Source organism: Scatophagus argus, chromosome 16 (genome assembly GCF_020382885.2).
Source record: "Scatophagus argus isolate fScaArg1 chromosome 16, fScaArg1.pri, whole genome shotgun sequence".
Classification (NCBI taxonomy): Eukaryota; Metazoa; Chordata; class Actinopteri; family Scatophagidae; genus Scatophagus; species Scatophagus argus.
In genome coordinates this window covers 3971706-4204060 of record NC_058508.1, presented here as the reverse complement: position 1 = coordinate 4204060, position 232355 = coordinate 3971706, and the positions used below count along the sequence as shown (strand labels likewise).

At 40.7% G+C, this 232355-nt stretch overlaps 11 protein-coding genes, 1 long non-coding RNA gene, 5 other non-coding genes and 1 gene segment (V, D, J or C); 7 read left to right on the top strand and 11 right to left on the bottom strand.

Annotated features, from left to right (window-relative positions):
• The first annotated feature begins 9096 nt into the window (after window positions 1-9096).
• On the top strand, window positions 9097-30701 carry col1a1a (collagen, type I, alpha 1a). Its single transcript, XM_046415227.1, has 49 exons — window positions 9097-9346; window positions 11407-11598; window positions 11934-11956; window positions 12224-12259; window positions 13820-13912; window positions 15414-15482; window positions 15826-15870; window positions 16835-16888; window positions 16981-17034; window positions 17134-17187; window positions 17464-17517; window positions 17618-17671; window positions 18227-18271; window positions 18384-18437; window positions 18534-18578; window positions 18698-18751; window positions 19408-19506; window positions 19733-19777; window positions 19941-20039; window positions 20500-20553; window positions 20654-20761; window positions 21337-21390; window positions 21516-21614; window positions 21695-21748; window positions 21837-21935; window positions 22065-22118; window positions 22218-22271; window positions 22479-22586; window positions 22673-22717; window positions 23144-23242; window positions 23416-23523; window positions 23779-23940; window positions 24065-24118; window positions 24213-24320; window positions 24455-24508; window positions 24767-24820; window positions 24915-25076; window positions 25361-25468; window positions 25811-25918; window positions 26038-26091; window positions 26580-26687; window positions 26837-26890; window positions 26991-27098; window positions 27249-27302; window positions 27438-27545; window positions 27700-27979; window positions 28135-28325; window positions 28522-28764; window positions 29032-30701. The coding sequence occupies exons 1-49, from the start codon at window positions 9265-9267 to the stop codon at window positions 29176-29178; spliced, it is 4344 nt and encodes a 1447-aa protein (XP_046271183.1). The 5' UTR covers window positions 9097-9264; the 3' UTR covers window positions 29179-30701.
• Window positions 30702-39985: 9284 nt separating this feature from the next.
• On the top strand, window positions 39986-43828 carry LOC124073816. The segment is given in 5 exon segments: window positions 39986-40527; window positions 41867-42211; window positions 42324-42341; window positions 42440-42546; window positions 43574-43828. Coding segments are annotated over 5 exon segments (552 nt in total).
• Window positions 43829-45500: 1672 nt separating this feature from the next.
• LOC124073192 (complement C1q tumor necrosis factor-related protein 5-like) lies at window positions 45501-47266 on the bottom strand. Its single transcript, XM_046415233.1, has 5 exons — window positions 47180-47266; window positions 46999-47070; window positions 46878-46911; window positions 46402-46646; window positions 45501-46150 (listed from the first exon to the last, which is right to left on the bottom strand). The coding sequence occupies exons 1-5, from the start codon at window positions 47192-47194 to the stop codon at window positions 45836-45838; spliced, it is 681 nt and encodes a 226-aa protein (XP_046271189.1). The 5' UTR covers window positions 47195-47266; the 3' UTR covers window positions 45501-45835.
• Window positions 47267-49471: 2205 nt separating this feature from the next.
• trnaq-cug lies at window positions 49472-49543 on the bottom strand. Its single transcript has one exon. It is a non-coding gene; the product is annotated as a tRNA-Gln (tRNA).
• A 1072-nt stretch (window positions 49544-50615) lies between these two features.
• Window positions 50616-50687, bottom strand: trnaq-uug. Its single transcript has one exon. It is a non-coding gene; the product is annotated as a tRNA-Gln (tRNA).
• A 1514-nt stretch (window positions 50688-52201) lies between these two features.
• trnal-cag lies at window positions 52202-52284 on the bottom strand. Its single transcript has one exon. It is a non-coding gene; the product is annotated as a tRNA-Leu (tRNA).
• Window positions 52285-53080: 796 nt separating this feature from the next.
• On the bottom strand, window positions 53081-56670 carry LOC124073927. The gene is made up of 4 exons (XR_006845744.1): window positions 56292-56670; window positions 55931-56054; window positions 53369-55794; window positions 53081-53221 (listed from the first exon to the last, which is right to left on the bottom strand). It is a non-coding gene; the product is annotated as an uncharacterized LOC124073927 (long non-coding RNA).
• A 412-nt stretch (window positions 56671-57082) lies between these two features.
• Window positions 57083-59714, bottom strand: LOC124073528. The gene is made up of 4 exons (XM_046415808.1): window positions 59617-59714; window positions 58646-58771; window positions 57454-57776; window positions 57083-57317 (listed from the first exon to the last, which is right to left on the bottom strand). The coding sequence occupies exons 1-4, from the start codon at window positions 59623-59625 to the stop codon at window positions 57083-57085; spliced, it is 693 nt and encodes a 230-aa protein (XP_046271764.1). The 5' UTR covers window positions 59626-59714.
• Window positions 59715-62552: 2838 nt separating this feature from the next.
• trnaq-cug lies at window positions 62553-62624 on the bottom strand. The gene has a single exon. It is a non-coding gene; the product is annotated as a tRNA-Gln (tRNA).
• Window positions 62625-63100: 476 nt separating this feature from the next.
• trnaq-uug lies at window positions 63101-63172 on the bottom strand. The gene has a single exon. It is a non-coding gene; the product is annotated as a tRNA-Gln (tRNA).
• Window positions 63173-71679: 8507 nt separating this feature from the next.
• On the top strand, window positions 71680-76236 carry pex12 (peroxisomal biogenesis factor 12). The gene is made up of 4 exons (XM_046414214.1): window positions 71680-71911; window positions 72514-72641; window positions 73281-73816; window positions 74355-76236. Exons 2-4 carry the CDS (start codon window positions 72519-72521, stop codon window positions 74794-74796), a joined length of 1101 nt encoding a protein of 366 aa, XP_046270170.1. The 5' UTR covers window positions 71680-71911; window positions 72514-72518; the 3' UTR covers window positions 74797-76236.
• A 4562-nt stretch (window positions 76237-80798) lies between these two features.
• hdac5 (histone deacetylase 5) lies at window positions 80799-127951 on the bottom strand. Of its 5 annotated transcripts, none has more exons than XM_046414211.1 (29): window positions 127892-127951; window positions 115985-116153; window positions 101998-102084; window positions 100527-100783; window positions 100285-100429; window positions 100064-100169; window positions 98841-98974; window positions 96547-96678; window positions 96211-96320; window positions 93634-93750; window positions 93293-93404; window positions 93093-93206; window positions 92780-92973; window positions 92581-92699; window positions 92263-92458; window positions 89106-89214; window positions 88018-88151; window positions 87479-87599; window positions 86840-86889; window positions 86640-86747; window positions 86493-86548; window positions 86260-86347; window positions 85532-85651; window positions 84274-84371; window positions 83704-83822; window positions 83462-83595; window positions 82602-82683; window positions 82321-82498; window positions 80799-81670 (listed from the first exon to the last, which is right to left on the bottom strand). In XM_046414211.1, the coding sequence occupies exons 2-29, from the start codon at window positions 116004-116006 to the stop codon at window positions 81631-81633; spliced, it is 3282 nt and encodes a 1093-aa protein (XP_046270167.1). In that variant the 5' UTR covers window positions 116007-116153; window positions 127892-127951; the 3' UTR covers window positions 80799-81630. The 5 variants fall into 5 exon arrangements, with proteins under 5 accessions (XP_046270167.1, XP_046270166.1, XP_046270168.1 ...); XM_046414210.1 differs by having other exon boundaries at window positions 127733-127947; XM_046414212.1 differs by lacking the exon at window positions 127892-127951 and adding an exon at window positions 127456-127691.
• A 7822-nt stretch (window positions 127952-135773) lies between these two features.
• On the top strand, window positions 135774-144055 carry LOC124073780 (transmembrane ascorbate-dependent reductase CYB561). The gene is made up of 6 exons (XM_046416251.1): window positions 135774-135897; window positions 136951-137158; window positions 141535-141633; window positions 141768-141871; window positions 141958-142115; window positions 142724-144055. The coding sequence occupies exons 2-6, from the start codon at window positions 136954-136956 to the stop codon at window positions 142923-142925; spliced, it is 768 nt and encodes a 255-aa protein (XP_046272207.1). The 5' UTR covers window positions 135774-135897; window positions 136951-136953; the 3' UTR covers window positions 142926-144055.
• A 261-nt stretch (window positions 144056-144316) lies between these two features.
• On the bottom strand, window positions 144317-194309 carry tanc2a (tetratricopeptide repeat, ankyrin repeat and coiled-coil containing 2a). 3 transcript variants are annotated; one of them, XM_046416596.1, is made up of 29 exons: window positions 193962-194309; window positions 180091-180168; window positions 179740-179847; window positions 166214-166347; window positions 162921-163089; window positions 162500-162820; window positions 159930-160058; window positions 159563-159829; window positions 157348-157484; window positions 156782-157013; window positions 156517-156689; window positions 155945-156025; window positions 155656-155856; window positions 154981-155115; window positions 154369-154565; window positions 154165-154273; window positions 153505-153627; window positions 153279-153416; window positions 153019-153117; window positions 152163-152354; window positions 151957-152050; window positions 151645-151778; window positions 151399-151522; window positions 150742-150917; window positions 150356-150488; window positions 150003-150094; window positions 149756-149890; window positions 149472-149572; window positions 144317-148997 (listed from the first exon to the last, which is right to left on the bottom strand). In XM_046416596.1, the coding sequence occupies exons 2-29, from the start codon at window positions 180140-180142 to the stop codon at window positions 147125-147127; spliced, it is 5859 nt and encodes a 1952-aa protein (XP_046272552.1). In that variant the 5' UTR covers window positions 180143-180168; window positions 193962-194309; the 3' UTR covers window positions 144317-147124. The 3 variants fall into 3 exon arrangements, with proteins under 3 accessions (XP_046272552.1, XP_046272551.1, XP_046272553.1); XM_046416595.1 differs by lacking the exons at window positions 179740-179847; window positions 180091-180168; window positions 193962-194309 and adding exons at window positions 176077-176610; window positions 176864-178055; XM_046416597.1 differs by lacking the exons at window positions 162500-162820; window positions 162921-163089; window positions 166214-166347; ... (1 more) ...; window positions 180091-180168; window positions 193962-194309 and adding an exon at window positions 161289-161412.
• LOC124074001 (ornithine decarboxylase-like) lies at window positions 168286-172856 on the top strand. 2 transcript variants are annotated; one of them, XM_046416602.1, is made up of 9 exons: window positions 168286-168536; window positions 168723-168850; window positions 168952-169125; window positions 169232-169404; window positions 169499-169715; window positions 170464-170547; window positions 170793-170955; window positions 171154-171272; window positions 171798-172856. In XM_046416602.1, the coding sequence occupies exons 1-9, from the start codon at window positions 168515-168517 to the stop codon at window positions 172056-172058; spliced, it is 1341 nt and encodes a 446-aa protein (XP_046272558.1). In that variant the 5' UTR covers window positions 168286-168514; the 3' UTR covers window positions 172059-172856. The 2 variants fall into 2 exon arrangements, with proteins under 2 accessions (XP_046272558.1, XP_046272557.1); XM_046416601.1 differs by lacking the exon at window positions 168286-168536 and having other exon boundaries at window positions 168655-168850.
• Window positions 194310-204339: 10030 nt separating the features above from the next.
• On the top strand, window positions 204340-208135 carry LOC124073525 (ornithine decarboxylase-like). Its single transcript, XM_046415802.1, has 7 exons — window positions 204340-204381; window positions 204490-204662; window positions 204757-204973; window positions 206690-206773; window positions 207173-207335; window positions 207674-207789; window positions 207878-208135. Exons 1-7 carry the CDS (start codon window positions 204340-204342, stop codon window positions 208133-208135), a joined length of 1053 nt encoding a protein of 350 aa, XP_046271758.1.
• A 1514-nt stretch (window positions 208136-209649) lies between these two features.
• Window positions 209650-224237, bottom strand: LOC124074000 (synaptic vesicular amine transporter-like). Of its 2 annotated transcripts, XM_046416600.1 has the most exons (17): window positions 224057-224237; window positions 223610-223711; window positions 223066-223354; window positions 222918-222976; window positions 222110-222193; window positions 221705-221797; window positions 220144-220233; window positions 220008-220051; window positions 219806-219866; window positions 216078-216173; window positions 214516-214597; window positions 214246-214297; window positions 213513-213576; window positions 213279-213398; window positions 212605-212738; window positions 211897-211949; window positions 209650-211739 (listed from the first exon to the last, which is right to left on the bottom strand). In XM_046416600.1, exons 1-16 carry the CDS (start codon window positions 224058-224060, stop codon window positions 211935-211937), a joined length of 1389 nt encoding a protein of 462 aa, XP_046272556.1. In that variant the 5' UTR covers window positions 224061-224237; the 3' UTR covers window positions 209650-211739; window positions 211897-211934. The 2 variants fall into 2 exon arrangements, with proteins under 2 accessions (XP_046272556.1, XP_046272555.1); XM_046416599.1 differs by lacking the exons at window positions 209650-211739; window positions 211897-211949 and having other exon boundaries at window positions 212411-212738.
• A 1827-nt stretch (window positions 224238-226064) lies between these two features.
• Window positions 226065-230323, top strand: LOC124074002 (ornithine decarboxylase-like). The gene is made up of 9 exons (XM_046416603.1): window positions 226065-226165; window positions 226406-226530; window positions 226633-226806; window positions 226913-227085; window positions 227180-227396; window positions 228464-228547; window positions 228892-229048; window positions 229251-229369; window positions 229921-230323. The coding sequence occupies exons 1-9, from the start codon at window positions 226144-226146 to the stop codon at window positions 230152-230154; spliced, it is 1305 nt and encodes a 434-aa protein (XP_046272559.1). The 5' UTR covers window positions 226065-226143; the 3' UTR covers window positions 230155-230323.
• The last annotated feature ends 2032 nt before the right edge of the window (window positions 230324-232355 follow it).

Here is a 232355-nt window from a genome sequence, read left to right as displayed (position 1 = left end):
TTTCACCCCCATCAGATTGATGGAGGAGGGTCTAGGGCGTTCTGGTAATACATGGCTATCTCTTTCCTTGTGAAACATCTCCATCTCTGTGATTTATTGAGCAGAACTGAATATTTCTTCGTCTCTGCTCCCTTTTCCAATCCTGCATCCTGCTGTCATCCCTCTATCCCTCCCTCTCACATTCTTCCACCAGCCGCCTCTGTTTTTTAACGACACAGTCAGGAACCATAGTGAGGGAGTGCTGAGAGGAACAAAAATGAAGATTTAGGACGCCCACCTCCCCTCCTCATCCTACTCCACACCTGCCTTTGCTGAAAGGTGAGCAGAAGAAACCACGAACACCTGGACTGGCGCTCTGTATTCACGAATTGTGTTTGTTTTAACTTGCCCAATATTCACTCTTTTTTCACTCTGTTTTTGGTCTGTCCCAACACCTGAGAGCAAATGTGACATCTACTTGCTGTGTATATTGATTCCATTGAACTTGTCAGTATATGATTGAGAGGACTTAAATTTGATTTTGCTGTAAGATGAAATAACTAGATCCATTCTAGCCTTACAAATTTAAATCCTGTTGTATAATGGCCCAACAGAGGGACTTCACATGGCTACTTTGAACTTGATATCTGGTCCTGCAAGGTTTGTCTCCCACCAGCTTCCATGGCAAGGTGATGGTATCTGCAGAAGGATCAGCAACAGCACCATCAAACTTACAGAGCACCTTATGTCATAATCCTGCAGAGGATCTCAGAAGGTGGTGTGGCCTCTAAAGTCCTGATCAGTATTATTAGGACTAGTTGCAGTATTACTATTATTAGTCTGTGCTCTTCAACAAAAACCCTTCATTTCTAAGAACTTAGCATTTCTGGAATTCTCATGCATGGCCAAGTACCCTGGTGGATGTGTGAGTATTTTTAGAGTTACATAATAAGCTTTAATGATAGTTCCTTTGCATATTTAAGATTTGTTCCACTTCTCACCTCTACCTGAATGGATGGGGACCAGAACTCTGTCTACCATGAACTTTCCTCCTCATATGAATGGTTGGGTTCAGCAGTATTGTCAAAGCGTATGTGACATACACTCAATAGTGAACTCAATACCAGTCTGACTGGTAATCCAATCCTCAAATGTAGAATAAATGAATGAATAAACTCACGCTTTTGTCCTGTGTTGTTTGTAGCTGTTACTCTGAGGAAAGCCAAAAGTGTCTTTGCACCTACCTGTTTTTCATTTGGATGGACAGAAACATGAAAGAATAAAAAAAAATTCCCGCTCACTGTCACTTTATTACAATATATCAGTCCTCAGACCTGTATTAGATAAAATTCATGTAAATCACCATCACCTGAAGAACCTGGTTAGAGTCTGTGGAAGAGCATGCCTGTCATCAGCTTGTTACCTGCATACATTCAAAGATGACCTTGTTGGGAAAACAACAAAAATAACCCCAAATAACCCAAATGTCCTGCAGCACTAAAGAAATAAACCACATCTCTTGTTAGACTTCCCATTCGCTGTCTTTCCAGGCCTTTTTACGGAACCCTTCTAACTAGTATTCATCAGTGCTGTGCTCTGGGCCAGCCACAGCCACTTATCAGTCTGTCAACAGTTATGGTAATATTACTAACAGAAACAGAAGTACCTGTAATGACAGCAGCAGTTGCAGGACTAATATGAGGCCTAAAAAGAGAACACTTTTAACTTGTAGCTCCTCAGAAAGCTGGGAGCATGTCATTGAATGGAGGGGATGCTGCTTTAGTACAAGAAAATATTCAAAGCATCCTTGAGCTAATGACTGTAATCTACACATACTAACATAAGCAACAGGTATGGGATGTTCGAGGATGGGAGTCAAAGGTCAATATTCATTCTTTCATTCTGGCTGTGCAATAAGTAAGAGACAAGCCTTTATTTTGTTGTGTTAATCACAGTGTTGAATTCATGTCCAAGGCCATTATGTGGCCTTTCCTCTTTGCAGTGGCAGTCCATGTTGGTCTGTGGCAAAGATGCCATTGTGGCAGTGATGTGGCAATGATGTTCATATAACACAAAGAAAAACTACTAGCTAGCATAAAATGACAGTTGGATCTGGTTGGTTGAATCATTTTTTTTTTTATTCTAACCTTTTGTCAACTTCCTTGATTATGATGTTCAAAAGCTGCAGATAACACTTGACTGGTTTATTTCAAACAAGGTTGACAAGATCAATGTTATTTGTATGTGTGTGTGTGTGTATGTGTGAGTGACATCTGGGTGTCAAGTGTACTAACAGCTGAAAGAAAAACAAATTTCACAGCTTGTTAACAGTTGTCGTAGCCCTTTTCTCACCTTCTGTATAGACTGTGTGTCAGTACAAATGTGTACATCATCATGTCCATTAGATTCAGACTGACTGAGTGCTGAGCTCTTACAGGCCAGTCATTTAAAACGTCCTCTGGCTGATATGGACACACACACCTTTGTCTTATTTCACCTTTCAATTGCACCATTTAATAAAAAACAGAATGAATTATATCACTACTTACACCAGTGTGTAATCTAAACTAGCTTTCTATTAATGAATAACTAAAGGTGCAAATATACCTCTTGCCTCTAAACACAGCAACAGACGCTATTTTCAAGGAATATCCATCAGATCTCTGTGTAAGAACCCAACTGATTTTGGGGAGTATTGTTTTTAACAGTCTTTCATTGCCTCTTATCCTTTGTTATGACTTATATAAATTATTTTATTATGTTTTTTTCTGTGTAAAAAAAAAAACTTGGGTATGAAAGGATATGTACTCATAAATGTGCTGCTGACTCTTCAAGTTTCTCCTGAAAGATTTTCCATGAACAATAATTTGACTCTTCTTTTTTGCAGAGATACTCAGCCAATATTTTCCTCTCCTCCCATCTCTTTGTGCTAGTGTTTAACCTGCGGAAAGCCTCTCATCACTCTTCGAATTCATGGCTCTTCGATACAGATAAGCCTCAGTGATTTGGTGAGATATATTGAATACCGTTTTCAATTCTCAGATAAACAAGTTAAAATAATAATAATGATAGTAACAATAATCAATTATCTCTCAACAATGCTAAGCCATACAGCTCCTCTGGTGACTTTGCACATCAACTTTAACATTGTACTTGACATTATGCACTACAGGTAAAAGAAATCACTAAAAGATGATGTTTTCAACTTGAAATAAAACATATTATGGTTACAGTCAAACCATAGAAAAACAAATTTAATTTTCAATTTCGTGATTATTAATGAGCTTTCATTCAACAACAGACAATGAACCTAAACCACAGTGATATCTCATATCAGTAACTTAAGTTTCAGGACACTCAAAAAACATGAGACAACTTTTGACTAGAAAGAGACCATCCTGTTTTAGATAACAACTCTTCCTCCCATGTCAGCCTTTGTGTTGTACCGTTTGTGTTTATTCGTCCCCACCAGCCCCTGCGCGTGTGTGTTTGTGTTCAGCTCAGCTTCTGACTGACCTCAGAACTCAACAGAAAATTCGGTTCTTTCTGTTATTTCACTCTTGGTTCACATTCTGTCTAATCAGACCTACATTGCTTACAGCTATCACAGACTTTTAGCAATACTAGTGCATTGTTCTGAGAATAGCAATGCCAGCTTGTCAGTCAGTCAGTCAATCTTGTCCATACTGAAATGTCTCAGCAACTATGATGAATAATTTATGTGACGTAATATAATGTAATGATGTAATATGACATTGTGAATGTCACAATGAAGTTTGTATTTATTCACTGATGTTTAGTTGAAATGTCTTAACAACAATTGAAATGTCTTAACTGCAGTAGACATGGATTCATGTCTCCCTCAGGATGAATTGTAATAATTTTCGTCAGTTTGTGCAGTATTTGGTTTATGACCAAATGTCTACAGAACTAACAGCATTCTTATTACCTCAGCTGTGTTTGTGATCAGATTTGTATACTGCCAGCTTCATTAAATGTACTAGTTCAGTAGCTCAGAGATCAGTTACTACCAATACTTTTCTACATGTTTGGCTTGAGTTTATGTGGGAAGGAAAGACATTTTATAAGTGCTCTTGTTCCACCTCATCAAAAATTAAATTTGCAAACACTTATGCAAAGGTCTCTCTGGGTCAGTTAAGTCAAGTCTGTACTTGCTAAAGGCTACATCATTTGTTTCCAGGATAAGAAACCACCTGTAGGCTGCTTTCATTGGCCCATTATAATCTTAGTAAATCTTGAAGGTCAGAAATTTTACCTTAGTCTCCCAAGTTGATCTTGGATTCTAATAAGTTTCCTCTGGATAACTTTTTCTTTCTTTATGTGTCTGTCTATCTCTGGCTTGACTTTTAGGGACAATTAATATAATTTCAATCTCCTCTTCCCTTCTTCCTGTGTAGAAATCCCAAATATTTCCATGGTTTTTCTCCAACTCTGCTTTGCCAGGGAAAGATTGGAAATTACAGAGTTGAATTTTTTTGCTCCACTGATCACTCAGACTTTATTGCTATGGCTTTGCGCAGTGCTTTAATTAGATTGTACTTATATATGTAGACAGTGTCCCTGCTGATCTGCGTGTGTGTAGTTTTATCTCTGGGGTGAAACACACTCCTCTGCTTATAAGACCTGATGTGATCTTAAAGATGAACACCTTGGAATTGAATTGAACCAGCCAATCAATCTAAAACTTATTACTGACAGTTCGATGTAGGCAATGTCTGCAATGAGGGAATCAAAACATGATACATGATTTTATACTCTTATATACTTAGTTTAGGTCACATTATTGGCTGGAAAAAGGCTCAATAATCACCCCCGCAAAAAATATTTGATTCAGAAGGAAAACACAACCTTCTTTGGTTTGTTCTAGCAACCCCTGTCAAATACATGTAGTTGTGTTTCTCATTGTTAATACAAATAGATTGATTCTAGTCACTTTAATGCTTTAACATAAGCACCACACAACAGGTTTTTGTTTGTTTGTTAGCAGTTAAGCAGTTTGGAGTAAGCTTGTCCACGAGCACCATACATGAAAATACAGTGTGATTTATGTGTTTCTGTTCAAGTCAACACATTGCTGCTTGTATTGCCACAAGTTATAATGTTTGATGACATACTATTGATTACACTGTTTTTGCTGAATGACTGAGAACTGAAAGTGCCACATAGTGAAAAAAAATAGAACTCCCTATTGGCAATAAACTGCTGATCCAATACATATCATGACAGAGAAGTTATAATTCAGTATATTGCCATATATTGCAATGCTGCAAGCAAGGTAATACATTGTTTGATTGGCCTGTGTATACATGAGCTATATGTGCTTAATTCGTCTTGTCTTAGTTGATGCTACTTTAGATTGGAGGAGTCAAAATGTTTCTGTTTACAACACTGCTATCTAAACACAGAATAAGATGAACCACGGGCACAAATGCATGTAATGCATGCATGCCTGTTAACTATTACTTAAACTAACTATTATTTAAATAACAAAACAGTATTTTTGAGAACCAGGACAACATCTCAAAAGAAAATATCAGGAAACTCAAGTGTTTCAATAACTTCTTACACCCCTAGAAAGTAGTGTTAAATAATAGTTGAGCCTCTGTGGTCTAAAGCTAAAATCATGTGTGTGTAGGAGTGTGTATATGCGCTTTTGTGTGTGTTGGGCTGTGACGCTCTGAGGATCCGATCAGAGCTGGAAGTTGAACTAGGGAATGATGAGGTGGCGCTTTCCTCCCTTCCCTTTCTGCCTCTCTTTCTTCCTAAAAGACAGATTGCATTCCATCCTCTTCCCTGCAAAAAAAAGGAACAGGCAGACACATGGATAATGTGAAGGTATCTGCAGTGTGTGTGTGTGTGTGAGAGAGAGAGAGAGAGAGAGAAAAAGAGAGAGAGACAGAGAGAGGAGGAGTGAATTAGAGGCTTGCTTGGCCAGCTTCAGACTGTGCAACGTGTCTGCTGCTGGTGGATCAGATGGCAAAAAGCTGCTGCTCTGCATCTCCCTGCACCTCTTTTGCTCCATAATGTCTGCTTTCTGCTTAATTACAGCTCACCTGCAGCCTGGCCGGCGCTGCACACAGCCTTCTGCAGGGGGGGGGACAAGGGAATCACACATATAAACCTTTATTTGGACTGGGGGTAAAAAGGCAGCCGCTAAAAAAGGGCTTTTATTATTTAGAGCCAATAACAATCATAATGTCTGCAAACCCCACAATTGTGCAGGTATTTCAAAACAGAGGCAGTCTTTGCCGACAGCAGTCACTCGCTAAAAAAAAATGCAAACATCTGGTTTGCTAATAAGAAATTTTAGTTTTTTTGTTTTTTTACAGTCAGCCAATTCACTGAACCAGGTATGTATCCATCTCTCTCACTCTCTGTCTCTCTGTCTCTCTCTCTATCAATCTATTGATCTCTCTATGTGCATACGTGGAGACAAAAGAGGATGTTTCTGATGGCATTGGAGCCCAGTAATATTTGAAATTTTTCATACATCCCTTTACCACACACATACGTTTTCTATAGGTCAAATCAGCAGTTAAGAATCTCAACAATTCCAAAATAGTGTTTTTAAATAAAATAAAATACAATAGCAATATAAGGATATGGTCAACTTGAAGGTCAAATCTACTCCTGAGAATGAGGATAGTTCAGTTAGTTGATGTACATGTTGGTGTACTGAATTTTGAGAGATGGATGTAAAATGCATTGATAATGAATACACTTCAAACAGTGCCGTTTGTCTTTTTTTTTTTGTTAACAATTTTCATTGGAAATATTTAATCCCTGCTGAGTGTTAAGATCTTTATAGCCATTCGTTTATTTGATGCCAAGGTTTTCATCAGTGTCTTGAAATAAAATCAAATACAGTGTCTCAAGATTGCATATAAAATTAATAGGTATGATGAGCATTTCCACTTTGAGCATTTCCATTTTGAACATTTTGAAATTTACTCTAGTGCCACAATCAGGTCAAACTGTCATCTTTAAACTTGGTGACACAAGAAAAAACACATAGGAATTTTCCACCAAAATTTTCTGGGGATATTCCTGGTTCCCAGAGGACGAATCTTTGTGTCCCCTCATTAAAACAAACATGTTTTAATTTGGCCAAAACTTCATATTTGCACATAATTTATTTATCTATCAATGCTTTTTTTTTTTTTTTTTTTTTTTTGGCACGAGAAGGAACTATGTGAAGTCTGATAAATATCCTCAAGTGATGTCACTTAAGTCAACATCAGTTAGGTTTGAAAATGAAAAAATGGCATTTGCTACGGTTCTGCTTAGAGCTAGAAGACCAAGGTTATCTATATCATAACACTGTGAAATCTTCCAAATTGCATTGTGGATAATATAAACCCCAGGATTTGACAAGAAATAAGAATGCATGAAATAAAATTATGTGTGCAATAAACATTTTTAAAATATTTTTTAAAGTAGCCATTGTGAGTCAGACAGTGGTGTACTCTGTTAAAGGAGAATGGTGAAGAACTCCAACTCCTCTCAGTGGTGGTTCAAGAAGGCGTGATCCTACAATTCCCATAATGCAACTTAATAGTTGCATCACACATTTCCTGTTTGTAATCCAATTTGCATGAGTAGAAAGTAAGGCTAACGGTAAAATAAATAAATAAATACTTTTTTTTTTTTTACTATTGTAAAGCTAATATAGTACTGCTCTACAAACAAATTAAACACAGGACAGGTATACAGTAATATGACAGTCCTAAATCAAAATACAATATATCATCCGTATCATTATAAAAACAATGTATCAAATGATAATGTGAAAGGGTTGATGAACCCAGAGACGACTGTTACCTGAATCTACATCTCTCCTCAGCTTTACGGAGCTTTAAAGCAAGTTTCAGCTCATAGGTTAGGTGTCTGGGCCGAAACCTTACTGTTTTGGTTCACTCTCACTGCTCTAGCACCGTTGACAGCTGCAACATGCTGTTGTTTCCAGCTAAAAAGCTCTGAAAACCCAATGTACACCAGTCTACCTGCTCAGTACTGAACAAGGGACAGACTTGGTTAGCAACTAGCAGTTACAGGGCCAGGTATTGCCCTCAGGAGTTGGTGGTGAACAAAAAAATAGAGCTAAAGTGGAATGAATACTGGGCTTCCATTTACCACGTAACACAGCTTCAGATCAATACTCATGTTGCTCCATAAGTGTTGGTGCCTATATAAGCAGACGTTAGCTAATAAGGTTGCCATCTAAATTTAAAAGGTAAAGATATGTCAACTTTTTGTTCACAGACTGTTTCTGCCGCCCTCGAGTGGACAAAAAAACAACTAATATCTCTACTTTAGGTTTTACCACAAAGGAACATAAAATCAAATTCATTTTAAGCCCTATGAACAATGCAAACAAGGCAGATTTCCTTTCCTAATGTCCACACTGATCAGAACTGAAATAGCAATGGAAACAAATATACAAGCTAAGCTAAAACTACAAACAAAATCAAACACTTCTAAGTCTGGAGCAATGTTCAGCACAAGTTAACAGTCTGAGAGATAAAAACACAAAGCATTTGATAAACTAAAACAACCATGAAAACTATAACAACCAAAAAATGTTCAGGAACATAGCTGAACACACCAAAACTGGACCAAAGCTGTAATGTTCTAAGACATTAGTTTGCAAACTAAACTCAGTAGAACTAGAAAAGCTCTGGAAGCCTAAATCTGAAACCAGACTACCAGAAGCAGTCTACAATTCTGGTGAAATCAAAGTGTGTCAGGAAGTAGACCAGAACCAGAAATAAAATCTGGATTAAACTCATGGCTGCTAGAGGAGGAGATTCTCCTCCGACCCTCCGATGCTCTTCAGGATCAGGTTTCCTCCAGCTCAGCCCCCCTTTCAAACTACAACCCTTCTGCTGTGGAATTATGGAAGGAGGGACCTGCTGATTTTTCTTCTTTTCTCTCTTCTGTTTTTTTTTTTTTCCTTTCTTTGAAGGAGGGGTCCATTCTTGTCTTCCCTAAACGTGAGCAGCAGCAGCTGGATAATGAGGGTGCGTCCCCATTCGGTCCAGTCCCCAGCACCTCCCAGTTCTTCAGGCTCCCATATAAAAACCCTGGTGGAAAGTGAGTGTAGGCAGTAGGGAGTTTTCTGCTGGGGTCAGGAGGACTGTGAACAGACGAGCGGACCCTACCCCAAACACCCGTGTATGATTGGAGTGTAGCAGAAAAAGAAAACACCCCCGACTTTTTTCCTCTCTTGCCTCAAAGAGTCTACATGTCTAGTGGCATCTAGACATGTTCAGCTTTGTGGATTTGCGGCTGGCGCTGCTGCTCAGCGCAGCAGTGCTCCTGGTCAGAGCGCAGGGCGAGGACGACCGTAAGTTTCATCACTGTTTTACTGGAACTTCTCAAGCCTTTTTTTTGACTGGTTTTTGAAAGTGGATTTTCTCTCCGTGGGTGGACGGCTGCTGAGATCTTAGAGAGAGAAGAAAGGAAAAAGTTTGAAATAGCAATATGAACTTTGACTTTGCGTGCTGCTCTTTTGTCTCCCGATAGATAGACAGACAGATAGCCAGACAGACAGACAGATAGCTGAGCTTGTGCAGCTTGCAGTTTAAACAGGACAGAGTGTACGTAATGCGTTGGGCATCTCAAGAAGGCCTCCTCTTTCTCTCTCCCTCTCCTTGTACTTGTCTAAGTCTCTCTACCCTCCACCCCCACCCCCCCATGCATGCAGAGCGAGTTGCTGCAAGTTTTCCAGGCTTTCCTCCAGGCGAGGGTTTCTAATGGAGAATAGCATAAACACATTTGAACTTAAAAAAGCTGGAATATTTAAAAAAAAAAAGAAACGACATGAAAAGCCTGACACCCTCCGCCATGACATTTTGTCAGTTTGACACCGTTAAATCCACTATCTGCAGCCCAACCTCCCAAAGGCTGATCTCAGCCTAAAGAGGTGGCAAACTCTACAGTTGTGGATGTAAGACTGGAGGAAGAAATAAAATGGCCTTTGCGTGTCATGTGCAGTGAAGATTCCCCAGCTTCCAGCAGACACGAGGCAGGTAGGGAAAGTTTCCAGAGGCCTGATTGATGTGGCGGAGTAATTTGCCGCCTGAAGCGAAGTGTTGAGTTGGCCAGGTGAGGGAGAGGTACAGTCACACAGGGAGAAAACAGAGAGGGAGTGGGAGGTGAGCAGGCATAGTCTTGTGCACTAGAAACATTTGACCCTCACAATCCTAGTTGGCTTCCTCCTTATGCTTTGAAAGAGAGCTTAAAGTCAGATGTATTTAGAGCACGGGTGGTGCTGGTGTTCAGCCACAGATACTTTCTTCTTGTAAGAAGACAAAGAAAATCAGCTAAGTTCTGGAAACAAGGAGCAAGGAGCTGAAATTCACTTTTTCCAGATGTTCCTCTCATCTGGAAAGAAGTCAGCTGTCTGTCTGCCTTTGTGCATGTATATCTGAAGCAGATGTGGTTTGACCCTCTGAACGGTCCTACAGCGCCACCCGGAGGTTTCTCTCCGCACCTGCAGTCACATCTGGCCGCCACGTCTCCCAAGTCGCCTCCTTCTCCCCCTTCCCCCCCCCCTCCTTCTTCTTCTTCTTATTTCCACTGCTTTCCCCCTCTAATTACAAACACATGCGGACTGGGTTTCCAGCGGCTGCTGCCAAGCCGACAGTCTGCAGCGCTGCCGCTTTCCCCTCTGAGCTCAGCACTTTGGCACGCTGGGAGATTTACAAGCCCCAAACGGAGCCCCAGCTTTGGGTTTAGTTCAGCTGTAAAGTCCTCAGGAGCAGTGGCGAGGCAGGCCAAGTCGGAAAATGTGACTCTGAGATTAGAGCAGATTGACGACCAGTTCTTATGGCTGTTAAACGGAAGTGAAATGAGCATCCGGACGCACCACGTCGGTGCCCTCTCTGTCACCTCCGTCTGTGGTCTTTTCGCTCTGGTTCCCAGGTCACCTTTCCCAGATCTCACTTCTGTAGCTTCATGTTATATGTTACTGTTTACACAATTTCCTCTGTTTGTGGTCCTGATTTTTGTGTTTTTACTCTTTTGACGTATTTTCTCAACGTGAAGCTCATCTTTCCTTTCATGCTCAAATTACTACACAAAGCAAAAACAATAGATCTGTTATAACTGTTACAGGCCTAAAAGGTGCATTATTAACTAATCAAATAATATTGAAAATGTGCTTTTAGTTTGTATTGAGCATTTCAGGAGACACATTTGTTAAAATACCTCTAAATGGAAAGCTTTCTATATTTTAATAATGCTGAGGAATACAGGTTATGCACCTTATATCAAGTTGCATGTGAGATACTTAAGTTTTTTTGTTATTTATTTAGAATGGTTTTAAATCCTTTTCATGTTGCACTGCGCAGTGTGTGGTCTCAGGTATATCTCACCTGTCTCTCTTTGTGTCGCCCCCCTCAGGCACGGGCGGAAGCTGCACCCTGGACGGCCAGGTGTTTGCGGACCGGGATGTGTGGAAGCCGGAGCCATGCCAGATCTGTGTGTGCGACAGCGGCACGGTGATGTGCGATGAAGTCATCTGCGAGGACACAACAGACTGCCCCAACCCCGTCATCCCACACGATGAGTGCTGCCCCATCTGCCCCGACGATGGTACATTCTTTCTTTACTTCTTTCTCCAGTATTCTTAGTGCAAGTGTCACCTGCATTCAAATTCTTATTTTCTTCCTCCCTTTTTCTTCTCTCTTTCTTATTTACAATAAGCGATACATTCAAACTCATCTCTTCCACATTTGGTTACTCCAGCACGACTAAACACACTCATTCTCCTCAAGAATAGGACACACACTTCCCTTCTGCTGTATCCTAAATCCTGTGAGGATTTAATGCTCATTTATGAGGAAAGATTTTTGTGAAATCTTTTTCTCTGAGTGTGTGAGTGTTTTCTTTTCTAATCATAAGTGTGTGTCTGCCTTCTCTCTCTGCAGCCTTCCAGGAGCCTCAGGTTGAGGTAAATATTCATAATTTCATTCAGATTATCACTGTTAGCTAATGCTCTTCTATATTTGTCCTGAGCATAATCACTCAGGTGATATAAGTTAATGAACCAAAGAGTTTGATGTAAATATTGATTCTAATATTGATTACTGATCATTGACAGTTAGATGGGTGATTGGATTGGAAGATAAATTATTGATCATGTGATTCATGATCTAAAACAAATTTGACATGATTTAGTTTTATCATATCCTGAGATATTTTTTTTCTTCACTCACAGGGACCCAAGGGAGAGCGTGGACCCAAGGGAGACAGGGTAGGTTCACACTCTATTTCCTGCATTTACCTTTTTTATTTTTTGTTTCCGGTCAGCCAGTGGCCACGTGGTGTGTTCACAGTCTGGCAGATTATTTGTGTTTATGATGCAGCCGAAGCAGCTATACTGACAAGAGTGTGATGTGTTTTGTTTTATTTATTTATTTTTTTAGGATTATTATTATTATTATTATTATTATTATTATTATTTCAGGCCAGTCCAGCACTCAAAATCTAGCTTGTATCAAATTAGTATTCTAAGTCTCACAGTAAGGTGTGAAGAGTAAGAGCTCTCAAATTATTGATGGACTACTGTGTAAATAGCAACTGGTACCAGTGACATCAGGTACAACTACTTGCTGACAGTTTGCACTTGATGAGCTGCAGAGAAACTCCAACCATCAGATACAATGAGGGAAAAGTCCCAGAAAACAGAAATACCAAAGTAAATTGTACAAATAGTTCCTTAAAAATGCACTGGCATGTACTTCTTGTACTTTACTACTTCCACTTCTGTTACTAGCTCTTATTTCTAGAAATCATTATCAAGCAACAAAGTAAATTAAAGCCAGTTAAAGCTTTTCAGCATTTACTGGGAGCAGTGAAATGTTTTGTGACTGAAAACATGCAGACATGGGTCAGCTGAAACATGCAGACTTAGGCTGAAGCTCAGATCAGTTGCTTGGTTGGAGCGAAGCTAGACACTGTGAGGAAGAGAATTTTTTGTCTGTTTAACAAGTATTAAATTTTGTTTTTGACAAAGAAAAGTATGATTTTATGTCACCAAATCTGATTATAATTTGAAAGAGTTAAAGGTAGCTTTACGTGAGTTCCTTCAGCTCTGTTTGGGATTGCTTTTACAGTGGTGATGCTACTTATTATTATTTTTTCTTAACATATCTTAAATGCTGATTTGATTATTTTTTATTTTTGTCATGGTGGGATTGGATTCAGTTTAGCTGAGACATCTTTGGTTATCTGATAAGTTGGATTCAAAAAGACTTTGGATGCTTTATTTTAGCAGGTGAACTCATCTGAGTTGTGCACTGTATTTTAATCTATTGTAACTGATGATGAGGGCGAGTTTTCAGTAAGGATTATGTATCCATGATTCATGATATTATTCATAATTTAGAATTTATTCCCATCATTTATTTTGAGTTTGTGATGATCAAGCAATTCCCTGCACAACAGGTTGTTTTCCACAAAAGGGTCAATGCATGTTCTTACCCACTTCCTGTATCCCAATATCACATGACTACTTCAGGTTCACTCCTGCTTGGTCACATGGTCAATACTGGAAGGGAATTAACTGCGTCTCCTCCGGGTGTAATTCTGCTTTCATCATGATAGGGAGCCAATGAGCCTGTTAAGATGCACATAGGAGAAGAAATATTATACATAACAATCTGTGAAGTTGTTACAGGTGTCTAGGCAGTCATGTAACTGGGGTGGATGTTGGGTTTTCCTCTCTTTGTCCATGAGTGTGTTAGCATTAGAGCCCTCTATTCAAATGATTCTGATGCCTTCTTTCTCTTCTCTTCCTTGTCCCCCATCTCAGGGTCTTCCTGGTCCCGCTGGCAGAGATGGTACCCCCGGCCAGCCTGGACTGCCTGGACCTCCTGGCCCTCCTGGACCCCCTGGCCTTGGTGGAGTAAGTTGTTGATTTTTTTCTATATCCATATTTGACTTGTTTTGGTCTAAATTCACCTGTCCTAAGTCAACCAGGGCTGGTAACAAAAGTCACATGACTTCTGTCCATAGCTCATAAACTATGACATCCTATCAGTCTGTTTTTTTTCTTCTTGGCTTTTCCACTATACTCATAATTCCTTTTTTTCCTGTAGTTGGTCAGATTGCATTCTCACAGCAAATGAACTTTAACTGCTTCTGTTAGAAAACTGAGAGATATCAGAATGTGTGTTATTTGTTGTGAATACATAGAAATGGACCAGTATAAACCAATACAACTATGCTGGGTGTGAAGACAGGTCAGGAAGAGCTGGGGAACTGATCTGCACTTTCACAGCTAAAACACAACTTTTTTCAGCCTGATGGTTTTTTAACAGAATTCAATTTGGTCAAGTTATTGATTCTAATTTGTTTATTTGGGTAGATACTAAGGAAAGGGAAAGCAGACATCTCCTGGATGCTTGTCTGATCCATTAGTTTATTAAGAATATAAAGAATTCATCCTAAATTAATATACAGAACTACCATTCTCAGTGGCTAACACTGTAGTCAAGATACTATGCTCACAGGCACAGAGTCTCACAGGCTAATTTTGCACTGTTATATAGAATTTATAATTGATTTAAATGCAAATTTACTCAGCTAAGTGAACTTGACATTACCATGCATATGTCGAACTTATCTTTGATTAACATGCTACTTTACCACAGCTAAAAGTATCACAATCTAATTTAGCATGCTATAATTCAGTTTACCATTGACTTCTTTCCTTCTTTTTGAATTTTGTGTGCTAGTGTGTGCTCAAATGCTAGTTCTTGAGGCTAAGCTAATATCAGTCATTACCATGGTATGATTTGATTTGTTATTGAGGTCTATCTTAAATTAGCAAAAGCCACATTTGCATCGATTTGCATATTCTCAATCTGCAGCACTGTGTCACACTGTGTCTTCTGTGGTCAGATAACAGATGTAACTTCCAAAGAGCTCAATAAATCCAATCCAATCACCAACAGTATGGGTGAAGAGGTTATGGGTTGATTCTCACTGACAGGAATGAAAGGAAACAAACTCTTTATCTTAATGGAATGATGGGATGTCGTAGAGCAAAGCAGAAATTAAGAGCCAACTATACTATGAGACTGGGCGTGATATGTTTTTCTTGAAGTTGCTTCTGTATGAATCTTTACTTTCAGGAATGAGACAAAATTGAGGATGTTTTGGATTGGATACCACAAAATCTTTTAGCACGTTCTGTTAGACAGATGGTTTGATATCACCCTGCATATATGCTTCAAGAAGAAGAATAATGGATGTTGAGCCTGTTGGGAAAATGTTTGAATGGCTTGCGCATAGGAAAGCCTCTTCATCCATGAAATGGAAAGTGATACCTAACTGGCCTTTCTGTAGTATATGTCACATGAAATATGGATTGGCATATTTATATCTATGTTTTTTTTTCCCAGAACTTCTCCCCTCAGATGTCTGGTGGATATGATGACAAATCCCCTGCCATGCCTGTGCCTGGACCCATGGTAGGACACACACACACACACACACACACACACACACATACATAGTTGTGTTTCCATCACTTTTGGAAACATTACATAAACTTACCTTAATTTCCTGGAGGCCTAACCACCAGCTAACCATAACAATAAATGTTACTTGCCTAATCTTAACCCTTACCTTAACCTAACCTGACCTCAACCTAACCTTAAAGCATTTTGTCCTCATAATGTGACTGCATAAACAGACTTGTGTCCCCAAAGCTACAGGAATATGCATACACACACATACATACATACACATACATTTATTTCACTCTCAGCCATGGTGATGCAGTTTCTGACGTTGTCTCTGTTTGACTGACAGGGCCCAATGGGACCCCGTGGACCCCCTGGACCTCCTGGTTCTAGCGTAAGTACACTGCTTCCTCCTCCTCATCAGTTCAAAATGTTACAAAGCTGACGCTGAGAAGGTAGATGAGGATTGGGCAGTAGCAGCATGTAGACCTCATACATCATCATTTTAGCACATGTGCACATGTGCTGCTTTCTATCACTGCACTGGATTTCATTTCCTTATGAAAACTACAAAGTTTGTATATCAGAAGCAATTAGACATGAATGAGCTGAAAATATTTCAACTTGAGTAAGAAATGTATACATATCTTCTGGCTTCATGAAAAACATAGAAATGAGAAGGAAAGGAGAACGGTTAGAAGGAAATGAAAGAAAGAACTGTTTCTGGTGAGCCACTGACTGAAGTGGCTGAGCTGAACACAAAACACAACTAGCTTAACTAGCTGTCTAACCACAATTGAGTCCCATCTGCAAAGGTTAGATAGGTGTGCTTGTTTCAGCTTCAACCAGAATACCAGTGAAACAGTATTTTATAGCACCATGTTTGCATTATGCAAAATGCTTCTCATTAAAATATGAATTGTCAGCATCAGAAAGGATCATTCAAAGGTTTAAGCTTGTGTGTTAGCTCTGAGATTCACAGCAGTAGCCAATAAAATCCAAGAAATCTCTCAAGGCTGGATCAAATGTGCACCCAGTGATCAGTGCAGTGGCTAGACCATGTCTATCTATGTAGTTGATGCTAGTCAGAACTCACTCCAAATATACACAAATGAATAACATAACAAGTAACTGAAAGAGAATCATGCCATATAAAGATAGAGATAATGTTTGCTTACTCTCATCATAACTGAATGTAAGTGAGATGACAGCAGGCCTGAAACAAAGCTACTGCACTGCCTGACAGATTGTTATGTCCACCCTGAATGAACTTTACATAAAGAGAGTTGTTAACATATTTGTACAGTATTGGTGGTGTAGGTGTAGCAGTGATGGTGTTTGTGTGTCTCCCCCTACAGGGACCTCAGGGATTCACTGGCCCCCCTGGTGAGCCTGGAGAGGCTGGACCTTCTGTGAGTATTAGGAACACGGAAATAAATACACACCTACATTGCACCTTGGTGGTCTGTCACCATTCTCACCTGGTGTGTTTCTCTCTCTGCAGGGTGCCATGGGTCCCCGTGGTGCCGCTGGCCCCCCTGGAAAGAACGGAGAGGATGTGAGTCGACTGGATCTGCTTAAAATCACCAAATTATCTTGGTTTAAAGAATGACTTTATCCATCTGCTAACACCCCCCTCCCCCTTTGTTTCTATCAGGGTGAGTCTGGCAAACCTGGACGCCCTGGTGAGCGTGGACCCTCTGGCCCACAGGTAAGATAAGATAAGCTGAACTTTTTTGATCACACAGCGGGGAAATTCACTTGTCATGGCAGCTCACAAGAACAGAATAGTGCAAAAGCAAAAAGTGTGCAAAACAGTTTCAAAAATATAAATTAACAGTTTTAAAATAAACACTGTACAATATACCGCTATACAGGTTATATATCAGATAAGTTGCCATGGCAGTGGAATTCTTAGCGATGTAATGTAAGAAACAGTAACTGAGCTGTAGTAAGAAGGCGTGTCTCCTATCTCTCATCCCCTTAGGGAGCTCGTGGTTTCCCAGGAACCCCTGGTCTTCCCGGCATCAAGGGACATAGAGTGAGTCTGTCTCACATCGCTTCTTTTGGCAAATCAACAATATAGCATCTGCCGACTGTGGACTCAATGTGTTTGTCTCTCTCTCTCTCTCTCTCTGTAGGGATTCAGTGGTCTGGATGGTGCTAAGGGAGACAGTGGCCCTGCTGGTCCCAAGGTGACTGTCCCTCTTTGTTATCAGTGTGGAAAAATGTCCATTTGAAATTGGTGTTTAGTAATACTACAATGGAACAGGAGTAATAGAAGTACTAATAGTACTGCTAGCAGCAATAGTAACAGAAGCCATAGCTGTACGAATGGCACTAGCAACAACAGTGATATTAGTGGCAGTGGTAGAGATTGTAGAAGTACTCTTCCTACATTTTCTACAACGTAATTAATAGCATCTTTTCAATTTGTAATGCAGGCTTTCTGTTTCATGTTTGTTCTCTTTAAGCCCAAGCCAAGATGACCAGTACTCCATATGCATAATAAACTGACTTTTATATGTAAAATCAGTAAAGTAAGTCTTAGAATTAGTATTAGTGGTGGTTACTGTGTTACAGTTACTAGTATTATGTATGCAGTAGCAGTAGTAGCCATAGTAATGGGTATGTTGGCTGCATATTGGCCAGTAGGAGACATGTTGGGTAGTTAAATTAAAATTGATGAAGGATGCTACAGTTTCTGTCAATTCATTAGCTCACCTGCCTGTGTGTTAATGTATATTTAGGGAGAGGCTGGAGCCCCTGGTGAGAATGGAACCCCTGGTGCTATGGTGAGTAAAACAAGCCCCCCCGTCTCGGCCATGTAGTCGCAATATTGGATTTTCCCATCATTCCAACTGATTTAAAAAATACAACTGACTGACTCTATCTTTTATGTTTTAGGGACCTCGTGGTCTGCCTGGTGAGAGAGGCCGCACTGGTGCTCCTGGAGCTGCTGTGAGTTCTCCACATACGCACATACACACACACAACTGTAATCAATCAGTCGGTCAGTGAACAAATCAACCAATCATGTTTGTCTGTGCACTGCAGGGAGCTCGTGGTAATGATGGTGCTGCTGGTGCTGCTGGACCTCCTGTAAGTCATATTCTAAATTCCAGTTTCTGTAAAGGTTGTTTCTGTGTTCTTGAAGATGCACAGACCAGATGGATCTGCTACGTTTGTCTGAATCTCTTTGTCTTATTGTTCCCTCTCAGGGTCCCACTGGCCCCGCTGGACCCCCTGGATTCCCTGGTGGCCCTGGAGCCAAGGTACTACTGACAACCTCCATTTTTATTGTCCTTCATCTTCAGTATCTTCCTTAATCACTGATTTCACCAATAAAAATGATAGCATTATTTTGTATATCCTATTTCCTTACTTCTCTTCACTTCTCTTGAGAGGCAGTAGCAATCATTAGCAAGTTACTAACCTGATTATTTTGCAGTGCTTTAATACATTTGTCTTAGTAGGTAGTTGACCTTTAATTTGATCTTTGGTCCAAGCGGGGTAACATGAGAGTGGAGATCTTAGTAAGTCTGAGTAAGTTTAGGGTATGTACAAGTGTTAGTGACAGAACTACCTGCATTATGTACAGTAAAGTAGCATATTTAATTTTCACTGTGTTTTATATCAACTGCAGAAGCAGTACTGTATTTTACTGTGTAGTGTGGAATTGGGACACTACATTTTGGTTAGCTGTTGTATGCTTGATGTTGAGATTGGTTAAAGAAATGGCTTTCTTTCTACTTTTCTTTAATTTGTCTAATAAAGACACACTCCTCTCCTCTCCCTTTTTACTTCCCACATCTGCTGTTTTGTTGTCATTTCTGTGTTTTTTCATTCCAAGACCAGTATTCCATCATGTTTTGGTTTGGAAATGATTATTTGACTGAATCCTGTTCTTTGTTTCCCCTCCTCTACCCAGGGTGATGCTGGAGCTCAGGGTGCTCGTGGACCTGAGGGCCCCGCTGGAGCCCGTGGTGAGCCTGGTAACCCCGGACCCGCTGGTGCAGCTGGACCTGCTGTTAGTATAAATAATATTTTGTAAAAGACTGTTCAGATCCTAGATGAGATTACAACTACAGAGAAACTATCTTTGGCCTTGACATTTAAACAAAGGCAAAATAATTAGCAGAAATAACTTGATTAGCTGCTTCTTCATGATGAAGTAACAGAATCTACATCATTCAAAAGACCCTTATTGCATATGGATTGTTATTAAAAATCTCTTCTCTTCTTTGGTCTCTTAGGGAAACCCCGGAAATGATGGAGCCCCTGGAGCTAAGGGAGCCCCTGTGAGTCCCTCTTGACACATTTACTTCATAGGCATGTTAGGGTTGAGGGTTTGAATCCCTTTCTGGCACTGACAAAGCAGCTTGGGCTGGTAGTTACCATAGCCTTGTCACTGGCAGTACAACATGATGTGACTGTGTTGTTGCTCTGTGCTGCCTCCTGCAGGGTGCTGCTGGAGTTGCTGGAGCTCCTGGATTCCCCGGACCCCGTGGACCCTCTGGACCTCAGGGTGCTGCTGGTGCCCCCGGACCCAAGGGTAACACTGTGAGTGATGTTCTATTTAAAATAATTAAAGCCAAAAATATATATATATATTTATTTATATTTTTTTCCTCTTATTTCCTTTTTTCTTTATTTTTTTTTTTTAATTTGGTCTCCTGTAATGAACATGATAAAAAATAATACTTAGGTTCAAACATGGAAGATTGAAGCTAAAGTTCTGAAGTTGAAGTAAAACTACTGAATCAATCATTGTGTTACTGCAGTTTCCTCCCTGGGTTTTATGTTTTGTTATTTGTGTTGGGTTTTTTTTTTAATTTGGTTTCTTTGTTTTTTATTCATTTATTTTCTAAAATTTTCTAAATCTTTCTTAGTTGCTTGTTATGTTTTTATCTATTTGTTTGAAATGACTGATAGTAGTTATTGTCTTTTTTTGTTTGTTTGTTTTTGTTTTTGTTTTTTGTTGTTTTTCATTTATGTTTGCTAATTTGGTTGTCTCCTTCAGGGTGAGGCTGGTGCCCCAGGAGCCAAGGGAGAAACTGGTGCCAAGGGAGAGGCTGTAAGTTTACTTTCCCTGAGTCAATGTGGAGAGTAGCTGTGTATACAAATATATAAATACACATTTGTTCTCATATGTCATCTGTGAATGTTTTCTTCAGGGTGCTCCAGGAGTTCAAGGACCTCCAGGACCTTCCGGTGAAGAAGGCAAGAGAGGAGCAAGAGGAGAGCCTGGCGCTGCAGGAGGTCGTGGAGCTCCCGGAGAGCGAGTATGCATCTCACATCATTTTCACAATATTATATTGCATTCTTAAATAGTCTTTAAGATGAAGCGTAAGAAGGATGCATAGTTGACGTGTTGAAGTCTCAATATAGAATCGTATCTTATCATTGCTTTTTAATACCTACTTAATATTAGCGTGCAGGCAGCAGGGGACACTACAGCACCAATGATTGTAAATCTGCTATTACTGTTAAAAACTATTTTCAAATTTCTGCTTTGAATGGTAATAAGCACTATTACTGCTACACTATCTGACATATTGTGTAGTCTCCTGAGGCTGTGTTTGGCCCATGTTGTATCATGCCTCAGTGTGCTGTTGGCCATCTTATTTTGATTATTTTGTAACTACTCCAGGGAAACTTGAATTTGCATGTAGTATAGTAAACACCCTAACTTTTAACTAAGGTAGAGGAGAATTTGAGTTTCTCCCCAGAATTCCCCATGAGCATACATCACAGTTTTCACATAGACTGTCTTCATGCTAAAGGACTGAACTTGTTAGGATCATTGTAATAGATACAACCACAGAACTAAGCAAGATCTGCTTCATTCTCCTTACAGGGTGCCCCTGGTGGTCGTGGTTTCCCTGGCTCTGATGGCTCTGCTGGACCCAAGGTGAGTTGAACACACACACACACACACACACATTTGCTTAAAAGAACTTAGATACTTCAGATCTGCTTCAGTTTAACTAATCTTTGGCTTTCTACCTCTTTTCTCTCTTTCTCCGCTTGTCTTAGGGTGCCACTGGTGAGCGCGGTTCCCCCGGTGTTGTTGGACCTAAAGGTGCCACTGGCGAGCCTGGCCGCACCGGTGAGCCTGGTTTGCCCGGAGCTAAGGTGAGATACCCTATTAACTGTCTATCACATCACTTGTTCACTGCACAGGCCCTTATCTAACCTCTAAACTCTACATGTAGGGTATGACTGGCAGCCCTGGCAGCCCTGGACCTGATGGCAAGATGGGACCCACTGTAAGTTTATGTTTGGTATAATAAATATGATCATAATGTCATCAAAACACCCATGCTCAGTTAATGTCTGATTTATCCTTTTTAATAGGGAGCCCCTGGACAAGATGGCCGCCCCGGACCTCCTGGCCCTGTCGGAGCCAGAGGCCAGCCTGGAGTCATGGGATTCCCTGGACCCAAGGGAGCTGCTGTATGTGTCTTTACTGCTACAGAACCTTTCATCAATATGTTTTTCAACATTTTAGTCAATAGGCTACTGAGAAGTAGGCTACTAAAAATGGTCCCCACATCTCTGATGTTTTTCTACTCCTGTCTATAGGGTGAGGCTGGAAAGAATGGTGAGAGAGGAGTAATGGGACCCACTGGCCCTGCTGTAAGTTATCTACATAATGCTGCTCTTTGCTGCTTTCCTGCACGCCATAAAAATTAGACTTAAGACCAAGACCTAAAAGCCTGCCTTCTTTCTATTTAGGGTGCCCCTGGAAAGGACGGTGATGTTGGTGCTCCAGGTCCCTCTGGACCTGCTGTAAGTGAAACACACACAGCCACACACAAACGCATGCCCACATTAACACAAGGTTCACTGGCAGTACCCCCTATAACCTGATAATATCTTTCTACAAAGCACTTAAACCTTCATATGCAGCTACTTAAATTAAATCATGCCCACGTATCGCCTTACTTCTGATAACTTTCGGGTAGCTCTAATCATTCGTCTCGTGCTCATACTCAGGGTCCTGCTGGTGAGAGAGGAGAGCAGGGACCTGCTGGAGCTCCTGGATTCCAGGGTCTTCCAGGACCCCAGGGTGCTGTTGGTGAGACTGGCAAGCCCGGAGAGCAGGTACTGACTGAGATATGATTGACTCCGATACCTGATCAAATTGAAACTTTCTAGTAATTTAACAGATAATTTGTCTGTCTATCTAGGGTCTGCCCGGTGAGGCTGGAGCTACAGGACCTGCTGGATCTAGAGTAAGTCACGCCTCCTCATCACCATCATCATATTCTTAACTACCCAGCAGTCTGCACCCAGCATCATGCATTTATGGAGGATCAATACAGAGTTATTTGTAATAAGTAGCCCCACATCTTTGCCAAGCAAGCTACAGCTAAAAACACTAAACACAGTGAACTGCCTTGACTTTTGCCTTTTTTTTATTCCAAGCTGGAACAAAAAGTGTCAGCTCAGTCAACAACTAGCAAGCGTATTCTTTTAGCAACACTGATCAGCAACACTGATAAACATAAACCTTTACAAAAACTGAGAACAGATAAACTGACTCTCACACAGACAAATAATGTAGTGTTTTGGAAGATATCCTCTTTATATTTATATTGACTCTTGCTATCTTGTACTTTCACTTCAACTTGTCTAACACTGCCATTCCTTTCATTCAGGGTGACAGAGGTTTCCCCGGTGAGCGTGGTGCACCTGGCGCTGTTGGACCTGCTGGTGCCCGTGGTTCCCCCGGATCTCCTGGAAACGATGGTGCTAAGGTGAAGATGGAAGAGATGAAATAAAAATCTTGATAGCCATTTAGGTTGTCATTGATTTGCAGTGAGGGCACATGGCACACAGATCAGAGATCAGGCACTATTTTCTGTGATTTCTTCTTTCCCGTAACTATTTTTCTTGCTTTTGTTCTCTTCCTCTCCCAACTCTTCCTCAGGGAGATGCTGGAGCCCCTGGTGCCCCCGGAGCCCAGGGTCCTCCTGGACTTCAGGGAATGCCTGGTGAGCGTGGTGCCGCTGGTCTTCCAGGACTGAGGGGTGACAGAGTGAGTCACCACAACAGTTTCCTTGTACCTCTAATATTCCCAGTATAGAGAAACTACTGATGTACACTTGAGTGACCCAAATCATAGAACACAGAATTGTCGGGAGAACCACTGCGCCGATGCAACACAAATCTTCCACTATGATGAGACCAGTTTAAATCTATCATCACCATCCACAGTAGCTTCCCAGTACTACAGGATCTGATGTGATCACTCCATGTATACCTCATTCCCCCTCTCCATCTAATAACCCAGGGTGACCAAGGAGCCAAGGGTGTTGATGGAGCTCCTGGTAAGGATGGCCCCCGTGGTTTGACTGGACCAATTGGACTTCCTGGACCTGCTGGAGCCACTGGAGACAAGGGAGAGCCTGGTCCTTCTGGACCTGTTGGACCCGCTGGAGCCCGTGGAGCCCCTGTAAGTACCTGAGCAGTCTTTTTGTCTGTCAAAAGCGGATGATAAATTTTTCAATTCTTAAGCATTATTGCAAACTGAATCTTGAAATTGTTGGCTGACTCTCTTTATCCCTTTTGCTTCGCAGGGTGAGCGTGGAGAGTCTGGACCACCTGGACCTGCTGGATTCGCTGGACCCCCTGTAAGTCACTGGTTCATAAATATCCAGGCTTCTTTCATCAGCTTTTTATTTTGCTTCAACGCAGAATTTACTGACCATCCATTTTCCACCACAGGGTGCTGATGGACAGCCTGGCGCTAAGGGAGAGGCTGGAGAAAATGGTGCTAAGGGAGATGCTGGTCCTCCCGGCCCTGCTGGACCTACTGGTGCTCCTGGACCTCAGGTTTGTAAACTCATTCATTTATACTTCATTATATCATTTAAACGTAGAGATGATAGAGAGTCATCAGAAATCTCTGTGCTACAATTCCTACTACTAGCTCTCTCATGTTGGGTGACACTGTTGTGTTCTTTCAGGGTCCCGTTGGAAATACTGGCGCTAAGGGAGCCCGTGGACCTGCTGGACCTCCTGTAAGTCACCACCCTTCTACTTTATCCTTCTCTTTCTCAATTACATTTACATTTTTGTCAGCTGATTTTAGCTTCACCTCTGCCTCAGATCAGAATGACAGTGCTTGTAAGAGCGTGTTTTCATTGTGTGTTTTCATTCAGATGTTCATAGAGGCCCATTGTCTATTATTTAACGTTGTTTTTCTATTGTTTACACCGACTTGATACAGCCATTTTTCCAGCCACAGTCAGCTAATGGACCTCTGTCTCTCTCCCTAGGGTGCTACTGGCTTCCCTGGTGCTGCTGGCAGAGTTGGACCTCCTGGCCCCTCCGTGAGTGTTTCTCTAATGTTATTAGCAGTTCCTGTTCCTGCGACAAGGCTCAACACCCAGGATTGTTTTCAATTATATTCTGTTCCCCTCACAGGGCAACCCTGGACCTCCTGGACCTGCCGGACCCGCTGGCAAAGAGGGACCCAAAGGAAACCGTGGTGAGACTGGACCTGCTGGTCGCACTGGTGAGATGGGCGCTGCTGGAGCCCCTGGTGTTCCTGGAGAGAAGGGTAGCCCTGGTGCTGAAGGTCCTTCTGTAAGTTGTCTTTAACATGAAAGTCTTTGAACAAATTGGAATAATGGTGGAAAGAGCCCATTTCATCTAAATTTATAACAGAACCAAATTATTGGTTGCTAATAACTGACTCAGTTGATCCCAACAAAATGATCTTATTTAAATAGTAGCATGAGAAAGAAGCCTCCACAATTTCACTGACAACAGACAGACCTTTTTTAGGTGTTTGCTGCTGTCAGTTTCTGCTGCCCTGTTCCTTGATGTATAACCACTTTTGCGTTATCCTTCTCTGTCTCCCCCTGCAGGGTACCCCTGGTCTGCCTGGACCTCAGGGTATTGCTGGACAGCGTGGTATTGTTGGTCTGCCTGGACAGAGAGGAGAGAGAGGTTTCCCTGGCTTGCCCGGACCCTCTGTAAGATCATATTCTAACTCTCTAAACTTCACATCAGATCTGATGGAACCAAAATACACAAACTAACCAAACCAAAAATGTCTTTATCCAGCCAATTCAAACTTTAGAACCAAACATGACATGATATTTCTGACAAATCCAGAAATATTAAGTGAATAATCTTCTAAAGGATGTAACGATGAAAACTCTGGTTCAGTCCATGAAGGCTAAGTCCAGCAAACTGGAAGCAATGTTATTAAAATTTATTCTGAAATGACGAGCTTATATTCAATAATCTGCTCAATCAATTAAAAAAGTAAATATGGTTATTATGACTGCACTGACTGGCTGTGTCACCCACAGGGAGAGGCTGGAAAGCAGGGACCAGGTGGTCCCTCTGGTGAGCGTGGACCTCCCGGACCCATGGGACCCCCTGGACTGGCTGGAGCCCCTGGCGAGCCTGGACGCGAGGTATGAAGAAACAATTGTCCCTGTACATTAAGGCTATTTGTCTGTTTTTTATATAGATTTGTGAATATAATTCAACCCTTTAGGTGTTCCCTAATCAGTTAACCTGCCTTGTATTTTAGGGAACCCCTGGTAACGAGGGAGCTGCTGGTCGCGATGGAGCTGCTGGACCCAAGGCGAGTTCATTTGACATCATTACTAACTCACCACCACCAAACAGAGACCTCATTCTCAGTCAAGTTAAAGTCAAGTCAAAGTTAACAGCTTAACTAGATTTGTTTTTCCAAATGTAGTGTACACTGACGGGGCAAACATTGTCCACAATTCCAGCTTTTACAACAGCATTGCACGGGAGAAAGAGCAAGGGAGACCTGAAGCAAGCAAGAGCTTATTTAACAAACAACATGCCAACCACAACGGCTTCTGATAGATACAGTAACGCTTACCTCACCGTGTACTTTAGTTAGATAGCTGAAAAGCTGAAAATATTAGACAAAATCAGAACCGTGGCTGAAAAAATTCTGTTGACCTGAATAGAAACTTGTTGTTGTGGCAGCCATTTAAATTCCTTAAAAATAGGCATAAACAGGCCATAGTAATGAAAGGCCATAGAAATAAATCCAGAACCTAGTGAAATAAAACCCAATTTTGTGGGTCGGTTTAGGGAGACCGTGGAGAGAGCGGCCCTGCTGGAGCCTCTGGTGCCCCTGGACCCCCTGGTGCCCCCGGACCTGTTGGACCCGCTGGAAAGAGCGGTGACCGTGGAGAGACTGTGAGTGACAAAACAACTTTTTGTTTGGTTTTGTATTTTTATTCAAATAATCAATTTTGGTAAATGATAATGAAAGCTAGCCATTGATACAAGACCAGCAGTACATGAGAGACCTGTCTCTACATTAAACTGATTTTTGTTTGCTTCAGGGACCTGCTGGCCCTGCTGGCGCTGCTGGCCCTGCTGGACCTCGTGGCCCTGGTGTGAGTAACTATATCAGTGCCATTAACAGACCAGTACAATATATGTAACAGCATACAGAGGAAGACAAAGCAGCACTCTTCATCAACTTCCCCCTAACAGGGAGCTCCCGGACTTCGTGGAGACAAGGGAGAGACTGGAGAGGCTGGAGAGAGAGGCATGAAGGGACACAGAGGATTCACTGGCATGCAGGGACCTCCTGGATCTCCCGTATGTTACTTCACACTCACACCTACACTTTTTTTTTTCCTGCAATTTCCCAGCCTGGGATCAATAAAGTATATCTATCTATCTATCTATATACAAACAATAGCACATACACACTTTAATGCTAACGCTTGCTTGTTTGGTAACCTACAGGGACCTTCTGGAGAGCAAGGACCTGCTGGTACTGCTGGACCCGCTGGACCTAGAGTGCGTTAAGACAATCTTTATGTGCTTTGAACAGTTAAAGTGTTTTATCTTTTATTATTTGCATTTTATATATCTTGGAGTGTTTGGGGACAATTCATTAAGAGACTGTAAGGGTTCCTTTTGTGCTGTTTATAGGGCCCTGCCGGAAGTGCTGGTTCTCCTGGTAAGGATGGTATGACTGGCCTGCCAGGACCCACTGGACCTCCTGGACCTCGTGGACGTTCTGGAGAGATGGGACCTGCTGTAAGTTTGACTGTCAGACTATCCATGCATGGGTCTGTTCTCTGTCTTCTCATTTATTCATCATATAGAGGTGGTGTTGTAGGAAGACCACAAGTCCTCTAGCAGTAATGAAATAACTTCATATCTTTCTCCTCTTCCCCTACTTCTCTGTCAGGGTCCTCCTGGACCTCCTGGACCTCCCGGAGCACCAGGTGCCCCCGGTGGTGGATTCGACCTTGGCTTCATCTCTCAGCCTCAGGAGAAGGCCCCTGATCCCTTCCGCATGTTCCGTGCTGATGACGCTAATGTTCTCCGTGACCGTGACCTGGAGGTGGACACCACTCTGAAGAGCCTGAGCCAGCAGATCGAGCAGATCCGCAGCCCTGACGGTACCCGCAAGAACCCTGCCAGAACCTGCCGTGACCTCAAGATGTGCCACCCTGACTGGAAGAGCGGTGAGTAAAGGCGTTTAAAGAAAGTGGATAATAGTAGATGTGAGCATTTAGGCCAGCATTAAGGCAACTTTAGGATTGGAGATCTGCTTGGAAGAAAAACAGCATGATGGAGTTGTGACTTCCACTCTGACCTCTCTGAACTCCTCATTCTCCAGGAGAGTACTGGATTGATCCTGACCAGGGCTGCACTCAGGATGCCATCAAGGTCTACTGCAACATGGAGACTGGAGAGACCTGTGTAACACCAACTCAGAGTGAGGTTGCCAAGAAGAACTGGTACGTCAGCAAGAACATCAAGGAGAAGAAGCATGTCTGGTTCGGCGAAGCTATGAACGATGGCTTCCAGGTAAAAATATGAAACCCACCTATCTCCTCTTGGTTTCCTCTGCTTCTCTTTCACCTCCCCCTCCTCCTGTACTCCCCTCAATTCCATTTCGTGCTCACGTGCTTCTCAATTATTCCTCACTTCTCACTTGGTTCTTCATGTCTCTGTTCTCACAATGCAGTCAGTAATGTTTCCTCCCCTTGTCTTTCCTGCACAGTTTGAGTATGGCAGCGAGGGCTCTCTGCCAGAGGATGTCAACATCCAGCTGACCTTCCTGCGTCTCATGTCCACTGAGGCATCCCAGAACATCACCTACCACTGCAAGAACAGCGTCGCCTACATGGATGCCGCTGCCGGCAACCTCAAGAAGGCCCTGCTCCTCCAGGGCTCCAACGAGATTGAGATCAGAGCCGAGGGCAACAGCCGCTTCACCTACAGCGTCCTGGAAGATGGATGCACGGTGAGGAAACTTTAGTCAATACTCTCATCCCAGTTCTGTTACCAAATGAGGGAGCTTCAAATGCCAGACATGTAAAGATAGCAAAGGTAGTCATGGGCCACAGTTCAGCAGAAGCATCAAACATGCCTGTTCACTACTATAGCTAATCTTGCAGGTCACGTAAACATTTAGTCAAAATTGGGGAAATTTTGAAATTTCCATTGTTAACTATGCACTGGCCATTTTGAATGTTGACCCTAACTCTTTCTTTGTCTTTTCTCCCTCCAGTCACACACCGGTACATGGGGCAAAACAGTCATCGACTACAAGACATCGAAAACATCTCGCCTGCCCATCATTGATATCGCTCCTATGGATGTTGGTGCTCCAGACCAAGAGTTCGGCCTTGAAGTTGGACCCGTCTGTTTCTTGTAAAAAGAGAAATCTGGACTTGAAATTGTTGTTGTGTGTGTGTGTGTGTTTTATTTTTTCTAGCAGTCATCTCTCTAAAAAGAACCCCAACAAAACATTTCTCTAATGCCATTTTTCTGAAAAATTCAACCCCTTGCTCGTGATTCTACAAGTTTCCATTCGGCTGTTGTTCCGATGGTCCACTTTGCCTAAAATCTGCACTTCAACAAGATGGCGGCGATGTGGCGGAGTCTGCATTGTCGTGTTTGGGACCACTACTTTTTTTATTTCTGACTCTTGGGTTTTTTTTTTTGTTTGTTTTGTTTTTTACCATCACCAACACCAAGGATCCTGTAGAGAAGACATTTTGTTTCACTGGCAACAAGAATATAATATATGCTTCTGTAAAGTGTAAAAATTTACTTCCCCTTCTTCATCCAGCCAAACCAGGCTTCTCTGGAGTTCACAGAAACCAACAGAAACACACAGGTGACTTTTGTATCTTTATACACCACTGCGGTGAGAGGAATGAAAGGACACTTCCAACAGACAGAACCCAATTGCTTTGTACCACGTTTCAGGTGTTGAATAAACGGTGAAACTGACAGCCATGTTTGTCTCTGTTGTTCTGCCCCCCACCCAGCCCTCCATCTGCCCCAAACAACTCTGACAACTCCCACCTCCTCATCCGTTATTGTTGTAGCTGTCATGTTTTGTTTGTTGTTGTGGTCGCTTTCTTGTTTGTTCCTTTCAATTTCACCCTTTTATTTTGAAGAAAAGTCACATTAAAACCACCAGCAGAGAAACATGGGTTTAAACCTCTTTTTTCAAAGAAAATAATCCTATGGCTACCTCAAAAAAACAAGGAATTCCAGCTGTAAAAAACTGACTCAATGTTTTAGAAGTGAAGCTTGCAGTAGTTGTGGCGGTCAAGTTGAGGTGAACTGACACTTTAGCAGAAGCAGGAACAGTCAAAACTGAAGGTGCTATTATTTGTTTGAGGTCTCCTGGCCGTGCAGTATGGCTATACTGTTCTGTGTTGTTCAGGTCACTCTGACGTGGCAGGGCCCTCTTGGTGCTAAAATGAAACCACAGCTTTTTTTCTTGGTGTCCAGAATGAGACAGACTTCTTCTTGTTTCCAGACTTGGTAGTGCTGGTGGTCAAACTCTAGTTCTGTTTCTGAGCTCAAATGAAAAGTGGATCTCTTTCCTTCATCACACATTTTGATTTTGTGTTTTGAATCTCCCCACTACCTTTCTGTCATCCAAGTTCTTCTCCAGCCCTTCATCCACATATCTGTTCTAGTTTGTTTCAAGTTTTCTTGTGCAAAGGGTGAATTTTCTCAAAAAAACTGCAATCAGAGATTTTAAAAATGCACAGAAAGAGAGCCAGCAGCAAGGAGTTTGTGAGAGAAGGCAGACAGACACACCCATAGGGGAAAAACACCACAAGGATCTGTACCTATTTTGTATATGTATAAAAAATTGAGATGTTTTTAATTATTTTGAATGCTGAAATAAAGCATGTTAAGTGGTCTAACATTGAATCCTGCCTAATTCCCTGACTGACTTGCTGACTGCCCCCCCAAGAACTTGAATTAAAGCAGCTTTTTACCCATTTTGTACACTGACTGATTGAGGAAACAAGATTAAAGAAAAATCTCAAAATTTTTTTTTTCCTTGTCTCTTGTTTAGTCTGCATCTCTTGGCACAGCCAACTGTGACTGAGACAGAGTGTGAGTGTGTGGTAAAAGAGAAAAAGACGCAACTGAGTGTCCCAGACAGAACTGAAGGATGGTAACTTTGCATTAGGAGCTAAATGGTGGCCCTTGTTTTCTTAAAAGCTCAAAGCACTGTGATACTTTGCATCTAATCTGAGAGGGGTTTTTTGTTTTGTTTTTTTGTTTGGGGTATGGAAAACAGCTCATACATCATTGTTTCCTGCAGAGATCAGTCAAAAAGTCATATCATTTATCCTACAATCTTGCTCCAAGCTGTTGTCTGGAAGTGTAGACACATAAGCATCTCAATAAACACATCTCCCAACTAGACAGGAAGTACTACATACATGAGTCAAAAAAGAGCAATAATTGTGGCCTACCTCTCAGCTGGCGGAGACTTCTCATTGTCAGGCAACCTGAAGGAACTGGAGGTGTTTTACTATTAAATCCAGTTTGAAATTGAAGAGTTTGAGGATCCATAATCCACCAAGAAGGCACTTATGTTGCTTTGATAGTCCAACAGCGATGATGATACTTGTCCAAAATAATCCAGTGTTTCCACAGCAAGGCTGACCATCAACACTGCTCAGCCAGCAGAACTGAGGGACTGTCGGATGGATTTGCTCTGGGCTCAGCCTGTTGGCATCAGCTTGGCTTCACAAAGACACTGATTGTCCACCTTGAGGGAGTCAGCTACCCAGGAACAGAGGATAGGTTTGCACTCCCAGTGGGAATCTGGATTATTTCTGGAAGAATTTGGGTCTTTATTTGAGGCCTGGGCAGAGGAATGCTGACCTCTCCGGTTTCAGACACAGAAAAGGCTCTGTTTGCCGAGAGGAAACCCCTCTGCAGGCGAGAGGGACTCAGCAGTTGACTTTACACTCAGGGTAAACATCAGAGGTATTTTGATGAGGTGAGGCCAGGTAAAAGTAGATTTAAAAGACAGTGATATTCAAGATGATAAACTGAGGGCTTTTTTTAAGCACACTTCAAAGAGTTATTCAATGCAAATTACAAATGGTCATCATTGTTTTTAGAATGAATCTGTAGACTGAAAATTATCATCAACTAAAGTTATCATGTTGACATATTCACAGTGACAGCACTAACACGCTAATGTTTAGCAGGTGTATTCTACCCTGTTCACCTCTGTTTAGTATGTTAGCATGGTCACATTTGATTATTAGTACTGAAAACAAGGGACAGCTGAGGCTGATGTTGATAAACCAGTACCAGACAAATACTAGACAAATTCAGTTTTATTAAATATTTGACTTGCTGGCGGAGCTACATGGCCAAAGTCAAAGGTTCCATCCTCAAAAGGCTCAAAATGACTTTCTGTAATTTGGGTCACTCCTGTCACTCCTAGGATCAAGAGTAGAGTAGCCAATAAACTTAATGTGCATGTTTTTGGGATTGTGGGAGGAAGCCAGAGCACCTGGAGAAAACTCATGCAGGCACAGGGAGAACTATACCCCAACCAGGATTTGAACCTGGACCCTCTTGCAGTGAGGCAACAATTCTAACCACTGTACCACCACCAGCAAAGGACAGTGTGGTGTATTTCAGTGCTGCAGGGCATTGTGTCTTTAACAAAAACCCTCTATCACACAGTTTTAATATAATATTTATATTACTCAGTGGGATTCACTCTTCAGGCAATTTTACATTTCTGTTGTATGAATAATATTTTAAAGAATATTATCATAATATATATCATATATGTATATATATATCAAGTTAATTGAAACATGTAGTGACGTCAAGATGCTTGCAGGAAAAGTGACTTAAGACAATTTGACCCTTACAGAAATCTGTTATCTTTGGAAAGATAACTGAAATGGGAATTAAAGACTAAAAAAACCCCATTGTGGTAAGCATGCTCCGCCTTCTTGAAATAATGCACTTTTACATCCTATTTTTTCATCCATCTTCTCAAGTCTTCATGTAATTTTTTTATGAGCTGTAATTTGTTATGTAATTTGTTGACTTATCATAGATGATTGACAGTACTGTATAGCTATGTATAGACTGTTCCATCTCTGCTCATCAGGTGGCAGTATATGATGACATATATACTGATCTAATGAAGCAGTGGTAGCTGACGGAGGATGACACCATCTACCTTTGAACTTACTGGATGGATGTGATTAAACATTATAATTGCAGACACAATGAGGAAGAATTAAATACTTTGAAAACACAAATGATCGTCTTATTTCTGATTAAAACTTTCTGTTCACACAATGTTGATGTTATTGAATGCTCTGATGTTTGGTCATGTTTTCCACAGGTGTTAAAAGCAATCACAGAGGTACGTGTTAGCAGTTAGAAGGTTGAAGCACCTGTGAAGCTGGATGGAAGAGCAGATACAAAAAGACCAGCACATTAACAATAGAGAAACACAGCAGTTCAGTGTACTTCTCCATTGCTAATCTACACAGTGTAATGTATCAAAACCACAGTCCATCCCCCATCACATTTTTTATCATCTCTCTTTTGCTGTTCACACTTCCTTGCACCTGTATTTTAAACAAAATGTTTTCCTGTTATTCACAGTTGAAGGTTTCGACTACAGAGCTATGTAGTATTTAACTATCTCCCTTTATAACCACCAGCACATTCATTCAGCTTGCTATCATAACCGTAATTTATTTTGAAAGGATGACTATGATAACTCAGTATTTCATCATAATTATGTTCTCAATTCTTTTTGTTTCAGCGCATAATTAAAGTTCTTTTTTATGTGCAAATTTGTTATTATTACATGCACATTTCAATTAATTAAGCCAACACAGTGATGTGAGAACTCTCTGTACTTGAACAAAAACTGCTTGCCATTTGTTTGGTGACTTTTCTGAAGCTAAAACTCAACAAACTCTCTTCAGTCCAACAGTGAAGCATCATTCAACGTGATGTGTTTGTTAGAGAGGAGGGTTTGGTTCCATTTCAGCCAGGAGGATACACTTTGCCTCCATATGGATATGAACATTGTTTTAATGATTATTATATGTATAATATTATATGTTTTACTCCTACAAACTCTTTCCTGGAGACTGGCTGGTCTGCAGTCATGAAATAACGCAATACAAATTGTTTCTTCTGAAGGCAAAGCTTTATAAATGTCTAAGACAATTTACAACTCAATGTTGTTTAGCATCGAATAACTGCATCATATATTGTCTGGATGTAAACGCATAATTCAGTCATTTTTGAGTTGTTTGTAAATCCTACAATGATGTCATTACCAGCTAAATCAGATATGGGTCATGGTTCTCTATGACATTCTTAAAGTGATTTTCTAAAATTCTCTTCTCAGTTTTTTTATTGCTTTGTCCACATCTGTTATGAAAATATTACTCATACTTGATGAAATTTCAGACCATCTTGAAAGTAAAAAGGTACATCTCATGGAGTTTATGCTGATATATCGCAAATTTGACCGTAAGTCCACCAGGGCAGGAGCAGAGGTGTTCGAATGATCAGACAGCAAACAAACTCTCAGTGAAGCTTACTGAGAGTGAAAACAAAGTCCACAGGCTGAAAGCTGTCCTTCTCTCTTTGTCTGGTTTCATTTGATCATTTGGCATAAATGTCAGGCATGGTTGCAGCATGAGATCATAAATAGCCAGGTTTCTTATGTTTCACATCACAACTGTGATTAAAACTGATGATGATGATGATAAATGATGATCAATCATAACAGAACAGGGACTAGTGCTCATGCAATGGCATTAACCGACACTAAACAGGCCAACAGTTGAATAAAGTTAAAATCAACTTTATTGAAATTACAATAACTCTTCTAAAACATAACAAAAAGATGAGTCAGTGTGGATGTCTGGCCTATGGTTCCAAGTGTCCAGAAAGAGCTGTGTGAGTATCAGTAATGCCTGGACAGAATGAAGTCCATGGGATTCATGCTGGGTCCTGTGTAAGTGCACCCTCCAAAAAGAACGATCTCATGTCAGATATTATACTCTTTGTCATAAATAAAAGGAACATAAAGTCAAAAATGAATGGGCTAAAGATTAGATTCACCCAGTAGGTGCAGGTGGAGCACATGGTGTAGGCACGTGATGATGTATAGCACCTCCTCAATGCAAATACATGCCCCCATTCACTCAGAGCCAAAATCGTAGAGAAGTACGATTGAACAATGTCTTCATTCATGTACGCATTTGGTGTTTTCTTCATCTGGTTTCCAAGTAAGATTGTACATTTGAACATATTCTCCAATGTGTTAAATATGCAAACTTTCTCCTCGTCTCTTCTGTAGTAATGATCTCATCTAAATTCACAGGTCAGGTCAAGAGTTTCTCTTTGCATCAAAGTCCTTCTCAGATAGTGGAGGAGAACACTCAGGTCCACATCAGCTGCAGCCATGATGACAGCAGCAAGTCAGTAATGCTCTGGTACCAGCAAAGCAAGGACAGTCAGTCTATGATCCTCATTGGGTTTGGATATGGAAAAGGCACCCAAAGCTTTGAGGAACAGTTTGAGGAGCAGTTTGACATCAGGAGAGAAAGCACATTAAAAGGAACCCTGATCATTCGCAGAGCAGCCCTGTCACATTCAGCTGTGTACTTCTGCGCTGCGAGTGCACAGTGTTGTGGTTTAATGTCACTCCCTCACAAAAAACCCTCAGCACCTTCAGCAGTTACTAGTGAATATGTGCAGGGGGAAACAGTCACTCCCATTATATGTCCCTCCAACTGAACGAGATGTCACAGCTAAGATGTCTCCAACTTTTTCTTCTTCTTTTGCTTTCAGGTAATGTTTCTTTAAGAATACATATGATCTAAAGACAAGAAACAAAAATAGTGTTTTCATGAAGCTATATTATTACAATACCATGAATGTTTTTGCCAACTAATGCATGTATCAACCATATTTTGAATCTCTCTCTCTCAACAGGTCAAGCCAAGAGTGTGACATTTCAGCAGTCTCAGCCCAAAATAGTCAATGTTAACGACAGGGTTGAAATGAAATGTAGTCACAATGACAAAGATCTCTATGTGATGCTCTGGTACCAGCAAAAAGAGAATGGACCCTTGACTTTAATGGGATACAACTACGATATCAATCCACCCAACTATGAGGAGCAGTTTATAAATCAAACTAAGATTGTAAGGGAAAGCAGACTGAGAGGAGCGCTGATCATTGACAGTGTGAATGTATCAGACTCTGCGGTGTATTACTGTGCAGCCAGCACACAGTGATGTGGTTCATACCACTCAGTGACTAAAACCCTGTTCCACGATCCTTTTCTTTTCTAATTCAATTTGCAGTATCAGCAGTAATGACAGCGCAAACATGGTTATTACAGAGTCAAGATAACATAAATGTATATATGAATATGTATATAAAAAAGAAAGCATCTTCTCTCTCACTTAGCAAACTTTGCAGCATGTGTGGAGTTGCCTAAATCCACTATAATGCACTTTCTCTCTTCGCTTTTATTTGAATGTTGAATGGAGAAGAAATGTCCTTGACTTCATGGATGTAGAAGCAGAGATGGGAAAAAGAAGAGCCAGTCATATCGCTTTTACCATACTTGGTAAAAGTTTTCTAAAATAGCCCACTCCAGGCTTTGATATATTGTGACTGTATCATGCTCCACTCCGCGTCAGGCAGAACCATACCTTTGGCAATATAATCACGATATATCACAGCCTATGCTTAAGTGCCACGTGTGTCAGGTTGGGATACTATGGAACTGATATCATGCAGTCTGAACCTGGCATTAAACTTATATAATTTAACACCAAATATAAATATAACACCAAGTAAATTTGGTGGTTTTTGTTCCCTGGCTGATATCATAAAAATCTCCATTTTGAAGTCAAGTCAAGTCAAGTCAAGTCAACTTTGTTTGCACAGCCCATTTTTGCAAGCAGTTTGTCTCAAAGGGCTTAACATAACATCAGCAACATCCTCTGCCCTTCGACCCTCACATCGACTAAGGAAAAACTCCCAGAAAAACCTTTAACAGGAATAAATGGAAGAAACCTCAGGGTGAGCAACAGAGGAGGGATCCCTCACCCAGGACGGGCAGACGTGCAATGGATGTTGTACAGGCAGGAAAGCAGTTAACAACATGAGAAATGACATTACTAAAAAGATAAGTAAAACAAAATCTCAACTGTTTAGTTTCACTTTTGATACCACCTCAATATGATTTTAACATTTCACAAGTTTTGTGGAACTTTGAATTTTGAAGAACTGACTTCTTAGTAATGCAGATTGGATAACATAGCTAAACTAGGCAGGAGCTAAATATAGCTAAACTACTAGTTGATTGTTAAAGCTAACTAGCTTAGCAGACTTTGGTTTGCTTTTGATAGCACTGTCACCTCATAGCAAGAGGGTTCCAGGTTCGAATCCCGGTCTGGGCCCTTCTATGTGCAGTTTGTGCATGTTCTCCCTGTTCCTGCGTGGGTTTTCTCCGGGTACTCCGGCTTCCTCCCACAATACCAAAAACATGCACATTAGGTTAATTGGCTACTTTAAAAATTGCCCCTAGGTGTGAGTGTGAGAGTGTGTGGTTGTCTGTCTTTGTGTGTTGGCCCTGTGATTGACTGGCGACCAGTCCAGGGTGTACCCCGCCTCTCGCCCGTAGTCAGCTGGGATAGGCTCCAGCTCCCCCACGACCCTGATGGATAAGCGGTATAGAAAATGGATGGATGGATGGTTTGCTTTTGCTTTTTTGCTTTCTGACTCTACATTCATTAAGTACATTAAAACCTGAAAGTGGAAGCAACATGTCAAACAACTGATAATTAACAAAACTGTTTGTCTTTCAGCTCAATGATATTTGTGCAGAACCACAAAGCTGACCAGTTAGTTAAGTACACACTTGCTATGGCAGAATAGTGAGTGGTTCTATGTCGTATACAGCCCACAGCTCTCCTTTCACATCTATGTCTTTTTTCTTTGTCTTTAAATCATTTTGCTACATAACCTGATCAAAAAGGGTTTTTTTTTTTTCTTATTTGGAAAGAAAGATCAGGCCTAACAGTTGATCATATACTGACCTCTACAGGATAAATTTGTCACTACATATCAAGCATCATAACACTTGATACATACCTTTCATAAATAATGTTATAGTTTGTATGCATGGACACCCCTTCACTGCTTGAACTGTACTAACAACAGTAATAACAATACTTCATTATATCAGTCAATAAAACTTCAGCCAGTACATTATAGTTTTGATTGATTGCATTGAAAACATTTTACTGACATTATTAGATAATATAACATTATGTTACATCTGATGGAAGAGCCATGAAGCTCATACAGTGGCTAAAATACAAAGAAGCTCATTATCTGGGTAGCATGAACACGTTTGGTAAATACATGACAATTTGCTTGATCAGATTTTTAACAGTGTTAGCAGCTCCTTTGGTCTGCACTGAAATATTTAAACATCTAACTGATGGACTGTCACAAAGTTTTAGAAAGACAGTCATTCTCCAGAAGGTCATATTGTGTCGTTTTTCAGTGAAATGGCTTAATGTAAACAAGAAGGATTTGCGCAAAAGTTTGTACAAACATTAAAGGTTCCTGCGCTGTGTATCTTATCAGGTCAACAGTGCGACTAGTGAAAACCTTGGTTTATAACCAAAGACCTGCAAAACTAATTAACATTCCTGTACTCTTGTGCTTTGTATTTCCTGATAATTGGCAAATTTTAGCATGCTTAATATTGTCATCATGACCATATTGACATGCTGATGTTAATATTTAGCTCTGCTGTGCCTAAGTACAGTCTAACCAAGTGGCTTAGACTCTTAGTCTAAGGCAGGTTAAAAGGGGGGTTGACCTTGTGGTGGCACTAAATGAAAGGTAAAGTCACCAGTGATCATCTTCTGGGGAAAAAGATGAGCACACTAAGTCTCATGGTGATCTGGCTCTGTAGATGATCTCACTCTGATGTTGGATAGAAAAGAATAGCTGACATTGCCACTGTATTTAAGTTCTGTCTCATCTTTTAGGGAAAGTAGGAGGGTTAAGGAGGTGTGACCAGTAAAGATGTCACTTCCTCTGTGCAGATACTGTTCATAGAAACACAAAGCTTTCTTTTCCTTCTTGCTTCTTTTCTTAGCTGTGGAGCTCACCTCAGCCGTCAGTCAAACCGATCTGCACAGCTGCTCTCAGAGGCAAACACAGAAAGATGGAGGCTGAGATATGGAAAAGCCGAGTGGGGAAGGGAAAGAGTGGAAGAGCAAAGAGACTGCAGGTTTTTGTGTAGCGCTTTTTCACAGTGTGGATGGGGGGGCACGGTGATACAGTTCCCTAGAGCCGCTGTACAAAAACCTCTCTCACTGAACAAGTTCGGTGTGGAGCACTAGAAGTTGGTTGTGATACTTGGCACAGATAGAAATGAAACAAAGCAAAGTTTTCAGTGAGGACAAATAAAGTGAAATAATGATCTTGGATGTTATGAAGTCCTGAACCTACAGTAATACCACAGACTGCTAGTCTGATTCCAAGAGCCTGTTATGGGCAGTTTTGTTACTTTTTGGTAGAGGATGCACTCAGTATGACAGTGGAGCTGACGCTTACATTGGAAAAGGAGCTAAATTCACCATTCAGGGTAAGTAATAGCTCTCACAGTTCATCAAAGAAAATATTTTTGTTGTTTGTGAATGCAGAGAAACCATCAAACTGACTTGGCCAGAAGATTTTGGCCAGCACTCATCCTATTATAAAAACCAGTGTTTCAGTTTGATATTGCATTTTGGGATATTGGAAATCTCTTTTTTTCTCAGAATAAAAGAAGATTTCCGAAAGAGGCAAAGGGTTCTGAGATGATGTATTATAGAATCTTACTGCATTTCTACACAGTGACGATCTCAGCGAAACATATTTCGGAGCTGAAACAAAACTGATTGTTTTAGGTGGAAACAGCTCAGTGAAGACTGAATAACTGAAACCTCTGATGCTTGAGTGAAGTTTTTAGAAAGCTTTCATAGCTGCGCCTTTGTAGTTCTTATCTAGCTCAGTACTTCTTGATATTAAATGTGTGCACTGTGACACTTATGAAGCCTATTTTGGCCCAGGCACAAAACTGACTGTTCTTGGTAAGTAGGACATCAGATTTTTTTCTTATGAGTTCAGATATGAAGCAATATACTTTATACTGTATATGATTTAGAGATTGAGTCATATAGTGTATTAAAAGCAAAATGCAAAAAACATGGCTCTTCAGCACTGTTCAGAGGCAGTATGCTGGTAGTGGTTATGGGGCTTACGTGAGTGGAGGAACCAGATTAACTGTTCTGGGCAAGAAATCAATACTGAATGAAGTACAATATTGTAAATAATGGTTTTGTTCAGATTTGATGCCCTGTAAAAATACTCCTGAAAGACACTTTGCAAGTAATGATAAATGTTCTAACTGCTCAGTCATGATAAAATTGCCTCAGTGTCATAGTTTGATTGTGGCTGAGTGTGACTTAATTCACTGTCAGCTCCAGTACATCACGTTGAAGGTTTCTTCATGTCAAAGTGTGACAAATTTGGATAAATTGCAAAGAGGTGCATCAAGAAAGAAGCAGTGGGTTGTTTTTGTCAAGTCTGAAAACTATGTGTTACTTTACCAAGGCTTACTTTGGAGCTGGAACAAAACTGACTGTCATAGGTAAGATAAACAGCTTGTATGCATGGACATTTAAGCTTTAAGGTGATTTTGTTTGGAGGCAGCAAATGTAGTTTTATCTCTTAAAAGATGTAGCAGAAATTATGGCACATGATGGTTTTGTTTCAGTCCTAACTGGTCAGTCTGTTCTCCAGCAAACTGCTGTAGCAATAAAAGAATTGGCTGAATGCCCTGATTATTGTTCTCAATGTGAGTCCTTATCAGCTCTGTGACTGACCGACTGTGAGTTTACAGTCAGAGGCCTACTTTGGGACCGGAACCAAACTTACAGTCTTACGCAAGGTCAAATACAATTATGTAACTTTAAAATTTAATTGTAAAAAACGGGGTCGTTTAAAGTTTGTCTTAACAGTTGCTGGGATGTGAGATGTGTCCCCATGTAATTTTGTAGTTACATGGAATTCAAAAAGATTAAAATCAATGCTGTGAACCTGGAATTTAAAGGATATCCCTTAAAATATATTTTCTGTCATTTTTCGTAATGCAAAAAAAAGCAACTTAAACTATAAAAAAAATCTTGTAAATTAATGTCATAGACCTACTGATACAATAATACTAATACTAATCACAACATAAAAGTTGTAAAACAATGTAAAACTTGTGGAGTAAAATGAGATAAATCAGTCAAACAATAATAATTTAGTAATAATAGTAAGTGTTTTGTTTAGATGTTGTAAAAATTATGAGTGTTGTGTTGTGAACCAGAACAACCAGCAGGTTCTTGGTAAGAGAATAAACGACTGAAAGAAACGGAATGATAATGGCTCTAAATGTGAGCACTGCAATAAGAACCATAAGAACCATATTAGCATGTGGGAGTTGTATATTTGTTTAGAAAAAATCCTCCTTTGTCTTCAGAACTGCTTATGTCTAAACTAAACTACAACTAAACTTAATCTCTGTACAGTAAATATGTAGCTGGAGGCCACAGCCAGTTAGGTTAGCTTATCTTAGCATAAACTGGGAACATAATCCATTTACTTGCACTTTTAAAGTTCACTAATTTACATGTAATACCATTAACTATGTGTTCAACTTGTACAAAACTGAGGTACTGTCCCTGCTTGTTCCATCTGTAACTGGTTCCTGCCTACAAATAGTCCATCTGTCACATAACCCCAAATGGTTGTTGTCGTTGTTTTTTGACTAGCTATTTCCAGTGTTTATGCTAAGATAAATTAAGCTACTGCCTCTAGCGAAATACTTTTCATGCAGACATGAGAGTGGTATCAATCTTCTCATCTAAGTCTAGGCAAAAAAAAGTGAATAATCATTTCTTCAGAAATGTTGATGATTGAATGATGACTTGTTTTTCCCACAGAAACAAACCGTAATATCACCGCGCCAAAAGTGAAAGTGCTTCGACCGTCACAAAATGAATGTGGAAAGAGAAAAAACAAGAAGGAGAAGACCTTATTGTGTGTGGTCTCTGGTTTCTACCCTGACCATGTGAGTGTGTCCTGGAAAATTAATCGAAAACAAGTCACCACTGGCATAGCGACTGACAGCGTTGCCCTGCGAAACGGGGAGTTTTACAACATCACCAGCAGGCTGAGTGTCCCATTCAGACTGTGGTTTTCACCGGGCAAGAAGTTCTTCTGCACTGCCAGCATCATCAATGGTAACGAGACTGTACAAAGATCCAGTGGAGTCTACGCCGACTTAGGTATGGTTATCTGTAAATTACATTAACCAACATGTATTTAACAACGTGAAATTCTCAACTGTAATGAAAGAAACAAGAAACAAACAATATCTACTTTCTTTTTTTCTATCAGGACTGAAGAAGAAAAGAGGTAAATGTAATTTTGCATAAACCTGAACATCCCAAAGCATCAACACAACTGAATCAATGTCGCTAAAATGCTGCAATTGTTTTTTTTCCTTTTTGAAGTTAAATATTTGAGGATCACAGAAGCTGCCAAGCTGTCCTACACTGTGTTAATAGCCAAGAGCAGTATCTATGGAGCCTTTGTGCTGTTTCTGGTGTGGAGACTTCAGGTTTGTCCAACATGATCATTCTATGTGAATACTACTGTGGAAATCCCAGTGGAAGTATTGTACTTGGGTCACACTGTCCACAAGAGAACAGTTGAAAGAATAGAACAGTAGGCTAAAGATAAAAGGGAGATGTTTTGTGCCCTTCACACAGCAAGCTTGTCCCCTTGAAATGAGTGTTGTATTTTGCAACATCAAATATAATAATATAATAATGTAATAATATAATAAGTTTTTGGGCAAATGAAATGCAGCATTACAGTAATGAAACAGCCAGTTAATAAACTGAGAAAGTCACAAAATATTGAATACTGTTTAATACAGTAAAACTCTTAAGTGACTTTAAGCACAAGACACAAGATGTTAACTTTATTAACAACCACCCACAGACTCAGAACGTGAATCCTGGCCTTCAGTTTTGAAGTCCTGTGCTTTGTAGAAAGTACTAAAAGTACTTTCCTCACTTGAAAATGTTAGCCTTGACTGTAATTTATACAGCAATTAAGTTTCTCACAATACAACTGTGAGGACAAATTTGTGACATGTAAACATAATCTACAGGAGTCAGGTTTAATTAGCATCTGCTCACATGATGGATTTTGGATGTTTATAATTTCAGGCTGTTGAGTCAGAATTTTTTTGTTTTGTTTTTTTGTTACTGTTGTTGTTTCTACACAAGTTTTACATATTTTTACCAGGAAAAAATTCAATTCACTAAAGTGAAGGAAAAATCTCTTAAACTTGGTTCATCCCAGTGTTGTGCGGCTTGTGCACAGCTGGTAATAAATAAGTGCTCAGCACATAGCAGTAATTACAATATAGATTGTGGGGGACACAACTATTCAACAGTCACATGCTCCAAACGCTCTACTGAGATATGAGAGAAACATTTGAAATCGGCATCACATTTAGATAGCAAGGTGCATGGAAAGGGACTTCTCTAAGGTAGATGAGGTGTTGGAATTAATAATACAACAGATTTTTATTGAATAAATCATTGATAATGTGTCCTTCTTTGTCTGCTGCACAGCGATCACCTGGAAAACATAACAACTGAGAGCAGAGCTGCATGAACCAGATTATTCTACTGATTAAGTTGTTGTAAGTGTAAGTTGTAAGTTGTAAGTGCATTTGCTTTCACTGCTTAATACAGCTAAGCTAATTACTGATTTAATCTGATATCCAATTGATTGATACTAAAAAGCACTGTGTAAGAGTCTGTGTAAGTGCTTGTGAACTGCTTTATGGTGAACTTTATGCTCAATAAAGGTTTTTTCAGAAGAGATATACTTTCTTTTAAAGTCTGTATGAAGTAAACCCAGAGCTGCCTGCCAAAAATCAGAAAGTACATACAGTACCTTAAGTCAACACACCCTATACAAACCTTCCCACATGTCACATGGAATGACACAGTTGTTATTTGTTGCAGTTAGTTTCCATGCATTCACAAAGGTAGGAATTCACTTCCCACGTATCTCAGCCTACGTGAAAGACTCAGCAGAGGCATTTCTAGCTGCTCGCTATCTGTTAGTTTATTGAGAATTCAAGTTTTTATTTTATTTTATTCATTATTTTAATATTTTGTATTTCATATTTCCATTCAGAGTCCCAGCTGTTGAAATTGGGTCATTTGATAATAATAAGATTATCTGATTAGGAAAACGTACCTCTACTGATGACACTGAAAAGCATCAGTATCTCAAATCTACCATTTGAAGGTGCATATCAAGGTGCCCACGTTTCCTTTTTCCACGATGCACATAATGTATGGCTGATATGCATCCAGATTAACCTTGTTTGTAAATCAAGATATATTCTTTAAGGTTGAAGGCTTATAGTAAAAACGTAAATGTTCACATATGAGTTAATAATAGCCCATAGCAACAGGAAATCAGTATTCTCATCTCAGAGAAGAATCAGATGAAGGTTGAGGCTGCTGGTGAGGAACAAACCGGGGCATGAAGATCTGCAGAGGCATTGAGAGCGACTGCAGAGGAGAGGATGTGGTCACAGAGCAAACTCTCTGTGCCGAGAAACAACGACGTTGCAGTCTTCTACTTCACCGCAGCCCCTGCAAATGACACCTGCATCTGCTCGACAACGACCTGTACTGCACGAGTGTGCAACAAACAGCTGCTTCTGTGTCAACTGAAGCCACAGTATGAGCCAACAGCTGCCGAGTAGGATCTGCTGCAGCAGTTTATTCATAGAGCACTTATCAAAACCAATGCCACTAAGATAAACAAGAAAATATACAGAAATGTATAAATTAAACAGGAATAAGTCTCAAGGACGTAGAACTTAACACAACAGATGATTAAAACCACTGATTGAAACGACTGAAAACCACTGAAACCACTGAAAATTTAAAAAAAACAGTGTGTGCAAGTGCAAGGCTTAAGTGCAACATCAACACTAAAGTGTGATGTAGCCGATGATTAACAATAAAAATATTAAAATAATCAAATACTAATTAAATAAGAATAATAACTAAGAGCAAAAAATCTTAAGAGCATTTCACTTGAAAAAGTCATCAAAAGGGATTGAAAAGAAGATACTGTTTGAGCAAGTAAAAGTTAAAAGTACTTAAGTGGAAAATGTGTGTTTGTACTGCTCAGGAGCACAGAAATAATCCTAATTGTTTAATTTTGACCAAATAACATTATGTAGCAATATATTAATTTCAACATGCTTTCACATATACAATAAATGAGATGAAGGTCTAAAACAGCATTGATCCAGGCTGTTATGTGTTATGTGTTCCAGTACTGATGTTCCATTAAGCAAAGCACAAAGCCCTTCAGATTATGAATGGCATCCCATCTCCCAGCTGAAGCTATATGCACATTGTCGTGAAGTGTCTCCATCTGCTGGACAGTCAGTGCAGACACAGCAGTGACTTTGGTCAATGGTGATGGTCTAACGCACAACTACACAAGAAAAATGTCAACCAAATAAGGAGTTTAAAATGATGAATCAAATTTGATTTTATTTGACCCAAAATTTAAATAGCACATGTGCATCATCAACACAGCAACAGAAGAATTCAATTAAAATAAGAAATCAGAGTGAAATCAGGGTCCTTTTAAGCCCAAATATTAAAGCTGATGTAACCAGATGTATACTTCAGGATTTGGCGGGAATCAAAAAATAGGTAAAAAGAGATTATATATTAACTTCAATTAATCAGGTAGCAAGAAGCATGAATGCTGATGTAGCTCTGTGTCTACTTGATGTGTATGGACATTTTGTTTTGCTAATACATTCGCCATATTTCATTAACTTTCCATGATTAATCCCAGAGGAGACAGCAGAGCAGCAGAGTGATGGCCATGCTAGACAAAGTAGCAGATTGCCCTGGAGAGCTGGACGCTGTCTTCCTGTGTTGGTTCAAGCTGGGAAGTACACAGGAGCTGCTAAAGCCAGACTTCCCTCCCAGCATAGACACACCCTCACTTGTCAGCAGGAGACCAGAGAAGGTGATGGTTTTGGAGCCAATGCTTCCCCATGCACAACTTCCTATATTCTGGTTTATCCACACCTGGTCATCTTTCTTCAGTTTCTCCATCAAGTAGCAGGTGTTGAGGGTTGTGTCACCACCAGTCACCTGATGAACACACAGTTACACAGTTTTCCGTTGCTCAGCTTAGCTACTGCATGTCTTCTCAGAAGATCCTCTACTGGAGGTGAAACACTCAGTTGTTTGATTTATTTTGGTCTACTTTTGCATTACACATCTTAAACAACTGATTTAATGTAAATTGTACTTTGTTTTCAAGTCTTTTCTTGTTTAAACTCCAGTTAAGGTTTCTTTTAAGCTAATGTCTCTTTTTTCTAGTCTGCATTAGTGTTTTGTACCTGGGCATGACATGCCATCGTCTTCTCCCCATTGACCATGAAGTGCCATACGTTATTGTGGGATCCTCGACAAAGCTGAGCAGCAAACACAAACTGGTAGATGCCAGCCACCGGCGCAGTGAACACACCCGTAACATTATTGTAGGCTGAGCCCTGGTTTAAAAGGACCTGGTTGAAGATGATTGGATTGAACTCAAGATCTGTCAGGCGACCCTGGTGGGCAGTAAAAAAAAGAACAGCGCCCCCTGGGACACAAATTCATGTCTCAATCTAATGCTGAAAGACCACAAAATAAAATGATAACTGGATTGTATTTCTACTCTTGTGAACTTACACACACACAACATTAATATTAACATTACTTTTATAATTATATATAATTAATATTAACCACATTAACAATTACAGACAGTGAGATGAGAGTGGTTCTCTGTCTCTCCAACACGCATGCACATTAATAAACACAATCTACCTACCCTGTTGTTTGGCTGCTGTCTGATGGCTGCTGACCTGTGGAAAGAGTCACAATAAAGTTGGTTCTGTTTAGAAGGTATAAGAGTTGAGTTTGGGTTACAAGTCAAGGGCCAGTTCACTCACCTGTCCCACTGGTCCTGCTTCAACCAGACTGGTTACACATAACGCTAACACAGTAGCAAAAACAGAGCATATCTGGAAAGTACATAAAGCAAAATTTTAACAAAAGACAAAAAGAAGAATAAACATCCAAAAAGTATGGCCCAGATACATCAGGTAGACCAACAGGCAGACAGACAGGTACCTTGGTGGAGCTCATTTTCCTGTAGAGAGCTGTACCTCACTAACACTCTAATAGACTTCTGGTGTCTCTGTGCCCAGAAAGCAAAGTCCACCTGGTGCTGCTTTGTTACAAAATCTGTTTGATTAACTCATGCCCACCGTACACTCAAACAAGTAGTTGAAAATGATGCAAATTTGATTTTATTTAACCTATAATTTAAACGGGTTACCAAAGTACACACATCAACACAGTAACAGAAGTATTAAATTGAAATAAAACCAAGACATCTATGTGCTTTTAAACCCAAATATTAAAGCTGTATTACTCAACAACTTTTTTATATGATTATTGACTCAAATGTTGTTACAAACTGTAGAAAGGATTTTGAATTTACTGTTGTAACTTGTAGTTTTGGTTTACTTCTGAGCTGCTTAGTGTTGGATTTACAGCATCTTGTTTTTAGTTGCAGGCAGCCATTAAACTATTAATCCCACTGTACACCATCTGTCCAGCACCAGCACAAAACAGCAGATACAAAGCTAACCATTAGCTGGTAAGCACAGTGTATTTGCAGCATTTAGACCAAATATATAGCTCAGGAATTGGTGGAAATCAAAAAAGTAAAAAAAAGGTAAAAAGAGAGCAGATACTGATTTCAATTAATCAGGTAGCAAGAAACATGATTGCTGTTTCTTGTTACCTCTGCTTGATGTGTATGGACATTTGTTTTGCTAACATGTTCACCAAAAGCCACTCCTGGGTTTTTAGGTCCTCAGTCTATCGAGGCCACCAAGAGCAAATAGACTGCAACTAAAGATAACACATGCAAATAAACAAGACAAAGGCAAATTAATGAAACGTCTTTAGCGGTCAGTACATGCACACAGCAGTTAGGAAATGCACATAAAAACACATGTTTGAGGAGGGCACTGAACACAGTTCAGACACCCTTGCTACAGATTGTGACTCATGGAGTTATTGAAGTCAGGTCATGTATCATCATTTGTGTTGTGGACTGAAATTCTGCTGTTAGTTTCGGGTTGTTTCCCTTCTGTTTTTCTTTGTATTCGCCTATGTTCCCCTGCCTTGTGTTTAGGTTTGTTCCTGTTAGCTCTCTGTGTCTCTGTATGTGTATGTTTGTCAGGAACAGGATATGATCTTCTGATTGAATCCGTCACTAGCTCATCTGTACAGCTGAATCCCACTGTCTCAATCAACTCCACCCCAAGGCTGCATTATATGAAGACTGCCGAATTCCTCCACTCTCTGCCAAATTGTTCAGTACCCTACCTGGTATCTTCGCTCAAGCCTCTTTGCTCTGTGCTTTGGAATTCTTACTAACTTGCTATTTTCTTGCTGTGTGAAAAACATAGCACATAGTCTGTCATAGTGTGTTTTTGAGGGATCTGTCTTACCTCTCAGCACAAAAGCCAAATGAGACACTGGGTAGCAGGAACTCTTTTCTTAAACTCTCCTCCGAAGAAATCCCAGCAGAGAAAGGGTGTAAGCCATTATATTTTCTCAACCTTTAATGTGGCACAGAAAGGTCAAAGGGTTGTGATCTGTATAAACCTCTGGGAGTCAAACATACACTTCAGAAATCATGAGGAACAACTGAGTAAGGAGTAACACATGAGAAGGTGGTGGGTATTATACAGTATTTGCACATGATACTTCCACCAGTTTCTCAAAGTGCCTGAAGTTTTAATTATGCTGTCTTAGTGTGTTAGAACATGTTTGGTATCGCTGGAAAGTTCCGTTTGTGCTCCTTCATCTGACGCGTGTCTTATCTGCGCGATCAAGCCAGACTAATGGGTGCGCAGGTGGACGCAGAGCTATGCAGACTGTAACTCTGATCAAATCCGAGCTCACTTCATAGATCTTTTTCTCTCTAACACAGACAAGTTGCACTTTGCTGTGATATGCGTGCCTTCTTGTTGTAACGAGTAGTTCCACAACAATTCGACAGAGAAGAAGTGAATTTGGACGCGACATCTAACGGTTAAAATCAGTTGGTGTTTGGACCTCCTGCTGCGGTCCTGCTTGACATACCTGCTGTTGTCCCTTAGTCTTATTTCTACATTATTGTGTTTATTATATTGTTGTTTTTTATCACTCCTGTACTCTTTTATTGTTGCTGTTGCTATGCGTCTCTGTCTGTGTCCAGAGTGCTCACCATTAAAGCACAGGACCTCTATGCACACTGAGCAGTCTTTTGCAAATTCATTCTAAAAGAGCTCATCAATAAGGAACTCCTCCTTTATGAAAACTAGCTGATTGTGGAGATTGCATCTTTAATTGGTACTAAAGAGCAGGTTCCACCGAGATTTGAACTCGGATCGCTGGATTCAGAGTCCAGAGTGCTAACCATTACACCATGGAACCTCTGCACACATGCGGCACACATGCGGCACACATGCGGCACACATGCGGCACACATGCGGCACACATGCGGCACACATGCGGCACACATGCGGCACACATGCGGCACACATGCGGCACACATGCGGCACACATGCGGCACACATGCGGCACACATGCGGCACACATGCGGCACACATGCGGCACACATGCGGCACACATGCGGCACACATGCGGCACACATGCGGCACACATGCGGCACACATGCGGCACACATGCGGCACACATGCGGCACACATGCGGCACACATGCGGCACACATGCGGCACACATGCGGCACACATGCGGCACACATGCGGCACACATGCGGCACACATGCGGCACACATGCGGCACACATGCGGCACACATGCGGCACACTTCAAATACTTGAACTATCTCACTTGGACCAGCAACTCACTTCAAAATCAGAGAGAAGAATCCAGTGTTTTCCCTCAGAGAACCACGACCACGAAAACACAAAAGCATCTGAAAGGAGGAAACTCAGCCTTTGGTCATGTGCACGTGTTCCAGATACTTTGTCCCATCATTCATGAGCCACCAAAAATGGGGGTGGGTGTATAAAAACAGCTGTAATTCCTAAACACTTAATCCCACACTTTTGTCAAAGCCCTTTAATTAAAGTCTTCTTCATTTCCAATTCAGTGTGGTGCTGTGCAGAGGCCAGATGCAACCTTGTACTTGTCCCAGTACATTGGGACCTAACTGTGTATACACAGACAAGAATACACCTACAAAGATTTCTTTGTGGTCACAGTGCTGACAGACTTATTGTACAGAAATGGCAGTGGTCATTTGTGAATCACAAGAGAACTGACTAAAGAACAAGGACATTAAAATACTGGAAAAAGAAATGTATGAATAAATCATCCTAAAGGTAAAAGTAAGTAAAAATAGTGAAATAATCTTAAAATCAGGTGGTTTCACAACAGAGCTGAACTTAAGCAAATAATTTGAATTGTCAAGCAGTAAGCCAAAGCAGTGGAAGTCTGTGACCCACAGAAGCAGCTCTCTGACATCTAAAACTCTCTTGAGATCAGGTTCCACCGAGACTTGAACTCGGATTACTGGATTCAAAGTCCAGAGTGCTAACCATTACACCATGGAACCTCCACACAGGTGAACAAAGGTTATCACAGGTAAAAATTAATTCTTATATGAGTGCAATCCCTCAGGGGAAGCAGCTATAAATGAACTATAAAAACATAATTCAGTCAGGTAAGGCTTAAGCATATCAGGCTTATGGTTGTATCTTACTGTAATAACATCTGACATCGTTCAGTGGCTATTTCAAAGTGAAGCAACTTTACCCTAACATAATAATAATAAATGTCCTCATCTGTCCTGTTCCATTAATTAATTGGGGTTGAGGAAAGCAACATTTGACGTCTACTCGGCCAACAGAAAAAGGGCGGAGGACCACCACCTCTGACAGAGGCACAGGAGATGTCCCTGAGCCAAGACCAAGGAAGGAAAACGGTATCACTCAGCTAAGAAGTCATCAGGACGAGACAAACAACCCAGTCTCTCCTCCTCTCCCTGTGAACTAAAGCAGCCTCCTCATCCATAGGATCCTCGATAACAGGACATGCCATTTTAATAGTAATTACTCGGTCGGTCTCCACTGAAATGTGTGGAACCAGATGGTAAATGCAGAAATTTAAATTTGTAAAGCATAAAACCACAGAAAATACGATTTCCAGCTTCAGCAGTACCACTGTAGATTTCACTGTTCGCCAGCAGGGGGTGTAGTTTCCCCGTTTCTGTCTGAGTCATGTGCTTGTTGAAGGGTCAGGATACTCCGGAAAACGAACAGAAGCGCAACAGCACACGCTGCGTGGCAGGCAGTAGCTACTGCTGTGGACGATTTCAGGTGCTGGTGGAATGAAAACGTGACATGTGGGCCACCAGAGCTCGTTACCTGTGAATTCGAGAGCCACAGCCGTATTGGTGCTGTAGGTGTGCCGTAGTTACGCTGTATGTGCACTGCAGCTGTGCTGCATCTTTAGCTGTAGTTATACAGGAACAGTACTGGATTCCTTTTTTATTTGCTTTGAGTAATACCAGTTCATTTTTGTATTCAATAACCAGACAAAAACCTTTACTCTTTTTTTTTCTCTGTGAGAAGAGCACCTTAAATTTTTTGGGAAAGACAATTAAAGATACCCACAACAAAAACTGGATTTGAAGTTGTGTGCGTGATTTAGCCCGGCTGCATGTGTGTGACAGAATGAATGAATGAATGAATGAATGAATGCAGCGCTTCAGCTCTGTAAAGGGGAGGAGACAGACAGAAACTCAGCGTCCACTGAAGAAAAGCTGCTCCCAGACTGAGTTATCACGGCATCTTACTCGGAGAATAACTTACCTCTCTTTCTGAAATGGGTTTGAGCGACTCCTCTGCTCGGGACTTGAGGGACCTTCATTAATGAAAAGGTTAAGCCAGAGTTTCTCTCATTTCAGGCTCAGTTTACTCAGTTTCTGCTAAAGCTGCTTTCTAAAACAGGCCGCTTACATTGTTTTGTTTGAGACTGTGTAACACCAGCCAGTGTGATCTTACTGTCAGAGGTTGTGCCTCAGCAGCCTCCATAACAAGACACACTGAGGTTACAGTGAAAACAAGCTGTCAGAAGTGGGATTCGAACCCACGCCTCCAGAGGAGACTGCGACCTGAACGCAGCGCCTTAGACCGCTCGGCCATCCTGACTACTTCAGGTACTGAAAAATCACTTCACAATTTCGCAACTTATACAGTATTTGCACATGGCACTTTCTCAAAGTACCTGCGGTTTTAATTATGCTCTCTTAGTGTGCTAGAACATGTTTTTGAAGGATCTACTTTACCTCTCAGCACAAAAGCCAAATGAGACACTCGTGGCAGGAAGTCTTTTCTTCTTCTTAAATTCTCCTCCAAAGAAATCCCAACTCTGTATATATGCACTATTTTACTGTGTTTTTAACAGGATGTGATGTGGGCTGGCTGGTTTCATTCCCACTCAGTCCTGAACAATCCTATTGAAGACACATTATAAACCAAAACAACTTGAAGTGCTTTGAGATTTAACTGTGACTGACTTTAAGGGCTTTTGTTATTCTCTTAAAGTCAGTCCAAAGACCAGGACCCAAAATGCAGACACAGAGTGAGGGATAAAGTGAAGAAAAGAAAGTTTAATTAAAGTATTTTTAAAAGGAACAGAAGGAAACAACAGGCAGCTGGGAGTCCAGGTAAAAATGGTCCAAACAAATAATCCAGATGACGATGCAAAAGCAGGGAACACAGGGCTCACAGGGATGACAGCAACCACACACATCCTGACAACACACACACAGGGAGAGCACAGGTATATAGAGGGCAGGTAAGGAGACATAGGCAGAGCTAATTAGGGGAGGAGCAAACAATCAAAAAAGGAAGGAAAACAGAGGACAACTAATTATTTCCATTAGAAAAACTAATTAGATCGGCAGCATACACCTTAACAAAAATTTATAAAAATTGCTAATATGTGACTTATCTCACCACAATCATGATCTTCTGTGAAGTCTTTTGCTGACATGCCAAATCACTTCACCATGATTGGCAGCTGGCCAGGAGACTCTTTGATGATGTTATTAGGAACCTCAGTGATCCATCAGCTCATGTTTGTCTGAAACAATACAAAACAAAAGCAGTCAAAATACTGAGCGTTCATGTTTCACCAGCCACACATAGTTTGACATGTCTTTTTCCTGGAAAAATAAAGCAACATGGCTGATCTTCAGTGAATACTGCAATAATACATCAGTATACGTACTGAATCAGCTGTGTCTGCAGCTTGTTTGACTTTGGCTACCGAAGACTGAAGAAGGGAGACGTCATCTATGTGAAGTTTTCAGGAAGAGGGAAATGGTGACTGTTTGTGAAGGATGGAGCTGCAGGTGGTGTCTGCTGTAGACGAGAGGAGGTGGCGACTGCAGGGTGTTGAAAGTCTCTGAATTTTGAGCCCCAGAATCTTCAAGTGAAAGCAGCGACTGTGGCTTAGTGACAGGAGGTGGAGGTGGAGGCTCGTGCTGCATGTATCTGCATGAATCTGCTGTGTCTTTTTGCTGTCAGCTGATGCAGGTGGCAATGCAGCTTTCTGGAACAGTAGTTTGCGAGCAGGAGTTGTAAGTCTCTGGAGGTGGACGCACTGAGACACAGTTATCTGAAAGAATGGTGGAGGTAGCACTGGATGTCTCTGGCAAAGGTTGTAGGCAGAGTTTTAGGCCCATTGCTGTCTGTTAGAATCTTCAGGTGGAGAAGGAGGTGTAGGTTGCTGACAGAGCCTGTAGGATGATTATGATGGAGCTGCAAACTGCAGGCAGAAGATGAAAAACTCTGCAGGTGGATGTTTGGACTCCCATACTCTTCTAGAATATGTAGATGCAGGACAAGGCACAGGTGTCTGGAAGCAGGAGGACCCAACAAAACCCCCGTGAGCAAGCACTCGGCGACAGTGGCGAGGAAAAACTTCCTTTTAAAAGGCAGAAACCTCGGAGCAGACCCCGGCTCAGTGAGGGCGGCCATCTGCCTTGACCGGTTGGGTTGTGTGAGAGAGAGAGACAACTGTGCACAAGTATGGTGGAGGTGGAAGATGCAGGTTGCTGACAGAGTCTGTAGGTTGAGGTCAATGGCACAGCTTTCCACCACAATCTTTAGGTTGGTTGCACATGATGCTGGACATTGGAGCTTCAGCTGTCTGCAAGGATCCACAGGTGGAGGAAACTTCAGGTTGCATGTAACGGCTGTGGGTGGCGTGTCAAACTCAGGAAGTCTGCCAGAATCTGCATATTTAGGATGCTACGGATTACTAGCAGAGGCCAGAGGTGGAGTGTCAGGTTGCAGATCTCTGCAAAAGTCTGCAGGTGGAGGAAGCCATGCAGATGTTTGGCAAAGTCTGCAAAATGGAAGACACTGAAGGAGGAGGATTGAGCTGCACTTTTCTACCAGAATCTGTTGATGGAACAGGAGGAGGAGCAGCTCTTGCTAGTGTCTATAGGTGGAGGATCATGGTGCAGATGTCTGTCATAAACTGGAGGTGACATCAGTAGGGTAGTAGCACACGTTGGAGTGAGAGACTGGTACTGCGTCTGTCTGCGTGGTGATGACACCGATGTCATTTTTTGGCATAGGATGGAGGAGGACATTTTTTCTTCAGGTGTCTGCAACAATCTGCAGGTGGAGGAAACTACAGATTAGTAGCAGAGGCCAGAGGCGGAGTGTCAGGTTGCAGTCGTCTGCAAAGGTTTGCCAGAATATGCAGGCTGATGAAGCTGCAGTTAGCTGGCAGAGGCCAGAGGTCCAAACTATGGCACTTGGCTGGAATCTGCAATTGGAGGAAAGTACAGATTTCTAGCTGAGGCCAGAGGCGAAGGTTGCAATGGTCCGCAAGAGTCTGCAGGTGACGAAAACAGTGCAGTTTTTTGGCAAAGTCTGCAAGCAACGGAAGGCACTGTAGGTGGAGGTTTGGTCTGCACTTTTCTACCAGACTCTGTAGGTGGAGGAGGAGGAGTATGAGGAGGAGGTGCAGGTTCCTGGCAGAGTCTGTAGCAGGTGGAATGTGGTGCAGCCGTCTGTTATGAACTGGAGCTGGAAACGACATCACGAGCTTCATGGCACATACTGGAGCTAGAGACATGTGCTGCGTCTGACTGCGTAGATCTACAGGTGGCAATGCAGGCTGCTGGCATATAATGGAAGAGCATGTCCCAGGTGCAGCTGTCTGCAAGAATCTACAGGTGGAGGAAACTGCAGGTTTCTTGCATAAGCCATAGGAGGAGGCGGAGGCTTTTGTCTCCCAAAATATGCCGATGGGCAAAGCAGCAGGTTCCTGCCAGAATCTGCAGGTGAGGAAGCTACAGATTACTAACAGAAGACCGAGGTGGAGCCTTGGATTGAGCTGAGTCTGTCTCCGTCAATTTACGGGTGGAGGCACCACTGTAGGCTGTTCACACGTTCACGTGTGATGGCGGACACTGGAGCCGCAGCTGTCTTGAAGAATCTGCAGAGCCAGAGGATGCAGATGGAGGTCAAAGTGCAGGTTTTTGGCAGAGACTGCAGGCGGAAGACAAAAACACTTGAGGTGGAGGCCTTGTGCTGCATTTTTCTTCCAGTAGCTGTTGGTGATTGAGGAGGAGGTGCAGGTTTCTGGAAGAGGATGCCGGCAGGAGATGAGGGAGGACACAAGTCGCTGCAGTCTGTCTGAATGCACAGGTAGAGCAATGGATAATATAACTAGCAGTGAAGCTCCAAACTTACTTGATCAATTCTAACATACATTTACAAACACTGATTTTGTTCATGAACATCTCCTAAGAATTCTGAGTATGTGACTCACATCACCATGTTCATGATGTTCTGTGAAGTCTTTGGATGATGTGCCAAATCATTTCCAGCACCTGACCAGGCAGCAGTTTGATGTTGTCATTAGGAACAGCAGTGATCCACCAGCTGATGTTTGTCTGAAACGACACAAAACAAAACCTGTTAAAGTATTGAAAACATGTTATTAATGTCTCTCACGTGTAGCTTTCACTCTTCAGCAGCCACTCTTTTAGTTTGCTGCACCTTTTCTGTGCAATTTACTGACTGGATTTCAGTTTACATGAGAAACATTAAGTACAAACATTTTTAAAATTTGGGAAAATCAACATGGCTTATCTTCAGTGAACGCTGTAACAATATATCAGTACACATACTGATTCAGCTGTAGTGGCGGCTTGTTTCAGTTTGGCAGCTCAAGACCGAAGAAGGGAGACATCATCTTTGTAGAGATTTCAGGAAGAAGCAAACTGTGACTGTCGGAAGAGGATGGAGCTGCACCAGATCGGTGGATGGTGTAGCTGTATATGGAGGCGGAGGTGTTTGGCAGAGTCTGCAGGTAGATGATGGAAAACACTGCAGGTGGAGGTTTGAGTTTTTCTTCCAGAATCTGTAGGCAGAGGAGGAGGAGGTGCAGGTTTCTGGAAGAGGATCCGTGAAGGAGCGGACTTTGGCTTTGGAGGACTTGAACAATCCATCAGAATGTCCAGGTGGAGGTGGCAGCAGATATTTCTGGTTGTGGGTAAAAGTTGACAGATTTCTGCCCCGAATCTTCAGGTGGAAGTGGTGGGTGCAGGTTACTGGCACAGGCTGTAGGTGGAGGCAGTGGTGTAGATTTCTGAGAGAGGTCGCATGCAGGAGTTGGAATCAGGTCTAGTCGGAGCCGTCAGGTGTCTGCTGCCTGCAGGTGGAGACTCGGTCAGCAGACGGTTGATGTATTAAGTAGGCAGAGTTCATTTCTAAACACGGGTGGTGGAGACTGCAGGTGAAGGATGGAACATCTTACTCCAGTTGGATTTCAGAGGTTGTTTGAGTTTGGCAGATGATTTCATTTAGTTGCTGGTTGAGGTTGAGGCTGGCTTGAACAGTTTTCTGACAGTTGACAAACGTATTTGATCTTGTTTAACTAATATAAAATAAAGTTGGCAGTGGAACTGCTGCTTTCGGTTTAGTTGGAGGTTTTTGCTCTCTTGTTTGGTGGCTGTTCAGGGCTTGGTTCTCCAGAAGTATCAACATTATACAGGGGAGGATACACTCCAACCCCGTATGATACGTCCACGTGCACCAGTCCGTCTTCATTGGCTGATGACGTAAACGTGGGACGATCCAGTCTGTCCCACAGCTTCTGCTTGATACGTCGTCCCAGCTTTAAACTGTACGGACGAACCCTGCCACTCTTGTATCTATGAGCCGTGGAATGTGAAGCAATTAAATAATCACAAAACTTTTGATTGACAAACGCATATATTGAAAGACTGAGTGGTCAGTATTGGAATAATTTGACAAATGCCATATGATCTGACTGAGAGAGTGACATACCTCAGCATATCATCTACCACTCCATGGTATAGTTGCTGGTATTCTTCCACTGAGCAGTTGTGTATTTTCAGTGGAGCATCACGGTTTACACCAGCTGAGCTCAGCTGCTTATCAGCACTGGAGGGCTGGGGGCTGGGAGGCACATTTGATATCCCTGGCAGGTCAGCAGGTGGGATCGTGGACTGAAGGCTTGGGACCAAATTGACGGTCACACGATGTTCAGTAGAAGGTTTGGAAGGAAGAGGAGCAGAGCTTCGTTTCCTCTTGCGGGAGAGGTTGGCAGTGGATGCAGAGTGCTGAGGCCCGGAGGTTACATTCAGAACCTGAGGAAGATCATCAGCACACGAGAGGATGTCAGGCTCTGCTCCAAAGTTTAGAGAGGACTGCTTTGTCAAATTCTGTCTTTGTCAAAAGCTGTTTTTACACCTGACTGCTCAAACAATTTGGCTACAAGGGTAATAAAAATGCATGGAAGCTGAGAATGACGTAGCTTGCAGTTGTTTCAATAGCATCTCAACATCTCAAGATGAGAAGGTCATTGTTTTTAACAAAGGCCAGTTAATACGTGTTGTTATACTGAGGGACTTGACAGACTTTTTCTGTTTGTTGTAAGAATGTTTTCCTCAGTGATTTGATATGAGGATGTCTACATGATGGCTAATTATTGTCAAAGATAAGCTCACACACAGTGGTGATCTTCAGCAGATGTGTTACTGTCTATTGGGCTGCAAAGAATTGTCACTGACAAGAGAAACTACCCACACTGATGGATGTTTGAATGTTCTGACTGTACCATTAATACATAAGTTATTTACATACTCGATTCAGCCATTAATAAAGTATGGATTTAAGTAAGTAAGATTAAAGTACAGCCTGATACATTGATCAACAATCTGATCTGATCCATCTGCCATGTTAAACCAGCTGCTACAGTCAGACACCATCTGTGCATGCTGGCACCCTGATGAACATTACTGAGTATTAAGAGGAAATGACTGCTTGTTTTCTTGTTATATCCCATTGATTATCTCGTTATCTCGGGACAGCAGCAGCATTAAAAAAACGATTGCTCACTTGGCCGTTTTCGGTGTCCGTAAAATGAACTTCAACTGTTTCTTACAGAGAAGTTTTGATCAGTGAATGAGTAAAAAACTTGTTATGTTCCTTTAATATTTTCAGCCAGATGTCTGACCTGGTCAGTGCTGCAGCACAGACACTTGCTGTGGTCTCCACTCTTCCCTGCTCGGTTTGCCTGGCGTGCAGAGAGTCTCCTCTTCCTCCAGTAGGAATGATCTTCCAGATGGACAGGAACGTCACACTGAAACAACACACACACACACACCCCAGTTAACCTTCATGTTTAAAACTGTGTGTGTGCACCGAGTTTCTGTGCTGGAAAAGTACACGACCCAACATTTACTGTGTTATTATGTAGGGAATATGCAACATATAAACACCAAACTTAAAGGCTGAACGTTTGAATAAAAGATGTTGACACGAGGCCTCTCTTTAAAAACAGGCTCTCTGAGTCAGATAATTAAAGGCTCCACCTTAAGGCCCTTGTAAGGTGGCCCTGGGCTCAAGTTCCCAACGTTTTCCAATTAAAATGACTGCCAACCAACGCTGTACTTTTTACTTAACTACACTCGTGTCTTTTGGCTACTTGTTACCCTCCAGATTAAGAGTTTTGCATCCAAAACAGATGAAGAATTGATGAAATATGAGGCCTTGATGTAAATGAACCTACTTTATCTCACAATTTACAGCTCAAACAGTGAGTTGAAAAGAAGTTTCACCTCAACCAACCATTAAAACTCTGCTTACACATTAACACATGAGTAATAATAATGTAATGATACATCGCAGTGTAACAGTAACAGTTCCAGTATTATCTGAATACTTCCTCCATCACTGCCGCCTCCTACACTGTGTTTAATACGCATGCGTTGGCCTGAACGGGTCCCTCATCTCTCTCTGCTTTATTCATCTGGAGTTTTCCTACAGGATATTGTGTGTACCATGTGATCCCCGGGCTGAGGTGAGGTGGGGGTGTTCATGACACAGCTTGTTGGCAATACATCAGTGAACTTTGAGGCTTTTTACAGCCATGAATTTCAAATACAGACAAAATTCAATAAGACTTTCAAAGTGTTCAAATCTCACATTTTCCATGATGGAAGTTCGTTGTGTCACTTTCGCCTTATTCAGGGAGTCTGTGGACCTTGACAGGATGGAAAAATCCTCAGTCGAAGCGCTAATTTTCCAAAAACAGCCGATTGAAAACTTGTGCAAAGCTTTCTTGACCGTCAGATGTTTGTTTGTTTTTGAATGATGCTGGAACACGAATGATGCACCTGGAGACCAAACCTGGCAACCATGGAATCGTGCCCTTCCATCCTGTACACGTGTGTGTTTGACAGGCGCGTCTCACCTGTGGGATTTCAAATCCCATCCATATTTCACTGTAGAGGAATGTACAGCTCTGACTGCGGCCTCATCGTGTTGGCTCTCACTCTTTATTTGAACTGATTCGATCTGTGCAGGCTTCTGCAACACTTTGACACGCACACTGCGTTTCAAGCTCATTTCTTCATGTGTTCACAGAGGATTTGGGATTTTCACTCAGTCTGTGTCTCAGCTTTGTCAGCTCTCACGCGTTTATGTACATTATGTTCCATAAACACCACAGAGTGTAAAAGATGTGTGTGCGGCTTTAATTGGCCTAATGAGGCGAGCACACACACACACACACACACACACGTCCGCAACAATGAAACACAGTTTATTTAGAAGTTTTACTCTCTTACGTCCCTCCAGATTGTCGCATTTATTAAAAAGTCCATAAACGTCAGTGCGAATAACACAGAGTCTGTAACAGGTTAGATTAACGACTTTTACCCAAAAAGTCCTTCACATGTCATTAAATGTAATCCGTGTTTCTGCAGGACCCTGAGTGCTGACGTCCTGTGAGATACGCATTTTACGTACGTGGCTCAGCCGCAGTCATTTCATTAATCATTTAAGATTTTCTACGTGTTGACACGATCAGTCAGGATTTAAGTGTAATTGACTTCCAGGACTTTTGTTGTTCCACACAGAATCCAGTTGTGCCCAGTAAAAACATCTGGATGAGTCCAGCACCATCACAGCTGCCCGGACGGATTTCGGGTTGTTTTATATTTTTTTATTGTTACGCAGATTACTACTGAATAATATTCAGACAAGTAGTGAAGACAAATTCAGGCTGAAAGTCACAGATCAAACCTCAGGAGATTTTCCACTGAGCTAAATGGCACAATGAAATCAGGAACACATCTGTAGTTTTGCTAATAAAACAAATTTGAATTCATGACTTCCTTTTTAAAATCCTTAATAAAATAAAAGATAAATATGAAGAAAGTATCATTTCTGTTTATTCAGTCTGTTGGATGCAGTGAAATGAAGTCCAGTGTCCACTGTGACGTCTTGTCAGCTAAAATAATCAAATCTAAAAGCACATCCTGCTGGATTTGATGAATGAAGATGAAATGTGGCTGACAGCAGCAGGTGGAGTAGAGGGAAGCTCCTCTCATGAACAGCAGACAGTCCCCTCCTCACCTCCACATGATCCACTCTCTCCTCTCCACTTCAACACCAACTGGATGGAGGCTCAGACGCTTGGAAAATGAAATACTGACAAAAGTCCCGATACAAAACCAAATGTCAACAAAACACGCACACACACACACGTGTCTTTGTCCTGTAGATTCAGATTTCTTCAGGTGTCACTGAAAGTGTGGGCCGACGCCATATTAAACCCTGTGGACTGCGAATGGGATGTCATTAAAGTTCATATGCGTGTAAGGGCAGATGAGCGAATACTTTTGGCAATATAGCGCATCTATACATAGAGATAATTAGAGCCTTTCACTTACTGACGGCACAAAGAATGCAGTGAAGGCAAAGCATCTCAAAGGAGGAAACTTATCTCTTATCTTATCTTATCTATCTGTGCATGGACAAAGTGTGTCAATGTGCTAAATAAAGTACTAACAGGAAGACTGAAAAAAGACATTTATAAATAGATCACCCTAATGACAGAGCAAGGGAGAAAAAGTCAAACAAGCTTCAAATCATTGCTGTGAACTTTCTGCTGTGCGACTGTGACCTGAGCTGAGCTGACCTGAACGTGATCTGAGACGGCTGCTTTTGTACGGCAGCCTGCGTGCGCATTGGCGACATGCGCTCTTCTTCTGACAACCTGTGAGTCAGTTGCTGTGAAAAGCACAAAAAGTGTTTCTCTATCATTCAGAGCAGGATGCGATGTCAGCCTTATATTGGACAGCATGTAAACATTTGTTAGGATTTTCTGACCGGATTATGGACGTATTTTGTCACAGAGAAACTCTTCCAAACTGGTAAGTTCTGCTGTTCTTCACGACATGTCACGATATGAGTGTAAAATGGGTGGAGAAGAAATGAGTGAACGTATTATTTTGCAGTGTGCTGATCTGTCTTTGTAACACACAGGCAGAAGTACATGTTTGGTGTCGCTGGAAAGTTCCGTTTGTGCTCCTTCATCTGACGCGTGTCTTATCTGCGCGATCAAGCCAGACTAATGGGTGCGCAGGTGGACGCAGAGCTATGCAGACTGTAACTCTGATCAAATCCGAGCTCACTTCATAGATCTTTTTCTCTCTAACACAGACAAGTTGCACTTTGCTGTGATATGCGTGCCTTCTTGTTGTAATGAGTAGTTCCACAACAATTCAACAGAGAAGAAGTGAATTTGGACGCGACATCTAACGGTGAAAATCAGTTGGTGTTTGGACCTCCTGCTGCGGTCCTGCTTGACACACCTGCTGTTGTCCCTTAGTCTTATTTCTACATTATTGTGTTTATTATATTGTTGTTTTTTATCACTCCTGTACTCTTTTATTGTTGCTGTTGCTATGCGTCTCTGTCTGTGTCCAGAGTGCTCACCATTAAACCACAGGACCTCTATGCACACTGAGCAGTCTTTTGCAAATTCATTCTAAAAGAGCTCATCAATAAGGAACTCCTCCTTTATGAAAACTACCTGATTGTGGAGATTGCATCCTTAATTGGTACTAAAGAGCAGGTTCCACCGAGATTTGAACTCGGATCGCTGGATTCAGAGTCCAGAGTGCTAACCATTACACCATGGAACCTCTGCACACATGCAGCACACATGCAGCACACAGTGGCTTCATGATCTCAGCATGTGTGTCATCCTGACTTCAAATACCTGAACCATCTCACTTGGACCAGCAACTCACTCCAAAATCAGAGAGAAGAATCCAGTGTTTTCCCTCAGAGAACCACGACCACGAAAACACAAAAGCATCTCAAAGGAGGAAACTCAGCCTTTGGTCATGTGCACGTGTTCCAGATACTTTGTCATTCATTCATCATTCATTCAGGTGGTTTCACAACAGAACTGAACTGAGTAAGCAAATAATTTGAACTGTCAGGCAGGAAGTCAAAGCAGTGGAAGTCTGTCACCCACTCAAAGCTCAACTGACACAGAAGCAGCACTCTGACATTTAAAACTCTCCTGTGAGAGGCTGTGGAGCAGGTTTTTCAACCATCACTTTCCTGCAGAGAGACGGAGCTCACTGCAATGGTTTGTGATGTGTTTGAGATGAGGTTCCACCGAGACTTGAACTCGGATTACTGGATTCAAAGTCCAGAGTGCTAACCATTACACCATGGAACCTCTACATGTTTAGTTAGTAATGGATTGCAGTTTTCAAGTAATTTTCCCAAGACCAGCCTTAACAAATCAGAATTGAAGATTTTTCTTAGTTTTCTTTAAGTGGATTCTGATATTTCAAACAGAATCTTAAAGCTGCCATTGGCAATACTGGAGTGGAGTGGGTTGCCCTTGAGCCTCAGAGTGCAGAGTGCCCCAAGCTACCCAGCACAGCTACCCAGCTACCCAGCATCCAGTATAATAAGTGGATGGAGCTTCCACTTCTGAAAAGGGAAACTTTCTAAAAAACTACTTTCTAAAAGAAGTGAGATTGTATCTAAGCTTATGACAAAATGAGTCTACTTCTATAAATTTATAGTCTCTGTCACTTTTTAGTTTTAAGTTTATTCCCATTTAGGGTAAAATAGGCAATAAAGCAGGGTATGTTTTATGATGCGGCTACTTTGTGGTTGACCAGTTATTATCACGAGGAACCCGTTGATTCTCAGAAAACAGTCAGGATACTCAAATCCTTTCTTTTCAAAAAGAGAAAGAAAGAAAAAAAAACGAATGGATGGATGTTACTCCAAACCCGAGGCTTCAAAACAGTAGTCCACAAACAAAGGGGACTCCGTGGTGGCTCAGCCCACTGTTCCCCATACAGTCTGTACTTGTATTCATTATGCAGCCACGACTGACAGCTGAATGGGAGGCACCACCACTGTGTAGATATTCCCCTGCTTGCCACTCATCGATGTGGACGTCATGGCCTCAAACATAATGAGCCAGAAGCTCCATGAAGAGCAATGATATGTTCACAAAAATGCTTTGTACATTACACCACTGAAGGCAATGGAAGCTTTGGAAATTAATCTGATTTATCACACCCATCTGCATTTGTAGAACAGCCATTGTCCCTGATCTGATGATGATCTGTGATTGGTCAAAGTATCCTTTCACAATATTCGTTTTTACAGCCTGAAAAAAGCCAAGTGATGTCCAGAAGTCTAGTTTAATTTTTTGCGACCTTAATTAATACAACAATTAATATGAAAAAATAATTATTAGCATGACAATGAAGGACAGGAAACATAAGGGAACAGTAGCTTGCTGTTAGGCCTGCCTGGTTTCTGTCTTTGCCTCTTTAATACCCCCCAACACACACATTTAATAATAACATTTAATTTAATGTGTTCCAGTCCAGCTGTAATCATTTGACATCTGGCCTATGACCTCAATACGATTGTTTCTCTGTTCTTCTTTCCCTCCATCAGTCCAGCATTAATCCTCTGTGGTGTCCAGAGACATATGGTCCACCTAAAGACTCCTGTCTCTGCTGCTGACTAGCTGACTCACAGCTGGACTGTAAAGAGGAATAGTGAAAATGTTTTTGGACTTTTGACACATTTCACAGGCAGGGCTGTTGCAGTGCCAGCAACAGTAATTTTCTTAAATCAGCATCATATGTATGTATATGTAAGGTATTATTCTTAGCAAAGCCCCTTACCACATGGTGATGCACTGTATGAAAAATAATTAGAAGGGCAACGTATTGTAATTCATTTCTCTTATGTTTTATTCTTCAGGAGGGAGGTTGGACCTTGTTTTTTTTTTTGGTTGTTTGTTTGTTTTTTGCACATGTATTCTTTTCTTGAGGCTGGATTTATATGTTTTTTCAGCCTTGTCTTTAGGCATGTAGAGGACAGTACACACTGAGAGGGTACAAGAATCAGAGGTTACTCGACATAGATACACTTTCCCCAGTCACTTACTACTTCAAGCCATCCACATTACCACGTAGTGAATACACACTGGACTTTTTTCTTATTTTTAATTGAATGATATCTTACCAAAAAGCATCTTGTTTTTTGAATCACATATAATCATATGCTTTAAATCAAGGTTTGCACACTATAGACAAAAGTACTGGGTCATCTGACATGACATTGCACTCTAAAGACATAGACAGCTTTGCAGCTTTAACAGCCTCCACAACTGTGAGGTCAGGCAGTGATGTTGGACTAAAAGGCCTGACTCACAATCTCTGTTCCAGTTCATCCCAAAGCTGCTCGATGAGGTTTGAGGTCAGGGCTGAATACTCGTTCAGAATACTTTTCTCTATATAGTGTATTATTAATGGTTATGTGAGCTGTGCAGTTTTAACACCATTATGTGATTATTATTTTAAGATACTGGGAGGAGGTCTGGATCAAATATTAAACAGAAATAATCTAAGGCTAATAACCTTATCAATATGTTTGATTCATATGATTCAGCTCCCTTTCCATACCAATTTTATTCATACAGTCTATAAAAGTATCACATTATAATTATACAATATACTTTTTGTCATTTTTGTTGTTAAGATTAAGAAAAACAACTATTCGACATCCATAAAGATAAATTTGAGGATCACAGCATTTTATAGATATGCAAAACAAAAGCAAGTTGAAGTTAATCAGAAACTACTTTGGGTGGAGGGTTGACGGGATAACAAGCATGCTTATATGCTCATATACAAAATTAAATGTAGAATAATGAAACTGATTTCCGATGCACTGAACTATGATCCACTGATCCACTATTATTATTTGCAGAGCAACGGGAAGATCAGCTTATAGGCCGCAAATTTACAACACTTGCTTGTGTCAGGGTTATGTCAGATTAGGGTGGAGACAGGGAGGACCTAGTCAAGACGACTATTGTAGAAAGCCAAACCTCTTTATGAGCGGCACAACTACAGCACACACTTACTACAGCGGAGAGTTTAGATAGATATACAAATATGTGAAAAGACACTCTGAAAATGATGTGGTCTCTGCTCAGTTCCCAAATTCCTTGACTGTTCTTCGTGCCTGTTGATGCTTTTCCTTTGAATATCAAAGGAAAAATGGAATTTATCTATTAAAACAGTCATCTATTTGTATCAGTCGGCCATCTTGTATCCTTCATGCCTCCTGCGAGTTTATTCTTCAGTCTTCAGATCCTTAGATCTCCTCTTTCTATCACTGTTTACGATGAAGGTCCTCAAGATGGTGACCTTTAAGTCTGCGCCTGCGACTCAGTGTCCCAGTTCTTCCCACGATTCCTCTTCCTGTTCCTCTCCGCCATCACCAGAGCCGCCACCACGGTGACCAGCACAGTGGCGGTGATGACAAGCACGGTGGCTGTTTCTGCAATGCAGAGCTGGCTGTCAACCCAGGCCAACGAAGCCCCGGCCAGCTGTGGTGGGTCTTGGCACGTCACGTTGCGGTAGTCGTCGATGTGTAGGTGGCGAACGTGCAAAATCTTACTGAAGACACGATGCAGCTCGCAGTCGCAGCTCCATGGATTGCCTGGGGGAACCATAAGAAAGGTAAACGTGGAAATCAGGAATTCATTTTTCCGATTAATGTTCAATATTTATATTTTATTTACTGTGTCGGCTTCTTATTCAGTGGAGTGAATAAACACATTCATGTTGTGAGCCAGAGTGGCATCATTTCACTTGATCACCATCAAAGGTTAACACTAGATGATTGTGGATAAGTAGTAGTGATAGTGGAAACCTGACAACTGAATGTGTGTAGCTGTTGTATGAAGGCTGATGAATGTCTTGAACTTGAGGTGATGCAGGTTGTTTCCCTCCAAAGAAAGAACTGCCAGGCTGTAGAGAGGAGCAAGAGCATCACCATCTATCTGGGAGATGTTGTTGTTGCTCAGCTGGAGCACCTACAGACAGACAGGGAATCAGATTGAGAACCACACGGGCCATTTGGAATATATATATATATATATATACTATTTGGTACCTCTAATCCGGGCAACATATCCAGGCTCCCCTGCTGCACCACAGTCAGTCTGTTGTTGTGTAGGTAGAGCTGCCTGAGCCTCGAGAGGCCCCTGAACACACCGAAGCCAACTGACACCAGCTGGTTGTAACTGAGGTCCAGCTTCTCCATGTTGTCCAGATTCTCCAAACTGAGAGATGGAGAGAAGCTGAAGCTGTTATTTTTCTATTAATTTTTCTATTTTCTCCTATTTTACCTTGCATAACACAGAAGCTGATGTTTACCGCTGCTGCCATCTGTTAGTTTGTTTGTTTAATTGGGTGACTTTAGTGTTTTAAGGGTTAGTTTGGATTCACTTTCATCCACCTGAAAAAACAAGCTGGACCAGGACCTCCTGTATTCTGCAAGGTAAAAATACTGTTACTCCTAAGTTTGTGACTGCAGGTACACACTCTGAGGAGACATTGCACTTCAAAGACCAGTGGACCTACAGACAGACAGACAGGTACCTGTATCCTGATATGTGATGTAGTTTGTTGTGCTCCAGTCGCAGCTCTCTGAGAGCAGACAGACCAGTGGAGAAGTCAAGTGGGAGAGATGTTAACTGGTTCCAGCTGAGATCCAGCTTCTCCAAGAAGGACAAAGAGAAAAACGCCTGTAAAGAAAAGGAAGAAGACAGACAGACATAGAGAAATATCAACCTTTTTCTTTCCTTCTTCATTCACTTCATCCCTTGCTCTTTAATCCCTTTACATTTGCATTTCTTCCCCCTCCGTCCTCACTCTTTTCCCCTATTGTGTTTCGGTTCCATTCCAATGCCTGAGCTTCAACTGCTTTCAGTGCTTTCTATTAAAATGTAATTTGAACTCCTTTCAAAGTGTACACTGATACTTCAACAGATTGTTCAACTGAAACTACTACTACTACTACTGCTTACCTCCCTTGCATTTACAGAAGAGAGACTGTTTTTTCAGTGTTTCCACTTCAACTGACACTAGCAATACATTCAACTGTTTTTCTTAACATGGCATGTCAACTGTTTTTCATTATTCAGTCAGGGGTCAACTGCACTCAGTGATTTCAACTGAAATGTCCAAGCTTTCACCTTCCTCCTTCCCATCGTTTCTACCTGTGGTTGTATTTCTTGTATCTGGCTGTTGGTCAGCACCAGCACCCGCAGGGACCACAGTCCAGTGAAGGCTCGGGTGCCAACCTGGCTCAGATTGTTTCCCCCCAGCTCCAGCAGCCATGTGCCGTGTGGTAGGCCCCTGGGAACGTGCTTGAATTCACGGCCACGGCAATCAACCAGATCAGCATGTTCATAACAGATGCACTGGTGTGGACACAACCGTGAGCCCTCGATCGAAGGAAAAAGGGATTGGAGTGGACAAAAGGCAACAAGGAAGAAGGTGAGGACCAGGAAAACAAGTGACATATTTTCCCCGGACAGCAACAGGAAGGAGGGCAGCTTATTTTAAAGGGGTGGTTGAAGTGTGCAAAGTTGAATGAAGTCTGGAAGTTTAAATCTGTTGTGTTCTTTCCTTGCAGTCAGCATTGCTGCGTCTGGAAATAAGAAAATAAGCACAGGTAAATTGTTAATATACTTGTACATTTAAATTTGGAATGTTCAACTTGTATGTTGTCAATCTAGTAAATCTTTAAAGGTTCATTAAGCTGTGCTGAAAGTCCTCTGTGGCTAGAAAACAAGTTGGATAAAGGTGGAGTTTGGGGCTGAATTACAACGGTGAGCTTAAAGAGGCTAAACAACTCCATACAACTGAGCAGAACTGAAAGGTTTCTGATAATTTTCTGTGATTTTGTCACTTTGAGACCCTTTCCCACTATACATACTTTCATCAGTTCTTAAGGCTCTTAAGCCATCTTCTGGAAACTGACTTTGTTTCAAACAAATTGACTTTGCAAGTGTTTTATGAAGATGGAAATACTTTAATCATATTTGTTAGACTTCAAAGATAAACTCAATGCATTTGGTGAGTAACACTGTTTCTAACTTAGCATTACTAAATAGGCTACATTCCACTGTCTGCAAGTGTGTCCCCCACGGTGGTTCATGTCCCATCTGCAGCGACTCACTGAAGAGGAATAATGAGGTTACAATGAGCAAACGCTAACATTAACTGAACTTTCATTTCACCAGGGGGCTCACCAAACACAACACAGAGAGAAGTGAAATAGTAATAAACCTTGATCCTTGACCTTGAATTTGATTTGACCCTTTAAACCAGCCTGTCTGTTTGTCTGAGTAATATAGTGGAAAACATACCTGTCATGCAGACAACATTTGGCCTAATCGGCACTTAAGCACTATGATAGAAGTGGGCCATCTATCCAAAAAATAATATCACAATCTATTTAATCGCCATCATGATCCACTATCTAAACACTAATGTTTCTTTCTCAGTTTTCAAATGCCCTGTAGACTACAACCAGACTGGAAGTATGAATTGCTCTGTTGATCCATTTGCACTATTAAAACACAATATTCCATTAAAGATAGTTATCTTCTGGCACAAGCTCCTCATCCGCCATATTGCAAGCTATTATTTACAACATGTTACCTGAAGAAGAGTGCCATGAAATGATTTGTCCAGTCAAAATAGCCATCTAGTTGGCTGCATCACTCTATTGGTTTGCCCACATTGCAGAGGTCTGCAAGTTAATTAAAGTTTGTAAACAGGAGGCCATAAGAGGACGTATAATATCAAAATCTCTACTACTCAGCTGAAAAGTAGATTTTGAACACCGTCACGATCAATCTCTAAAATCAGTTGCCCACCCCTTTTTCATGACATTTCCCACCATCTCTGATTTCCTACCATTCTGAGTTTCTTTAAACATATTTTTCGCCTCTTCACCTCGACTGGCCGAAGAGGAGCACACAGGCGTTCTACATTCAAAAGCCAGCTTGAAAGAAACAAAAAGTAGTTGCCAAATTTTCATCATTACATAACTGACTGACTTTAGATCTTTCTCATAATTGTTATTAACGCAGGTTTTTCATCCGATTTATCTTCCCTCTCCCATGCAATTGTAATTACATAATCACAGTCATTAGGAGCAGAGCAGCACAGAGGATTAAAGCCAGTGAGCCTGTCTGATATGCACACACTGACACAGAATAAAAGCAGCACTGGTATTTAACATTTATCTCTTTTTTTCATTTAGTAAACAGCTACAGAATGACTGTGAATGGTTCACTCTTAGATAATAAATAATAATAATAAATGATGATTTTTTTTTCCTGGCTGATGGTACATTTTTCACATTCGTTAAAAAGGAAGACAGTCTAAGAGAACAACGAAGCATATTTTTATATTTTTACATTTTTACGCTGAGTACAATCAAAACCACCGCACAAAAACTAAGAGTAAAATCAAGATCCAAATGATTTCATCTTAGAGGTCAGATCCTACTTCACCCTAATGGCCAACTCACCTTCTCTGCTGATGAAGAGCCCAGACAGTCTCCATACTGGATCATTACCTTGCGTATGTCCTGACTTCACTAGATGTTTGACAAAAACAGATAGAGAGATAAAGACAGAGAGAGAAACGGAGACACAGTGATGTGATGATGCTGATGGAGACTCGGTGCAGTCAGCTGTGTCAGTAATCCTATAATCCTCTCCAATCACCAAATGTTTCCTCTCATCCACCGAACTCTGGCAGCTCATCTGATGTTTTCATCATGTCTCGGCCTCTGTCCGCTTTGCTCCATCTCCACTTGTCTGTTTTACTGACTTTAACATTATATAAAGACTGTTAGCATGTTCTGAAGGGTTTGTGTGTGTGTGTGTGGCTGCGGATGGTCAACAGGTTAACAGAAAAACTGACAAAACTACAGCTTTTCTGTCTTCAAATTCACATGTGAGCATTGATGCTGCTCTCTGATATGACTGAATTTGCAACCAGGCAAAGGGGACACTTGCCTCAGGTTCTCAGCAGTCCAAACTTCCTGAAAAGACCAGCGTTACATCATTGTGTTACAGCCTTTTTCATACCATTTTTAAAACAAACTCCAGAGACCTTTTCAATGTTACAAATTACATTCAACATCCTGCTTGGGATCATTCGTCTTTCTTTGAAAAAATACATATGTATAAATATACTGTAAATGCTCAAATTTAAAGCCCAAAATATCGTAAATACAATCATCCCAAAGTCATGTAAGTCAATGTAAAAATACAAATAAAATAAAAAAAAAAATACCAGCATACAAATTCTGAAAATAATAAAACTGAGCTCAAAAATGTCAGCACAAAAGCAAATAGAGGTTAATCACATAATTGTTTTTTAAATCTTTTTAAATTTTATTTACTTTATTAATCCCAAGAAATTACTTCTACGCACGTAGCATGCAACACGCAGTGAAAGACACAGGAGCAGGAGATGCCCTCATCCAGCGGCTTCAGCGTCGTAAACAACTTCATCTGTGGCCTTTAAATCACTGTGAATTGTCAGTCAGAAAAAAGTTCCTTTATTTATCCCCGAAGGGAAATTCTTTTTTTAAAGATGTCGAATTGGGCTCTAGGAATTTGTGCTGAATTTGTCTCTATTTTCTGATATGTCTATAGACCATACAATCTGTTAGCAATAATGAAGATCGTTGCTATACCTTGTCAAATTAAATCCTGTATGAACCTGGAAACTGTAATCTTCACGCGTTGCATTATTTTCCCACCCCGAAAAGCTCCATGAAGTAGCCGGGATAGGTATACTTGACGTATACTTACGTCATGACGTTGTTGAAATCTATGAAAACGTCGCAACGCGGAAGCTGTTGTTGTTATCTTGGACCGCGCACTCTCAGCCAGTGGTGGTCAGTAACACAGGAGAAATGGCAGTGGAATGTTTTCACTGTAATGTTCAGCGCAACATGAGGTGTTTGTGAAGGTGTGTCGTGACGGGGGAGAAGGCAGGAAACATCAGCGACGCGGTCCTGCTAACTTCAAGCTAACAGCTAACAGAGGAAGGTATGTTGTCCATGTTTGACCACATGGCTGCGTAAATAAGCGCGTCTGCACTTCATATGGATATATGTTAAGTAAAAATAACAAAAAAAAAAAATCGTTGTGTGGTGCTTATCTTGGTTTTATCTGTAATGGGAGCTGCTCGTGCTACAATGTAGCTAAATCTTGCATGTCAGGTGTGTAATCCATGCAGTGTGTACCTTCGTTAACATCGCATTCAGAATCTCCCATAACTTGTTGATGAAGACGGTTACATTTTAAATATGTTGTACTTAAAGCGATCTGTTTTATTGCAGGCTGACGTGCATACGTATTGTATTATTGTAGTATTTTTCAATATACCTTATTAACAAGGAAAATGGTTTAGCATCCTATTAAATCTGAATTGTTTATGCAGTGGCCTTTGAGGATTCTGAAAATGTATTTAAAACAACATACGTGTTGGCAGACATCTCTGTGTCTTTTTCAAAGACAGTAATTTCTTTTTCAGACAAACATATGCTTAGCTATAATGTTGATGCAGGAGAGGCCCAAAAACTGGGGCCACTAAATGCCATTCCTCCAGGGTTTTTTTTAACTCTTTGTCCATTTGTGCTGTTCTGCAGGCGCCATGGCGGAGGCTGGAGCCCACCTGACCTCCACCTCTGTGAATGAGCAGCCGTCCATCTTTGAGGTCCTGGCCCAGGAGTCTCTGATGGAGGCGGTCAGACCAGCGCTGAAACATGCTGTCAAGGTGAGCTTCACTCAAAAAAACAAGAATAAAATAGAAATATGTAAAGAAACTGGAGCAGCATGCTTCTGGTCTTAGATTTTGGAAAAAAAACTTTTGTTGGAATCTCCATTGCAGTCATACACAAACAACACATCCATTAGCTATTAGACCTGCTAATAGGTGCTGTCGGTGGTGGTGATATGATGTCTGTGCATCCTCCATCAGTCAACTTCTCAGCTGGAATTACTGACTCTAAAGGAAAAAAATAAATAAACAAGATCCCATCAAGGTTTTTTTTTTTCATATTGTCAGTTAAAGTTATCACTTAGCTTTTGATGATCAGTGATCCAGATATATTTATTTGTTAATTAGTTTGACATCTGTTCAGTCCGTACCCAGTTTCTTATAAAGTTGACAGTTGTGGATGTGGGTTGGTGGAGGTAATCAGCCAGTAGGGCTGATTGATCTGCTGTCGACTTTTTCCTGCTACAAACTATCCTTACTATATCAGCCAAGTCCACCATCAGTCGATGTCTGGCTCATGTGCAGCTTATACTGTATATAACTACATGAAGTGATAATTCCAAGGATAACAAGACTGAAATTGTAGTTTGATTAAACTGTGCTCTACTAATAAACCAATCTTGGTGACCTTCTCAGGTTCTGGCAGAGTCCAACCCATCCTGTTTTGGCTTTCTGTGGCGACGCTTTGATGAGTTTTACCTGCTGCTGGACCTCCTCCTCCAGAACCACTTCCTGTCTCACTGCAGCGCCTCCTTCTCTGAGAACTTCTATGGCCTGAAGAGGATCTCGGCAGGACGAGGACTTCCTTTTCGCCTGGGGCTGCACAGGAAGTCACACTGGCGCTCGCTTCTTCTTCTGTGCCTGGTGCCGTATCTTCGGGCCAAGCTGGAGGCGACGCTGGCTCGGCAGAGGGACGAAGAGGATTTCTCCATCCGGCTGGCGCAGACCAGGGGGCAGAGGCTGTACCGGGCAGCCATGGCGGCGTACCCCTACGTCAGCTCAGCCTGGCAGGCCTGGGTCTTCTGCCAGCATCTGCTTTTTGTCTTTGGCGTCACTAGAACCCATAGTCCCCTGCTGTGGCTGGCGAGGATCAGACTGGCACGACTTAACGCTCAAGATATCCGAGACATGGAAGTGAAGAGCAGCAAAACTGGCAACCCAGCTGAGGGGAGGTACATGTCAGTTCAAACACATTCTAAACCTGTGTTTCCTATCAGTGCTCTTACTGTAACAGTTCTTTGTATAAACGGACAGCTGACTTTTATTACGTCTTTGACTCTCACAGGCAGCACTCCTTTACCCCTTCCTGTCACATATTTCAGTTTATAGGTGATAATGGTTAGATAATGGGCAGATTCTGTTCACCGTGTCATCCTCAGAGGCGCCATTGAGAGGCTGTTTTTTTAGGTTTTACTGTTTCTGGTCCTCTGATTTCACTGCCGACATTAGTAAAATTGATCTGCAGGACTTGAAGTGCCACAGTGCGAAATTTACTCCTTGGTAACATTTTTATGAATGAAACTCTGCAAATATTTTGCTTATGATTAAATCTAAAGAAAACAGCGGCAGTTAAGGTTTGGTGAATTCGACTTGATGCAGAAAGGTACCCACACTTGTGATTAAGAACATGAAAATGTGCCTGCATGAGGCACAGTGTCCTACAGAGACCTTAAAACCACCACCCATGTTGCATTGTTCTTGTGTTTGCAGCTTGGTGCAGAGAGCGTGGGCGTTGATGTCACAGGCGGCGAGGGGCGTGGCCTTGTCCCTCTCCACCTCCCTCTCTTTGGGCGTCTTTTTCCTACAGTTCCTGGAGTGGTGGTACTCATCAGACAACCAGAGCGCTTTGAAAACCCTCACCTCTCTTCCGGCTCCTCCGCCCCCACTTCACCTGAAGGAGGAAGAGCAGAGCCGCCCGAACTCATCAGCTCTCTCGGCCAATGGCAGCGCAGAGATTCAGCCCGACTCCAACAGCAGGAACTGTCCGCTGTGCCGGGGGCTTCGCACAAACGCCACGGTGCTGTCCACTTCAGGCTTTGTCTTCTGTTACCGCTGCATCTACACATATGTGAAGGCCAACCGCCGCTGCCCGGTCACTGGCTACCCCACAGAACTGCAGCACCTCATCAAGATCTACTCGCCGGAGAGCTAGAACACATCAGCTGGGGCATATGCTGATGATGTGTCAAGTTCTGACCTCAAACCTCTTCAGAGAACAGTGACCTTCCAGGCTCTGTGTTCACATACTGTCTGTTTTGTTTGCGTTTTCCTTGGTATGCAGTAAGCTTTGCAATGTAATTAATGTTTGATAAACTGTTCACTGATATAAGCTAATTTCATACTGAATATTTATAAATTCATTATTGAATTTAAATGTAAATTGATGTAAATTGAGAATACCTTTTACTGTTCGGTTGCAGGTTATGATTATATTAATAATTATATATATTAATAATAATCATACTTTGGTGGGTGCATAAAATGTTAAAAAAAAAAAATGTCAAAGACAGAGCACAAGTCCACCTTTACCGGAACAAAATCATCAAAAAATGTACACGAGAAGCTGGAACCAGTGAGCAGTTCAAAAATCAATCCCCAAAATACATTTTCCTGTCAGTCAACTAATGAGCCAACTAATGGTTTATGTTGGTGAATAAAACTCACAGGAAAATGTAAACTAATGTTAAGAAGCCATTAAAATAAAAAAGCCTATTAATTAAAACCAAATTAAAGGTTCGATTCCTGACAGTCCTGACGCGGCCCTGCTTTGAAATGCACTTAAACTCAGCTGTTATTTTAAACCTTGCTTCTGAAAGTGATGTTTCTATACAGATACTTAGCCTGAAAACCTGTAGCTGACCTGCTGTTCAGTTAACACACTCTTCTTCTTTTTTTTTTTCTTTTTCTGGCTCCTCATCCTGTAAGATGAATTCAAAATGATGACTTGGCAAAGGGCTGCAGGATGTGATGTTTTCTCACTGATGAGGCAAAGTACAAATTGTCTCCTCATTCTGTGGAGGCAGCGTTTGGTACACTTCAACCTTGAAGGAACAGTCTACTCACCTTCTTGCTGTGACTCATAACATTGATACCTATCAAATGTCTGCACAGCACATATGAAGCTACGACCACCAGCCGGTTAGCTTAGTTTATCATAAAGACTGGAAACAAGGGGAAACGGCCAGCTGGGCTCTGTGTGCGGGAGCCTTAGAGGTGCTGGTGCTTCGTTACCTTTGGCCAGATTATATGAGTACCGAGAAATGCAACAGGAAATCGGTGAATTGCTTTATTGAGTTTCCAGACAAGTTTAACAACAGGCCCACTTAAAAAAAAAAAAAAAACAAACAGACAAAGAAACAGATAATCAGGATCAACATCACAACATTACAGTGAGAGTAATAAAAAAGGGCTTCATTAAAATGTCCACAAACCCCTGAAATGACACTGACTGTGAAGAATCACAAGGGTCACCTTCATCCCTTTTTAAGCTCCTGCAACACAATTCATCAACAAGAAATCAGGACAAGAAGAAAAAAAAAAACGGGCAGAAACTTCGAAAAAGGAACAAATATCATCATCAATAATAGTCACAGTAATAGATTGCTCGAATAGCGTGTATTGCACATGTGTACACATATATGCACTTTATATACATGTGAGTCAGCAAGAACTAGACACATGTCGTATTGTCTCAACGAGAAAGAATCTGGATTAAAACGACAGCACAGACAGAGAATAGTCAGGAATGTGCTTGTGATCAGTTCCAACAAAACAGCTTTTTTTTTTCTTTCCCCCAATTCTTCAGTCACGAGCCGGACAAGAGAAAGGTAACAGAGAGAGCAAATACCCCCCAGAAACACAAGGAGGTAAAAGAGAGAGGGAGAGAGAAGGTGACAGTCACATTGATACTGGACCTCCTCTGTCCCACCCAAAAGTCCAAAGATACCCCTCCCCCTGCACCGCATCATAGCAGGACACTACATGTACACCACAGTATCAAACATATCAAGAAATATACAGTATTAACTCTTAGCAAAATAGTCTGTGTGTGTGTGTGTGTTTCACTTTAGTGTGTGTGGGTGGTAGCAGTAAGCTGTGTAGCCTCAGGACTGGGGAGGTTTTGTCTGATAAGAACACCAGACTCTGTCAGCTCTGTTGGATTTGTATAGTTAGAGCTGGCAGACGTTCTCTAGGTGCCGCTTCTTTTCATTAGGACTCGGGAGCAAAGGCCGGACAAACTAACCACGACTGAGCTGTGTTGAAACAGCACCTAGAAAGCTTGAGTCCGCAGTGTGCGCTCATGTGTGCTGTCTGGACCAAGCAGCAACCAACCTGACTTGAAGGGTAATTCTGTTTATTACAGTTCTGGTCTTATTTTATGGTTTTGGTTGTTATTTCTGTTGAGTGCCTCTGTCTCAAGGCTGGTGTTTGCCTAGTTGGCCATCCAGGCTTGCCCTTCGGGTCATTATATAATTCTGCAAAAGAAGGTATTTTGCAATTTTATTCAAAGCTAATCTAATAATTGGCATTTATTGGGAAATAAAACAAACTACTCCAGAATTCTAGAGACTTTTAAAAAGAAACAACCTAAAAAAAAAAAGCACTCTTTGGTTGAACTACTTGCTACTCATATTCACTCTACTAAGCATTGCGAGTGCCTTTCTTTAAAAGATTTGGTGGTAAGAGTGTCATACAGTGCATTAAAAAATGTTGGCAATTATCCAGGAAAACTGTCTGCCCACGGGCATGGCAAATATGACGGGAGTTTACTGCTCGTGTTAATTGCCCCGTCAAAACTTACAGAAAAAAATATATAAATAAAATATCTGATACACATATAATAGTGTTTAATGTTGTCACATCGTTTAAGGTTTTCACACCGAAGATAATGTAACATTAAGGTATTCTAGAAATTACACAGTTAAGTATAGCTAATGGCACTGAATAATTTAAATTATATATTCATACACATACCAATCATAAACCAAAACTACAAAATAAGGCCCATGTTTTAATAAACCAGAATTACCCTTTAATGTCGAAACAAATGTATTTCATGCTGCAGTTCCTCTAACGACCACTTGATGCTGCCCTAGTGACAGAGAAAGTATCAGATTTTTCAACAATCTGAATTCATTTCTCAGTGGTGGCAATTACAAAACATAGCTGAGAAAATATTAAGGCGTTTTTGTTTTTTTTAAAGTGGCTGATATATTAATCGACAGACTTCTCAGGTGTGCTTGCTGCCGCTTGCTCATCCCACTACAGCTTTTTGCTTTGTTCCTTTGTGCCTGCATGAACTCCAGACGAGCTCAGACATCAACATTCACCTTGTTCTATAGCAAACCATCTTCCATTTAAGACTTTCTGAATTATCAATCTAACTCCACCACCCTACCTCCCCAACGAGAGGAACTGCCATTTACTGACTACATGTATAATGGACAAAATGGCTGTAGTGTTTAACATCAGTACAAAAAGACTACACTGAATAGCCCGTAACCACAGCTCAATAAATTAATCTGTCGTTCAATCAATACTTTGTCCATTCCACCAGACAGATAATACACACAAACAGCACTCAACCATAGGGAGATCCATAAATGATGTAAGCTGTGATGCTGTCTGCCGCGTTAGTGTGGCATTGTTAAAGCTGGACATTGTAGTTCTTTCTCTTTGTTCCAGTCACGGCAGTCCTACTAAGTGTTATATTGCTTTGAACAGATGAGACCCAGAGGTAGCAGCGTGAGCTACAACACTTGCTACACCACGGAGGGTCCTGGAAAATGGACTTCAGTGAGGCTGATGATCATCATTTTATTGAGTTATAGCGTGTCTGAGTTGAGTTTTTTGTGGATAATAGAAAGGTCCAGCTCTGAAGCTTTGTGTCCACTGGGCATCGTCAACTGACAGAAAAGTGGCAAATGGTAGCTCACAGACTGATAAACTAGCGCACACCTTTACTGTAATTAGCATGTTTTGAGTCATGGTTGCCAACACTGAATGCATATACACCAACATTTTAACACCACATTCATTCATTTTAAAGCTTTTATGAGTTCTAGTAAATGAAGTTGCTAATAAATAACAAAGACTCTTCAAAGTTTGACTGCAGTTGGAGAATTACAACTTTTTTAAAACCACAAAACTCCATTAGTTTTTAGCTAAATTATGCTTTGTAATAGATTTGGCATCTCAACTGTAATTTAATAAAATATGTTGTTTTTTAATGGTTTTTGTGACATGTGAAACTAAAGAAGCTGAGTTTACGTAAATCTTTAACATTGTTAGCGTGTGACTAAAATTGATGTATCCTTTTAATCTTGGGTGAGTAATGCTGAGATCACCACTTCAGTCACTAAGTGGTCCATTAGCCCTGATCCAGGAAGAGCATACCTAGTATGACGGATTCTTGAGTGAATTGTAGTTTGTTACAACAAGAATTTTCAAAGTATGAACTTATCAGATGGTAGGCAATCTTCTTTATCACTGTGTTGGAAAAGTCAATTGCATTACACTAAGTGACAACAAAAAAGTCCATGCTAAGAGTGTTAACAGAAACCTGCGTTGTCATTAAAAAAAACCAAAAAAACATGTTGCAATATAAAATTGTAATTACAAATAAAATCTGGGATTTGCATTTTATCTGCTAATAATTGAATCAGGCACACGTCATATGGTTCCAATTAAATAATGTAGCCTGTTCAATTGAAGACTTATCTAGGAATGTAGGCTTTTGTCACCACAGGTTTATCTACATCATCACTTCAATCTCCTTGGTGGCTGATGTCAAAATCATAACTGCACAATGTGCAAAGTGGGTGGTACAGCAGTTTTGAGAGGTGGAGGCACTTTTCACTTTTTCTCATCTTGCATTGAAGTGCTCCTCTGATTACAATTAAGTACAAATACAGCACATTTAGCAATTTGCCAGATGAACAATACAACTTAATGTTACTTTGCCAGCTTATTGTAAATGCCTGGTGAACATGAAAATACCTTGCAAATTTAACTAGGTAACACTAAGACCGAGCCCATCTGGTGAGTTTGTATTTGAAACATTGTTGCTGTAACAAACTTTTGGAGCTGGTCAGTGACTGAAATGTTACAGGAGCTGGCAATCCAGCTGTGATATGTAGTATCACAGTTGATGAATAACATATGCAATGGAGGGACTAGCAAACTCCCTGATGGACTACAAAAATACATCATCAGTGGACCAACCTATTGACCCAGTCATGACCTTTGACCTTAATATCTGTAGTTGCTGCTGTTTGTCTGTGGAGGGCAGCACCGCCTGCCTGGTCCTGCCAGAGGAAATGGAGCTCGCTGTTCACCTCCAACAACAACAACTACTATTATAACAACATCCAGCCACCCTCAACATCTGTAAACAAACGAACAGCTGGCAGTCTGATGACATCAGACCATGTGCTTACTTCCTGCCAAACAGCCATCCTTGAAAACATCAAATCTCCAAATAGAATATATTCATAAGTCCAATCTGATTGGATAAAACACTGTTTACATATACAGTATATATATATTTATATAGAATAATATTTCTTTCTTTTTTTTATACAAAAAGAGAAAGTATTTTGTGTTTTTATACATATATGTATGTACAGATATAGAAAAGTGACCACACTGTGTCTGCTGTGACGTAACTGTGGGCAACAGGACAGGAGACAGTATTTACACCAAACAGAAAATATTACAAATAAAAAAACAAAAAAACAAACAAAAAAAAAAACAAAAACAAAAGAAGAAGAGGGACGTGGTGGTCGTTGTGGTGTTTCAAAAACGTGCCACAGTCCCACAATCCCTTTTACAGAAGAAGTGACGGGGCTCAGGTCACATGACTCCTAACCAAAATGAGTGAGTGTGAGACAGAGAGAGAGAGAGAAAGAGAGGGAGGAGCGGTGGTCTGAAGTGAAGTACATACTTTGAACAATGAATACTGCTAAAACAGGCCTGATCCTGAGACACTCACCAAACCCCATAAAAGTCTGATTGAATATTATGTTATTAATATTCAATGGAGATTTTTGCTGGAGACATGCAGTGTGTAATGATGGCTTTAGAGTCTTCAGTCTGTTGGGAATACCTGGTATGAATGATGTAAGATTTCAAAGAAAATACAATTTTTAGCAGTTTAAATACATTTCTGAATATATATTTATATCAACTCTGATTCTCTCTCTCTTGCCATCTCTCTCAAGGTAGCTAAATAGTGAGATAAGAACAAATTAAGGCATTCAGATGAAGAAACAAAAACTCAAAAATGAACTGACCGACTGAAACAACAGCAGTGTGTGTGTGTACATTAGTGTGTTTCTTCAGTCCTGATTGGCTGGTTGGTTTGCTGAGGTTCTGCGGTGGTAGTGTTTTGTGGTTTCTGACGGTTTGTTTTGTAAAAAAAAAGGCACCTAGTTCCTCCTCCTCCTCTGCTCATTTTAAAACAGGTTACTCCTCCTCCTGCAAGCCAACTCCAAGTTCGCAGACAGACAAGAAGACAAGTCGTCTGCTTGCTGTCTGACTATTTAACGACATTTAAATTGTCTAGCTCTTCCATGGTCATCATCCCGTGGTGGAAACAGAGCAGTAGGGGCAAAACAAAAGGACAAAAGAGTGACTTGGCGGTGGAAAAGGAAAATTCAGTGGTGCTGTGTACAGGTGGTGAAGTATACAGGTCACAAGATGTGTCTCCTTGCTGACCCTCTCTTCCCCTGGTTTCCACAGAGATGCTAACAAGGCGTCTGCTCCTCTTTGGGCCGATGAACCAATAGAAAAGAGATGCTTTTTCAAAAACATCACCCTGCCGTTCTCCTCAGACAATTGAAGTATTCTACAACGACACAATTCCACTGTGTATGTGTGTGTTTACCTACACACACTCTGCGGAGGAGAAGGAAAGGGAAGAGGAAGAGGAGGTGCCAGAAGGAGGTGAATGTGGAGTTTTTGTGTGGTTCCTGTTTTGCTCCTCCTACAATACAGGCTCTTCTTCCATTGGCTCCTCTATAGACCTGCATTTAAAAGCAAATCATTACGGTAAAAAAAAAAGCCTCATAATGTTTAATATATTGCTCCTTGTTACATTATCATTTCACATTACCTTGTGATTGTGTACTGTTCACAGTTACAGGGAATCATTACTACAATTAGCTTTTGAGTGATGGGTGTATGTTAGTTACATGTTATAGAACTGTATGCAGATGACAATGTTGTATTCACAGAAGAAAAACAGTTGATTGAGCTGCTCTAAAGCCAACTGCTAAGTGCTATGTATATTTGTGTGTTTAAAAATTTTAACATTATTGAACCAAATCTTTAGAGACATTTAAATGGTGAGATCCAGGGGGTTTGCAATTTATACTGCTGTCACACCAGCTGGATAAAACTGAAAAGCATCAGGCTATATAGGTATTTGTGCTAGTTACTATGTGTCCTTGCTTCCTTTTAATTGTATTCAGTGGCACAACGTAATAAACAAGCTAACTGTTGTTATGGCTGAATACCATCAATCCTGCTGACAGTGTAACAACCACTAATATCAGCATCTTGGATGCTACTTGTGGGCTGACTGGCATGTTTGGGTTTGTAGTTGTGTACTGTGTGTACTGCTAGCTCTCAGTCCTCTTATTAGGGTGTAAAGGTGTCAGATCGCACTGCTGACCTGCTGGTTTCCGTGTTGTTAAGAACGGAGGTCTGCTGTTCAACATCAACACTAAGGGAGGCCATGGCGCTGACTGTTTCTGCCTCATCTTCTGATTGCCCCTGAGCCCCCAGGGGGCTATCCAATAGCGAGTGGCCACTTGTCTGAGACAAACTCTGGAGACAAGACCAGTGTTTACCTTAAAAGAAAGAGAGATATACATGTGGACTAAGAATCAAGACATATTGTGGCTTCTCTTCATCACTGGATATATTTAGTGTGTGTGTGTCTGTGTTTCTTACTCTGGATCTCTATTACTCTCTCTAGTGAGGCCCAAGCTTTGGGACATGGCTTCTCCTGAGGCCACTGAAACACAGAGTCACACTGAAAGACACAGAGAGTGTTATCAGAAGTGCGTGAAATCAACTTCTGGATTTTACATAAAAGAAGTCAAAATATATCAAAAAAACAGTTCTTATCTGTGAAGACCATAATAACTAGAGGTTGACTGGTTAATATGAAATTCCCCTTGGAGATGACTGAAGTATCTATCTATCTATCTAATGGGCTTGGTAGTTTATTCAGCGTCCATAAGATGTCATACAAACTCATCAGAAACAACCAGGTATTTCCCCCAGTTTCCACAGGGATCAATAAAGTAACCTTATATTCTGATGCAGATTCTGATTCAATGGCAATATAAGAGGATGTACCACATTGATATTTTTCTGTATTCATATTTGTGAATAAATGTTGTACTATTTGAATAATGACTACTGGACATAATAAGCTTTTAGAAGACCAAAGAAGTGTTGCTTAAGAAGACAAGCAACACTTGGTAGTGATGAAGTGAAATTTTTTCTAAAGAAGCTCATATTTTTGCCATCAAGGGGTCCAAGACCCTAAGCACGAAACCCGATGTAGTCAATGGGAAGGTTTTAGTTTCTGCCTCTATACCATCATCATGGTGCTGAACATGGCTGCCTCGGTGTGATGACATAATTCTGGGATGCTGTCACTACTGTGATCCACTAAAAAACAGTACCAGCATGTAACTCTGCTCTCCAGAACCTGTTCATGGCCAGCACCTCTCTACAGCATACTTCATGTTAGAAATGAAAATATGAATAATTATCGCTGACATTCGGACTGTCTCTCTCACCGGATCTCCCAGAAGGGCAGAGACACAGGCCTCGGATGCGTCACAGATGGCGGTGAGGTCATGACCGCCCTCCAGCGCCATAACAACGCGCCCACCCGCTAGACCCATCAGCAGCTGCGTCAGCTGCCCGAAACCTGCCAGAACACACACTTAGTCAAAAAAACACTCATTAAAACAATCCAGCGATCATGTTCAAAAACTGGTCTCTGTCTGGTCACCATGGTAACCAGTCTTGTACTCACATTTGGCAGAGACATTGTATCCACCCAGAGGAGACTGATGGCCCTCCACAGCGTCAAAGCCTGCAGACACCAGAACTACGTCCGGACTGAACTGCTGAGCGATGGGCATCACCACAGTCCTACACACACACACACACACACAAAAACACATACACACACACACACAGAGTGGACATTTCAAAGCACGTTGTTTCCATCAGGCTCGTTCATGCTGAACATGAAGCAGCTTTTCACCTCACTTTATTAGTAGGAATTTGTCTGCTGTGGAGTCACACACTGACCATCTCAGGGAGCGTGACCATTCAGATTCAAACTGATCTCAGAGCGTCACTGCAGCTAAAGACCTTCTTATTTTGTTTTCTCTTGTACATTCTTAAAGCGGAGTCTCTTTAAGATTAAAAGAGCAAACCCTATATGCAACATTTTCAACTCAAGCAGCAGGGTGTGCACTTCAGTCTTCCCCACCAGGAGATAACCAGTGTTTAGTCACATTATTCTTGCATCTCTTCAGTGTCCTCAGTAGACATTTATAAAAACACATTTAAAAGATAAGGGTCCAATTATGTTTACCTGAAGGCTGTGAGGTACTCCACATCACCCATAGGTGGCTCTACTCCTCCAGTCCATGCTATGTTCACATTAAAACCAACACCTGCACCTGATCCCACCTATGGAGGGAGAGAGAGTTTAGTTTTTACTTTTTAAGCATTTTAGTATAATTGATGGCTTCTGTCTCTGCCACACAATCACACTAATTTAAAATGATTTTCCTCTTAATCCCCCCTCCAGCTAATGGAAGCAAATGCATGTAAAAAGGTGCACTTAAAACCTGTAAAATAACTGGATTCATAAATGACTGGCTGAGTAGGCAATCAAAAGCCCACACAAGACAAGCTATCCCTGTTTCTATTTCTTATGCTATCACAGAGCAGACACTTTTAACCACTCCACTCCACTTTTTGAGGAAATAAAGTTTTAAATTAGATCTAATATTTGTGTTATTAGTGCAATGGGGCCAACATTTTGATGGTACTGATCTTTTTGTAACTTCTTCTTGTGTGCATCTAGCCATAGTACAGTAGCCTCATAGGTCAGACCATTATCACATATAAAGATACAAAAATGAAGGCCAGGAAGAACATCTACTGCTATGCAGAAACTAAAAGGCATCATTGTAGACAAACAAACAAAATGTCCCAGATACAAGGGCTGCCATTTTGTGCTGGTGATGTCGTTTAGAGCTACAGCTCTAAGAAGTAATCGGGCACAGAGCCATGGGAACCCATACACCCGCCTGACCAAATCATGAGCAGCTCTCAGATGTCAATCATGGCATTTCACCTCCTTCTTAAATCAGAAAAATTAATACTTGAACATCAGTGTGATGAGAACTACCTAACATGACAGAAACAAGCTCTATCTCTGAGAAAAGTAGTAAGTGTAAGCTGTTACCCCTTTTTATATGTACTTATGCATATTTGCTTTGCTATCACAGAAGCAGTGGGCCTTTAAGCAAAATATGGAGTTAGTTAGTTAAGCAAAAGTAATTGTTATCCTGTTAATGAGAAACAGGAATGATTGCACATTCATCGTTTATGTGGCACTTAAATTTTTAAACGGAAAGAATTTTCTATTTATAAATCCAAGGTTTGTTTTGTTTCTCACTTGGTGAGAAAAGAGGCAGTTGTTGGGTGGAGCCTGAGTAAATATAACATTGGAGTCAAAGTCTAGTGCACCAAGACTAAGATGTGTGTGGGTGTTTGTGTGTGTGTGTGTGTGTGTGTGTGTGTGTGTGTGTGTGTGTGTGTGTGTGTGTGTGTGCGTGCACCTCCTCAGGAGCTCCACTGCCAGGAAAGAAGTTTCCATCATCGTAGCGATGGAGGGAGATGTAGAGGACGTTGGGGTCACCATAGAAGGCCTGCTGGGTGCCATTGCCATGGTGAATGTCCTGCAGTGACCGGTCAAGGTGGTAGCAAGTGGAGAATTAATGGGATGGTATAATACAGACATTCTCTCTGCTCGTTTTTCATCATTTCAATATACACAGTACACAATATTTACACAGTGATAAGGCCATCTAGAATGAAACAACTAAAAACAAACAGAACCTGTCAAAGTGGTCAGCAAGAGGTGTTGACTGGGTTCCCACGCAATGAGACTTTTTAAAACTCTTTCTTTCTCTCCAAGTTAAGATTCATGTAGATTGAACCAAGACAACCAAGATGATGTCCCAGATGTGTCATGTGGTCATGTCTGAATCAGCCTTGGTTTTTTTGGTTTGTTTTTAAGGTGGTGGATGTTTTTGCACAAAGAAAGGTGAGAAGAGAGTCACCTGGGTTCATGTCAGACAGCTCAGCGTTAGTTGTGTAACAGATTGGCAGGCTCTACAATCTTTAATTCATGATTAATATGTTTTCAATTTTCAATCCAATTTTTAATGAATAATTAACACTTTTAAACTTTAAAAGAAATGAATATTTCCTGTGACAGGTGACAATTCTGACAGAGTGTGTGTGTGTGTGTGTGTGTGTGTGTGTGTGTGTGTGCATTACTCACCCAGTCCACAATGAGGATCTTGCCCACTCCCAGTTTCTGTTGGAGCAGCTTGGCAGTGATGGCTACTGAATTAAAGAAACAAAACCCCCTGTTCACACACACACACACACACGCACATACACAAGCAGAACACACATGTACATGCATAGAAAAGGTGGTTAGTCATTGTCAATCATTGAGTTGATGTAGAGAAACACATAGTGGTGTAGTAAGAATCTGGTGGGGGTACTGACATGGCAGTGGATTCCTCAGCATGGTGGCCTGGTGGACGCACCACTGCAAAGCCATTCTAGTTCAAAGGCAGACACAGCATGAAAGTCGGGTCAGACAGTGTTTCAAACTACTTCTCTGAAAACCGTGCGTGCTTCTGAGGGTCTTACCTTCAGCTCCCCTGCTGCCACTCTGAAGGCCAACTCGATGACTGAGCCGACGGCCATGCGAACTGCCGCCGACGAGTGCATCTCATTCCACACAGTGTCACTGTCCACCTGCAGGGGGCAACACAGAGCTTTAATAGTGACGTTCAGACAGACAGACAGAGACTGGCAGACAGATAATAGGCAAGCGGAGATGGCCTCACCCCTATTCCTCCGCAGGGAAGAACGGCATACATCTTCTGGCTGATTGGACCTGAAACAACCAATCAGAGCAGAGGTTACAGGTCCTGTAGTGTGTAAACTGGGATCAATTATAGATTTATCTTTCATACTTCACCAAACCTACAAAAACACACTCAACTGACAGCTCAAACGACAGCTTAAAATGGGTCCAGTTTTTAACCTGGATTCACTGACTAACCTAAAGGAAGATTTGAGTCACATGGTTATATGGTTTGCTCTAAGGTTTGGAACCACCAGACTAAGCTAACCAACTGTATATAAACCAGTTAAAAGCAGCTTCAGTAATGGTCTAACAAATTCATATGTATTGTATATGAATACATCAGTCACATGCAATATTTTACTGTAGAACTTTCACGTACATTTTTGGCAGCATTTCTACTTGGAGTGGAGTATCTTTACATATTATGCCATTTTTTTCAAACACGGACCTCTTCCAGTCAAGGTGTTTGTAAGTTTGAATCAGTGCGTCATCAGCACGTGTTTACATGTCTGAACATACTATTCAGATAGCAGTTTATCCAGGCACAAACTGACATCAGATCTGATGACCAGTCAGACAAACAATCAGACAGACAGACAGGCAGACAGACAGGTACCCAGCAGCTTCTTGTGGTCCAGTTTGTGTCGATTCAGCGGACTGGTTCCATACAGCAGCGTGTGGAACTCTGAATGGACCGACTGGATCTCATCCAGAGATGCTTTACGCCCACGAATCCTCTGCTCACACACACACAAAGAGAGAGACAGAGACGGAGTGAGCAGTGAGCACATTATAAATTTGCACATGGAAAAAACAGAAAGAATATCTTTGCAATTAATTAAAAAAAAAAAAAAAAAAAAAAAAAAAAAAAGCTTTTATAGATGAAACTTTGGTGTGCAGATGCAGAGAAGATCTGCAGAAATTCGACCCAAATAAATATTTACAGGAAATGATGATAAATTTGTGCTAACTGCCACTCACTGTGTGGCGAATGTTGGCAGTGTGGTACAGAACATGCTGGAGTAGTGCAGTGTATGTACCAGCCAGGACATTGCATCACTGTGGTTATAGTACAAAGGTCCTGTTTGCAGAGGTGTGTGTGCATGTATATGTGTGGGTGGGTTTGGATGGGTGTGTGGAGGTGTGTGTGTATACCTCGCAGCGGCTCAGCAGGCCCGTCTCCTGCAGCCTAGACCAGATGCTTTGCACTCTCCCAGCATGCTCTGGGTGTATGTGAGCATTTCCACACACACACTGATGCTTCAGCATCAAACTGTCGTATACAAGCCCTGTAGGGAGATAAGAAAGAGAGATGTTGCTACTATATATCCTCAAATAAAGCCAAGAGCAGAGAATTAAAACAAGAATCAGAAAACAACATGCAGATAATAGTTCATATATTAAATTATTAGCAATTACCTAAGTGCAAAAACAAATGTGTGGTTAAACGACGTATTATGTAGTAACAAATCAGCACCACAAGATGTCAGCAGCTATAAGTGAGAGACAGTGAATTTACCACAGTGCTTGTGAGAGACATTCATTGGTGAGAACCTGGGACATGATAACACATTTAAATTGCCAGGCTACCTGTGAGGCTAGACTCACACATACACACACTGTTAGATTCTGAGTGTTTGTTTAGTCTGAAGGGGTCTAGCCCAACTCATGGAAAACGCAGGTGTGTCTGGATATTTTTGTTTTTATAATGTGTATGAGACTTTTCATACATACACACTTCTCGGCCTGCTAAATTTGATCATATTTTTGTAATACTCAAATGAATGGTAATCATAGTAGTCGTAACTTGCGTCTTACTTTTAATTACTCCTAACTTGGCTAGTTATGAGGTACTTTGAGCCTTTCTGAACTGTTTTGTGAATAGTGACCTAAACACTGATGAAGATGTGCAACCACACAAGAAAGATGACCCTGAGCCAATGGAGGGACTGTACTGTGAAACCAGTGAAGAAAAATGTTGAGTTTGTACTGACTGCTGGAACATGGTCAAATACACTCATAGGTCAGGAATATAGCTATGACAGACAAAACAAGAGTGCAGCATTTATGGTATTTCAGTCAGTTCATTTAGTTCATCTGAACCACCGGACAACAGAGTCAGTTCCTTGTTGCTAAGCAACAAGCATGGTGGTACGCAGTATGCAGACTGACACTTCTGTGGTCAAACATTCATCCAATAACAAATCAGGATGCCCCCCCCCCCTAAAAAAAGCATAACTGACCGGTGGTGAAGAGGTGTTTGATGGGATTGACAGTGGCTGCAGGGGAGGACTGCGCTCTTCCCAGGGGTCTGTGGGCCAACGAGGACTGGAACACACCCAGCTGCAAGGCCTGATGGGAAGGAGGAGACAGAGAAAGCTATGATTCATAGCAAAATGATGAATCAGAGATCAGTCCATTCACTGCAGTGATGGAGGAGAGTGTGTGTCTGACAGAATGCTTAACACCAACTCTCCTCCTCCTCCTCCTCACTCTGTCGTCACACACACTGAAATTACTCTACATTACTACAATACTAAATATTTTCATAAAGATTAGTATATAACAACATACTATAATTTACAAATGACATATGGAGTGATTTGAAACAGGTCATTTTGAATAAGTAAAAACTGCTGCTATGACCCTTTTTATGAAAACAACAAGTGTTACACTCAAGTTTTCATGACACTGTCTTGATTGAATTTCACTGATCTCCAACCTCCACACAGGAGGAGTGTGTGTATAGCACACACACACACTCACTCTTCAGGGTCTATATATAGGGGGTGTTGCTGTGCTCCTGCTGCGAACTGGGTGACTCATCATGTGTGGGTGGACACTAAAACACACATGCTTGAAGATCTACAGACATACAGCAACACACAGTGATGAGTCCAGTGGTTGAGTCACCAGCTGGTGATGTCACTTGTGTGTGTGTGTGTGTGTTTTTGTCTCCGTCTCTCTGCTGGACTGGACACCTAGTGGCATAGCTCTTTTGACACCATGATGATTTAAGAGAGTTGGTCTCTTGTTCAAGTAAGTTGTGTTTCCTTCCGCTAACCATAATTACTAGTAGATTTATGTCACAAAATGACAAATCACACTCTTTTCTCTTTCTGTAAAATGTCAAAGCTTTCTTCTGATGACTCATCCTGTACTTGTGTACTTAAAAAAAAAAAAATTGTTAAATGTGATTGCACGTTTTTGAATTAATCCATTCAACCCTCTCCTCAAATAAAAGCTGCCTCATCCTCAAGCCCAAACACCACCCACAGTGGACATGGTCCAGAGGTGTGATGAGCCAAGAGAAAATGAAAAAAAAGCACAAAAAAAACCCCCCAAAAAAAACACTGAAGTGTGAAGTTCACGCTTGGAAGACAACATGTGACCAGTCCTGCTGATGTTTAAAAGAGCCCTCCATCAGTTTCACTGCTGTAACACTGTTGGTCTCTGTTTAAAAAAAACAAAAAAAACAAAACAGAATTGATGCAGCAGAACCAGAGATTTCATCTTTTTAATTCCATGCATTCTTCCGTACTGTCGATGTTACCCACAATGCAAGCGACTACACGAAATCATGTGCTTATGCACTTATTTCACATTACAGCTCTCACTGATGCTGACTTAAGTGACATCACTTGAGGCTATTGGACTTTACACAACTCCTTCTGGAGACACAAAAAACATCATTAAACCTTTATTCAACAACAACACATCGAGAGCCACAGCTTCACAAAAGCTTTTTGGCTAACGACTCTTATGCACCAGCATGGACACATATCATATGCTACACCTTGTCTTGCGAAATGGGCAACCTAACAATTATCTTTTCTTGGGGTTCCGAGATTTTCTGCTATATTGGCAGTTCAGGGAGACATGGACTGGGTAGCAGCGTCAGCACAATGGAAAAGTGAAATAATCAACCTGTAGGATCATGTAAGTAAAATAACAGAGAACAGAGTAAATAGAAAGGAGTTTCTTTGGAGTAAACCATTTGCATATCTAAAGGAATCATTTGTGTTGTGATGTTAACTCTATTAAAGGTAAAGTTTTAGTTAGATCAGACCATTTCAGCAATCCACATTTGAGTTCTTCGCATAGTAAAACATCACTGTTCAAGCTACATGCACACTACTAACTGGATGAATACCAGTGTTGACAGCATACAAGCCAGTTATTTAAGCACACTAGCACAGTTTGTGAAATTCTGGTGAACTAAACTTCATGTACTTTTCACTGACACCACACAAAAGGCATGTTATGCAATGAGCTCATCAAAGCACGTGTCGGTTTCTGTGAGCAAGCAGCACCCAAGAGGAAAACTCAGTTGTGATACGCAAACGCACTGCAGCTCAGGATTTCTACGTGTGAAAACAATCGTGCGAGGGTGAAAAACACCTGAAGCCATTTCAGGTTTGGACTGAACTACTAGCTGTGATGAGTCACACAGTACACACTCAGTAACATCTGTAACAGAGCAAACACAGTGAGACAGAAAACAGGAGGAGGTCAGCTGATGATGCATTTGTGTGATTCACCCCTTTGTGGGATGATACTGCGTAACGAAAATGTCCTGAATTTAAAACTGACCTGGGATCTGGGATCTTTTTTGTCTTACCTGGTCCTGCATCAATATCCAACGAGCTCCATGTTCAACCCCACAATCAAATTCTAAATGCGCTCACTGCACAATATCATTTTGTCTTTATTCATTTTTCAACTGAATCTTTTAGACTGGTTTCATTTGCAAGACTTGGGAGTGCCAGAAGTCGGACTATTTCAGTCATTTAAGCTTTTACTTTTAGAGAGTATTTCAACTGTTAGCCAGTAATTTTAGCTGTTTATTTAAAAAATATGTTCATTGTGTTCAGCTAATTACTTTTAGCTAGCTATTTCAGCTGTTTATCCTTTACTTTAAACTAAAACCTTCAACAATTTATCCACTAAGTTAAGCTTATTATTTCAATTGTTTATCAATTTGTTATTATTTTTAGAGTTTAATCATTTCTTCAACTATTTCAAATGTTTAAAATATTACTTTTAGCTAACTATTTCAGCTAATGTGCTAGTAGTTAGTTGTCATGCACTCTCAATGGCAAGGCCTGGCTTCCATTTGTTGTCCATTTGACTGTAGCTGTGCACTGAGTCACCCTATTGTACCTGGTGGCTTCTAAGACATTGTGACAATTCAGCATTAGCATGATATAAATTGCAATCCAATCTGGATGCTTGTTTTTATGCGAAACACATATACGGATATGTTTTTTGACAGAAACACAATTCCCTTTTTTTTTTAATCTTGGAATATAAGTGGAAGTGCAGAGTGGATGGAGATACGCTAGGACTTGTTGATGTGACTGCACAATGAGAATGTGAATGTAATGAGAACACACAAACCTGCGTATAGCCTCCCCTCTCTTCTTCATCGCCCTCCCTCAACTGGATGACGTCTTCTTCCTCCTCCTCTTCATCCAGCTCGCTCTCTGTGCTTTCTCCTTTTACATGCACACCCCCATGCTCCTCCTCACCCTTTACATGCACACCAAGTCGCTCAGAGGAAGGTGTGCTGTCGTCAGACCCCTCTTTCTGAAGCCTGATTGGTCAGAACAAGACACACTTGAAGAAACCATCAGGTGTTTATAACACCATATAAAGATACTGATTAAGATGGATCTGATGTTCAAACTGAGTTGTTGGTTGTCAGAAATGCCACACCTGTGAACGCTTCCCCCTCCGTCATCCTCCTGCATGTCATTGGTCTCTGTTAGCTCCTCCTCTGTCTCCTCTGGGTGGGTGGGTGGTGGCCTAGGAAGCTCTGTCCCCTTTGATAGCATCTAAACACACAAGGTAGTGTTAGTGTGTGAGCACGAGCATATGTGTGTGTATGCGTGTGTGTGTGTTTGAACTTGTGTACCTTGTAGTGTTTCTCTAGGAAGTGCTGGTGTTGCTGTTGCACCACCAGCTGCTGCAGGGCCTGGGGGGACTGTGGCAATGGTGCACTCTGGGTCCGAGCCAACGGCCGATGGCGAGGCAGCTTGTTGACCGCCCGCATTCCACTGGACACGCCTCTCTCTGCCGTAACCAGCGGCGACTGGCTGTACATGGGGACTGAGTAGGTGGAGGGTCATAACAAAAAGACAGTAAGTTGGACAGTCTAGGTGGTCCATGGTCACATATTAGTATAGACTTTAGAATAGTTGTGCAGGTATGTGTGTGCTTGTGTGTACCAGCTAGCATGGCAGTCTGTTGTCTGGCCTGCTCCAGCAGTAGTACATGTTGCAATAATGAGGAATGGGCAGAATGAGAGCTGGGGGGTGGTGTATCCACATCATGCCCCACCCCTGCAAAGAAACAATCTTGAATAACAAATCATTCAGAATAATGTAATATATTTCAAATGTTATTAATGAGCTAGCATAAGGCTTACCTGCAGGTAGAGAGGAAGTTGAGAGAAATTTTCCTGTTAGAGCTCCGCCTCCTCGCAGCGATTGGATGGCTTGACGCTCAGCCTCTTGCTGGGTAGACAGTTTCTGAGGGGCCTGTAGAGAGCGCATTAACATACAGTTTAGTCAATGTAACCACCGCAAAGTCACTAATATGGAAATTTCTGTACTGTGCAAAAGCCTAAACTGCAGGTCATGTGACATGCTCAAGAGCAGGTTGGAAAACTCATTTATCACAGAACGAACGGCTGTAAAAGTCAGGAGTGCTTGTGCCTATATGGTTCTGCGTAGTGTGTGATGTAATGTGTGAGCTGTGCTGACCTACCGTAATGTGTGTGTTGGCAGGGAGGCCCAAGGAGATATTCGGCAAGGAGGGTGAGGTATAGAGATTCAGAGGACTCAGTGTCCCATCAGCCCCCAGTGTCTGATGGAGAGATCTCAGCTGCAGACAGACATGCAGGCTGGTTAATTTTTAGGTGTCTTGCTCTGTGAAATTTTAGATGTAGTTGAAAGGGTTTCATTCTAGTTGCTATGGTAACCACTGTTTTTACCATCTACTGTAAGCACTGACTAACAGCATCTCTCTCAGATCAACACGTCACTCCGCATCCTCTTTCTAGAATTGCATTCTTTGAAATTGGCCGCTTACTTGCACATCTGCCCATAATCAAAACTGTCCAGCTGTTTCATTTCACTTCCTGTTTACACTCCCACTTCAGATCTCAGTCCTCATATAAAAAAAGCAAATCTGCACATATTGGGACGAAATACAATGCTTGTCAGCCAGCATCTACAAGCCTCATTATAGCCATAAGTGATGCGCAGTTCGACCATAACCCTGCAGGGCAACTGGTTAATAAGTGACAAAGCAACGTCTCCTGTAAGTTATTAATAACTTCAAGAATAACTTATAGAAAGACAACATGCAATAGTCCACAGAGCACCCTCTCTTCACCTCTCACACACACACTGCACATCACATGTTTGTGTGTGAGAGAGCGACAAAAAGAGACTGCATGTAGAGTTGATGTCTTTAATGAAGGGTTATTTGTTTTGCTGCTATTCAGCAATAAAGAACATCATTTGGAACAATTTGTCTGTTTATTTAGCCTACATCTTCCCACTACCGTGGGCGGGAGAGAATGAGGAAAAACAGTAAAGAGAAAAAAGCGCTGTGTCGCTCCCAGCAGCAGGATCAGCACCTTGGAGAGCGCTGTGGCAATTGTGCAAATATAATGCATAAAGTTGACAGTTTGCAGGTTGGATTCAGGTGTTTGATCTTTCTGTGGTTTGGGAGGTGTGGATGCCTCTCATAACAGGTTGGTTGAGTGTGGGTATTAAAAAAGCCTGATCTGTGCATCTCTAATCCCTGTTAATATAAACAGGATTCTTACAAATTATGTTTGTGTGCAGACGACTTGGTAACAACTGTTAAACGATCACTCAAATTCAGTATGAGTCTTGCTGGGTTGCTATTTGCTCAGTGGACATAATTCTACATTGCTTTCCTTTTGATTCATTGGATTGTTCTTTGTCATTCTCAATACGAACAATACAGTACCAATACAAACAATAACAGAAATAAACAATAAAGGGGAGTGTGCTAAATTGAATAATCATAAATTTTGACCGAAAAAGTAGATAAATTAACAATAATTGTGGTAATAATCTTAACAGGCTAGAAAGGACAGGAAACATGCATCGCATTTTGCTGGCCATACACATTCATCCATATGCATCACATAAATATCTTCGAAGGGTTAAAAAACCGAACATCCTCACCAATGATAAATTTAATATTTTTAGGAATTCAGTAATGCGGCACTTTTTGGAAAAGACCACAGAAGGAGTGCCAGAGTGCCATTACTCTTGTTACATCTCCAGGACTCTGCACTTTCCCTCAGCTTAGCTCAAGATAAATTTAAAGGAGTCAGTGAAATTTTATTTAGAAACTTGAACCAGTCGTGTTTTAATCTCCCTGGACATTTTCTTCAAATTCTTCAGAATTATTTCCAAGCCTGCTCTGAAAATGACATATTTAAATCTGTTTCCCACATCCATTTGAGGTTAGACAACTTAGGATCTGAGTGAGGGAGTCTTGAAGTTGAGCCAAATATGTGAACTAAAAAGTGCCTCATTTTAAAGTCCTCCTAAAATTGATGTTAGGAGAGGTCAAGCCCCCAACAATGACTTTCCAAACAACGACTTTCCAAACAAATGGTTTCTCATCCATGATAAGCTTAGGATTCAGCAAAATTAACAAAGACAGGTTCAAGAATCGATCAAACTGGAGTATTTCAGCATTACTTTTCTAAATGCACTGGATATGTAATAGAGTATAGGATGAGTTTGAGCCTCCTTCTGCAGTTGGTCAAATTCATATGCAAGACCTGGGTGTTGCTTTTGAAAAAATGCAAAACACAACGCCATAACCCTAGAAACGAGTTCTGATCATCTGACCATCTGATGAGTTCAGTTAATCCTCAGTGTTACCATTACACATTCCCAGTCTTCTTCCACACCGTGGAACAGTTTGCTCCTCACTGTCAGGTCTTTCCAATCTATCACCACTTTGAAATTCCATTTTAAGATCCAACTTTTAAAAATTGTCTTTTTTCCCCTTCATTATAATTGTAGCCATAAAGCTGCTTTAATTTTTTCTGTTATGGACATTTACCTATTTCTTGAATAAAATGAAATTTCTCTACAAAGCACTCTGGTCAGCACTTATTTTGGAAATGTACAAATAAACTTCTTTGAACCACACTGAACTGTAGGTGGCAAGCTCGAGCTGCATGTCAAGGATGAAGAAATGAAGGCTGAAACTGAAACCGACCAACGAGCTGCACGAGTCAGTGAGTGTAACTTCAAATCTTAAAATGAAGTATTACTGTGTATGTACCTCAGTCTGTATGTTGGGAACCGATCCTGTGTTGCCATTGGCAATAGCTGAATTGGAACTGTTGGGACTGCTGGGACCTGAACCTGGAGCACTATTACAGAGAGAGGAGACTGGTCGAGAGACGCACACACACACACACACACACACAGAAAAAAGAGAGAGAGAGAGACAGAGGAATTAATTTTCAAGTTACTTCATAAAATGTGAAATGTCTTATTATAATAATTTATATTATTAATACACGCACTAAACAGGTTACTTGTGTGTTTTTCTCTGTTCAACCTCACACTTCTTTTCAGACAAAACTCTGTCATGTATGTATGCGTGTGTATTTACCTGATATCTCTATGGCTCTCTTCTTAAATGTGCTGATGACAGTTCCATCCTTCCGGCGAAGGAGCGGAGAGCTCCGCCTCTCTGCCACCTTCTGCTTCAACCGTGACCGCACCTTCAGGTTAGGCTCAGAAACTGAACACATATTGACAGAGAGGGAGTGAATTTTTATTACAGTCTGTCTGGAAAGGAGAAAATACATTTTATGTCAATGGAGTTGCTTTAGTGTAGTGTTGTTTTTCCTCAGCATTTTTGTATCTCTGCTGTTTGTTTCAGTGTAAGTTCAGTGGGGTTTTTTTTAGCAGAGTATTTCATGGGGGTATTTTAAGGGGCATGTTGTTTTGCAAACAGCAGGCTAACAGCGTAGATCGAGGAGCTTGGTTAATCCCACATTATGTTTTGTCTGGCTGCACATTTTGGCAGGCTAGATTGCCTGCTGGATGAGCAGCTACGGTGGATGTTTTTTAAGGTAACTTAAAATAGTGAAGGGCAAGAGCAGAAAGAGGGTAAAGCATCCAGGTTTTATTGGTTTAAGTGGGCTGAATAGTTTTTCAGCAGTCCGTACTCTAGGAATAGTTGGATGTTTTGTTATTGTTTACTATGTGGCATCAGGACAGCCAATAACAGATCTGGCTGGGCAAGAGCTGGACATGAGCATAAAAGGGATTTTGTGTGTTAAATGTTGATACTTAAAATCTGTGCTATTGATCTTTATTTTTAAATCATAAATAAGGCTGCAAGGGCCTGGATAAACACAGCTGAGGATTTATTACTGCATGCTGTTACTAAGACTACAGAACTTCAGATGTAAATGAGCCTAACTGCAGTTCATCTGATTTGCATAAGTGCCACTGAAGAACACCTGATGGCGGGCTGTTTTGACATGTGCTGGGCATGTCTGAAAAGCAGCGGGGCGCAAAAGAAAATCATTTCTGCATCTGAATTTGGAATATTGGTTGAAAAGAAGACACTTTTGGAACTTCAAGTATGTATTCATAGCAGGATGAAGAAGGCTGTACTGTATGCGAGGAAATATTACTCCACAGTCTGATACTGTCAGCTCAACAAAAAAAGAAAAAAAAAATCAGTGACTGATTTGTGAAAAAGTGCAGGATATTTTTTTGGTAAAACTTTCAAGCTTGATTAGATACTTCCTGTAAGCAGATAAAAGACTACACACACATACACACAACCTTAAGTGTCACTCATATCACATTGGACTGGAGCTGCACAGCCAAATGGCTTCAGGTATATCAACATCAATAGCCTATGTGGTTAACTAACTTAACTAGTCACACAAGCTTTACTTCTAACGTCAGGACTTAAGTCGGGTTACAGGTTACGTCCAAAAAAGCCCTCTTCACGGCCAGCACATCCACTGTTTAGCAGCATGAGCAGGTATTGGATGCTATCAGAGTTAAAGCTAATAAACAGCTCCGTCCTGCTGTTTATTGGATTTGGAAAAGCAACACTGGCCAAACACATCAGTAAGTCAGCCAAAACTATAAGTAAGTATCACTGTTAAGCTGTCAAACAGGGGTTTTTAGATAGGATGAAATGATCTGATGCTACATTTTCCTTAACATACTGCATTAGAATACTGGGACTGTAACTAGCTCTGCACTGCAATATAATAACATTGCTGTTTGTCTCTATCCGTGTCTTCAGTTGTAATTATGACATTTCTGAGTTTCTTGTATTAAATACGGGAGGGTCTTCTCACTGATCCACACGGCGAGTGGAATCTTCAGTAAGAGTCACAAGCGATTATGATTTACTCACCTGTCTGTTACACCTCAGGCAAGTATTAAATATTTCAAGTTTTCAGAACTTTGTCTGTCGTTTATAATTTGAAAATGCATTTAAGCAGGTGGGTGGAAACATACTTGATCTTTCAAAGATTACTTTTCAAATGTAAAATTGCCATCATTGTCACTGTAAACATATGTGTCGCAAGAATAGAAAATCTTGGCAGACATAACAATAGTAACTGATGGGGGCGGGCGTTGTTTAATAGTCAATTAAGGTTCCTGTAGGGACTGAACCAGTTTCACACCCTGACCTGCATGATCTCACAAAAATGTTTCACACAATATCGGTTATAACTGAAACTGTGTGTGTGTGTGTGTGTGTGTGTTATTTCTAGCTTTGGTCTACCTCTTCCCTGGTGATTCAGATTCACACTGACTCACACAAACACATATATACCAACTTCCACCTCCACATAGTCCTTTGTCAAACTGCTTTTACATGGTGACAAATCACTCACACATCCTCCCTCTGCCTCACTCTCCTACCTGTCTTTCGGAGCGGGAAGTCGTCCTTGCCCTCGTAGTTCCCCAGCAGCGGGGGCAGTTTGTAGGAGGGAGGAGTTCCTGGGGTGTTACTCTGCGGAGGAGAGCTCTGCTCCAGGGAGGTGTGCTGGCCTCCCCTGTAGACAGACAGAAAGACACACACACACACACACACACACACACACACGAGAGGAAAGCGAGTTAGCTGGCTGGTAAAACAGTCACAGTGATTTTCTCTAAACCTACTCAGTGTATACGTACTTAATTTAGCCATTTCCTGCGTTTCCTAGAATGTCTTTCCTGTTATTTCCCGTTACTGTGAGTGAGGAATGAAGAAGAATGTTTCTCTTCTTCGACTGACTCCTCATCAGGGATCAGTGAAACATTCCCTGTACAAATAAACTGGATGTGACATCATGTCACCTATGGCACCTTTCAGACATGGAATATATATATACCTTCCTCTAACTGTTAAATAGATGGCTTTTTGTTATCCCATTTGTGTTATTCAAGCCAGACAGGACTTTTTCCAAAGGCTAAAAATTCATAACATCAGACACCAGTATACTAATAAGTATACTGGTGTCTAAACTAAACTAAATAAGTTCCCCCTGCAGGACTAATAAAGATCTATCTTATCTTATTTGTCAATTATGGTAATGTCTTTAAAATTCACGCAGTCACTTGATGGATCTATTTCACTGTTTTAATTTGTATATTCATTTATTTTTTTAAACCAGATGAATTGCTTGCCAATGTTTAATTAAATTCTATTACATGAACGGAATACTGGGAATATGTTTAATGAATGTCTGATAACTTTTAGCTTGAAATATAATTTGGACAAACAAGATGATTGTTCAAACTGACATTGTGTGGGATGCAGGACAGCACATGATGTCTCCTCAGAAAACAATGTCCTCCCTTGCTCCCTACACTATTCCGCAGTGGGTAAAATGTAGCAATAGTTCAATGTGCAATAGTGACGATTCTGGCAGAACCGACTACTTCAGATGTCATGAATCAAAGTTTGCTCACGTTTATGTGTCTCATAACTAAGATGACAAACCCTCAGTCAGAATGGACTATGTCACCGGCATAATGAAGGATATCTCAACTTAATTCCAACAGCTATCATTTAATATCTAGCTAATTATTTATGTATTTCAAAACAATAGTCATTATTTCCAAATAATAACATGTGTTGACATCTGTGCAACGCTCACCAGCACTTTGGGGAGAAGGAATGGTTCAGTCCGCCAATGCCAGGCTCTTTTTTACTGAGAAGGAACTCCTGTAGCTTCAGCTTCACCTCTGTGCTGGCAATGGCACCTTCCAAAACACATTAAAGAGAAGTTACAGCAATCATGACACCTCACTGTCTTTATACAGGTGGCTTGCAGACACAGAGCAAACATGTGCATGGCATAGCAGCTATATGACCTACTCTCTTTGCCTTTCTCCTTGTTTCTCAGTAGGAGCAGTTGTTGCTCCAGTCGATGTTTCTCCTGCTCCTCGTGTCTTTGTTGCTCCAGTTTCCTCTTTTGCTCCAGCTCCTGCTGCCGCTTTGCTGCCAGCAGCTCCTGTTGTTGCTTACACACACATATGCACAAAGACATATCTTACTAAATGACAAATGAAGCAGCAATCCAGCCTATAGGCTCAGAGACTAACTACCTGCCTGGTTACCTTCAGGTGCTCCTGCAGCTGGACTTCATGTTGTCTCGTGAGCACTTCGTGTTTTTTCTGAAACTCTGCAAACAGCAGTTGTTTCTGGAGCTCCTGCTGCTGTTTGAGCAGCACAAGTTCCTGCTGGAGCTGCTGCTCTCTCATGGTTGTGTCCACCACTGTCGCACCCCCAGAGAGAGGCCCCACCCTGGGCTCTGTCCGCAGGTCTACTGGACCTCCTCCACCTCCTCCTCCTGGGCCTTCTCCTGGACCCCCACCTGGAAAAAAGAAGCAATGCACAAGAAGTTAACTTTACTTTCCAACATCCTAGAGGTCATCCATGTTGTTGCACAAAAAGAGATGCAAGTGTAATAAAAAACAAAAACTTGACAGAGAAGTTTCTTCACTGAGTGAAATAAAGCATGCTAGATGGTCAGTTTAAGAAAGAATCATATAAGAAGTATATGTATCATAAGAATATTGGACGCAGACCTTATTTATAAACTGGGAGATGTGAGGTGTTTCAGATGTGTATGACAAGCCAACAAGGACTTCATTTTCAGCATACTGATTTCTCAACACTCTCAGAGACCGCTGGAACCCGTTCAATGACCCAGTAATTTCACATAATCTCAGAAGAACTTGAAGTAACCTTAGATAACATCTAATCAAGAGCACCTGGGTGATTTATCAGTCTGGCTCAGCTCACCCCACTCACTGCTCTTTATTACACTGAGTGGATGAACGTAAACCCAATGATACCACGGCAGTAGTCTCTTATTCAGACAAGAGACAGGATGAAAAAGAAGTTTCCTGGATGGAATTCTACTGAAGTGCATAGATTAAGGTCAATATATCTAAGGGCCACCGAACACAAAACAGCCTGACCATGTTTGACACATTCTTATAGTAAAGCCCCTGTGTCATTAACGAAATTTAACAGTGAACAACTGCTTGAACTCCGCTACGTACAGTATCTCTAGTGCCATTCATGTTAACATAAATTCAGCTTAAAGATTCAGACTGGTTCATTCTACACAGTTTGTGGCACAGATCTGAGGTACACTGCAGAAAACCTTTAAAAGGCTACTTCATCAGCTAAGTCTGAGATTTGGGTGTGCTATGCTGGTAGGGGCTAATGTAGCCTGGAGCATTAATCCTCAAGCAGAGAGGCTCAGTGGGCTACAAAGGACATTTAATTCATTTCTTTCTACCTCCACATCCATTTTCAAACTTTCAGTCTTCAACCCCATCTCTTACACCTCACACAGCTCCCTCTGGGGACACAACAGCCTTCATACAACATTGTCTCACATATGCAGTAGTAAACAGACTTTGATGTATAAAACCAATTAGGCTGTCATTTAAGTAAAGCTTGAACCAATCCAAAGACAGTCTACTGGCCCACTTTTAGGAGGCACTTGACCCACTAAATCAAAACCCTTTCAGAGACATGGACCCTCCCTGTCCCAAGGACTCTTAGAGGACTCACCACCCTCTCCACCTCCTCCTCTCTGCTCGCTGGCTGTTCCTACTGGGCTCTGCATGCCCGATGGGAGGCTGCTCTTCACCTCCACTACTGCAGGACAGAGAAAAAGATAGAAAGAGGGAGGGAGAGTGATTGGTTAGTCTGGAAAATGTTGTCAGACTATTACATCATTCATTGCGTACCCCCCCAAACACACACACACACACACACACACACACACAGAGGCAGTTCCCATTTCATTCAGATGAGTTGTGGTAGTGTTGTAAGAAGTGAGGAACACTGTATTCTGCAGCCTAAAAATAACCATAAGCCTAGCATTAGCCTAGCACTGGAGAGCAATGAGTATGAACTACCCCAGTGTTACCTGTATTCAGCATGGCTAGGCTTAAGGACACAGCAGAACATGCTAACGTGCCAGAAATATTCACAGAGACAAATGATCAGAGAAGTCTGCTGTCATTTATGACAGTATGGCAGAAAGAAAGAAGACGGGAAAGAAAAGAGGATTGTCGGTGCCCTGCTGCATTACAGAAACAACTGTGATGGGGACCAAAAAGTAAAAGTGTCCCTCCTCTCAGTCAGTGAAGAAATACACCGCTTTGTACTGATCTGGATTTGTAGTCTCTACTTTGGCTAATCGCAACGACAGATTAATATTGATTTCCTGTTTCAGGCACCACAGCGCGTTAGCTGACTTTTCACCAATGTGAAAACACAGAATACATCAAGGCAAGAATTCCTCATTTCAAATTCATCATCAAAGCTTCAAGCAATTAAGTGTAGCATTTAGGGGAAATTCCTGGAAAAAAAGTGGATCTATTTTATATTTGGGAGAAGTTTTGGACCGATGACAACTGACTACTGACTGTTGTTGCAATACACGTGAATTTTGATTATACTTTATCACCTACTCCCTGAAGTCAAGTTTCCATCTAAATTAAGTGCAAATTTTCACAATATTTCCAGAAAATTGCAGAAGGAAAACGTTAAGTAATGTTTCCATCTACTTATTTTATACAACTATTAGGAATTAGGCAAAAATTGAAAGTTGGTGGCGTTAACTCCCCAGTCATGTCACATTAAATCAAAGCAGAACAGGACACAACAGGATGATGTAGGTAAAAGGTCTCCAGTCAACCCTCAAACAAAGAATGCAAAAAACGTGATAGAAACATGGCATTTATGTTTATGTCCTGCATTCATTTGAGGAAGGTCTCAGTTTCCTCATCGCTTTGCAAAGATCTGAAGTGTTTCTCCTTTCAGTGGACGTTTAAGCCATGATTTACTCAATGAGTCAGTTTCCACTGCAGATCAAAATTAACCAGTGCAAACTAAAATGGTTTTACTTTACCAGGAGAGAACATGTTACACCTGCAGCTCCTTCAGGTTCGCTCACAAGAGCTCTCACAGGTGTGATAAATACATGAGCCAAATGATTAATTATCACAGTTTTCCTTTTTTAATGTGTTACATTTTTTTTCAAAAGTGAACATTTTCCAAAAAATGTGGCCTGATAAATATTCAAAGGAGTTCCAAAAATTACAAGAGGAAGCTACAGGTAAGAAAAGTCACAGAAAATTTTATAATGTGTATAAAAATGTGTATGAAAACACACTTTCTGTTTGTGGTGATTTAGGTTTTTACAGTATCCCTGTACAGGCTATGATGCTGAGACTCTGCAACACTCAGATCGGAAGCTCCTATCAGCTTAGCCGCTCCAATCAGCTTACAATGATCACTTGTGCACTTGCGTGTATGTGTGTGTGTGTATGAGTGCGAGTGTGTCTGAGAGAGAGAGTGAGTGAGTGAGTGAGTGAGTGTGTGTGTGTGTGTGTGTGTGTGTGTGTGTGTGTGTGTGTGTGTGGATGATGTCATCTGAACTATTTTTTCAGGTTGGCTTTTGGTAGCGCAGAGAGAAAATAGCTTAACACACTGCCTTACAGACAGGTGGGGGTCGGAGTAATTCGGGGGGGGGGGGGGGGCTCAGCATCCCATCACCATTAGTAGCTATCCATGTGACCTTGCATGGAAGTCGCCACGAGCCTGTGGTGACTACGCTCTCCTAGCCTTGGCTGACTTCCGCTATTAGATCAGGCTAATTCCTGGAAGATTCCACGCACTGCAGCACGCTGGGACATCAGGATATTAGCTGTCTGCTGGCCAACGAGGAAATTCAATTAGGACTTACCTGCTGTGTAGTCTGACCTATGACCCTTCTGCGCCAAGGTGCCCTGCTCACCTCCCACTCTTTGGCACACCTTTTCTGCTTTTGCGTCACATGGGTTCTAAGCTAATCAAACATCAACATCCACACTAAAGCCAAGACTATTAGCCCTGTCCTGGAGGACTTTGACTAATTAGCAGTGGAAAGATTTCATCAATTTACTGTTACACTGTCTTCACAAAGTGACCTCTGATCTTTGACCTCAAACCTGAGTTACAGGGCTGTCTTACTTACTCGGATCCATTACTTAAGTCAGTCAAGCTCCACGCAAGCTCAGATTTTATTTCTGACTTAATCTTGTGAAATGATTTTTCCTTTTCACATAGCAAAGTATCAGGTTTGCTGGTTTGTGACTGTTCAGTTAGCTCAGCCACTGTGGCTGTTTTAAGAAAAAGTTGGTAAAAAGCCCAAAAACTGAGGACTGGGGATAGACAAGGCCGTGTGTGTGCGCGTGCCTGTGTCTGAGCATATGTGTGCAGCCACTCACATCTAAATTACCTAAACAAATATTCTGGCGTTTCACTGTGACGCACGTGTCTCCCCTTCCACTACAACACACACACTGTCCCTGTGTGCATGTGTGTGTGAGAGACTGGTCTGTGAGTGTGTGTACAACAGTCCGTTTGGCAAGAGAGCAGCATTCCACAGCAGCCGGCGTCTGACGTCAAACTGAGGACATTTATAGTCTGGTAAACACACACACACTCACTCACACTAACGTACAGTCTGACAAAGAGGCAACATTTCAGTCAGTCATATCAGTCTCTAACTGACTACAGCTCAGTGCTGTTAAACACAGAAACTCGTGCACTGGATTGGATCCAGTGAAAAAGAATGAAGTCAGCGAATCCTGTCAAAAATGAGCATACGCTGTTGATTATATGACTCTGCATACTTCACACTAGTGCAGCACAGAGATTTTAAAATCACAAAGAAAAGACTTTTTTTCATATAGTTTGCTGAAATCATTTATGTTAAGATTATGAATGAAACAAGTAAGGTTCCATGCTTGAATTGGTCAGGAGAGTTGGGCAGGTTTCTAGTTTTGCCAGTTTGGTCCAGTGCACAAGCATAAACAAGTCTGATTTGATGAAAACCAACTGAGCCGTCACCACAGTTAGCATGCATCTGGTTAGCAGGAGCCCCAAGGTAGTCAATGCTACAGTGTACGCCTCCATATGTTTTGTTTTGATGAGCCAGAGTTGAGATTTGTCCATAAAGACCAAACAATGTCAGTGGAGGTGAGGTTGTCTTATGTTAGGGTACACACTACAATACTTCACTACAAAGCCTTGTGTAGTTACCCTGTTAGAGGTACTGCATTACGCAGTTAAAACCAACCAACACTTCTGGTGTCTGATTCAAATTAATACACTTCTGGTACTGAAGTGCTGAGCACAGTATTTTATTTATTCTGAAGTTTCGAGGAACAAAGGTAAGTTTAATGGTGGTTGTGAAAAATAAAGGCATGATGTGTCTCAGATGGATTGTGGTGCCACTACATAATAATAGTATCTTTAATTGCACTGCCATTCACGGCCTCAATGGGAGCGGCTGCTTAGTCGAGCACTGCAAATGGTAAAATTCAGTAATGCTCGTCTGGTCTGGTTTTAAAATCAAACTGGTCTGAAGTGGTCCAACCTGACTGGTCAGATCTAGCTGGACCCCCAGTAGTGCACTAAAAGGCATTCTATTTTTTTGTTTGTTTGTGTGTTTTAGGGGTTTGTTGATTATTTCTATTTTAATCTGCCAATACTGTCTCGATCAACTGATCAATTGTTTGGTCTATAAAAGTCATAAAATAGTGATAAATGTCTTTAAGCCCAAAGTGAAGTCATGATGCTTCTTGTTTTCTGACCAACAGTCCAGTACCTAAAATATGAATTGATTATATCTGCCCTAATCTTCTCTGTTGTTAGCTTAATGTTAACATCAACAAACTAGCTAGTACAGACATATTTCAGTATTCATAAAGTATTGTAAGATCAATCTCTAGCTATAATGCCATTTATATTCAACTACACCTGAAATGTTTAATTCATTTTCAACTGATTGGTTGATTGACAGAAATGATTTAAATCATTTGTAATGCAAAAAATGGCAAAAATTCAGAGGGTTCAAGCATTTCAGCTGTGAATACTTGATGTTTTCATCATCATCTCTGTCAGAAAACTGAATCTCTATTGGACAAACCAAACAAGCAACTCATAATATATCACTCACACTGTGACAGGCATTTTTCAGAGTTTTCTTACATTTCAATGATCAAATGCTCAAAAAGCAACGATTAGAAAAAGGCTTCCAATGCCTGCTAAAGATGCTACAAAATGCATCTCATATAAAATGACATAAATACTTTGATGTCAGTTTAACAAATATACATTTTAAAACTTCTGCCTTTGACAGTATTGTGACTGCTGTAAAGTAAATGTGATCCATCCTTTATCCAGATATTGAAATCTGTTTTCTGTTCTACACACTCACCGTTTCTTTCCTGCTACACAGGAAGTGTTTTATGTATCCAGTTAGTATGAAACAAACACAAGAAGAAGAAGTAGTTAACGCTTTTAAAACACAGCATTAATAGACAAAGGAAAGTGGTCCATCTACAAACGCTCAAACAAACAAACAGATTATCTCTGGAAGGTGTAGAAGATGTATTGTAGAAACACATGAAATGAGCAACAAAGATGGAGACAAAAACATGAACTGGTCGAGTAATTGTTTTCATGCTGGGTAATTTGAACTACAGTCTTCCTCTTGCTTTTCCTCTGATCACATTTACTGTATATATCATATAAGATGCTGCCTGCCAATAAAGAAAGAATAAAGAAAGGAAGATGCTACAGCATGTGTCAGCCAAGATTTGTCACTGCTAATTATAAAATGGTTCATGAAGACACAAAGAAGAAAGACAAAAGTAGTGTTTAGTTTGAAGTCCAGTGTCTGTTTCTCTCACTCCTGTTTCACACTGCTGCTACTGCTGCTGGGAGGTATTTCTGGAAACCAATATTCGTCTTTTCTCTTCTCTCTCTCTCTCTCTATCCTTGTCTTGTTCATTCCGTGTTGCTAAAAGAAAAAAAAAAGTACTATGACATCAGCCCTGCAAAACACTCTAAAAAAAGCCAGGAGAGAGAAAGACAGAGAGGGAGAAAGAAAAGACAGAGCAACAGAGAGCGAGTGAGGTAAAAATAGTATAATGGCTGTGTGTACTTTAGACAAATTAGAAGCTTAGAGAGACAGAGGAGTCACATGTGTAGCGTTGCTATAGAGACTGAGGGTGGGTCAGAAGTATTATGGGCTGGCAGACTGTAGGTCATCCACAGCGGATGCTGTCTGTTGTGTTACATCAAGCTTTACTTCTTTGACAACATCTGGTTCAATCGTGTACAAAATAAGTATATTTTTAAAGCTGCACTAGCCAACATTTTTGTTTATCTTGTCTTTTGTTTATATGTAGTGAACATCACTCATGGTGATGAACCCAGAAAAAAATCATCACCAACTCCATCCTTCCCTTCAGCTCTGTGAAGCATTTTAGCATCTTTCAGCTCATTGTTTTGGTTTACATCCCACAGCTTTAATGTTTTGGTTCAGTCCAAATGCCTTGATGAACCTTGTTGCTTCACAGGCAGCTGTTTTGAGCGGGAAAAAAAAACAAAACACTTTGTTAACCAATTATGTATCTGACCAGCACCAAACAGCAGGGAGACAAAGTTAGCAAGTAGCTGGTAAACACAGCAGAGCACTGAGCTGTTAAAGAGCCATGTATTTCCCTCAGGAGCTGGTGGAGACCAAAGCAGAACTTAAAAAGTATGCATAATTAGCACTTACATTTGATGTTTGGACAGAAACAATGACTCCGAATGAAGGCAACAGTTTGCCAGTTTTGATAGTAAAAACATTCAGCAGGTGATAACGGGGTTTTAGATGGGAAATAAAAATCATTTTGCTGGTTTGAATAGTTTTCATTCACAGCTACTAGCTATGTAGTTTGACCATTTTTGTGCATCAGTATGCAAATGCACATTAGTGCCACATAAAAAAGTAAGCTGACTTTTCAAGTAAAATGTCATCAATATCAGTAAAGCCAAAACATGCGGATACATAGGCCCTACAACAACATTACTGAAGTGTCTGTGAGTACGTTAAGTCTGAACACACACAAACACAAATATACACTGACCTGGGTTCAAAAGGGAGCCAACACTGTAACTGTACCCGAAAAGAAGATAAGAGTGAATGTGCGACCTGGTTGTACCAATTACAACCAACCTGCTGGCATTAAGAGGTGGCATCAAGCCACATTCCAAACCTGGCTCACCTCACTCTGGCAGCTACAGATTTAACTGTAACACAACCTCCACAGGTTGAATACCCAGAACAGACTGTGTGTGTTAGCATTAGATAAATGACTTAAATCACAGTAAAGCCAAAGGTATTGTCCTGAGGGTTGTTTGAACACAAGGCTCTGGAGAGCAACAGTGTGTTCAAAAAATGTCCTTTAAAACTAAACTGCTGCCGTTTTTTTGTTGACTGTATGTCCACAGGTCCTCAATAAAAGGGCAAATATGTGTTCCAAGAGTAAAGACCCATGTTGGTGTGACATTCTGAGCCTTAATAAAATCAAAATCAAAATAACATGAAAAAAGGTCATGTTAATTGGATTTGTCTTTTACGCGAGGAATAATCATACTCTAAGGTTTGGAACTACGCATCCTATAATCCAGGGGCTTTGGAGGAGGTAAACAGGAAGTATATTGTTTCAATGGATTCAGTGACTTAGCTGTGGAATACAACTTGAGCTCTTTTTTTAGCATACATTTTTTATATTTGGGTAGATTGTCACTATTAAAAGTATGCTGAATTACCTGTTAGAGTTTCCTCTTTACAGTGTATCAGTGGATATACAAAGAAACATCACTTGAACATTAAGAATGCCTAAAAACATGATGTTTCCCAGGAAAGTGTAGGTCACACTGAATCTGTGTGTTTAAAGAGTTAAGCAGTACAAATTTTCACACAAAAAGCAGCAGTTTGGCACTGAGACTTTTATTTGCCTCAATGAGCTCTGTGGCACAGCCTCTGCTGCTCCAGCTGCTGACTGTGATGATAAGCGGATCAAACTACAATAACTAGCTTCTTGTTGTTTTTATAACACTTGCACCTGTCCATTACATCTCACACAGTATCCATAACCCCTGTACCCCCCTGGGGAGATGTGCAAATCACAGTTTGAAAACCTCTGACCTAAACCTACTGTCCATCCTTATATTCCCTTTAGTCAAATGACCCATCAAGCATCAGCACACGGTACCCCCCCCCGCCCCCACCTCTCATTCCCAGATATGACTCACCAGCGGTGGGCATGGCAGTACTGGAGCCCCTGTTGCCACTCAGGAGCTCCAGAGGCTGGTGGTGGCTGTCTGTGCTGGTAGATGAAAAGCAGGACTCAGTCTCATAGATGGTCTGCAACATGGCGCACAATCCTGACACCGTGGGATGCAACAGCATGCCAAGACAAGAGGCAGCACTCTATTTTGCTACAAAAAACACCAATCAGTTCCTTTTTCGAGATATCATCATGGCTTTAGGATTCAAGTTGCCAAGGATGGGGAGAGACAAACATCAAAATATGATTTAAAAAAAAAAAACGAATCATGGATTAGTCATCCTGTGATTCAAAATTCAAAACTTTAAAATATTTTCTGTTCTTCTATTGTAAAACTGATTACTGAAAGATTACCATGAATTCCATCAAAAATTCCTGAGTGAACTCATAAAACTCTCCTGTGCTTTTATTGTGTAATCCAGCGAAGGTATCCTGTTAGGCTGCAGTCTCAGTTAGGTTTTTGTCGGTAGCCTCTGCCTTTTAGTTCTCCCGGAGATTTTTTGACTCCGGCTCCTCGTTTGTGCTGTGATGACTACTCACTGTGTCGGAGTACAAAATCCTCTTTGCTTAAGTTGTAGCCTCTGCTTCCCGTTCCAGAAATCCTCACCTCTGCTTGGCTTGTGGAATGAGTCCCACTCACAAAGGGAAGAGGAATCGCTTACAGAGTCAAATTTTGAAAATACAGTCTCTGTAAGGACCTGAAATGTGTCTTTCTGGTCAGACAGATATGCATCACCTGGGCTCCTGATCCATGCAGAATACTTTTCAGCCTCCTGAAACAGTGACAGTGGTATGCTGCAGATGGAAGAAAAAAGTTTCCTCCGCTGCACTGAACCTTCTCTTAGTCTTTACCAACCGAATTAGACAAACAAAAACAGAGAGGAAACAATAAAATCTCGTTGCTGTACACAGCCTGCAGAACGGCGCATTTTCATTAGCTGAGAAGTGATGGAAGGGATCGGTTGGAGAGCGGTACTGCTGCAGCCTCTTCACCACTTCCCGCAGCTAACAACACAACAAAAATACAGAGACAAGGAGAAGCCGAATTCCCCTGCTTGCGTGCATCAAAGGATCCTCATGCTGCTCTCCTCCTGGACAACGAGAGAGAGAGAGGAGAGAGAAGAGGAGGAGGAGGAGGAGGAGGAAGAAGAAGAAGAGGAGGAGAGGCGAGGACGTAAATAGCTTAGGGAGAGCGCTCCCCGAGGTTCCATGCTTCCAAAATTAGAACGAAGCGCTGAGAGAATGACAGAGAGAAGGAAATGGAAGGACGGGGGGGAGAGGGAAAGAGCAGTATAATAAAAAAAAAGAGAGGAAATACAAGAAGAGGAAAGGCTGGGCTGGAGAAGAAGAGCGACGAGATAGAATCCTCCCAGAAAAATGAACAGCCAGGAATCACACGCTGTCCTCTTACCCTCGCCTGAAAACACACAAAAAATGGGCAGGCTGCTGCAGAGCCGAGCCTGGTCAGACAGCTAATATTCACTGTCTGAGAGCCACTGGTGTGTGTGTGTGTATGCGGGAGTGTGACTGTGACGCTCTTTGAGCTGCTGAATGAATGTTGGGAAGGGGGGAGGGAGGGGGAGCAGAGGGAGGAGGGTTAGCAGGAGCGAGAGGCTGAAAGTAGATCACTGGGTGGAAAGGAAGTTAGACGGATGAAGAGAAAGTCAACAACAGCTTCTTTGGTTAGAGTAAGTGCCACAACACCCAAAAGGGAGAAAGAGAGGGAATGAGGATATTCCTGTAATGTCAATCACTCCATTCTACTTTATTCATTCCTTATTCCTTTCTCTGTTGCATGTCTCTAGAGTTAGATTGGCTATTTTTTTTTTTAAGATTAAGGAACAGAAAAAAGAGAGAGGGTAGGAAAAGAGCATTTACTAACACAGGAGATGGGGGGGTGATGGAGGGACTACAGCTGAAAATAGCTTGCCAGAGAGGAGGAGGGGTAAGAGATAAAAATAGACAGAGAGAGAGCAGTAAGCCTAAAGCTCTGGGGTAGGGTGGAGGAGGTTGTCGGGGAGGAGGGGGAGGAGTTCAGCACTGTCATGTTTCTGCACAGCACTGCTCAGAGATCACCTGTCAATCAAACAGTGTGGGTGGGACTGTGACCTCTTCCTCCTCCTCTGATTTTGTGTTGATGCAGTCTGAGTTTCTGTAGGCTGTAACTGCTCATGCTGACAAAGACGATGTTAAAATGACCATGTTGGCATAATGATGTTAGCACTGACGGTTTTTAGGCAAAACCACAACTGTGAGACAGTACAGCATCACAGAGCCACTAGCACGGCTGTAGACTCTTTGTCTTGTTCATTTATCAGAAGAAGCCAAACCTGGCAAATGTTAAATGTTGTTACAATATGGGGAGCCACAAAACGAATTAAATTGGCAAGAATGATAAATCAGCTGATTTTAGCTTATATGTAACAGGAAATTAGTATTAGCGATAGGTTTGAGGTAATTTAACAGCATCTTCATTACAGAGTTTGTCCAACAGAGAGCACTGACAAGATGAATGTTACACTATAATATGTCGGGCTGAATGCAACTGTAAACTTTACATAAAATTAAAATAATACAGGCAAGCCCGTTAAACTAGCCTGTTGGTTTAACATTTAGCAAGGCTAATTTCCACACAGGCTAATTCGGAAACTGAAAGCGAATATCCTTATAGACATTATAGCCATACAATGAATACACCTAATACTGACTAGACATTGGAACGCCATCCAGAGAATCAAGTTACTATGCTGTACAAACCTTGTAGCAGTTATATTAGAATTAACATTGTCAGTTACTTTGCCACCGTGGAAGGAGGAGGATGCAGAAACAAAACCGCAATAAAACATTTTCAAAATAAAGGAATGAAAATGAATGAATATTTCTTTCTGTTCTTTTTGGCTTTTTTTTTTCTTTCTTTTTTGCCTGGCAAGATTTCCATATGGTCTGTACAATTATAGGCCAAACATTGTAAATAGAAGAGAAATCAATTACATGCCAATCCTTTTTGACTTACACTTAATTTTTTGTCTCATTAACATCACTGACTTCTGTTGCCAAATTCAAAATTCAGAATAAACATATTTTAACAGGTTAACAGCCAATCAAAATGAGGTTATCTACTGAAGCACTGTAGCAACATTTCCCATCATGCCGAGTGCTGAACTGAGAAATTTGTGAAGTTTATCTTACAGAATATCTTCTATTTGATCTGAGTAAAAAACGATGGCAAATCTTTAATGGTGTGTTCAAACAAAGGAAATTAATTTTCTGTCTAAAAAATTATTTTTGAAATGCCGAGATCACATACTACGTCAGCGCAACAACGCGAAAAGATGCACACTTACACTTTGAATTTTTGAACACTTAAGTTCAGGTTTTCATCCAACTGCAGCATTTTAGAGGTATATCGCACCTGGAAAATGTCTTGGAGAATCACAAAAACGCTGCTCTAAAACCAAAAGCTGCACTGCTCACTGTTCCCACTTCACTGTGAGTGTGGATATTATTAATTGAAACTGCTCCTGCTATTTATAGCTCTTGTTTGTTCCATTCAGCAGCGCAGTCCTAAGTGAAGCTTAAGGAATAGGTTCCAGTGTTTTAACACAATGCAATGGGATGTCACTGACTGCTGGAGAGCACGGATTACAAAAACCAAACGATCACAACAAATCAGGCTTTTTGCAACTGATGCTAATACAAAAAAATCTAGATTGGTGACAGCACAATGTATGATGAATTGATACAGTGTAATTTCCATGAGATAGATGTTTTATATTCATCAGCTTCTCACCTTTGAGCTAATCGCTGCTGCAGTGATGACAGTTTCCTTTCCAGGAATGACAATATTTCATTGAATCATTTTATTATCACCTTCATCCTACCTCCTCCTCATCACCTTCATCACCCTCATCATCCTCACCTTCTGTGTAAGCAGCTCTGTGTGTCCTCAAGCAGATTTAGGGCTGCCTCAGTATGACTCACAAGCAGAGAGACCGAATACATAGAAAGAGGAGAAATGCAAATACTGAAAACTAATTTATAACCTCCTGGATTATTTTATATTGACTTGAGCTGCTGCATTGGTTTTCTATTATCCAGTACTATGATTATTTATTCAAGACTTCTGTTCTGTTATCTTACATCCTGATTTCTAATCACTCTGGCAGCAAGAGAGACAGAAAGAAATGAGATTGACCAGGAAACATGTCTGACATCTTAATGGTCTCACATACCAAACACATCTGTTAAAGGTGTCTGTGTGTGTGTGTGTGTGTGTGTGTGTGTGTGTGTGTGTGTGTGTGTGTGTGCGTCTACTGCAGTAGCTCGGTGGATGACTCATCTCTGCATTTCTATTTGAGGCACATCAACCCCTGGAGTCACACTGCTGTCTGTGTGTCTATGTGTGCATTATGTACTATATCTGTATCCATGACAACCAGATTACAGTCAGTCAGTCAACCAGTCATTCAGTCCAAGACAAAGGTGTCCAAATATACCTGGGGAGCCCTTACAGGTGTCTTGATTGTGTGCTACCTATTTAATCCAATTATTCTGCCATCCACTGTCACAGTAGACAATACAGTAAATAATATGTTCATCATACACTGGGAAATAATATGAAACAATGACTGCATATGTTAACAGATGCTCTCACATCCATTTATCCATTATAAATATACTCTGTATTACACAATTCAGTCAGACAGCAATCGGAGCTGCAGTCAGGTTCTCTGAGAGAACCCTCCTACATAATCTTATTATCTCGTCCATGTGGGAATCTTTTCCTAAGGGTAGAGAATTTAAGGAATTTATTCCCATCAGTCTCAGATGTACTTCGGTTTGGTTCTAAATAGCAAATGCTGTGAGGTTAAAATGCTAAAATAGTGGCAAACATAGCAAACACAATAACTACTTAGCATTAGCATGTTAGCATCACCCTTGTTAGCAGTAAGTTCAAAGCACGAATATGCTTATACAACAAAAAACAAAAAGACTGACTTGATATTTTTAAACAGAAAAAAAGGCTGATGACTTTCCATTTCTAAAATGAGTAGCAAATAAACAGAGATGGTCAAAGTCAGTGCTATCATGCTGATGCAGGTATAACATTTATCAGATCTAACATCTTATTTTGCAAATATTAGTGTTAGCACACTAATATTTGCTATTTAGCACAAAACACAAAGTACAAATGAAGCAGATGAGAATATCTTTAGCTTTGTACAAATTTGGTCATCAAGTGAAAATGTAAAATTTCTAAGTGATTATGAAGCTAAAGAAGAAGTTGGAGGATCACCAATATTTGGACAATTCATCCTGAGGTGGGCATAAAAGTCTGTATCAGATGTCAGGACAATCCAATCCAATCCAACCCATAATAATTGATATTTCAATCTGTAACAAAGTGGTCAGCTGACCAGCTGACACTGCCATCTCTAAAGCCACGCTAACATGGCTGAAAATAATTCTTACTTGTGACTATAGTGCTGGTATACTATGTTCATAATTGCAGCTTCTTATGTGGGTTCACAAATACATTGCATCCTATAGTTTGGCTGACGCAGCTATGGTTATAATAAACAGCAGAGAGAAAAAATATACTATTATATATAATATTACATGGTCTGGGGTTCAGAGTACATAGTTTGGTTGCCATAGACTTAAATGACACTGAACCATATCATTGCCATCACACACACACACACACACACACACACACACACACACACAGCAGGTATCCACCCATCACTGAAGGGCGGCATAAAGACTGATTCTGTTATTGACCCACCACGAGCCATGCATCAGCTGGAAAGCTTGAAATATTTCAGTCCTCCTCACACTATTTACCACCAGTCTGTAAACTGTGCTGCTCGCTCAATAAAGTTCTCTTTATATAATTGACTGAAGTGACAAGCGTAATGACAGACCACACAAGTGAAGTAATCCAACCATGAGGAAAAAAACCCTTAATCTTGAATTACTCATATGGATTCAACTAGGAGGTCCAAAGGTTCACACAATAGATACAGAGACGATATAAACGAATGGTATCATGTATTGTTATTGGGTATAGGTACACCACCCAGTCAAAACAGTTTATTCTCATTCTTATAGGACAATGGTAACTTTGGATAAAACTGGGAAAAAACAGGAGAAAATTAAATGACATTTGAAAGCTCTGGAATTCAATTACAAGCCAGTCCCAAATGTCTCAGCGACCACCAGCAGCATTCATGCTGACACCAGCCCACCAGTCAGACTCTGTTTGATTGTTAAATCAGTATAAACCACAAGAGCACAACACATTACCCCTACACTGACCACAGCAGCTCTTTGAGATGGAAAGACAGAGACGGATAGAGATAGAGACCTACCTGAGGCGTGTGATGAATTCATGAAGGTTGGACCCGGTCCTTCTTCCACAATCCTGTGTGCGCGTGAGTGTGTTAAAGTGGGTCCTCTGTGTCAGCCATGTGTCGGAGATGGGGCAGACAATGGACAGGCAGACAGATGAACCAGACTTTTCTCAACGTCTCAGCTGTTCTGCAAAAGAGAAAATTAACTGTTAAATTAACTTGCTTCTTCACTCGCTATTCTATTCTTCTTCTTCTTTAGCAGCTAGTGTGATGGTAACTGATGTAATTATTTAGCCATTCGAAAAACAAAAACAAACAAGTAAAAGTGTAAGTAATGGATTAGTGTGTTTATCTATCCTTATGTAAGAGACAAACATTAGCATTTCTAACACTGGTAGCTAACTACCTCACTAACTACAGTGGTCACCCAGTGGTACATCAAGTATCATTTCACTCTTAGTGAGGTTATATTTAAAAAATCCACACTCGTGACAGCACATCCAATTTGTGGTATTTTCCTACTGTGTTAAATCTGGCCCAGGATACTACTTGCTCGAGTTGAGGCTAATGCTAGCAGCTCTGCACTACTGTTTATTGGATTTACACTCCAGCACACCCAGACATCCTAGTTGTCTGGTCTAGTATGACTGTTGAAGTCATCCCAAGCATTTTCTCATGTAAAAAAAGTTCAACTCTTTGAAAAGTGAACAATGAAGCACAAATCCAACCTCTGTATTACTTGTCCAAGTTTCTGTCTGAATCTGCCACCGCTATCAGTGTAAGCTACAAATGTGAGAACAAAAAGCAAAAACCCAATTTTTATTCTTTGGAGAGGACATTAGGGAAAGGTTTGCAAAGCCAGTGCAAGCACTGCCGTTGTGCCACAATGTGTTTCCACTAAAATGTGTTTCCTGGTGGCTTCTCCTCAGCGTGTATTGTTGTTTTGCCATTGTACAAGGAAATGACAGAGGAAGAAATGTGCCAAATGAATGACCAGCATTCTATTGTGGAGTCCGATAACTTCCTGCAGTCAGTAAAGGCTTTTGGTTCTCAGATGATAAGATCACATCCACACTTTCTCATCTACCTCTTCAGACTGTCCTACGTGCACTAAACATGTTGTTTAAATTTTTGATAAAATCTGGCAAATCTGAACTGTAAAGGTCTTGAGATATTCTGTTTCCAAATGATGAAGTTTTGATAAAACACCTTAACAGCAATTACTGCAATGCAACAGTTGCTGCTGTTACAGGTTAGTCAAATGTTTCCTGTGAAAAAGGTCTACTCAACTTCAGTTTCACATGTCTAATCCTGTTGGTGTTTATGTGGCTAGGCAGGACAATTTTCATTTATACAACCGTAACTGATTAGAGACATGAAGTACATGATCTTGTTAACGTTACTTCAATAAAATTTAACTTGGCCTCAGTATTTTTACCAGTTTCTTGAATTTCAAACCATCATATTGAAGATTGTCTGAAGTAGTTATAGCTATCATAATACTGTACCATTGTTGTATAGTGTAAGTATTGCCTGTACCACTCATACGTATTGCTATAGTCTTAAATATATTTTTATACATATTATATTTGTACAGTTCACTTACATGCACTACATCCCAAGGTAATTTGCTCCTTGAAAATCACCATAAAGCTGAGATTGGGAAATACGCGTAAATTTTATGCTCCCCAGAGGTGGAACATTTTAAAGAAACTTGTGAGCTTGAACAGCTGATCCCTTTAGTTCTGTTTAAGCCCCTCTTGGCTGGCTTGGAGCAGTGTGAGCATATGTGTTCTCTTTGACTGTGGTGTGGTTAATTTATTTTGTATATGTGTTATGTACGCACATGATTTACATGCATACATCGATTACTTATATGTGTATGTGTTATGCTTGCTTTCCTTGTCCTGGGTACACAGGGTGTCCATTAAAAAGACAGTGGCTCTCATTGGGTTTTTCAGTATGTATAAATAAAGGTTGAAAACAGTTTAAGGTATTATAGCCTTTTCTTTACATTCTTCTCTAATTTTTATTTCATCCAAATTTACTTTTTTCTGACCTCACAGCAAGTTGATTTCCTCTGAGGATTCATAAAAACTGATCTGATGTTTTCTTATTTCATACTTTGTCTGATGTATTGTTCCGTTCAGTTTTTAATTTCACTTAACTGGTGTTTCACTGGTCTACATTTCCAAATGATTTCTCCATGTGTTGTATCCTGAATCCACATTGTGTTTGAACAGGAATTACATCACATTAAGAAAATCAGCTGCAGTGTGTCGCTTACGGTGGCTCTCTGGTGCCACCTACTGGTTTTATGTAGTATACTGTATGTAAGAAAATATGAGTGACAGAGAGAGAAAGAGATAAAAAGAAAGTGAGAAAGGAATAAAAAGGTCACTGACGCTGACATCCTGAATAAGTATATGTGGACGTGTACGTCTGTAGCTCTGGTTACTTAGCTCTAAAGTGATTAAACATTTAGTTCGGATTCTCCTCAACCCACCCTGTGTTTCCACATAACTTGTTTGTTCTTCACACCACACACACAACACACACACACACACACAGCATGTCTGTCTGGATCTGTTGGCTCTGAGCCCAAACACAGATCCCAGTCATTTAATGCTCTTAGTGAGGGACGGGACACGGAGAGTGTGGGTGAATCATGAATCATCATCATCATCATCATCTTGTCACATCAAGCCCCTATTTACAGGCCTTTAACAGCATCTGAACCAGTCTAAGCTATTTAACACGTGCATTCAAGGATCCACATGTATAGATAATTAGTGAACAGGTACACTGAACTGGTTAAAAAGTTAGCTACAGTGAACTGGATAAATAAATGTATATTTAGATATCTGTTTCTACTAAACAACTAGTTAACTATTTACCACTGACTTCTATTCAGATTCAATTACATATATCTATAGCTCAGTTTTGAATTAAAAATATTCAGAATGTAAGTTTGACTAGTTGCAATTCTGATTAATGCAATTTTTATTCATCAAAATGTCAACGGTTGATATGAAAAATTCAATTATTATTGGTGAAAATGTTCACTGTAGCTGTTCTTACATTAAAGGCATCACAAATGGAATTCTAGATAAAATTCAGTTGTGACTGGTCAAAGATAAATTACTAATATGCTGACTTGGAATTCTAACTTGTAAAACAATTTTTTCAGATATCTAGAATTGCATATCTGAAATACAGTCATAGCAGTGAAAGTTGTACAATTACTAACAATTATATTTGAGATATATACAACTGACAAATCTGCAGATGATAAAATATCTGAAATGGTTAGCTGATATGGCACACATACAGGAAATTCAATTACTGATGTAAATAACATTTTCACTCTTTCTCAGCATGTGAAAATTCTAGATCAATATGGTCAAAATGTAATTTTTACATGTGATAATACATCTGCAAAATGTAAAAATCATTTTACAGAGTAAAAGGTTCAATTTTTAATTACGTTAAATGGGTTTGCACTAGTTTTAAGGACATATACATATACAGTCATGGAAAAAATTATTAGACCACCCTTGTTTTCTTAAAAGGCTTGTTCATTTTAATGCCTGGTAAAACTGATGGTACATTTGTTTGGACAAATATAATGATAACAACAAAAATAGCTCATACGAGTTTAATTTAGGAGCTGTTATCTAGCCATTTTCCATGGTTTTCTTGATAATAACCAAAATCACTTTCTATGTTTTCTTTTCTGTCTGTTAGTCACATGATACACACAGGAGTTGGTACTTGATTGCATTTGTTTTTGATGCAGGCATGCTCTTCACCAGCTTCTGACATTGTTCTGCTGTCACAGCAGCCCGTTCCTGTTTCAAATATTCATTTCGAGTTTGATGACGTTCCACAGGTTTTCAATAGGATTTAGCTAACTTTAACCCTTTAGATCTGGTGATTGAGCAGGCCAAGACATGGTATGAATGTTCTGGTTCTCCATCCAGACTTTAACTGACCTGCTGTTGGAAAATACAGTCATTCGAGGCCGGAAAGAGTTTATCAGCTGATGAAAGCAGACTGTTTTCAAGAGTAACCCTGTATGTGGCCTGGTTCATTCGCCCTTCAAACAATTGCATCTGCCCTGTTCCACCCATACTGAAACAACCCCAGATCATTGCCGATCCACCCCCATGTTTTACTGTAGGGGCAAGACAGTCTGGTTTGCAGCCTCCTGCATCACTGCAAAAGGTTATATTGCCACTGTTTGCAAACTGGAGGTGACAACTTTCCTTTTTACTATGGATGAGGCCTTTAATCCAAATCAAATCCAGTATCAAACCTACTTCAAATCAGAATCCTTTTGATTCTCTTATTGAATCTTATTAGGTTTACCTTTCTGCACATATACGTATGTAAAGGTTAAAATAACACCAAAAAAAAAAAGAACGAGGAGAGATTTGTTTTGGGGCTTGATAATTCTGGGTATTTTGAAGCCTTGTTATGTCAGAGCTCATGCTCTTATGCACACGTGATAAACTAAGATTCAAGTTCACCACAGAAAAAACTTCAGCAGACGAAAGTGAAAACAAACTCTGCGCATACATCATTCTGCAGAGTGAAGCTTAAACATCCAATAAGCAAAACACATTTTTGAGTAGAGGATAACTTTATGCTGTGATCATAGTTTAAAATTCTGAAATGACCCAATACTATACTTTACATAAACACCTCAGCCTACAGTCTGTAAAGGAGGTGGTTTGACACAGAGTGTTGCCACACTCAGTGCAGCTGCATTTCTGGAAATAATTCAGTGCACCATAGTTGAAATAACAGCATCTCTATTCAACAAAACCAAGACAAAAAAACTAACTCTCTCAGCAGGAACAAGCATAAGTCTCTGTGATCAAGCTGCTAGTGCACTAAAGCCTGAACAGGAGGGCTGGCAAATGTCTGGAAGACACAACGCAGTCTGTGGTATAAGTTTTATTAATCTGACGGTTAGTTTCTTTGGACTATAAACATCAGAAAATAGTCAATTTCCTAAAGCCCGCTATGATGTTTTCAAGTTTACGATCACATGCGACAAAGACGAGCAGAAAATGTAAACAGTTTAGAGACTGGTAGTTGAGTTGTTTGTCATTTTTGCAATATAAACTATTTGCACAGTCAGACCAAAAATGTTGCAGATTCATTTTCTCTCAACTAATCAATTAAATGACAAATTGTTTCAGCTCTTTATGCCGTGGCTTACTTCCACTGAAAAATGTTATCTTAATATTTTTTATTCGGCTCTGATTTTGTCAGATGAATAAAAGCTTTTGTTTTGTCTTTTTGACAGCACCCTGTTTAAACAGGTTGCAGGTGCTTTTAGTTTAATGCGACAGACTGAAGGATAGTCTGGTTTACAGCTGAAACCATTAACTGATTAACTTGTAAGTCGATCGACACACACAATAAAATGGCAGCTTTTTTTGTCATTTGCCAAATGTCACTGGTTCCAGCATGCTGATTGTGACAATTTCCCATACGTCCCTGTCAACTGATTATCTTTTATCTTTGGGGTTATTTGGTCATTTTTGGCTTTAAAATTTCAGACAGGCATTTTTCATATAATAGCTGCTGACATAAGGCTAAACCATAAAATGTGACAAAGGCAGATAATTATTGTTTGCAACCCTCGGTCTGGTCAGAATATTTTAACTGTTATCGCATATGAAAACTAACAAAAGCTAAACATGAACCAAAATTCAACATGCAAATAAATAATTATCTTTTGTCCCACTGATCCATCTATTTTAGGCTAATGCTGCCTTTACACCATGTGGCTCTACTCCAAATCCGCCAACCCTCGATAGAAGTCGCAGGAAGTCTGTGTCACAGCAGCAGCTGAGCTGGGTGCAGCGGTAACAGTGTCAGGGCCGAGATAATGGGATGAAAAGCTGTGGGTGAGAGCATGTTCGTGTGTGTCTTAGAGTGTGTTATGGACCTAACTAGCTGTGACAGACTAACCTGCTGGCCAACTGCTCTATTAGCCCAATGACATGCAGACCAAAACACGAACACAAGGAAAGAAAGAAAGAAAGAAAGAAAAAACAGAACAAGCTACCACTTGAGTCATGTGTCTCAATTTTGCCAAAGCATCAAGAAATAAATTCCTTTTTTCTCACTCTGCCTCCCTCTCTCTTGCCGCCTCCTCCTCCTCCTCCTCTTCACACCATCATTTCCTAAAATACCTGGCCCCTCCCATTTTGGAGAGGAGCAGGAAGTGCTGCCTGGCAACCAGGGAGCTGGCTGCCGTGGTAACGCTTCACCTGAGCACCTCTTCCCTAAACAAACAGCAAGCGTGAACGAGAGAGAAATCAGCATGTGGAGTCCGAGCGGTGGCCCATCTCTAATGCCATTTGTCTGCGCTTTGCAGTCCATATTTCTTGATTGCGCTCACTGATTTTCCATCTCTCTCTCTCTCTCTCTCTCTCACACACACACACACACACACACACACCTCTTCAACCATGACTATGTATAACATCACACCCCCCAACCCTTGTCCAGCAGGCTCAAGGAGACAGGAGACAAATACACATATTCCAACACAACCACAGACCAGCTGTTCTTTTAGAAGTGACCTCAGGACTGCATATATTAAAGATTACTGTAGATCTGCAACACTTGCCAGAAAATGAATCAGTAACTACTTTAATAATCAATATTTTTCATCCAAAAATGCTAAAAAAAAACCAAAAAAAAAAAACCTGTCAGCTCCAAGCTTCACATAAATGTGAGGATTTATTGTATTTCCATGTCTTAACATGAGAGTAAACTGAATATAAAAATGAAAAGCAGCTTGCCATACACCAATGAAACTCAGGTCTTGACAAGCTTCATTTTTATTGAGATTTATTTAGTGCTGAGTGAGCTATATGTTTGTTTTTCAGGCTCCCTTGTCAGAAGAGTACATACGGGGTCACAAGGGTAATCTAAGGATTGGCAAGATGATAAACTGTGGAGGAAAGTAAACTAAACTAAAAACTAAAACCTTATTTCTACCACACCAAGTTACACTTTTTTCATATTTTTATCTTAACTGATTTGGCAAACTTCCTTAAGCCTCTTAAAATGACTGCCTGCAATAACTGACATTTTTCCTGCAGCTATGAACACAACAGTGACATGTCACCTGTGGCAAACGTGTTAGCAAACAAACCAATTCACCCATCCATCAGTTACGGAGTGATATAAGCATTCATGTGTGAACATCTAATGACTAATGTCTGTCAAATCTTCACTCTCTTTGGGCCAGTTTTCATTCTCTACCAGCTCCTAAAAGGGAAATTTCTAACTATTTAGCTGCTAAATGTACCACTACATTCACTAGTCAGTAACTGTGTGTGTTTTTCTGCTGTTTGGGGTCGTGCAGGTGTACAGCGTGTTTTCACTACTTGACTGAAAACAGCTGCCTGCTGCAGCTGGAAATGACAGCGACCTGAATGTCACTGTAAAGCTATGTAACGCAGAGGGGAGCTGTAGACTGAGGCGACAATTCTGTGTAGGTTTATTACTGTGTGCAACTGTCATTTTGGCTTTCATTTCCATTTAAAAACACTGATTTTAACCAGTTTAAATAAAACAAAGAGAATATATTACTCTTCTGTGAAACTAAGTCACAACCAGTGGGCATATGGAACAAGTGACAAAGGGTCGCTGCAGAGTTGCTTCATTTCATGGGGTCATGAGCCAAAAATGTTGGGAAAAACTGATACAAGGTCATACAGAAGCAGACGTTCGATGACATCACCTTAGGTTTTAGGAAACTGTGATCAGTATTTTTTGATATGTTATAGAATAAACGGTTCATAAAGAGAATAAGAATAACTGAGTTGTTTTTATATGTTCAGCCTTGCTTCAGCCTCCCAGGTTTTGGATGTGGATATCTTCATACCAGAAGTCGCATGTAGGTTTATTTTCAACCCACATCCGGTTGAACAGAAAAGAGCAACGGAAGAGAGCAGACCTCATATAAAATCTGTACACTGGAGGTAAAAGTCAGTGGCACGGCCCTTAAAACTCTTACGTAACTAATGAAGCGAGCCTTGACCTATAACGTCTGACCTGCGACCCCTGTGCAAGACAGAGCTGCAAATCCCTCAACACCATCCCTCCAACCAGACTATCACCAGCTGGAACGATGTGTGTCAGGCCTTTCATGGAGGAGGGGCGATGGATGTATAAAGAGAACTGGATAGACTGTTTCAGGGTGGCGCTTTCTTTCTTTCCTAAGACTGCTCACTTCTTAAGGCCTCCACAGAGTCCTTGTCTGACTGAAGCTGCCCACTGCCAGAACGAAAAGAATATCTGCATGCAGCTCGTCATGATCTTTTAGTTTATAACAGACCTTTGTGCGTGGTCCTATGATATAACAAATAATAATTCATGAGCGTATGTTATGTTCAGTAATATGACGCAATGAAAGGGAGGGAATAGAGAGGGAAAAAAAACGTAAATTAAACGAGGTACAGATAAAAGTGAATTAAAGGATCACTGGGTGAGGACAGCAAGAATTTTAAAAAAAAAAGAGAAAGAGAGCAGAAGGGCAGTGAACAAACTTTTAAAATGGTTATCACAGCGACAAGAAATCCTATCTCTCCATTTACTTATCTATCTATTCACCAACAGTATCTGCTGAGATATATGTGGAGCTTTGGTGCCTCCATAGACCAGTCTGACAGACTAGTCTGAGGCAATCACTTCTTATTCCATTTTTCTATTGGGGCACATCAGCAGTCCCAAAGAGCATTTCATATCCCAGATATTCTGTGTGATGATGTCATTTAAGTTATAAATGATGTGTTAAGGTGTAGTACCAGCTTGCATCACTACATGGCACCCCTTTTTGATGTGTTGTGTGTGTCACTGTTAGAAGTGTGTGTCTCCAGAGCAACAAGCTGGTGCGTGTAAGATATCTGTATCATACCACCATGTATGAATATAGAATTTAGTGCCATTGAGGAGTGGCACAGTATGGTCAATAAGCACTGCAGAATAAAGTAACACTGTGGAAATCCCCACCAAGTTGACATCTGTACGCTCCCCAAGTTCACTGAATATCCTGAGGCTCAAGCAAATGCCTTATTACCAGCTTCAACACAACCAGCCCACAGCAACACCACAAGCTTGGGTGGGTCACATGTTGTATCACAGAGAAAGCTTCCTAAGCAACATTCAGCATGTCCCGCTTCCTGGTGGAAGTAGAAAGTTGAAAGATGCCTGATGCCTCGGACACGCTACCCACATGAGCAACGTGGCCCACACACAGCTCCAACTGTGCTTCATCTAGAGATTCGCTCTCTCGCCTATTTTGTCCACCCAACACACATGACAGCAAAAATGATCTGTTAACAGTTATCTCAAAGATCACGCCAGTCTTTAACTGAGGTTTTCATGTATATACCTGCAGAACATATCATAGACATGAAATAGTGTAGAACATCAGATGAAGGGCAGTATTTTCCAGCGCTCTCATTCTCCCCCCTCCCTCTGTGTGAGGCTAAACAAAAATCATGCAATCATCATGACTGATCATGACTAAAGGCAAACTCCACGTAGAAAGACAGAGGCGGAGCGCTGCAGTGGCAACGTTGCCTGTGCAGACATGAATGACTGTGTATAAAGATGGACGACACCGGAGCTCCCCGAAAGTGAGGCCAAAACATCTTAATCGCCCCCTGGTGTCAGGTTCCAATACAAGTCACAAACCCCGCCCCTTCCATGTTAACAGAGGGAACTTTGTTAACACCCTAAAAACTCTAAGTACACATCAAATAAGCTTTTCCTGAAGATGGTTTCTGTCAGTTTACGTTACCTTATCACACTCATGCATGTTCAAGTGTTTTACTTAATTTTAATCTTAATTAGTTATTATTAATTAGCTAGCTATGGGGGTGAGGAGGATTGACAGCTGAGACTGTGGGTGGGAACTCAATACTGCGGCTCCATGATGTCATCAAGATGTCAGCGCTCTTATGTTATAATAATTGTACAGTGGGAGGAGGTGGAGACACCATCTTTATATGTGTCAGTGCATAAATCCAGAGCAGATCAGTGACGCTGGTGCAATGCACTACTACCGCATCCTTAATGCCCACAGTACCGTGGATGATCTGGACATTAAGCTAGCAAAGATACCAGATTTGTCAGGACATTCAACATTATTCAGTTCCCTTTAGTTGCTTTAGAGAAGATTAATCAGCAACTATTTCAATAATGAATTCATTGTTTCTTTCATTTTGAAAGCAAAAAGTTCGGTCTCTTGTTCTTCTATGCTTATGTGTTTGGCAGCTTACAGAAGCATCATTCCTTTTTACAATTTCAAGCAAAATTCTTGCATGCTCACCGTCGACTTCACTGTTTAATCTATTTCTTCCTTAAAAACAAAGTTTTTTTTTTTCAGTTACAACAGAAAAGCATGACAGTGAGCATTTTGGGCATATTTTACCATTTTCTTACATTTTTTAATAAACTCAATAATATTAATCAAGTAATTGGTAGTTGCAGCCCTACACTGTGCATGATATGCTACTTTTCATAAATTTACATTACACTGAGTGTTGTGCTGGCCATTCAAGTGGGAGTGCTAGTCACAGTGACTTCTTGTGTAAGGCAACATCTTTTTTGGGCCTATTTGTATCAGACTGAATTATAGTCAGTGCACGAAAACCAGACGAAGTACTGACAGCCTTCCTCTGTTGCTGTCCAGTTAACTGTACTCAAGCGTAATCTCCAGGGCCATACTTTTGCAGGATGCTTTGTAACTTGCAAACACTTTGAAGCAAGCAATAAAATTTATTTTATTCTTTGGTTTTGAGCTTTTTTTGACAGTTGCATTGTCTCATTATTTTAAGAGCAACTGGCAAGTCGGGTAAATGTCAACTGCTAGAGAAAACACGGTAGATGACATGTAGTTTAGATAGCATAATGTACAACACTGCAGGAAATCTTTTCAAACTGGCAGACGACACGGAGAAAAATGTCTAAAAGGTTGCCGTATTTCATGCTTAACCATTTGGAAGAAGCTGCTGTCTTCACTTACAGTGCAACTGAAGGAAAGCAAAATGTCAAACACCTTCAAGAGTAGCAATGAAGTGAGCACCCTCATTCATATCTATAAGTGCAGATTGGACAAGTTAGAATATGTGATTAAACTACATTGGTTTAAAGCCACCTTTCAAGCTTTCAGAGAATGATCTGTTGTGTCACCAGGCTATTTGTTTAGATGTTCTACACGGCTGGCCACTGCTGGCTTCTAGCCATCCACAAACCAACACAGTCGAGGGTCAACTCCTGTCCTCTGTTAGCTTTAGGCTTGTTCTGTCTATGGTGTCTGTTTAACTTTAGATTGACAGTTGTTAGTTTTGCTCGGTGAAGTTGGCTAGCTGCTAGTCAACTCCAGATCACTGACTGCCGCTACACAGGTAACTGTTGTGCGAAAACAGACAATAGCTGTAAAGGGTTACCTGCTTGGTAGCTTGTTAGGTATTGTATCTGCCAGGTGTCAGCGTGTGTCCTTTAGCTAGCTAGAGTAGTATGGCAACTGTTCCTAAGTTAGCTGCGACGTTAACTGTATAGCACAAGTGTTGGCAGTGGCTTAACAAGCGCAAATTTTCACTCCTCACCCTGCAACTATTCTTCAACGATCCTTTAACTGCCTGTCGGTAGGTATATCCTTCTTGTACAGTCACGCACACACACACACACAGGCACGCACACGCTCTCTCATAAAGCCCACGGTACCGTGGATGTCGGTGGGTCCTCCTGGAACGCTTATTAGCGCAGAGGTCGCTTCCTCCCGGCTTTGGTTTCCGCTGAGGCTCGGTGTGTCTCCCCGTAAAGCTCCTGTGCGTTTTTATATCACATGAAAACGTTTAATTTAACAAGCAGGACTCGTCTCACCTCCTATCGTTTCACGTCCTCCATATTTACAGCTTCTCTCTCTCTCTCCCTCTCTCTCTCTCTCTCTCTCCCACCACCAACAACAACATTATTGACGTCCTCCTCCTGCCACGTGACCAGTCTGCTGGGGCTAAAAATAAACTCAACAGAAACCAATGGAGGCAGACAGACATGGCAGAGATAGACAAGCAGGCAGACAAGATACACACAGTGAAGTTTGTACCGCGCGTCTGCGTCACCCTTTACTTTCCCATGTTTCCTACCCATATGATACCTCAGTACACACAATAAAGCTGCTGAGTGCTAACTGTGGGTCCTACACGTAACACACGCAAGGACTGCAGACTTTCAAGACAGTTTCCAGTGAGTTGAGTAATGTAGGCCCACTACTGAAACAAGTAGGCGATTAATCAATCGTTAAATCAAAAGAAAATCATTTTAATTTTGAGAATAAATTTGTTTTTGTAGAATTAATTATGCAAAATACCCAAGACCACATCACACTCTAGCTTGGTCTACCAACAGCCCCATGTTCATGCCTGTCATGCATTATCATTGGGTTTGAGTCACAAGGCTAAGCATCAGGTTTTACAAAAAATATATATATAAAAAAAAAAAAACCCTTACTGACCTTTAACAACATTTACTCCTGATTTGTGGGCATTTCCAGAACCCTCTTCCACCCATCAGGATGAATAAATATTCCAGTTCCAGACCCTCAGGGGCTTCCAAAAGATCTAGTCTGAACGTGTGACAGTTTTTTTTAATTTTTAATTTCTGATTTGTTTGTAACTTAGTTTGGAAATATGGGAACGTGTACCACCAAGCCATAGTGTTAGCTGACAGTGGCTATTCTTAAAGTCCCGAGGAGGGTCACTGTGTTGAGATCTTAAGATTTGATTATTTTAATATCCTGCTTATATCTTCCCTATTCCAAAATGACTGCTTAATAAATGTACCACAAAGCAAATTTAGGGTCAAATTATATTCCAAGAAAACCTCTATACATTGCACAGACAGTGAGGGGAACAGGAGTGTTAAGAGAGGCCCAGCGGGTCATTTTTGCCACGTGGCCCCCTTGCAGGTTAATCCAGCCATGACTTTTCTTTGTTGTCTGTCATATATCGGATATCTTTGACTTTGGGTGCGTGGGTTGACCAAAAGCAAACAGCTTGAAGACATTGATCACTTTGGCCGTGTTGAAAATATGATGGACTCCCAGGGAGTCTCTAACCACATAGAAATGTATAATATATATTCAGAGGTCACATTGGCTTGGCTACAGTGTTCCCTACTCGATGATTTTATAAATGTTCACAATAGAATAGCCAACAATAAACAAATTATCAAGAAGTGACACTTTGAAAGAACTAACAGCAGAAGACATAACTCTTCGCAGTATAGCGCACTCAGGAATTTTGCGACTACACCGTTTCCCGGTCTGTATGACCAGTGGCTAATGATGGCAACGTTTGCTGACTTTAGGACTCTTGTCTGTTTGTGTCACTGTTGCACAAGCTTTTAGCATTCATCATTATCTCATAATCGTCACATGGTCTCGTTTCAAGGCCCTCGTCATGTAGCTTGTTTCAGCATTTTAGTGGCATAGATTCCTAAACATCAATTAAATAAACAGGAGCCAGTTAAGAGTACAGTAAGCTTTGAGCTTTCAGGACCACAGGAGGTTCGGGGCCTCATCGAAGTTGTCTGGTTTGCCTGGTTGGAAAGTGCATTACATCATTACTTTCCTCAGGAAGTAATGCAGCAAAGCAGTGTAGCACATTTTTTGTTTGACTGTCTCTAAACTTATATGTACTAAACTAGTTAAAATGTGCGTTTTCTGCAGGAAAACAACAATATTTCATAACATTTTCTTCAACAATCTAAGGAATATACTGCCTGTTGATTTCAATAGAAAGTACTGAAGGGTCATATTGGATGTTGAATATCCATAATTTAACAGTCCTAATTATTTTCAGCGTTGTTAGCTTCTGTTAGTCTGTCAGCCTGCCAACACTTTAGTCCAGACTGAAATATCTGAATAACTATGATCCTTGTGCCATCATCAGGTCAATATTACAATTTATCCCGTACCTTTTAATGACCAAAATAAACAGATTCTGCAGATGATAGCTGATGGGTTCTGATGCTGATGACCAAATACCTGCAAACATTCCCAAACAGCAGGCCAACATGCTTGACTGAGGCAGTGAACATCAGTGAGCAGTGATCAACACAAATGCAAAATACATTGCAAAAATGCATTCTGGCATAACAATCGTGGTGAGACTTTGACTCCATTTGGGAATAAGCCTGTGAGGTGTTAAAAATAACTTTAATTATGATGCATACAAGTGAAAGTAACTCATAATTAACAGTCGCAAGATTTAGATGGAAAAGCAGCAAAATCTGGCTTTCATTCACCATTGTTTACAACAAGGCGAGTAAAGGAAAACAGAGGAGAGGAATCATAGTTGAAGCTATAAATATCTCCACTCTTAGCACAATGTGACTGCAAAACAGATAGATGAGAAGGAGGTGGAGGGGACAGGAGGGAAGGAGACTGGGGCAAACGAGGAAGAAAAGAAGGTGAGAGAATCCAGGGAGGCTGGAGAGGGACGAAGGGCAGTGAGGGAATGGAAGGATGGGGTAAAGGAAATAAGAAGGAAAGAGGAGGGAAGAGAAACAGGAGAAGGGAGGAGAAATATTCTGCGTGAACAGAGGACAACACTTAAGATGGAAAAGACAAAGAGAGCGAGGGGTGGAATGAAAGCACGGAGAGAAACAGAGACAGAAATAGTGAGAAAGGGAAAGAAAGAGCTATTCTGGTAATGATGTTGTTGCCATGGAGACGCTGTGCTCAGTCAGACTACTCCACAGGTGCCTGGTGGGTATTTTTAAAGGACTTCACTGATTGGTTGAGGTCTTTGGAACAGAGAAGTATCAATTGGTTGACATAGGTGAAGGTCAAAGGTCATTCCATTGTATCCCATTAGCCTCTGCGTGCTTTCTCATCTCCTCCTCCTCCTCCTGTTTTCCCTCCATCGCTTGTTAGTCCTTTAACAGACGTGAAATGAATTTAAATGAAGCTAAAAATAATATAACATATGCTGCCTAATGCAAAACACATGTCCCTATGTTACTCATACACTGCAGTCAAATTGAAGAAAAGACCTTATTCACCTTCTAGAGCTAGAGACCTTTGTTTACATTGAACTGCATGGACATAAGCAGTACTTTTACATCAACAATGGACCACATTTCTGCTTGTAGCACATGTGAACTCTGCAGTTCCCCTAAGTTCTTCACAGCATTTTAGTGCCATTCGCTTTATTGTTTTGGATTTACAGCCCGTAACATCACTGTTTCAATTAAATTTCTCGGCCGTCATTAACGATTTTTTTTTGCACGCTACCTACAAAGACCAACTTAGCGACTAGCTGGCAAACACCGTGGAGCATTCAGCAGCTAAGGAGACAGGTATTTCCATTAGAAGACAAGACAAAAAAGAAGACAAGACAAGACAAGAAATGGGCTGTACAAGAGATTTGCACAGCCCATTTTTACAAGCAGTTTGTCTAATAGGGCTTTACATAACATCACAGCAACGTCCTCTGCCCTTCGACTCTCACATCGACTGAGGAAAAACTCCCAGAAAAAACCTTTAACAGGGAAAAAATGGGCGAAACTTCAAGGTGAGCAACAGAGGAGGGACCCCTCACCCAGGACGGGCATCTGGTGGAGAGCAAACTCGCCTTGACTTACGCTCATCAGGTGGACAGAAACACCACTCGAGATAAATGTTAATGTAGCTTTGTGTCAGCTGGACATAATAGGCAATTGATAGTTACCAGTGTTGCTTTTTCAGCTTGTTTTCCTGCCATTAAGTGGCCAATAAATACTTTTTTGTAGGTTAAGTCAAAACATTTTATATGTGTAACCACACTTACACTTAAACGGTAAAATAATTAACGTAATATTATTAAACCTGTGTTTTTCTGGTGTCTTGGGTGCAGTGAAACAAGTTGAAAACTCAACAGTGACATATTATGACAGTCTCAAGTTAAATGGCAAACTTATTAGCAAGCAATTGACTCTGTGTCCAACCAATGGTTCAGCACCTAACCACATGTAAAACACCCATGACTTGTTTTACACTGATCTTTGTTAACATAACAACAGGATATAACGCGTTCATTAATGAACTTTGGCAGTGCTGGATGTAGTTTTTTTGTTGCCTTTGGACATAACTTCATACTGAGGTCATCTGTTGTTTTGACAAAACAGTGAAGGAAATCTACCTGTAGACCCTTTGTCTAGCTTAAAAGTCTGATTCTGCCAACCACCGCAGGTGACGCAGAAACAAAATTCAATGAGCCTTTACAAGACGACAAGTTGTGTGGCATCACGCTTCGCAGGTAGACACGCTGACCTCAACACCGTTCTGAACGTGTCTGGCTAGCTGGCCAGAAGCCTTGGAGTGTCTCTGTGACCACTAGGGGACACAGAGCGAGTGCTTGCAGGATTAGGACTTTGCACATTCAGAGAGTTTTATTGAGCAGCCAGTTTAAGTCCATGTGGACCAGGAGGAAGCTTTGTGTTCAGGCTAGGCAGCAGCAGATCAGCAGAGTGCAGTTTCGTCCCTTGCAAAATGTTTAATCACGTTTCAATTGTAAGTCTGATTCTGTAAAATTGCATCATTCTGGCTTGCCTATTAATGCACAATGGCTGCAGTGTTTTAGTTTCCTCCGCTGTCACTGTGGGAAAAAAAATCATTCATTTCCTTCGTGTGTTTTGGGCATGAAATTTCTGTCTCTCCATTCTCCTTCCAATGCAAGATCTGTAGGATCGTTTCATATTATATAAAATGTTTTTGGGGTCAAGTTGTTTTATAAATGGAATTCTATTAAATAAGTTATGAATAGAACCTTAAGATGACAGGTAAAAATATATCTTATGACAGAACTTTCAAGAGCCTGTCAGTCAAAATGATGGACAATGAGAAATTCTAACAGAACCTGTGCCATAAACATGCCAAAGTGATGATGAAATTAGTAAGTGTGTTTCTCAATAGTTCGCCATGACCAGACAAATGGAAATTCATAAAATGACACACCATTTGTGTTACATCCTGAAATCAGTGTTTCTCTCTAATTGTGACCCCATGCTGCACCAGTAGGTGCACAGAAAATCTCAGACTAATGGAAGCCTCACAGATTCAAACCCACACAGGCAGAAATGTGTCCAGTCATACTGAAGGACAGCCAAAGACTTTGTGATTATACTGAAGAGAAGGTGGGGGAAATAGAGCCACTGCTGTCATTAAAAGTTATAAGACAAGATGAATAGAGAGAGAGAGAGAGAGAGAGAGAGAGAGAGAGAGAATGTTGAAGAAAAGATGAACGAACAACATGGCATGGACACACACACACACACACACACACACACACACACACACACACACACACACAGCAAAAGGAGCAGTGGTGAGTCAGCCTCCTGTGAGTCACTGGAGAAATCAGAAATGTCAGACAGAAAAAGAGCACTCTCTCTCTCTCTCTCACACACACACACACACACACACACACACACACACACACACACACACACACACATACCCACACACAAACTGAGACACACGCAGTTGTAGTCACCACTTTCTGATATTAATGAAAACAGCTTTGACAACTCTCCTCTTCCCACCCACTAAGTTAAAGGTCGGTGTGGGATTTAGTGACATCTAGTGGCGATTCTTTAGATTGCAATCAACAGAACATCACATGATTCATCCCCGATTATAGCGTCCACTAGATATAAAAGGCACATTCTAAGGTACCAAAAGCACAATAAGTCTTAGTTTCAGGTGATTATACGCCAGTGAAAACAGAATCTTGAATGTTATATTCCATTTCTGACCCTAAATCTTACACACTGGATTTTTAAAGTAAGACTAGGAAGCTTGAGACACACACACACACACACACACATGCACACACTTACACACAGATCACAGTGCAGCATCACATTGTCAGAAATCTAATAAAGCTGTAGCACTCATTTTACCTTTACACTTTTAGATGAACATCTAATCTTGTGTTGATCCTCTTACCCTGGTCCTATGTTGCCCTGTGAGACCCCCAAGTCCCCAACCAGCTCCACAGACCCCCGGATGAACAGCAGTTATCCTGCCACTGCATTAAATGCTGCACTTTAGCCTTATCAAAAACTAAGTTATCCAAGACTGCAGCGCCCTCCAGAGGAGAAGAGAGGCGGATGCACGGATATCAACCGACAGTCTTACAAACTTACAAAAATTACTTCACTTGAGTAAATATAGATAGGTATTGTATTTGGGTACAATACTGGTGTACTTTCAGTACTTCCACTTCATGCTTATATCTACTTAACCACAATTTATAAGTTAATATTAATAATTAATTGTAATTCTACTAAATTCATTTGATAGTATTAGTGACTGGTTCTTGTGCAGATTCAGAGTTTACATACATAACACACTATCAGGACATAAAACTGGATACGTGATTGGCAGGGACAGACAGTGAAATAAGTTGAGAGGATTTAAAAATGCACTATTTTGTCTTTATGTCTCATTGTCCTTTTTACTTCCATTGTCAAGGACTTCCTCAGTGTAATTGTAATAAAATGTGCATATGACAACAGAAGAAGCTGAAACAGCATCTCAGATATACTTTTAAAGACACAGTGCAGAATCTGCATTGCAGGAGACACTGAAACTCCTTTCAATATGTATGAAGTGCAGAAATTACTGAGAAAATAATTAAAGCCATTATTAGTCTGCTTGAAAAGGTTGCTTTAGTCATATGAGGGTATAAATGGATAATAATCTGAGAGGAGCAACCGCTCACTTATACAACATAAACTCTCTGAAAACTCGGTGTAATCCTGTGGACATGAGTTACAGAGATTATATGGTAGGACAACAGAGGAGAACAGGCCTAATTAATGAAGACAGCAACATGCGTAACATTACTGCCCACTGCACATTAATATCCAGAGACTGCAGGTGTAAAACTCACATTCCTGCTGCTCATGGTTTCAGGTGACTTTAGTGAAAACCGACAATCACAGCACTGCGATAGTGACACAGTTTGCTCTGTGATCTCAGCAAACAAAAACATAAGTAAACATAATGTAGCCTGTTGACAACATGCACATAGACATCAATAGTTTACAACACAAAAATACCCATGACATTTTCAGCTCAGCTGCTAATTGTCTGACTTTATAATCAGCATCAGCACTATCAGTGGAGGCAGTGAGATGACAGCAGCAGCAGCAGCAGTGGTGATGGTGATGGGGGTGTTGGGTTACATTAATCCAGCTGTTCTGAACTGTCTCTTAATGAGCAGCAATGATTCACTCACACTCACCGGTCCTCACCCTCAGCCTCCTTTTCCTCTCCGCTGTCTCCTCCATCATCACCCCCCTCCCCAAACACACACACACACACACACACCTTCTGCTGTTGTCAAGGCAACAAACCCTTACACTGGTTTGCTCTCAGCTGTTAGTCATCAGCCCACACCCCCACCCCCACTCCTGGTCTGAGCTTATTCTGACTTTTGTGACGTTATTGTGACGAGTCAAACCCAGTGCCTATTATTGGATTTATCTGTGGCCTAAACTATAAATTTATTTATTACATGCCTGCCATATCTGGGTTTTCGCTGCGAGAATATATATTATTAATATATTATTGTGTGTATTATATTAGTAATAATCATAATAATATTGATAACAACTGCGCTAGTGGTAGTATAGCTCTGCATTTTGTTATTCCACAGTCCTGCTGTCGTGTGGGTTGTGCTTGTTTAGGGTGGCATCCAAAACACACACACACACACACACACACACACACACACACACACCGTCAGAGGGAGGGGGAAAAGGCGGATCTGCTGGTAGGCTTCAGGACTTCCTCAGCAGAGCAGAGCTGAGCGGCGCGGAGCGGAGCCTGCAGCGCAGTAAGTATTTCACACACCATCAGCTCTTTATGAGTTTTCCCGTATGGAAACTCCGTGTTAGTGTTATCATCACCGCAGAAGTTAAATAATAATGAAATACATTGTAGAGTCACGCAGATCCCTGACAGCAGGCTGCCAGGTAACAGGTGACAGCTCCCTGGCGGAGCTAAAGCGTTGCTGTAGCCGTGTCATGTCCCAGCAGCTGTAACAGCGCTATAATGTCTCTGGGCTGGGCGTGAGAAGTGGCTTACGTGAGGTTAGAAAAATGACTTTTAACGTGTTGTGCTGTGCCACAAGCTGTGATAACGAGGCGAACGGCCAGGAAAGCCATTTGATTTTTGGGTCATTCCTGACACTTCCTGCATCACCTCAGCGTCATGTTTGTACTGCATGACTCTTAGGCTGATAGAAAAGCTGATAAAGGCAGCAGCACATGTGGGTTCCGCGAGTGTCTTCACTCTGAAGTAGCCTACTTATTAGTCAGTGACACACACACACACACACATAATATTGGTAATATCAGCGTGCATGACAGGAAAGAAATACTGGTGGGTCAATTGGTCAAACATCTTCATCATCATGACAACTACTGGAATGAAAGCCTCAAAACCAAATTTGTTTGCTGGTCCCTCTTAGCAGCACAGGATCCTTTGACAATAGTGGATGCTAATGGCCTCCTTTGGCTTTGCAGTGGGATGCAGTTCAGTCAGTCAGTGGACATTCATGGTCCTTTGTGAGGTGGAACGTTTTTCAGTTGAGTCCTCTCTAGTAACTAGTAACCCCTTTATCTAATCAATGGCTCCTCCACAGTGAAATATGTTATGACTGATGTGATATGACTCTATCTTAACTGCAAAAATTAAGGAAGGGTGAAAAAAAGTTGCCACCTCTAAATTAATGATAGAAAAATATGTTTACTTCACCATGAGACACGCAATGTTTGGCTCTCTCTCTACCTCAGCTTCCTAATTTGATTTTATTCAATTCAGCAAACAGTCGCCACAGCCCAAGGCACTAGTCGTACTTCATAATCGCTCTGTTTGTCATTCTCAGATCATGGATGATTCTGCTCCACGTCTTCGTCGCTCCATGTTTGCGGGGCTGGTGGGAGCGTCACAGGTGCTGGGTCTGACGGTGGTGGTGCTGACTGGCGTGTGGATGGGTCACTACCGCGGGGGCTTTGCATGGGACGGCTCAGCTCAGGAGTTCAACCTGCACCCTCTTTGTATGGTGCTGGGGCTGGTCTTCCTGCAGGGCGACGGTGAGTCCTCTGATCACTGATCAGTGCAGCACTGACATGAATGTACTGTACAGTATCACCATCCTGTAATATTTTCTTCTCCCTCAATGGGCAAAAAGTTGATTCACACTTGGAAACAAGAAGTTCTTTACCTTATCATATTTAAAAATGTAGGATATTTGTGAATTTCTCACAAATACATAATTTTAATCTGATTTTATTAACAAGGTTGCAACCAAACCTGTGAGGTCAAATTAGCCTAGCATGCTAATCCAATGCAAGGCAGAGACTGAAAGGAATTTTGTCATTGCACTTCATTGGGCCCCTAATTGCCTCTCAGCATTATTTAATAGCAGGTAATACAAGAATAATCAACAATGCATCAAAAAGGAGGTGGGGTCAAACATTGAAAAATCTATGGCATTAACAAGTGGAACTCAAAATCTTAATTCCATTCTCTGGGACCCCTCTTATATGCCCTGTGCCAAAAACCATACAAACCAAAGTGCTGTTTGGCATAAAGTCATACAACTTGTTTGAGTATGTTGTAGGTTTCCTTTTGAACAATGTCTTTAATAAGCTATTCACTAACTTCCAAGCACTGTACGTCCACAATGACAAGCAAGGAGAGGTAGAGTCAGTATCGCGGAATTTGTTAGCTTTCAGTGGGTCTCCGTCATTTCTGCTGTCCTGGAGAAGTGCAAGTTGTGACCTGTTAGTGGTGCTACGTGGAAAGTTCTCAAGATTCAGAATGATCTTACCATGGATGTGTGCACCAAATTTGTTGGCATGACATTTCACTGGCAGAAAGACCAACTAAAACATTGCCTTCTCTGGAGCTGAAAAAAGGTTGCTGTATAACCAGACAGAACTTAAGCATGTCAAAGTTTATACCACCATCACCTGTCAACCTGACAGAAGAAAAGGACTAAAAGTCCACAGCCATGTGAACTTGTGGCACATTGGCTTTAAGCTAATTGCTACTGTCAGCATGCTGATGTTAGGGAGGTATACAGACTAAGAGTCCTGACATCACCTTTATCACCACATGCAGCGGCACATATAATTATGTCATTGTGACTTGGTTTTGTCCATATCCATAGAATTCTTCAGCTGTCCAAATATTCCCCGCTGTTACAGACATGTCTGCACTATGTGGAGCCTTAGCTCACCCATGGACTCACCTCTTTTGTCAACTGGTCACCTAAGTCATTGACATGTACACTTTAGGGACTTTAAATAATAATAATAAAAGAGGAAAAGTTAATAAAGTCAATAGATATTTCACTCTAAAATAGAAATGTGAACCACATAGAAGTGTTAGGTGTATTTTAGTCCTGATCATAGCAGTGGACCTTTATTTCGACTGTCAAACTAACATTGTCATCTCTGGAGCCGCACCATTAACATGGCTAAAAACATCAAAATAGATTGAAGACCTTCCAGGAAGTGAGCTGTTGTCTCTGTCTATCCCATGGCCGACATCGCTGATATTACCTTGGCCGGTCTTTCATCAGTTTGTAGTCATGGTAACGCTAAGTCATTTTCGGGTAACATACTGTAAATTGAATGAAACTGGAAGTAGAGGTCAGCAGAATATGGATGCTCTATTTTAAGCAACCTGTTGGTGTGTGTCTGGTTAGAAGTGTGTGCATGTGTGTCTTAGCCTCCAGCACTGTGTTGCTGGCCTGTTGCATTAAGCTAACACTACCCAGACATGCATCAATCCCCCTCCTCCCAAGCGGGAAGTCTGATTTATACAGAGAGAAGGAGAAATGGTTGGAATCATCAAACAGGCCGGTTTGTGTGGATGTGTTTTGGGGCGTATCTAGTGAAGCTTTGACATAGTGACCCAACAGGGAATGGATCCTATGGCACAGGAAGAGCCAGTCAGCAAAATGAGAGGCCTCTTTTTCAGTTCCAGAGCAAAGGGGGGCCACTTTAGATTGTGAAAAAATCTTTAAATTCAACATTTGAGAAGCAGTTATGGTTAAATTTAGTCTAACAATTTTTTACATGCTCCTCTGTGGACTGAGAAAATCCTAACCTCATGATGATGAAAGCATTAAAGAACCAAGTGTGGTTTACAGACAGTTATGAGATAGCAGCAAATTACAAAATGCATATTTTAAATAAACAATGTGGTTATATTGTCTCGTGGCCAAGCTAATGGGCTTGCTAATTGAAAATTAGATACAGTTAGCATGCTTGTTAGCTTGAAGAATGTTTTTTTCTCCATAGTAGTTCTTTGTTGAATCAAATGGAGAGCAGTTATGAAAACAAAATGTCAAGTGAGAGAAAACAGCCCAGCACAGAGAAGCTATTTTGAAGGGCTAGCATTAGCATTTTCCTGGTCTGCTAATGCGCTAAAGGTGAGTTCATAGAGCCACAGTAGCTCAGCAACTGTTCCTGCAAGTATCCCCTATATCACCAAAAAAAGCCTCTAGAACCAAACATTTCATGATGATGCATTTAACTTTTTAAACATTGTGAAATGGCTGCAGTTTGGTTAGACTAAGACACCAAATATCATTCTGTTTCGGGAATAAAAGTACTTGATTAGGTTAAAATATGTGCATTATTTACATAAAAGTTACGTTATATTTGTGAATTCAGTACATTAAGTTAAAATAACTCACTGTTGTCTTTGAGTTTCACACAGAATGCTAACAGCAGTTTCTGGGGTTGAAGTCCTGTGTCGTTTTGATGTTTGTTTTTGTCAAAATTTGTTTAATTTTGTCTCTTATCTCTCACCCGACTACCTCCTTTGCTCCCATTATGGTTACTACACTAGAGGTTGCTGCGTAATAATAAATGTAAATAAGGGTCATACATATATAAGCTGCTTGTACAGATTTTAGTGTGGTTTTTCTGATGAGAATGGGCTGAATTTGGAACTTGTGAGGATTTCACCAATCAGTAGAAAACAGCATAGAAACTGCAGTAAATTAAATTCAGTTAAATTAAATAAATCTGTCATTCAGCTGAGTTATCATCTTGGTGAAATCTGCAAAAACTGCTCTGACAGTGATGTCCTCAAAGAAGATTGCGTTTAAAATACACTTCCTTTGGGACATACTGCTGACTAAATTGTTGCCAGTGCAGATCCTGCGAATCCTCGTGATGTCTGCGGTCCCAGAAATGACGACAAAGTGAGATGCTGCTGTTTTCCCTCCTGTCTGTTTCTCGCCTGTAGCCCTGGGTACTTTTGCTAATGAGAGTAACCAGATTAGTTCAACCGGCTCACAGTTGTCTGTTGCAGAGCTAGATCACATTAGAACAATAAAAGCAAAGGTCAGCTGGACATTAGATGGGGATTGACAAGGAGAGTAGACAAGAGATAGAAACACCCTGGGGGTGGGGGTGAGAGGGATCACAAACGCCTCAAAGCTGAACCACTATGTCGATCACTTTGTTGCCTCACTCCACCCTCCTTTTGACATTTATAGTATATTGTTATTATATATTATCTATCAATCATGTAAAGTGGACATGGAGAGCAGAACCTTTATGAAGCATCACGTGTGATTTTCGTGTGATCACTTTCTTTGGAATCAGACCCTCTGGTGGTTCTCTCTGTAAACAGCCAATGGGGTTTCACACAGAAGAAAAACCTGTGAGGCTGCTTAGTGGGAATGTTATGAAGCTGCTGGCACAGGTGGCTATAAAGGATTTAAGCCGAACACAATTTGGAATTGTTTAGCAGTTCAGCCTAATTTCAGCTCCGATATAGCTGGAGGCTCAGCTTCTGCATGATATGCACGTGTGTTCTCTCTTTGTTACAGTATATATGTTGCATGTACATATGCATATATTTACAAATCGCACTGTTAGGTGATTGATGACTTAATTGAATTTAATTAAATTTAATTACATGATATGTTCTGAAGCAATTGTTTCCATTGTTTCCGTGGCAATACACAAGACAGTGTCCATATGTTGTGGGAGATTATATTGTTTACTGAAAAGTTGAATTAGAAATATTGAATTGATATTTTGTGTGATATTAGTGGATTTACTTAGTTTTCCCTTAATAGTCACTGATTCTCTTACCGTTTTCTTCATGAAATGGTTTGTTTTTAGGTTATAAAGACATTCCCTTTCTGGTTCTAAAACATTGACTGGTTATTGTCTGATCACATTCCCTTATTCCCTTGTTTTCAAACCTTTTTTTCTGTTGATGAATATATGATGAATATATTTTGAATTGATGATCTGTTTGTTAGTTTTACAGTTAATGATATGGTAAATGTCTTGCTTGTGCTCAGATTTAATTCATTCTTTTGATTGGTTGTTACAGCGTGTGTGTAAAGATGTGTTCTTCGAAAAAAACAAAAAATGAATTAAAATACTAAATAAATTTTCTCTCCCACCCCCCACACACACACCCTCTTCAGCCATCCTGGTCTACAGAATATTTCGAAATGAGGCAAAGAAGAACATAAAGCTGCTTCATGGCATGATTCACCTGCTCGCCCTCGTCATCAGTATCGTAGGTGAGAGAGAGAGAGAGAGAGAGAGATGCGGATGTGTGAAAATGTGAAGAAGGTAACTCACCTGTGTGACAAACTGAGAGAGACGACAAGGGACAAAGATACCCAAATGACTGGTTCTCTCTCTCCCACTGTAGGCTTTGTAGCTGTGTTTGACTTCCACAGAGAAGCAAAGATTCCTAACATGTACTCACTACACAGCTGGTGCGGCATGGCAACCTTAGTCTTATTCTGCACACAGGTACACACACACACCTGCATACATCATATATATATATATATATTTATGGATATGCATTATATGTAACTCTTTTCCACTTCCTCTAGTGGTTGATGGGTTTGCTGTTCTTCCTGTTTCCCGTTGCGTCGTCATGGTTACGAGCCTCATATCTTCCGATCCATGTATTCTGTGGTCTGGTTCTGCTGGTTATGGCCATTGGGAGCTGCCTGCTTGGGATCACGGAGAAACTCCTCTTCAGCATCACGTACGTCCGTCCAGCTGTCCGTCTGTCCACCTCTATCTGCCCGTGTCTCTCCACTTTCTCATACAGATACAGATACAGTAGAAGTCACCAGAAGTCAGATGCAGTAGAAGAGCAGCTGATGTGTTTACAGCACATCATACAGTGATACACTGATGAAAATGCGCACAATGGCTCCATTTGACGCATTTTTGATTAACTGTTGCTGTCACACTTAACCGCTGTGACAATATTCCTCAGGCTGCTTAACTCTAAAGCCGTCATAAGGTATTTAACCAGATGTATATATTCCTCTATTTATGGCCTATTTTATTCTAAACTGATTCACCCGTGTATATACTTTATGTGTGCAGCATGAAGGGGACTACAAAATGTCATTGACAAGGATAAATAAATTAGTTTGAATCCTTGAAAATAAAATGATGTACAGTAATACTGGATTACATGCTGTGTCATCCTAAATGCATGATCACAGACATAATACTTCCTGTCTACAAGTCCATCGCTCTCCTCTCTGTTCTACATTCAGCTCATTTATCTCATCTCATCTTTGTTTATGTTTTGTATCTGTTTATATCTCATTTATTTCTGTCTCTGTCTCTTGGGCCCAGGAAAACTTACTCTACGTTCACCCCAGAAGGCGTGTTGGCCAACGTCTTGGGGATCCTGCTGGTATGTTTTGGTGTGCTGTTGGGCTACCTGATCACCAAGGAGGAGTACAGACGTCCACCAAACCCAGAGGAAGAGTCTCTGTCTGTCCACTTCAAGACCCTGACTGAGGGGGGCTCACCCACCACGCCCTATCCTCAGTGAGACATCTGACACCCCCCCTCGTCCGGACGCAGTGTCCTTCCAACTGATTAGCTGTGCTACAAGATTTTATTAAGATCTAGTTACAAAGCCATCAGCTTAAACAAAAATGGACATGAAAGTCCAGAAAAGTCCAGAAAACAATGGACAGGCGTCTTTAATCAACACTGTTCACCCTGAATGATTTACTTGCGTTTTATTTGAATAATTAACAGAAGAAGCATAGTGAGTGGAGTAAAAGGAAAATAGTATTACCCCCTCCTGGTTGTGTACAAGCGGGAACACAACATATTTGTTTTCTACTTGAATCTGTCCTTTTATCTGATGTCTCACAGTATCAGTACATTTACCAGATCCAAGTGGCAAGACACCCAATCAGTATCGTTTGTTCATGAAACGTGACACACAAACAAAATGCGCGCCATTTGTCCATTAGTAAGCTGTAAGCTGTTAGTGTTTATTCAGATGTATGTTATTAGAGTTTGGTTACTTTACCTAAAGCTGTTAAATATGTCTTTGAATGTGCTTAACCAGTTCAATAACTTTTCTTGGCTTGACCTCTCAGCACTAGTGCCTAATACAAAGCTCTTACCGATTGCTGTTTGTCTGACAGTGTCATCTTTTAAAGGGAAGTCTTAATATCATCGAGACAACCTAAAATAAATAAAAATGTGTGAAGCATCAGTTGGTCCAGTTGTTTATTAGATTTAAACCCGTTACAATTCTAGCTGTTAAAGCGACGATGAGTTGACTGTACAGACGTTAGCTGTGAAAGCTAGCTTGTGACGCGTGTGTCAGTGTGTTTGAGATCTACTCAGCACGGGATCAACACATTTTACACTCAAGTTGAAACATTTTCTGTGGTCATGTGTTAATTAGTGCTGTCCTGGGCTTATACTGTGTCTAAATGCATCTTTTCGCTGTGTTTGCAGTCACGCTGCTTCTAAATAGTTTTGCGCTCTTTCTAAACACATTAAAAGAGCTGATTGTGTACAACTACTTACTTTCGATATTTCTGATAATTCGTACTTTCACTTAAATAATTTTTTTAAATGTGTGACTTGAGTCCAGAATTTTTACACTGTGGCACTGCTTTGACTTAAATAAATAACCCCATACTTCCTGTACCATTGGCAAAAAAACATGAGTGGTCATTGTGCTTGTGTTTGTTAACCTTGTTTGTTTTCAACTTTATAAGACGCTTGTTAGTTAGCAAGCTGTTAGCTGCTTTTTCCACCACCCCTGAGTGACTGTTATATCTATGCAGCTTTAAGCTGTATTGCTAATTCATGTGTGACCGCAAAAGATGGAAAGAATATCCATGTTGATGGCTCCTTACACACCTACAGAAAGAGAGAGAGTGAGAAAGAGAGAGCGAGAGAGAGACTTAAACATTTGTCTTTCTTTCAGCTTTATTCCTCTTTGTAATGCTCATTTGGCAGTCAGGAACTCCACATGAGATGACACATTCATGTTGTTTTAAGTGTTTAATAATGATGCTCATATTGTTATAACCATCTTGGGTTTTAAATATTAACCTATGTTACACACGGTGAAAAGCCCACAATAAACCCACTAACAGGAAACACACACTCAACATCTGTTGCAACAGACAGGTGGAAATAATGCTCAGTTACCTGTAGTGTACCAGACTCTGGGCTTGGCGCCCCCTTAGCAGGTTGGGGGGGTTACATCCTACATATACAATACATTGTTTTATTGACAGACATCACATCTGTCATCCTGCCCAAGGATTTAAACCAACACTGATGCACTATGACAAGCCACGCTTTCCACACTTTAGTATTTTAATCATTTCAAACTACTCTTGAACATCCAATCAACTTGCTAATAAAGTACTTCTTCATTGTAGCTGGCCCGAATGACACGTCATACGCAGCAGTTCGACCGTGAAAACGGCTTGTGGTTAAGTATTACCAAATCCTCTCACAGCTAGAAACTCCTGAGCAGTAAGAAATAAGGGCAGTGGTCACAGAGGCTGTACCGTGACAGAGAGGTCAGAAGGTCCATCAGCAACTCTGAGAGTAAGCTGCTGATTCATTAGAAACATAAAAAGAAATGTACAAAAAAAAACAGGCATTCATAAGCATACATTTTAAAAAATGAAAGCTTTGCTTAGCTAACCGCCTTCTCTTAGTGTCGCTAAGCCTGTCGCGCATGCCATTCCAACACAGCAGATATTTAGTTAATAGACGAGGCCCGTCAGATTTGCCATTTAATGTTTTTAGTAACTTGTGGAATAATTGGTCCTCGATTTTAGACTGAGATAAACTTATTTCTATCTATCAGTCGTTGATTTTTCCATCTGAAATGAGAACTTCTGCTGGCTGATTTTATCAGCTGTAACTTCCTAGCTAGTGGCTGGCTACATCCAAGATATTGTGCTAAAATAAGGCAAACATTTTGCATCCCGTAATACTAGAAAGCATATACAAAGAAACAGCATTTTTCTTGTATGTAGTGTAGAGCTAATTAGTTCTAGCATTTCAGGTATGACAGGTGCTCCTTGACCGCAGAAGTAACACTCAACCCTACTGCAGATAGCAAGCTAGTTAGCCGGGCATGCTAATGATGCAGCTCACAGGTAAATACTGTTCAATCTATTCCTTGCATTTGCTTGTGTTTTTGGTTTTGGAAAGGCTAGAAAGAACAATAACAATAATACAATAAACAAAAATCCAGAAGTTGATTAGTCATGTTCTGCATTGTTACAGTTGCTGAGCTATAATTAGATTTGCTTTGCTTAGAGTTCCTTTTTTTGGTCCAGGGGCTTAGTGAATATCAGTTGGCTTTAATTAATTTACTGACAGCAGAAGGAGCCATTTACCAGCTCATGGGACATGAAAGCACTGTTTCTATGATAATATAAAGAACCATAGAAAATCAGTTGGGATCCTTTAGATTTGCATAAATTAAGATCTTTATGACTACATAATACAAAACACCTTAATAGAAAAAAAAACTGCCTGAAGAAAACAGAAAAAAAAAACATCTTAAAGGCAGCCCGGTTGCTGCAGATCAATGCCACCATACACAAGGAGCAAAGCTGAACTTCAACTTATCTGGAAAGATGGTTTCCATTTTGCCATTTTGCCAATCTGTGTGGAAAAAAAACCCCCAAAAAACTAAATAACAATTACCAAAAAAAACCCAAAAAAACAAAAAAATAAACATATCAAGACATATCCAAAAAGAATATACAGTTTTAAGAGAAACAATATTTATACAGTTTAATACAGATATAACTTAATAAAGTTAAATATCGCTTATTCTTACTTTATAAACAGCAAGTCAGAGCTTATTCAATGACAGCATTATCCTAGTTTCACAAACTATGGCTTAGGATTGGGTCGCTGACCAGCATCTGACTGGCACAAGTTTCAGGTTTCCAGTCGTTGTATCATTTCAGCACCTGAAATGAAAATCTTCACTAAAGGCATCAGCAGCAGACAAAGATGATAGTGGTGTTTCTGTGTCACTCTAGGTTGACTCAATGGCACCACCTAGAGTACTCTTGAGTAATGCATTGTAGGTATTCAGAGAGACTTCGCTTTTGAAATGTACTGTAAACCACTGCTGAAATGGACAGAGAGTAAGGGAAATATTTTTCTGATTTTCCTCAAATCTTTTTCTTCTTGTGCTTTATAATGACAGGAGCTGTCTCATGTTAAAGCACTCTTGTCCCTCCTTCTGTCCTTTGTCCTTGCTTATTGTCTTCATCTCTGGCAGGTTAATTGACAGACCTGACCAGTAACTGGCAATAATTTCGACATCAAACTTGTACGTATGATTTCTACTTTCCCCTGTCACAATAACAATAAAGGAGTCAGTCTGCTTCAAATGAAATGCTTATCTTTCCCACCCTGATTTCACACAGCGCTCGTCCAGTTGCGCACAAGTGAAAATGTAGGCAGTAACTTGTCTCTCAAGCTCCCTTGCACTCTTGTATTCATGCTCTATGAATACTTTTGAAGAGAGACTGAAAGTGTATGCTGTTGTCCACACTGGAATGATTATTGCGTATTGCACCTCAGAACACTGTATGAACTACACGCCCAAAAAGTAGTTCGTTTCAAGCATAACTAGGCCTTTATAATTTCATAGCCCCAGTGAATCTTGGAATATAGTGCATATATGTTCTTTTTCCTCCTTTATATCAGAATTAACATTTAAGCGCTTCTTTATACGTTGGACTCTACAAAGGGTCTTTTTGGTTTGACAGGGGACGTAGGGCCTGCCTGTTTATCACTCGGTCTGTCTGAGCAGCCATGGATCACCGGCAGCGTTCGAGCCAACTTCACATCCCGGTAGGAGGGATTCTGACTGGCAACCTGCCCTGAGCCTTCACTCTGAGAACAGTTGCCCGGCAGAACCTCATAGCAATCATGGAGTAGGTGACCGTTGTGGGCATTGTTGTTGCTACGGTTGTGGTAGGCAATGGAGGACGGCTGGAGCTGACCTTGACTGGTGGGACTTTTGCTGGGTGAGGTGACAACCGTATCCACTGAAGACACAGCCCAGGAGCGGGACGGGCTAAGACAGGATGAAGAACTGGAAGGACCTTGTTGTTGATACTGCTGGTGCACCCTTGCAGTTCGGTCAATAACTCCCATAAAAGGAGTGTTTCTAGATGAACGGCCTGCCTCTCCAGGATAAGTTCCACCTGCCACCATGCACATTTCAGACTGGGGAGAGGAAATCAGAAATAGATCATCATGGTAGCCAGTAACCTCTCCAACAGAAGCCAGATCTGACGGTAGATCCATCTGCTGGGCGGAGGCAGACGTCCTGAAACCCGGGCTATGATTAACAGGCTGCCCACCAGTGAGGCTGCTGCTACTGGCGGAGAAACGAACGTTGATGCTCTGAGAGTGGATAAGAGGCCTCGGGGGAGGAGCTGAGGAAGAGGTTGGGTGGGCACTGAGTGGCCGTCGTAGTCCAGTCTGGTGGTGATATTGGTGTGATAATGAAAAGCTATCAGGAGGCCCCATTGATGCCTCAGTAACTTCCAGAGGGTAATAGGCTGCTTTGGATTGGTTGCGGTTTAACTGACGGGCCTGGCCAAACCGATTTATCGCTGCCCTCTCCCCTCCTCCTTCTCTCCCATAGGCAAATGTAGGTCGTGCCTGGCAAATGTAGTCAACATCCACATCGTTTGTTGGGTATGAGGTTCCAGAGCTCAGACCAGTCTGGACCTGCAGACCAGGCCTGATATCTAGGGGACTTGGGTAAATGCCTTCCCCCAGCTCAGCTAGTTCTTGGGGTAGTTGGCCAAACTGGGAGTAGGCAGAACTTCCCAAAATCATGCTGGAGTGGGCCGAGGAACTGGGCTGACTGGTTCTGACAACCTGGACTTTGGCAGGTTGGAGCCACTGGCCTTGGACAGGGTTCTGCTTCTGGAAGGATCTCTGATTGGACAGATGGTGGTACTGCTGCACTCCCTGGCTCTGGTCTGAGTGGGCTGAGATGGACTGTGGATGGTGGTGTAGACCTCCACTTCCTGACAAGGCAGGCATACCTTCTGACATTGGGCTGGCTTGCTGCTGATGCTGCATTGGGGAGGTAGGTGGGCTGAAATGACAATAGGAGGAGGATGGAGGAGGAGACGCAGATTGACAGGGAGAAGAAGAGGAGGGAGAGTGGGTGGAGCCGGGGAGGTGACGATACTGGTGAGTTGGGGAGACAGAGGAAGGTGATGGCACCCCAGGGTGGCTGTGGGTGTCAAGACTTTGAGCCACAGACGGAGGGTGGTAGGACGAGGAGTGAGGAAGAACTCTTCGTTCTTTGTAATTCTCCTCCTCCTCCTCCTCCTCCTCCTCCTCTTCCTCTGTAAGCCCTTCCCTGTCCTGCACCTGCAGACAACCAGAATCTCTGCTCCTGGGCTCACTGACAGCAGCATGATAAACATGATGGGATGAAGGAGGGGTAGGTTGTTGCTGTTGTCTATCCTGCCAACATTCCTCTTTGACTCGGGACAGCAAGCGTTGAATCTCCCGGTTGGATGGGCACAGGCGGCTGGCCTCAATCAGGTCCTCCAGGGCCGCATGGAACTGTCTGAATGGTGAGAGAGAGCGAAAGCAAAAGATTTCAGAAGAGGACATAAAGAGAGAATGCAGCACCATGCAGAGACATCTGGGTGCCAGTGCTTCCAACTCAAACTACCAGACTTTCTACCAGCTGGTTTACTGAATTGGTATGTTTTCAGAGTTGTTGTGAAGCTACGGAGGCTACATAGTTACCAAAGTTCAAAAAGATTACAAAGACCCCATCCTCAAGTGGCTCATGTTTTTACACTTTCGACTCTACATTTCATCTTAACCAAGCAATAAAAAGGTGCGTCTTCTTATTTATTTTGGTTGTCCCAGCACAAAGAATAACACAAGGACATATACCTAAGTGATTTTCAGCTGGACAGTTATTAAAAAAGACTTTTTGTCTATTAAATAATGCATAATAAATTCAAAGGGTCTGTTTCATGATTTAATAAGGGTCAATTTGGTCTATTAAACCGTATGTTGCTAGGGTTACCTGCGGCTGCGTTTGGCACGAGCTCGGGCATAAAAGGCTTCATAGGATTTAGCTTTCAGCTCCAGCGCCTTGGTGGCAAACTCTTCAGCAAGGTCAAAGTCCTGCAAGCAGATGAAAATGATTTATGACAGCGTAGAGACAGACAAACGGCAGAAGACAGTGAGAGATGGGGTACAATCAAACTTGGAGTGATTTTAAGAGAACGTATTACAAATGACGCTGTGATTATACATTTTCCTCTATGTGTCTGTGTGTGCAGAAGACACAGTGACAAAGAGACTCACATTCATCTTGCGGTGGCAGCGTGAGAGGTTGAGCAGCACACACACTCTCAGCTGTCTGAAGGTCTTCAGCTCATCCCCTGGAAACTTCTGGAGAGCTGACTGATAGGAATGAGCAGCTTCCCTTGCTTTACCTTGCTACAAATGCACACAAACACAGAATACTATGTAACAAAGCTGCGCATGTCTGATCAGATGTGTGTGTTTGTGTGGATGTGTGACTGAATTTGCCTGTGCCTGCGTGCGTTACCTTGTACAGTCTGTCTCCCTCTTGCATCAGTTTACTAAGCAGAACCATTAAGATGTCTGGTTTAGAGGTTGCCATGGCCCAGGTTGCTGGTCCTACACACACAAACACAGACCAAAACAGTTTTTTTTTCTTTTTCTTTTTTGCCACGTCTTAAATTTACTCCATTATTATCAAAAATAATTCATAACATTCATAATTTGAAGGCACCTCCAAAAGTCGACACTGTTGTTACTTCACATTTCGTCCACACATCAAGCAGCCAGTTAGCTTATCTTTGCATTAAGTCTGGAAACAGGGGCAAACAATACTTTTCACATACTAATATGGTAACTATAGGAATCGCATGCTTCTACCTATTTTGGCTCCCTTTTTGAGCAGAGCGATGACTGCTGAGGTGTTTCTGCAGCCGACTGCTCGGTCCAGAGGACGCATCCCACTGCAATCCACATGCTCCACTGACGCACCGTGATCTACCAAGTACTGCACCTAACCCAGGACACAAACAAGGGCAACAACGTATTTGTTGGCTTCTGATTTTCTAATTTCTTTTCTAAAAGGGAAGCAGTCCGGCTTCAACATCACCACTATCAACACGACTATGAGCAATAATAAATACACATAAAGCTTAGAATATGCATAAGTACATCATGTTGTCCTCTGCAGACTCTTCAGGACAGGTAAAGAAGGGACAGACACACAATTTCTAAAATACGGCAACAACTCCATCTGTTCTTCGCACCACTTCTGGGTCACCGCAGAAGGCAGCCAAATCCAAAGGTGTCCGTCCACTGCGGTCAGCATGAATTGTTGCTGCACCTCTCTCCACCAGCTCTCTGACCAATTGGAGCTTGCCTTTCAGACATGCCCAGCTCAGCGCCGTTAACCCTTCCCTGTCAGTCTGATCAAGAGAGGCTCCTGGAAACAGGACAGATCAGACTCAGTGCACATTAGGGTCAAAGACAATGTTGGGCTTAGAGGTCAGCATTAGGATTAGACTAGAAGATCCAGCTGCTTAAAATGGGTGAATGAACAATCAACAAAATCAAATTCTTATATATTTTTCTTCTCTATAAATTCTACAATTATTGGTATTTGGATCATGGCCAGGGCTAAAAAGAGAGAAGAGAGAAGAAGAGAAGAAGAAACTGATTCTATGAAATGAGCATTAAAAGCCTACAAGGAAAAGGAAAGATTATACCCCATATATACTGTACATAAATGCATACCTATATATGTAGTGCTGAGTGGTAAGTATGACATGACTCTCTTGTTGTACTCAAGAGATTCTGGCTGTAATTTGATGACACATATTTAGTTTTTGGATTGTGTAAAAGCTGCTGTTCTGCTCTGCACTTCTGCTTGCCATACTTGTCATCATCAATACACAAGTGGTTACCGTGATCCAGTAGCAGCTGGGCAGTGGTTATATGTCCCTCTGAGGCTGCTGTCATAAGAGCTGTTCGACCTTGCTGGTCGATCATGTTCACGTCCACCCCGTGGTTCAGTAACAACTCCACCACCTGACCGAGAGACACAGGCAAAGACTCTCAACATTTCTGGAGCAGGAATCAGGAATCAGAAAACCTGTTTCCTCTGTATGTCTGTGAGTGTGTGTGTGTGTGTTCTTTGTGCTCCACTGTACCTGCCAGTGGTCTCGTCTCACAGCGCTGAATAGTGGGGCCACACCCCGTCTGTTGCCTTGCTCAACAGCAGCCCCCTGATCCAACAACAGTCTGCACACAGCCAACCGGCCACTGCCTGCTGCTGCTGTCAGAGCTGAACAGACAGACAGACAGATATTTGTTGATATTTTATATTCAAAATGAAGACTGACAGATCAGTAAATTAAGATAACTTCTGATGAAATCAACAGTAGTGCTGCAGTATTAGTAATAGGGTAATCCACTCAGTGTGAACATTGTTGTTTGGTTGTTTTAGGCAGATTTTGTAGTACCTGTCTCTCCCCACAGACTGTCAGCCGTGTTCATCTCAGGTCTCTCTTCAGCCTCCTCATCCTCCTCTGGAAGATCCAGGAGGTACGACACCATCTACACACACGCAAACACACAAACACATTAAACAACATTAAAGCAAACGTTGAAACACATCACAAATGTAAGTTCATAATTGAAATAATATAAAGATGTGTGTGTAGTTGACCTCGGTGTGGCCCATGCTGGCCGCTGCAATTAAAGCCTGCTGCACTGCCTGGCACCTGCTCGCCCCCCTCTGGCCGCAGCAGGAAGTGCAGCTCCAGTCGGCATGCTTTAGCAGGAAGCACAGCACTTCGATGTGGCCTCGCTGAGCCGCGTGAACCAACACACATCGACCTGAGCTGTCCACGTGACCTGCCTGAGTACACAGGGAAACAGAGATGTAGACACAGTATCCTTTGCACCTGGAACACACACACTCATCTCAGCACAGATGCACAGTACATAAACATGCAACTGCAATGCTTGAGTTTTACCTTCTACAAGGCTACACAGACTAATGTAGAAAAAAATCCTGTGAATCGCTCTGGATACCTGACATCAGGAGAATGGTGCTGTCCTTTTTACATAATTGGAATAAACAAACTGGGTAGGATTAACTTCACAAAAATGTGTATGTGTAAATGTATTAGCTGAATTACAGAAAAGGATTTGTTTGACCCCTCTCCAATCTCTGAGCAGTGTGACACAATCAGAATGAGATGCCACTTGATGATCCCACAAGCATTTTATTTGAGACACACTGATGTTTAAGAACCAAGTTAAAGTACACATTTGTTCAGCTTCTTGAGTAATTCTTGCATCTTTCAAATTGTTCTGATGAAATACATTTTCGTTTATCAAAAAACAACAGAGATTGTGATGTGAAATACCACAAAATTCTCCAAACAATCAGGGCATTCAACTGCTGCAGACCACAGCGTCATTTTTGCATATGACCACAAGAGGGCACCAGTGTACACAGTTCCCAAGTCTTGCTTATAAGAACTTCTAAAAGCAAGAAAGCAGAGTAAGACTGCAACCTTAGCTGTATGCTGACACAGCATGGTGACAATGTCCAGATGTCCAGCTGCAGCAGCGAATCCCATTGCAGTCAAACCATCATGTGACTGAGCATCCACCTAGGAATACAACACAGGAAGTCTCAGGTGTGGTTGCAGTAAATTGGCACAATCTTCCCATTTCAACCTACTGTGTTGCTGTGAAGTCAGGTATTGAAAATATTGCAGTAATATTAAAAAAAACCTCCTAATAACTATAAAGAAAATATTTTTTTTTTAACCTGAGCTCCATGGTCGAGCAGCAGTCCCACGACGTCTCTGTGGCCCAGGTGAGCGTGGACACACAGCAGGGGGGCATTGCTGAGGACATCACTGCGGAAATTCACATCAGCCCCAGCCATAATCAGCAACCTGCTCACCTGAACAGGTAGGAAGCCAAGTTACAGTCCATATTACCGAGTGAATGTGGATGTGTGTGTGTGTGTGTGTGCGTGTGCAGTATGTTACCTTGATGTTTGGTGTGTAGAGGTTGCGCAGCGATGAGAGAGCAGGGCTCAGGCTCTCTGTGCTGTAAGACAGCCACAGCCCCTGCAGAACTGAGGAGGAAACCCCTAGCTTCTTACTCAGACCCTGAAGACAGGAATGGACCCCACAGCAACACATAGTTAGACATGTGGATAACAGACCAGGAGATATGTATTTTCTGTTTTAATAAATCAAGCAACCTGGTGGAAAACAGCACAACTGCTCTTTAGAGGTAAATTTGTATGTGGCACTCATCCTCACAAATGTTTTTACCACACACTGATAAGACATCTGTCAGCTAATAGTAAGTAAGTAAAGTAATGTTAGCATAAAATTAATAACGATAGCATAAATTAATTTCCTGCTGCTTGCCTGCTACCTGAGAACAACAAAGCCCCCTAACAAACTTATTGGATAGTCATAAGGTGTTAGTTACATCTCAGGCTCTGACCGGACTGTTAGATCCCAAAAGTCAATTTTGCCTTCTTAGTTGAAAGGGAGGTTTACTTCTAACATGTTTTCCATCCATTGCTTTTAGGTTTCTATTAGTTTATGGAACCAGAACAGGTCCTTATGTCTGCCTACAGTCTACACCAGGTCACTTGAAAAATCTTGTGTGTGTGTTTGTGAGTGTGAGCTAACCTTGTAGATGTGTGCTTTCAAGATGTGATGTCCGAGCTCTAGTGTCTGCTGTCGATTCAACTTTCCTTCTTGTCTGCAGAGACAGAAGGCCAGGAGAGTGTGACCGCTCCTGCAAACAAACAGAAGGACAGAGAAGCAGCTGAGTGAAGACCTCTCTCTTTCTTCCTCTGCCCACCCCACTCTTGCTCTCTAAGGTCAGTGTACCTGGGGTCGCAGAGGAACCTGTCATCCTGACCCTCCTCTCTCCACATCAGCCACTCCCTGAAGGAGGCATGGTTTAGCATCCTGCTGCCGTCGTTCCGCCGCATCAGGAAAGGTGAGAGCTGCTCCAGACGGTGCGCAAACTCCACCCAGTGCAGCGTTCCTCCACTCATAGCACCTGCATTGACCACCTCAAACAGCTGGAGGAGAGGAGAGGAACTGTCACATTTCAGGTGGATTGTTCCATTCATAAAGTGTCATATATATGCAACAAGACTAAGAGTCCACAGCCACGCTAGCTGCTCCGTGAGGCTGTACTCAGGCACAGGGGTGCTTCGAGCTAAATGCTAACGTGAGCATGCTAACATGGTTACAATGACATTTCTAACATGTTTTTGTTTAGTGGCTGTTTACCATGATCACCATCTCAGATTAGCATGTGAGCTGATCAGCCCCAACATTAAGAACAGCTGATGCTCTCATTAGTTTTGCAGGTATTGTATCATATACAGTTTGAACAAATAACAATTTTGACCTGATGATAGCACTGGATGAAAAGCTAAGGTCATTGCAACGCACTCTGAGGGTATACACACACAACCTGATGGGTCGTACCTGCTGGTCGGTCAGCGGGTGCAGAGATGCCACAGTAACGTTAAGCAGTGGCAGAACTCTCTGAAAAGACGACTGGGTCGGAAAGCGCATGTTGAGCTGCAGCAGGTACACCTCTGCGAGACTCACAGGAACCACCTACACACACACACACACACACACACACACACACAAAGTTACAGTATTCCTGTTCACCATCTAGCAAACTGAATGTGCTTACCTAAGCAAACAGAAAATTAAGTGACTCATACACTGAGTCAGTGAGGGCTTAAACTTAAACAAAACGTTCAAATACTGTCTGCAATTACACTTTTCACATTTTAATTGCTTTGCTCTTCTAATTCCAATTACATGAACTTAAAAAGACATTTCAAAACCTTTTACTGGCTCAGCTTCAAATGCCTCTTAAACTGCTTTAAATACTTTAACTGCCACTCCCATAAAAAAAGCTCACTTGAAAACAAAGGTTTATGGAATTTTATTTCATCTTAACCACGTTACAGCCATTTTCAGAGTAAGTAAGCGCATTTCTTCAGAAAAATCCTAGTTTATTAACACCAAAAAGAATACTAGTGTAAATAACCAAAACAATTACAAAGTAGGTAAGTAATTATCTATTAAAACTGACTGACCGACTGACTGATCTGTCATTTTACTTTCCTCCTTCTCTAGCCTCACCTTGAAGCTCGAGCTCTTTAGAACCAGGTATCCTCCCTCGATCAGGTCCAGGGTCAGTTTCAGGTACAGGTACGATCCTTTACTCAGACTCTTCAGGTGGCTGATCAGCTTGGCCAGCGCTGTGTTGTCAAGGCGGCCATTGCTCAGCGATACATTGCTCTGGATCTCTGCACTACTGTGGATCCGCTGCATCAGGTAACCCTGAGAGGAAATAACAAAGCACAGACATAAAGATGTACAGATAGACAGACAGATAGAAAGTCAGACAGACAATCAGACAGCATGTTACCTGCAGGTCCTGGTCTATGGCATTGTTTTCTTCCATCCTGTCCAGAGAGATGTGATGGAAAGGCAGAGAACCCGTGATGTCCTGATAAAGAGTGAAACAGTGAAACAAATGTAAACAAACAGCATCTGACGTGACTCAGGGAGAAATACTCATGGACAAGGTCATGTTTTATAGTTGTAATCATGTTAAGCTTAGTCACGTTCTGCAGCTTCCTTCCTCACTTTCTGATTCTGTCCTTGAAGTTGTAATGTCAGACGACTGTATGAAAAGCACCTTGAATAAAATCACAGAATCCTTTGGGTTTGAACATTGTTGGAAACATTTGGGATGATGTAAGTACACAACTCACCACTATTTATAATAAAGGCCTGACTGTTTTAAGACATTATATCTATAAGGTTTGGTGGATAAGAAAGGCTGTTGTAATTTTTTTATTTTTAAGTTTATATGCGTGTACACTAATATATGCATAATGTACCAGAATACTCAGCAGCTGAATACAAAAGTTCCTATTTTGTCTGTTTTTACTTGTGTGTGTGTGTGTGTGGAGTGTGTGTGTGGAGTGTGTCTACCTCCTGACTGGTCCTGACTGTGGTAATGACCTTCAACCAGGAAGGAAATTTTTGGATGTTTCGGGACAGGAAGGAAGTCAGTGTGTCACCGTAGTCCGGCCGGTGGAACTCTGCCTCGTTCAGCCCATCGATCAGTATAATAAGCCCCGCCCCATCTACCTGCAACTGCCTCTCTGGAAAAAAAAACCAAGAGAACAGGACGAGACTGATGAAGTAGTGACCGAGGCTTTACAGACCACAAGCGTACAGTAGTACTGGTATGTACCTCTGCAGAGAGCGTCCAATGGTTCGAGTATTCCTCTCTGGAGGGCAGAGCTGGGATCCTGGATGCACGAGCGCAGACTAAGCATGCTCTGTAGCTGTGGTGACCGGTGCAGCAGCTCCCGATACGCCAACAGCTGAGGGGCGTCGCTTAACATCGCCGCCATATTGTGGACAAACTCCGGAACCAGACAGGTGTGACAGTTATCAGCTTGGCAGAAATGATATGAGACTACCTGCAAAGACAGGCGGGGGAAAATATTCATCATTTTGTCTGAGTTGAGTTGAATTTCTTTGTTAACATTTTCACAGATGAGGTTTAAAGGAACAGTTTGTCACGGTAGAAAATAGTTTGGTTGACATGTACGTTTTTTTGTACAGCAAAGTGTAAAAAGGACGAGATGAAATGTTTTCCTCCGAAAGGTAGTGCACCAAGTATAAAGAGGCATAAAATCGAAATACTCTAAGTACAATGCTTGAGTTGATGTACTTTGTTTCGTTCAGTAACTACTTTCTTGTAATCTACTGTGTGACACTGTGGATCCACTTTAAGTGGTGTGGAAATTCTACCTGTCCTGCAAGCCTCCTCAGCGCCTCCTCTTGCCTCCTCCTCATCTCTGGAGTCCCAGGACAGCTTCCTCCTCCTCCTTCATCTCCCCCTCCTCCTCTTCCCAGGGAATCATGGGAGAAAGAAACAGCTTCTACATCTGTAGTGTGTGTGTGTGTGTGTGTGTGGGGGGGGGGGCGACAATATTACAATGTTTAAACATTTGAAAGCTCAGTACAGATGTTAAGACACACATTTCTTTGTGGCTGCTGCCATCGTTATTGCATTTCTGCTGCTTTTGTGTATTATTTCTTTCCATTGCATGAATTGATGGGTTTTTCTGGTGGTTGGCTCAGCTATGAGTCTGGCTCATTTTACTGGGTTCTGCGTGATGACTCAGCTGTCTCTCACAGAATGAATAAGGTTGTCTTCATGGCTGGAATAACTCACTGGGGGTCTTCTGGCAAGCATGTGATTTGGGCTTCAGCCAACATTCACTAAGGCTCCTTCAAGTGCTGATCAAGTGCAGGGTATACTGTTTAAAATCAAGCAAACACAATGCTATGTGCAGGAACACGTATTCTCGCAGGTTTGCTGGTGTGTGCATTTTTGACATAAATTGTGCAAAGTTTTTAAGATTTTAAGCAGAATGATTTGTAATTGATCCCCTTGTTCAGAGAAGGATAAAAAGTCATTTTAAGCTGAGTGTAAATTAAAGCCACAACTGGAATGAATGAATAATGGAAAGAACAATTTTACTTGTAAATTACCACTGGAATCGCACTGGGCAATGTTGCAAGAGTTTTCTTTAAATAAAACGGGAGGAAATCCAGACAAAAACGGGTCATACTGTAATCCAGCAATTTATTGCAGAGAAAAATAAAGTTGGTCTGAAAGTCTGCGAAGCCCAGAAAATATGATGTAGACGGCCGAAAAGTTCTTTTGGGATGAAGCTCCCTAAATGTCTGAATGTTAAACTATGTATACCTCTGTGTATCTACACCACGTGGCAACAGTATCATACAAAGTCATGCTGTTTTGGCTACTACACAGACAAAAACCCTCTGGATTACTGGTGACACAGGAAAAAAATGAAATGTCTGAATTTGATGGTAATTTAACAAGATCTGATGTGATTTTCTAAGCATGTTTGTAGTCTTCCTTCCTAAACGAACACCACCAGATTGTTGCAAGGTGTGCATATAAACTCAGAAAAGAAGTGGTGTGATGTTTGTGTCAGATTGTGTCTGAGGATGACAGGTGAGTGGGAAGAAGCAATAAAAATTAGGATGCTGTTTGTGTATTCAGAATGCATTATTTGTCACTAAAATCTCACCTTGCTATGAATCCCCACATAATGTGCATAAGCAGACATGGTTATGATTCACAGGGATCCAGACTTGTGTTTTTTTTTATACAATAATACAAGCTCATCGAAACTAATGCAAATTTTCTTTCTTTTTTCTTTCTTTTCATTGCATCGGCTATTTGGTTTCATCACAAGATGTCTGACAGCTCAGACTTGAAGGACATTCTGAGATCTAAAAAACCCCTAGAATTACCTCCCTGTGGTTCCATGTCTGTTCAGACTCATTTGACATATGCAGTGACTGATGGAAAGCTTCATCCCATGGTGCAACGACAATCACCTGAAGGTCAATATCAGCAAAACCAATGAGCTTCTGATGGGCTACAGAACATCTAAAACACAGATGCCTAACATGGATCTTTAATCCAGGATATTTGACCTTTTCGACATAAATTGCCATCAAATCATCATTTTTTAGCTTTGATGACTTTTTACCTTTGATCACCAACATCTAATTAGTTTGTCCTTGAGTGAAAGTACATGTTTGTGCCAAATTTGAAAAAATTCCCTCAAGGTTTCTCAGATATTGTGTTTACAAGAATCGAACAGACACACCAGCAACTTGACGTCCTATTGCTGGTGCAGAGGCATAAAAATATTAGTTTGAAAAACCAGATGAAAGCATACAGAATTAGTTGGTTTGAGTTGAAAAATTAAGACTCAACCCATTTACTCCCTGACTGGTTGAGATGAAAGACTGATGGTAATATTGCTTACTACTTTGCTATACTTTTCATATACAGCATAGTGATCTATGAGCAACATGAGCGAACGATGAGGAACGACGAACCAGAGACGCCTCTCCAATAACAACAAGATAGTCATTTGGTAATAAAAGCACGATGTGGAAAAGATCTCTCTATGCTTACTTTTAAATGTGGTTTGGTTGCTGCCTGCAGTTGACCACATCCTGTTTCCATGACAACTGAGCGCCACCAGACGAGCGATGATTGCCGTTTTGCCAAAGCCCATGCTGCCAACGATGACCACGCCCTGACTGGTTGATGGGTCGCCACCGCGAAGACAAGAGTCCACCTCCTGGAAGAGCCACTCCCTGCCAGTGAACAGCCAATCAGAGGAGAGGCCAGGAATCTCAAAGTGGAGGGGCTTCAGGTTGAGAGAGGGACTGAAACAAACTGCAGGAGAAGAGGGGAGCACAGGAGTATTGTTATACTGCTTGTGAGGTAGTTGTCTCTGTGTGAGTTGAGCTATGACAAAGTGTGGGAACATGTTTACCTCTGTGGTCCTGTTGACTGCGACTACTCCCAGAATTCTGTCTTGGCATTCTGAGGGATGCCCTTGAAGGGATGTGTCTCTGCTGCTCATCCAGATAGGCTAGATCCTCAAGATGGGCAGAACTAGTGGCTGGAGAGACAGAGGGAATGATGAAGAAAGCTTATTTTCTGCAAAGACAATAACAGGTAGTAGCATTTTATTAGCATTCTTCCAGATTTATAAAACCCTTAAAACCCTTAAAAAACCCTTTTTGTTTAATAATCAGCACATAAGATGAACAAGTCTGTAAGAAAACATTGTTCTTACTACCACTCACAGGGCACATTCTGCTATGAACAATTTAGTTACAGAACCTGAAATCTGTTGTCTGTGTTGCTGGTGGCAAATGGATGATAAAGCTATGATAAATGGTGCACTGTTTTTATTTTTTCCCTGAGACTGGCTTATCCTTCCCAGCAATGGCAACTGAGGCTCATGGGTATTATGGAATTTAGATCCATCCACAATGCCATCTAACTGAAAACAAAAACCACTACAGGGGTTACCGCATAAGATTAGATAGCAGAACTTGATAGCGGAGATGGTTTCCACTCAGTCCAAGGGGAAATGCTTGTGTAGTGCATACACCAAAAGCTTCATGGGTTTGCAGCCCACTGAACATGTACAGTAGTGTTTCTCCTGCTGGCCACACCCACAAGCTCCTGTTCAGCCCATAGACTTCATGTTGTGATTTTTAAATCACTTTTCTAGGAACGCAGAAAGTTTTACAAATATGTTCGTTCACGGATCAAAAATTCACAATAGAAAGACTTATAAGAGACAGCGTTTGTAGTTCAAGGTGTCCTGTCAACAGTTCTACAGTCTCTTTTATAAAGGAAAAATCATATCAAAGTCTAAATAACACAGTCAGGGGTTTTAGTATGTGACTTTTTCTTGTTCTTGAGCAGTAACTGCTCCTGGATTCTCCCCTAGTTGCCTGGAAACACTGCAGTGTCAACAAACTTTCAGACTAAAGATCTTAACACTCGACACTACCCAGTGGTCAACCACAACAAATGCAACCATAACTTGAAGGAACCAAAGAACGAACACATAAAACAAGCTAAAATCTCTTTACATCCAGACACAAAACCCAGTGTTTGAAACACAGAATGGTCTGTTCGCTAAAGTGTGATTATGTAGATTTTCTTCCTTTCGTTATCCATGAGTCGTGAAGTGAAGAACAGGCAGGATTTGTATGATATTGTTCGAAGAGGGCAGAGTCTTGACTTCCCCTACAGCCGCTGTAACGCTGATTTGGAAGCTAACAAAGTGCTGATAAATGTTGGAAATACTGAGTCGTCTTGAACAGAAACCTACCGAAAGCTTGATCCAATCAATCCAGTTACAGTCCTCCAACACCACAGAGAATGTCAGTGCTGGCTGTGCCTTGTATCCTGTATGCATGTGTGTGTGTTCTGAAAAACGTCATACATGTCCTTCCTTCTGCCTTCCTTCCTTCCTTTCGCAAAGAGCTCGCGGTTTTTCATTTTTATGAGACTCAGAGAGAGGAAAAGAGGAAAGGGAGGATGATATGTGAACATGTTGCCCAGACGCTGTCTGTTTTTCAGACATGGATCTCATTATCCCCTCATCTTTACATTTCTGTGAGTGCATGCCGCCTCTTTACAGATCTAACAGACAGTCATTTCTTGTTACAGCGAATATTGTCCTTTAAAGTCACAATGGAAGGGAGTTTGAAGCATCTTTAGCATTTGTAATGTTTTGTATTCCCAAGTGAAGCATGTGGACAATGTTTGGCCAATGAATCAGATCTAAAAACTAATATTTTACTGTAAATTTAATAGCTGCTTTTTTGGTTGGGCAGCAGCAATGTGTGATCATAACAGTCATATGTTACTGCTATTTCTGATGACTTGCTGAACTTGTTAGTGAACAGCTACCTCTTAACACAGATATGGAGCAACATTTGATTGTAAAACTGCAGTAAAGGTGCAGACTGCAAAGACCAAATAATAAGTTAAACCACATTAAAATGCTCAAATACAGTTGAGCGGAACTGTTATTGATAATTCTTTTTGGTCTTGTCATAATGAGCGATCACTTTCATATCATTTGATATGTTGTCGACATGTTGGTCATTGCAGTTTTTAGCAGATATTTCTTTAGAATAAAAACACTACAGAGGACACAGTTTTCACTTGCAATCATACTCCCTTAAAAGTTTTAATACTTCTAATCTGCTTTATGTTATCCTGAACTGCAGTAGTGGACGTATGCAAAAGTTAACTCCACTGAGGCATTTGGAATCTTGCTGGTAATGAAGGTGAAATGAAGCTGATGGTGAAGAAAGCTACATATGTCTCCGTTTGTTCCAGGCTCTGTTTTAATCCCCAAGTGGATACATAATTATCATGGAGGAAAGGCTTTGTTTGCTCACTATCACTGAACTCACTACAGAAGAGAAGGAGTGATGGATTTCCTTCCTAGCAGGAAAGAGTGTGTGGGAGCACACCGCAGCCACTTGATTCACACTCACACCCACACACGTCATCCATCTGCCATCTTACCAGCCACTGAATTAGGGCGGGGCATGAGGTAGAGAGGGATGGAATGGGTGGAGCCTGGTGAGTGGGAGGGGCCAGGGCCTCGGTCTGGATGCAGTTTGTTGAGGCTGTAAGTAGAGGCGGCCATGTTGTTCTCGGCTCTGTACAGGAAGTCGTCATTCGCTCTTCCCGCCACTGCCATACAGGAAGAGGAAGTGGAGGCCACCACTGGGCGGCCCACCTGCTGCCAGAGGTTCAGGCTGCTGCCATGGTAGCCATCACCGTGGTACTTGGTGCTGTCATCCCTCTCTGCTGCTGACTCAGCAGAATAGCTGGTCAACGTGGCTGAAAGAGGGAGTGAGGGGACAACAGAAAATGATAATAAGTTAGCAGCTATTATTCATAAGGGTTTCTTTTGAAAGAATCAACGTCTATAGTGTGTCACCTATGATGCCGCTGTCTCTGCTCTCCAGTGTTGAGGTGGGGGAGGTGACGGAGGCATGGTTGGAGGGGGCAAGCTTGTTGCTGCTATTGCTCTCTCCTCCAGCAGGAGGCTGCAGTGTGGAGCAGGGGGAGGTGCTGCTACTGGCCAGACTGGAGGACGGAGAGATCCTCTGTGGGAAAGAAGAGAAAAAGTATCCTCACTTTCTTCTTAATGTCTTTGTTCATGCTGTTCCATGCTGTTCCATGATGTTCCAATGTTAAATGTAATCACTTTTTCTGCTAAAGTAGACTTACTGCAATTTGCATTCTTTACTCACATACAATTTTGAGTCACTTATACTTGAGTATAATCATTTTATATTGCTTCACACAGTGCATCCGGAAAGTATTCACAACGCTTCGCTTTTTCCACATGTTACAGAATTAAATTTCTCTCTCAAAATTCTACACAAAATACCTCATAATGACAAAGTGAAACAAGTTTGCTTGAATCTTTTGCAAATTTATTAAAAATAAAAAACAAAAAATGTAACATGTACATAAATATTCACACCCTTTGCCATGACACTCAGAATTGAGCTCAGGTGGATCCTGCTTCCATAGATCATCCTTCAGAGGTTTCTACAACCTGAGTTGAGTCCACCTGTTAATTCAGTTGATTGGGCATGATTTGGAAAGGCACACACCTGTCTATATAAGCCCTCACAGTTGACAGTGCATGTCAGAGCACAAACCAAGTCATGAAGTCAAATGAATTGTCTGTAGACCTCCGAGACAGGATTATGTTGAGGCACAGATCTGGAGAAGGGTACGGAAAGATTTCTGCCACATTAAAGATCCCAAAGAGCACAGTGGCTCCATAATCCGTAAGTGGAAGAAGTTTTGAACCACCAGGACTCTTCCTAGAGCTGGCTGCTCGACTAAACTGTGATCGGGGTAGAAGGGCCTTAGTCAGAGAGGTGACCAACAACCCAGTGGTCAGGCCTGTATGGTAGAGTGGCCAGACAGAAGCCACTCCTCAGTAAAATGCATATGAAAGCCCTCCTGGAGTTTGCCAAAAGGCACCTGAAAGACTCTCAGAAGACGAGAAACAAAATTCTCTGGTCTGATGGAACAAAGATTGAACTCTTTGGCATGAACGACAGGCGTCATTCACCACCTGGTCAATACCATTCCTCCTGTGAAGCATGGTGGTGGTAGCATCATGCTGTGGGGATGTTTTGCAGCGGCAGGAACTGGGAGACTAGTAGGGGTTGAGGGAAAGATGACTGCAGCAATATACAGAGACATCCTTGCTGACAACCTGCTCCAGAGTGCACTGGACCTCAGACCGGGGCGAAGGTTTATCTTCCAACAGGACAACGACCCTAAGCACACAGCCAACATCACAAAGGAGAGGCTTCAGGACAACTCTGTGAATGTCCCCCCAGTCAGAGCTCAGACTTGAACCCTATTGAGCATCTCTGGAGAGATCTGAAAATGGCTTTGCACTGATGCTCCCCATCCAACCTGAAGGGGCTTGAGAGGTTCTGCATTGAAGAGTGTGATAAACTGCCTAAAAAGAAGAGTGCCAAGCTTATAGGATCGTACTCAAAGACTTGAGGCTGTAACTGCTGCCAAAGGGGCTTCAACAAAGTATTGATCACAAGGTGTGAATTTATGTACATGTCATACATACAGTATATATATATATATATATATATATATAAACTTCAAGCAAACTTGTTTGACTTTGCCATTATGGGCTATTTTGTGTAGAACTTTGAGGAAAAAAACAAATTTAATCAATTTTGGAATGAGACTGTAACATAACAAAATGTGCAAAAAGGGAAGCGGTGTGAATACTTTCCGGATGCACTGTACATCTACTGAACTGGTTTGTCTTTATTTAAACAAATTCATTGAATAGCTCCAGTTAAGAGTTGGTCACTTCTCCCTACAGATACAAAGGTAATTATAATATGACGAAAAAGACACATTAAGAGAAGATCAGAAATGATTTTTTAAAAGAAATAACAAATTGATGAGCCACTTAAAAATACATTATGTGATTAACAACTAATACTGTGGTTGCAATAAAAACAATACATTTTAAAAACTGGAAAAGATTAATTTTAAGATACATAATTAATAAGTTTATTGTTATATGGTACATTGAACAACCAAAAATTACATAAAATAGGCAGATATAACATTCAAATGCAGTTTACATATTATGCAATTATAGTCAAATCATACACTATACTATATGATAATATAAGGAGGGCATTCTGCAGCGTGGCAGAACTATTTGTGTTGTGACAGGGTGGGATATAAACATTAATGGTGTCCTCCTTGGCTGAGCTGTGAAGTTAGCTAATTTAGTCAGCTAGCCTTCCGTCCATGAGTAGATGAAAATGTCCCTGTTCAAGGTGATACAGAAATAAAACAGTTTGTACGTGAAATTGCTCACAATAAGGTCTGTGGATTATTTTGAGTAACCAGGTCCTCATTTCTAGAAAGCAACATTGCTGTTGAGTTTGTCAAGTGTACTTTTTTTGGGCCCATTAACAAAGTTCCACCTATCACACCAAAACAATTTAGAAAGATAAATAGCAAGGAAAGAAGAATAATATGTATTTTTGATTTCGGAATCAACTGTTCCTTTCAGACTTGTGTATTTTTGTACTGTGTTTATTTGAACTGGCAGCCATGAGCAGGTTGAATAAATTTGGCTTTGTTTTCATTCAAGCTATCAGGAGCTAACTGGCATAATGTGATAGCACTTGTTAAGCACAATACCTTCAGAAAGGCAGTGGGCATTTAGCTGGTGGTTCAGTTAGAGGCCTGTGACAACAACACTGTCATGAAAAGTGACATGAAAGAAAACCTGACAGGAAGTAAGGGTCATTGTGAAAATTGGGGATGAAAAAACAAATTGTTGACTTTTAAATGTCTGTATAAACATATAATACCAAGCCATAATTGGTAACTGTTTAACTGACATGAAAAAAAGATGTTTATTTTGATGGGTTACTTAGCTTAAATAAGTTTTAAGTCAGACTGTGTTTTTGATAGGTAGAGCAAATGAAAAAAGACACTGAATTATTATTACTGATCTTATCCATTTACTTATGTACACAACAACACAACAAAACCACAAACTACTGGAAAATTACAATATGGTTGAATTCACTTCTGAAATCTGAATTATACAGGACACGCAGCCTTTATATCTGAAATGTTCTTGAAGTTAGGCAGCACTAAACACAACATAGATGCGTGTCCGTGCGTGTGTCTGTGTGATCTGATTACCTGTCCATCATCCTGGCCATGGGACCCTGGTTCGCCACTGATGATCTTTTCCCCAAGCAGGAAGCCTAGTCTGGTTATCAGAGCGTCTGCCGCCTCGTCGACTGACGGAGGTGGCCCTAATTCCTCATCTTCACCTGAAGAGTGAGCAAGTGAAAGAGAAAGGGGACAGGTTTGTTGTTTTAATTTCTCTTAACAAATTGAACTGCGACACAAAAAACCCCAAACATATCTTGCACAACAAGGAGGATATTCATACTGTTTTAAAACAGAGCACATACATCATAATTTTTCATTCAGTACTTGTTTTGTGCCAGAACTTATCTTTGGACCACCTCAGGCAGTGAAAACAAGTTGTGAGCACAACACTGAGAGACAAAAGTACTGAACTCCGGTGTGGTATATGGCTGATTTTCAGGGGTTGGGCTGGGCCTCTTACTTCCAGTTGAAGGGAAATCTTAATGCTTCAGCATCTTGGACAATGTTATGCTTCCAACTTTGTGGCAGCAGTTTGGTGAAGGCCCTTTTCTGTTCCAGCATGACTGTGACCCAGTGCACAAAGCAAAGTCCATAAAGACATGACTGGATGATTTTGGTGTGGAAGAACTTTACTGGCCCACACAGAGCCCTGACCTCAACCCCATCCAACACCTCTGGGATGAACTGGAACAGATTCTGGGTCCAGGCCTTTTGGTCCAACATCAGTGTCTGACCTCACTGTTGTCGTGCTGCATGAATGTGCAAAAATCCCCACAGAAACACAACAAATTTTTCTGAAAAGCCTTCCCAGAAGACTGGAAGCTGTTACAGCCGCAAAGCTGTCCATGTATTTAGGATGCAATGTCAAGTCCTCATTGATGTAATGGTCAGGTGTTCCAATGTTTCATCTGATAATGCAAACTTGTTAGCAAATATTGGCTATTTTACAAATATATATATAATATACACAAAAATATGTTTCTGAAAACATTTGAAGCAAGAAGCAGGAAAGGCAGTTGGACAATGTGGATTCATATTTCATCAACACTGCCCAGTTTGACAGTCTAACTTGTGATCTCAATGCAACTTCTGTACTGTTGGTTCAAGATCAAGTTCTATCTGTAGTTCAAACAATAGGCCCGGACCCAGCAGAAGTAATTCTGATGATGTCTTTTGTGTATTTTACACATATTAGGCAATGACTTAATGGAAATATAGCTGCTTGAAGGCAGGTGGCAGGTTGGAAGTCTGTTCTCAGACAGGATTGTCCCTGAAATGAGGTTATGTTTACCTTGCAAGTCATGAAAAGAACAAATCTACACTCGTTTGACTATGTCAACTAAGATGTCATGCATGGTCCAGCATGAGACAACACAGTTTTCACTGACTCCATTTGGCAATAGAACGCCTCTATGGTGACTAAGAGATCTGTTGTTATCTCAGCCATGGTACTTCCCAAAAAGTCAAAGAAACAAGAATGTATGATGTGACGTATTACTTGTTACAAATACGTGGTCGCTTAGCGGAGTACATATGTATCCATATTTCAGTGCTCTAGTGAGAATTTATACATGCAGGATTGTTTCTAACTTTATTCAGTTGTTACTGAATTGATTCATATTCTTTGTGATAAAGGAACTGGTTACCCAGTGTTTTAAATGGGTTATGGACAACAACAGAGCTCGAAAGCACAGAGGGATGATGCCAGGCTTTAAAAACACAAACAATACTTACTACTGGCATCAATTTACCTTTTTTTGTTTTGTCTACACATGGGAAATCCCACAAAACACCTTGTTAATGTTACATCTCATTAACCCTCCATGTTTTGTTAAAGTCTGATTTAATCACATTAAACTGCCACACAGACACTGACTGGGCAGTCTTACATCATTACATCGCCATAACCACTAAAATACCAAACAAGCCTCCTAAAATGTATCCACTCCACACTACCATTTTGGAAAAATTTCAGTTTGATTGAGAACCATTACAGAATAAGGAACAGTTTTCCCTTCTGGCTCGTGATCTGTTTGTCTTAGTATAAAGAGAGTGGAGAACTCTTTCTATGCCAGAAAAAGAAAAAAAATATTTATTTAATCTAAATGGGATTACTAACTTGACTTGTAAATTACTTTACTGTTGGTTTTAAAACAGCAGGTGGGGAAAAACATGACCTGAGCTAACAATGTTTGCACATGAAGTGTTGGATATAAGTAAGTTGGATGTGTGTGAGTACTTACTATCCATCTTCCTTACATTTCTGTCTGGAATACTGTTATGACACTTAGACTCGTCTGAGATTTTCAGAGATTTTTCAGAAATATGGAGAAGCATATGGGCTGCGGTAAGCCAAAGAAAAAAACTTTTACTGTCAAACTGTCACTACAATTTCTGTTTCTTTCTTTTATTATTGACTACAATTTGACATAGAATAATTTAGTTTTATATTCACAGGTTTAAACAGACACCTGTTGATTAATTGATCAATGCTTCTTTATGCTTTTGTCTTTTACTCTGTCATCCCTTGTAGCACCAATAACTGCAAATCAATCATTCATGCATGGTTTGGCCCCTAAGAATTGTGGCATTGACATTTTAAATAATGGAAGGACAATCAGCGATTTCATAGACAACAAAATAAAAGAGCTTGGCTCAAAGGTGAGTATCAGAGACATCATGACACTTAAGTTAACTATAAATGTAGCATTGTGTGAAAGCATTGTGAAATGGTTGAGATTCTTGACATTTTTTTCATTTAGGACAGTGAAGAGCCATTCTTTGTAGCAAACCTCGATAGTCTGCTTCAGAGGCACCTCAGGTGGATCAATAACTTACCTCGAGTCAAGCCTTTCTATGCAGTCAAATGCAACAACATGCCAGCATTTTTGAGGATGCTGAGTGCTTTGGGAACAGGCTTTGACTGTGCCAGCAAGGTACTGTGAAGTATATTTTTCTTAACAAGAGTTGTTATGGAGAAATCTGGTTTCCTTGTCATATTTTTCCTAGTTTGCTCATTGGAAACACGTTCTGGTCCCACAGAGTGAGATTCAGCTGGCCCTGTCCCTCGGCGTGACACCTGATAAAATCATTTACGCACATACAACCAAACCGCTGTCACACATCAAATATGCCTGCACTCACGGAGTAAATATGATGACTTTTGACAGTGAGGACGAACTTCTAAAAATTTCTCGTTGTCACGCCAAAGCCAAGTAAGTGAAGCACTGCTGATCATTTTGTTTCTATGTTCGGTGTAAATCGTTCTTTCAGTGTTGACTCATTTAAGTCTTTTGAATCACGTTTTAGACTGGTGCTCCGCATTGCAGTGGATGATTCAAAATCCATAGTAAGACTCAGCTCAAAGTTTGGAGCCAGACTGGAGACAGTTGATAAGCTACTGGAACGTGCTGGAGAGCTGGCCTTAGAAGTCATTGGGGTCAGCTTTCATGTAGGAAGCGGGTGCATCGGAAGTTTGGCATTCAAGCAGGCCATAGCAGATGCCCGACATGTCTTTGACAAAGCGGTAAGTACTGACATAGCACTAAAGCCTTACAATAATGCAGTACATTAACATTTTTGAATGTGTAACCATTGATAAAGTTTGTTGTGATGATTTACAATTAGGGACAGTGCCATAATTAATAATTAGCATCATCAGTACTAGAAATATGTTAATTTGTGACATGTGTCAGCATGTTGCGACAAAGTACGGCTGTGTTCCTGTTATTTCTGCACCACTGCTGTTGGTATGCACCTAACAGAATAGTATTAAAGCTCATGTTTTGATTTATTTATTTATTTATGTTTGTACTGGTTGACACCGTGGTGCCAGTTCCTAATAAGACATTCTTTATACATTTCAGAAGTTGTAAATAATTAAGATCCGAGATGTTCGGCCTCAGGTATTTGTCATATCCATATGTGAGCCTACCTCAATCATTTGTTCCAGTTCAAAGCACTCTGCTGGGTTGTTTAATGTAATCAAGCTGTGCCACTAGTAGCAAAGGTTGTGAGTTCAAGACCCAGCTAATGCAGAATGAACATCTCATATTTAGGAGGAGATCTTTGCTTGTAACAAGGCTTTGAAGTTGAGCGTTTCATATTTTAGATAATTCGGTTCTGAGGCATTTTTCTTCAGGTAGTACTTTAATCCTGTCTGTCTGCTTTTAGAAGAACAAAATGCTTGAAATATCTGGGTCCTTTAGGACAAACACTTGACTGCATACTTTATAAAGGCTGCCTTGTTAGTAAGTGATCCTGATTTCTTTCAGGATTTGCTGGGCTTCCAGATGAGTCTCTTGGACATTGGTGGAGGGTTCCCTGGGAGAGACAACTTTGAAACTAAATTTGAGGAGGTAAAATAAGAAAATCTACATTTTTAGTGCTTGTTCATTGTTGTCATGCACCTCAGCAATCTAATGACACAAATATTTTATTGTTATGTGTCCTGCTTTACCGTAAGGACCATTTGAGTTATTAAAGAATCTTTAATTATCGCCTCAATTATCGCGTTAATGCATTGACTTGCCCGGCCCTAATGTGTTAACACGTTAATGCAGTCCCAGCTCTACTTTTAACTTATTGTATTTTGCCCTCCTAGTTTGCAGAAGTCATTAATGGAGCACTCGATGAACATTTCCCACCTGACAGTGGGGTGCAGGTTATTGCAGAACCAGGCCGATACTACGTGGAATCCGCGTTCACACTGGCAGCCAACGTCATTGCCAAAAAAGTCGTCAAGAAAGATAAGGATGAACATAGCGGTAATGTATAGATATGTCTTTTGAAACCAGATGAAAGTTTTCTCTCCAGTATCACACATGTATCACACAAACTAGATGGCATAGGTGTACGTTAACTACAGTCAGCGTTTTGAATTTGTTCATTTTCCAAAACATTTGCATAGTTCATATGATCTCATTGCAATTTTAATGTATTTTTTTGGCATGTATTTCTTCCAGATGGTGAGGGCAGCCCTGACACAGTGATGATGTACTACCTTAATGATGGAGTGTATGGTTCCCTAAGCTGCCTAATCAATGATCCTACCCACACTGAGGTTGAACCCTACCTTCACAGAGTAAATATCAACTCTGTCACTACACACAAACAAGAGTTCATTCAATGTCAAAGTGTTTTTTTTTTATGTCCATTGCCAGCAGTTTTAAATTCTTGCTATTCACAGATTGATGACTGAATTGTTTAAGTCAGGTAAAGATCTTTGTTACAGTTAGAGAAAGATCATGATAATGATTAACAGAAAGGCAAACATACAACATCCACAGGCTTGCTGTCCATCTAAGGACGTCTCTGTTTCCTGCACTGGCACTTCATATTAGCACTCAACATGAATCTTAAGCTGTGGAATTGTTCAATACGGATGTAATTGCTTGGCATACTGGGCTCTAAAGCACAAATCCCAACCTGATACCATCTCTATGTTCAGAAATGTTTGTTATAAATAAAATGTAGTTCATCTGTAGGCCATCACTTACCCTTTGTGCTGGTAAAATCGTAAAACAGGATTTTAAAACAACAGACTGTGGGGGAATATGAGAACCAGAGTGATGTGTATTTTATATCTCAATGTTTGTGCTTTACACAGGCTGTAGAGAGCAGTGAACAGAGATACCGGTCTATCATCTGGGGTCCAACCTGCCACAGCGGGGACAAAGTAACAGACAACTACTGGATCCCTGAGCTGCAAATGGGGGACTGGCTTCTCTTCGACAATATGGGTGCTTACTCTGTTAGTTTCTGCACAGACTTCAACGGATTTGGAAGAGCACACATTTACCCTGTTGTGACAGCTGAGACATGGCACACCTTAAACCTGTCTCACACCTACGATATGATCGTTTCATAATATGGAAATGCTTTTGTGTGACTTGGAAAAGGGCATAATACTGAACAATCATAAGCATTTAACATTTTTCATTGGTTGATCAGTTTCTATTGACAGGTCTATTGGGAATATTTTCACATGTAAATTAATTTATCTGCACATGCAGTCCACTGTGGGACATTTTCCTCCCAAATGAAACTGGGACACGTTAAGTCTGTTTTAGTCATACAGTATGTAGTATGATCAGAGAGTTTGGATAATCACGATCTGCTGCAACATTGTTGCCATCAATATATTTGTTATGAAACAATCTTTTAACTCCTCATAGAGATTACCGGTTACATCTATGCAAAATTTGTTTGTATTTTTTTGTGAAATTATGGATCACACCTGCCCTGTGTACCAGAGTACCCTCAGGCTGTGGGATGAATGAACTGTAATGAATTCTGAGCAGTTGCAGTGTTCAAACAACCTTGTTTTTGTATTGCTAGTCTGAGAAGACAGGAGACATCACGGCTTTAAATAATCTAAATGTCTATTACACCTTAGCACTGCACAGCATTAGTGTCTATTACAACTACTGTCATAAAATAGATCAAGAGTTTAGTTATTATTTAAAAAATTAACATCTTGTAAAGCTGATCTGTTTGTGTGTGAAAAACATTTCATCAGGAAAAAGCAGCACAGAGGCTTATTCTGAATATTGAATGAAGATTTAAGATTCAGATTTAATAAAACAATCTTAACTTCTGTAAATGTTTCTTCCTGGGCTTGTAAAGTAAACATTCTTTGACCATGGTGAATCCTAAAATATATATATACACAATTATGTGTGTTTCTGAAAATAATAAAAGCAGATCTCCTCCGTGTGTGTGTATACTGTCCATCACCATTGAGGAAGCCATATGTTTGTATGTTAGTTAGAGGATCTCAAAAGTAGTTTTTGTTGCAGATTCAGACTACTTAGAACTACTAATTCATTATGAAATGAAGGCTTCACTACACTTGAATGAAAAATAGCAAAACAGAATAAAGATACAGATATTAAGGTAAAGACAACAGAATAAAATGCAAGTCAATCTTTCTGTCTCCACAGAAACAAAAAGACTATTTCTTACTTACTTACTTATTTCTCACTTGAATTGATAATAACAAAGCCTCCCATTATCTGGAGATTTTTGCACAGAATAAGGAAAGTGGAATTTTTTTCCCTCACTTTCACTGGAAGTGCATTACACAGGAATCTCTTAATGTATCAACAGGAGAAACGACAACAGAAAGAAAAACCCATTTAACTGCAACTAACTATTCTTTTAAACTCCTGTCCTATAGGTCAAAGGTCATATTTGACCCATCTTATTATATTATATATTACTATGATTTAGTTGGGAGAAACTTTGAGAGAGGAATAATATTACCAAACCTTCTGAAAATACAATATGGGAATCAGCTGTGTTACTGGAAAAGCGTACCTTGCATATCATACAAATTACATACACATAAAGCCTGGAGGGGAAAAAAAACATTCATTTCAAGATGTTTCCAACTCTGACTTTGAACCAGTTGTGTAGAATAGCCCACACACACACACATGCACGCACACACACACACACACACACACACACACACACACACACACACACACACACACACAACTGTAAGCCACAGCATGAAAGCTCATACCCTCTGTCTCTTTCTCTGACAGTCTATAATTACAGCTATAAATTGCTGACTGTTGGACTAAATACCAGAGAAGCATCCCAGACACACACACACACTGAAAATAAAACCGACCAAACACAAAACACACTGGGGAGACTGTGCGTGTATGCACGCACATACGTGCATCTGTGTGTGGTCAGTCAATGACAGGGTGTGTGAGTCGCTTTTAGAAGAAGAAAAATAAAATGGAAAGATCAGATACAGAGAGCAAAGATTTTTCCATTCCTGCTTCGTTAACTACTAGAACTCCTGATTCCTTCCGTCAGTTCCTCTTTCCCTTATTCCTTCCTTCCTTCATTCTGTACTTCCTCTCTGATCTCCATTCTGTCCTCATCATCTTTTCTTCCTTCTGTCCATTCTGTCTGTCTGTCTTCCTTCATTTTTTCTTTACATGTCTGTCTTGCTTTCTTTGTAATGTTCTATTATATCTATGTGTCTTTGTTGAATTCTATTGTATTTATGTTTCTTTTGAAACAGATTTTTACTGTGGTAAGTATTAAATTTAGACAGGATTTGAACCTACAGTCTGCTTCCAAAAGGCGGACCGACAAGCTTAGCCATTGTGAAGACACGACTCAGAACTGACTTTCCTTTTTATGCGCACAACTTTGTGCAACACTATGAATGCCTTTAAGGAAAACTGTGCGCCATTATCCCCATATTTAAATGATTATCATGTCCTGCTCTGTGACTCTGTGACTCTCGGTGCCCTCCCTTCCAATTCAGCTTTTCTCAGCAGCTCTAAACACTTTGGTTTTCAGAGTTGGTTGCACAACCTTGTTTGTTTCAGGCATACCCGCCTTGATCCTATTTTGCTGGTTTTGAGCTCTCGAGATAGACGAGTGGAAAGAGCACTGCAAAGGAACACGGAGAGAGAACTTGGAGACAGAACTTGGAGACATAAGAATAAATCTTGACAATGTGTGGTTTTGGAAGAAAAAAAATAATAAACACATGTGGTTATAACTAAAACCAAATATATATACATACAGCCTTAGTGCTGATCTTGGAGAGAATGAAGAAAAGATGAGTCAAGGTGGTCTGGATAGCTTAAGCCAGCTAGTGCATTTGTGTATCGCTAGCAAAAGTATGATCTGCTTAGCTTCCTAGCCACAGTAGTTTAAGAAAGCCTAATCACTAAGTCACCAAGCTTTTAGCATCATAGATATCATGAGGATGCATGAGATGACCCTCTGGTGGCTTTGAAGCTAAAAGCTAAACAAATGCTCAGACATCTACAATAGAAAAGACACTCAGTTTGTCTCCAGTTTCTGACAAATTTTTTTGATACTGTGTTTTGATTGGTTGATGGACCTGTCAGGATAGCCCAGAAGTACAAAATGGGAGAGGTAATGTATTTGTGTTTAACTTAATCACTGTTATTTAATGTCCTCTGCTGGTGCTTGAACTTCTCCACAAACACTGAAAGGACAAAAAGTTAGTCTGAAGATGAACTTAATGTTTGTGACTCATGTACCTATCTGGCTAACTAACAGTAAGTAAACTCATACCTAACAGAGCTCCTTGCCCTGTCTATTACTATTTGTTCAATAAAATATTGTACAACATCTGAACAAAATGCCACGGGGAGTAAACACCCTGGTACAGAGAAAACAAAATGATCTTGTGAGTGACTAATATAAGCCTGTCTGGCTAGCATGTAAGATGTAGCTCATAAGCTACGCGAGTTTGCTGAATAGAAAGACTGTAAGAAGCCTCTACCTTGAAGCATGGCTAATTCAGGAATCCTAATCAATTCTGGTGTTTCCGTAGTATTACAGAAGTGTCCTGCAGTCTGAAATAAAGGCCACCATCGTTATGAACAACGACAGACAGAAACTTGAACGCAAGGAGAGACTGAACAAGGTAGAAGGCACACAGTGTTTAAGTGACTCCAATGGCTTTGCCTTCTGTTCTCAGAGATGCTACCTCAGTCTTTTTCCAGGCCGTCTGTGCTGTTTATAAGTTGTTAAAGCAAATTTATCTTTGCCTTGACAGTTTGGAATTTGGGGTTAATTTTTACACTAAATATCCTTAAAGTCGCACACAACTGATTTTACACATACTATGGAGTTCAGCGTGCTCGTCACAAAGAGCACTTAGCCTGAAACAAACAGGTGTATCATTGCCTCTCTGGTTTGAAAAAACAGTGACGGTGATGTCATTGGGGTTTAGACAAACAAATGAAGCCCATTTGTCAGTGTTCAATGAGCTGTTACATTAAGCAGCCCTGTAACACTCATACAAACGAAGTGAGTTTTGACCCTGGTAGAAACCTGCCTGAACATCAGACAGAGAAAGAATCCTTCACCCTCACCTTCGTCCTCGCTTCTTCCTCTTCCTCCTACAGAACGATCCACCCATTCCTGACGCAGCTCTGAGCTCTGTTCGTGCGACAGACAACAGCAGACGTAAAACAACAAGCGCTGTAGGAGGGAGGACGCATGGCTGACGACGCCCGCCGCCACGACATCTCCGACGCAACAGCAGCCATCCGCTGATCTCCACGGTCGGATGGAGGACCGATCGTGTCGACACCACTTGGACCTGGAGCGGGCGCATGCTTTCAAAATAGCCGCCGTGCAGTCCATGGCTAGCCGGGAGTGGGGGTTCTGATTGGTTCACAGCGGTTCCATGTAGAAGGCGGAGTCAACAAATCAAAGGGTTGCTACTGCCCAAAAAAGTGACAGTTGTTGTGATGAGTGAGAGCAGGATTCTTTAACACAGCAGTCAGTGTGGTTTGTTGAATTGTTGTGCTGTTTGTCCTCTCCATGAAGCCTTCTTGCTGAAAATTTTAATGCACATGATGACATCACTACTCGGACCTCTTCTTTTTGGTCCTGGGCTCCTCCTTCTCCAGAGTACACAAAGAAGAGAGGGAGAAAAGATGAAGGAGGTAGGATTGACAAGATAAGGGAAGGAAGAGACTCTCCAGAAAAAGAGAAATAACTAGAGGCACGCCAGCTCCTGAATTACTGCACTTATTAAGCAGGAGAGTTAAACATATCAGTACTGTAGTAATGGCCAAACATCTCATATATTCAGTAAAGGTATGTGGTTACTTTCAGAGTTGAAACACGCTTTTAAACTTGACCGCAACTCACAGCAGATCTAGATGGTGTAATCCACTGGCTATTGTCCTTTTTAGCCAAAAGATGCAATCCTCTTGATTCACAGGTAGAGCCTCCTTGAAACCATGCAAAGAGACAAAACAAAAACTAAAGCATAAAGGTTGAAAGTGTAAATCTCCGTCCAGATGATGTCCTCTTTGGTCAGAAGCACACTATGTAAAGTTTCCAAGTGTTAGGAGAGTTTTTCTTTCAACAGCGGAGCCTCCATATCTGGTCTGAAAGACGACCTCCCTCGTCTGACTGCACCGCAAATCAAACCCCTCCTCCAACCCAAAAACACACTCACTCACACACACACACACACGAGAGAAAGGAAAGGACTGCAGGAGGAGCTGAACGGGAAGAGTAATCTGTTACATGTTGAGAAGCTCGAGGAAAGATTAGAAAGACAACTCGCGCTTGTTTTTCTGTGTTTTTCTTCTATGAGAAGAGGGAGAAAAAAACTGCAGGAAGACGTGAAAGAAGGCTGGAAAGAAAGAAATGCTGCAATTAAAGTCAGACTACATCTCCGAGATCAGACGAGCGTCTGACCACAAATCACAGTGAAGATGGAAGATTGTAATCCACTTTAGTCCAGAAAATGTGACAAATGTGAAAAAAAAAGTATTATAAAGTCAGAGTTGAATTAAATATCAGCTAAATTATGTTTACCTGATGTTTCTAAAAAATCAAAATCTGTTATGTTGATCAAATGAAAAAACCTTTCAATGACAAAAGGAGAAAGATGTCCTCTTTTTGTAATGGCAATGTCAAAACAATATGACAATGTGAACCAGCAGAGCCTTACAGTGAACGTTAACTCATTGTTTAGCTGTCTAGCCTGCTACTTGTTTCAGCTCATTCTCACTGCTTTCATAGGGTTATTTCCAGACACAAAGCACCCACTGAACACTACCTGCTCACATCCAAACAGCAGGCAGTCACAGTAGGTGACCAGCTGGAGACCACAGTGGAGCATGCAGCAGCTAAAGAGCCAGATGTTTCTCTCAGGAGTTAATCAAGACCAAAAACAGAGCTAAAAGAGAGTAATTCTGAGGAATTCTGGGCTGAAATTCTCCAGGTAGCTAGGAAAACGTCTCCATCCGCTAATGTTGCTCTGTAATGTCTGGATGTGTAAATAAGCAATTGTTTACTAACCCATTTGCCATATCAAGTTAAAAGGTGATGATGGGTCAAAGTTGTGACTCCAAAGTTGAAATCCAGGTATTTCAGATGTAAGTGTTTTATTTAAACACACTTTACCAAACTGCATGAGCTCCATTAGTCAAAAGCTGACACGACAGCCACTAAAGTCTACGAAGTTAGATAACCTTCAGCAGGAGTTGAACTGGAGGTAACTGTAGAACAAGTACATTTAGTTTTAGTTTATGGCAGCTTCTACATTCCTCACACACTATGTTGGCTTGACTACTACGACTACCTAATTGGCCCACACAGAGTCCTGACCTCAACCCCATCCAACACCTTTGGGATGAACTGTGAGCCAGGTCTTTTGGTCCAACATCAGTGTCTGACCTCACTGTTGCTCTGCTGCATGACTGAACAAAAATTCCCACGGAAAAACTCCAATATCTTACCTTCCCAGAAGAGTGGAAGCTGTTGTAGCTGCAAAGCTGTGTGTAATGGTCAGGTACCCCATCACTTTTATCTGTATAGTGTATTACCAAACCAGAGTGGAGCTGCTGAGCAAAAATGTTTTAACTTTGCAACCAAAGTGCAGTTTTCACCTCTGTTTTGTTGTTACTGCAAAATTAAAAGGTTGTCTTCACATACATGATACATTTCTATCGCAGCAAAATGGATGCTAAAAAGTCAGAATCAGGTCTTAACTAAATTTGGACAAAATACGTCTACTGGCTTTTACCTGTCTAGATCAGAAATGACAGGAGTCAGAAGCAGGATGACAAGAGAAGGAAGGAAAGAACAGTGAGAAGAGGTAAGGGAGTGAAGAGAAATAAACTGAAATCAGAGCTTGTGTGTGTATGCGGGCATGGTTTACTGACTTTAAGACGTTTCCCTGGATCATTATGTTTCTGTTTTGACAGAGAGCAAACGGTAGAGAGACACAGAAAGAGAGTCAGAGAGAAACTCCACATGGTAATGTTTAGACGAAGTCTGTCAAATCAGCCCTGAGGAGGAACAGCAGGAGAGGAGAGGAGTGGAGAGGAGAGGGAGGCTGGCACGGGGTTGGGTTACATTTCCGTGTTTTCTCTCTCACTGAGGCACAGAGGGACGATCAAATGCAGGGTCAAAGGTCAACCCCCTCCATCCCCACCGCTGCCAGACACAATGTAACAGGTCACAGCTGCGTGTGTGTGTGTGTGTGAGAGAGAGAGAGAGAGAGAAAGAGAGAGAGAGACAGAAAAGGAGAATGAAAGAAGTAAAGAAAAACAAAACTACTCTAGCAGAGGTTATGGTTTCTCCTTGATTCTTTCTTTACTTTCAACCAGTGCCTACACTCCATGGTGGTGGTGGCGGTGCTGGTGGTTTGGGGGCAGACAGCAATGCAATGCCAGGAGATGGCATTTTAAAAGTTAGTCTGCATACTACAAAGCTAGTGTTACTCTGAACATGGCTTTACGAAGTTGGCTGTCCCGTGAATATCCGAATGTGGAACAACACACAGTCACACAATATGGTGTGAAGCAGCCATGTTTGTTGTTCTAATGTTAGCCTTGTAGCTGCTGGCAGGAGACTGCCATCTGTTTGTCTCTCTGTGTGATGAGTGTGTGTTTTGTTTGTGCTGTGTGAATGCGTGGTCCTGTATTTGGCTTAAGATGACAGACTGTCATTATACCATATGTTAGTGCACCGCTCGTCTCTTCAGACAGATAGACAGATAGACCTACCAGTTCTTTTGGTCAGACGAAGGTTGAGGAGGGGAGAAGAGGGAAGCGAACGAGTGAACCCCTCTATCATCCTGACCTCTGAGCCCTCCATCTCTCTGCTCCTGCCACCTGTTCACGGAGAGAAACGGAATCAGAGAGTTTCCAGATTGAGAGAAGACAATACATGATATCATGGAGTCCACCGGGCAAATGTCAGAACAATGTCTGCAATATGTTTTCTCTGTAAAATAAACATATATGATGTTTCTGACATGACTGTATTTATACAATCAAACAAGAGGAAATCCGTAATGAACATAACACAAGAAGATGGAGCCCAGAAGACATGTAGTAACACAAAGAGGTACTGACCGCTCTTGCGGCTTTTGCCTCCCAGCAACATCTTCAGGCTGTTTCGGAACATGACTGCGCACTTCCTACCAACAGCCACTGTGGAGAGAGAAAGAGAGAGAGAGAGAGAGAGAGAGAGTGAGAGAGAGAGAGAGAAAGAGAGAGAGAGAGAGCTATTAGAATTTCCTTTCCAGCTGACTGCAAACATCCAATCATCCAATCATATTCAGGTGTGGATGCAGGTGTACAGAGCTGCCATCACAACCTGACATGTCTGAGTCTCAGTATTTGAGGGTAAGTGAGTTATCAGCATGCACTGCTGTCTACCATAAATTGGTGATGCACAAGTTAGAACATTTCAAATGTGTGCTCGTGTCAGCAATAATCAATTCAAACGATTCATTCACTCATATAACGCTGCAGGCCTTAAGCATTTAAAACTAAAACTTGCTTGGGGGGGGGTTGAAGAGTACATCAGCACAAAGTTAAACTGGTGACCTTCAACCTGCAGATCTAGGTACAGAGGGTCCACAGTAGAGGAAGTTACTGCAGATTATTTGCTTTTAATTCAATCAGCACCTTTATTCAACTTTGTCGGTATAAACTCATCCAAATAACTCTTTACTGAATGATGTACAATCCTGAGAACAAAATGCCAACAGACTTCAGTACAAAGAAAATACAAAGAACCAATAGAAAACTATTGACTGACTAGCGTTATCATGTTGTCATGTTGTTGGCTGGCGTGTGAGCCGTTAGTTTGGCAGAGGAATAAACATGGATCGGACAGTTTTCGCAACTGTCGTCCTGCATCATCAGCACATCATCAGCACCCACACGGGGAAACCAAACTCACTCTAATGGCTCTAGTATATTTATGTTCTTTGGTGTCAGGGTACCAGTGTTCCAAATGGTTTGATTAAACACACACATGGCTCATACATATGATCGAATTTTACAATCAGCAGGATTTATTAGTAGTTTGTCCTTTGATATCATGCTAAAATCACATACAGTACATACTAATACAAATCCTCAGGTTGCTCGCTTGCTCTCACAGCACCTTTTCAAGCAGTCTGTGTTCAGCTGTTTGGTCCACACCAAGGTTTGAGTGACAGCTCAAACAAATCACATGAACCAGAAAAACGGACTCGTGTTTGTGTTGACCGAACCGAACAGATATAAAAGGACACTTTCACCCATGCAGGCTGTTAATGTGTATATATATGATTGTTCTGCACGTAAATATCTGACTCTGCAGAATATCTCATTTGTTCCACTGGCAGTGGAGTTATTACACACACACACAAACCTCTCTTCCTCTACTACAGTGTGACTTTTGAACACACACACCCAACTTGCTGGCTGGTGATGTTGTTGCTAGGCAACCATTCACCGTTGCTAAGCGATGCATTAATGAGAATGCGTATTAGAATATGACCCTGTTGGCCTTGTGGTGTGCCTCTGTGTGTGTGTGTGTGTGTGTGCTGTTCAAAGACTACAGGACATCACCTGTGGGTCACTACAACAACAGCTGACCAAAAGGTGACCTTGGGGACAGAGTGTCTGCCCATGTGTCTCCTACAGGAAAGGCCAATCTTCAGCTGAGCAACAGAGACACTCAGGAGAGGTATTGAAGACCTGTCAGTTTGATTTAAACCCCGAATTAAATCTGGTTCAGCCCTGTTGATTCTGTCATAAAACCATTTTAGTCAGGCAGCTCATCCAACACACACAGAGACATACACTGATGCAGTGGGCGATTTTATGAAGTGTCTGTCTGTAACTGATCTATACTGCTCTAAGTACATCTCAGTTATAAAAAAAAGTGGATTTTAATTTCAGTGTGAAGGAAAACTTATTTTCTGTTTGAGTATGTACAGACCAGTGAACAGATGTCACGCAGCATAATGTTAAAAATCTCACCAATGCATTCTGTTGTCCAATTAACATTTTGAAATCACTTTTTAACACGTGTGATGCTGAACTTGGCATTCTTGGCATATAACTACAATCTTTTTACAGAAGGCTTTTTTGGACAAAAAGGCTCAGCGAGAGAACATTGGGATATGTCTGTATATGTTCACAGATGAAGAATAATGTACATTAACTATGTCCTTGACTAATAGAATTAGGACTTCAGAAGGATGCAGAGGACTCAATTTAAGCCTTGCTTAAAAAGTGTACTTGTGATGCATACATTTGAATAAGTAACTTCTTTACTAGAAAGCCAAAGACTAAATTTAAGATGATTATATCTATCTGTCATAAGAAAAATCTAATCTAGATTATAATTTAAGGAGACTTAAGGGGATTCTCATTTACAGTTGAATTTCCTTGTGAAAAATACGTTACTAGAACAGAGAGCATATTTCTGCTAAGGCCAATAGCCAATTTTACCAGTAGGGAGGGTGGAAGGTGTGGGTGTGTTTACTTCTCCTTTAGAGTGTAAGTGCCACGATCAATCAAACATAAACCAACAAACCAGACCAAGCATGACCTCCTTGGCAGAGGTAATAACATTTCCTGCTCAGTGTTTACATGAGAGATATGTGCCTTCTTCACAATCCAGTTTCTGAATCTTCCGTTCAATTTTATTTTAATGTCAAATATGCAAATATTCCTTCAACTGACTGAAGTTAATAATAAGGGAAAATTCGGTAAAGACCAAATTCGTAAAACAAAATAACAACAGAGATGAGCTGAAAACCAAATCCCAAACTTCATCTCCGCCTCTCTCTCAAAGTAAGCCAAGTAATCATTGGCAGTGTCACCCATCAGAGCAGAAAATTAGTATGAACGCACACAAAGTGCTGAGAGAAATGCTGAGAATGTTTGTGTCAGTGTGACTGTGAGGATGAGAGTGAGCTAAGTGCGTCTGTGTGTGTGGGTACTGAGAGAATGTGTCACATCCAGTGCACACGTTTTTAAGCAGCAACAGTGACCGCTGACCTCTGTCTCCCTCTGCTGACCACCAGTGGTTACAGCAGCTTCAGTATGTGCAGGGCAGCTGCACCACACACCCAGCGGCTCCCCCGACGGGATCCATCACCACGATAATTCCATGACATTTCAGTTCAGATTTATTCAACTCCTGCTTTGCTAATAATGATACTTGTAATGTGATGTGGTTTTTCTCTGTATGATTCTAACATTATCAAGTTATTTCTGCACTGAGGTGAAGAAATTATCAGTATCTGGCTTTCATTTATCTACAGTTTTTGGTACAGGATTAGCCTACAACGTCCGTATGATATTACAATAATAATGAATAACAATAATGATAATAATAATAACATTAACTTTTTTAAGTTGTATAATAGTCAGTGTGAATTTGTTGTGGACAAGATTTTGACCATTGACTGTACATAAAAACAAGACACGATAGTTCCCCAAAAGTCAAGCCAAAAGATCTTGATCGCCCCCTGGTGGCTGGCTGCAGTGCAGGGCTTAAACTCTTCCTCCTCCATGTTAGCAGATGAGACACGTAGCAAACTAAAAATTCAAAGCAGACATCAAATAAATTTTTCCCAAAGATGGTCTCTGTCATTTTAGGTAGTTACTGTCTAGCTACATACTCAGTCAGACTGATCTTAAGCCCTGGATCTGCTAACTCTTTAACTTTAATTCCAGGTCTTTATATTATTCCAAATTTTATCAGACATCTTATTACTGTACAACTGGAGTTGAGAGCACACCTGTGCACAGTATACTGGTTGTAAGTCATGTTTAAGCAGCCACCTGGTTGTCCATGTCCTTTTGTTGGATTTATAAAGCTATGGTGAAGCATGTTTTGTTTTGTAAATCATTGTGGGACTGTGCACAAGCTCCATTTCCATCCCCACAGGTAAAACACCATCAATCATCTGTTTGCCTCTTGTTACTTCTGCCTTCTCCAGCACTCATTAGTCAAAGGCGGAACAACAAAGGAGAAGCGCAGTTTTACAGACTTTGTCCAATCAGTCAGGTTCTCCAACAGTGTGAGAACAGCTGTCATTACGGTAGCTATTTACGGCGGCCATAAATTTATTACATTTAACTGTAAACCATCATCACGATTCTAAATTATCAGTGGAAGGACCCTGACTAATGACGAATTGGTAGTACTTGCATTGTAAAAGACTATACAAACTGCTTCACAATTCAGGGTAAAAAAAACCCAGAGATAATTAACATGAGTATCCTGTACTGCCTAGTTTTCCAATAGAACTGTATCTAAACTCTAGCGTGAGATGCAGAGCAAGTAAGAAGTGACTCCACAAGGACAAACCCCACCATGCTGAGGAGCTTGCTGTGTGCATGCGTGTGTGTGTGTAGAGGAGGGGAACGGATAATCAACACAGTGTGTCATGACTAACGGGTTAGATAAGACACCGCTCATAGCAAACGAACAATTCATGTGTGTTTAAAGGAGTTCCTGAAGAAATTCATAAACTACACACAAAACTCATTCAACAGAACAAACATTCAGTCTTGGAATAACCTGTCTCAGCAGCAGCTATCTGTGCAAATAAAACCACAACAATATGCACGGCTAGTCTAGGGATAAGCTCAACAAGCTTCCCAGAAAAGCTTCTACTCGCAGCAGTTAGATGTGATCTTTTTCTTTAGAAACACACAGCAGTGGCTAGCTCAGTCTTGCATGTGTGTGTAATGTGTGTCAGTGTGCTAATCCTTGATGGCAAGCAAGCGGTAATGATGGGATTGAGTCGAAAAACTAAGGCTGCATCCAGACACACACACATGCACACGCATGACCAAACAGCAGCACAATATGACATAAATGTAAATCCGCTGAAGACAAATTAGACAGCAGCAAGACAACTAGAGCAAGACTCCTTTGTGTCTGGCTGAGAGAGACAAACAGGAAAAAACAGCAATAAAATAAAAAGTAAATCATATATAACTGTATAACTGCCCTTTTCAATACAATTTTTCACTGTCTATTTCTAGGGCTGCATGGTGGTGCAGTGGTTAATGCTGTCGCCCCACAGCAAGAGGTTTCCAGGTTCAAATCCAGATATGGGCCCTTCTGGGTGGAGTTTGCATGTTCTCCCTGTGCCTGCGTGGGTTTTCTCCAGGTACTCCAGCTTTATCCCGCAAACATGCATGTTAGGTTAATTGGCTACTCCATATTGTCCCTTGGTGTGAGTGTGTGCGTGTCCTCGTGTGCCAGCCCTGCAACTGACTGGGGGTGTACCTTGCCTCTCACCCGTAGTCAGCTGGGACAGGCTCGAGCACCCCCCCCCCCCCCCCTGATGGATGTGGTATAATAAATGGATGGATGGATGTTTACTTGTAGATTATTTTTTCAAAAGTAATTGTTTTTGGTCACTTGGAGGCCACAGAATAAGTGATAAACACAGCACACACATATAGTTGTATAAAGCTTTTATGGCTAAGACATTACCAAATATTTGCCTATTTACACAGACTGGAGACATGAAGCAATACTTGCATTAATCTGAAATTGTGTTTTTGTCCACCTGACAAACACAAGTACAACATTCACTCTCCTTTTGGTGCTTTTGTGGCCCCAGGCAACATCTGAAACTTTACTTGTTAAATGTTCCACTTCTTCACCAGCTGGGTGCTCTGCTGTCTGGTGTCAGTAGGCAGGTAGCATATAGTATGTTTTCCAGGGAGTTTTGACTGAAAACAGCTGCCTTTGCTACATTTGAAAAAGGACATTGATGAGAGTGGTGGGAGTGAACCAAAGCAGGTGCTGAAAGACACTAAAACTATCTTTCTAGCTGGGAAAAGCCGGACAATGATTCTCTGTGGGTAAATCACTACAAGCGAGTTATTTCATACCAATTCATCCATTCTAATTATATAAACATTAATTAATGTACCTTGAAAAAAAATAGAAGTCATAAAAACTGGTTAATGCTGCAGTACTGTACTCAGTACAGTACTGAGAATTTACCACAGTTTTGCTATTTTGTTATTCTGGGCTTGGCCCCTTACTTCCAGTGAAGGGAAATCTTAATGCTTCAGCATACCAAGACATTTTGGACAATGCTATGCTTCCAACTTTGTGGCAACAGTTTGGGGAAGGTCCTTTTCTATTCCAGCATGACTGTGCCCCAGTACACAAAGCAAAGTCCATAACTTGACTGGCGCACACAGTCCTGACCACAACACCATTTAACACCTTCAGGATGAACTGGAATGGAGATTGCGAGCAACCAGTGCCTGACCTCACCATTGTTCTACTGCATGATTGGGCAAAAATTCCCACACAAACACTCCAAAATCCTGTAGAAAGCCTTCCCAGAAGAGTGGAAGCTGTCATAGCTGCAAGGCTGTCTGTGTATTTAGAACGCGATATCATTAAAGTCCCTGTAAGTGCAATGGTCAGGTGGCTCAATACTTTTGTCTATATAGTGTTTATGTGTGAGCGGCTCTTATCTGCAATACAGGGCAACAGATTGGTGTGAACTTTATTATTTGCTGCTGAAGTCAACACATTCTTTCACTACCACCCCAAACACAGGAAACATTTGAAATTTAACAGAGATGTGGGAAATGAATGAAACTCATCTGAGTCACTTGTGGCAGTCTGCAGCCAGTAAATGTGACTCAGCACTGACGTGGTGAGAAGCTCATTCATGTGTGTGAAGGAGAGAGATGTCATGTCTCTTTCTCTCTCACTCACTCACTCACACACACACACACACCATCTGTTGTCAGTTACTGCGCCATCTGACCTCCTCTAACTTTTTCTCTTAAACAGACAAACACAACACAGAAAGGTTTTGTCCAAATTTAACAGTAACATAAAAGACACAGCAGTAAGTCCGGCTAATTCGTGCTTCCGCTGCTTTGCTTCATGCTGCTGTTTACCACAGCTACCTTCTGCGACTTCTAAATATTCACTATTCTTTTTACATTCGCTAACGGACCTCATTTTGTTTCCGCATCAACGCACACATAGACAGCACAGATGGACAACTCAATTACCTCCCAGCACTGTTTTTTAATTTAATCATCGGATATACATATGATTAGGCTGCGAATCTCATTATATACAAAACTGTCTGAGTTGAAATGTATTTTAGTAATTCAGTTACATAAAATACCTAAAAACTGTGTGTGCCCCACAGAAAAAAAAATATTGAAAATTGTGTTTTGACCATTCCAGTAACTTAAACTAAAACTAAAGAAACGTTAAGAAGTTTTTGCTAAATTCAAGAAATATGTATTGTCATGAAATCTGGGTGGAAAGCAGGCACCGCCAGCAGTTAAAGCAAAAGGATGAAATATGGTTGTGTTTATGTTGTAGGCATTCATCTGATATTTGACAAACAGGATGCTGAAAAAATAAAATAATCATGCTCAGATTTTTTATCAATGCTGACAGAGAATGAAAAAAACTTTCAATAAGTTTCTACAAAGGATTGCAGTATATACTGCTAAATTATCAGGAAAGAGACATTGTGAGACTACTAACTACTAAATGTTCCCCAACATAACATTCAGCTGCAGTAAAGGCATTTTACTCACAACCTATTTTCTTTCCTTCAAGTGGAACGTGATTCAATTTTAAACTTCCTTGTCTCCTCAATTTTGTTTATGAATTATGTTGACATATACAGTATCAAATACATTACTGATGTTGGATGAAAAGGCCTGGCTCACAATCTCTGGTCCAGATCATCCCAAAGGTGTTGGATGGGGTTGAGGTCAGGGCTCTGTGTGGGCCAGTCAAGTTCTTCCACACCAAACTCATCCAGCCATGTCTTTATGGACTTTGCTTTGTGCACTGGGCCACAGTCACGCTGGAATAGAAAAGGGTCTTTCCCAAACTGCTGCCACAAAGCGCACAAACATAGCATTGTCCAAGATGTCTTGATAAGCTGAGGCATTAAGATTTTCCTTCACTGGAAGTGAGAGGTCCAGCCCAACCCCTGAAAAACATCCCCAGTCCGAATACTTTTCTCTGTATAGTGTAAGTACAGAAGATGTTCATAATGTATGAACAGATCAGAGAGAGAGAATAAAAATTTCCATTCTGTATTTTAACTGACTGGCAATCAATCTTGGAGACAGATTAGATTTTCTCATATCCTATTCCCCAACAAATATGAAATATGATAATGAAATATTATCAATACATTATAAACAGAGGTGACTTTGGCCTGACTGATAGTTGATGACTATCGTTCCAAAACCAATATTTGCTGTCAGGTACATATTTGGTATTTTATCAGAAAAACTAAATAGGCAATAAATAAGTACCAAAGTGAGCACAAAATTAAAAAAATCAAATATGTTGACTTCACTTCGGTTCATCAACATGTTAACAGAACAGAAATTATTTAATCATTTATTTTTGAAAATGTAAGAAACCACTAACTGAAGTAAAAATAAATGAAGAGGTTTGATTTACCAGGACAGTCACTGGAGCCTGCCAGTGAGAAGCTGCCACGAGATGATTTTAATTGAGCATTAAAAAAAAAAAAAAAAAGTTTACAGCATTAAGGAGGTGAGCATATCAGTTGGCCCTTTGTTTATCTACAGGAACTTTTTTGACACACACACACACACCCCTTTCCTCTATGTGGGCAAACTGAGGGGAGACCTGAGCGATTACAGGAAGTTAGGAAAGGCTTCTCTGGGGAAGAGAGATAAGAGTCACAGCATGTGTGTGTGGGTGTGTGTGCAGACTCATGCACATATATGTGTATGTGTCTGCATGGGTTCAGCTGAGCATAAGGCCACCTGCACTCAGCTATTGCTAACAACAAACACACATAAAAAGGCAACCCAGCCTAGTCAAACAAACCAGCCCTGTACTGTATGTGTGCTTTTGGTTTAGTGTGTGTCGGTACGTGTCTGGATAAGTTGTGTGAATGATAATGGCCATTTCCTCTGCTCATAGTAAGCAGCGACTCTTTGTGTGGTTTGCAATGAGGGGAAATCCCTCTGAGGCGTTGGGGAAGAGGGGCCGGTCAGTCAGGGCAAACCCCTTTGGCTTACAGGAGAAGCTGGCTGGACAGTGTGCTCTGCTAAGAGATTATATCTGTGAGCAGGTAGGATGGGTTGAAGAATTTGAATTAAATTTGCATGACACGCAACAATATTTTGGATTCAACAAGACAAAGTCTACAGTCATGCTGTACTCGGGAACGGTACTGCTTTGAGCGAAATGGCTGATTCAAATGTGATTTGTTTTGCAGTAAATCAGTCATATTGAAAGACAAACTGAAATAATGACCTGATGATGGCGATAAAGGAAAAGAGGAGGGGTTGGCTAAGTCATAAGAATTCATCCTGAAGGAGCCATGAATATCTGTACCAAAGTTCATGACAATAGTTCTCTCCATTTTCATATCTTCATATCTTTGCTAGTCTTGACAAGTCAATCTGTTCTCGTCCTTGGCTTTCAGTAAAAATTTGTAATAATTTTTTGATAAAGCCAAAACAAAGATAGAGAAGTTCATTTGTAACGTAATGCTTCACGTTCAATGCTTCAAGTTCATAGATCTGTTATAATTGTATTTTATTGTATTTTTGTTATTTATCTAGATTTAAAAGAGAATTCATTAATAGCCACATAAAATACAGTAAATAGGAGGGTCAGTCAATGAGTGGGAGAAGTAAGTAAGACCTGAACACCTAACTGCAAGGAAACTGACAAAGACTTGCACATGCATCAATAGTGGTGAAAATGTATAGGAGATTTGCATGTGGGCAGAGCAGCCTTTGCGAAATGTTCCACCGAAATGTACAAAAACTGGTAGGCATTAAGTAGATCTTGGTGCCTGTCACAACCAGATCTGAGTAGACAGTAGGTGCAGCCTTCCAAACGAGCCACAGCTTAACCAAAGTTGAGTGGGCTCCAGTGTGTGGCGCTACAATGGCGCTACACCTCTGATTTTCCTAACAATGGCAGTGTAACAGAAAGGCAAGACGTGCTGTGTTGAAGTTCAAAGTTCAAATGTGGTGCATTTTATCGAGATAAAGGTTTTAGCACTAATTTTTATTCGTCTTATTTCATTTAAGCTTTACATCTAGTTCTCCTTTTAGAATTGTTTGGGTTTTTTTTTATTGCCTCAGACATATTATTTAGTGAATGCTATTGAATCATATTTGAATGAACATTTTGCTTAAGAGTCAACTCCATCTAACATGAGAATTCATTTGTGTCTAGAAAACCAGACACCCATTCACTCCCGTTGAATAATAACAGTTGAAGCGCTCTCATCACTCTACTGGTCTTTTTGAACACCAACAATTTGCACTTTTTTTTTTTTTTAGAAATTGCGACTGTCAGAGTGGTTTTTAATTTTTCTAACAAACTATCTTGCAGCAGTTTGCAGTGCATGATTATTATGTTACCAGCCAACGGTTTAGTTTGACTAACTCAAATAAATATTGATGCAGCTGCCACAATCTAAAAAGGGAAAAGCAAGCTCTGGCTCATACCCTTGGAGCTTTTGCACCTTTTAGGCTTCAAGAGGGCGGGGTGCACTCACAGGAAGCATTGGTATTGGACGGAAGTAAATCGATCTATGCTTTATCAAGGCATCGGTATCGTCTGCACTGTCATAAATTTTGGACAGCCTGCTAACAGTCAGCTGTTGTATGCTGGTCTGTGCGTGGGCCCGTCCTCTGTAGTTTTCACTGTGTCCGGCACTGTTGAGAATATGAGTCCCACAGCTTCCTCCGCTCCTTTTCATTTTTTTTTTGTGGAAACATTTTTTACTATCATTTTCACACTGACCCAGTCAGCAGTGGACCGCTCGTACCGAAAAGCTTGAGGAAAAGAAAAAAAAGATAAAGATAAAATCCCCTGAAAACAGAGAAGAATCCGAATCGCTTGTTGATATGCATGTAGCGCTCTGAAGCTAGAGGGGAGGGGCAGAGGGGATTCAGTGCCACAGCTCCCAGTGAAAACACCACTCAAGTCTCTGCATCTGAAGTGGCTGGTGGACGACAGTCGGGATAAAATAATCTGGGTTAGATTAACAGGATAATGTTATTAACTTCAGTTTCTAGATCTGAGTTCATCCCAACATCTAATTTGTTAATTAACCAAAGTACTGAGGGGAACAAAAACAACCATAATGAATTATGTGTAGTATTTGTTGCTGTAGGAAACCTTACTTAAACTTACTTATTAACATTCAGTTTTTGTTGTTACTCCATCAGTTAATGTGTGTTGACACAGTTGAACTGGGCATGTGTTTTGTTGCGGTGGTGCCACAGTGGAATATATAGTCTATGAAAAAGTGTCTCTCGTATTTTGTCACCCTGACAACTTCACACAATACATCACACAAAAGGACCCTGCTTGATGTAATGATGATTATTAAACACATCATTATAAAACATTATAGGTGGGTGTTGTTCTACATAATAAAATCTTTTTTTTTTTTAACACTTTAACCTTTTTAAGTATGAAATGGTCTCTACAGGAGGGGTTTTTGTCCAGGTGAGTTTGGGTTTGAGTCAAAAGTCCAAGGCCATTTTATATTCCTGGGTCATCACTGGGCACTGCTGGCTCTACTCAGCTCTTACCAGCAGCCATTTAGCTGATTTACAATAAGTAATCAGGAAGACAGTCAGAGAGAATTGTCTGAGTGGTCACTTTATGTTATGTAAATAAAAGATGACCAGCAGAAGCTCTGAGATGGAGGCCCTTTCATATCTAACAAAAAAAATGTTGTTTTTTTTCCAGTTTTGCCTGCCTTTATCACTGTCACTGCCACACTGGGAGTATTGTAGGTGTGTTACACTACTGCATGGCAGCTGGACTCGTCAGAACTGCAAACTGCTGAAGGCTAGTCTCCAAATCTATTGGCACATGCGACTCAGAGATAGGTACATCACCCTCTGCGAATTGAAGAGCTCCAGAGATCATAAAGGACAGCAGTCGGGTGGTACGCACTCTATTCTCACTCTCACCATATGGAAAATGATACCAGAGCATTAAATCCTGCACTGCCCATTTTCCAGACAGCTTTATCCCACAGGAAGTCAGAACTGTGCTAACACAGACTCTGCACACTAACACTGTGGATCATTTTCTGTTAGTTATTTCACTATTTTATGACCAACACTCTATCACTTGTTTTTAGTGCATTGGGCTCAAGATGGAAGGGATTCAACCAGGTTTTAAAAAATTGTTTTGAGGAACATATTTTGTTTTGGTAAGTGACACAACGTGTCAGGATTGATGCTGAATCTGTGAATAGCGTTAAAAAGTAGTAAAAAGAAAAAGAATTGTTTTTACAAAACAAGTTTTGTATTCCTTTAATTAGCAGCTGTGATTCTGTGTGATCTAATTAAACTAATGACTGACCTGGTGTGTGTGTGTGTGTGTGTGTGTGTGTGTTGGGGGGTGGGGGGTGGGTTAATCAGAGCAGTGTTAAACCCAGACTACGAACTACAGGGTTAGGCAGATTAACATGGGATTACACCCATCTGCACTGCCACTGTCTAGGAAAAGAAGCCAGAGAGAGGCTGGGAGGAGAGGAAACATGACAAAGAAACAGCTTGGTCAGATGGATAGATGGACAGATAGATAAGCATAACTGCCATTGGGGAACACATCATCATTATAGTTTGATGCTGATTTTCTGAAGTCTCTCAGAATGTCACCATAGTCCAAATAAGAGAAGATCTAAACTGATAAAAATGTTAATACAGTCATGTGAGTAACCTTCAATTGCTACCATGTGCTCACAGCTATGACATTAACAAGTAGCAGAGGATGAATGTCAGACTTTTTTACTCCATCACGAGTCCCGTCTCACTTGTGACATTCAGGCTGCCCTACCTTACGGAGGTGCATGCAGCCTGAAGGGGACATGTCCATCCAGACACTAGCTATGATTTTCTGTTAATATTTGATTGATTGATACAGTTAACATTCTCCTGAAAAGATGCTAGAATTGAGCATTGGTCGAACCATAAACAGTAAAGAGCCAATGCAAATACAATAGACTATTAACATTATACACATCAGGTGTTGATAAAGGACTGACAATGATTTAGGCTTAACGCATACAGGGGTTAGAATTTTTTGTTTTAGTAACATACAGATAGATTAGATAGACGGTGTGTTCACACACTCAGAGGCAGCAGAATAATATAGATTAATATTGGAAGTAGGATTGTGGGAGATAATCCCGTCACTTCCACACAAAGGATTTCTGTTTCCTGCCAAAACAACTGTTAACCACCAGCTGGCTCACACAGAAGTCCAGTCCAACACAAGCAACCACAACAGAAAATGTGAGCAAAATGTGGGAGAAAACGGGAAAAAGTGAAATCCTTTGCGCACAAACACATACATACACACAGTTCCTAGTGAGGGGTTGTCTATTCCAGCCTACCAGGCTCCATTTCCTTTTGTTACTTTCTACTGTTTTTTACCACTCTTCCCAATACAGCCACGGCTTTGTGACGATGTTTGGCTCACAATCAAAGGTGAAATGAACAAAATCTCAGTCAGATTAGTCAGAGTCAGAGTACCATCAACACAAAATTACGGATCATTTTAAAGTTGTTATGTTTTATACTGACACCACAATACCTCTGCAGTAACTCAGAGCTGCTGTCAGAGTCTCAAAGTCATTGCAGACCAGGGACAAGTAATGATTGTGAAACAGCAACTCTAAAAAATGATTTAGAATATACATTTTCTTCAAATAATCACTGTGGAACATTTTTATTTTTAGCATTAATACTATTGTATGCTACTGATTTCTTTGATGTTATGGGCTGTGCTAGTAGGAGATGTGAGCCTCCACACAAATACACACACATACCATCTTTACTACAGTATCTGTCGCTCCTTCCCTCGCGCGCACACGTACACACACACACACACACACACACACGCGAACACAAATGAACGGGAATTAAAATAAACCTACCTTGAGTGTGTATTTCCCCTCAAATCACCGGTGATGAGAATAACGTCAGACCGGCAGATAATGGCTCGGTCACGGTCGGGTTAATATCGAGCCCTCGGTGTGTACTCCTCCGTAATTCCCGGGTAGAAACCAGCGGAGTCGTGTGTGAGGCGGATTCCCTTTCTTCCCAATTCCCCATTCATTACCGGGTATTAGTATTTCTTTATCAATAGACAGAGGGAGACATTTTGACCATTTTCCTCTTCCCTCCGGTGGGCTCGAGCTTACGTCTCCGGTAGCACGAGTCTCCTGCGGTCGACGGGAGGTGATGAATTATTTACGAAGGGGCGTGGCCAATAAGCTCAGTGTGCTTCTGCGTGCGTGTTTGTGTGCTACAGACAACAACAGAGGCTATGACTACAGTTCAGCCAGCAGCTGTCATCATGTCACATGCAGGAGGACATCTAGTGGTTAACAGACAACTTACATCTACAAATAACTGTAATCACAGGGGATCAGAGTACAAGTGCTGTTTCGTGTCGGAAAAACAAACGCAAATGTAAAAAAAAAAAAGAAAGAAAGAAAGAAAAGAACTTGTATTGTCAGTGTAATTATATGAATTACATTAAGGGGTAAAACTAATGTCATTTTGTGTTTCTTATTTTTAGTTACACTCTTTTGTGGACGAAGATTCGAGGTTCAAGATTCAAAAATTTTTATTTGCCATTTGTGCAAAAACAAAACAGTCCAGGCACGTGGGAGTTCTTGTGCAGGGCTCTCTTGGAGTCAAGTAAGTTAAAAGGAAAAGACAAGGCAGACAGAGAAAGAAAATACACGCACAAGAAAATCTAAAATAAAATAGAAAAATATAATAAATGAATTGAAGTCTGCAACTGAAGTATGACCAAGCGTTCTGTTGAGGATAGCATTAACCGTCACTGCACTCATTTGTCATCAGTCAGTCGTCAAAAATGGATAAAAAATTTATGAAGTATGCCTATGCCAAATGCACATATAAGGAGAAGCTCTCCACAGAGGCAGAGGAACAATACAGTCAGCAATATTCACTGAATGCTAACAAAACATCTGCTAATCATCCAGAATTAATCTGCTGGCATTTAGCAAAATGAAACACATTAGCCTATTTTTTTTGTGTACTGACTTACTATTTGCAGAACTTTGTGTTTTAAATCTTACCCAACATGTAGTGTTTTGTGTTTGTCCGGCAGTTGACACCGACAGTAAACAGTCAGCAGATGGCGCTCTCACAGTTGTAGATAACAGTTATGCACCGATCCTGAGTAATATGAATCTCTGTGGACTGTCACTGTGCGACACATAACTTGTTATAGCCTACCACAACTATATGTTTCATTGAAACTACCCACATGAGATATCTCCCCATCTATCCAAGAGTGAGAAAATCATGCTGTAGTTACATTTTTACTCTGTCCTTAAGTCCTCAGCATGAACTCATTTTTTTCTTATTGTTTTTGGTAGTGTGACTGACTGTTAAGTGTACACTATACAACAATATTGTGTATATATGAGACTACATAGCTTGATGGGTGATGACGGCGTACAGGTAACGGCTGGTATTCACTAAAGGACTGATTTGCTTGTTGATGTGTCTTGTTAATGATGTTGATGTATTTTTTTTGTGAGGTTATTGTTATGTTATCATATTGGTGTGTGTTATTTGTATATTTGCCTGTATTAATCAAACTAAATTAAAATCTGATCCTAACATTACTCTAGAAAATTGTTTTTATCATAAATAAGTCTGGTGATGCTTTTTTAATTGTCAACAAATCCCATGAAGGCATTACTTTCATATTTGAATAACAAAGCAAAAGAGGTGAGAACTGCTTATTTTCCCCAGAGCTTTGCATTACACAAAATTCATGAACACATGACCCCCCCCCCCCCCCCCCCCCAAAAAAAAAGACAACAACAACAATAAAAGAAACGGTCGTTGTTTTATTCACCTCAGTAGGCATCAGGAATGGATGAGTATAACAAGGACTGCCCTTGACTCCTTTTTGTCATACAGGAGTTTTTCTGTAGCTGTTGATCATTAGGTCTCTTCTTCTGCTCTGCTGATGTGTGTTGTACTGCAGGGTTCTATCCGAGGGCCTGTTCTTTTCTCCATATAGATGTTCCTCTTAACTGTGCCTTTTGTATCAGTGTTGTGCGGAAGATACTGCGCTACTTTTCTTTTAAATCTGATGACTTCTGATGAGCTAAAAACTCTCATCTTTGTAAAACTGCAAGATAGAGTACAGCGATGTATTAGTCTGCTGGTGGTAAATGTTAATCAAGACCTCAAGCAATGACCTCAAATTTTCTTTGACCAACACATAGGTACATAAAAGAAGTGGTCAAATCTTGTTTCTTCCAATTCAGAAACATTTCCACGTTTTTGTTTCTTCCCATCTTAATCATTGTAATACAAGTCAAGTCAAGTCAACTTTATTTGTATAGCCCATTTTTACAAGTTTGTCTCAAAGGGCTTAACATAACATCAGCAACATCCTCTGCCCTTCGACCCTCACATCGACTAAGGAAAAACTCCCAGAAAAACCTTTAACAGGAAAAAATGGAAGAAACCTCAGGGTGAGCAACAGAGGAGGGATCCCTCACCCAGGACGGGCAGACGTGCAATGGATGTTGTACAGGCAGGAAAGCAATTTGCAACATGAGAAATGACATTACTAAAAAGATAAGCAAAACAAAATCTCAACTGTTTAGTTTCACTTTTTGCTACCACCTCAATATGATTTTAACATTTCACAAGTTATAAGAAAATTATAGTAATGAAAATTATAATGAACTGCTGTAACATTCATGTATTCTTTTTTATGTGATGTTGAGAATCACTATCCTATCAGTTCGATTTCGGCCCGTAGGGAGAACCACCCCGCCCATAGTCGGTACATAGAGGAATGACAGGCAGATGTCAACAATACACATTGGGTTGGTCATAGAGCCGGCTACAGTTCAACTTGAAGATCTGGATGGAGAGATACCTGCAGAAAGATACAGAGAGAGAGAGAGAGAAAGGGAGGGAGAGACACAAGACGAGGAGCACTGGACACACAGTTAGTGACATAAAATAATGAACTGCATGTTAATCTGACGAGGGGAGAGGATAGAAGAGGAGAAGGAGGAGGGGAAACTGCTTGGTGGATCATGTTTGTGTCCCCCGGCAGCATAGGCCTATAGCAGCTTAGCTATGATAGAGATTTAAAGATTAACAGTTAGTCAGACCTATTCTACCTGTGGCTATATATCATGAGGTGAGTGAAACTATGCCTACCAGCCCTACACACTTTATTTGGTGCTAACTATATGCTTTACTAAACAGAAAGGATTTTAGTTTAGTCTTAAAAGTGGAGGTGGTGTCTTCCTGTCGAACCCAGATTGGCAACTGGTTCCACAGCAGGGGTGCCTGATAGCTAAAGGCTTGTCCTCCCGTTCTACTTTTATAAATTCTGGGAACTGTAAGTAAACCTGCGCTCTGTGATCTGAGTGATCTATTGGGAATATATGGGACTATTAGATCCTGCAGGTATGATGGGGCTAGTCCATTTAGGGCCTTATATGCAAGTAGGAGAATTTTAAAGTCTATTCTGAATTTTACCGGAAGCCAGTGAATAGAAGCTAAGATGGGGGAGATGTGATCCCTTTTACTGATTCCTGTTAAAACTCTAGCTGCTGCATTCTGGATCAGCTGCAGGTTATTAATAGAGTAATTTGGACATCCTGACAATAGTGAGTTGCAGTAGTCCAGCCTAGAAGTAACGAAAGCATGGACAAGTTTTTCAGCATCACTCTGAGAGAGGACACTCCTAATCTTAGCGATATTACGGAGGTGAAAGAAGGCGGTCTTAGAGGTCTGTTTAATGTGATGAATAAATGACACGTCTTGATCAAAGATAACGCCGAGGTTCCTCGCAGTCGTACTGGAGGCCAAAGTAATGCCGTCCAGAGAGAGAATATTATCAGCTATTCTATTTCTAAGGTGTTTGGGGCCTAGAACAATGATCTCAGTTTTGTCTGAGTTTAATAATAAAAAATTGGAGGTCATCCAGTCCTTTATGTCCTTAAGACATGCCTGGAGTCTGGCTAACGGCTCTGTTTCTTCAGGTTTTAAGGATAAGTACAGCTGAGTGTCATCAGCATAACAATGAAAGTTTATGCCATGTTTCTGAATAATATTTCCTAGAGGGAGCATGTATAAGGTGAACAGGATCGGCCCAAGTACTGAACCTTGTGGAACACCGAGGCTAACCCTTATATATGAAGAGGAAACATTATTAACTTGAGCAAAGTGAAATCTATCTGTTAAATATGATTTGAATACACTATATAATACACTGTTCACCACCACGAGTCGCTATTGTGTGCCTGGGCTTCACTTGGTCCAAAATGCAGCTGCATTTAGACTTTTAACTAATGTATGAGGCAGAGCTCACGTTACACCAGTATTGGCCGAATTGCATTGGTTGTCCATACAATGTAGAATTGAAATTCTTTATTCTCATATAAAACACTTCATGAGTTGGTTCGACTTTATATTTTGGATTTACTGTGACCCCTGACCACAGGTCACTGACCAAGGCCTTTTGGCCATCACAAAACCCAGGCCTCGAATCAAAGCCAACCAAGCTTTTACAGATGCAGCTTGCATTTTAATTCACTTGCCAAACAATTATTTTCTTTCTTTTTCATCTTTTTCTTTTTTAAAAAGATGAAAAAAAAGGTGAACAAAACAAAGATAACTGTTTTACTCTATACAACTTGGCATGAATGAATGGCATGAACGTAAACTGTTTGTGTGTGTAACCTTTTGGATGTGTGTAGATGAACACAGAACATTAATGAACATGAGACCCTGACTGATCCTGTTGAGAGATTTATGTAATAGGGAAAATCAGTTAAGTAATCAGTAATCAGTTAAGCTGTCATATGCAGAAATGCACATAGCAAATTCTTTCTGCTCCCTAATAACGAATTAGTCTCAGAAAGTCCTTTCCAGTATACTGAAAATTGCCACTATTACTAGCGGTTGTATTAAAGTAGTTTATTTATATTATGTTGTGATTTGAGACCTTTCATTTGCTGTTTCACTTTCATCTTTCTGCTCATCCTCTGCCTTTTTCTGCCTTCTTGTTTTAAGTAGTTCTATCTGTGGACTCACAGCAGTTAGAAGACTGGCTAACAGTCAGGAAGTCATCAGTGATGTTAGTCGGAATTATGTGTTTAATGTTGTAAAAGGGGTGATAACCTAAAACCGTGATGTTTTCCTCAATGTAATGAATCGTTTTGCTACCTAAATCTTCCCTGACTTTATCAGTCTTTATACTATGTGCTTTGAAAGCCTAATAAACATTGTGCCAGAAAAGCCTATTCTATCAAAAAGGTCAATTTCCAGCCTAGGAGAAGCATTAGTCGATTCAGAGCCATTTTTGTTTCTTGTTTTTTTTTTTTTTTGGTACCATGAAGCTAGCTCACCATGGGAAATTATAGTGCATGGCTTTATCATCAAATGTGTCAATAGTGATGAATCAGATGAATCAGATCACTGATAAAACAAAATCAAAAGTTACAAGTAAAAAGGATCAATAGATATATTGATATACTTTATATGTGTGACACATTGTCAGCATAGTTAGCATATGGAGTAGATTGTGTATAGGTTGTTACTTAGGCCTGTGGTACTACTCTATGCTATATAAAACATTGTTTCAATGTCTTACTTCTTACTTTCTTCCTTTTCATTCTTCACTGTACACAATTTAGAATTCAGTTGTAACCCAGTTGGGTCATAGATCAATATATGACAAAGCTGACTGATTCAATAATTTTCATATTCCATATTATACATTGTTAATGTACATATTATGTAGATACAGCTTTCCTAAACCACACACAAAAATTAACATTTCTTAATAACTCAATGTTAAAAATTGAATGTGATCTAATGAGAACATGATACCTTCCTGAATAAATATAATGTATAGCAGATGTTACAATTTATCTTTTGTAGATAGAAAGACAGTCTTTGATATACAGTCAGACTTCGAAACTGTTCCATCTGTCGTACAGGAGTTGGACGTTCCATAACATAAAACATCAAACTGGAACAAAGCAGTTCACCTCCAGGCAATCATTAAAAGTCTGCATTTTTGCATAAAATGGGCCCTTTAATAACTGCCTGTAGCAAAACATACTAAATCCTGGCTTCTTTCCTCTCTAAATAACTAAACGTTGTTTAAACAAACATTTAAACTGTTTCATCAATGCTAACAAGAACCAAATAAACCCTTAAAAAAGACAGGAAATGGTGTGGTCCTCAGTGTTTCTTATTGCCATCGCCACTCATCCTCTTGTATGTATACTGTCCTATATTTTGTCATGATCTGAAGTGCTGGATGTCATACATCAATTTCTGGTTCTTGATATGATGATGGTTCCTGCACAGAACAAAAGAGAGACAGTTTTCTTACTAAAGTAAGAAAACGTTACTTGAGTATTTTAAGTCTCATTACTTCTTTCTCCGTTATGTGTTGTTTAAGAACAGCATGAATTTTTAATTTCATACACAACCCTAAAGAAATACTGTTTATTCCAAAGTTAGATATACATTTTTTTTCTTTGCAAAACAGCCAGGATCAGGTAAGAGTAAGGATGTTACCAGGCTGAATTGCCCACAGCAGCCCAATATTCAATTAGAAAAATGTTTAAATTGATATGGATTCTCCCCCTACTTCTGACAATTTAATTATATTATAAATACTATACTTGTTATGGTTTCCATTTTGTTGACAGCATAAAGAGAGAGAGAGAGAGAGAGAGAGAGAGAGCGAGGAGGGTAGAGATGGAGAGCAGCAGGGAGAGCAGGAGAGCTGAGGGAACAAAAAACGGGTGAGAATGCTAAAACAGTGTACTGTTAACAAATGTGGATTGTCCCCAGAGAAAGAGAGACAGAGCGGAAAGAGCCAGGTGACAAAGTGAACAAAGAGTGAGGGAAAGATTGTTATAGTGGCAAAGCCACAACTGTTTAACTGAGCAGGAATAAATTCATTCACAACAGAACTGTACATACATGGGAGCTGAGCCCCGCCCAGAGGTGTGATCTTAGAATTGCCCCGGAGACACACAGTTGAAATGCTAGAGGCAGCATGAAGATATGTGTTGTTTGCTATCCTTTGGCAGCTATGTGTATCATACTGCTTCAGAGTGAGATTCAAATGATCCCAGTATCTCAGAAATACAAAGATGTTGAGATCTTCCTGGCAAAACCACAAAATGTTCATGTCGGTATTTTTTTCTTTATACATTTTAGACTGTGACTGAATGGAAATATTACTCTTTGAAGGCAGTTGCCTGTTTAGAGTCTTTTCTCAGACAGGGTTTTCTGTGAATAGATACTAATAGAGACTGTTTGACTTGCAAATAATGGAAGGGATAAACATACATTAGCTTAACTATGTCAACAAAAACACCAGTCACGGTGAGTCAGTTATATGTATTTGTGAGTTTCTTCTCTCTGCTGTGGGTGTGTGCTCTCTGCTCCTTGTACTTTGGGTTTCATGCTAATTAGCAAATGTTAAACAAGATGGTAAACATGGTGAACATTACCTTTTGCCACCTGGCATTGTCATAAAGGAACTCAATTTAATTCATGATTCCCCACTAAAACACTTCAAGGTTCCTGGTGTACTGAGACAGTATAGTTTTTAAACAGGAGGAAATAAAACATTTGTTGGGAACTATTTTTCTTTGCAGTTTGGTGGTAAGGATTTGGTGCTTTGGTGATAAGTTATATATTTAAAAAATTACGGTGACCATGTTCTTTGTAATGAAGAAACACGTTACCCTCTGTTTAGGGACAATGGAGAACTAAAGCACAGAGGACTGATATCAGGTTTAAATAAAACAGACAATAATTGTGAAGAAATAAATCCAATGTAAAGACCAAGACCACCAATGAATTGTTCCTGGTCTTTACATTGGATTTCAGGGACGTGCAGAGACCTCTGGTGGGGCAGGGGCTCAGTTTTTTTCTTTACGAGGCATCTTTCCACTGCAGAATTTAATGTGTTTTATAGGTCAACATATAATGCATAAGAAACCTAGACACACTATAAAGTAACTTGAAATTCTCCTTTATTAGCTAGACATCTTGGGCTAGACTTTTTTTTTTTTTTTTTAGAAATTTAGTAATATGTATTATGCTATTTAAATAATGATGACAGGATAGGGCTTTTTGACTGTTCGCAAAATAGTTGTATATGGGCTACTGGTGAATATTTTATGGATGTTCATATCCATGCACTTGGAAGAAGAATGAGCAGAGCAAAACCTGTTGTCAGTGCAAGATGAATCAGGGTATTACTAATAGCTGGTGATAGCTATAGACTGTATAGTAGCAGGGCATTGTATCTTAGTGATTTTTCAGAACCACCTTTTAGCCTTGTCATAGCCAAGTTCCAACTAGCTCTGTTGATAAGCTGGTGTCGCAGTTTCACGTGATCCTATGTTCGTGACAAAGACAGGACGTGCGTAATGGAACAGAACAATTTGGAATCGGGTTCATTCAACTGTCATGCGTGCAGATTATCGTGTTATGGCGATTTAGAAAAGGTTTGCCTACTCCCCCTGCTTTATGAATTAAGTCAACTAACTTAAGGTTAAGTCAGGGCTACTATAAAATGGTAGTAGAGCCTGGTTCATCTTCTAGAATATTCGAAGCTGCCACATTACTAAATCGATGAGGTTGCTCTACATTACACAACCCAACGCAAAAAACAGCCCTAAACAATGTATTAACTTGTCCTTTCACGAATCATACAACATGAATGGTCAGAAAAGGAATGAACACTGTGATTCACTGCGACCTTACCATGCGCCTCTCCTTCTTGCATCGTCTCACTTGATGGCCGCATGCACACGCTTTCGATGGGTTCGCTGACCATGTGACGTCATGAATCGTGGCCGCAAGGTATTTAGGTGTAAAACGTTTTTCCCCCCAAATGTATAACTTCGCATATGATTTAGGAGACATTGTGGAGAACTTAGCTGTTGTAACTCATTTATTTATTAAAAAAAAAAAAAAAAATTAAAAAAACAAAACAAAACAAAAAAAAAACCAGCCCTGTCAAAAGGGCACTTTGAATGTCCATCAGGAAAAGGGCAGGTGCCTGAGCCCCTGTAGCCCCCCTTATCTGCACGTGCCTGTTGGATTTATTAGCATTGCATTTTTGACATTTCAAAAATTCTATTTAATTACATTAAACTGCCGCACACTGACTAGTTAGTCTTACATCATTACTTTGTCATAACCACTAAAATACCAAACGAGCCTCCTAAAATGTATCCACTCTGGCTACAATTTTGGAAAAGCCCTGCTTCTGCTTGATGGAGAACCATTACAGAATAAGCTGCAGTTTTCCCCCCTCTGGCTTGTGATCTGTTTGTCTTAGTATAATGAGTGTAGAGAACTCCTTATGTGGCTACAAATTGTTTGTTTAAGGTAAATGGGTTTACTGACTTGCAAATTATTTTATCATTGTTTTTTTTTTTTAACTGTGGGTGGGGAAAAGCATAAACTGAACTAACAACATTTGCATCTTGTGCTGATTGTTAGTTGGATGTGTGTGAGCACTTAGTGTCAAACTTATTGCCGGTTCTGTTTTAACAGGAATTCTCTGTTAAAGCTTATGCTTATTTGAAAGCATTTTAGATTTTCAGAGATGCCAAATATGGAGGAGCATGTGGGCTGCGGTAAGGCAAAGAAGAAAACTTCTCAGCATTGTTTAATAGGATGTAATAAGCGAGGCAAATCTGACTGATTGCTGTCACTAATTTATGTCCTTTGATTACTATTGTCATGGCATAATTTATACAAATGGGTATAAACAAGACCAACAAATGACACAGCCTGACATTTATAGTATTTGTTTTGTGTCCATAAGTGGGAACAGACAGTGCTTCTTTATGCTTTTGTCTTTTACTCTTTGTCATCCCTTGTAGCACCAGTAACTGATGGATCAGTCATGCATGGTTTGTCCCCTAAGAATTGTGACATTGACATTTTAAACAATGGAAGGACAATCAGTGATTTCATAGACAACAAAATAAAAGAGCTTGGCTCAAAGGTGAGTATCAGAGACATCATGACACTTAAGTTAACTATAAATGTAGCATTGTGTGAAAGCATTGTGAAATGGTTGAGATTCTTGACATTTTTTTCATTTAGGACAGTGAAGAGCCATTCTATGTGGCAAACCTCGATAGTCTGCTTCAGAGGCACCTCAGGTGGATCAATAACTTACCTCGAGTCAAGCCTTTCTATGCAGTCAAATGCAACAACATACCAGCAGTTTTGAGGATGCTGAGTGCTCTGGGAACAGGCTTTGACTGTTCTAGCAAGGTACTGTGAAGTATTTTTTTTCTTAACAAGAGTTGTTATGGAGAAATTTGGTTTCCTTGTCATATTCTTTCCTAGTTTGCTCATTGGAAACACGTTCTGGTCCCACAGAGTGAGATTCAGCTGGCCCTGTCCCTCGGAGTGACACCTGATAAAATCATTTACGCACATACAACCAAACCGCTGTCACACATCAAATATGCCTGCACTCACGGAGTAAATATGATGACTTTTGACAGCGAGGATGAACTCCTAAAAATTTCTCGTTGTCACGCCAAAGCCAAGTAAGTGAAGCACTGCTGATCATTTTGTTTCTATGTTTGGTGTAAATCGTTCTTTGGGTGTTGATTCATTTAAGTCTTTTGAATCACGTTTTAGACTGGTGCTCCGCATTGCAGTGGATGATTCAAAATCCATAGTAAGACTCAGTTCAAAGTTTGGAGCCAGACTGGAGACAGTTGATAAGCTACTGGAACGTGCTGGAGAGCTGGGCTTAGAAGTCATTGGGGTCAGCTTTCATGTAGGCAGTGGGTGCATCGGAAGTTTGGCATTCAAGCAGGCCATAGCAGATGCCCGACATGTCTTTGACAAAGCGGTAAGTACTGACATAGCACTAGAGCTTTACAATAATATGGTACATTGACATGTTTGAATGTGTAGCCATTGATAAAGTTTCTCGGGATGATTTACAGTTGTGATGCAAATCCTCGATCTCAAGAAGCGTCATTAGCTTAAATGTGAGCGGGGAAGCCAAAAGAGAACGACTTGCCGTCACTGCTGCAGTGAAGCTGCAGAGGGCATCAGATCAGATTGTGCTTTTGCATGGGGCCAGAAAAGTGACTGTGGAGTATTTGAAAAATTTTACTGGCAATGACAAAAAATAACTGCCCTGAAAAATTCCACTGAACAATAAAACACAGACATTCAATATTTCTTTTGATAAATTTTAAATGACTTTTTTAAAAATATTTTTTTGTATTTTGATGTGTTTCCAGTGACAATCATGAGTGTGGTTTGCATATTTGCAGAATAATAAGAAACATCACTCCTTTGGACCTGAGTTCTAAGATGAATGCTGGTCCTATGATATTTAATTAAATATTCAGTACACACAGAAAATACGGCAGGTGTCTTGAAATGAGCAATTGCTCATTGATTTGAAGTAGACTGCTTGATTTCTGTTAAGATGGTGTAAATAGTGAGGTCATGCTATGATGGTACATCTTGAAATGATCCCAAACTTTGGATACTATCTGTTGTTTTCCCTGGCCTCGCTTTTCTTTTCACCCCGTGATATTTTTTCTATCTTACTCTATTTTGAAATCCAATGCATCATATGTCCACAGCACAAGCACCTTTTCAATCAGTATTAGTTATGTGGATTTAACAATCTTGACACAATGAATTCGGGGACAGATTTGCTGAATTGAAGTGAGCCAAAGGCTGCCATTAGTATGTAGCTAAATGCCCTGATACCATAACAGAATTGATTCTTCATGCATTATTAGTATGGTGACATGGCCAGGAAGATTAGGCACAGCAGTGGACCAGACAAATGGGATTACAGCCTTAGTTGTTAAGGTTTATTTTTTAAATTAACCCAAAAGTGGCCTCAGATACAGTAGCTGGGGCTGGAAGAGACATGTTTGAGCAGAGACACTTGTAAGGTAGTATGGATTTTCAAAGAAGGAGGACAAGTCCTGCTGTCCAGAAGTGACTGCTGTAGGGTTGACGATTTCATTTATTTCGAAAAGACCATTGTAATAGGGTTCCAACTTATGGTAGATGATAATATTTAACTGCTGTGATGTGATGTGTTTGCAGTGTTCTCTAATTATTGAAAACTCCTGTCATAGTTAGCAAGTCTTTTCCAAGGTATGATGATGTAATGATGATGTATGATAGAATCTTCAAAGTCAGTCAGCCTGTTTCTGCTTGTAGCTTGTAGCTTGAACCCGGCAACTGATGTGTATGACTGTGCTTGTCAATTCTAGTTTTTCAGTCTTGGTTGTTATGGCTGTTAACAAAACTAAGCACGTTAATAGTTTGTTTCCACATTTACTACTTGTTGGCATTAGCGTCAGAATAGGCTTTCGTGTTTTATTCTTCGGCGTTCTCACTTCCCTTACAATCAATTTACAACTGTCCAGCTGTCTCCTTTTAAGTAAGACCAGCAGGATTGACATATCCCATGGGAGTCCTGTGGGGCTCTTGTTACAAACACGTCTACATGGTACACTCTGTAGGTCCCTGCTTATGAACCCTTTTTAAAGAAATGGCACTGATTTGTTTTTGGGTTTTTTTTTTCCAGAATTTGCTGGGCTTCCAGATGAGTCTTTTGGACATTGGTGGAGGGTTCACTGGGAGAGACAACTTTCAAGTGAAATTTGAAGAGGTATAATAAATAAAATAAACTTTATTGTTGTGATGCACCTCTGCTTTCTAAGGATACAAATAATTACAAAGTGTCCTGTTTTCCCTCAAGGACCATTAAAGTTATTAAAGAGTCTTTAAACAAACAAGTCAGCTGAATTTACAGAACAACCATTGCCCGATATAAATATGTGAAGACATTTTTTAATGTGCCCAGATCCTTTTCATCATTTAGCTTTACTTAGATGTTCCCATATTGCAGGCAAGCATGGTAATATTTTATACATTGTTGGTATATAAGCTGTTGTGATTTATTTTTAACACGGGCTCTATGATTACTTCGTAATCATGCTTCATAGAAATAGGTGCAAAGGTGTAATATATTTGACGTATTCTAACTTATTGTATTTTGCCCTCCCAGTTTGCAGAAGTCATTAATGGAGCACTCGATGAACATTTCCCGCCTGACAGTGGGGTGCAGGTTATTGCAGAACCAGGCCGATACTACGTGGAATCCGCGTTCACACTGGCGGCGAATGTCATTGCCAAAAAAGTTGTCAAGAAAGATAAGGATGAACATAGCGGTAATGTATAGATACTGTATGTTTTTTGAAGCCACGTGAATGTTTTCTCTCCAGCATCATCCATAAACAAGTTATCATAAGTGTACAATATCTGGTTGTCAGAGGTGGGTAATAACTAAACATAAACTAATCACACTCCTGAGCTGCAGTGTCATAATTACTACCAATGAGCAGAGAGCCAGAGACCCTTGTGTATGTGGTGGAGTCCATAGATTATTTTTATTATAATGCTCTTTTATTTCCGACATCTGTTTTAAAAACATTTTCATATTTGATATGACGTAGATGTCATTTTACTTTGAAGTAACTTTCGTTGTTTTGCATGTAATTTTTTCCAGATGGTGAGGATGGTGATACAATGATGATGTACTATCTTAATGATGGAGTGTATGGCTCCTTGAGTGGTCCTATCAAGGATCCTGCCCACGCTGAAATTGAACCATACCCTCACAGGGTAAATATCAACCTTGCTGCCTTACAAGAATGGGAAAATGATATAGTGTGATGTATATTTTATATTTCAATGTTTGTACTTTACACAGGCTGTAGAGAGCAGTGAACAGAGATACCGGTCTATCATGTGGGGTCCAACCTGTGACATTATTGACAAAGTAACTGACAACTACTGGATTCCTGAGCTGCAAGTGGGGGACTGGCTTCTCTTCGACAATATGGGTGCTTACTCTGTTAGTGTATGCTCTGACTTCAATGGATTTGAAAGAGCACACATTTACCCTGTTGTGACAGCTGAGACGTGGCACACCTTAAACCTGACTCACAACTACAACATTGTCTTTTAATTATTTGGGAATGCTTCTATATATGTATTAGTTGGAATGAACCTTCTTTAGTGTCTGGTGAAATGTTGAATTGGTCTTTAGATTCCAAAAAGATCAAAATGTCATGGTTTATTCAAATGATTTATTTTAAAGAGAATCTAAGTTCCTCAGGTTTAATACTGCAGAAACTTGAACAGATAACAGAACCTCCATAAAGCTTGTGCATGGGAAGGAAGTGTGCTTCCCTTTCAGTAAAATCATAACTTGGGCCAGTAAAAGCATGAAGGCCAGGGCTCATTGTATACCAACAGAGAGGCTGGTGTCAGATCAAGCACCAAAGATGGAGACAAGACAAGACAAGAATATGTAACTGTTCAGCAAGGAGTTATTTTCACCGGTTGCAGGCATTAATGACCTTAAGATAATTTTTATGAAAGCTCAGTAAAAGATAAGGAAAAGTTTTTGTACAAATTATTCATAGTCACTCTGCCATTACTGAACCAATTACTGAATATGTACTTTGTTTGAAAAGGTTTGAAAAGGTGGTTGTTGAGTGTTGAGTATAAGGAGCTGCAAGCATAGTATGGGAATTAACAATCTTTGTGATTGGGAGCATGCAACCTGTCCTGCCAGTGAATTGACAGCAGTGAATTCACAGTTCACTCTTTTAGTAGATAAGTTTACTTGAAGAATATTTACCGAATTGCTCTTAGATATGAAGTAGGGCAGAAAGTGATGTAGCAGGATGTGAGATATAAAATAGTATATCATCAGCATAAAGTGAAAACTTGTGTGTGGTGTCTTCCATGTGTAAACAAAAGCTTTAGGGTTCTATTGTTAAATCGCAGGGCTGACAGGCAGTGTGACTTGCATGTTATTTGTTTGTACTAATACTCCTGCAGTGTATAATAGTTTCACCAATGCAAAGAAGTCTTCATCAAGGCTGAATCTTTCTATACCTTCAAAGAGGTTCAGAAGTCTTTGTCAACTTTGAGAACGCCAGCAACTGTAGCCTTTAACGGGATATCAGATATCTGGTGTTCTTCTTCACCAGACTCATCCAACCATGTCGTTATGGATGTTGCTTTGTTCACTGGGACACAGTCATGCTGGAATAGAAAAAGGCCTTCCTCAAGCTGTTGCTACAAGGCTGGAAGCATATCCATCCATCCACTTTCTATACCATTTATCTGTCAGGGTCACGGGGGAGCTGGAGCCCACCCCGGCTGACTACGGGCGAGAGGCGGGGTACACCCTGGACTGGTCGCCAGTCAGGGCCAACACACAAAGACAGACAACCACACACTCTCACACTCACACCTAGGGGCAATTTAGAGTAGCCAATTAACCTAATGTGCATGTTTTTGGTATTGTGGGAGGAAGCCGGAGTACCCGGAGTAAACCCACGCAGGCACAGGGAGAACAGGCAAACTCCACACAGAAGGGCCCAGACCTGGATTCGAACCTGGAACTCTCTTGCTATGAGGCGACAGTGACAGTGCTAACCACTGCACCACCGTGCCACCCGGTGGAAGCATATCATTGTCCAAAATGTCTTAGTATGCTGAAGAATTAAGATTCTCCTTTATAGGAAGTAAGGGGCCCAGCCCATTACTGAAAAACAACCTCATACCAAAGCTGAATTCAGTAATAAAGAGGTGTGCCTCAATACTTTTGTTCTTATAATGTATTCAGAATGCTTAAAATAAATGACATCAACTTTAAATTAAGTCATTGTTTTTCCTGGGGTTGCAATGTAAACATTATTTTGACTATGGTGAATTGTAAAATGTGTTTATAAAAATAATAATATATGGATAGACAAATAACCAATCATTTCTACCTTATCATCTCTACCTTGGACAGTAGTGAACTGTTCCAGAAAGCACCCTGATAATGTCTTGCAAGGCAACGTGCCTAAGGTACTTACTACTGTATTTCATCTTCATCACTTGTATAGGGTAACAAAACATCATACTACCAACGAAAGGCATCTTTTTCCTCTTAATACACATTCTATCATGAGTCCCACTGATTAACCTACTGAGTACGGGGTATCCAGCAAAAAATAAGTAAATAAATAAATCCACCAGATCCTTACTCCACTTTCTTGAAGAGTTAGGATATTTTATCTCAGGTCTTCTCACTCATTCTGATAAGGTCATTGTTGACTTCAGTATTTGCCAGAATAAGGCCACAGACCCTTTAAGTAAAGCCTTTTCAATAAGTTTGGTTTCACTCAGTTTTTTCATGAGCCAGCTCCCTCCAGTGGTCACACAATGGCCTTGATCCTTTTGCAAAGGATAAAAGTGTCAGCTCTGAATGTTTCTTCTGTCTCATCTGCAGTGTTGGGTAACTTTTAATTTGAAGCAACTTGTACAACAAGCAACTGTATGCCAACAGTGAACAAGTGAGGGGTGATGATCAGAATGGAGGGGATTAAACTACCAGAAGGCAACATGACAGATGTTCAGAACAGTAACAAATACCTTGAGATCCCACAGGCAAATGGAAACCATGAGGAGGCCGCAAGGAAGTCAGCTGAATGGTAAGAACAAAGTCTGGGCCATCAACACATATGCCCTGCCAGTCCAATCATTAGCCACCCCACTGGCAGAATAAGTTGGTCAAAGGAGGAGATAGAGGCCACTGATATCAAGACAAGGAAGCTCCTCACAATGCATGGAGGGTTTCACCCCAAATTCAGCACCCTGAGACTGTACACTAAGTGGAATGAGGGAAGCCGAGGACTGGCAAGTGTCGTGTTGTGGCGTGAACGATTGTCCGAGATGAAACAACAAAGATCCAGGAATACATCAGGAAGTGAATACCTTAGGCAGCAGAAACCTGGCAATGATGAGGAAGAAGGGGATGAGCCATCATGGAATGACAAGCCCTTGCACGCCATGCACCACCGACAGATAGAGGAAGTGGCTGATACCAAGAAATCCTACCAATGGCTAGAGAAGGTTGGATTGATGGACAGCACAGAAGGCTGTCCTCGGGATTTCCCTCGGGATCAATTAAGTATCTATCTATCTAGCACAAGAACAGGCACTCAGTACAAGATCAATAGAGGCTGGGGTCTACCACACCAGACAGGACCCCAGATGCAGGCTATGCAAAGATGCCCCTGGGACAATTCATATTTATATATACTTTTATATTTACTTATTTACTCCATCCACCCCAACACTGCATGAACAAAGATTATCTAAAGAAAAAAAGTTATTCACAAGACTAAAAGTCAGAGACAAATATATACACGCACAAACAAATCTTCATCAAAGCAACAAATTGGAAAATTGAACAGCAACGATAAAGCACTTACTTCTATAAAAGAAAAAAGAATTAGCACACACGCATATAAACACACCAGTTTAACTGATACATAAAAAAAGAAAAAATAACGTTCACCATCCCCCATTCACTGTGCCCCAATTGACAGGCTGCAGTTTACTCTACAAGTGGCCTGTTGTCCTAATGATAATGATAAGACATGTTGAATCATAAGTCATGTTTCCTGAATAGTCAACATGCTTCAACCAACAATGATTTGCACTCTTGTGCAAGACATGCACTCTGGGTAAACATTGCCATGCTTGGAGCCATGGAGCTGGTGTGACTGAAAAAAAGTGATGAAACAAGAGTGAAAGAAAGCTTGTTTTTACCATATAATACCAGTGAGCATCCTCAGTTAGTGTTTCTTGTAAACAGTGAACTTTCATGGTAGTTTTCCATACAAAGCAACACCAAAAATTCTTGTACTGAGGTATACTTACAGTGTGACTCCAAGTTCGCAGGCTGAGCTTCCTTTGGTTCATTTTGTTATTGGCTGGAACACAAGATGAAACAGACAATGACAGACTGCAAATGCATCAACACTGTAATAGCTGGGGTTGGGCTAGTACTTGGCTGAAGCAAGTTCAGATAGTATACTTTTATAGTATGGGACCATTATTCTAGCAGCGCTTTAAAAATGTGAGTAGTGTGTTGTATCACTGCATCTCAATCCATGTGTGTTATCAAATTTGTAAATGAAATTTACAAATGCATATTCAAAATTTGTGTGTGGAGATCTCTGAACACATTCTCAAGTTGTCACATGTATTTGCGGACAGCAGAGCTGTTACAACACACAACCATTAGTAAAATATAGATGTTAGAAAAATTTGAATGGCTGGATTGAAACAATTAGGGATGTTGGATTTTGCCACTTTTTATTCCTAATTCACTTTCCATTCATTTTAAATATATATCCTTAGTTTTGATTTTGTCATGTAAAAAAATTCTTTCCTTACTATGAACAGTTTTCAAGCTGTTATTTTTCTTTACTACTATGAGTGCCACAAATGAAATTTTATTCACTTCCATTCTACTGGAGGAGGGGTCATCCCAAAGAGAGGTACCTCTCTCTGCAGATAAGCAGATGTGACTGTTGTATGTATCACAAATGTGTTTTGTAGGTATATTTTCCTTCCAGCTCTCACCATAGGTTCCCCTTGCCAAGATGGACTAAAAAGGAAGACACAGAGGGGAGCGTAGATTAAATTTACTGTTCCAATTATGGACATGAGGCAGGGGAAGCCAACTGATGCCACTACAGGACCCGCAATCACTGGACCTTTGGACAGAACAAACAACATTCAACACCTCAAAAGAGAAAGAAACAAACAAATATTTGATATATAATATTTTCTCCATTTTAACTGGTTGCAGGTGTGATTTCTTTATTGTCAGCACCTGTTAATTGCTACAGGTGTGTTTAATTACAAATTAAAGGAGTATCACATGATTGAAATCCAATTATTTCTTACGATTTTGAAAAGGTGCCAATAATTTACTCCAGTCCATTTTTGGAGTTTTGTGCGAAATGGGTCAGATTTGACTTTTGACTTCTCAGATTTTTTGTGTTGTTCCAATGCAAACAAAAGATATAAACACGACAATACTGAAGTATTTGAAATTTCAACAGTTTTCTGGGAGAAGCCGTGCATTATAATAATAATAATTGTTATTATTATTAATAATAATTCTAATGCAGGAGTGCCAATATTTTTGGCCATGAATGAACATCAAGAATCATCACTTCGTTGTATAAAAAACACCTTAGCAGCATAATTGGTGTTATCGTTTGGTGCAGAAAATCTAAAAAAATTCTCACCTACACAGAATCCAATGCAAACTGCGACATCGGCAATAGCATAAACCGTACCGTATACCGGCACATGTCTCATGTCTACCAAGTAACCCATGAGAGGCATTACTGAAGAGTCCACTGTGCCTGATAGAAACATAATTATTATTGTTTACTTGTTTACTTTCTTGTTTATTGCCAACAAGTAATTCATTGCTTTAACATCAAATATTAGTAATAATATTATTAGGAATGATTTACCAGATGAAAAGCCAATAAATGCATTCAGTACAATGTAATGGTAGATGGTGCTGGAAAATCCAAACTGAAATATAAAGAAAGACAGAGAATCATGAATAAAGCTTGAACCATGACAAGATGGGAGACAAATGTGTACAAACTCAGCATTCTTTTTGGATTTTACTTTGAGTGTCTATTTTTTCTAAATTTCAAATATGTACAAACATGTAGAAGACCGTTTGCTTTGCATCCTGCAAATTACAGACAGAGGTTATCTAACAAGAGGAAAACATCTTTGTGTATATGTGTGCCATGGAAGTAAAATGTACTAATGATGTAAACATACTAAATGTACAAAACAGGGAAAATGGGTAAGTTATGTTATTTATTATTTAAAAATCTGAAATATTTACGAAAACGTATATGTATGTTTAAGTGTAATTCCAAAAAGTTGGACCACCATCTAAAATGTAAATAAAAAAAAACTGACTGATTGCCTCTACACCCTATTGAAAACAGTACAAATTCACTTGCTTGTACTATCTTAATCTTAAAAAAAAGAGAATTTCCCCACTGCGGGACTAATAAAGTTTTATCTTGTCTTACTGTATTATATTATATTATAAGAAAGTATTTACACAGTGCTTTATTCAAGGTCCTGCATAGATTTAATAGATTTAATTTAATAGGCCTTGCAGATGCCACGGAAGCATTTTAATGCAATTACAAAATATTTACCCTGTATTGTACTCACAGAAATGGTGGTGATTCCTGCCGCAGCCATTCCAATACAAGCCCATAGCCAACTGTAGAAAGAGATTAAGAAAATAGTATAAACACTTTATGGGATATGGCATTATTGGTATGTTTTATACTAAAACCATGAAGAAAATACTATAAATTAAGGAATATTCACAAAAATGAAAAAAATCTAGAATTAAAAAAGAAATAAACTCACTCCAGAGGCTCTAAATACAATATTTCTGCTCATCTCTGGCCTCTGTATTCAAATCCATCAACATACCTTCTACTGTATTTTTGTGACAGGCGACTGCAGATGTTGGAGGCAATGAGGTAGCATAAGCTGTCTGGCAAGAAGACAATGCCTGACACAAAGACACCATAAGATAAAAATAAATAAAAATAGGACAGCAACAGAGAAATATAAAAATGCAGTTTGACTATTCAGATAGGATTTTCCAAGCAAACATTTTCACATAAAAGCAATTTAGTAATACATGACAATTTATCTTATGTTTAGTTTGCTGCAGATGCTCTGCAGCTGAGGATGGTCTTAAGTGATGCTACTGAAAAGCTTCAACTTATCAGCTCTCCATTTAGCAGTGATGTGTGGTCAGTGGAGGTAGGGTAGGCAGGGTAGGCAGTGCCTCACTGAATAAGAAATGTTAAGATGACATGATAGTTGTATCTTTAATAATTTATTCATCTTCATAACTCATAATTATATAAATTAATTTTACATTTTCACTGTTCATAATTTGTCTCAGATTTACAGGTATTCCTATGAAACTGCCAAAGCTTTTTCCTGAATGCTGAGGCAGATGCTATCTGTGCTGTTTGTCTATCTGTCTGCCCTCAGGGCCAGCATTTTTGTAGATTTGGACATACATGTTGAGTTCCTACAGTGTGCTAAAAGATCAACATTGAGTCATGCGACATGGCATCCACCCTTCTCATCCTGACCAGCAGCACTGCAGTGAAGGGGTATGCTACAAGTTATTGTGAGAGCCAGCTAAGTTGAGATCAGAACCACCACACAGTCAAAAACCTCGGATTGGCCGACAAGTCAGGAACACAGCCTAAACCAAAGCCATCATGGACAGCTAGCTGTCGCCTAACAACAATAATAACTTTGTGCAATGTGGAAAAATGGATAAAAAATAACAGAAAACATTGAGAGTCAGATTTATGATTTATCATTTTTTTATTTATTATAAAGCTCCCAAAAGGGGTACGATCTCATTACAACCCTTGTTGTAATGGCATAATAGTTATTTTCTGGTAAAAAAAAAAAAAAAAAAAAAAAGGTATCTGGCATGTAGTGTAGACATATTTAACAACCATAATATGATGAACAACACTATTGACCCCAGAGTTAATTTCTATAATGTGCAGTATGTCTGATTTAGTCCTGATCAAAGCTTTGTGGTGAAATAGACGAGCAGATGCAGATCAGCTGGAAAAGCTCCACTTCAGCAAAACAGTACGCAGTTTTTTTCCTCCTATAATGTTACTTTAAACTTTGCATTTATTTTTCACTTGGCTGACTGGATGACTGAATTTATAATCTTACTAAAATAGATTATATTTTGTTTGTTCATGCATAAATGAAACCTGGGATGATGTGTTTTGAATGAAGCCATGCCGCATAGATAGATCACTGCCTACTCCGACAAAGATTTCACTGCACATTCCTGCCATCTGGTTAACTTACATGGAGATCCATGTGTTTACATCATGAGATGAGACTATTTACAGCATCAGTGTGAGACTACATTAATAAACAATGAATACTTGTGAGTATGAACTATGAGAATAAGCATAACACAGGCTTATCTTGAATACCTAGCTGCCATTTGCTAGCAGACATGGTCTTCATCATCCAGACAGGAAGGGTTGTTTCTATTGTAGCAATAACCAGAGTTGTAAAACATATGGCTCCTGGAAAACAGAGTCAGTACATTATTACTCTTATTATTATGTCATTTAGTGTCATTTGGGTTGTGAGATTTTTTATTTTAAACTCCCCTAGGACATCATTTCACAAATCACAGTTTGAAAAAATAAGGTGTGCAACAAGTGTCTTCTTGTTTGACACATCTGTGGTTAATTTAACTTGGTTATTGTGAAGGCTGGTGCTAGCAGGGTCACAGTATAGGGATAGTATAATTACACGTCCTAAGTGCAGTTGCCGATCTAACACAGTTCATTCATTTCATTTGCACAATGAGGTACGGATGGTGAGGCAGGCAAGGGTCAGAACTAGAGAATGTAATCCAAACATCCAAACAGGTAAATAAATCAGACAAGAGGAGGGCATAAACAAGGGCCAGGAAAAATAAAGAAAACACCACAAGAACTAAAGACTAAGGCAAAGTGGAGACATCGGGTGAGACTGGAGAGAGATCTCAACACCAACAATACCACAGATATGTGGCAGGTGATCCAGAATAATACAAGCTACAAAAGCAGGAGCGCCCCATCACATGTGAGGCCATGTTAATCAGATGAGCTTAATACGTCCACTGTGCCTCCAGAGGACCTGCCACTGTTGGTATTCACAGTGGATATGTGATAAGAGTCTTGCTGAGTGTGAAAATGGGTAAGGCTGCTGGACATGACAACATTTCTGACAATGTACTAAGAAAATGTACCAACCAGCCATTTGATATCATCAATGACATCAATGTCTCTGACACAGGAGAATGACATCACCTACTTCAAGACGCCCACCATCACATATATGTGCCAACAACGTCTGCAGTAACGATGCACAGCTCTCAGTAAAATCTGAAAATTAACATTCTGATGAATAGTGGATAGGCTTGTGGGTAAATGAAAAAACAATATAAATATATAATACATCATTAATGAGGAAAATATTAAGAGAGACACTCTGCGTATTTATGCACAAGGCACAGCAAGTCGACAGCAATGAGCCGACAGGATCCTGTACTAATTAATCTCCAGGGTCATTTAGTGAAAATTCATTTCAAATCAATAAAATCACTGCACACAATTACAAAAAATCACTTGAAAAGCTTGTGCTGTTTAGCATGATATAAAAGGCAATATGTAAAGAAGATGTACGGGTCTAAGACGTGAAGCCAATTTAAACCCTGGTCATCCCAGTTCTCACTTGATTTATTAACTCAGTAAACAGTTTTCTAATGAGTTTATGGTTTTAGTTGCTAGTTTAGTGTTCTTCAACACAGCAGGATGTAAATAATGGTCCTTGTTAGAGGAAAAAACGAGATGAAGCACATTACACTTTAGTTGCTACCACAACCCATCCTCTGGTTCTCATTCACCTCCAGTCACTAACCTCATTGGCTCCATCCTCTCAACCAAATACGCTCAGTTTTGGCTTCAATAAACAAGATGGCAAAGTCAAGGCTTCCAAGCAAATCAACAGGTGTTATCACAGAGGGTCTACACTTGTACTGAATGTAATCTCCCCCATGAAAGTTATCACTCTGGGTTTGAGTACTGCACTCTCATTAATAGACCCCAGACAGTTTTGATTTACAGTCATGCCTCCCCTGCTTTTGTGTCGAACACCAGAAGCTTCCAGGGCTCAGCCCCTTCCTGTTCACACTGTACATTCACAACTGCACTTACCACTTAAAACGCCACTATCATTGGACAGATTACAAACAACTACAAAATTTCATATTGAGAGGGAATCCACAGTCTTACAAAGTGGTGCACAGATAACAGCCTACTGCTCAAAGTCAACCACGGAACTACTTGTTGATTAAGAAAAAGGAGGGCAAAGACACATACCCTTCACACACCCTTGTCATCACCAGTGGAGCTGAGGTGGAATTAGCTTCACAGAGAACTTGTCGTCATCTTACATCTCCACCCTGATTAATAAATGCCTTATTATCCTAGCTTGTCAAAAATGACAGAGCGCAGTAAAAATGAGCCAAAAAGAACGTTGCAGCTGGACTGATTCACAGCGAGCTAAAGGATCCCATAAAGCCCCATAAAACAAAAGAAATCTGCAGATTCAGTGACTGATCACAGACTTGCCATTTGAAATAGATCAGCAGCAAAACCATTGTCTTCCGATGGTATGGTGTGCCTGGATAAAGCAAAAATATTCTGGTTGTTAAGGGGAAGGCTTGAGTTTGGTGCTGCTTTTTCCATTACATACATTTGTCAAGTTGTTTCACTTTGCCATTTGATCTTATTATCAGAAAAATATTGATAACAGCTGCTTTAGCACAGGTCAAATTATTGCCTTCTATTTGTATGCAATTTGTTGGTTTTGTTTTTAAATGATTGTTAAGCACTTTGGAAACGCGGTTTATGAAAAGTGCTATATAAATAAAGTTATTATTATTATTATTATTTTGAGTCATTGTCAGCTCTCATACATTCAGTATTGTGCTCATCTTGCATCATGTAATAGAAGAGGTGAAGCTGTTGTTAGTTGTCTCTCTGCCATGGTTCTAGTCGACTGAAAACTCACAGCAGGGTAGGGCTTTAACATCAGCTCTCCATATTTTATACAATGCTTTGAATCACAACTCACAATAACTTAAGTGCAGAGTTCAGCCACCGTCACTGAGTAACAGACACAATGGTAAAGTCATAAATGGGATGAAAAGCAGCAACTAACAATTGTTTTCAGACTGTTTTCCACGTAAACATTTATGGTGCATCTGCATCTCAAAAAGAAAGCCTCTGTGCATCTCTTCATACTTGTGTGAATTAATGACAGCTGTTTGAATATAATATTTACAGGTCTATGCCGTCCTCTGCTGGATAAGATTGAAACACAATTCAGGTCTTCATTTTGCTTTCAGGGATGTGATTTGATTTGAACTTTAATGTGGCATGGACAATTGATAATAATGATTAAAAACAATTGATTCACTAATTAAATGCAAAAACAAAATAGTTGTCTTGTTAACTTTTTCAGGTAATTATGACATTAAATGCCTGCATAAGAACATAACCATCCATCCATCCATTTTCTATACCGCTTATTCGTCAGTGTCGCGGGGGGGCTGGAGCCTATCCCAGCTGACTACGAGCGAGACGTGGGGTTTACTCTGGACTGGTCGCCAGTCAATCGCAAGGCAAGACAGACAACCACACAATCTCACAATCACATCAAGGGGCAAAATAGAGCACAATGTAAAAACAATGTGCATGTTTTTGGGATTGTGGGAGGAGAAAACCCACGCAGGCACAGGGAGAACATGCAAACTCCACACAGAAGGGCCCAGACCAGGATTTGAACCCAGAACCCTCTTGCTGTGAGGTAACAGTGCTAAAAACTACACTGTTTTTACGCAGATCTAATAAATTTCACTTCAACAAAGCCTGTTTTTTGTTTTAGCTTTTTTTGTTTTAGTTTTTATTTTGTTGGGGGGGGTTAGAATGGGTTTGGGTTAGAATAAAAAGATGCTATGTTTGTTTTTGGAAGGAAACAATATTGTCATTGTCACACAGTGAATAAGTGTGTTATGGAGACAAGCATGGAGGATTCAAAACATACCAAATGACATCAAACTGTATAGCATACATTTACTGTCTATATCTATTGTTTAGAATACCAGCTGCAATGAGAATGTATGGGTCCCTCAAGAGAGTCAGCAGTGGAGTCCCTTTTTCCCTCTGTGTAGAAGCATAAAACAAATTTTAGAGATCTACAACATTCAACAATGCACATGAGTATCACATGAGCGGTACAAGAGGTCATTATTTGATATTCAAAACACAGGTTTCAGTCTTTTGAAAGTAACTGAAATCCTTTACCTCTGTTTGCGCCTGCAATGGTTGAAAGATGAGGAAGTGTAAACCTGTGTAAGGACAGTAAAACTGATCAGTCTGATCCACAAACAACATCATATACAACTGTTAGAGGGGAATTAAATGTTTCATCTAACAGTACCTCCACCCAACACAGCAATGATAGCCAGGACCAGAAACGGAGCCATCTTCCCCACAAACTGATACATCACACTGCCGAATGGAGCACCCGCTTGGGATATCAAAGAGATAAGTCATACATTAAGTGAGAGTGAAAATGTTCAGTGCTGGAGTAGAAGCATGATGTAGTATGAGAGAAAAGCATCATTTAATTAGATGTCCGAGTTTCAAACCTAAATAAACGTCTTCTGTCTAAGGTAACCTTCAGTGACCGAGGAGGGCAACCAATACATTTCTCTTTTGATGCCACCATTCATTTTATACTGGAGCATGTCCCAGCATCCATTTGTGGAAATGTCACAAATAAATGAACAGGCTTATTTATGGTCAATAATCTATTTTTGTATGCTTACTTCATCAGTGTAATTAAGTACCTTGTAATGTGACAAAAAATGAATTATATACACACTCACTGGGCACTTTGGTACACCAAAGCAAAGCAAATATCTAATCAGCCAATCACGTGGCAGCAACTCAATATATTTTGGCATTTAAACAAGGTCAAGACAATCTGTCAAAGTTCTAGTCATCAGAACGCCAAACATCTCTTAGGTTTAAAAAGAGAAAAAGAGGAAATATTCAGCCAGAAGAAGAAGAGGGTGAAGAGCGTGTGTGCTGGGTGTGTGGTGCATCCAATGGTGTGAATAAGGCTACGTCCACACTAGTCCGTTTTGATACAGCGTCCATCCATCCATCCATCCATCAATTATTTATACTGCTTATCCGTCAGGGTCACGGGCCTATCCCAGCTGACTATGGACGGAAGGTGAGATACACCTCCAATCAATTGCAGGGCCGACACACAAAGACAGACAACCACCCACTCACACACTCACAGGGACAGTAGTAGTAGTGGTCAATCGGCTGAACATGCATGTTTGTGGGATTATGGGAGTACCCGACACAGGCACAGGAAGAACAGGGGATTCGAACCTGGAACCCTCCTGCTGTGAGGCACCATCATACTTGATACGCGTTTAAGAACAAATATGATCCGAGCACTCTCCTCCTCTGGGATCGAGACTTGTGACGTCAAGCCTGGTTCCCTCACCGCCTGCTCAACTGCAAGAAGTGAAGATGGCAGAGATTCTGTGTACGAAGAGACAGTTTAGGGCCGACGACAGCTCCTCAACACTTTGATGGATGGCCTAGAGACTTGACAAACTGAAGAGGAAGCTCCAAGCTCATGTGCAGGACCTTCATTTCAAGAAACGGCCGACTCCATCAGGTAGAGTCCACAGACAAAGAGTTCGTCGCCGCTATGAGTATCAGTACATACCACCACAACCATCCCCGCCACCACACCACATCTACCACTCCAAACACGTATCCACGTGTTCCAATTTTCGTTGCAAAGTCCACATGCTGGCGAAATTTAGGGAGCACTGAGTCGAGATTTGCAAGGTTGAAATCTCCGTCAGGGTGAGCATTTTGCAGTTTGCTAGATCCATACAGTTCTCAGAGTGAGGCTCAGAGTATTTTTGAATGTACACCTACATTAGAAGCTGTGTCTGGATACACACCTATCAATCCTAAGGCCAGACCAGAGAAGGATATACCCATTGCACGTCCTCTCTCCGTGCCATCTTTGTAGACATCAGCCAACATACCCATTCCTGCAAAAGAAGTCACAACAACAACGACAGCAACAACACCAAATATGACAACAATAACAATAATAATAATATTAATAATAGAGATAATGAATTGAATAGTAAGCTCAGTGAAAGTTCAGTTGGGAACACTATCTTTTTGCGCACACTCACACACACACACACACTTACGTCGCAAGCATGTTCTCGCTTTGTTTAGACGCCTGCTCTTTCTTATTAGTCTCTTAATTGCTATTTAATTAATGCTTGTGTAAAATTAAATGAAAGGCCAACTCAGTAATGTGAACAAAATATTCATAAATAAATATATCTCACCTGACACAGACAAGCAGGATCCACCTATACCTTGCACAGATCTGGCCAACAGCAGTAAGATGAAACTAGATGAAAAGGCAAACACTTACAAGAAACAAAGATTAAATTAAGAAAAATAACTACTTGTCTTTGTGTAACACATGTTAAAAACATCATTTATATATACTTTATTTTGACAGTGTAAATAGAATTAAGGATCAATTAAGGAGCTAATTAAATCAGTAACCACAGAAAATGAAAATTACAAAATGCATTACAAGTCAAGGAACACAACCTGAATAATAATGTGAAAGACAGATGAAGAGATAGGAGAATGAATGACTGTGTTGCTGCAAGGTCTTAGTCACTAGTCTGTATGTATCTGTGGAGTCACACTGCAGCTGGATTAGTAAAAGGTTTCCTCTGTCGCCCAAAATATCTTTTGTCAGAAGCAGATTTCAGTCATTTGTCTGTTGCACTAATAAGCAGCGTTGCACTTCTCAAACACAACATCTCTGCCAGTAATTTTACCTTGTAGCACCGGTTCTAATAGCCTAAGGACAAACTGTGTGATTATTATATTATTATTATATTATTTGACGTGTCAGTGGTGCACTGCAGAGATCAGATTTGAAATGGAAAAGGTTGCATTCAGATAAAGAGAAATGGCCCTGTGTTACCACAGTGAGTTGTGGTGATGATGGAGGCCATGAGTCAAAATACAATCAAGAAAGTCCTGTTTAAATGTTAAATATCTGTTCAAATGAAAAACAGAACTGTTCATTTCATGAAAAGCTCTTGTCTGAAAGGTGGATAACGTGGTACTTACAAGTGGTTGCAAGGATGATAATGCAGAAACCAGCACACATTGGGATGTGGTATCCAACTCTGCGCGATATACAATACACAGGTAGGGAAAACAGTAATTTTGAGCTTGCTAAATGTCTGCCTGTTTCCTAGAGATCAAATCCACTCACCTGTCAGTAAGTGGCCCAATGAAAGGGTTAACAATTAGCTGTATGGTGGACTTGGAGGCCAACAACAGTCCAACTTTTATGTTTACTGTGTCCAGATCAGCATCTGCTTCAGAGTAGGTTGAACTGGAGAGATCCAGGTTCTGGCTTGGAGATGCAAATGTAGAGGCCAAAATCCTAGAGTTACTGACTGAGTGGATGATAGGAGGATCATTTGTTGAGTCAGTGCCGTTCCCTGGAGTGCTGGTGGCATCCTGGTCAGTGTTGTACAGGTAACTTGGTAGAATTGGCACTGTCAACAAAATAATTGATCCTCCTATTTTAAATGTGATCAGATTTCCTCAGCAAAACACTCAAAATGACTATTATAATATATTAATCAGCGTTATCAATGTCATTTTCAAAAAAAGCATAATATATTGATCTCTAAAGTGACTTGTCACTTCAGCTATCACACTTTTTCCCTCTCAACTGTAGCAACGTACTCCAAAGTGTATGTTTAAGGTCCACTGCCACTGTCCACCACAGGTTTTATGTCGGAACCTACCAACCACTGACAGTAGCATGTGATCCAGGAACAAGGCGATGAAGACAATGACCAGGACCATCTTCTTCAGGTGGGCCTCATGTTTCAGACAGCTTATCGAGTCTAGGTTACACAGCAGACATGCACAGTGTTTGTCATCTTTGACATCTAATATTCTATTGTAGTAATTCTAGATTACTACAGTGCCATATGGTCACCCATTTGTTGCATCATGAAACATAAAACTGGTCTGTGTTATGAATTTTTACATTCTAAGCACATATCTGTAAATGCAAGACAAAATATATAAAAAAGCATAAAACGTGTTTTGCAGCAGTTCCTTTTGTACATTTCCAGATTTGTGTAATACCTGAAATGTGTATGTATTCACTTTTTATAGATAACTTCTATATACAACCAAAGATAACTTTAAGACAAATTTAAGAAAATATTGTACTTGAAACTCACCCATACTTCCAGCTTTCACAGAGTACAGACAAAGATGTCACAACTTGAAAGGCGTGAACAGCCTTCTCAGTTCATAGCTGTTGCTCAGCAGTTGGAGACTCTCAGCAAACAGACAAAAAGCAGATATGTTTACCAAGGGCAACACCCTGCCCTGATGCATAGCCATGACAAAATGACAGAATTCAATAACTCCTTCCTCAGTGTAGGAAGGAGCTACAGCAGGTCCTTCATTCCCACTGCTGTTAGACTACATAATTCAATGGTCTAGTTCTCTTTTCCTCCCTTATGAGGACTTGTATGTAGCTGTATATTGTACTGTATTTACTATGTTTGTGAATTGTTAATTTATTACCTCTGTATTTTTTTGTAACTGTTTTTGCACCCTTTTTGTTTTTTGAACTCTGTTCTTGTGAGCTGCCACGACAAGTAAATTTCCCCACTGCGGGATCAATAAAGTTCATCTTATCTTAAGAAGAAAAATATATTTAAAAATATGTTTGCTTTTACAACCCTGATTCCAAAAAGTGTAAGACATAAACAAGAGAGAATATGATCATATGTGACATACACTCAGTTAAAAAAAATTGCAAGTAAATTTATTTTATGGTTTGTTTCATCAACTTCATTGATTTTTGTAAATATACTTATCCTGAATTTGATGTTAGAAACACGGATTACAGAAACACCAGCTAAATGACAGGTTGACAGACAAGCCATCTGATGCACTGGTTAATTGGCTGGAAGGCTGGGTGTCAGCTGAAAGTGGGCATGCTGAAGAAGACTGATTTTACAATCCACTTTCCATATTAAAGTCAGTTTATTTACTGCAGGGGAATCCTGTCCAATTTTAAACAGATAAAAGTATTTGTACTGGTTTATATCCTTCAAATAAAGCACAGTATTAAATGTACTAAAGTGCTAAATCTTTACTGATCACGATGCCTCCATGTAACTAATCATCCTTCATGAGCCATTGCATACACCTCATCCAACAGAGCATTGTATTACTCATTCTAATGGCATTACAGGATTCTGTGTCTGTAGATACTGGAATCCTGTTCCAGGTTTAACCACTAGTGATCAATGGTAAAGTTAAGCAAACATGTCTTTGAAATTAATTCAAACTTAATTTACTTTCCTTTCTACTTTCCAAATTGTGCTTTTCACATCACTGTGACAGCATAAAAGTCCTGTTTGCCTTGCTTATTCAAATGTGTGAAGAAATCAACATTGGCTTAAATATGCCAACTAAAACAAAGTGCATGTCCTGACAGGAACAGTTTGCATCAGTTATAACTAAATTGTTATTTCAGTTCTGACTGTCTCTGTGGCAATGTAAATTAAACTTTTGACTGTTCAGTTTTGTGCTGTAGCAACAGTACTGTTTAAAAGTGTGCACACATAATTAATGGATGATACACAGCGATGACTGCACTGTGCATGAGCCATGCTTTAAGCAACAAGCCAAGGTAAATTGACAGGTGTGGCCTGGCACTGTAAACTGACATTGATACTGATTTCTTTTTTGAACAGATACATTTGAAAAACCTCATAATGATGTGAATCATCAATGAATAATCATTGACACAGAGTGTTTCTTTTTCTTGCTATTTGACCTCTTAAACTATGCTGACCAACTATGAGTCAGTCGGTACGTAGTTAGGCTGTGCAAACATTACTAAAACCTACAGTAGTGGAGATCCTAAAAACAATATATCATTATTGTGATCAGACACCTAGAATGTCTTCTGTTGCTGCAGAGTCAAGAATCCATTGACTGTATATGTACAAAGATGGACATCTTGATTGCCCCCTGGTGGCTGGCACCAATACTGATCATAAACCCTGTTGTGGCATCACTTTTGTACAGTGGGAGGAGGTGGCGATATTAATATTAATATAGTGACTGATCAGTGTACACTTTTAAAAAGTAGGTGGAGAAAGTCACCTGTGTGCTAACAAAAAGAACAAGTCTCATTTGACTTATGTGAGTGCTTACTGTCAAACTTCCATTTCTGTTTCATAAGAAAGCCATTATAACACCTAGACTTATTTACAAATATTTGCAATTCTCAGGGATTTCAAAAATGGATCTGCATACAAGCCACGGTAAGACAAAGCAAAAACTTCTCAGAACGGCATTTAATGTGTTGTAATAAATGAATGAAATGTGCCTTTTTGTGTTCTTTTGTTTTTGATTATTATTTTCATTTCATTCTTATAATTTAGACAAATAGGTATACAAATAGGACAGTTATAGTATTTGTTTTGTATTCAAATATGTAAACAGACAGCTGTTAGTAATGCTTCTTTATGCCTTTGTCTTTTACTCTTTGTCATCCCTTGTAGCACCAGTAACTAATGGATCAGTCATGCATGGTTTGTCCCCTAAGAATTGTGGCATCGACATTTTAAACAATGGAAGGACAATCAGTGATTTCATAGACAACAAAATAAAAGAGCTTGGCTCAAAGGTGAGTATCAGAGACATCATGACACTTAAGTTAACTATAAATGTAGCATTGTGTGAAAGCATTGTGAAATGGTTGAGATTCTTGACATTTTTTTTCATTTAGGACAGTGAAGAGCCATTCTATGTGGCAAACCTCGATAGTCTGCTTCAGAGGCACCTCAGGTGGCTCAATAACTTACCTCGAGTCAAGCCTTTCTATGCAGTCAAATGCAACAACGTACCAGCAGTTTTGAGGATGCTGAGTGCTCTGGGAACAGGCTTTGACTGTGCCAGCAAGGTACTGTGAAGTATTTTTTTCTTAACAAGAGTTGTTATGGAGAAATCTGGTTTCCTTGTCATATTTTTCCTAGTTTGCTCATTGAAAACACGTTCTGGTCCCACAGAGTGAGATTCAGCTGGCCCTGTCCCTCGGAGTGACACCTGATAAAATCATTTACGCACATACAACCAAACCGCTGTCACACATCAAATATGCCTGCACTCACGGAGTAAATATGATGACTTTTGACAGCGAGGACGAACTCCTAAAAATTTCTCGTTGTCACGCCAAAGCCAAGTAAGTGAAGCACTGCTGATCATTTTGTTTCTATGTTTGGTGTAAATCGTTCTTTGGGTGTTGACTCATTTAAGTCTTTTGAATCACGTTTTAGACTGGTGCTCCGCATTGCAGTGGATGATTCAGCATCCTTATTAAAACTCAGCTCAAAGTTTGGAGCCAGACTGGAGACAGTTGATAAGCTACTGGAACGTGCTGGAGAGCTGGGCTTAGAAGTCATTGGGGTCAGCTTCCATGTAGGCAGTGGGTGCATCGGAAGTTTGGCATTCAAGCAGGCCATAGCAGATGCCCGACATGTCTTTGACAAAGCAGTAAGTACTGACATAGCACTAGAGCTTTACAATACAGTACAGTATAGTCTCAAAAAGGCAGTGGTGGCCATAAGCGTAAATTTGAGTGAGGAAAGCAGAACACAATAACTTACCATCACTTCTTCATTTGAACTGCAGGGGGGCCATCAAATCAGAATTCTGGACAGCTTGTGAAAATATGTTTGTTCATGTTTAATACTGTTACACTTTTGAAAAGAAAAATGTTTGTTTTGACTGATTCTTTATCTGATTGATTGACATTATGGTACCACATTCTATTAAGGCACATTCCATGAGGGCTTCATTAGTTGTATAAATCAGTTATAACCCATAAGATTTATCATTTGCATTTAGGACTTTTCAATTCTTTGAGTTTGTTCTTGTAATTGTTAACTGGTTGTTGTCTCTGGCATTAACTGTCACTCATTTCATTTCCATGGCTTTTTAGAAAAGTAAATGCCAGGCTTTTTGGAAGTTTATGCCAACTTGAGATTAATGTACATATTGAGCTGTTTCACGGCTGTTAATATTTGCATATAATCTAAATTGTTAAATATTAGTTTAAATATTAGCATTATGTTGGAGTGAAGCAAATATTTAACAGGTATGACAGCCCTTTTCCAGGCAAATGATGAAATCGAAATGGCTGCTGACAATAGCTTCCAACTCAGGCAGTTTCTGGTAGCTTGAACACTGGAACTGATCTGTGCTTCTTAATTCACCTTGAAGTTGCTCCACCTGCCTGCAATAATCTTCTAACTGGTCAGCTTCAGTTTTTTTCAGTCTCTGTCATCTCTTTACAAGACATGTTAATAAGTTGTATCAACATTTTGATTGTTGGCGTTATCATCAGCATGGGTTTTGCTGCAGGTCATACGCAATTCTTCAATTTGTATCTCAATAGACTAACAATAAAGAGAGTCTGCTTTTAATTCAGACCAAAATGAATAAAATATCTGGCTTGTGACTAACACTTGTATCCATGTTACTGTTCAGACTGTAAGTCCCTGCTTATGAACACTTATAAAGGCTGCCTTGTTAGTAAGTGGTCCTGATATTTCTTTCAGAATTTGCTGGGCTTCCAGATGAGTCTCTTGGACATTGGTGGAGGGTTCCCTGGCAAAGACAACTTTAAAATAAAATTTGAGGAGGTAAAATAAGAAAACTTTATTAGTGTTTATTTATTGTTGTGATGCACCTCAGTATTCTAAGGACACAATTTGTGTCATTAGATTGCCACTGCCAGGTGTAAATATGTGTAAATACTTTTTTTTAAAAAATGTACCGGTACCTACATCCTTTTCTTCAGTCATGATTGTATAAATTATCTATTAATAAAGTTCCCTTACCTCAAGCAAGCAGGACAACAATTTATACCATCACTGTTTTTAATTTGGTTTTTATCAAGGCTGCATAATTACATGGATCATACATCATAGAAACATACAATACCTTTGAAATATGCTTTTAACTTGTGTGTATTTTGCCCTCCTAGTTTGCAGAAGTCATTAATGGAGCACTCGATGAACATTTCCCGCCTGGGGTGCAGGTTATTGCAGAACCAGGCCGATACTACGTGGAATCCGCGTTCACACTGGCAGCCAACGTCATTGCCAAAAAAGTCGTCAGGGAAGATAAGGATGAACATAGCGGTAATGTATAGATATGTCTTTTGAAACCAGATGAAAGTTTTCTCTCCAGTATCACACATGTATCACACAAACTAGATGGCATAGGTGTACGTTAACTACAGTCAGCGTTTTGAATTTGTTCTTTTTCAGAAACATTTGCATATTTTATATGATCTCATTGCCATTTTAGTGTATTTCATTTTTTTGCATGTAATTCTTTCAGATGGTGAGGGCAGCCCTGACACAGTGATGATGTACTACCTTAATGATGGAGTGTATGGTTCCCTAAGCTGCCTAATCAATGATCCTGCCCACAACGAGGTTGAACCCTACCTTCACAGAGTAAATATCAACTACATATCCAATAATATAATGGCTGGCTGGGCTGTGAACAGTGAAAGCAGGAGTGCAAGTTGGTTGATGAACAGGGGATAGGCAGGCAGGGTAGAAGCACAGGGAAGGAGGTGATGCAAGTTGAGGTTGGTGCCGGTGGATGGAGCTCTGGAGAAATCAGCATAACAATGAAGATTGATGGAGTGCTTGGAGTAAAAGACACAATTCAGATTGCAACCTCCTCAGGCTTACTGTCCATCTAAGGACGTCTCTGTTTCCTGCATTGGCACTTCATATTAGCACTCAACATGAATCTTAAGCTGTGGAATTGTTCAATACGGATGTAATTGCTTGGCATACTGGGCTCTAAAGCACAAATCCCAACCTGATACCATCTCTATGTTCAGAAATGTTTGTTTAAAATAAAGTGTAGAACACCTGTAGGCCATCACTTACCCTTTGGGCTGACAAAATTGTAAAACAGGATTTTAAAACAACAAACTGTGGGGGAATATGAGAACCAGAACAATTTTATATCTCAATGTTTGTGCTTTACACAGGCTGTAGAGAGCAGTGAACAGAGATACCGGTCTATCATCTGGGGTCCAACCTGTGACAGCATTGACAAAGTAGCTGACAACTACTGGATTCCTGAGCTGCAAGAGGGGGACTGGCTTCTCTTCGACAATATGGGTGCTTACTCTGTTTGTTTATGCACAGACTTCAATGGATTTGAAAGAGCGCATATTTACCCTGTTGTCACAGCTGAGACGTGGCACACCTTAAACCTGTAAACCATATAATTTTTCATGGGTGAGCTATATACAGTGGGAGAAATAATTATTTGATCCCTTGTTGATTTTGTAGGTTTGCCCACTTACAAAGCATGGAACTGTGTATAATTTTAATCATAGGTACATCTTAACATTGAGAGACAGAATATCACAAAAGAAATCCAGAATAACAACATCATATAAATTTCATTAATTTATTATCAAATTTTTGCATGAAATAAGTATTTGATCCCTGGAACAATAGGACTTAATACTTGGTGGAGAAACCTTTGTTGGCAAGCACAGAGGTCAGATGTTTGTTGTAGTTTTTCCCCAGGTTTGCACAGATCTTGGGAGGGATTTTGGTCCATTCCTCTTTGCAGATCCTCTCCAAATCCTTAAGGTTCTGAGGCTGTCGCTTGGCAATTCGAAGTTCCTCTTTGTGGCTGTGGCCCCAACTGCCTTCAGGCCATTAACAAGCTATTTCTATGTAGTACTGGGCTGATCCCTGACCATTCTCACGATCACTGATATCCCACGAGGCAAGATCTTGCGTGGAGCCCCAGACTGAGGGAGATTGGCAGTGACTTTGTGTTTCTTCCATTTTCTAATAATTGCTCCAACAGTTGTTAACTTCTCACCAAGCCACATTCTTATTTTCTTGTAGCCTATCTCAGCCTTGTGCAGGTCTACAATTTTGTCCCTGATGTCCTTAGACAGCTCCTGTTCTTGGCCATGGTGGAAATGATGGAATGTTGGATTGTGTGGACAGGTGTCTTTTATACAGCCACATAACGATATAAATTGACACAGGTATTTTGGGTAAAGAGCTGAGATTAGGAGTGGTTCTTAATGGAAAACTAACTGGTCTGTAGGAGCCAGAATTATTGCTGGTTGGTAGGAGATCAACAATGAAGGAGGAGCGAGATGAGCATTTTTCTTCTTTCTTTTTTCTCCTTTCTCATGTCTCATATTTTTGTTGTCCTGTTGTTTGACATCTTACGGTTTATCAGAATCAGAATCAGAATCAGAATTCCTTTATTAATCCCTGGAGGGAAATTCTTGAAAAACAGTGAGAAAGATCGGGAGCGTCTGTAACAGGCTGCACACGTATCGACGCATGCGCACTGACAATGTCACACTTTTGTCAGATATAAATTAATGACCAAAGAAATAATTTGTATATCTCATTTATGAGGCAGGTGTTTAATCGGGGAATTATAAGTACAAAAAGTATTCAAGTATTTGACAAAAGTATTCGAATATGCCTCGTAATTATTGAATTCAGGTGTGGTATGGGGTTATTTTTCAGGGGTTGGCTCGGCCCCTTACTGCCAGTGAAGGAAGATCTTAATGCTTCAGCATACCAAGACATTTTGGACAATGCTATGCTCCCAACTTTGTGGTAACAGTTTGGGGAAGGTCCAAAGAACATGGTTGCATGAGTTTGATGTGAAAGAACATGACTGATCCACACAGAGCCCTGACCTCAACCCCATCCAGTACCTTTGGAATGAACTGGAACTGAGATTGTGAGCCAGGCCTTTTGGTCCAACATCAGTGTCTGACCTCACTATCGTTCTACTGCATGAATGGGCAAAAATTCCCATTCATGAATGGGCAAAAATTTGTGGAAAGCCTTCCCAGAGGAGTGAAAGCTGTCTGCAAAGCTGTCTATGTATTTAGAATGCGATGTCATTAAAGTCCCTGTTGGTGGAACGATGTCCCAATACTTTTGTCTATAAAATATAGATCAAATGTTGCAAGCAACTTGCTGCACACTGTCCATCCATCCATCCATTTTCTATACCGCTTATCCGTCAGGGTCGCGGGGGAGCTGGAGCCTATCCCAGCTGACTACGGGCGAGAGGCGGGGTTCACCCTGGACTGGTCGCCAGTCAATCGCAGGGCCAACATACAAAGACAAACAACCACACACTCTCGCACTCACACCTAGGGGTAATTTAGAGTAGCCAATTAACCTAATGTGCATGTTTTTGGTATTGTGGGAGGAAGCCGGAGTACCCGGAGAAAACCCACGCAGACACAGGGAGAACATGCAAACTCCACATAGAAGGGCCCAGACCGGGATTCGAACCTGGAACCCTCTTGCTTGCACACTGTCCAACATGCAAAATACATTTATTTTTAAACATCAGGTTTCTGTTAAAGCTGTTTGCTTGCAATATTTTCATACATTTAAATAAAGAGATTATAATAGA

Bases quoted from the DNA above. Each gene is read 5' to 3' on its own strand.
- LOC124073528 (XM_046415808.1), bottom strand. The intron at 57,777-58,645 runs GTCAGACATCTG...GATCTTCCTCAG, and splicing joins TGTGCTGCAGCACTGACCAG to GTTCTGAATGTAACCTCCGG. The intron at 57,318-57,453 runs GTATGTCACTCT...CACGGCTCATAG, and splicing joins GTGGTAGATGATATGCTGAG to ATACAAGAGTGGCAGGGTTC.
- LOC124074000 (XM_046416599.1), bottom strand. The intron at 216,174-219,805 runs GTATTCTAAACA...TCTGTTTTCCAG, and splicing joins ATACATTCTCATTGCAGCTG to GAGCCATATGTTTTACAACT. The intron at 212,739-213,278 runs GTGAGAATTTTT...TTCTGTCCAAAG, and splicing joins TTGCATTGGATTCTGTGTAG to GTCCAGTGATTGCGGGTCCT.
- col1a1a (XM_046415227.1), top strand. From the start codon at position 9,265: ATGTTCAGCTTTGTGGATTTGCGGCTGGCGCTGCTGCTCAGCGCAGCA. The intron at 24,119-24,212 runs GTAAGTCACTGG...TTTCCACCACAG, and splicing joins CTGGATTCGCTGGACCCCCT to GGTGCTGATGGACAGCCTGG. The intron at 24,321-24,454 runs GTTTGTAAACTC...GTGTTCTTTCAG, and splicing joins CTGGTGCTCCTGGACCTCAG to GGTCCCGTTGGAAATACTGG.
- pex12 (XM_046414214.1), top strand. From the start codon at position 72,519: ATGGCGGAGGCTGGAGCCCACCTGACCTCCACCTCTGTGAATGAGCAG. The intron at 72,642-73,280 runs GTGAGCTTCACT...TGACCTTCTCAG, and splicing joins CGCTGAAACATGCTGTCAAG to GTTCTGGCAGAGTCCAACCC. The intron at 73,817-74,354 runs GTACATGTCAGT...TTGTGTTTGCAG, and splicing joins GGCAACCCAGCTGAGGGGAG to CTTGGTGCAGAGAGCGTGGG.
- LOC124073192 (XM_046415233.1), bottom strand. The intron at 46,912-46,998 runs GTGAGTGAACTG...CTCTTTCCACAG, and splicing joins AAGCAGGACCAGTGGGACAG to GTCAGCAGCCATCAGACAGC. The intron at 46,647-46,877 runs GTAGGTAGATTG...TTTGTGTCCCAG, and splicing joins GACAGCAGCCAAACAACAGG to GGGGCGCTGTTCTTTTTTTT.
- LOC124073525 (XM_046415802.1), top strand. From the start codon at position 204,340: ATGCTGAGTGCTCTGGGAACAGGCTTTGACTGTTCTAGCAAG. The intron at 204,974-206,689 runs GTAAGTACTGAC...TTTTTTTTCCAG, and splicing joins GACATGTCTTTGACAAAGCG to AATTTGCTGGGCTTCCAGAT. The intron at 206,774-207,172 runs GTATAATAAATA...TTGCCCTCCCAG, and splicing joins TTCAAGTGAAATTTGAAGAG to TTTGCAGAAGTCATTAATGG.
- LOC124074001 (XM_046416601.1), top strand. From the start codon at position 168,689: ATGCTTTTGTCTTTTACTCTGTCATCCCTTGTAGCACCAATAACTGCA. The intron at 170,956-171,153 runs GTAATGTATAGA...TATTTCTTCCAG, and splicing joins AGATAAGGATGAACATAGCG to ATGGTGAGGGCAGCCCTGAC. The intron at 171,273-171,797 runs GTAAATATCAAC...TGCTTTACACAG, and splicing joins TTGAACCCTACCTTCACAGA to GCTGTAGAGAGCAGTGAACA.
- hdac5 (XM_046414209.1), bottom strand. From the start codon at position 109,732: ATGCTGTTGCATCCCACGGTGTCAGGATTGTGCGCCATGTTGCAGACC. The intron at 102,085-109,575 runs GTGAGTCATATC...TCTGTCCTGCAG, and splicing joins TACTGCCATGCCCACCGCTG to TAGTGGAGGTGAAGAGCAGC. The intron at 87,600-88,017 runs GTATACACACAC...GTGTGTGAGCAG, and splicing joins GCCTGCTGAGCCGCTGCGAG to AGGATTCGTGGGCGTAAAGC.
- LOC124074002 (XM_046416603.1), top strand. From the start codon at position 226,144: ATGGATCTGCATACAAGCCACG. The intron at 226,531-226,632 runs GTGAGTATCAGA...TTTTTCATTTAG, and splicing joins TAAAAGAGCTTGGCTCAAAG to GACAGTGAAGAGCCATTCTA. The intron at 228,548-228,891 runs GTAAAATAAGAA...TTGCCCTCCTAG, and splicing joins TTAAAATAAAATTTGAGGAG to TTTGCAGAAGTCATTAATGG.
- LOC124073780 (XM_046416251.1), top strand. From the start codon at position 136,954: ATGGATGATTCTGCTCCACGTCTTCGTCGCTCCATGTTTGCGGGGCTG. The intron at 137,159-141,534 runs GTGAGTCCTCTG...CACCCTCTTCAG, and splicing joins GGTCTTCCTGCAGGGCGACG to CCATCCTGGTCTACAGAATA. The intron at 141,634-141,767 runs GTGAGAGAGAGA...CTCCCACTGTAG, and splicing joins CCTCGTCATCAGTATCGTAG to GCTTTGTAGCTGTGTTTGAC.
- tanc2a (XM_046416595.1), bottom strand. From the start codon at position 176,350: ATGGACTGCACGGCGGCTATTTTGAAAGCATGCGCCCGCTCCAGGTCC. The intron at 159,830-159,929 runs GTAAACATGTTC...CTTCTCCTGCAG, and splicing joins CAGTCAACAGGACCACAGAG to TTTGTTTCAGTCCCTCTCTC. The intron at 148,998-149,471 runs GTAACCCTAGCA...CTCACCATTCAG, and splicing joins CGTGCCAAACGCAGCCGCAG to ACAGTTCCATGCGGCCCTGG.